Source organism: Chelonia mydas, chromosome 6, assembly GCF_015237465.2.
Source record: "Chelonia mydas isolate rCheMyd1 chromosome 6, rCheMyd1.pri.v2, whole genome shotgun sequence".
NCBI lineage: Eukaryota > Metazoa > Chordata > Testudines > Cheloniidae > Chelonia > Chelonia mydas.
In genome coordinates, this window is record NC_051246.2 from 119,547,850 (window position 1) to 119,836,207 (window position 288,358).

The window sequence follows — 288,358 nt, forward strand, 5'->3', positions numbered from 1 at the left end:
TCCAGTGAATTCGACATTGAACTATGTCTGCCTGAGCTGCTGCAGAGCCTCATGGGAGTTATAGTTTGATAATGGGGACATGATGCAGCCAATGGGTTTTGCTTCCTGGCTGGACTACATTTTCCCATGAAGCACTGCAATCTCACCTTTGGTTGAACCACCATGGAGCTTCATGGGATTGCTGTGGCAGTGGTGCACCATGGGAGAAATAGTTTGACTGCAAAGCCCAGCCCTTAGAGGAGAATGGGGACATGATGCACTCAGACTACAAGTCCTATGAGGCACTGCAGCAACTCCTGTGGAAATTGCATTTTGCATTGAAAAAATATTGACAGAAAGTTCCTGACCAGCTCTACCTCTTTGAAATCATTAGAAGATTTTAGCAAGCATGTCCAAATTAACTCCATTTTATGGCATGTTCAAAAGCCATCAGGTGGATACATTAAATCCTGATAAATTAAAACTAAGTAAAGCCCAGATGCAGTGTCCCAAACTTTCTATATGTAGGATTGCATAATAACTGGTAGCCTAAAAGACAAGGTGCCAAGTGTGAAGTAACAGTTAATTATTCATACATTTCAGTTGTCTCAACCTGCTGACTGCCTGGCCAGGAAGGAGAAAAGGGAAGTAAGGGATGAGCAACTAAAGCAGAGAAAAGAGGTTGTTAGAGATGCAAGACTCATGATGGCTCCCAATTCACAGTTTGGGCCTGTCCTCCTTCTACAGGCCAATCCTAATTAGTGCCCTCAACACCAGCTGAAGTTAATGGAGCTGCTGAGGATGCTCCACACCTTAGCAATTGGGCCTTTAATTCCTACTGGATGGCGATGGCAATTAACATTTCTGGGATTCTCAGCACACCGTCCAGCGGACTGGAAGAAGGAGACCTGTGCTCTGTTCCCAGACCGGGTATTGGCTTGCTTTATGATCTCAGGTCAGGTGCTTCAGGTTCCTCATCTGTGAAATGGGGCTATTAATCAGGGGCAGAAAAATTCAGAGAGGTCTGGAAAGTTGTGTCAGCATCCCCACTTCTGCCTTCCCGGTGAGGCCGTGGGGTTAGTGGGCTGGTCCCATGCCAGAAAGGGGGGGGGGGGGAGGTGGTGTGCTGGTCCTATACCAAGTGTAGGGGGTCCAGTGGGCTGTGGGGGTGTCTCACTGATGGCCAGCCTGGTCAGGGATTGGGGCCTGGCTCGCTCTGCACTCAGCTCAGGCTGCTGCTTCCTGTCTGGCCACTGGGGGGGTTGGGGGCCGTGCTGATACCCAGGTGATTAGGAGCCCTGGCCCGGCCCACCCCACAGCAGCCCAAGGCAGGTGCCACAGCACTGGCTGGTGAGGCGCTATGAAAAGTCAGGGGAGGGGGACAATTACCTCTCTGCCCCATAGAAAACAGCACCCCAGATGTTAACACTCACCCATCTTTGCAATCCAGAGATGAAAAACACTATGTAAAAACTAAGCATTATTAATGGCCAGCCAGAGCCTATCTGTTCTGAATCCTTTTTTCTTTTATATCTCTAAATAAAGACATTTTAAAATGTCTGTGTATTTCTCTTCTAATGGCAGTGAGTCATCGGTCTAGTGCGATCACACCCCAGCAGCTTGCCATGTTCTGACACACTTAGAAGGAGCTTTCCCTCAGGCCAAGGCCATCCATTTAACTGGAGGGGAAAAGGGGGAAATTTACCTTAATATGGGAGCCATTTGTTACTTTTAGCAAGAAATTCCGCCCTCTGCAGAGATTCAACACCCGTTGGAATCCCACGTAAGTCCTATTTTCAGAGCCTAAGCAGTGCACACGATGCTCTGTGCATGATCTGCATAGGTGTGAATTTTACCTGGACAGAGGAGTTTTTACTCCCTAGATTTTACAGGCCAGTTTCCCTGCTGGTGTAAATTGGCATTGACTTCGGTGGAACTCTACTGATTTACACCAGTTAATAATCTGGCCCTATACGTTTTGACCTCAGTACATTGTCACTCACTGTGTCCCCTAGTTGCAGGCAGATTAATTAGGACTGAATCCTGCACAGAGCTGAGTGTCCTCAACTCCCACTAAACCTCAGTGAGAGATTTCACAGGAGGTGTTCAGCAGCTCACAGAATTGGACCTAAAAACAGATGTGACATTTATGATGAATAATACTTGCACTTCTTTTGGTAAGTGACACTCCAGCTTACTGATCAATGTTTTGACCCAGTATATTACATAACTGTTACACGATTTCTTATTACCCTGGAGGGACCTTTAAAAATTCTGTTTCATACTCCATCAGCTTGACTTTTAAAAAGTTATGCTTCCATGATCTGTATGCAGTACAAACAGAAGTGCCATTTGCATTTATGTTGCAATGTTGTTATATGCAATTCTCCTTTATGCTGACATCTGTGGAACATTGAAGATTGCATTAAAAACGCACAAAACAAAAAAAGGAGTGCCGGCCAAACTTCGCTCTCAGTTACACTGGTGGAAACTTAAAGTAACTCCACTGAAGTTCATGGAGGTACTTGATGTTTACATCAATGCAAGAGCAGAATTTGGCTTGACAAGTCATAATTATAGCTATGAGGAATGTTCATAGCCAAAACCAGATAAAACCTGGAACCATGTCAGTTCTGTTTCAAATACAAAACAGACCATATTCATCAGAGAGTTTGTATGGGTTCATGAACCCTTTTGAGTGTCCTGGGGCAGATTAATGGTTTCAGACCACAATCACGCAGAACGTGTCATTTTGACTCTCAAAGCCAGAGAAATTTGGGAGTTTTCCTTTGAGAGCCCTGGCTTGTTCAAACTGAGAATTCAAAGGAAAACACTGGTGCAGGAACACAAGGGAATCATCGCAGAAGGAAGTGTTCACATGAATCCCTGCAAAGCAAAACTTCCAAGTATTGTATAAGTCTGCAGCTGCATCCGAAAGTTGAATTGGGTTCATTACAAGCTTTTTCCATGAAGTCCATGAGTTGTGCCACTTACACCAAGGATAACTTTGGTTCAGTGATTACTCTGATTTCGTTAAATGAAAGAAACCATCTCACTGCAATTTGCTGTGCACTAACGTAACAAACATAAGCTGCCTGATGCTGCCACTTTTACTCATATTGTGCAGGACCTTACTGATTCTATAGCCTCATTTATTTCAGTGGGATTACTCAAAGCCTAAATTAGTACTCTGAGTAAGGGGGAGGGGCGGGGGGCAGGATCTAGTTCCTAGGATGTAGCTTGTTTCTGCTCAGAAGGAAGGGTTAACGGCAAGACACCTCCCAACGAAAGCAACATTTGTAAAACAATTCACACCAGCAAGTTTTATTCTGATCAAAGCAAGTTTGACACGAATAGTGTCAAGTCCCAATAGGCAGTAGTCTGTATTCATGCCTGCCTCAAATACTATGTAGCTCCAAGAAACAAAGGGTTGAGCAGCAGAAAGAAAAATCTAGATGTATCCTGATACAGGGTGTGCATACTCTGTAACAACTTCCTTTTTACCAGAGATGATACAGACCTGAACCAAAATAAATTACTCAATCACCCGGAACTTGGAGAGAGGCTTTTTTTTGAAATCCTGATTCAGGTCTGGATCTGGATTTTGTGATTTATAGTCATCTCCGTATTCACCTATTTCAGCTTGATAACATTTCTTGGTAAAACAGAGGCAACGCTTTAAACCTTTATAAAGAGAGAAGATTATTGAGGCCACGATTTTCAAAGCAGCTAGTGATTTTGGGGTGTCCAACACGACGTCTTAGAGAAGCAGATTTTCACACAGTCCTGAGCACCCGCCTCCTGAAAATAAATAAAATCAGGCACCTTTAAAGTGTCTCAAGTTGGGTACCCAGAAAATTGAGGCGCTATTGGAAATCTTGGCCTAACTAGTGCCCGGTTCAAGTTAAGTAGTTTCAAAGGCACTGCTGACGGAGCACGGTAGTGCTCAGTGGAAGTAAGGTGGCAGAATTGTTGGTTATTTATTGAGATTCATCACTGCTCCATAAAAGTGAGCTCCCGTCCCCAGCTGTGGACACCCCCGAGGTCCAATTCATACATAACACACTCAGGCCACTGACTCGCTGAGGGCACTACCCCAGCAACATCACTGATATAACACACAGTGAATAATAAAAACCCCAGCAGCATCCCAATCTCATCCCTCGTCCTATTCCTTGGGGACCAGTGAGAAGAGATGAGCCCTGACAGTTTACAAATTTAGGCTGCTATGAACCAAGTGGTGAAGTGAGCTACAAAGACGTGGGGCTCCAAAGGTAAATGCCTGCCCAGCCAACTTGTCTCTTTTATACCAGTGGACTTTTAGCTCAGGCACCTGGAGTCACAGATTCTAAGGCCAGAAGGGACCACTGTCATCATCTAGTCTCACTTCCTGTATAGCAGAGGCCAGAGAACTTCCCCAAAACAATTCCTAGAACCGATCTTTTAGAAAAACAAATTTCTAGTCTGAATTTGTCTAGCTTCAACCTCCAGTCGTGTTATAACTTTCTCTGCTAGGCTGAAGAGCCCATTATTAAATATTTGTTCCCCATGTAGGTACTTACAGACTGTGTTCAAGTCACCCCTTAACTTTCTTTTAATTAAGCTACATAGACTCAAGGACCTCAATCTATCCCATAAGACATGATTTTTAATCCTTTAATTATTCTCCTGGCTCTCCTCTGAACCCTCTCCAATTTATCAACATCCTTCTTGAATTGTGGGCACCAGAACTGGACACAGTATTCCAGCAGTGGTCACATCAGTGCAAACAGAGGTAAAATAACCTCTCTACTCCTACCCAAGTCTCCTCTATTTATGCATTCCAGAATCACATTAGCTCTTTTGGCCACAGCATCACACTGGGAGCTCATGTTCAGTTGATTATCCACCATGACCCTCAATCTTTTTCAGAGTCACTGCTTCCTAAGATAGTGTTCCCCCATCCTCTAAGTACATTCTTTGTTCCCAGATGTATACATTTACATTTAGCGATATTAAAAACACAATCTTTGCTAGATTGCTCTGAATCAGTGACTTGTCCTCTTAATTATTTACTACTCCCCCAATTTTTGTATCATTTGCAGTCTTTATCGGTGATGATTTGTTTTGTTACAGGTCATTGACAAAGATGTTAAATAGCACAGAGCCAAGAACCAGCCCCTGTGGGACCCCACTGGAAACAAACCCCACTCAGTGACAATTCCATGTTTATAATTACATTTTGAGACCCATCAGTTAGCCAGTTTTTAATCTATTTTATATAATTCTTGGTTTTTAATCAAAACGTCACATAGCACCAAGTCAAACGCCCTGTAGAAGTATATTACATCAACACAATTACCTTTAACAATCAAACTTTTAAACACACAAAAAATATCAAGTTAGTCTGACAGGATCTATTTGCCTCAAACCCACGGATTGCAATTGCAGGAGGGTACCATGATTGCCTCTTACTGAATGTCAAGGTATGAATTGGTAACCTTTTAAAAAGAAAGACCATTGCATATCATGCAATCTCACGTTACTATGATGGAAAGGATTCAGAAATTAGTATAAACTGCAGCAGCACCATTAAAAAAGGACAACCACCCAGACTTAGCAGCAGTACATGTCACCGTGCAGGACGAACCAGCGGTGGGTACAATCTTAGATCTTTGGCTCCAGGGACAGGTGGAACATGGGTATGTTGCCAAGGTGACATGAGCCGCCCTAGGGTAGAAGGGTGCCTTCTGTCAGCCAGATCACTGAGAAGCATTTGGCAATGATTTCAGAGAAAGAGCTCAGCTGCCCTTCTGGCTGCCGGTGTGTTCCAACCTGTTATGGAAGGGCATGATCGAATGGGTCTCAGAATTACTGCTCAGGGCCCCATCTCAGCTGGCCTCAGTTCCACCAGATGTGGCTGCAAAGATGGCTGAAGTGTAAACCCACCAACAACCAGAAAGATGGCAAACATCTCCCATGAAGTTTTAACTGGATTTGGTTCATGTCTTAAACTCTTATGTGCTGTTCCTGTGAGCTGTTAGCCATCTGAGATGTTCCATCTTAGAGATGTTCTGTGATGGTGACTGTATTGGCTACATAGTCCAACAGTGCAGCTCAGAACAGCATTTAACATCCCAATCCTCAGATGGGATTGCTCTATTAGCTTCAACAGAGAGAGGTTAATTTGCACCAGCAGAGGTTTGGCTCCTGCCATCTTTTGAGAGGTGGTCTGGTAACTGTACAACTACAGACTTGAAAGCAAGGGCTGTAAGGTTTGTCCCAAGATCTGTGAGGCTGGAGCCATATTCTCTGCAGATCCATGGGTGCTGTATGAATGGAGTACCCGGTCTATGCGCATTTCCCTAGATTGTGCACCTGCTGAGCCACCAACATCCAGATCCTATGATGGACACGTGGAGAGAATTCCAGACATTTCCGCTCCTGGAGATTTTTTTTTCTTTTTTTACTTAATTTCTCCCTTGGCACAAATATTCTTGAAAACAAGTGCGTAGTTCTCCCAGTGGCCTGAAAGCAGATGCAACGACATACCCAGCCTTGGCAAATATCTGAAACATCTACTCCCAGACTTCATTTTCTCTGTGGGTGAAATATGCAAGTTTTCCACCCTAGAACTGTTTGTGAAAAATATACGGGATAAAGGCCTAGAATACTTTGGTAACCCAAAATAGCCAAGGATCAAGACTGCAAGCATGAGAGCCAAATGTATCTGTGTGCACCTTTTTCTTTCTTGACTTCATAACCTTGACTTAGTTGGCAGTCTAAGTAACTGAACATGTTTAAGTCTTAGAATAGGACGTGTGATTCAGAGGCAGAATTAGTCAGACCTGGCAAGAGTCAGTACAACACCTAAAGGAAGGTAGGTGCTGTACTGAAAGTAGTACAGAGAAGACAAAAGATCCAGGGAACTGCAAAATGAAGAGCTTTGAAATGCATAGTAGATCTGCAAACAATGCACGTATACTGGCCCATGACATGTATTGGGGGGGATGAATGGATGTGCAACCAAAATCTTTTATAAGAATTTTATGATTAAAGATGCCATGGGGGAGAGGGGAAAGAGGGAAATGTAAGGTGGATTCCTGACAGTGATTGGCTTGTGACCTCTGGCAAGGTCACAGCCTCAGGTGATGTGGTGACAGCCCATATTACTTTATCTAGGAAGGCCACAAATTAAAGGGAAGGGCTTCCTACTCTACCTTTGCCACCTGCCCTTTTACTCTTTGAGGGACTGGGAGAGAGCTACATTTATAGTTTAAATTGGACTGTAAGCTGTTCAGAGCAGAGACTGCATCTTCCTAGGTGTTTGCACAATGCCTGGTACAATGGGAACTGACGCTGATGGGGTCGTAGGGCACCACACCAATACAAACAACATTAGCTAGCTGCATAGTAGACCATAGTAGATTAAGGTGAGTGACTTAAACAATGTTTCTTCAAGATGTTGCAAGGGGCACAGACCCTTTCAGTTACAAATTTCAGCTAAGTCAAAATGAAAAGGAGAGAAGTGGAAGAGTAGTTTTATTGCGACTTCCTGAATTATCTTGTCAGACAGGGCAGGCCTGTCTTTAATCCTCGTTTAGTAGAGATGGGGTTTTTGTTAGTGTCTGTCACTGCAGTACCTAAGTTGCTTCTGCAGGCGTGACCAACAAAAGCCCAACGCACTTACTTGATGGCAGGAAAGGGCCAGCTGTGTGGGAAAGAGGCTGACCAAGAAGAACTCTGTCTCCTGAGTAAAGGGAAGAGGAGGAGAAGCTCTGGTTCAGAGATTGCAAGTACACTGACCTCCATGCTGAACAGCACAACTCAAACTTCTCTGGAGTTGCTTACAGCTTAAGTGCACTCCCATCCAACAGGCGCTTTGCTTTAAGTTTACCGTAACCCCACCACTCTTGTCTCTCTGTGTGGTTATGGATTAGAGAGGCTTGCACCTGTAGGCTGCCAGTTCAAAGCCTGCCATGGTCACCAGCTAAGAGAGGTGTCCTGTGGAAAGTGAACTGCTGGTCTCCTTCCAGTGGAGAAGTGTTCACAAAACAAACACTAACCCGCAGCCTTGCTGGCAATATCAGAGACCAAGGGTTGCACAGAGTGCATGGAGACTGAGTTACCTCTCCCTTCAAAGGCCTCTTACCTGAGGCAGGATAGTGGCTTGAAGCTCAAGGAGAGGCACATTGGTGGGTAGTTTGGGGGAGCCTAGGTTGCTGCCACAGCTCTTCTTCTGGGAGGTCTCCAGGGCTGTCAAGCCGACACCTTCCATAAACACAACATTTCACTGTAAACACAGCTTTCAAAATCTTTTGGCCAAGATTTTTCAAATGTTTCAAGTTTTGGGTGCCCAACGTGTCACGAAGGAGCCCGATTCTTAGCAAGTGTTACACGCCCACCCTCTGAAAACAAGGCCTCTTTAACATAGTCTCAAGGTGGGCACCCAAAAATAATTGGTCACTTTTGAAAATCTTTGCCCCTGCCTCTGTACTTTCAGATCCACATGTAAAATATGGCTAGTTACCACCAGCCCCAGCCCCCACAACCGCAGGATAGTCCTGATTTCAGAACATCTGTCTCTATACACAAGAGACAGAGGGAGGGAGAGAAGCTGGGCTTTTCTAATTCTCCCTTGCGGAGGATTTTGGGCATCCAAATCCCTTAAGTTTCTTTTTTACAGCTCAAACTGGGATTTTACAAGCATAACAGTGGAGCAGTTAGCTTCCTGGTAGGAGTAAGGGGCTTTGTCATTCTTCGTCGAACTGAACTGATTATAAACTATTTTGTAGAGGGATTATTAGCAGATTTTGCAAAAAGGCCTAGTCAGTAAATGATTTACCAGGGCAATAAGAGATCAAGGAAGTTATTCAGATTGCATCACAAAGCATTTACAAGTTTGCAGTCTATGCAGATCTTGTCTGTACCCAATACCCAGCCCTCCAGCTCTTTTGGAACTTTGTACCAGTTAATTGCCCTGCGTTAGATTTTTTTCAATAAACTCATGACTAAGCCTACATGTCTGCTAATGTGTGCTTTGCTCCAACATGCATATGTATCGGATCCTAGTAACAGCCCAGAGAGGAGACACTGTCAACAGGCTTGAATTTCACATACAATAGGGCTAGGGAAACTGCTAGGAAGAAACAACCAGGAGAAGACTAGGAACAACTAAACAACAGAGGATGTTTTGAAACCTATCTAGTTCCATGAGAAAATGTGAAAGTCTCCTAGCCACAGTGCTGCTGAATGAGAAATCTACCCCGCCCCCCCAATGAATGAGGGGGAATTCACAGACTATGTCATAATGTCTTAATCAGAGAGAGATTCCACAGCCATGGCAACTTCTGCCATTGCTCATGCAATACAATCACAGGGCCAGATCCTCAGCTGATGCAAATCAGCATAGCCCCACTGACTTCAGCTGAATTATGCCCATTTACACTAGCTGAAGCTCTACTTGAATTCAGAATTAATTTGCAAACCAGACAAATGAATAAAAATAAGTGGCTACAAGCTACTTATTAGATCAGGCTTCAGATAATCAGACCTGTCTGTTCCCCCCTCTAACAAGTTACTCTTCTCTTTCCTTGAAAGGTAACCAAACATGCACTAAAAGAAAAGGCCATAAACAGACAAGAAGGAGGGAAGAGATGAAGGATAATAAGAAGCTGTATCTACTCTGTGAGGCACATACACATTGGCAGACACGTCATGTAGGCTCCCGAAAAGGCTTCTAATGGTAACAACTTTCAGCTAGTCCTACAGTAGTTTGGTTTGAGTGTGAACTGCTGCCCAGGAGGTAGGATGGCAATGGGAGATGGAACCTAACTCCAACTCCCTGAGCTAAGCAGTCTCTCCTTTAGAAGTAAAACAAACAGGGCTAGGATGTTCAATACCACTGACAGGATTTGAACATGCAATTCCCATGAAAATGAATAAGAAATGGGCATCTGAGACTCTTGGCAAATTTCATAGCTTCTCGAGCTGCCTGGATCGTTAGTGGCCCACAATCTTCTGGAACGTTGGTTGTGTTTTCTTGCTGAGATACAATTTCAGCACAGTGCAAGGAACAACATTCACGTTCTTTCTCTTCCCCAAACATTTAAACTGCCCCATCAGTGAAAGCTGAATATCCTTTTGGTTACAGTGACCGCAGACAATTACAGTTATTTCAGTTGGTGATGCAAGAACTTGTTCTGCAGCTGAGATAAAAGCCAATGTCTTGCCGTTTCCTTACAGGATTAAATTACTTTGCCTGAGTGTTTGCAATATTGCACAGGGAAAATACAGGGAAAGACTTGACTAACCTTCTCTTTTTATCTAAGCTGAAGGCTGGAGGACCTGTATACAGTTCTCATGTGTTCCAGGAAAACTCCAAGCACATAGAACTATTTGAGAACTTTTAGAACTTGTGCAGACACCGCAAGAAGGTTTGTTCCAGGCCAGTTGTTTGCTGCTAAGTTGCGTTTATCCCTTGGGTTCAGGGGCATGCACAAGGGGGGCATGCCCCCTCCCCAATCAATGGAGGCAGAAAACTCCTCTGGAGCTGGGGTAGGGAGAGTGAGCTCCTCCGGCCCTGGGTTGGGGTGGGAGATGACAGCTCCTCCAGCCCTGGGGCAAGATCCAGCTCCTCCAGCTGCCGGGGGAGAGCAAGCTCCACCAGCCCCAGGGTCCCGGTGGGGAGAGGCAGCTCCTTCGGCCCTCCTGGGGAGGGCAGGGAAGAGCCAGCTCCTCCAGCTGCAGAGGCAGGAGAAATTCACCAACTCCACTGGGGCTGCAATGGGGAGAGCCAGCTCCTGGGGTGGGGGGTAGGGGACAGCCAGCTCCTCCGGCCACGGAGGGCACAGAAAGTGCCCCTTCAAAAGCGGCCAAATTTTTATTCCCGTGCACGCCCCTGCTTGGGTTTGTGTCCTGTCTACACTATGATTTAGTCACGCTGTTAACGTGTTAATTAACATGTTAAAGCATGTATGTTCTTTAGAACAATGCATATGGTGGACTGGATTTTAGTGTTGCTTTCACTAGGATTACCTGCACTCCTCCCCCCATGGGAGGGAAGGGAGTGAAACCCCCCGTGAGTTCTGTTAGCCAAGGCAGGGCTGCCTTCCATCCCGGGATCCAAAGAGCCCCACAGATAGAGGCTGCCCAGCTCTATGCTAAATGTACTATCCCAAGATATGCTCCTGTATCTGCTGGGCTGGGCTCCATGGCCATTCCCCTTCCCCAGCCTGCTTCTGGGCTGCACCAACTGGCTCCGGCTCCTCCTTCAAAGTAAGGATTGCGGCTGCTTGCCTTACCTCGGCTCCACCCACCCTCACAGCAGATTTTCATTAGCCCAGATTCTGCCAGCTTCCACTGGTGGAACCCAGCCAGTGACCCACGCCCACTAGAAACAGCAATTCAGCCTGTACCTCCTAGAGCAGAGAAGCAGAGACACGTCACACGCTAGCCTCCATTTGTACAAACCCTGAGGAGCCAAGCCTTCTCCTCCCCCCGGCTGCAGTATGTTTCCACAGGTGTCACTTTCCCCTGGTGCTCCGCTGCTGTGACCATCTGAAGCATCTGTGCTAAGAGCCCCCCGGTTTACGCAGGAGATGGTTGGGGGCAGCACATGCTCAGGGAGGGGCTGCCAAGTTTGGAATTCATTTCTCCCTTTGATCTGCCAGAGCCCAGGTCCTTTTTGTTCCATCTGTACAGTGCCCAGCACAATGACCCCTGGGACTGAGGCTTCCAGGTGCTACCACAATACAAATAAATCACAACTCCATGGTGTGATCTTTAGAGATGTTAAATCTCATCTGTTTGCAAAGGCTTTTTCTGGAGGGGGGAAGGATTCATAGATTTCAGAGCCAGAAAAGACCATTGTGATAATCTAGTCCAGTGGTTCTCACCCTATTAATCATTGTGGGCCGCATATGCAGCCCACAATATGTTACCTAGGCTGCAGGTTGAGAACCACAGCACCCCCCACATCCTTCCCATCCCCCTCCACACCACTAGGCCCAGCGCCCCCAGCCCAGAGACCCCTCCACAGAGTGGGTCCAGGAGCAGAGCCCTGGTGGTGGGGCCAGGCAGCAGGGACCCTGTACCCCATTGTGTGGGTCCAGGCGGCAGCCCCGACCCGACCCTGCCACCAACCCCAATCCCCGTTGTGCAGGGCCAGGCGCCAGCCCCAACCCTGGACCCTGCTATGTGGGGCCAGGCAGCAGCCCAGACCCAACCCTGCCACCAACCCCTGCTGTGTGGGGCCTGGCGGTTGCCCCAATCCTGGACTTTGTTGTGCTGGACCCTGCTGTATGGGGCCAGGCAGCAGCCCCGACCCGACCCCTGCTGTGCGGGAGCCCCGACCCAGGACCCTGTTGTGCGGGGCTGTGTGGCAGCCCTGACCCCAACTCCAGACCCCGCCGTGTAGCAGCCGAAGCCCTGGACCCTGCTGCCCTGGTCCGCAGCTGTGTGCTAATTGGGCCACATGCAGCCCACGGGTTGAGAACCACTGATCTAGTCTGACCTCCTGCCTAACAAAGGCGGTAGAATTTCACCTAGGGATTCCTGCATCGAGCTACCTAGTTTATGGTGGAACTGGAGCACATTTTGAATTAATCTCAGATTAGAGGATAGCTGGGTTTGTAAGCTCTTAAACGCAAGGACAGTCTCTTTACTACATGTGCCTGCGTGTATAGGACTTACTGAAATGGGGATCTGATGCTGACTCAGGCCTCTAGGTACTACAGTAATATAAATGATAAATACCCCATTATTATTATTACAGGAGCTTGTTGTGGGGATGGGCTGCTCTTTCAGGAGCTTTGTTTTCCTCTGAACACTGCTTGGCATTTTTGATGATAATTGTTTGTGGGTCTGGTTTCTGGGATGGCCCTGGAGAAGCTGATAGGCGCACAAAAGAAAAAGGCATCTGAATAAATGAATCCAGAGCCCCATCCAGCTCCATGTTTGAGGATGCTGCTGAAACCTTTGGGATAAATGGGTTTGCACCAGTCCTTGAAAGCAGCCATCACATTTTTAGTCTTGCCCACAGTTGGACCTCTCAGTGCTTTTGGTTTCAGACAGCAGCTCTGGCCTCTCGAGTCTATAGTCATGGCAGATTAGGCACCCACAGTTCTTGTGGCTGCAGAAGGAGGCCCTAAAAATCAAAATAAAATTGCCCGCTCCTGCCAAGTGGTGGGAGAGCGTCTTCTCCACACAAGGAGGTTCCCAACCTCTCTCTCACCATTGAGGGGAGGTTTCAGAGTAACAGCCGTGTTAGTCTGTATTCGTAAAAAGAAAAGGAGTACTTGTGGCACCTTAGAGACTAACCAGTTTATTTGAGCATGAGCTTTCGTGAGCTACAGCTCACTTCATCGGATGCATAGCATATCGTGGAAACTGCAGAAGACAGTCTTTTGCAGTTTCCACGATATGCTATGCATCCGATGAAGTGAGCTGTAGCTCACGAAAGCTCATGCTCAAATAAACTGGTTAGTCTCTAAGGTGCCACAAGTACTCCTTTTCTTTTCATTGAGGGGAGGAGACGTAATGAAGACCAGATCCACTTTTACATCATTTCCCTCCCTATCTAAGAGCCTGCACCAAAGCCCAATGAGGATCTGGGCCATAGAGGCTGATTTTCAGAGTTGCTAAGCACCTGCCATTGACTTCCACTGGAGTTTTGGGGGATTGGCTTCTCTAAAACCAGTCTGAGACAGAGTATGAAACTGAAGGACCTTTGCTGGGTTTGATAGAGGACCACTTTAGTCACTGAGATAAATGTGCCAGGTGAGCAGAATTTGACCATTAGTGAACAATTAGCATTGCCCTAATTGATATCTGCCAGCAGAAAGTTTATGGGGTCATCAGAGAAACACAGTATCTCATTAAAGGGCTAATTCATTTCTGACTCTGCAAGAGCTTTTCAGCTCGTTTGAAACAGATTAACACATTCTCAGATACATCATACATTTTAAAATCCAACAGGCACTATTTATGTCACTGTGACCTTGACATTTCATTTCATTCTCCATTTAGTTGAATGCAATGGGGCCCAAAGGTGAAACAGCCTAATTAGTAATACCACAAACTAAGTAGTGATCTGATTACAATAGCCCATCTATAGCGTGATCTGCACACAGTATCGCTTAACATGATAATCACTAAGTGCAGCATGACAGGTTTCAGAGTAGCAGCCCTGTTAGTCTGTATCCGCAAAAAGAACAGGAGGACTTGTGGCACCTTAGAAACTAACCAATTTATTTGAACATGAGCTTTCGTGAGCTACAGCTCACTTCATCGGATGCATTCAGTGGAAAATACAGTGGGAAGATTTATATACATAGAAAACATGAAACAATGGGTGTCACCATACACACTGTAACGAGAGTGATCACTTAAGGTGAGCTATTACCAGCAGGAGAGCAGGGGTGGGAGGTGGGAAACTTTTTATCGTGATAATCAAGGTGGGCCATTTCCAGCAGTTGACAAGAACGTCTGAGGAACAGTGGGGGCGGGGGGGGGGGGGAATAAACAAGGGGAAATAGTTTTACTTTGTGTAATGACTCAACCACTCCCAGTCTCTATTCAAGCCTAAGTTAATTGTATCCAGTTTGCAAATTAATTCCAATTCAGCCGTCTTTCATTGGAGTCCGTTTTTGAAGTTTTTTTTGTTGAAGAATTGCAACTTTTAGGTCTGTAATTGAGTGACCAAAGAGATTGAAGTGTTCTCCAACTGGTTTTTGAATGTTATAATTCTTGACGCAACAGAACCACTAACCCAGGAACCTATCCTTGCAACAAAGCCCGTTGCCAACTGTGCCCACATATCTATTCAGGGGACACCATCATAGGGCCTAATCACATCAGCCACACCATCAGAGGCTCGTTCACCTGCACATCTACCAATGTGATATATGCCATCATGTGCCAGCAATGCCCCTCTGCCATGTACATTGGTCAAACTGGACAGTCTCTACGTAAAAGAATAAATGGACACAAATCAGACGTCAAGAATTATAACATTCAAAAACCAGTCGGAGAACACTTCTATCTCTCTAGTCACTCGATTACAGACCTAAAAGTGGCAATTCTTCAAAAAAAAACTTCAAAAACAGACTCCAACGAGAGACTGCTGAATTGGAATTAATTTGCAAACTGGATACAATTAACTTAGGCTTGAATAGAGACTGGGAGTGGATGGGTCATTATACAAAGTAAAACTATTTCCCCTGGTTTATTTCCCCCGCACTGTTCCTCAGACATTCTTGTCAACTGCTGGAAATGGCCCACCTTGATTATCACGACAAAAAGTTCCCCCCCACCCCACCCCCCCCGCTCTCCTGCTGATAATAGCCTGACCTTAAGTGATCACTCTTGTTACAGTGTGTATGGTAACACCCATTGTTTCATGTTCTCTGTGTATATAAATCTCCCCACTGTATTTTCCACTGAATGTATCCGATGAAGTGAGCTGTAGCTCACGAAAGCTTATGCTCAAATAAATTTGTTAGTCTCTAAGGTGCCACAAGTACTCCTTTTCTTTTTCTGAATACAGACTAATAGGGCTGCTACTCTGAAACCTTTCCTTAAGTTAAGTACCTCACACCTTCTTGTCAACTGTCTAAATGGGCCATCTTGATTATCACTACAAAAGTTTTTTCTCCTGCTGATAATAGCTCATCTTAACTAATTAACCTCTCACAGTTTGTATGGTAACTTCCAATTTATCTGTACATCTATCTTACTATATGTTCCATTCTATGCATCCGATGAAGTGGGCTGTAGCCCACGAAAGCTTGTGCTCCAATAAATTTGTTAGTCTCTAAGGTGCCACAAGTCCTCCTGTTCTTTTTGCGGATACAGACTAACGCGGCTGCTACTCTGAAACCTGTTCTAAGTGCAGCATATGCTTTAAATATCTCCTTTATACTAATGCTAAATGCATTTATAGTCCTAATCTCCTAATTGATTGATTCTAAATGTGACAGATTAGCATTCTATCTCATTGTATGTATCTAATCAGCAGCCGAGGGGGCGTATTTCCTATTTAGATAAATGGAAAAACATGCCTCGCAACACCAACGCCAAATGCATCCGATGAAGTGAGCTGTAGCTCACGAAAGCTTATGCTCAAATAAATTGGTTAGTCTCTAAGGTGCCACAAGTCCTCCTTTTCTTTTTGCTAACACCAACTAAGGTAAGGTTACCCAGCACTTGGTTCATCACAGTCTTCTCCTCCTCCCCATCATAGAAAGCAGTCACCATTTACATTATGACTGTGAGATGGAGAGAAAACCACAGCAGGGTTTCACCTTAATTTGAAGGCCTGAGTGAAGAAGTATTGCAACTAAACTGTAGGGTGTGTCACCACCCCACCATACCCCCAAATCATGGTGAATTTCTTGCTCCTCTTTCATCACAGCACTTCTTAGCGTTATAATGAATCTGAATCATACATCTCTGAGGAACTCAACATATAGGGCTCTATTCTCCAGGGAGCTGGCTGATGCTCCCTGATCCTAAATTACCTAGTCCTGGCATAAGCTAGAATAGCTGAAGAGCTACTTTAATTTATATCACTTGTGCAAGGGCCTTAAGAGATCCTACACTAGCAGAGAATAGACATATTGGAGCTCTGCAACACCTCCTCTCCCCTTCCCACACAAGACCCGTAGGCCAAAGATTTGAAGGGGATGGCTGAAACAGGAGGCAGGTACTAGCTATGCCACCTTTGCTAGTTTTATGCCAGCGGAGAGTTCCCCTATGATTGAGTGGTGCAAAGTGGCCATAGCAGACTGGAGAATCTGGCCCATAATGCATTATTGTAGCAGAATACAGATTAAATGTGTCATGCCCTGAGAACAGAGATTTGGAGAAGGCATCCTGGGTATGTAAGAAAAAAAAACCTCACTCATTAAAGGCAAAAATAGTCACCAATTAATTGATAGGGAATGGTTTAGAAAACCTGCATAATAAAGATCAGTAACAGGCAAGAATAAGAGGCATGGGAGGCACCCACCAGAACAATTTCATCTCAGGAGAGCAACGTGTTCAGATCTGTTTATCGGGCAAGGATATTTAAACTTATTGCCCAAAAGTCAGCTCAAAGAGTTTTAACCAGATGACTCAGCCTTACTCATCTCTAATACGATCTTCTTCCTTTAGGCCACAGGGTTTCCAGCTGCAAGTGGTGCTGCTATGGGGCTGGTCTCACTTCACAGATGCCAGCAGAAATCGCAGCCGTTGTCAGTAAAATCGCAATTGTTCTGGCTTCCACAAAAGCAAGGGCCCAGTTCTTAGGTCTGCAATGGCTACTTTTGCACAACTCCTGGAGCACAATAATGTTCTAAAGCTAGGTTAAGTTGGCTACTGGGGAAGCCCCTGGCAGAAAAGGGAATCTGGGGGTGGCACAGAACTGGAATAGTGGCTCCAGAAACCTGTCCAGGCCCATAGTTGCTGTACAGGGGGATGTGATCAGGAGAAAGGCTGTGTAGACTTTATGGCCTGCTGTTCCTGGTTAATGGATTGGCCTCTTAGGGGATAGGCAGATGGGGGCTAACTAGTCTGTGGCTGGCTCTGGAATTAAACAGCCACACAGCTGACATAAATCACTCCCCATTTGTCAGAAATGGGTTTTCCTCAACCAGAACTGAAACACTGTGACTGCAAGTATAGACAAGGCAATGCTGTTTCAAACCCTTAGCCAGAAAAATACATTCTGGGGCTGCGCTGAAAACAGTTCTTGGGTACTTAAGTCACATAGGCACTTTTGAAAATTTACCTGTGGGTCTCTAGATAGCGAAGCAGGCATTGGGTCTGACCACCAATTCTCCCCACTTCTGTTCCCCCACAGCCACTTCCTTTGTTTTAGCATAGCACAAGCTTCTTCCATAGCCCTTACAAGATAGATCCAAAGCTTCTGGTGTTTTCCTGATCCCTCCTTGGTCTGAGAGAAGGGGTTGTTTATATCTTCTGGCACTCCCTCCCAGCATCCCTCTTGTGACAGCCTCTAATTCCCACCAGCCCTGGGAACTACAACTCCCAGAATTCTCTGGTTCTGACTCATCTCAGACCATCCTGAGTGTGGCGGATGCCTTATTTATCAACTCTTAATGCATGCAGGGGGGTGGGGAAGGAGAGAAAGTCCCTCCAGCTACCTTCATTATTTCCTAGACAAATGGGGCTACAAACTGATTTGCCCCTCCCTGCATGTGAGAGACTGTGTAAGCAACCAGAGCTGCTGTGCCAGTAGCTCAGGGGTATGCTTTCTTCCCTTCCCAAGATTGGACCCCTGAAGTGGGCTGTGGGTGGGAAGGGCATAATGTCCAGCCTAGCTGCCCAGATTCAGGGCCCCTACAGAAACAACAAATGTGATATTTGCTGTCACAACCTTCCACAGCCTTTGGGGAACACCAGTACCCCAGTTTCATGGAAGAATAGAGCTGGGCACAAAGAAATCAGGGAGAGAGAAAGTCAGAGAGGAAGCCCAGCAGTTCATAACCACCAGAGGAAAGAGGTCACAGCAGCGTTCTTCATGGTTGGAGACACAGGAGGATGGGTAGGCTGTAGCCACCAAAGAGAAGAATTATGTAGGAAGAATTCTGCACGGTTAGAAGTTTCAAATTGATACCAGGTCCTCAGCATGGAAACTATAGAAGATAACTCTTGAGATCCAGCAGGTCCAAAGGAAAGGAGACATACAGGACGCATGTTGGGATGGCAGCTCAGCCCAACCTGTAAGAAAAATCAAGCTTCCCCACAAAGAGTTCTCCAGCAGTCCAAGGAAGACAGACAATCCTTGTTGGCGATTCAGTACTCAGAAGAATCGAAAGAACATTCTGCCAGGGACACGTGGGCAACAGGACAGAGTGCTGCCTTGCTGGAGCCAAGGCATGCAGTGTCCCTCTAAGACTGGATAGGCTACTGAAGGCAATGAACAAGGATCCATTGAAAATGCTTCATATCAGCACTAATGACGCTGCATTGTGGTATATCTCACAGATAGTAGATGACTTCAAGGAACTTGGAAGCATGCTGAAGAAGAATGTCCAAGCAATCTTCTCGGAGATTCTTCCTGTCCACTAGCAAAGGAAGACAGATGGTAGAAGATTCTGGAAGTAAACCGCTGGCTAGGTAAGTGATGCAGGGATTTGGTTTTGTGGAATACTGGTCCACTTTCTGTGGAGAGAGGGGGGTGTATAGTTTGGATGGCTTTCACCTCAATAGAAGGTGGACCAATTTGGGGATAGGCTGGCTAGAGTAGTCAGGAAGGAGTTAAACCACTAGCAAAAGGGGAAAAGAGGGAGGATATGAGCACTTAGCACAAAATCAAGAGGTTGAGAACAAAATCAAGAAACCAAAGGACATGGAGAGAAGACATGGCTGAATTGCCTGTATACTAATGCTAGGTGCCTGGGTAATAAACAAGAGAAATCACTCATTTATGAACATAAATTGGATCTAGTTGGTAGTACTGAAACCTGGTGGGATGAGTCGCACAATTGGAATGTTAAAATCAATGGTTATAACTTATTGGGAAAAGGGGAGGTGGAATGGCAGTCTGTGTCAAAAATGGGATTACCTGTTTCAAAGTCACTGATCACATGGAAGAAGATTATCTTGAATGCTTATGGATCCATGTCCAAACACAAAAAGCTCAAGATAAGGTTCTAGTTGGGGTCTGCTACAGACCACTAAATCACAGTAGGGAAAAGGATGGCCGCTTCCTTACACACCTATAAGGTGTAGGAAAAAATACTGCGTGATCAAGGGGGATTTCAATTTGAGTGACATACAGTGGAGATCTCATGCTGCCCACACTAAAACATCCTTGGAATTTCTAAACATTGTAGATGACAGTTTCCTAACTCTAAAAGTGTTCTGGCCATGTCCTAGCAGATAAAGAAGAACTGATCACAGAGCCAGAAGCTTATGGTAGCTTAGGTACAAGTGATCATGACATGATCACGTTTATAATGTGCAAGCAGAATAAAGTCTAGACTAATAATATATATACTTGGTGCTTTAATAGGGCCAATTTCACAAAGCTGAAAACAATTATGAGCCAAATCAGCTGGGAGGAAGAATTTAATCAGAAAAATGTGAATGATGTAGTGGAGAGAGAAAGAGCATGGGGCCTGGTACAAGACCTGAAGACTAGTCAGCAAAACTAGGCTATGCTCTGAGCCAAAGTCAGGCCCTGTCACAAAGCAGACATTTGCTTACAAGTTCACAGTCTAGTATATGAACTTAGCAACACTTGCTGTATCTTTGCCAAAACACAGGCTCTCCCAAGTACCAGCTCTTCATATAAACACAATCCTGGGAGATAATACAGGAACACATTGACCCCGAGTAAGACAAGGATGGGAGGACAGGATAACAGAGGGGGATGTTTTGTTCCAACCAGCAGGTACAAGGTGTAGGGTTGATAACTAACCACATCAGGAGTCAGAGTGGTAGCTGTGTTAGTATGTATCAGCAAAACCAATGAGGAGTACTTGTAGCACCTTAGAGACTAACAAATTTATTTGCGCATAAGCTTCCATGGGCTAATGCCCACTTCATCAGATGCATGCAGTGGAAAATACAGTAGGAAGATATTTTTATACAGAGAACGTGAAAAAATGGGTGTTACCATACCAACTCTGATGAGACTCATTGATTAAGGTGGGCTATTATCAGCAGGAGAAAAAAAAACTTTTTTAGTGATAATCAGGAAGGCCCATTTCAAACAGTTGACAAGAAGGTGTGAGTAACAGTAGGGGGGAAAAAAAACCAAGGAGTTCTTGTGGCACCTTAGAGACTAATAAATTTATTTGTGCATAAGCTTTCATAGGCTAAAACCCACTTCATCGGATGCATGCAGTGGAAAATATGGTAGGAAGATATATATATATACACAGAGAAAATGAAAAAATGAGTGTCGCCGTACAAACTGTGAGAGGCTAATTAGTTAAGATGAGCTATTATCAGCAGGAGAAAAAAAACTTTTGTAGTGATAATCAGGATGGCCCATTTCAAACAGTTGACAAGAAGGTGTGAGTAACAGTAGGGGAAGAATTAACATGGGGAAATAGTTTTTATTTTGTGTAATGACCCATCCACTCCCAGTCTTTATTGAAGCCTAATTTAATGGTGTCCAGTTTGCAAATTAATTCCAATTCTGTAGTTTCTCATTGAAGTCTGTTTTTGAAGTTTTTTCGTTGGAGAATTGCGACTTTTAGGTCTGAAATTGAGGGTCCAGGGAGGTTGAAGTATTCTCCGACTGGTTTTTGAATGTTATAAATCTTGACGTCTGATTTGTGTGCATTTATTCTTTTGCGTAGAGACTGTCCGGTTTGGCCAACGTACATGGCAGAGGGGCATTGCTGGCACATGATGGCATATATCACATTGGTAGCTGAAGTGAAGAAATAGATTGACAGAGCCAGAAAAGTACCCAGAAGTCACCTACTACAGGACAGGCCCAAAAAAGAAAGTAACAGAACACCACTAGCCGTCACCTTCAGCCCCCAACTAAAACTTCTCCCGCACATCATCAAGGATCTACAACCTATCCTGAAGGACAATCCCTCACTCTCACAAATCCCTCACTCTCACAAATAACAAACGTGATATTTGCTGTCACAACCTTCCGCAGCCTTTGGGGAACACCAGCACCCCAGTTTCAAGGAAGAATGGAACTAGGCACAAAAATCAGGGAGAGAAAAAGTCAGAGGATCGTCACTCTCACAGATCTTGGGAGACAGGCCAGTCCTTGCTTACAGACAGCCCCCCAACCTGAAGCAAATACTCACCAGCAACCACATGCCACACAACAAAAACACTAACCCAGGAACCTATCCTTGCAACAAAGCCCGTTGCCAACTCTGTCCACGTATCTATTCAAGGGACACCATCATAGGGCCTAATCACATCAGCCACACCATCAGAGGCTCTTCACCTGCACATCTACCAATGTGATATATGCCATCATGTGCCAACAATGCCCCTCTGCCATGTACATTGGCCAAACCAGACAATCGCTACACAAAAGAATAAATGGACACAAATCAGATGTCAAGAATTATAATATTCAAAAACCAGTCGGAAAACACTTCAACCGCCCTGGTCACTCCATTTCAGACTAAAAGTCGCAATTATCCAACAAAAAAATGTCAAAAACAGACTCCAAAGAGAAACTGCAGAACTGGAATTAATTTGTAAACTGCATACCATTAAATTAGGCTTGAATAGAGACTGGGAGTGGATGGGTCATTACACAAAATAAAAACTATTTCCCCATGCTAATTTTTCCCCTACTGTTACTCACATCTTCTTGTCAACTGCTGGAAATGGCCCATCCTGATTATCACTACAAAAGTTTTTTTCCTCCTGCCGATAATAGCCCACCTTAATTGATTAGTCTCATTAGAGTTGGTATGGCAACACCCATTTTTTCATGTTCTCTGTATATATCTTCCTACTGTATTTTCCACTGCATGCATCTGATGAAAGCTTATGCTCAAATAAATTTGTTAGTCTCTAAAGGTGCCACAAGTTCTCCTCGTTGTTTTCATGTCAGGTGTGTAATAGGTAACTTGTTTGTATCAATGTATAAAAGAGAAATCATACAAGGGGCAACATTAGAAAGTCCTGTTGCTGACTGAGCTGGTCCGTTGATCACAGGCATACATGTGCTAGTGTACCCGTAGCACTTATGGGGCAGTAGGACCGTGATTTGTCGACAATAAACCTGGCTGAGCACCTTCGCCACCAAACCGAGTCTGTGGTTTTTCTGGATAGAACTATCAAGGTCTGTGCAGAGGTGGGACAGCCCACGGAGAGAAAACACACATGCCACCTGACAACAAATGATAATTGGGAATCATTTAAGAACACCTTACTAGATGCCCCAAAATTGCACAATTGAGGAAGGTGGCTTTGCTGGTTGGCAAAAAGAAAAGGAGGACTTGTGGCCCCTTAGAGACTAACACATTTATTTGAGCATAAGCTTTCGTGGGCTACAGCTCGCTTCATGGGAGGCATGACTAACACGGCTGCTACTCTGAAAACTTTGCTGGTTGGGTAATTTACCTCCAAATTAAAGGGTTAAACCGCTTGAAAATCTCCGTCCTCTCCTTTCTCTTCTCTCTTAATCAGGGTTACAGTCTTCTCTCCACTCTAGGGTATAACTGTAATGGCCCCCCGCTGGTCCCTTGGAATCAAAGGGGAGCTCACACCCTCCCACTTCCACAAACTCTAGTCCTGGGGTAGAATTTTTCCAAAGCTCCTACGTGACTCATTCCCATTGACCTTTAATGAAATGTACACACCTAAGCCACTTAGGGGCTTTGGAAATTTTTCATCCTTGGGGCCCAAAACATCAGGTCTGACCACGTTTTCCTGCTTCTCTTCTCTCTTTTGTTGGGCACAGTTCAAGCTTCTTCCAGGGCCCCAACAAGAAAGGCCCAGAGCTCTGGGTCATTTCCTGCTCTCTTCTTGGACTGAACGAACAGGTTGCTTATATCCCGCCGCACACCCTCCTAGCATCTGTTGATGTGACAGCTCTTATTCCTGTCAACCGTGGAGGTTACAACTCCCACAGTTCCCTGGTTCCGGGCTGAACTGGGAACAGGGCTTTGCTTAAAGGACCAGCACACCCTGGTTATACAATGCAAAAAATAAAACCAGGTTTGTGTGCCACCGTGATGGAAACACATTGTGTATGAACATGCCAACAGCAAGAGGTGCCTGCTGCTTCATGTAGAAAACTATATGCCAAGGCATGGACACTTAATTAAGCAGCAATGAGATGTAAGTGCAAAATGAGTGCATTAGTAACTGTAGTATCGCCAACCACAAGCATTCAAATAAAATTTTTTGGTTAAATTTTTATGGTTTTTAGGCCAATATATCTTGGTTTCTTTTTACTTGTCTTCTGCCTTTAGAGTCTTTAGGATGCACTTGAGTCCCATTTTTAACTCAATCAGAAAGGTTAGAAAATGAAGTTTTTGTTAAAAATGCAAGCAAAGATTCTTATATTTACACAACTGCAGGAACTGGGGCTCTAAGAAAAAGAAGAAATATCATGAGACTTGCAGATCCCGAGAGTTGACAACACTGTAACTGTAACATCCAGTAAGCCATGACTGTAGGGTGACCAGATGTCCCAATTTTATAGGGACAGTCCTGATTTTTGGGTCTTTTTCTCCCATAGGCACCTATTACCTCCCACCTCCTGTCCCGATTTTTGACACTTGCTATCTCGTCAGCCTACATGACTGGCAAGCAAGAACAGATACGATGTCACTGAAAAACCCTCTGCTTCATCCACTGTTAGGTACTTTAGCAACCAGCAGGCAGCCCATGCCTTATTCACAGTGCGGAGGGTGTAAGTTGCAGAAGGTACAAAACAGACCTTCTCGTTGCAGGCACATTCCACTCTTCGGCAGCTGCAGCTTTTGAGCCTTGCAAGAGAAAGGATCCTTTGCAGTTGCTTTCCTGCAAAAATTCTGAGCTCCCTTAACTGTGTCCCTGTGTCCTCCTGCACTAAACGAGACAGGGTTCACCATATTTTTACTACAGTGCCACCTGCACTATAGTTGTCAAGCCCATATAACTCAGCTAAATCAACAGAATTTTTGCCAGGGTAACAAAAGCAGTATTTCCCACCCAGATGTTCAAAAAGCATGAGCCAGCCCCCCCAAAATCATGAGGTTGGCTCAAAAATCATAGAATTAAAAAAAAAAATCATTCTGAGTTTTTTTTTATTTATCTTCTGGTTTCTGAGTCTTTTGGGAATATCTGGGTCACATTTTTTCAGCTTTCCTCTGCAACCATGAGGACCAGAAACTTTTGTAAAAAACAAAACCTGAGGTTCTCACCTAATCCCATGACTCCAAGAGCAGGGGCTTTAAATAAAACAACAAATATTGCAAGACTCACAATACAATTGCAAGAATCGCCAATACTGTGAAAGGCACTTTGACGTTATAAGGGCTTTGCAATGCAAATTGCTTAGTTTGAGATATTTTGCAATGGGAAAAGTGAACTTTACTCCTTGCCCATCCCCTTGTTCTCAAGCTTGAAAAAAGATATGGAAAATTTCATCCTGGAAGTTGAAAGGTATGGAAGGTAATGAGGAGATTAGGGCAGAAATGCTTAGACAACATCAACTGTATGCAGCCATTGCTTGTGCTACAGTTCGAAAATGAGTGAAAACACGATGTGGCATTTTATAACTTACGCAAAGCATCTTTATATAATTGCTAAATTTTATTTTAAAATTAAATTCCTAGAAATATTTCGAGGCTATTGACAATGTTTTTTCATTGCCTGCCAAGCCATTGCATTAAAAACGATTCCTTTGACAGCCTACTTGTCATATATCTTTAGCCATCTGCCTTCTTTGAATTGCATCTTCCCCTAAACTTTCAAAGGCCTTGTATGAGATTTAGCCCATTGAATTTTATGGCTAAATCTCCTGCATCTTTGACAATGAAAGGATAGTCCATAACAAGAATTCAGAGCTGAGACATCAAAGAGACTTTTCTTTTTAATGCAAGTATTAAAAAGCCTGCATTTACCTTTTTAGGGCAAAGTTGCGTAATAATAATTTGCTCCATGGCCAATTTTCATACTGGAGTGAATACAAGCGCTCTGTACTTTAATCTTTGGAAACCAGTGGCTGCTAGTTTAATGCATGGTCTAAAATTAATATACTAAAACTGTCTAATCATATCCACCCAAGCTGGTCATGCTGTCAAAATAATTGGCAGAGGAACTCACGCAGGAGCTTCTTCATATGGACGCTTTGTTTTAAAAATCAACCTTTAGCTGCATATTCAACAACAGCCTAAATGCTAGATCTGCTTTTGCAAAAACCAAAATTATTGCATGGATACTTTCTAATGAGCTGATATTCATTCTACAGCCAACATGGTCTTGAAGGAGTGAAAGCGAAATATCAATTCCTTCTAAAAGAATGATAGAATTCAAGGAACCTGGCCAATTGCGGCTGATTCAGCATCTGCTGACTGTGGCAGCTAAATCATTATGTTTGCCATTCTAGCTCCAGGAAGCCAGCGGAGATGAATGGTTATTCTGAATTGTGAAAACCAGTATGATTATTTTACACTGCACAGCAGAATTGCAAATTACCATTGAATTTCCAGCCCAGGCAAGAGATCTGCACGCACATGCTTTTACAATGATGAGGATAATGTAAAAGGACCTATGGGGTGAATTGCTGGCGCCAACAACATCAATGGCAAAATTGCCATTGACTTCCATGGGGCCAGGACTTCACCCCTGACATTTTACTCACCCATCCAAAAACGTTACCCCTGGTGAATGACCAACCAGAAATTGGCTGTACAAGGGGAGATTTTTTCCTGCTGGGCTCCCTTCAGGATGGTGTTATGTGCAATTAGAGATACCCCTACTCCCTACTTTCTAGCAGAGCTTTTTGTGAAATGTAAATCAGAAACCATGTCACAATGGCCTGTTCCTTGGATCCACTCCCAATATGGATCCTTGGGGGTACATCAATAAAAGTCTTAAAAGTTGGGTTTTCCACATTCATCTTGCAATCAATGATGTAACCATTGATGTAACTGGAGTCCGGTTAGCAGGGTGATGCAACAGTAAGATTCAATGTTTATGGGTGATTTGGCAGCTCTAACTCCTGAGGAGGGATTCAAGAATGGCATCCCATGAGGCCCATGGATGTTCAGAGGAGCAGCACTACCAATAAAAGTGAGAGGGATGATACCAGCCATCTGGTGAAGGAGGCATATCACAAATCACCCTCATGGCACAGGTATCCCCAGGAGGCTACCCTACAATTATCTCCAGTGGGACTAACTGCCAAAGGGGCTTACCCATGGAGAATTTGAAACCAGTTGCCTGCTGAAGCACTCCTTCCAGTGCTGAAAGTAAGGTTTTTCTAATGATCATTTTTATTCATTTGGTGCCCACCACGTGCTTATTGCTTGTTAAAGAGAGAATCTCCGTTTTTACCTGTGCTCAGATGCTGCTGTGGTGGGTGTGGCCTGATCCAAAGACCATGGAGGTCAAAGAAAGGATACCATTTGATTTCCATGGGCTTTGGATAGGACTGTAACATCTTGTCTACATACACAGCTTGTACCACTTTAACTAGCCCAGCATAGTTAAAGTAGTGCAGCCCCCAAGTATGGATGCAGTTATAGTGGTATACAAGTGCCTACAGCAGTATAAAATTTATTCCTGTACAGGAACAGAAATAAACTATACCAATAAACGCACGCACTTTATACTGGTAGAACTGCATCCATACTAGGGCTTGCATGCATTCAACTCTATGAGTAAGAAAAATAAATATAATAAAATAAATCACCCCCCTAACCAACAGAGTTTTGCAGGTATATTGTCAGTGTGTAGACCAGCCGTGAGAACATGGACAGTCCTTCCCAGACCACCCTTTTTTCAGATTAAACTTGTAACCTGTAATACAAAATAGCTTTGCAAACTGTTTAAAACCCACCTCCTCTTCCCACGAATTGGTATCTGCCCAGGAGGTAGTCAAATCCTCAGGAAAAAATGGTTCTAATCCTGACATGCAGGCTGAAGCTTAGCATTGGCTAAAGAAGGCAGCACTGGAAACGGACATATGATGTGTCCGCTTTCTAGAAGTGAAGGTAAAGCACATCTGAATCTCCTACTGGAGTGACTGGTGTCTAGAAGCTGCTTTCAGCATTGTACCAACTTGACTATGGCTCACATGCTTAAGGCTACAATTGATAAGGCATCCCTTCTGAATAAAACCAAACTAGGTCACCTCTCTCCTTGAATCTTAGCAAAGGTTTATCCTTCTAATGGGGAGAGTGTTGTCCTTTTATGTCGTTGCTTATTATTTGACAATTCTGCTTTCAAACAGCTTGCCAGCTTTGCAGCTCCCGTCACAACAACACTACGAATAATTTAAGAGCTACCATTTTCCATCAAAGTTTTAATGAGCCAGGGAACTCACAAAAGGGGCTCCGTATAACATAATTAAATAAAATCTAAGTAAATGGCAAGGTTTCACACACAATATTTTAGTTGAAAACAGCTGGTAGGCAGAGAAAGAAAGGCGCATCGAGAGTGCATGATGCAAAAAGGCATTTCACAGAATGCAAATGCTAAAACTTTTCATATCACACACATACTAAAACGCTGAGTTACAAGTGGCTTCACTCCGATTTGGAAGAACAGGTAGGGGTGACATGTTTTTGATAGGCTGCACAGTAAAATATTTGACATGGAAGCCCAAAACAGGTTCAAAGAGCCACTTGTCCTTAGGATAGAAATAAATACTCCAGAAACAGGTAGCGCCACGTGCAGCATCTTGCTCCAGGAGCCCAGTGGTTGCTGGTTCTTTCCCACGTTTCCAAAGAGGAGGCAGTGCTGGATCCCTCAAAGCTGAGTCTTGCAAAGGTCGGTATTGTAAAATGTCTGTTTGGCTCAGAGCTGCAAAACTCTGCTCATTTCATGCTCACACCAACTCCCCAAACTCATTGCAAATTGCAACTAGTCAGATCTGTGCTGAACCACATAGCTCAGCATTAATAGTCTGCATTGACTATTTATGATACTGTACCATGTTTATTCCAGCCCTATAAATATTTGATATCAGAGCTGCACAAATCCTAGAGGTTTTGTTGTTTTTTTTTTTAATTTCACATTAAGGTAACTTTGTTGTTGGTGCTGTTGCATAATATAAGGCCGTTTCAGTGTATTCCTTGAGAATGAAACTCCTGGTAAACCAATTTTCACTTCTTCCATCAGATTCTATCACCACCTTGCACAACCTTCCATGTGGCTATGGCTGTAATTCTGGATCAGTGTATGAAAAGTTTCTAAATTCTTCTTGGTTAATCATTGCGATAATCCCTTCTTCGATGGGGGTTAGAGCTGGTTCTTCTTTTATAAAATCAGGATCAAAATTACTAACATCTTCGCTGCATTTCTGCCAAACAAAAAAAAAGACAAAAAGAGGAGAGGTCAAAAACTTGCACCACCACTTTTCTATTCTCTTTGTTTGTAACTTTTTCTGGTCTTGAATGAGATGCGTGACTGCCTCCATGGAGTGCTCAGCTGTTCTGTAACTCACTTTGGGCTGCACCCTGTAAGATGCTGCGTGGCCCTGCTTAGCCCTTTAAAGCCTGTCCTTTGTAAGCCTCCGTAGGCCTTTTGCTGGCAAACCCCTCGCTGACTTAGTTGACATCAGCTGCAGTTTTGCCTGCACTGCTGCTGAATGGCAGACCCCATGGAGCAGTAATCCCTTACTTTGTTTAAGTGTCAGATTGCACAGACCCAGCTATTCACAGTAATTATACACACTGTTTCCAATTAGCTGAATCTACACAGTCTTTGCTTATCTGTGCAGTGTCTGAAATGGCCTAGTTGGGGGATCTTCTCCTTTGTTCAAAAGCCATTATACTTGTACAATAATGAATTAGTAATGCCACAGGAGGAACAAACACCCTGTCTCCAGGTGCCAGATTCCTACCCACCCAGTACAAAGTATGATTGTTTTCAATAGAGACCCCGAAGTTGGCTTATGGTACATTTTGACACAACACTGATTTTGCCTGCCCCCGGAACAGCAAGGAGAAGTTTTATCATCCCAAGCGTTTATTTTTCCAGATCCACTCTAGCAAGGGAATTCACTGGACCCGGCGGAATGGTCACTTTACACTGTGCAAGAACATGTGTATGTTTAGAATGGGATTTTCAAACATACTCAGCATTGGCTCAAATCTGCTCCCAACTGTGTCTCAAAAGGGCATTTTACCACTGATTTCCAGGGGGCTGAGTAGGGCAGGGCTGAGAGCCTTGGCAAATCCCACCCTTATGGTTTCCTTGACAAGTCTCACAAACCTTGCACAACCCAAAAGATTTTCAAGCTCAGCAGACACACAGATCTCTGGATGGCAATAGGAAGCTTGGTTCTGAAGTCCGAACTCCTGATTAGCCAAAGCAAAGGCCAAGTACCAGGGATGGCTGGGCCAGGGTCCCAACATTAAGACTGGGGAAGACCCTGGTCCCAGGAAGATTTTGATTCAGGTGAAGGAAAAGGCAGAACATAAAGAGCCTGATCCTGAAAAGTACTGAGCACCTGCAAGGACCACTGGGCCTGATTCTGCATGCACTGAACTCACTGGGATTTGAACAGGAGGGGGCCCACTGACTGCAATGTGAGATAAAGGAGCTCAGCAGCCCTGAGGATCAGGCCCCAAAAGGGAATTTAAAAGGCAGTGGTGCCATAGGAAGCTAACTGGAGAGAATGAGTGTGAAAGCGTCACGAGGAGCATCTGTGGGGCAGTATGGTATCATGGGACAGAGGGACCAGCACTCTGTGCTCCCCGTCATTGTAACTATTCAATGGCATTACAGTAGCACCCAGAGGCCCCAGCATGGATCACTGCACCACTGGGCTGGGCACTGTACAAATACTGAGTGAGAGAGATCCCCTGCACTGGACAGCTCACTGTCTCAATAGACAAGGCAGGGCTAAACTGGGAGAAGGGAAGGATTATTACCCGACATTTTGTACAAGGGAATTAAAGCACAGAGGGGAGTTAGGTGCCTAATCTGCTTAGGCTCTTCTGAAAATGTGTCTTTAGATGCTTAAGTATCTTTCTGTCCCAGGCAGATTAAGTGACTTGACCAGCATCACACAGGGAGTCTGTGGCAGAACTGTGAATTGAGCCCACTTCTCCTAAGTCCCAGTCCAGTGCCTTAATCACAAAGCCGCCCTTCCACTGCATCCTTCTCCCCAGTAGTTATACAGGTAGGGAGATCATTCAGCAAAAGGAGGGAGCGAGCAAGAGACTCCATCACTCACAATTCTTGGCCTGAAGGGTGGTTCCATCTGGCGCTGGTTCAGCAGGTCCCAGTCCAACCCTTTAAAGTAGGGGTGCCTCAGGATAGTGTTCTCCCCACCCTGAGCCAGGCTGCCCAGGCGTGAGTTAGGGTTCTTGGTCATAAACTGCAGAGCAAAATAAATGAACCTGGTTAGTCCTTTACTCACACCCAGCAAGGAGACAGGGGAGACACCTATTACTAGCAATCACACAAACACCGGTCCTCAGCTCTCTTGTTGAGCCGACTTTGCTGGCCAGACTTTCCACCTTTGTTACACTGGAAGAGCATGCAGGGATCCTCACTCCTCTTTTAGGGAGGAAGCATGGGTATATTTATGTCGTTGGCCGCTTCTATTCCATAAAAAAGAACAGGAGGACTTGTGGCACCTTAGAGACTAACAAATTTATCAGAGCATAAGCTTTTGTGGACTACAGCCCACTTCATCGGATGCACAGAATGGAACATACAGTAAGACATACGTCTCCACGCAAAAAAATAAATGGACACAAATCTGACATCAAGAATCATAACATTCAAAAACCAGTAGGAGAACACTTCAACCTCTGTGGCCACTCAGTAAAAGATTTAAGGGTGGCAATTTTGCAACAGAAAAGCTTCAAAAACAGACTCCAACGAGGAACTGCTGAGCTTGAATTAATATGCAAACGAGATACCATGAATAGAGACTGGGAGCGGCTGGGTCATTACACATATTGAATCTATTTCCTTAAGTTAAGTATCCTCACACCTTCTTGTCAACTGTCTAAATGGGCCAGCTCGATTATCACTATAGAAGTTTTTTTTTTCCTGCTAATAGCAGCTCATCTTAACTAATTAGCCTCTCACAGTTTGTATGGTAACTTCTAACTTATCTGTGTGTGTGTATATATATAATCTTACTATATGTTCCATTCTATGCATCCGATGAGGTGAGCTGTAGCTCACGAAAGCTTATGCTCTAATAAATTTGTTAGCCTTGAAGGTGCCACAAGTCCTCCTGTTCTTTTTGCGGATACAGACTAACACGGCTGCTACTCTGAAATCTTCTATTTCAGATACATCCTTGGTTACCATGATAATAAAAGAAAGTTAAAGTGCATCATCTGCAGCACTATAGACATTGCACATTGTTTTGGGGGTTTTCTTTTTCAAGAACAAAAGCTCTTTATAAGGTTGGTATTTGCCAGCTGCCTGGGCTTTGGATTAGAGTCAGTTTTTAACTGTGCCTTTTTCCAAAACCTCAGCCTGCTGAAGTGAAGCCAGAAACCTGCCACGTTCTTCCTGCAGTCTCTCAGAAATCGGAGACGGCTGAGGAGAATGAGGAAACGTTTGAATGTCACAGATCATTAAGAAGGAAGCGGCAATCCAAAGAAAACTGAACATATGAATTCACAGAGGTGACATCACCTTGTGTGTGTGAAACCCATAGGAAGACTCTCCCATCTCTGCTACGAGAGGAAAGAAACCTCTTTATAGCCGCATGAAACTTCAGCTAGGGGTTCTGATCTGGAGGAAAGTAATAATAAAAGCTATGGCTCATCTAACTGGTTCAGTACTGGTGTGAGAGGGATATGGCTTGTATCTTTCAGATTCTGGAAATAATGCTCAAGTGAGAATGCATTTTCAAGCAGTTGGGAAGTCTTTTCTCATACAAGGAATATTTTGTTTTGTTTTTAAACTTCAGGACCTAATTTTTTAAAAGACTGAAGAAACCAAATGAAAATTCCACCCCGCCACTAAAAACATTTGATTCACTAGAGTAAGAGAAATCCAGTTCAATTTGATTGGAAAAAACCAGCCACTTCAATTTGCCGGGCCAGCTGAAATGGCAGCAGAAAGGAAAATCTGCGTTGTCCAGATGAGTTTCTCGAGGAGGAAAGAGCATTAAATTCAGTAAATACTGCGCCAGTCACACCAGTCACTGTTGATGGAATTTTAAGTCTACTGCATCCTCGGCAATGAAAACATTAAAATGAGCAGGAGGAGCTTTGAGAAATCTTCTTGAATCTGACTGGAAGAACCTTTCAGAAGGCTGGAATTCCTCGAAGAGGAGTTACTAAAAGGCCCAGTCATTCCCTCCCCTGGACAGACCCATGAGAGGGGACAGAGAACACTGGAAATTCTGCAAGATTCACCTTGAGGAGTTTCCTCCACATTTCCCCCCTGAATGGCAGGGGCTTTCTGACCTCATGCAAGTGTGCATGGGCGATTTTGCAGTCTGGGAAGCCTATAGGACCCTCAGCTCCACAAACAAACTAACCACCACCCTGTTAGACTTCAGGCCACCAGCACAGGGAGCTGGCTCCTGTATGGAGCTCTCTGACCTACCAACCTCCTTCCTTGGCAGCATGGCTTCCATATGCTGTCACTGGCTCTCCCATCCTATGTCCGTTTTTCACCAACCCTGTCTGAAGGTGCAGAAGGGAAGCTAAAGCCGTTTACTGCAGCTGATAATCTGGATTCACAGGTGACTGCACCATGCAAAGCAACTGCTCTGTGGCTGTGCCTTAAGTGTGCCCCTTTTTTACCACAAAGCTTCAGCTATGTGGTATCTCCTGGGTGGGGACAAAATGCAGTGGAGGGGCTGTTTACTCCTATGAACCCCCCTCCTAGTCTACCTGCTTTTGTTCCTCTCTGCCAGCACAATCCAAGGGAAGTACGCATCCCCAAAACACTCTGATTTGGGATTAGTGGATTCCCCTTGATCTATTTCTCTGTAAGATCTTCCATGACAACTCAGATTCTAATCCATATACAAATCAGTGAGGGGCAAAGCAAAACCCATTCAGAGTCTTTATATGAACTTCTTAGGTTTGCAAAAGTGGCTGGAAATCACATGATAACAGATTCGCTTGTGAGATTCCCTGTGCTTTTGCTTCCGGTCATACTGGAGAGATGAGAACCTCTCTCCTACTGTTTCAGCAAACCCACTTCTGGACCCAGAGGGAAAGTAAAAATTACTCTTTCTTATTTGTATTACAGTGGTTCTTAGAGGCCCCTACCATGGTCAGATCCCATTGTGCTAGGCCCTGTACAAACACATAGTACAAGCCAGTATTTTCCCAAAAGGACTTAGATTAAATAGGTAAGACAAAGGAGGGGAAGGAGAAATGGAGGCACATCTAGATGAAGTAACTTATCCAAGGTCACACAGCAGCTGGAAATAGAGCCCAGGTCTCCTGACTCCCAGCCCAGTACCTATTCACTACACTATGCTGCCTCTGCTTAGAATGAAAAATAACAAAAATTTTCAAATCTCAGCAAAGTCTCATGGAGGACAGGTCCATCAGTGGATATTACTCAGGATGGGCAAGGATGGTGTGCCTAGCCTCTGTTTGCCAGAAGCTGGGAACAGGTGACTGGTGATGGATCACTTGATTATCTGTTCTGTTCATTCCCTCTGGTATTGATCTCTGTCGGAAGACAGGATTCTGGGCTAGATGGACCTTTGGTCTGGTCTAGTATGGCCATTCTTATGTTCTAAAGGGTTAGTACATTTAGGTTCAAGCCATGCAACAAAAAAAAATCTGAATGGTTCTGTCCATTCACAAAACCAATCCAGAGCCCTGGGAAGTAGGAGTGTGTTTACATTCTCAATGGCTTGTTTTATTCAGCATTATACCAAAACTGCATCAAGCAAAGGCATCCAGTGCAACAAATCAAGTCCACCCAATTGTTCTGGTTCGGTTAGCTGGCTCTGATTAGCACAGTAGACCTCCTGCACCTCCTCAGGAAATTATAGCTGACACAAGGTATCTCAACCCCATATGTGTCTGGTTTTTGGTATCCAAAGGAGGGAGGAAGGGAATCAGCCTTTCCCATTTGCTCACTTATGGAACGCACTTCTGACTGCCTGCCCCCTGGGGCAGTTCTGGAAAGATGCATAATTACTGCCAAGCTCATAGCTGGACTGCTGCGAAAATCCTTTTGAAGTGATCCCTGTTTCAGAAGGGAAATTATTTGAACCACTGGATCCCTGATCAAAGAGCCTCCTTCTCCCGTGCTTCATATTTTATGTATAAATTCAGTCCTGTTCTGCAGTTGGTCTGGTTTTGGAAGTGTGAGTGTTCAGTGTGCACACGCATTGGGGCTCAAGTGATAAAGCAGAAGCCTGAACAATTATCTTTATGTCTCTCTAAAAAATGAAGGGCCTCTACCTCATTTACAGTAAGGCCCCTTTACACCACTTTGACAGAGTAGTGGGGCCTTAATACTGAGTGTAAATAACTAAATGTTCCCAAGGCGCCTTTACATGACCAGAGTGATAGCAAAGGGCTTTCTTAAATGAGAATCAGGCCCAAAATATTCTGTTTTAAAACAGGCAGGATACAATTTGAAAGGACAGGCACATTTATTATCATCACACATAACTGCATCCATCTCTGACTGACTTCTTTTACACGGTACTGAGGCATTTTGCATGCAAATGCCGCTCAGTATGTGTGATCTATCATTCTGAAATTCTAGCCCTTAGATGCCATTATACAGTACCTGTAAACTGTTACTATAGTCATGACACCCCAGAACATCCTACCCTATTACATAGGCTGATGTGCTGGCCTCATGCCTCTGTGACCCAAGGGCTGTCACAAACACCCTGCTGTTTGCCATTTCTAGTCTTTCAGAACATGAAATCTTACCGTGCTTTCTGGAAATGGTGGGTCTGGATAGAGTCAACATGCTTTATGTGGGAAATGGCTGGGTTTAACATCATCGAGTAGGTATCTGACAACTGAGTCCCAGGAAAAACAGAATGCGAACAGCGCCTCTTACTACTTGTGTCAATTTTAATACTTTGTCCCATAATGTAGTTACATATCGTATCATATGATGCACTTCAAATTAAAGGCTGAAATGTTCAAAGCCGCCTAAGGGATTTGGATGCCCGATTCTCATTAAATTTAATAATCTAAAAGATATGCTCTAATTCAGCCCAAAGTAATGGGGTTCACGCAGGATTCACTGGCTGAAATTCTAAGGCAGGAGGTCAGACAGATGATTATGATGGTCTCTCCTGGCCTTAAAAATCTATGAAACTCCCTAGGCAGCTTAGAACCTCAGTAAAAATGTTGTATTATTTATTCTTTGTATTACGGTAGCATCTAGAGGCCTAATAGCAGGGACTCAGTATGCTCGGTGCTATACATATACACAGTAAAAGACAGCCCCTAAATACACAGGACAGACAAAGAGTGGGTGAAAAAAAAGGATTATCTCCATTTTACTGATGGGTAACTGAGGCATAAGTGGCTCAAGGTCACAGAGCAAGTCTGTGGCAGAGCAGGGAATTCAACCCAGCTCCAATGCCTTAACCACCAAGACCAACCTTCCTCTCTAAAGTGTTTATGTGATGTTATGGGAGACTGAAGCCTGTGCCAATGGCTCAAAAAGTTTAGCCAACACCTTCCTCACTAGTCAGTGGCAGGACGGGTATTGCAGCATGCCATTCTAGGCCACCAGAGAGCTCTGAGGGCTTCTGGATACCAGATGAAACATGAATAGGGCAAGGGAAAACACATAAGGACATTTAAAAAATCCAGGGCCTGACCTCTAGGATTGTACTGGGAAATGATAAACTCTGGAAGAGGAAAGTCTTGGCCCCACTTAGAATCCAGAGAGAACCAAGACTTATACTAATATATATTCATAATCAGGCCCAGGTCTGAAAGACCTACAGGGCCTTCCAGGTCCAACTCTACTGTGTTTTGGCAGGTAATGGGAGATGATTCACAGGGAAAAGGTTTCTCTCGGAAAATGTCATTTAGTACTTGATCAGTATCTGTATTTTGCACCAATATCTAGACAACTAATACAAGTATCTGCCTCTTTCCCCAGCTCTATCTACAAACTGCCCATCAAAGAGTTACATAGAAAGAATGAGACAGCCCTTAGCAAAAGCAAAACAGGTTAAAAATCATATAAGTCACTTGATCCTGCTTCCATTGAAATCAATGGCCTAGACTCCTCTGTCTACCTGGGTTTGTAAAGCTGTAAACTCACAGTTATTTTGAGCCTGACCTCATCTGAACTTCTCAGAGGCACGTCAGCCAAAAACAGCACACTGAGCCAGAACACCTGACCTCCATGGGATTGTTGATACATATTTACTGAAAGAACATGTAATGAATCACTCCATACAGTCAAGAGTGGAAGATTAGTCTGTCAGCGAAGCTACAACAGAGATTGTAGGCATAAGGGAGCTCACCACTGGGAAAATATTTTTTCACCCACAAGAGTTAAATCTGTAGACAGGTGGACTATTCTGTACAGAGCACTGCGACTGATTTATAAAGAACCATGGCTTTATAAACTTGTCTAGAGACTTGAGAATGTGCAGAAATGTTTGTACAAACCAAGTTTCTTATAATAATTTCCTTGCTTTTTAGAGTTATATATAATGATCACACACACACGCTCAGCATTATTTTAACATATCTATTTTGTATTTACTTATAGCAGTGTTGATTAGTTTCACACACAATATTGTGTTGAGGAGGTTACTTCTTAGTGGGGGGAAATGTTAAAAAAAATAAAATAAAATAAAAAAATCCAAACACGAGGGGTGAGAGGAAAAGCACCTCAGGAACCTGGATGGGTGAGGAATGAAAATGCCTTCTTTAGCCACAACAGTTGGATTCTACCAGCAATAATTGTTACTACTTGTACTACAGTAGTACGTAGCTGTCACAACTCAGGTCATTAAGTTAGGCTGCTTACGTACACTTAGTAAGACACAATCGAAGCTCTGAGGAGCTTAGGATTTAAACAGGCGAAGGAGACACAGAATGTAAGTATTTAATGAAGTGTTATTATCCCCATTTTACAGATGGGGAACTGAAGCAGAGAGAAGTTAAGTGACCAGCCCAGAGAGACACAGAGAGTCTGTGGCAGAGCCGATGACAGATCTCCTGAGTCCCAACCCATCTCTCTTAACCACAAGACGAACCTCCCTCAAATGGACACTAAGCCAAACCATCCCAATCCGACTCTTGCCTTCAAGATGTTAAGCAAAAGCAATATTTCCTTGTACTTTTTCTTAGCATTTCCCTCTTGTGGTTAGTGAACTATGATAAACACAAAAAGGAAAAGCAAGAGTGCACTAGACTAATGGAACCAAAATACAGCTCCCTTGGGAATGAGACAGAATGGGCTTTCCAGGATCCTCAGGCTCATTAAGAGGAGTGGCCTGAAACAACAAAACAGAAATTAACTTTAAAGGAAATGGGGTTTCTCAAAGATCTATCTGATTTTAGACAAAGGGGAATTGTTATATAAATAGAGCAATTACTCTAATTAAGGCTTCCCTTCATGAATCTTGTGACTGAACACTGGACTTGCAGCAAACGTGGTTTGACTATTATGTAAGCAAACCAAACCAACAATATATGATTTCATTAGCCTTTAGCAGCCCCTAAACAAAGGGGAAGAAAGATGGCTCTACATTTGTTAATGACGTGAAGTCAGGAGGCACTCACATAGCATAAAGAAAAGGAGGACTTGTGGCACCTTAGAGTAACAAATTTATTTGAGCATAAGCTTTCGTGAGCTACAGCTCACTTCATCAGATGCATCAGCTGTAGCTCATGAAAGCTTATGCTCAAATAAATTTGTTAGTCTCTAAGGTGCCACAAGTCCTCCTTTTCTTTTTGCGAATACAGACTAACCCGGCTGCTACTCTGAAACCTGTCACATAGCATAGGAGCGCTTCATTAGCAGCTCTTACAGGGCTCGGTCCTGAGCGTCTTTCTTGGACAAGACTCCCATTACATTCCACGAGAGCGCTATCTGAATTAGACCAGGAGTATAACTTCCAAAAGTGCCTAAATGGCTCAGAAGCCGTAATCCCATTTTCAAAAGTGACTCAGGTTCCACTGACTGTCACTGACAATTAGGCTCCTAAGTGCTGAAGTCATTTTTGAAAATAGGATTTAGACTTCCAAGTCAGTGAGGCACTTTTGAAAATGTCAACTCTCTTCTACATTGAGGATTTGGCCCGATTACAGCTATCAGCACTGCTGCTTAGCCCCTTGTGCAGTGTGGTAAATTGCTATAAGCTGTGATTCCTGCCAGGCAGTTTACCATAGGTTTAAGCAGGGGTGAGCTCCACTGATGCAAATAACAGCTTTGCCTGTCTGTGCTGGGCTTCTGGCTACTGATGGCAGGAATCAAGGTAAATTCTCCTACATAGACAAGGACTAAAGAATGCAGCATTAGGTCTAGGGAGTAGAAATATACTTGAAATGCATTTTTGAAAATGGGGGAAAATTTTTGGTGATTTCACCTTTCCAGCTATGAAGTAAAGGGGATATGGGTAAGACTACATCGCTCCTCTCTGCTCTTCCCCAAAGCCACATGGAACATAAAACTTAACAGCTATCACAATGGCACTAGCAAAAGCTTTAGTGCTGTAGCCCCCCGGTGCTAAGAATAAAACTATCAGGCTGCAGAGGTTAACTTCACTGATATTAAATTGAGATAAGTTTGGTCTCACTCCTGCTTGGTCTCTAGATGATCATGTGACCACTGGATGAGGGGCTGACAATTCCAACCGCTATAGAGAACAAAGAAGATTACTTATGCTGTAAGGATTGTTGAGGAAGATGGATACTCAAAATAAACCAGGGTAGAAAGAGGAAGCAGTGCGAGTGATCAACACATCTGGGACCACATTTTCTGCAGCTGTAAATGGGTAAAGCTTCATTGACATCAAAGGAATTTTGCCCATTCACACAGCAGAGAATCTGGTCCCAGAAGGTGGCTCTCTGCCCCCAGGTGAAGTTAGAATACTGATTGTTTAGCTTCAAACTAACTTCTTGTACTGGAATCTGCTTGCTTCCCCCCAACTTTTTCAGATGTTCCCATCAACACAAATACAAAATGAATAGACTTAGACCAAAATTAGGCCTGGGTGCCCAAAATAAAAATATTAATTGCAATTAATTACGCAATTAAAAAACTTAAGCACGATTAATCGCACTGTTAAACAATAGAATACTATTTATACAAATATTTTTGAATGTTTTCCACATTTTCAAATATATTGATTTCAATTACAACACAGAATACAATGTGTACAGTGCTTATTTTAATTAACACATTTTTTTTTAACAAGTGTCATCAGCATGGAAGCATGTCCTCTGGAATGGTGGCTGAAGTATGAAGGAGCATACAAATGTTCAGCATATTTGGCACAGAAATACCTTGCAATGCTGGCTATAAAAGCATCATACGTATGTCTGTTCTCACTTTCAGGTGACATTGTAAATAAGAAGCAGGCAGCATTAACTCCCGTAAATGTAAACAAACTTTAGCACCTGGCTGAACAAGAAGTAGGACTGAGTGGACTTGTAGGCTATAAAGTTTTACATTGTTTTGTTTTTGAGTGCAGTTATATAACCAAATAAAAAAATCTACATTTGTAAATTGCACTTTCATGTTAAAGAGATTGCACTACAGTGAATTGATGTGAATTGAAAAATACTATTTCTTTTGTTTATCATTTTTACAATGCAAATATTTGTAATAAAATAATATAAAGTGAGCACTGTACACTTTGTATTCAGGGTTGTAATTCAAATCAATGTATTTGAAAATGTAGAAAAACATCCAAAATATTTAATAAATTTCAATTGGTATTCTACTGTTTAACAGTGCAATTAAAACTGAGATTAATTGCGATTCATTTTTTAAATCGCAATTAATTTTTTTGAGTTAATCACGTGATTTAACTGCAATTAATCGACAGCCCTATTAATAATGTATTAATGTAGATGAGTTTCTCGTAGGCTTGGAAGAAGAGAGAATATTTAGTGTGATCCCTTTGGAAGTTCCCTCAGCTGGGAAGCTACAGGGATTCCAGAATGATGGTTCTGAGGTCGGACCTGGAGAACTGCTCAGGAAACGCAAGATGAAAAGTAAACAAAAGTTGTTTACAAGGATCCAGCATGGAGCTTCAGAAAGCGAGTCAAATATTTGAGTGTGGCTTTGACAGCCAAAACTCAATCTAACTGTAAGACAGAATTTATTGGGTCTGCCAACTCAGAAAAGATGCCAAAGGGAATGATGTACTGGCATATTTGAAGGCATTTTTAATATCTGCTTTTGTTAGCCAGGCTCCTTGACTCTGAGGAGAAGCAATGAGTTCATCATGGCTCCTCTTTGATTTCAGTTGTGTCCACCATAGTGTTCATTCTTTACCCTTTAATTCTTGTCTAAAATTTTACAGTACCTGGTTCATTGCACAAACAAAAGTTCACGCTGCTTGTTCTGACACTGTGTGCAAAACAGATTAGCTGCTGCCTTCTATTTGTTCTTAACACAAAGAACCTGGGCTGGATCCATGGACAATGAGTGCAAAGAAGGGAGAGCACTGTGGTAACACTCCATGTGTTCTCTGGGTTCTGCCGGTATAGCCAGCTGTAAGCCACCAGCTCCTGGTTCTCCCCTTACACACTCCAGTCCACTGTAGGATGCATTCTGGGGTGCAGCTGGAGAGCACACCAGCCAGCAGAAGTTACAGCAGTCACAAGATTGCTCTGACTTGCACAGGGGCCAAACTGGGCCTAAGATTGGCGGGGGGGGGGGGGGGGGGGGGCGCTGAGGCAGAAAGCTGAGCTCAGTCCCATGGATTTTGTTTCTCTGCTCCCCTGGCACTGGCAGCAGTTTGCTCGTATCATGTTCTTTACAAAAATCTGCTTCATAAAAAAAAAATCTTTTTACTGCAAGAACCCTGGTCTCTCCCACCATCTCTCCTAACTAATGACAGTTTCAGGTTGCTGACTGGGACGAGACTGAGGCTCATGACTGCATGCTCTCCCTCATGGACTCGGGAAGGCCTTTGTAAAAGTATGCTGATGAGCAAGCGTAAGGTGTCCTACACCAGGTGTAACCAATATAGCTGGTAAAGTTGACATCCCCTAGGATGTATCGTTTATTTCTCCTGCATTCTCATTGCTTTCTTTACTGCTGCTTGCCTGCACTGAGGGCCGTAGGGGAATTTTTTTCAGTATCTCTCAGATCTAGTTTCTGGCCAGATTGTGGTACGCTCATTTGGCACTGATTCAGTCTCTGAGCACTTCAGTTTGGAGCGATTATCCTCCATTTGCTTGGACTGAATTACATTTAGCACTTAGCACATAAGAGATTAAAATGATTTTAGCTCTGCTTTAATTGCATTTTTGTGGGGGCCTCACCATTTTTTGTGCTTCCTTACTTGGTATCATCTGCAAACTAGGAAAACCCCTGTTTTCTATACACTGTTCTCTACCTAATCTATACAAACAAACTGGTTCACTGCACTAGAGTTTGATTGAAAAGGTGCAATTATGGTGTTATTTATATGAACACACAAAGCATTGACCAGAATGCACTACCAGAGTTCCCCTATTTAGCATGCTGCTTTAGTGCTTGATTCTGCCATCCTTATGCACCCTGAGTAGTACCTAACTCTGAGTAGCCCCACTGATTTCAGTGAGACTACTTGTGGAACTACTCAGTGTAAGTAAGGACGGCTGAATCACACCTCAAAGCAACATGCAAACAGAGGCACCCTGGCAGCAGGGCATTCTGGGAAATTTGGTGTGCTCATTTCTGTCCAACAGTTACAAGGTGGATGTGGGGCTCTGAACTAGCCTCAGATCTTTTGCTCTTATGGGCTACAGTGGAATGACAACTCTTTACAGAAAATTGTACCCTGCTTTTTTGATTAATAAGATTAAAATTGGGGGAGGCAGAGGAAGGCACTGTGCCTTCCTATGAACGTACAGCACCCAGCATAATGGGGCCCTGATCATGACTGGGGCCCACTGGGCAGGACTGTAACACAAACAATAGTGATAATAATAAACAATTAAACTTTTAAGTAGCTGTTAGGAGTTCTACACACAAGACTCTCTCTCTCTACTGAAAATTAAGTGACCTTCCTTGTGCTCTGCTCTGAAAGACTTCAGAGCCTTGACTGATTGGGGATAGACGTCAGGGCTTTTATCTGCTCCAGTCACCCTAGCCTGTCACTCTGGGGTACTTTGGTATTGGAATCCTGTCTTTGGGCCCCTGAATGAGAAGTCCCTCTGGAGTAGGATCGAAAAAGCCTCAGTCAGTATCCCAAAATACACTATTCTGGGGCCACGGGGTGGGAGCAGAAACCTGGTTCCATGTTTAACCGTTGCTGTTAAAAAAGCTCCAGTCTCTTGAAAACAGGTTCAGAGGGCACATTAGGGTCAGTGCAGGGGCCTTTGACCTCCAGACATGTGTTCATATACTAGATCAGGACACACATCCCAGCTGATGGAGCTCAGCCACTAACGGACACTCTCCTGAAGTCATGGGGTTTGGAGCGATACTATATCCAGTTGTCTCTCTACATGCTCTCGAGCACTATGGGGAGATTCTCCATGACTGACTGCATCTGGAGAAGAAACTCCCAGTTCCCTCTTTCTCTATCTTGTGCACCAGTGGCCAAGAACTAGAGCACAGATAGGCCCCGTGAGAGACATAAACTCCCAACTGGAGTTGTCATGGAATATACAAAAACCTGAAGGAGAACACTTCAACCTCCCTGGACACACAAGAGCAGATTTAAAGGTAGCCATCCTGCAGCAAAAAAACTTCAGGACCAGACTTCAAAGAGAAACTGCTGAGCTTCAGTTCATTTGCTAATTTGACACCATCAGCTCAGGATTAAACAAAGACTGTGACTGGCTAGCCAACTACAAAAGCAGTTTCTCCTCCCTTGGTGTTCACACCTCCACTGCTAGAAGAGGGCCTCATCCTCCCTGATTGAACTAACCTCGTTATCCCTAGCCTGATTCTTGCTTGCATATTTATACCTGCCTCTGGAAATTTCCACTACATGCATCCCACAAAGTGGGTATGCACCCACGAAAGCTCATGCTCCAATATGTCTGTTAGTCTGTAAGGTGCCACAGGACTCTTTGCCTCCTGTTGTTTGTTCCCACTGTGCTCAGGGAAGCAGAACTTTGTACACTCTTTGTGAATAAACAGGACTGAACAAAGAGATACCCGACTCCCATCATCAATTTCTCCTCCTAATGGAAACAACCCAGCAAGGCCTCCAAATTGGCTCACCACTCAGCTGACAAGAGGCAACAATAAGATTCTGGAAGTGCGTTGATATGAGGAATAGTAAGGAAAGATATGGGACAAAATATGCTAGCTTCTGCTGAACTTGAGAGAGTGGCTTTTCCTATTCATTGATCTATTTATATTTTTCAAAACAAATTCAATAAAAGAATAAGTGATAAAGAGAAATATGGAGGACCAGCGATAACACTGACCACTCTGCTCAGGAACTGACATTAGAAATCCTTCATGACAGGTACTCAACTTTGCTGCTCTTGTTTTAATGCTGGGTTCAGACATCTGCAAGTGTTAACCAGCATCAAAGGGGTTACGTAGATAACCACAGAAGGAAGTGAACTCAGTGACCTGTGGCAACAGACAGTTTGGTAAACCAGAGAATTTGCCTTCTGAGTCAGTGTCAATTCTAGATAATTGTGATCTATAAACATAGATCAACTTCCTGTGTCGTCTTTTCCCCTCTTTTTGTCACTGTACTTCTGACAGCATCACTACATCCAAGTACTTTTCGGGCACCTCTATGCCAGCAGGATTGGATTAGCTCCTATAACCATGCCCATTAGCTCTTTAAATCATCCCCTCTACAGCCTCATCGAGGCTGGAGAATGCTCTTTTTGCTAACTCACCAACATAAGGATTACCCCTCAGTATTACACCTGCATTTCCAAAGTACGTGTTGAACACAGACTACTGAGACCCCAGGCTGTCCTTCTAGCATCTGACCCTTCCCTTGCAGTATGTTTCAGCTTATTCACTCTTCATTCAAAATCAGCATTGCAGGCTCCTACCCCAAGTCTTGATTTTGACCTCTACAGGATCAAACAACAGCAGGGTTTAAATAATACTACTTTTTCTCCATTATATGCATCTCTAGCCAGGGGTGCTGGAACAACTTTTACAGTGGAGGTGCTGAGAGCCATTGAACCAAACTGTAAACCCTGCATATGATAGAAATCATTTCAAGCCAGGGGGTGCGGCACCACTCCCAGTTCCAGCACCTGTGTCTCCAGCAGGCCTGAAGTCTAGTTTGTGATCCACACCAGTTTTTGGAGGAGTGTCTGAGTGTAAGAAAGTGTCTGAATGCTCACATTGAGCACAGAAATTAGCAGCCATCTCCCAGTGACCACCAGCTTCCTCATTTGACTATCAAATATGAGGCGGGGGGGGGGGTGGGCTGATGGTTAGAAGCTCTGGGCTGAGAAGGCAGGGATAAAGCTATCCTGGGGTGCTACCATGCCTTAACCCTTGAGGTTACCTACCTTGTAGAGTGAGGCTTTAGTACAGCTGGTACGCTCCAGAAAACCTTGGAAAGCATCTTCAAATCTCCAAGCCTTTGGCCCACTGATTACCTGTTTTATCTATTACCCACACCATCATCCCTTGTAATGACTCCATTGTCTTCGGGCTCGTTTAAACTTACAGCAGTGTAGCGCTTAGTGAAGACTATCTGTGCTGACAGAAGAACTTCTCCCGCGGTAGCTATATGGGCGGGAGAAGCCCTCCCGTTGACACAGTGCTGTCTACATCAGGGGTTAGGTTCGTATAACTATCTCGCTCAGGGGTGTGGATTTTGGTAGTGTAGACCAAGCATTCCTTTTCCCCTTGCCCTGAAGCCAGGTGCAGAAAGCCTGTGTACCTTTCATGGTTTTACCTCCCCTTTAGACCATTGCTCCTTGAGCCTTGGTTTTTAACATGTCTCCTTTCCTGTTAAACCAAACTTCCAGCAAGCTGGTGCAGGATCAGATCATACCCAAGAAAAGCACACAGATATGAACTCAACTAGAGTTATAGTGATGGTGCTGAAATCAGATATACCATGATGCTCCTGGGCAAAAAGGATGAAAGAGACAGTCATATTTCAGGTGGTAATTCATCTGGCTGGGATCCCAAGATCTCTAGCTGATTGGAATACCACTAGCTCCACTCTAAATGTTATTGTTCACTAGTGACAAATCAGACATCAGACTTCTGTGTTAAAATGAACCCCTAGCTACACACAGCCAATGTGAGTCACTGTCTAGGAACTTGCATAATGACATTTCCAGTACAAGTTTCCTTTTCACAGAGTCCTCCCCAGAAGATGGGGGTAACTAGGTCAGCTTATATCAAGGAGGATTTTGAGGGGGTATATGTTATAGACGTTTATACAGCAGGAGCAGGGGCCAGATTCATTCCTGGCATAGCTAAACAGAATTACTTTGGGGCTGATAATGAGTAGTGGGAGACGGAAGTTGGAAAATGAACCTCATACAGCTCTAGTTACAGCTAATGGGCCAGGTCCCCGGCTGGTGTAAGTCGGCATAGTTCCACTGACTCCAACACAGCTTTGCTGATTTACACCAGCTCAGAATCAGCCTGCCCTTCCCTCCAGCCCTTTACAAACATTTTTAAAATGACACAAAACATTGAAGGGGAAACAAGGAACAATTTCCTTTTTAAAGCACAAATGGTTTCTGCTCTGGCTTCTACACAGGCTCCGTGTGCATCTAGGTTGTTTTTTGTTTCCCTACAGCAGCAATGCTCAAAAACATTCCTGGAACAGCTGCTGACCAAACAAAAGCTTATGTCCTAAATCAGCACTTGAGAATGGATAGTGGCAACCTTCAGGAAATTACAAAGATGCACAGGGTGCAACCTACCTCACAGGATACAAGCACAGATGACTTCTAGGGTGGAGGGAGCTGGGCAAAGCAGAACAGTGGTGAAAAGCAACTTGAAATAGGCCCCAAACTTCATGATGCTGAACCACAGCATAAAGCGATACACAAAAATAAACTGCTCCTGTGCTTATTTATCCTCTGTATCAACTTATAAAAAAATCTCAAAAGGCCAACTGTTTAGCAGATCAAATATCTTCCCAGTTAGTTTGATGCCCTTTGCCATTCTGGCTGGAGGGAGAATTTGATTTTGGTTTCAGGGATGTGTGTCACTCGTGCTCTGCATTCATTAGTATTACTAGAACTGCTGAAGGTTTCAAGCCAGGCCTGTTAGTGAGAAGGATGGTCCAGTAGTTAGGGCGCTGGTCTGGTATTAAGACGACGCAGGTTCAATTCACGCTCTGCCAGACTTCATGTGTGATCTGTTCCATTCTATATAGGCTCTTCTACCATGCCCATCACTGTAGTGTCAGAGTACTTGGGCAAATCACTTAGTCTCTCAGTGCCTCATCTGTAAAATGGAGTTAATGGTTTCCTGCCTCACAGGAATGAGGTGAGAATAAATACAGTAGAGACTGTGAGGTGCTCAGACACTATAGTAATAGAAACCGTATAAGTAACTTAGAGAATGTTAAAAGCAGGAGTCCTCTACACCTGAGCAAGTCTCCCAACCGGCAGCTATAGTAAGCTATCATCCTTTCATACAGACCAACCATTAGAGGGGAACAAAGACCCACATTGTACTAGAGTGTGTTATATGGGAACTTCATATATAAATATTGAACTGAGCTAATATCTGTGGCAAATATATAAATTCAGTTATTAGCACTAAAATTCCTTCTTAAATTCAAAAATAGGTAAAGAGCAAACAAGCATGTCAATTATTCATTGGAATTTAGAGGCCAAAAATATCCCTTTGTATCTAGTTACAAAGAGTTGCCTTTTCTCTAAAGTTGATGTGCTTTGGCACTATTGAAAGTACAACATGAGAAAGTGAGAAGGGACCAATGAAACTACCTGATGAAACGGTCTGTAACCAAAAGCAATTAATCAGAGATTGTAGGGAGCTCATGCTCAAGATATACAAAGTGTCTTAGTGCTGCAAAAAGTGACTTCATCTCTTCAATCATAAATAAAAATGTCTGGTGCAGTCACCTGAAGCAGCAGCCACCTGGAAAGTGACAGATGTGTAAGGAATTGAACCAAATGGCATATATAAAATTCTGTGATGCAAACTCTCATCAGTTCATCACAGACTCCTGGTTATTGCTCTGAAATTGACCTGCTCATAACTTCAGTACTTTAAAGTCTTCTCCCTCCATGTCCCATTTTCTCCCATTGCAGAAATTCCTTTCAGGGCACAGCTTTTTGCAAGCAATGCTTGTAAAGTGCAGAAAGGCAGTTCTGCTCTGGTTTGTGTTTCATGAGCAATGCTAGGGTGAGAAAGTGTTGTAGAGAGAGATCTTTATGCATTATGTTGAGGGTCTACAGCAGGGGTCTCAAACATGTGGCCCGTGGAGCTATTTGCTGCGGCCCGCCAAGCTCCCTGCCCTGGAGTTACTTCCTGCGGCCACCAAGCTCCCCTTCCCCGCCGTCCTCCTCCCCCTCAGCACATCACATCCCTGCTCCTCTGCCTACCTCCAGGCACTTAGCGCTTTCCAGGAGGGAGGGAGGAGGAGCAGGGAGCTGCGCGCTCAGGGGAGGAGGCGGAGAAGAGGCGGGGATTTGGAGAAGGGGTTTGAATAGGGGCAGGGAGGGGACGGAGTTGGGGTGGGGACTTTGGGGGAGGGGTTGGAATGGGGGCGGGGAAGGGGTGGGAAGAGGCAGGACAGGGGTGGGGCCTCATGGAAGGGATGGAGTGGGGGTGGGGCCGGGCAGAGGGGCGGGGCTTTTGTATCTTTATATGAAAAAGTGTCAGTGATGCGGCCCTCAGGCCAATGTACTAGTCCTCATGTGGCCCTTGTGGTGATTTGAGCTTGAGACCCCTGGTCTACAGTTTGAGGGAGCTGCCTGGCTTCCGATTACATTCCTAAACACCCTGGTGTCTTACTGAATTAGGCCCCTCCTGAAACCTGACCCTCTTTCACCAATTCCACTCACCATGCTACTATTTGCAGTTACACGAAGATTACTTAAAGTAACATGTTTGAAAGCTTATTGCGATGACTATGATTAGAGCTCCCTGATTCTTTGCCCCTGCCCTGGCACCAGCATGGGGCAGAACAGCTTGGGGGTGAATCTAACTTGCACCAGCTGGTGTGCTGAGGTGCCTGTTGTAATTAGTGAAATAAATGTGTCATCAGTTTAGCCTCCCTTCACCTTGTTCTGACACAAAATAGGTCATATTACACTTCGTACTTTCTTGTGTGATTAGCGTCTACTGTATCACACTTTGCACTCTGTCTCAGGCTTACGTAAGATTCCTGGTAACGTATGAAAGTACAACTTTAATCTGTTTTAGAACTGTTTTTTGATTAGCTGGCACTCACACACCTAAGAAGGTATCCTTTCCAGGACATAAATTGTCCGAAGCATTTCAGAGCACTGATCTAGCACTACAAATACTGCTCTTGAATTTCCACTGCTTTGGACCACCATCTTTTTTTTCCTTTTAAATTGTTTTGAGAGATTTCCAAGCCCAAGAGAGCCTTCAATGAGAAAAGTGATCATCTCTGGCCGGAGCTTATGGATTTCATAGCACAATCCTTCCTCATGAGATGGATTTTGTTTTTAGTGTGCTTTTAGGAATATTATGGATGTGCTGACAATGTTGCAAACCGTATTATCTGCTTTATATCCCACAGAAGCCTTCCACATCAATTTCCAGAGTTTCGTTACTAGATTACTGTCCTTTATAGAGTTGTTCCTATGGTGCTGCATTTATTTAAGCCGGTATTTCTCAAATCATTAATTACTTATGTTAGGTATTTATATGGCGTTCCCCGCATTAACAGAGTATCTGACTGAGCATGTCAAAGTCTTTAATGTACCTATCTTCACAATGCTGCTGCAAGTTAAGGAAGTAACTGAGGCACTGATAGGCTTAATGCCTGGGCCCAGGTTACACAAGAAGATTGTGGTGGAGCAAGGACTTGAATTTAGGTCTTCTAAATCCTAGGTGAGTGCCTTAACCCCTGGACTACCCTTCCACTCCTTACAGCAGTGCCAAGCAGCTCCAATGTGGTAGGTGCCGTATGCACATAAAGTAAAAAACAGTCCATGCCACCAAGATTTTACAATCTCAATGAACAAAGGAAGGGTTATTATTCCCATTTTACAGGTGGAGGCCTGAGGTGCACAGAGACTGAGTTGTCCATGGTCACACAGCAGTATGTGGCAGAGGTGGGAACTGAAGCCAGATTTCCTGAGTCCCATGCCAGAGCTTTAATCACAACATCATTCCTCCTCACACTGTTTGTTGAGACCTCTCCAAAGCGGGTCTCCAGGCAGGTGAGGGATTTTCCATTGTAAACATTCAAAAATGAGAATTTTCTAGTGATCCCTTGGGAAAGTCAACATTACCTACAGTTAGCACATAGGACTATCTGAGATACTGCAGATATTTCCTGCTTCGCTCACACAGAAGTAACATGGTATCTGATGGTACATGCTGAGCACAGTATCGCTTCTGTTATGGAAGACGAGCATGTGCTACAATGATGTAGTCTAAGAGGGAGCATGCATGCTGCTTGCCAGCCTGATTGTTGAATCAGTTAGGGGATATAAGCAGCAGGTGAACACATGTTAGCGCTGCAGTTCTTACCCTTCAGCCCAAGGTAATGAAAGGATCCTTGCTACTCCACTCATCCACTTGCTTTCCAGTGTGTCTGTCCCCCTCGTTTTAACTTTTTTGAATGCTTTTTAACTCGGGTCTCCCACACTTCAGGAGAGTGCAGTATCCCCTGTCCTATAGCATAGCCTGGTATAGGCCTTTCTCACTCACTCCTATGGAGGCTGTTACACTTTGCATACATAATTATACAGTCATTGGGCCAGAGAGAGGGAGTGACCTTATAGCCAAGCGGGTAGGACACTCTCCTGCAATGTGAGAAACCCAAGCTCAAATCCCTGCTCCAATTATTATTGAATTATACGTCAGGCAGAGGGGAGTCCTGAACGCAGGTCTCCCATATACTGGGATAAAACTTATACGTAGGCTTAGCAGAATTCAATTTTTATAACTTTGATGGATAATATCGATGGTTATTTTTAAGCCTTTTAAAGATTTTTTTTATTGATTTAAATTTTTCACATTTGTGCAAAAATTATGGGTTTTAAGCTTGTTTTTAATTTTTATCAATTTAATTTTCACAGTTGTGGGAAATTATGGGGTGTGTCACACAATACTTCTTTAATGTCAGCAGACACTGAGATTCAACAAGAAAGCTTTATGACTGTTCAAACACAACTTCACATGTCACAACATACAAAAAGAAATCTCTTCAAATCAAAACTCTAATGAGTTCTCAAGCAGCATATTTCTTGCTTTGCCTATTGGAAATTTTAATTACAGATGGAAATATTTTTACATCAGTTTGTGGGCGTATGGTGAAATCAATGTTTACCGACAAAAATCTAACCCTTCCAAGCCTGCTTATAAGGAAGACACTAACTTCTTCTCCAATCCCCTCCCCACTCTGTAAATCTAGCCTCTTATAAACTCCCCAAAATAAAATGTTTTGTGTCGAATGAAATGTTTGTTCGACCTGATTCCCCTACATTTTTTCCAGAATCTTCAAATTCAGTTAAATCTGAGCCAAAATATTAATTATTTTTTTCCATTTTTGGGAACTGCCAGGGAACTGAAACATCAATTATTCACCCAACTCTATTTGCATCAATGATATCAACTATTAGTTTAAAGAACACATCAGGCTGATGTGAGCTGGCATAAAGGACACAGAGGACACAAAAGCAAAGGAACTTACAGCTTTCAGGATCCCTACTGCATCCTGCTGAAGCCAGGTTGGGTAAACAACTTCATCATTCAGAATGGCTTCAAAGAGGTCATCTTCATTCTCTGCTTCAAAAGGGGCATGGCCACATAGCATCTCGTACAGCAGCACCCCCATAGCCCACCAGTCTACATCAGGACCATAGAGCATCTCCTGCAGAATCTACAATGGGGATGAGGAAGGGGGATAAATATTACTCACTGGGCTTAACCATTGTTTTTCTAAGTGGGGGAGAAAATGGAATATTAATGTGAACAAAACATATCACCGCATATTAACTAAGAGTATTCTCTTCTGTGCTTGCCATTCCTCCTTTCTCAGAGCCCCTCTGTGATGTACATGTCCAGCTGGCAACCCGTTGATTTACATCTCCAATAAACAAGGGGTCTGCCAGCTGAACTCACTTACCAGACGTGCTTCGGAACAGACTCTTTAAAATAATGTGCTGAGCAGGAGCTGAAAAGTTTTTCAATCAAATTGTTCTAGAGAGGTGGATCAGCTGGGTCTGTGGCTTGAGCCTCTTCACTCCCCTTTGCCTCCCAGAAGGAAAGGCTTACATGGTTCCAAAAACACATTTCCAGCTCAAGGAGGGAAGGGGTGTGAGAGCAAAAGAAGGCATGAGTGTGAGGAGTGGGGCAGAGGAAGCATGACCACAGAGCATAAATCCAGCAGCGTAACGGAAGCACCTACAGGATCTGGCAGGATCTGGAGGGAAGGTGCTTCTTAAAGCTGTGTTTATTCATTTTAAAATTAGACAGATGAATGACAAGGGGGGGGGGGGGACGGGACACAGACAGAGGTAGAGAAGGGAATTGGGGAATGAGGGAGACAGCAGCCTGCTTTCAACCACACTGGGATGGTACCTGTGCCATTTGCTGTAACCAGCATTTTGGCAGCTACAGTCTGGCATCTATGTTTTTCAAGATGCATTTTCTTTTCCCCCAGGGGAGCTGATGCCCCTGTATCAGCCCATAACAATCTGAAGATTTGTTTAGCCTTCACTAGCCCATGGGGCTGTAAATCTCAGTGCGTTTCTGAGACCAAACTTTCCACCTGTCAGCCCCATAAGATGCAGCCAAATTAAGTGGAGATCTCATTGCGTTGCTTTTAAACCAGACCTACTAACAGCTCAATGGATTTTCCAATGAAGAAGGGTTTCCTGTACCTCAGGAGCAATGTAATCCGGTGTGCCACAAAACGTTGCTGTAGTGATTCCATTGCGAATCCCCTCTTTGCACATGCCAAAATCTGCCAACTTGCAGTGGCCCTCGTGATCCAACAACACATTATCCAGCTTCAGATCCCTGCAATAACAACAACAATTATTACTGTTATTATTTCAATTGCTGCATAGTGGGAGCTGTACAAATCCAAACGAAGGCACAGTCCCTACTCTCCAGAGCTTAAAATAAAACCTGGACAAACATGTATCGCTGGACCCAGCGGCCAACTGCACCATCATCTTTTGAAAAAACAAACGGTGTGCATGAATTTGGCACTTGTGGAAGGGAGGAACTAATAATGTTGAGCTGAGCCAGATTTAATGTGGTCAGGTTTTGTATGAACTTCCCCACGTGGCTTTCCTAAAGCACCACAAGTCTGGCCTGCAGAACGCCCTGCTAATTCAGTTTTGAGATGCGTTCGAGCAGAGTGATAGTTCTACATACACAAAGGCCTAAATGTTCTTAGTTGCCCTGATTTCAGTGAGGTTGCACAGTGAGGTTGTATCCAAGAGGAGGATTTGCTGCCAAGAATCCTGTTATTATTTATGATTTCTTATCCCATCCCCACGTTATTGTCAAAATGTCCAGCGGCTGCACCCAATAGAATAGGAACATAGGAAATATGCACTTTCCAGTTCACCACCTATCGGGATGGAAGCCCATAGTTTAAGCTAAGTCCAAGAAACAGAGAATCTAGAGGATCAAGCAGTGTAGGAAGCTTGTCAGCAGCTTGACCTTGAGATGGCCCCAGGGAATATTCCACAGTCATAAGTACAGTCAGGAGCATGGCCAGATAGCACTGGAGCCATCTGCAGACCCAGGCAATGCTTTCCTAAAAATATATTCCAGCTCTTGGCATCTGGCCCCTTCAGCTGTCAAGCTTATCCTGCGCACACTCGCAGATGGGGGGAAGCAACCACTGTCACAGAGCTGCCTCAGTGACATTAACATCAACAGCAGGACGCCTGTGTACATGCTAGGAATGGGCTCTGTTTCCTCTTCCTGGGTCTTGGGGAAAAGATATGTGACTTGGCCTCTCGAACATATTCTGCTTGCCAAGCATTCTGTCAGATACACCAGTGCCTTCCTGGTGTGGTACAACCCAAACGTTCTGGTCTGGTCCCAGAGCAGACACACTAGCTCTGAGCTGGACAGACATTCTGGGTATCTAACGTAGGAACTCATATGGCCCCCCATTGCCATGGCATCTAGGCACCTCACAGCACTCCAAGGAGTTAGAGCAGGGCTATTACCCCATTTTACCCAGGCACAGAGAGACTAAGGCACAGGAAGCCTATGTCAAAGAAGGGACTAGAACCCAGGTCCCCGGCTAGCATTCTAACCATTGGGCCACCATTCTTCTCTACTACGGTGCCCTGAAAATGAGAAGGCCAGTTATCCCACTCTGTCTCAGAAGTCCTATAACCAGAACCACCACAGGAAACATCTCTTAAACTACTGTTGAGTCACCACAGAGTTTATTATTATTTCTATTACAGTGGAGCAATTGGTCTCGCTGTGCTAGGCAACCGTGTTAGTAAGAGTCAGGTCCTGCCCCAAAGAGCTTACAAATAGACAAGAGAGTGGGAGAAAGGAAAAATAATTATCCCTATTTGGCTGATGGCGAACTGTGGTGCAGAAAGATTAAGTCACTTGCCCAAGGTCACCAGAGCCAGGAATGAACCCTGATCTCCTGAGTTACACTACAGCGTTTGCTCTGGATGGGATGCAAGCAAGTAGCAGAGTTTTTCTTTTTAAAATGAAAAATGGTCATAAAGCCTTATGGGCCAAAACCAACCCTGGAAGGGATTAGGAGGACACAGAGACATATTACGTGTGTTGGGTCATGACAACCTTGCAGTGTGGTTTAAAGAGTGGTTTACAGGTAGAGTTCCTGGAATTCTGCTATGCGCTACTGGTACATCAGGAAACCTCTCCAAGCATAAAGGCAAGCCCTGTTTTCCAGAAATTTGCAGGAAAGTGGTTAAAACAGCAGATTATTCTTTATATCCCGTAAAATCCTTGTTGGTTCTAGGCAAGACTGGCTTGAGGGCCACTACAAATATGCAGGTGGGCAAGGCATTTTGATGAATAGGTGAATGCCTTGGAGATACCCCAAATAAAATCCAAGTGGTTGTAGATTCACTATTTACTACGTTTCTTGGAAACAGCTTGAATGGAAACTCTCTACTTAGGTTCAGGCAAGATAGATACATGAGAGAGGGAGGGAGAAACCAGGTACAGCCACAGTCCTTGAAGGCTTTAGTCCCTATCAGAGGCTGTGAGGTTTAAGCAAGCTTCAGGCTTCATAGTGGAGCTGCAACACCGGGGTCTGTTTTGCCTGGAAGTCATGTCTAGAATCTCCACTGCCTCCCATCCAATGAGCTACAGCAGCCCTGGGCTCCCTGTTAACTGGGCAATACAATATGATCATTAGAGCACCAATATGAAAGGAGCATTTGCAGGTGCAAGCTCATTGTGCCCCCTAAAGGAATCTCTGTTTGTGTAATTCCCATTAAATTTAAACCAGCTGCTGCCCACTCACGTTCTGGAAGCAAGTACAGTTTTAACCATATCAAAGCAAAGCTCCAGCCTGGGGGCTTCTCAGGCTTCCATATTAATCCTGTTAATAACGTCTGTCCCACACTGCAACACGGTGGACATTTGCACCTACTGGCATCTTTTTAAGTGATGTGAAATCTAAAGCTCACATTTTATTATTTCATGTGGCCCAGAATGGGGTATTAATTGAGCCTTGTTTGGTCACAAGATGCTCCAAGTTTGGCTCCCAATATAGGATATGCCCAAAAGGGTTTATTTCACTCTTCACTAACCCTATCCGCAGTCAGTGGTTTTCTCAAGTGATGTCAATGGTATTAATCTGTATACTTGCTGCTTTGCATTCACTGGTCCTACTGTTCTTTATGCCAAATGAACCAATGAGGTCAAATTAAAAAAACCAGGATTCTAAAGTTTTACAAGGCGCTCTTCAGTTCAGCAGCAAGAACTCCAGGAAGCTGATGAAATTGGAAAGTAGCCCACTCACAAAGTCAGATTTACCTCAGATTCCCTTAACGCTTGCATTTTCCAGTCAACATTTTTAGTACTGTCATGCAGCAATAAAGGGAGGGATATTTTCGAAGGTCATTATGCAGTTGTTATGCTGTTATTCTGAGGTCATGCAGTACTGATGCAATCATTTTGCAGGCAAACTCCTACTGGAATAAGGACTTTATGCATACAAAGGAATGAAGCATTTGTCTCTACATGTAGTTACAGTGTGTCAGTTTAACGCATCCTTTTATTTTAGGCATGGAAGAAGTGACAAAAAGGGAGCTGTTCTAGCCTCTTGCATCAGAACACATGCATTTGCTATGTTGGCAGTTGTGACGGGGCAAGGCCAGATGTCTATAGAAAAGTAGTGGGAGATAGATATATTAGCTCCAGGCTAAACAAATCCCTGGTACCAGGATAAGTGAAATGGCAGCTGCTCCAGGTCAATTAAGACACCTGGGGCCAATTAAGAACTTTCCAGAAGGCAGGGAGAATGCTAGGTTGATTGGGACACCTGAAGCCAATCAGGGGCTGGCTGAAACTAGTTAAAAGCCTCCCAATCAGTCAGGTGGGTGTGCATGTCAGGAGCTGTGGGAGGGAGTTGTGCTGTTGGAGAGGCTGAGTAGTACACACCATATCAGGCGCAAGGAAGGAGGCCCTGAGGTAAGGGTGAAGTGGAGCTTGAGGAAGTGCGGGCTGCTGTGGGGGAAGTAGCCCAGGGAATTGTACATGTCATGTTTCTAAAAGGTCAGCTACCATAGCTGATACTATTAGGGTCCCTGGCCAGAGCCCGGAGTAGAGGGTGGGCCTGGGCCCTCCCCCCTTTGCCCCCTGATTAATCACTGAGACTGGGAGACAACAGAGACCGTGCAAGGAAGGATAACTTCTCCTCACCTCCCTTGCTGGCTTATGATGAAAATGGCTCAGTAGACTGTGACCCTTGTCTCTAGAGAGAGAAGGGTTACGTGGAGGGTCACAGTGAGCCTCTGAGGCTAGCGAAATCCGCCAGGAAATGCAGGACCCACGGAGGCAAGGACAGAGCTTTGTCACACAGATTAAAGATCAAAATTTTTCCAGAAGAAATGTACAACTTGCCTGGTTCCCTCTGCAATATTTGCACATTTTGGCTTCCTCTGCACTACTGGGAGTTTTGCCATGGTGAACATAGAGTCCAGAACAGCCTTTGGAGTTGATCCTGCTGAAAAGTATCTTGAAAGGGCTTTCAGTTTATCACCTAAATCACTCGCATCAATATCTCACATGTCATCATGTGTCAACACTGTCTCTAGTGCCCTGTATTGCTGGTGTAGGTCTTCTTCAGGTATAGTGAGGAGTTTTGGAATATCATACAACATCCCAAATATACTGCTATGTTCCTTGAGCTGCATGAAATGTTCTTCAATTGTCTGTATTGCACAATCTAGCACCTGGTTAAAAATTCAACTTTGAATTGTTGTTTGGGGTCTCTTATGGGATCATCCCATGCCTCGTAATCAAAATGTCGTCTTCTTCGGTGACTCTTGTATTCTTGAATGGGTGGGAAAATAGCTTCAGTGTGAAGTTCCTCTGCTAAATTCTGAGCACTCTTCAGAACGTTTTGAAATCCCTCAGCTGACCCATAAGACTGTAGGTATGACTTTGCTTTGTCCAGTTGTTCCATTGCTCCAGATATATCAAGGTCAACACCTTGGAGTCTCTTGCTTACAACACTTATTTCAAACAGCATGTCATGTCTCAACACTAAGCCACACAGAAATTTGAAGTTATGTAAATTTCTGGTGATTCCATTTCCCTCTGCCACTGTTCTCCCACGAACATTTCCTGTCATAGCATTATCCTCCATAATGGCAACTATGGCATCATCTATCTTCCCAATTTGGTGTTTGATGGGCTTTATCGCCTCCACTTGACTTTCCCATCGTGTGGCACTCAGTGGTTTCAGTGTCAGAGAGGATGTTCCCAGATGTTGCGGAGAAAAATACATAGATGCTTTGAATTACATTAAAAAATTCAGTAGCCTCACTAGAAGCTGATGCTGCATCACTGATCACCAAGTTCAATGAATGAGAACTGCATGGGACAAAAAAAGCTCGAGGGTTTAACTCTCAGATCCGTGTCTGTACTCCTCTGTTCTTTCCTCTCATGTTGGCACCATTATCGTAGTCCTGACCTCTCATGTCAGGTATCACAATTCCTGTATCTTCCAGCTTTTTAAGAAGCACATTTGTCATAGCAGCTCCTGTGGTATCATAAATGTCAATACATTCTAGAAGATGCTCTCTGACCGTCACCATTGCAGGGACATTTTCACTAGGTTCTGTTGTTGTTACAAAACACACCATTAAAGTCATTTGTTCCGTATGGCTGATGTCAGGTGTGCAGTCCAGAATAACAGAGTAATATCTTGCTGACTTCAGATCTGCCACAATCTTCTGTTTGACTTTTCTTGCCAGTAACTGTATGATTTCATTTTGAATTGTTTTTCCAAGGTAGTGGTGTGTGTACATTTCTTGGGTGGTGATTCTTCTTAGATGCTCCTGGAGTACAGCATCAAACTCAGCCATCAGCCCCACAATTTTAAGGAAGTTTCCATTGTTTGGCACATACAGCTGATCTGAAGTGTCAAGCAGTGCTAGGTTTTGGGTAGCAAGCATTCTCACAATGGCAGTGAGCCTTTTCAGAACATTTTGCCAGTAAAGAGACTCTGATGCAATCTTCTCTTGATGCTCATCATCTATGGTGGCCTTTAACCTTAGTCTCATCTCAAGCTCTTTCCACCTATGGAATGCTCTCTGGAGATTTGCTGCCTTCTCATGGCATGCCACATTTCTAGCCAGATTTTTCCAGTCCTTTGTTTCTGTAGAACCCAATGTGGCTGGAACATTAGACTGGAAGAGTTTGCAACAAAAACAGCATGCAGCATTCTGGGTTTTTGAGTACATAAGCCATAGCCTCTCCACTTTGTCACCATTGGGGATTTCACGCCAGTAATGTGTTGGATGGAAACTTCTATTTTCATTGTCTTTGGGGTACATGAAGTTTTTCACTTGCTGTGGCCCATGCAGTACAAGGAAGTCCCTCAGGCTACTGCTCAAGTGGGTCCACAATCCTGGATCATCTAGACTTAAGGAAGTAAACTCAGCAGGAGCTGTTTCTTGTACCTCCACCACACTCTTCTCTGATCTACCCTTTTCTTCAGGAATGTGCATGGTTACATCCATTTGAGATGGAGATATGGATGCTGCAGTAGCTGCCAGGTCACCTGCACTCTAACTGGAAGATCAGGCATCTCCTCACCACTCACATCCTCACTGGGGCAGGAAGGCTCACTGTGAACATTTGTGTCTATGTATCTCAGGAGAGTTCCTTCCTGCTTAGATAGAAAAGCTTCCTTTGCTTTCTTTCTTTTTCTGAATGCTGCTCCAGTGGGGCTGTCAAGGTTCCTTCCCCACTCTGAACTCTAGGGTACAGATGTGGGGACCTGCATGAAAGACCCCCTAAACTTATTCTTACCAGCTTAGGTTAAAAAACTTCCTCAAGGTAGAAACTTTGCCTTGTCCTTGAACCCTATGCTGCCACCACCAAGCGTGTTAAATGAAGAACAGGGAAAGAGCCCACTTGGAGACATCTTCCCCAAAAATATCCCCCCAAGCCCTACACCCCCTTTCCTGGGGAAGGCTTGATAAAAATCCTCACCAATTTGTACAGGTGAACACAGACCCAAACCCTTGGATTTTAAGAACAATGAAAAATCAATCAGGTTCTTAAAAGAAGAATTTTAATTAAAGAAAAGGTAAAAGAATCACCTCTGTAAAAATCAGGATGGTAAATACCTTACAGGGTAATCAGGTTCAAAACAGAGAATCCCTCTAGGCAAAACCTTAAGTTACAAAAAGACACAAAAACAGGAATATACATTTCATTCAGCACAGCCTATTTTACCAGCCATTAAACAAAAGGAAATCTAATGCATTTCTAGCTAGATTACTTACTAACTTTTTACAGGAGTTCTGAGCTGCATTCTTGATCTGTTCCCGGCAAAAGCATCACACAAACAGACCCTTTCTTCCCCCGCTCCAACTTTGAAAGTATCTTGTCTCCTCATTGGTCATTTTGGTCAGGTGCCAGCGAGGTTATCTTAGCTTCTTAATCCTTTACATGTGAAAGGGTTTTGCCTCTGGCCAGGAGAGATTTTATAGCTGAGGTAAATGGAAAAACTCCCCTGGGCTTTGGATCAGGCCTCAAGCGATCCTTTACCTGATGGTATTTCATTAATGGTATTTGCAAACCCATAACTTGAAATCATGGAGAAATCATTACTGAGTAATCATTTTTCTGAGAGGAAAAATCTCACCTCTTCCAGATTTTTTCCAATAATAAGGCATGCACGTGGTCATGAATATTTTTATAACCAGGAATTACCTATCACACTGCATCATGAGAATGCTTTGCAAATGTCTAGAGCACCAGTAAAGCTGAGTAAGCATCAGCAAACAGTAGCAAATGGTGTCTAAGGAAGATTTCTGCACCTGTTACGCTGGAATGCAGATAGAAAAACCAGTCTGAGCTGCTGTTCTTTTGGTCAGGTGCCAGCGAGGTTATCTTAGCTTCTTAACCCTTTACAGGTGAAAGGGTTTTGCCTCTGGCCAGGAGGGATTTTATAGCACTGTATACAGAAGGGTGGGTACCCTTCCCTTTATATTTATGACAGGGGCGTTTTCTTCTTTCACTCATGACTGTTGTTCTGTGCCAGCTATTTTTGTCAATGTTACCACATCACTAGGTTTAGAGAGAGATTGAAATCACAAATGGAAAACCAGGGTATTGATTTGTGAAAAAGGAAGCCACAAAATGGAGATGAGAAATAGATGCAACTGTTTTTAACATAAGAAAAACAGCTTGCAAGTTTCAGGTCTGCAAAATAAAAGACAGAATTATCACTATCTTTCAGCTTTGGATGCTTGCTATAAATCTACTGTTGTGGAACTTTAAAGAGAAAAATCAGCAGAGCCAGAACAATTCTGTCATGAGAAACAGTACATATGGTGTACACAGAGCTCAGAGAAGGAACACTTTCTTTTTGGCACAGAGACAAACGGAATACTGAAGGTGACACATTAGGCTGATTAGCTAAAGAAATCCAGTACCCATACTGCCATTTATGGCCACAGTATTCTTGCCTGGCCCAAGTTTAGAAGGTTGGAATTGTTATAGCTCTGTGCTTCCAGAACATGATCCCAAAACTTTGTCAAGATTTAACTTCAGCCTTCTCTGCTACTTTCCCTTATTTAAAATACGAAACAACGGATATTGTAGGTATGTGCACAGTCCTCCTGATCTTTGAAAATGAAGCATCAAAATAAAGCTTTCAGTTTGCGAAACATTAGCTCACCAACCCCCAGTTTTCTAGATAAATGTTCTGTTTGTTGAGTGAGTGAAATGCTCTATCTAGTTTCCAAGTGGCTGTTAAAAGCCCCTGTAGTGTACGAGCAAATTCGGTTTCAGATCACTAGTGCACTGAATGTGATGGCTGGTCCAACGTAACTATGGAATATGGAATGGTTTGCAACTTTAAATACGATAAAACCAGAACGAAATGAAGGATGTGCCTTCATGTGGTGTCATGGCTCCTTAAAAATAAACACAACTTAAAAAAAGGAGGAGTTAAATGTAATGATGTGTACATTAAACTTAATGTAAAGATTGTCAATGAAATGCCCTGTTTGTTGTAGTGATAGCAGACAGCCATTTTGAAATGCTTGCCAGACCTTAGGATAAAGGAATGAGGAACATTACTGTGAAGGCTCCAACCTAGACCTCCACATTTCTCCTGAATACTAGCATAGCAAATGGTAATTTAATATACAGTGAAGTCAGAGAGTCAAATCCAGACCTTGTATAAGTGAGTTTAACTCCATTAAAAATGTACACCAGCACTCATATAGAGCCAGATGCTGGCAGGTAGCTACTTGCTTTTGACAGAGTCTGGGTAGAGTTGTGGGGAGGGAGAGAAGGCCCTTTGGGAGGGACAGTCCCTGTGCAGCTCCTCCTGTGGGCACGGGGAGTGCGCACACTGCTCCATTCCATGGGATTTTACAGCCCGCTCCCCCATAGCACAGCCTGTCAGCTTCAGAGGCCAGCGCTGGGAAAGAAGCAGGTGATAGGGGGAGAAGAGAGCCATGGGATGGCCCCATCTTTTCTCCACCCCCTCTTTGATGTATCTTATGCCCTCAGGAGTGTATGGGTTTGTGTTGGGAAAGAGAGGCGTGTGTGAGTGTGAGAGAGACACAGAGAGAAAAGGCTCCTTGCCTTTCATTCCCCTACTTGTGCACCTTTGCATGGTCCAGGGACCATCAGATTTATGTTGTTTTATGTACCCAATTGGATAAATCTCATTTAGCTTTAGAATTAGTTCCTGCTGTGTCTGTTGAGCTATATGAAACAGTATCTTCACATCTAGAAATATTATTCCACGTAATCTTAAAGACAACTAGCACTTCGAGCGCACAGATAAGTTTTTGCAAGCTGTCTGTCCAGGCCATGCCAATGCTATTCACTTTTCAACAGATCCTGGACTAGAACATAGGAGCTCCTGGCTCACAGTTTTGCCCTCACATCACTTGATACTGCTGCCTTGTATCTTGTATCTGTATGCACCTGCAAATTAACTACACAACAGCACCTGTAAGACCCAGAAGGCTTGGCTTCCCAGGATGGTGTTTACAAAGACGCAATGCCCAAGAGGCTGACTGCAGGAATAATACATGAAGGGATGCAAACACTGATCAGACTTTTCCTGCTTCAGAGACCTCTCTGCATTCATTTTAAAACCCTGCTTCACCATCTCAGCCCCGTTTAGACAGTCTAATTGCTCAGAAGAGCTTCCTAGGGAAGATAACTATTTTTAATATGGCTTCATTTTTACTGAGCCGAATGAGGCCTGATTCAGCTCCCAATTAAATTTGAGCTGGTAGGATAGAAAATACAGCCACTGACAAAACCTGGCACATCACAGTATATAATCACAAAGCTTCCTTGATGCTACTGGGCCTGAGAGATGCAGAACCAATGGGGAGCAGTGGGTGTTCTACACCTTTCAGGATTAAGTCCACCAATAAAAGCTGCACTCTTATTTTACCAATGGCGGCTACTAGATGGTGTAACGACAGTTTCAAAAAGCGGCCTTAAAAGAACTGAACTACTCTGGTTTATGAAATTGGGCAGCAGAAAAACATTACTGCTGAAGCACAGATGCTGCTAGAGATTGCTACGTTTGGGCAACCCCAACGATCCATCCTTACGTCCATACATAGCACTTTAGCACACATTTACTTGCTGCACTTTTTCATGGTAATCTCCTCAGGAAGGAGAAAGAAAGGAGTTACACTTGAGGCATTTCCCAGAATTCCAATGAAAATATTCTCTCATTTACTATGCAGAGGAAAGCCACGGAAAAAAGTCATTATTTCAAGTTCATAGTATGTATGCTGTACACATCCTGTCTGGATCCTGAGCCACTGGACTGACAGCCTTGACCTGGAATTTGCTGGCCCAGGCAATGCCATTTACCTAACAGTGCTTCTATTTTATGCTTGCCAAAATAATTTAAAAAAAACCACTCCATCCTCCTGCCTGAAATCGTCATAGTAGGTGCACGGTAAGCATCAGCCATAAATATACCAACGAGAGTAAGATGAAGATTCATGACTGATGGTGCCAAGAGAGAAAGAGGGCGAGAGATTAAGAAGCATTAGCTGGTTAGGTCACTGTGACCAAAATAGACCCACACTGAATCCTGGATAATAAAAATGAAATTAAAATGAAACAGCACTTGTGCCAGCTGTACATCTGGGAGTGATGAGGTGGATGAACTACCTGACAAGATGAATGATTAAGCCCAGTTATAACCAGTTGTTCAGTATCAATCCACAGCCCACCTAGTCGTTAGTATCTGCTAAAAGGCCCAGCTGGAGCTCTGTCCTGATAGAATTAGAGCTGGTTTATTGAAAAGGATTCTGATTGCACCGAGGGGAGACAGAAATGGCCCCTTTTTGCCTGAGCCTGCCATTTTGAAACTAGAGGATGGCTCAAGTCAAAGCATCTCTTTCTGCTGCCTAGTTACTAATCTCACAACTGCCTGTGAAATCTACCTTCCCCAGGTCCAGAGTAACAGATGGAATATTTCATTTCTGGAAGAAGCAGAAAACAGTTGGCAGAGTTGATCTGGATCATGTGTGCTGATTGCTGCTGGGAACAGCCCAGACAGCAAACTAACCTGTACCAATATTTGTAATGCCTAATAGGGTTTTGTGGGGAAGGAGAAAATCCTGAACTGAACCTAAATGTCTGGCCAAACAAACAGGTCTCTCCACACTCATAGAATATACACCTGCAGTCGTCACTTCCCCAGCCCACTCAAATCAGTGCAAAGACTTCCATTGACCCTGGTGGGCTTGGATCAGGCCCTTAAACAAGAACACCCAAACATTACTGAGGCTCTGATATACTTATAAAGACTTCAGAGAGACAAAGTGGGTGTTGTAATACTTTTATTGGACCAACATCTGTTGATGAAAGAGACAAGCATTCGAGAACAGAGCTCTTCAGACCTTCCTCAGAGCTAAAGAAAAGCTCTGTGTAAGCTCAAAAGCTTGTCTCTTTCAACAGAAGTTGGTCCAATAAAAGATATTATCTCACCCAACCTATTCTCTCTAACATCCTAGGATCAACAAACACTGCAAGCTCTCAAGGCTTCAGGCTGTTTCGTAGCACTTCCTCTGCTACCCCTTTCTATATAGCAGCAGGAAACCAGATGGTAAATTATGAAATATTCTGGGTGCAGGGATTTTCAAACATACTCAGCTTTGGCCTGTTTCCACTGAAGCCAATGGGACTTTACTACTAACTTCAGTAGGTGCAGCGTCAGGCTAAACACTCAGTATTTCTGAAAATCCTCCCTCCCCTTTGTGTATAGCTTCTGTTTACATTAGGAAGAACAGGCTCCAGGATATATTCTCGCTGGCTACAGAGCAACACATTGGGGGCATAATGCACTTATGGTACGTCTACACAGCAAAACAAAACAACCAATCCCCTCCCCAGTAGCAAGTTTCAGAGCTTGGGTTAACCAATTCAGGCTTGTAGGGCTTGTGCTGTGAGGCTAAAACTAGCAGTGTAGACATTCGAGCTTGGGCTGGAGTTCAGGCTCCGAGACCTTCCCCCTTCGCTGAGTTTCCAAGCTGGGCTCCAGACCCAGCCTGACTGTCTCCACTGAGACCCTGTCGCAAAAGCCCGAGTCTGTTGAGACTCGCTGCTGCTGTGTAGACACACAAATATTTTAAAATATTTACTGGGGGAACCTGTCTTCAGATCCAGTTACAATAAAAGCCAAGACCAGCATCGGCATTATCGGTACTCTCTCTTTTAGGACTCTGTGGAAGCTGTGGCTAAACAAAAAAAACCAAACAAACTCTTCTGAGCTCTCTCTTGCCACAAAAATTGCTTAAAATCCATTAGTGAACTCAAATGGAGATATATTTGTCAGAGCCTAGAAGATGGGATGTTGTCCAACGTTTTAGCTTCTCCTTTAACATGGATTATTATTGCTATTCACTCATTAATGGTGATTCACTCCACCCCCACGCGAGTTGCAAGTATCCTGGCTTTTTATGGGTGGAACAAAGCAAGATGAAATTCACCCCACCCACCGCAGTGCCAGGACGCTGGGCTACTATGCAGCCCATCCTACATCTATAGGAATGCCTGCCCAGCTGCTCAGGCAGCCCGCACGTAGCTGGGCAACTGGCTTTGCGTCAGCCCTCCACATTGAGGCAGATTTCACTCTGCTTGCCCAAAAATGCCACACAGACAAGAGATGCCAGTCCTGAAGAGCCTTGATTCTAAATGCCACACCAATTAAGCAAAGTAGCGATGCGGAGTTGGCACCAAGGGAAAAGGTTACGTGACAAAGGTGGTTTGAACAACTGGCTGTTTTAGAAATAGATTAAATAGGTATAATAAATAGGTGAATCATTCAATAAAACAAAGCTGTCTTGGCTGACCCTCCCTCCCCTTTGTAGGAATTGTAGTGGAGGTGGGTCTTGAAGCAGGACTTGATGAGGAGAGGGTGATGTATGGGGAATGTATGTCTTTACACGGACCATGATTTGTCCCTCTAGTAATAGGAACAGCAGATAGGGCCTATAAGGCAATACTGGGACTGGTGATTAACTGTGGTATGCAGTGAAGACGGGGATTTTGAAGGTACCATCCATGAGTAACATGCGCCTGCCTGCCAGCTCATCCTGAGTCAATAATTGGAGGTTCATCTACTAGGTTCACATTTTTTCCCCCTAGAACAGAGGTGGGCAAACTACGGCCCACGGGACCCTCCTGTCCGGCCCCTGAGCTCCTGGCCCGGGAGTCTAGCCCCCAGCCCCTCCCCCGCTGTTCCCCCTCCCCCGCAGCCTCAGCTCACTGTGCCGCCAGTGCCATGCTCTGGGCAGGGGGGCGGCGAGCTGCTGGGGAGTGCAGCTGCAGAGCCCGGCACGTGGCTGGCTCCAGCCGGGCAGCATGGCTGTAGCGCCGCCAGCCACCGGTGTTCCAGGCAGCGCGATAAGGGGGCGGGGGAGAGGGTTTGGTTAGAGGGCAGGGGAGTTCGGGGTGGTGGTCAGGGGGTGGGGGTGTGGATAGGGGTGGGGGTGGTCAGAGGGCAGGGAACAGATGGGTTGAATGGGGGCAGGGGTCCCGGGGGGGCAGTCAGGAATGAGAGGGGGGGGTTGGATGGGGCGGCGGGGGGTAGTCAGGGGCAGGGGTTCCGGGGGCAGTCAGGGGATGGGGGGGTGGATGGGGTAGGAGTCCCAGGAGGCAGATAGGGGTTGGAGGCCGGGCCACACCCCTCTCCCTTAACCAGCCCTCCATACAATTTCCGAAACCCAATGAGGCCCTCAGGCCGTCAGTTTGCCCGCCCCTGCCCTAGAACTAGACCTTTTTGATTAACAGAGGGTAACTGTGAAGGTCTACTCACTCACTCCTCACCAGATTGAAACTGAGGGTCTACTGTTCTCAGACTAGACTATTTAAAACCAAGGAAGACCTAAATTTCAGATGAATCCTTCTTCCATATAGCCCTCGGTTGAGGACGTGCATTGAGGTGTTTGCACTGTGAGTCACTTTTCTTCACTCCAAAAATGTTTTATTTAAGCTTCTTTTAATCTACGGAGACAAGAAACAACAGGCAACACGGAAAGAAATCTTTGCTGGATGGTGTGACTGGAAAACGCCTGTCAAAATCTGAGATTACATATTCTACCCTCAAACCTCCCCTATTTTCACAATATAGAATTGCATAACCATAAACGTTTCCTATTATAATCTGAGGTTTGTCTCAATCTTAAAACAAGATTTTTCAAAGCACTTCTGATCTAGGATTGTTTGAGATACAGTGACCCAGGTCAGATCTAAAATGCACTGTACTTCACTCATGTACTGATTAACTGATTAAACTTTTAATGCACAACACTCAGAAGTCCTATTTTCCCCATCATTCTCCCGTTGCATGGCTGTGTTTATGTACAATGGCAACTGAGCGGCTCTTAAGTTCTGTACGCATAGCTATTGTCAGTAACAAGGACACCACATTGAACAGTACATTCAAGTGTTGGCACCAATAATACCATCCATTTGTGTTTGCTGTTTTCAGACACACTCCCTTTAATAATAAATTCAATGGCAACTAATCAAAGGCAATGGAAGCTAGTGGGAAGCTATGGGACACCTAAAAGGCACTGAATGTGAAACATTTTTGCTTTTAGCGTATATTCTGGAGGTCACTCATTCCACCACATAAGCTAATGAATAATCTGAATTATTAAGCGCAAGGAGCACTTGGCAAGAGCAAAGAATAGGGTGGTACTATGTTCCTGTCTCTGCATTTTGGAAAAACACCACACACACACTCTTATGAAGCCCATGCCTCCGCTCACAAGCAGAATCAACCATATTTCAAATCACAATTGGCTCTCAAACTTTTCCCACATTGAATCTAATCTTAAAACAGAGATCCTCTCTTTCCCTCCTGGCCCCACACCATGTCTGAGGCAACTACATCACCCAGTTACATGATAGCAATGTAATGGAGACAAGTGCATCATTTTGTCCTACTGAATGTGTCTAGGACTTCACAATCATTCGTACCAAATAGCCCTTTGTTACCTGAATCCTGCTGTGATGGGGTAGTCGGCCCCTTAAAGGCAGTAGTGCCTGATGATCAGCCCTCCCTGCCACATGGCATGGCCCTTTAAGGGTTTGAAAGGGCATATGGATAGAGAGGAAACAGTCCTGGGAATGAGTGGTGCATGGGAGGAAATCCTGTCACTTTATCTTTAGGGGCCCAGGGCCAGGAGCATTGCAGAGGGGCAAGGCTCCCCTCTCACCCAACCGATTGGGAATGAGCTGGGAGCGGGGGACTAGTTTATATCATAGCAGACACCAGCAGAAGGCTGCCAAATCTTATGAGCCCGAGGACTAAAGGGACCAGCTCAAGGAGAAGCTTCCTAATGTCCTATAGCCAGCTAAACTACAACCCAGCTCCAGCAGGAGAGCTGGGGATTCCTGGTTTAAGAAAAAGGATAATTGTCTGTATTATCCAGCTCCAAGAGCAGGGCAGGGGGCTCCTACCATAAGGAGACACACACAGACTGAGAGGTAACCCTAAGGGTTACAGAGATCAGAGAGTGAGCTTCAGAGGAACCCCAAAGGCCAGAAGAACGTTTTGTATATTTGGGACTTTTGTTATGGACTATTTTGTACAAGGTTTTATAAGAAACCAGCGCCAAAAAGGGTATTATTGAGGGTATCAAGAGGACCCAAAATGGAGTTACTGGCTTCCTGAGAGGGGAAACTGAGGCAGGGAGTGCCTGGAATGCCACACTTAGCCAGAAGGAGTACTCCAAAGCAGTCATGCCCTGTGACATGCTGTGCTGCTCTAATCAAATCATTCTGAAGTTGGTTCTATCCCCCCAAACTGAGCGTTTGCTATCCCTCACATTTTGGCTGTGTCAGCAAATAAGATCATGGTTGAATTGACTCCAAATAGAAAACTCTCAACAAAGAATTAAGCAGTAACATTTTATCTCCTGTGCAGCAACCCAAACGGGTTCCCAGGGAGATTCAGCCTGGACACTGACATGAATAGCTGACACTTTTGTAGGATGTTTGGAAGAGCGGCCTGCCTCTGTTGCTCATGTGGAAGTGCTCCCACAGACCCCATCATCCACATGCCATAGTCAGAGGCCCTTGCAATGCATGATAGGTTGCCTTGCCCAGCACTTTTAATTGCAACTTTCTCTCTCAAAGCAAAGTGCTCTGAAGGTTGAACACGGCAGAGTCCATACTGCATCTTCACAAGACAGAAAGCTAAATTTGGCACCTGGTCACCCGTGACTTGCTACTAAAACTTGCAGCCAAGGAAAGCTTCTTTCTGTCCTTAGTTGCACCCTGGTAGCTACAGCTCTTCCTAGCATTTCACTGGCAACTGTACTGACTTATATAGGTGGAAAAACTAAATAGAGAATCAAGCAGCTGCTGGTTTAATTTCTTCACCTTTAAAGAAAATGTTAAGACATAAAATTGGCTCTGGCCAGCTGCTCCAGACACCAGGAGGACTCTTTTTTAATGAGGTAGTTTTCAGCTATATGGGCATGGCTGCCATTAATCCTTCATGTTCTGGTCTCCTCTCCAATGGTGTTGCCACACACTTTCCTTACCTATACCTGTCACATGTGTTTCATACTGTCTGTGTTACCTAGCATGCTGTTTGGGGGAGTGATGGTGCCTCATGTGGTGTTTATAAAGCACCACACATCTATGCACTGCTCTGTAAATAAAATATTACACGACTCAATTTCCAAGCCCTTTATGCTCCTATTGTGAACTCCCTTCGTAGAGCTGGAAGCATTGCATATTGTGTCAATAGGGGCTTCCTGCTGGGAGGATTTTTATGACAGGCATTTAAATATCTCAAACAATAAAATTTCGTAAGTTGCTCTGAGACAGACTTTGGGTGCGCTACCGGCTCTCTCTGGAAATTTAAGTCAGCTTCTTTCCTCACCCACTCATGCCTTTCTCCTTGCCAGACTGCCACTCTTTCTCATGCTGAGTTGTACCTTACCTTACCACTAGTGAGTGGGGCTGTTTCTGGAGTGAGGTACTACTCCAGGGGAGAAAGACGGGCAAAAATCTCTCCCCACATGAATGCTATATTCTCTTGTGATTATTTTTCTACCACCCTTAACCCAGATCTGCAGCCAGTTTGAGTGGTATGGGCTGCATGTATATACACCATCTTCAGAGGAACCATGGAGGGGTTAAGCCCCTTCCCAGGGCTGAGAGGAAAAACCCAATCTGTAAACACTTTGCCTCAGAGGGAAGGCTTGCAGAAAAGGGCTGACAGCTGTGGCACCTCAAAGACTGAGCCAAGAGACATGACTCGGGAGCACCAGCACCACAGAAAGTTAGGGCGTTCGCTGGGATGAAGGTGCTCCTGTAGGAGGAGATTGGCACGTCCCTCTAGACAGGAGAGGAGCAATTTACCTCCCTTCCCCTCATGCAAGAGAGGCCTGGAATCATGCGACTTCCCTGCCAAGAGAGGAATCTTTATTGCTCAGCTATTTGTATTAGTCTGATCTTGATAAAAAGGGGAGTGTGTGAAAGACTAATTGACTCCCAGGAGGAAAACAGTCTGAGCTGCTAGACTGTTTGTGTGGATTGTTGGTTGTTTCCAGGCTGACTTAAATGGGTTAATGACTTCCATGTGCGCTGGGGGGGGGCGGGGGGGGGAAGGAGGCAGTGACCCAATGAAAACATAATCCCTACAGGCATCTGTTACTAAATTTGCCCTAGACATAAACCATCACTACAACCTCACAGTATTTACTCACCAGACCAGAGTTTGCTGTTCTTGCCTGTTTGAGGTAGCTCTACAAGGACAGGTTTCAGACTGGTCACCATGTTAGTCTGTATCAGCAAAAACAATGAGGAGTCCTTCTGGCACCTTAGAGACTAACAAATTTATTTGGGCATAAGCTTTCGTGGGCTATAACCCACTTCATCAGATGCATCTACAAGGACAGAATAAGGGAAGAGGCTGAGGCACATCTTGAGGTTTTTTTATCCAGCTGATAGGAATTCCCAAACCTCAGCAGTTTAAACAAACTTTTATGGTAGCTTGCTCAGAAAAAGCTCCATGTGACTTCGACATGGCAGGGAAATGAAGTGAAAGTCACTGAAAAAAATGTATGTGCAGAGAAAGAGCGTGCGCTTAAAGGCTTCTCTGGCTACAGGAAGAAGGGGCTATTTATAAATTATGTAATGCGTTAGGGGGTAGGTGGGTTCTTAATCGTGTGTGTTTGTTTCACTGTTAAAAGGACGTAGGTGGGTCTTGAAAAATCACACCCACAAAAAAGTGTTACAGAAGGTATGGACAGCCCCGAACCAACTGGATTGAAAAATCCCTGTAGAAAAAGCCTCCAGGACATTGCTTTAATTCTGTATTTGTTTACAGCAGTCCCACTGAAATCAGTGGGTCTATTTTCAGAGCAAGGTACTACTCAGGGGGAGTAAGAGTAAAGAATTGGGCCCTAAGCCAACGGACATTTATTAAGCACAAACAGCTATTTATTATCTTGGAGCCCTAGTTATGGATCAGGGCCCCATTATGGTGCGTGCTGTACAAACACTGAACAAAAAGACAGTTCCTGTCCCCAAGAAGCCTCGAAGCATTACTACGTGATCGATAATCACATGATATCCCTAGGTGTATATATTGTTGTGTACTGGGGGTAGGATTTTTCCAAGGAACCTAGGGGAGTTGGCCACTCAGACCCAGACCCTTAAAGTTATTATGTGGCTAATTCCAATAGGAGATAGGCACCTAAATACCTCTGAGGATTTGAGCCTCAAATCCAGACTTCCAAGGGGATCTGGGCACCTAACTACTTAAAATGCCTTTGAAAATCCCAGACTCTGGTGTCTTTTGATTCTTACCCTTCCCTGGAATTAGCTGTTTTTTCCTATCAAAATTCACATTCAGGGCCAGATCCTGCAAATGTACTGAGTTTCTGCTGGGAGATGCTCAGCACTCTCAATTCTAGGACTTCAGTAAGTAGAGAGGTTGATCAGCTTTTATCAAAAGTAGCTAACTTTCAATCATCACAGCAGGGTTACATCATCACATAGCATTCAATCGCAGTCTTTCTAATCCTTCTGGAAGCCAGATGTTCAGAAGTCAGCTTGCTGCAAGTGACCAGCTTGAGAGCACTTCTGCAAAACACTCAGTTGCAATTTCCCACGGAGGAAGAAAGGGATCACTTTCTAGTGGCAGCCTCAGTCCAAATGAAAGGTTGCACACGCAAGCACTGGGAGTTGTGAAGAAAAAAAAAAAAAAAAAAAAAATCACCCCCACATTATTAGAGGCTCCTTGTGAAAAACCGCCTGTAGAGGACACAGCCAGAGAGGTAGTGAAGAAGGGTTTAGAGAAGCTGCTTGGATAACACAGCCTATGCCACATCGTCTGCGGGGAGCTCCTCCATGCCAGCACTGCATCTTTAGTAGCACGTGGCTCTTTACTGGTGACAGCTGCTGAGACTTTTATATCGAAGAGAAAGAATGTTTGTTCTGAGGAGGAGAGCAGATAAGCTCATCCCTCTATTCAAATAAATCCCATTGAGGGATGGCCAGACTGAAGTTATGCATTTCCCACAGATGTCAGTAAGCAGCAGGAGGAGCAGGACTTGAACCATGCAACAGCAGACCAGGGTCTGAGGTGCCTTCCCATGGAAGACAAAAACAAAGCAAAGGTTTGGAACATTTGTTCTACATTAGAAATAACAGTGGGAGTAGTGGGAGGAGTTCTAACATTTTGGTACATAAGCAAGTAAAGAACTCTGAGCAAAATCCTTTCCTCGGTCAAATATGGATAATAGTAGATTGACCTAGATATGCCAAAGCCTGGAGGTGTTTGACCCCTGTACAAGGTGAGGGTCTGCCAGGTTTGCTGCTTGGTCTCAAAGAGTTCCACCTGACATCCCTATTGTCCCAAAGCATGCTCAGTTTAGGATTAGCCTCATGGTCTACTCATAGCTCAGTGCAATTTGGACTCTGTTCCTTGCTCCCTGGTCCAGCAGGGACTATGTCACTCGAAAGGCTGCCTCTGGTTGACATTCACATAGGCAAACTTTAGAAGAAATCCCATCTGGCCAAGGGAATGTCACCCTTCAGGGCCCTTGAAGGGGGTCGCAATGGGAGATGCTCTACCTCTGTAAGTAGGGAGGAGCTAAGAAAGCTTTCTGCACAATCTTTATAAAAGAAAACCACTTTTCCCTTCACTGGGCCTTCAGGCTAGCCAGCAGTTTGCATGGTCAGGGTGGAACAACTTCCATAGATCCAAAGGGAGTAGGGGACACAATACGGAGAGCTTCCACTCACAAGTCACAGTTGCTGAAATTGCAACACTTTCCCCCGGAAAGTCACCTGATTTCCATCTGAGACAACAAAGCATCATGCTCTGCTCCCATTTCTCCACAAAGCATTGCGAAGAGATGTGCCCTTGTGGGCTGCATCTTGATAAAGTTCATGATTTAATAGCAGAACTCAGAACCTCAGCAAGTTCCTGATCCATGTTCTGAGTTGCAAGGGCTTCACGGTGTTTCATACAATGATGAGTCGTGGATATATGTGGAGCAGTTTCAAACCTTTGATCTTCAAGATAGAAGGGGTCCAGCTGTGCAGATTCGGATGCAGGCTTCCCACTCCAATGTGTGAGAAATTAGGAAGTCATTTAAAACGTTAAACAGTTCAGATCCAGTTGCACACATCTTAATTGGCTTACAGACCAAAAAAACTTCCAATATTGATGTTTCATGAGAGTAACGAATGTAAGCAATTAAAAGAGCTTCTTTTGAGAGATATATACGTTGCTTCATCCAGCTGGATTGCAAATAAACTGGACTGCAATTGAGAGATCAGCTGCACTGGATATTTTCTGACATGTCAGAGATTTGGTGACTGACCATGTTGGCTGACAGCGGGATCATTTTTAAACTTCTCTGCTGTGCTGTCTCCAAGCGTGGTCCTGCAAATGTCAACTGCTGCTGGGAGAATCAGCTTTTCCCCAGTTATGTAAGGCTTTTTATTCTTGGCAATGTGGTACGCGACTTGATATGATGCATTTAAAGCAGTTGTAAGGGTGGATACCACATTTTTCATTGTGGTTTTTTGTTTGTTAATTTCTTGTAGATTTTGTTCAAAAAAATCTCTGTTCTTTCCTATCAAATCGCCATGTTTTGTTTCTAAAAATGGCGTCTTAATTATGGCCTAATTTCTCTGTTAACTGCAAAGGAAGTGAAACCAAAATCCAAAAAGGTTTCATCATATTTTTTGTTTTTACAGATTTGTCCTCTGTAAACTCTGTCAGCAGTTTCAGCTTCTACCTTTTGTTTCAGAACATTACTATCTTTTGGCAATACGTACCCATCCATTTTTGACCACATAATGATATGAAAAAATATCAAACTCACCAGCAGAATAAACATTGCACAACTGTTTCCTGTAACGACAGGATATGACATACTAAACCAGAAGGCGGGAAAGGTAGTTGTGGCTATAGAAGATCGTCGGCTTATAATTAAATACATTAAAAGAAAAGGAGGACTTGTAGCACCTTAGAGACTAACAAATTTATTTGAGCATAAGCTTTTGTGAGCTACAGCTCACTTCTGTTAGTCTCTAAGGTGCCACAAGTCCTCCTTTTCTTTTTGCGAATACAGACTAACACGGCTGCTACTCTGAAACCAATTAAATACATTGTAACACACTCCTGTGTACTGCATCAGCAGCCTTGTATCAGCCAAAAAAGTCCATCTGATTAAATAGGTTGCAAAATGTTTACTCATACTTAAGACCCTACTTACCTTGCGACATTGCGGATCCCGCAATATCAAGCTTCCACCGCAATTTGTCGGCTGGGTGGTTGGTTGCCGGGGCTCCCACTGTCAGCCCCGGGTGGCTGACAAAATTGTGGTGGGAGCCTAATATTGCAGGATCTGCAATTTCCACAATATCGCAAATTAAGTAGGGCCTTAGTAATAATAATTTTTTTAAAAGTAAAAAATGCCTTGCACATCGCACCCCCACAGCATTCCTCCAGGCCTCCCAAGGGGGGCATGCCCCACAGTTTGAAAATCTCTGGGTTAGACACTCTGTCAGGGATGGTCTAGGTTTACTTGGTCCTGCCTCAGCACAGAGGGATGGAGTAGATGACCTCTCCAGGTCCCTTCCAGCCCTACGTTCTAGGAGTCTATGATTGTGGGTTGTGTTAAAGTGCTAAAACGGATACAAATTTACACATTCTTCAAATTTCATTAACTTGGTGTGTTTTGAAATATAAAATACACCAAATTCAAACCCTTTTGCCAGAATTAAGTCAGGACACATGACAAACCTCTTATATTTTCTCACTTAGGAAACTCTCTCAAGAGACCAAACCGGATTCATATTAAGAAAAAAGCCTGTATGCTACGTGCCACACATCAGCTCAGCCACTGCTTCCAACGTGCTAGAACCTGTGAGCACTGGAGTCTGCAATGGAATACTCTGCAGCCTTCCGGCGTACATACAGGCATATTTACAGAAGAGAGTTTGGATTAGTGATTTCTGTTTTCAAAGTTCCTTTTTCCCCACAAACTTGCATGTGATGAAATTCCTGACTGTTGCATTCCAACGTCCTATCTCATACTGCATTTCTCCCTCCACCCCCGGCCCAAATTTCAGTTACTCTGCAAAAAACAAAAAAGCCATGGTCACTTTGGCAAGGCTTCATGACTCTGCAAGCCTTCTCGGAGATGGCATGTATCCAGTGAGTTTGGACACCTCACAATACCACATTCTCCCACTGCTTTAGCAGCTCATATTGAATGTTAAAGTTCTTGGATGAGTTTTGCGATGGCAGTATGCCTGAAAGTGGGATTTAGCTGCAGGAAAACACTTCCTAGGTGGAAGTCATTTTCCTGATTCACGAGTACTTCTTTGCTATTTCTAAGCTGTTGAGAGAGACACTTGTGAAACAACTCTAGATATTTATAATTTATGCCTCTGATATGGATATAAACAATTGATTCAAATGAGGCCTATTCAGAATTTGGAATAAGTGTTTCTGTGGTTTCTGGAGATGATATATCTTGGATGTACTTCATAAATCTAAAATCAGACTCTGAAAAGCTCTGTTGTTAGTTTCTGAAGTCTGCTCCTATTGCAGTCAAACAGGAGTTTTTGCCACTGGCATCAGTGGGATAAGGATCAGGTAATGCAGCTTATGGACTAGACTGTGCCTTTAGGCACAGCTCCAAGCAAGGGGTGGTGGTGTGTAAACTGCACTATCCCAGCAGGTATTGTGACACACCTATGAGGCACGCTTCTCCATTTGCTCTGTAGCTGGGGTGTGGTTTAACAATTTGAATTCTGGTCTGTACCAGCAGGAAGTCATGACACTCCCTGCAACAATTCAGCTGCACCTGGCTGGTATATTATGGGATGGAACCAAGGCTTTAGCCATTCTCTACCCACCTGCCCTGCCCACTGCAGGGATTAGGTGAGTGGTACACACCACCAATGTGGTCAACTTCATGTACACTCTCTACATGCATACACATCATACATCACTTGAAAGGTTATGATGTCTAATTTAAGATGAGGTATGATGTGGCAATGTCTACCGGTGTTGTTACGATAGAAACAGTGATAAACAATACCACCATCAATGCATCAAAATGACCACTTTGAAATATTTGCATTCGTTTCTCTGAGTTTATTGACTATTATTTCAAGACACAAAATTGGATTTCTTTGTGACCTCAAAGCACCATAACAATCTAAAGGGTAAAACAAAATCTAATAATAAATTTGGACAAGTATCACTGAAATGTAATAGCTCTGGTGACATTTCTAGTCAACATCTTGCTCAGCATTAAGATCTCTGTTGAGTGTATGTGGGTAACCACAGTCTTCAATGCCTTGGCATGTACAGAGTTCTGTGCATGGAAGATTGTATTAGTAGGGGTCACTGCACAATCAACTATGTCTGTAGTCAAAACAGACATAAATAAGGTTTTGTAGAAGCTCAGATGCCATTGGGCTCTTGATGAATACATTTTTTCCAACCCTGTTGCAATGGTGATCCAATATCTAGTTTATCTGTGAGTGAAGAAATTCAAATCTTTGTTTGCCAAGATGCTCTTTTGACATGCTCTTCAAAACTATCCTCACACTGTGGGAGTTTGGCCAGTGACTTGTCCTTTTTGATAGCTAGATTGAAGCACAAGCAACTGAGGTCTTTGTGGGTCTCTTTTTCTTTCTCACTCTGGTCAGACAACACTACTACCAACTACTTTGTTGCAGAGATTGTGGCTTGTCTGTCACTCTCCCAATTCGGCAAGATCTCTGAACCAGTAAGCACCCTTTGTTTCGACAACATTAAACACAGATTTTCCGCCCCCAATACCAAATAGGGATGACACAGAGTCACATCCCACTAATGCACATACAGCAGGAAGTATGTTGGAGAAATCAGGAGTGAGTGTGTCACAAGCTGCATGCACAGGTATGAAGTGAAGCGTGTCAGTTATGCTCGTAATGGTGCCTGTTTCAGTCCACATTATCTGTGCGTTCCATTTTTGGAAAGTAGTGAACAGCAAGGACCAAAACATCTGTATCAGGTGACCTAATTACTACGGTTCCTTTGACACCAAGAGCCCCAAAAGCCATATTGGCACATACAGCATCCTTGTGTCTGCTTCCTCCTGAGTACTGTACAAGTCTTTGGCTTCTTCGGCACCTCTACTGGCCACTGGAAAGGCTTCCAGCAAGAGGGTGTATTTGTGTTGAGTGTGCTTCTACACATTCAGGTGCATTTTGAACAATACATTCACAGAGGAGTTTTACAAGTGACTGCATGTTGGATGCCACATTTAGAAACGTCTTCCTTGGAGGCACAGGGCGTCCACCACTCACCTGGTATTTCTTACATCCAACCTTAGATCCTGTCCAGTGCTGTCCTTCTGCAGTTTTCAAGGAGTTACTGTTCTCATATCTGTTAAAGGCTTTGATTAAAGAATTAGCTTTGTCAAATCCTTATAGGTCCTGTCTCTAGTACTCAGCAGCCAATTAATTGAATGTGTGGAATTTGTCTCCAGACATCCATTGTATGACAGCCATGGCACCTCTGATGTACATTGTGGATTCTTTGTTGCCTGCTGTTAGCTCATGGATTCTTTCGGTTTAAACTTCCAGCTGTTGCCATAATTCAGCTGTGTCTCTTTTTTCCATTGTTACATCAGCATGGAAGGAGGACATAGGCACAGGTCCTTTTGGGTGACTAAGAACAGTTGCCACTGAAACACCATTTCTGTATTTTGCTAAGGACAGGGCTCTGTAGAAAACAAATTTCTGGATTGAGAGCTGCTGGGATTGTCCCTCCCTTGCCAAACTTGAAGTTGGTCTTCTTGGTCATGTCAGCAAATGGTTTGATGTCTTGACAAGGCTGAAGAATCTACATGTTCCATCAAAATCAAGCACACCTCTCACAAATCTCTCCATTTGGTCTTCATCAAAAACATCTCTTTTTTCAGCAGAGACTCTTCTACATCTGATGGTACATGCAGTCTAGTAGATATGTTGATAAGCACCTCTGGATGTGATTCCGGGTCAAATGGGTTTGTCATATTGTTGATGACATAGTTGGCAAGGGCTGTAACTTCTTCTTTGCAATGCAGAGGCATGGACTTGTTTGTGGAGTTTATCTTCATTAGGCCACTTCTTTCTCTCATTGCTTTTGCAAACTCATAATCTAAAACTGGGTATTGTCACCTCTAACACTAATACTGAGCTGTGCATAAGTGTCACTGAATTAAAAAGCTGGTTTCTAGACTATTTCAAAGGCTGGTAGCGCATGCATAGGCAGTTACAAATTAAAACCTTCTACCAGGCAGACTAAATGCTACATTGTATGTACAAAAGCTTACAAATGGGGAAGTATTACGCTAGGATTTCACGTACATTTATGTCTACCCACTATGCAGTACAAACTGTGGGCACGCAATCTACTGCAACTGGTGCACAACGTGCAGTGTGAGACTGACCTGGTCAGCAAATTTCAACTTAAAATATAGAAAACTATTATACTTGCTTGTGAAATCTTTTGACAATTAAGAATATGAGGTGTGAAAGATTTTCATGTTTGTATATTGCATTTTTGCCACATGCTAAACAGCTTAAACATTTCTGGGGGGAAATAATACTTGCCCATGCAAAATCAATAAAAATGCTCCAATATATTGTTGTCTAGTAGCTTTGACAAATAGACGCCACATTAAGCTGTTGAAATGAACTTAAGCAGTAAAAATTGCAGTCAGTCATATTGCAGTGTTTCTGGAACCATGCAAATAAATGATGCATTCTCATTTTGAGTACCATTGTTTCACCTCACCTACAGTCTTATGGCACCACTTGACAGCTCCACATCATACCTCATCAAAACAAACTTCAAATATGTTTTCAAATGATTTATGATGTAGGTGTGTATAAGGTGGGTATATTAAGCTCCAAAAACATGGCCCTTTTTGGAGAATTGCCACATGCCTAGGTAACAGTGGGGTTCCCGCTCACCTGCATAAGCATGAGTCCAAGTCACAATCGGTCCCTATAGCAGGTATTAGTTACTACTAGTGATGAAGATACCACCTAGAACCCTTGTGAGAGAAGAAAATTCTGTAGGAACAATTCTACACCTCACCCTGCAGTTCTTGTTCTGCAACTCATAATAACGTTGGCTATTCATTAGTTAATTCAAGAATGTAAAGTGCCAGACAAATACTAAATGGTATTAGAATTATTATTTATTTGTACTGAGGTAGCGCAAAGGACCCCCTGTCATGGACCAGGACCCAACTGAGCTAGGCGCTGTCCAAACACAGAAATGAAAGATGGCCCCTGCCCCAAAGAGCTTACAATCTAAGTAAATAGTAAAGCCAAGTAATATACTGCACATACAATGGTTATTCTGTTTCTATGGCTTATTGCTCACACTGAGGCTTAAAGGAATCAGTGACATCAAACTCTGGTAACTTAATTTGTGTCTTTTTTTAAATTTGTTTTCAAGGAGAACTTTAAATAATTGATGTAGGCATAAAGAGAAAAGTCACATGCTACACAGAGAGCTACCATAACTGAGAGATACGCAATACGGCAAAGACAGAGTGAGAACAGCAAATCAAGTATGTCAAGCACCATCTGAAATAACAGAGTTAGAAATAAAGGCTTATACAATTCATCTCCTTATGTGTATATATATTTTACTTGCATGCGCACGCACACACACAAAATGTTTTAAAACTAATTGGAGTACTAAACAGGAATTATAGACCAAGAAAACCTCAGTAACTGGACCTTGCTATTCTGAAAAGCTAATTCAGATTTCCCCGGTATAGCCTTTCTATCTGCTAATGACTAACAATATCAGTATTGCTGATTTTCTTACTGCCACTGTTACATACATAGTTGTTTCACCTTCAGTAACATGTCATGTTGCAACAATTCTTCTATTTCAGCAAGTAGGAAAGAGTTAATGAAATGAAATTCCGTTGGTATACTGTTTGTTTTTAAAAGTATACAAAGCAGTCATTATAATTAAGGTTGACAGAGCCCTTTCCCTCTGTTAAATATACCACCTCTCCTAACGCAAACTTAAGGGTTAGGTCTCCCAGTATCGATGTTGAAAATTTCCTTCAGAAATGGTTCAGTGTCACCAATTTATTTTAGATGACAAATGTGTACTAAACTGACAAAACAATTATGGTAATAATACGGGACAATTTTAAGGGTGCGAAATATAAGATTTTCAAAGCTGGTTGCCAAAAATCAGGCTCTTAAATCCATAATTAGGCACCTACATGCTCAGCACCTTTGAAAATCACTTATTCATGCGCCAACATACTAGAGCTGATTGAAAGATGACAATAGTTTGTTGTGAGAAATTTGTAAAAATAAATAAGTAAAAATAAAAAACTGAAGTTTCCTATGAAAACATTTTATTTTTTGACAAAAAAATTGAAACACAAAATGTTTCAATTTTCATTTTTTTGGCCCTTTTCCCTCTTCCTTTTTCAATTTTCCCACCCCTTTCCCAGCAGCAAAATGGAAAAAAAGGAAAGGGGGGGGGCGGAGTTTGTACTTACAGAAGAGGCTGTTTGACCAAAAATTGTCCATCATCTCTACTAAGTATGGATTTAGGGGTTTAACTTCAAACTTGCATACCTTAAAATGTTGGCTGAAATAGTTATATGTAGCTATCTCTTAATTGTATGCTTTAGTGAAAAACTTTAAGGATGTATTATTAAAAATAAGAAATACAGATCATTCCAAATTTGAGCCTAATCTCGTATACCCTTATGCATGTGAATAATATTGCTTATTTGTATTACACTAGCATCCAAAGTCCCCAGTCAGGACTGCCCCGCATTGTGCTAGGTGCTGTGCAAACACAGAGTAAGGAACAGTTTCTGCCCCAAAGAGCTTACATTCTAAATAGACAAGATGAAACAAACAAATTGATGAACAACAAGTAGAACAGTATCAGGACCATGTTTTTACATAGACTAGCTATGGGCACAGGTTGTATGTTTTGAGTCAATTTGTTTTAACAATATAAAAATACAACAGGCATCAATGATATCAGTAATTCCTGATGATGACCCCTCTAGCTAATATCAGTTGGTAATTTAGTAGCTCTTAATCATACGAGGAGCCATATTAAAGTCAGGGGAGCTATGCACAATGAAGTCATTGTGATGAGATATGGGTATACAATATGCAACAGAGATCTGAAAGCAGGACTTTTGCCCTAAGAGCAAAACTGAAATTCAGGGCTAAGAGATACCACAGAATGACTGATAACTAAAGATGGCATGCAAATGTGATCGGCTGTTTTCTCTGCATTTACCGTTTTGTCCATGTGCAGAAAATAAACACCTTACACAGCAAAGGTCCAAAGGGTGTAAAATAATACAGCACACAAATAAAAAAGGGAAAACATAAAAGCTTTAACCTGAACCAGGTTAAAAAAAAATCTGTTGTAATCACAGTACAAAGTATGTGAGCTGTCAGATATTATATAACCTGCCCACAGACATTACTAGACTACCCGGCCCTTGATATGTTATCATGTCTGAATGCCCTTTATTCAGTTGCAGAAAAGGGATTACAATACGAAGAGAATTTAGGTCTGCTGCATACATACTCTTGCTCAAGGGGCTATACTACTTGTAAGCTACCATGCTTTATGACATTTTACAGCTTTTAACTTAACAGCTTTATTAGTTCCTAATAAAATCTGCTTATTTCCCATTCTTTCTACTACCCTCACAAAAGAGCATAGCCCCTGCCTATTCTATCATGCATATTTCAGCATACTCTAAATACTCTTTCTGGCCCCCAATTCAGGAAAGCACTTAAGCCTGTGCTAAAATACTTTCCTGAATCAGGGCCTCTAAGATTACAGCAATAATGGACTTATTCAGTGACTGGGGATTCTTGGAGCTACAATGAACGTATGAGTGTTGATTCAAAAGTGTTTCAACATTGGCCTAGCTCTGCTCACATCCCATCCATAACTTCCCCATTGGTATACAGACAACATGTACATGTATACACATATTTATGGGATTAGAGAGGAATACAATAGAGGGGACATGTAACTCACTGGCGAGTGTGTGTTACAGGTCCCCCTTTGTACCAATCCACAGATTACATGAGTTCCTGAAAACCCCAGCTAGAGACTTTTAGCTGAAGCTATAGAAGCTCATGTGCTTAGCTCTGGACGTTCCCAGTGCATCAACCAAGTTGGCGGCCATCACCGATGAACTGTTTATGAAAAAGTATAACCTGGTTTCTAGATGGTTTATTAGTTGGGATGCATTCAGGATTCTAAATGTCTCATTAAGCAGAAGTTCTATCTTTCCATGTTAAGAATGCAGAAAAAGCAAAACAATAGTAATTGTAAAAAGAAAAGGAGTACTTGTGGCACCTTAGAGACTAACCAATTCCACAAGTACTCCTTTTCTTTTTGCGAATACAGACTAACACGGCTGCTACTCTGAAACCAATAGTAATTGTGTCTGACCTAGGCAAAGGAATGTCTTACGCTTTGAGGCTCCCTCTGCTGGGTGAATAATACAGCCTCAAGTGCAAAATAGTGCTGACTTTATCAGCAGCACCGATCTCATCCTTGTTTAAGACATTAGCAAAAGGCCCCTTGACTTTAGGGCAGCGGTTTTCAACGTTTTTTCATTTGCGGACCCTTACAAAATTTCAAATGGAGATACAGACCACTTTGGAAATCTCAGACAGTCTGCAGACCCCCAGCATCCGCAGATCACAGGTTGAAAATAACTGTTCTATGGTAACAACAACCTTTTGCAGACCTCTTAGACATAGTCTGTGAACCCCCAGGGTTTGCGGACCATAAGTTGAAAACCACTGCTTTAGGGGAATCAGAATCTGAACCCAGATGTATAGACATGGAAACCAACAACAGAGACAAAAAAGGAAAATAAAATCACCATTTGCAAAAACTGAAAAAGTCAAATGTGTGTGAAGAGGGGGAATCTCTTGGCTTGGGAAGAAGGGAAACTATGTACTAGAACATGGCATGTTGCCTCCGCCCCCCACAGCTCCCATTGGCCAGGAATCGCGGCCAATAGGAGATGCAGGGGCTGCATCTGTGGATGGCGCAGTGCGCAAAGCCACCTGGCCGCACCTCCGCATAGGAGCCAGAGGGGGAACATGCTGCTGCTTCTGGGAGCTGCTTGAGGTAAGCGCCGCCCGGAGCCTGCACCCCTGAGCCTCCCTCCTGGCGGCCCCAACCCCTGCCCCGGCCCTCCAAACCCCTTGGTCCCAGCCTGGAGCATCTTCCTGCACCCCAAACCCCTCATCCTCACCTCAGAGCCCACACCCCTAGCCGGAGCCCTCACCACCTCCCACACCCCCAATTTCATGAGCATTCATGGCCCACCATACAATTTCTATACCCGGATGTGGCCCTCAGACCAAAAAGTTTGCCCACCCCTTTACTAGAAAGAGCTGCACTATAGACAATGGTTCTGTACAAATGGGGAATGGGGCTAACTTTAACTTTTGAGCACATAATTTTACATTAACTTTATTTCAAATTGATTTGGTCTCAGTGGAAACCTTCTGTCCTTCCTGGCTATTAGAAACCTTTCTTGTAAAATTAGTCTCTTTAAAAGGCTTGTATAAACCTCTCTCTAAACGTCACGGCCGGTCAACTGAAACATCAAGTTTATGAACCTGTTACAAAAACACGTTCCTTATAAAAGTCTATAGCCTATGAGACATGTGATCTTGTCAGGCATTATAAGCTAAGAAAGGTCATGATCTCATAAACCTGCCCCAGTTCCCAGTTCTCGGACTGGGAGATCTCCAAAGCAACTGCAGCTCCTGGAAGATTCAGTAGGTGGCACTCTTCCTTGTGAGTCAGTACTGAATGCTGTTAGGGGGCATGGCACTGATGAAATTGTATAAATGGGTCCCTGATCACTTCTTCATTAACAATTCTGTGGCACTTTTAACAACAGTTACTGTTAATCCCTAAATCATGGCCACATTCTAATCCAGATAATTACATTGTGCCCTCCAAAGGCTTGAGGGACCTACCAGTACTCTGCTAAAGACTTGGACTGTCTCAAGGGATGGGACTTCCGCCACCACTTTCCTTCAATGTGCTAACTAACTGCAGGGCTCATCTTCACTACAACTTACGGTGGGCCTGGCCCAGCCTGGTACACAGCTAAGGGGCCATCAACAATGCAAGAGTAAACCATGAGAGAGCAAAATTATGCTGGAACTGGGTCTAAATGACATGGTTGTTTCTGTAGCACAAGTGTACACTCAGGAAGGCAAAATGTCATGACCCGAATTAGAATTTGGTGAAAACACGGGCATTAGCACCCTGCTCTCTTATGAAAAGTGCCTCAGGACCTTCGTTGCCCACAGGTGGTTGGGATCTTGTTTTTACATCACATTCTGAAGAGGAGCCTCCCAATCAAAAAGAGAACAACTTGTCTGGGCCTGAGAGATCCTATACACTCACTGAAATCATCGGCAGCTGCTGGTGCGTAACACCTCTCCATGCTGCGCTACCCTATAGAGAATACCTTGCGGGGGAAGAGAAGGAAGGTAGAAGTGTCATAAGAGTCAAGAATGTATAGGCTGCTTGAGCAGACGACTGTGTGCTGCTGATATAGGAAGCCTGTGATCTGTCTGAGCCCTACTAAACTCTCTGAAGGAAAGGAGCACTTCAAAGACAGGTTTGCACCTTGGTGTGCATGTATAATACCTCAGTTTCAGGACACCGCAAGTGAAACATGACAAGAGGACCTAGTAGATAGCAAATCTATATGCCAAATGCTGCACTGATTTGCCTTGGTCTGAGCTGGGGTACAAGAAAGCAGCTCACCCATTTAAATCATTAGATCAGTATAAAATTAATATGTGCCTTTTAAAAAATTTATGCATTAAGTACGCTCTCATTCCAATCCCTTTTGTTATTTGTTCAGGCTAGTATATATGGCAGCACTCATAGGCTATAGTCCAGAATACTGTAGCTCAGATATAATACTGATATCGTGTTTTGGTTTTTTTTAAGTATGCACAACATTCAAGGGTCCTTTATTTCCCTCAGAGAACTAGCAAGCTGGAAAATGCAAACTAAGAATAAGCTGCCTCAAGAAAAATATTACATACACGCTTCACACAGAGATGTGAGCAAACTCATATATCCTTGCCGAAGTTGATCATCGTGTTTTCCTTTGGATGTAGGTTTAAAAAAAAGCACACAACTGCTGCACTATGAAAGACGATTCTACACACAACCTTAACTGTGATGATGCTTTTACCTAGTAATATATAGCACAAACTGAGCCAAAATCTGCTCAAAAGCTGCAAGACTAGTGTAGTCCAGGGAGCAAAGACCTATGATTCAGCATATGAAAAAGCATGTCCTTAATTCCATGGCTGAATTTCATTCTAATTTTTTCCCCATGTATGATGTGATATGGAACTGCAATATACTTATCAACATTCTTCAGAAAGCAGCTCTAAATAGCAGGTGCTGACTTGAGAATTAAACCACAGCTGATATTTCTTTGATAACGCTAGTAAAATGTCACTTCTGCAGCAACACAAGAACATGCATGAAACTGAAAACCCTCTTTATAAAAAACAAAGCCACAAGTTTATGGGAATTATTCTTGAATCTGTGGTTAACAGCAAAAACCAGACTTTTATCTAGTGACAGCTTCAAAATGAGGTGATCTGAGCAGCCACTGAAAATTAAAGGGCTACCATTAAAGTTATTTATCTTGAAATACTTAATTTTGAAAGATGGAAAATTTCAGTATTGTTACATTTAAAGCTACCCTGGAAGAAGAGCTAATTATGCGGGGCTATTCTGGATCATCCTCTAAGTTACTACTTTATTCAAATGATGATTTATATTAGTATAGACCAAAGAGGATTGTTGGAAAGACACTGGCAAAATGCTTTCATTTCATAAAGTTTTTTCCCTGATGTTTCAATATCCTTTCTGTTAATAAACAGCATCAATCATTCTAACATCAGGTCAAATGGCTCCCTCCTGAACATCTTCCTCTGACCTGCAAACTGCTTCCTATGAGTCACTATATCACATGACCATCCAAAGAGCAATTTATGAGTTAAAAGACTGACTGATTTCCTCACTGGCTTCAACAATTGATAAAGCTGAGACTTTTTGACCAGATGGAGGGATCATATTTAATAAAACTGACACCATACATGAAAGCACACTGTTCTTTCTGGCTAGCATCCTTATCTAAACTAAGATAATCTACCATACATTTATAAGGCACCCAAACCTCTGGGATCTGTGTGCTACATACACACTTACATTTTCTAACAATGAGCTCCAAACCAGTTTAATTGCCGAATCAGCCTTTGGACATCTCCAATACCAAGGCTTAGTTTTCTATCACGAACTATAGCGACAGGTGGGAAGCTCCTAGATATAAACAGATTGACTCCTCTCGTCCAAGGGACAGGCAGCAGGAGAAAGCATTCAAACCACAGAGCGGGTGAGGTATTAGATTCTGTGCAGACATGGTTCTGTCAGTGACTGATTGACAATGACTACTGGAGGTCACTATCTTAAAACAATGTTGGTTGTGTAATTATCTGGTAGGACCTCCCTTTTGGGGCTGGTATTCTACACAAGGGAAAAATCAGAATGAAATCTATCCATGGGATGGGTGGACTTGCTTTTACATGTCGGTCACAGTGCTTTAGAAGAGCAATATGCGTTGTAACTATCACAGGTAACGCCTGGGCTATATTGGAGTTGGGGAATATTAAAACTGCATCCTTTTTCTTTTCCATTTTATATGTTATGTAGCAGACCATTTTGTACTTTAAAAAAAATACAGCGAACTCTGCTCTCTACCTGCCTCTCTACATTTTCTGGGAGCTCCATCTGCAAAGAGAAAGAGCTTTAGCACACTTTCCCTAACTTATTTTTTCGCCTTGCTCGACAAAAAACGGTTACTCACCTTCCTGTAACTGTCGTTCTTCGAGATGTGTTGTCCATTCCAATCAGGTGGGTGCGCGCCGCGTGCATGACAGTCGGAAGATTTTTCCCCTAGCAGCATCCGTAGGGTTGGCCTGGGCGCCCCTGGAGTCGCACCTTCATGGCGCCCAATATAGGGCCCTGCCGACCCCCCCAACCCTTTCAGTTTCTTCTTGCCGACTACTCTGACAGAGGGGTAGGAGGATGGGTATTGGAATGGACATGAACACCACATCTCGAAGAACAACAGTCACGAGGAGAGTAATCGTTTTTTCTTCTTTGAGTGCTCGTTCATGTCAATTCCAATCCGGTGACTCACAAGCCCAAGTTCAGGATGTGGGGTCGGAGTCGTCCACTGATTGGAGCACTGCTCGTTCGAAGGCCGCATTGTCTCTGGCCTGCTGGGTGATTGCGTATGGAGGACCACATTGCTCCTCTGCGGATTTCCTGGGTGGGAACCTGCACCAGGAATGCCGTTGAAGAGGCCTGAGCCCTGGCGGAGTGCACAGTGATCGAAGGAGCAGGCACCCTTGCCAAGTTGTAGCACTCACGAATGCAGGACATGATCCATGACGAGATATGTTGAGAGGAGACAGGAAGACTTTTCATCCTGTCCACCACTGCCATGAATAACTGGTTGGACTTTCAGAACAGTTTTGTTCTCTCAACGTAGAAGGCTAGCACCCTGTGGACATCCAATGAGTGAAGCCTTTGCTCCCCGGTGCTGGAATGTGGCTTTGGGCAGAACACAGGGAAGATGATGTTCTGGTTGATGTGAAACTGTGACGCAACCTTCAGGAGAAAAGCTGGGTGAGGCCTGAGCTGAACCTTGTCCTTATGGAATACAGTGTAAGGGGGCTCTGATGTTAGGGCCCTGAGCTCTGACACTCTCCTAGCTGAGGTTATCGCCACCTGGAACGTCACCTTGTATGAGAGATAGAGCAGGAAGCACGTCGACAAGGACTCAAATGGCAGCCCCATAAGTCTGGATAGGACCAAATTGATGTCCCAAGCCGGGACAGGCTGTCTGACATGCGGGTATAGCCTGTCGAGACCCTTAAGGAAACAGCTTACCAACAGGTTAAGACTGAGCGTCCCTCTGCACCTGAATGGAAGGCGGAGATGGAAGCCAAGTGAATCCTTATTGACAACATCGACAGTCCCTGCTGTTTGAGATGGAGAAGATAGTCCAGCATTAGTGGCACTGAGGCGAGCATCAGAGACGAATGGTGCTGAGTCGACCAGACTGAAAATCTCTTCCACTTGGCAAGGTAGATAGCTCTTGCAGAGTGTTTCCTGCTGCCAAGGAGAACTTGTCTGACTTGATCAGAGCAAGAAAGCTCCCCGCGTTCAGCCATGGAGCTTCCATGCCGTAAGGTGGAGCGACGCAAAGTTTGGATGTTGGACACAGCTGTGATCCTGAGTTATTAGGTCCAGGAAGAGTGGCAAGGTGACTGGGGCTTCCAAGGACATTTCCAGGACTGATGTGTACCAGTGCTGGCGGGGCCAGGCTGGAGTTATCAAATCACCAAAGCTCATTCACTCTGAATCTTGAGGAGCACCTTGTGAACGAGAGGGATGGGTGGAAACACGTATAGGAGAAGGACTCCCCATGGGAAAAGAAACGTGCCCGCGATAGAGCCTGGGCTGTGATTCAGGAAGGAGCAGAATTGCTGACACTTCCTGTTGCGTTGCGTGGCAAACAGGTCTATCTGGGGAAAACCCCACTGATGGAAGATTGAGTTCACTACGTCCAGGCGAAGGGACCACTCATGGCCATGGAACGACCTGCTGAGATGGTCCACCAACTCGTTCTGTACTCCAGGGAGGTACGATACTTGCAGGTGTATCGAGTGTCTACACAGAAGTCCACAGCATGAGGGCTTCCTGGCACAGGGGAGAGGAGTGTTGGTGTCGCTGTGGTGTTGTCTGTGGTGTTGTCTGTCATGACTGATACACATCTCCCTGCTAGGTGGGTTCTGAAAGTCTGGCATGCCAGGTGCACCGCTCTCTGATATTGATGGTGTAGAGCGAGATCTGCCTGAGACCAGAGGCCTTGTGTTCTGAGGTCTCTCAGCTCCCAGCCCAAGCCTGATGCGTCTGTCACTAGTGAGAGGGATGGCTGAGGGTTGGTGAAGGGGACCCCTGCACATACTACTGTGGGTCAAGCCACCACAGGAGGGAGTTGAATACCGGGTGAGGCAGGGTTACAAACCTATCCAAACTGTCCCGGACTGGCTGATACACTAACGCTAGCCATGACTGAAGAGGTTGAAATCTGAATCCCTACTACGTAGATCTCAGGAGTTTCAGGCAATTCCTTGCTGTGGTGGTGGGGAACTCCCTGAGACCTCGTATGATGTCACCCAGGGACCGAAATCTTGCTTCCAGGAGGTATGCCCTGGTTTGTATCGAGTCCAGTACTGCCCCCTATGAACTCTATCCTCTGAACCGGGGACAGTGTTGATTTCCCCTCGTTCAGGAGGCCCCAGTTCATCAAATATCATTCTTATGAAGTCGACCTGTGCCTGCACTTGGGACCTGGAGCAATCCTTGATCAGCCAGTCGTCGAGGTACGGGAACACCTGTACCTGACACCTGTGTGGGAATGTGGCCACAACAGCCATGCACTTGGTGAACACTTGAGGTGCCACTGACAGGCCAAAAGGGAGAACTGAACCGATCATGGTTGTTGTTCACCACAAACCTGAGGTATTTTCTGTGGGGCAGAGTCATTGCTATTTGAAAGTACGTGTCCTCCAAGTTAAGGGTGGCAGGAGGGGCCTCCTTGGGCTTGGAGGCAGGAGAGCGACCCCGCTCTGGCCTTTTCTTTTTCTGGGGCACCAGGGACTGAGACCGGTGTCTCTCAGAAGATTGTCTATGGGCGGACCTGTGGCAGTGCCGTGATTCCTTGGGGTCCTTCCTCAGCACCGGCTTGCACAGCTTCAGTGCTGGAGCACTGCGCACCGATGAGGAGAGGCTGGGCGTGGGTTCTGCCAACCACGGGTAGGATTGTGGACGGAGTGCCACCTCCATTAGAAGGATCTAGAGCCTTTGCTCCAAGTCTTTTAAGGTCCTAGGGTGGAACCCTTTGCAAATTCTGCACCTGTCCTTCTGGTGGCTCTCCCCGAGACACTGCAGACAGGAAGGGTGCAGGTCGCTCTCAGGCATAAATTTTCCACATCCTCACAGAGCTTGAACCCTGGGGGACGGGGCATACCCTTGTACCGGGGGAGCGTTGGTGGGGAGGGCGAACCCCCAAAAGGAAACTTATGAACTACTACTAACACTAACTAGCACTAACCAACTCATGCCAATCCCTTTTGTTATTTGTTAAGGCTAGTATATACGGCAGCACATATAGGCTGCAGTACAGCATACTGTAGCTCAGACATAATACTGATATCATGGGTTTTTTTTTGTTTTTTTTTAAAAAGTATGCACAACATTCAAGTGTGCTTTATTCCCCTCAGAGAACTAGTGAGCTGGAAAACGCAAACTCAGGGCTAGTCTACACTGGCAGCGCTTTTACATGGCTTGTGTGGTCACGGCAGAGCGGTGGAAGAGAGCTCTCCCAGCGCTCTAAAAAACCCCACCTCCACGAGTGGCGTAGCTCCCAGTGCTGGTCCACTGTCCACACTGGTGCTTTACAGCACTGAAACTTGCTGCGCTCAGGGTGGGGTTTTTTCACACCCCTGACCGAGAAAGTTGCAGCGCTGTAAATTGCCAGTGTAGACAAGCCCGAAGAATAAGCTGCCTCAAGAAGAATATTACATACACACTTCACACAGCGCTGTGAGCAAACTCATATATCCTTGCCCAAGCTGATGGTGGAGTTTTCCTTTGGATGTATGTTTAAAAAAAAAAATAAAAAAGAGCGCACAACTGCTGCACTATGAAAGAGGATTCTACATGCAACAACCTTAACCGTGACTATGCTTTTGCCTAGTAGTATATAGCACAAACTGAGCCAAAATCTGCTCAAAAGCTGCAACACTAGCAAAGTCCGCGGAGCAAAGAACTATGATTTGGCATATGAAAAACCATGTCCTTAATTCCATGGGTGAATTTCAGTCTAATTTTTTCCCCTTGTATGATGTGATATGGAACTGCAATATACTTATCAGCATGCTTCAGAAAGCAGCTCTAAATAGAAGGTGCTGACTTGAGAACTAAACCTCAGCTGATATTTCTTTAATAATGATAGTTAAAAGTCTCACTTCTGCAGCAATATACAAACACAAAGAGTGGACATTGGCCAAACGCGCTTGCAAAGCAAGAGCAACAGTTTGTTCCAGCTAGTGGTCACCACCAGTAAGAAAGATCTGAGAGGCTGGCGGGTCAGCAGGGTCCTATATTGGGCGCCATGAAGGCATGACTCCTGGGGGCACCCAGGCCGACCCTCCGGATGCTGTTGGGGGAAAAATCTTCCAGCCGTCGTGCACACACCTGATTGGAATTGACATGAACCAGCACTTGAAGAAGAACAGATGATTGCTGAGCACCAAGCTAAACCGGTTTTGAAAACAAGGTTTCAACATTAGTAGTGTGAGAAACAATCTGGGAACAGGCTCAGATGAGCGAAACCTTAGGAGCTAACGATCAAATGGTGTTTGGCCTGACCTACAGTACAAAATAATACCAATGGCCACTGTCTTCAATGGGGCTGTTCTGCATGGGCACAGGAGTCTACCCGTGTGGATCCTGCTGCAAGATCTAGCCACATATTTGTAACCAGACTGTAATGTAACGTGCTTGAATCGGCACAGAGCATGTCCACACCCCCACAAAGCTCTTAACAGTCCTGGCATACCATGTAAAGGCCTGGCTGGAGAGTGGGGCTGTGGCAGGATTGTCAGGCCATAACTGAATATGAAACATGACAGATTTGCTGTTGGGAACCCCTAAAAGAACCTGTGTAATCTAATTAGCCAGTCCTCCTACCCTCTGAATGAGAGGACATCCGAAAGTGCATTGCACCAAGTTTTATAGACAGTACTCTTAATCATGTCCTCCCAGTATCTTGGATGCTCACTGCGCTAGACATTCCATCCAGGTCTATGAAGTGTCTCACATAGTCTGCCCCCTTGCATACATGCTGGAATTCTCAAAAATTTCTGGCATCGTGATCTTTGCCAGACCAGCCTCCATGATCCAGAACCAGTGATCCACTCTGGCCTGATGATCACAGGGTAATCAGACTGGCAATTGGGAAGCGTTGGGGCATTACACAAGGGATGGTCAACAGCCAAACTGGCTGTGATAAATGAAGGGGGGCGGGGGAGGGGAAAGGACCGCTCTCTTTTACTGACACCCAGCCAGCCATGAAGTCCCTCTTGGTGGCTGTTCTTTGCTTGCTTTACCTGTGAAGGGTTAAAAAGTCTCCCTGGCTAGGTAAAAGAAAGGGAGTGGGCACCTGACCAAAAAAGCCAATGGGACGATTAGAATTTTTAAAAACTGGAAAAAACTTCCCTTGTGGTCTGTTGCTGTTCTCCGGGGAAGAGGGGAACAGGGCAGCAGTTATGATATGAGAAGCTTGAAGCCAGGTATGAAAAATCATGAGATCATACTAGAACTACTTATTTGAAACCCCCAGATGTGTAAGTAGATGAGGAATCTCTAGAAAGACGCGATTAGGTTTATCTCTTTTATTTCTTTATGGCTTGTGGACTCCGCTGTGCTAACCGCAGATGCTTTTGTTTTACTTGTAACCTTTAAGCTGGACCTCAAGAAGCTATCTTGATGCTTAATCCTTGTATTGTTTTAATAAAATTTACCGTTTTTAAAAACAGGATTGAATTTGTGTGTCCCTAAGAGGTTTCTGCATATGTTGTTTAATTAGCTGGTGGCAACAGCTAATTTTCTTTGTTTTCTTTCTCAGCTCTTTCCTGGAGGGGGGGTGGTGTAAGAGCTTGAGGGTACCCCATAGGAAGGAATTCCTAAGTGCATCTTCCTGGGTTTCAAAAAGGGGGGTTTTGCACTTGGGTGGTGGCAGCATCTCCCCACCCAAGGTCAGAGAGAAGCTGTAACCTTGGGAGTTCAATACAAGCCTCGAGTTGCCAGTATTAATTTTTAAAAATCCTTGCAGGCCCCCACTTCTGGACTCAAGTGCCAGAGGGGGGAATTAGCCTTGACACTGGCCCTCCAGACCCTGATGGATTCTGGGATCGGAATGCTATGTAGCCATGGAGAGGGAAATAGTATCTTGAAAAAACACACATAATCCTCTAGCCTGACAGGAGCATCTGAAGCAGCGTGGGGACAAAACTCAGATTTTCCTAGACTGCACTGATATAAACACAATCATGCAAAGTGGTGGGTGTGGACAAAAGATGATGTCTGATATTTAGTTGTGCTAGGAAAAAAAAAACCTTGTGTGGACGTTCTGAGTCATGTTAGACGTGTGTGTTGGACTCATTGTTCTGTCTGTTGCATAAATGGGCATTGAGGGGGAATGCAGAGGAACAACAGTCCCGGTTGGATTCAGGCCATGCGGACAGGGCTATAAATGACAAATCACTCACTGGCAGGGGAAACAGCTCATCGTATTTATGCCCCAGATAACACAGAACGCTTTTACCTAACCTACTCCCTCTTTGTTGTGACCTTGATTTGTACTCAGCAGCGGCAGGCTAGGCTGATTCCTATTGAGAGGAGGCATCTGTTTTTCAGCAGCTAACACTCAGCAGCTATCCAATTTCCCATTAATACAGGCGCCTTGATAAGTGCAAATGTCTGTGGGCCAGATGCTGAGCTGGTGTAAATCAGCTTTGCTTCACTGAAGTCAGTGGAGCAATACTAGTTGACACCAATTCAGCATTTGGCCCCGTATCTTGGGCATGTAAGGATGATATTTTCATTTCTGTTCCTAGACATATAACTGGTCTTGCAATGATGGTTCCCCTCTCCTGCCCCCCGTAGTAAATATTGTATCAGGTAGTTTCCCTGCCTCCTGCAGGCTGTGAGCACCTTTGATAATAAGCAGCAAGGAAACAGAGCGATTGTCATTACATTTGTTAACTGATTCCCAGTGGCTAGCGAGGGATTATTCGCCCAAGTGCAAAAAGGGCAGCTTAGACCAGGAGAGTAAATGAAATCCAGAACTCACCGATAAATGATGCCTTTCTCGTGGAGAAACATGAGGGCTGAAATAATTTCTGCAGCATAGAAGCGGGCTCGAGCTTCATCAAACCGACGCGACTTCTGAATATGGAACATCAAGTCCCCACCATTCACGAACTCCATGACGAAGAACAGGCGATCCTTCACAGACACACAAACATAACATGGACAAAAGAGCATTAATCAGCTTATCCTGTCCCATGCAGAAATGAATTCAAATCTAAACTATTCTCCCCAAAACAAAAGCAGAAAAAAACACCAAGCGATGCTGAAAAATGTGATCTTTCCAGGGAGGTTAAGTCAAAAACTAGATCTGTCAAAAACCCCCTCCCAAACATCTCAATAATGAAATATGTTCATTTGGTCTGTACACATGAGCAGATGCAAGCTTACAAAAAGACTCCTAGAGAATTTAATAGATAATTGTAACCTTTCTATAGGTTTTTATTAACCACCCCAATCCAATTCAATAGAGAATTATATCCCTTCTGTAGATATCTCTGGATGGCTCAAAAGATCTATAGAAAGTATATCAATCTTTATTAGATGCTGTGGCTTCTTAAAGTAGAATCATACTTGAATTTCTATATATCATCTACTAATTTTACCCTTTACTATACTCTATAGGGATTTGAGACACAGTTAGGTGCACATGATGCAGTGCAAGTAATGCACAAGTACATATTGTAATACTTTCAATTCTAGGACTTCAATTTCCCCTTTATTCAGGGAATAGGTGTTGACTGTCAAACTCAAGATGTAAATACACTAGATTTGTGGGCATCACTATGCCATGTTTGCTCAGATTCCTTATAGGGCATAGCTTTACCATTTTAAAGGAAAGGTTATAACAATAATGATGTCACACCTAGAGCATCCCTAGAATCGGCTTCAGAGAATTTTTATTGCTTTACAAGCTAGGATCATGGAAATGGTCTTTAAAATCTTGAAATGTCAGCCTTTCATAACATTGATTATTAATCTACAGACCTTTGTTGGATGTAGGAGCTGATGAAGACTGGGTATACAGTAAAGACTCTGCTGTGTGAAAGTGCAATACATAGTTCCTTGCAGTAAATGAGCAAAGAGTCACTGAACTGATGCTGTTCTTTGAGTGCCTATATTTTTGCAGAGGTCCATAAATGTGGAGAAAGCTGTTGAATATGCAGTTCATGCAGCTGGATCTCCAATTAAGCAATCTGGACACAAAAATGAAAAATGTGCATGTGCAAAATTGGTGCGTGCTCTGTGTTGGGGGGCATAGGGAGGAAAGAATGCAGTCCAGTGTATGCAAAAAAATTGCAAATGAAAATAAATCAAAGGCTTGTTTGACCCTGGCTCAAAATTTGCCTCCATGTTTAAATATCATTATGTTCTGTTCTTCTAATTGTTTTGTCACTAAAGCTTTCATTCTGAACCACAGAAAAGTCTCGTCTGAAAGGTAAATAAAGGATTAACTTGAGAAAGTTTGATTTCTTTATGATGCTTTTTGACCTGCCCTTCTCCAAATCCCCCTCCCATGATTGAGCATTACTAATCTATGACCCAAGGTTTTAATCTCATCTCTAAATTCTGGGTGTTTGGTTCTCGCCAGTCTCTTGCATCTGGCCAGCTTGAAATGACCACTGCCATTAACATCTTGAGATTCAAACAGCAGAAGAAAAGCAAACCAGGAATCCTTTCATTTTACAGCTGGCGCTGAAGACATAAGAAGGAAGCCAAATGGCTTGTGACTGGTGATAACAGCATTCCTCTCTTCACCCTCATGGGCCTTTGTTAATCTGCTACTTGAGTTGATGGAATCTTTCAGCTCTCTTCAGAAGCAGCAAAGTTAAAGATAGATGAGACCCCAGACCCGGGAATCTAAAAATACTCAGCCAACATTTGAAACTACTGTGGGGAAAACGATCACACCACACGAGCCTTAAATGCTGTTTGAAATCCATACAAACAGCAATGATCCTTTACTGTTTCACTTTGGTCTAATATTAGGGCTCGTCTACATGGAGAAATAGCCTGGAATAGCTATTGCATACTACTTCCCCATGAGGACACCCTTATTCCTTACTATGAATGTCTTTGTGTGGTTTACCTTAATCCATATGTACTTAGTTCTGGGTGAAGTAAAACTGCCGATCAAATAAGAATAACCAACTCTCCCAATTTGAGAAATACTGTCAAGGTAAAAGTTGACCTGAAAAGAACCTAGCCTTAACATTAGTAAGCTAATGCTTCCTTGACTCACTGGACTAAGCTACACTGCATAAAAGGTACTCTTACTAGGGAATAAGCGTGCGCACACAAGAAGTTAGTGAAGAATAGCTGTTGTGCTTTAAAATTTTTCTGCAATAGCATCTCAGTGTAGACAAGCCCTTAGAAGGACGTAGATCAAGAATAAGGAACATACACTGTGGTAAAAACAACGAGGAGTCCTTGTGGCACCTTAGAGACGAACAAATTTATTTGGACATAAGCTTTCGTGGGCTAGAACCCATTTCCTCAGATGCATGGAGTGGAAAATACAGTCGCAGGTATAAATACACAGCACATGAAAAGGTGGGAGCAGGTATGAAATCTGGTAGAATTTAGATCAGTTCACTAGGCCATGGCCCACCTCTTCATTCAAATTCCTCCTTAAAATTCCTTCCTGACCCACTGCCTACATGAAGTTATTTAATTCACCAGCACCATATTGTTTGGGTATGTGTATTTAGGAATATAGCGATTGCAATAGTGCAGTGTTTGTCACTGTTGTTTCTTTTTTTATAGCTGAACTTCAGGAAAATGAAACCACTGCAATCCCCTCCTATCTTAATTCATATATGCTCTGCTTCCCCACCCCAGCTAGTCCTTCATGACCTCCTTGGGGGGCATACCTCACACTTTGGGCTATGTTGCTGTAGATTTTCATAGTCTAATACTTCCCTCCTTTCTCACATGCTTACAGGTGCACTGAAACAGCAATGTTTAAAATATCATTGGCATCTGAATTAACAGATATTGAAATGAATGGGGCAGTCCACAGCTATTGTTTCGGGCTCTCCGCAAACTCAGGCAAACATCACTATATGCATTACATTCAGGTCACAGTCTGAAGGTTTTCTTCGCAACGATAGCAGCTAGAGACTTACCTCTGCATATGCTCACATGCAGAGACTATAAATCAGGATTGTTTCGCTATTGAGACTCTCCCATTTAGCCTTCAGCATAACTTCTGCCTATCCAAATTAATTCTTTCCCTCAGGGTTGCTAATTGCCCAGTTTACTAACACTTTTCAGTACTGTGGGTCTGACTAAGTAGAAGAGATGGGGTGGGTATTGTAATTTGTTCACAATTCAGCATTTGTGCATTGGCTTCTTACATGCACGATAGCATATATTATAAAGATCAGCACTAATGAATATGCTTGGGGGAGGAGGAACTAAGTAAGATTTTCTATTGGTATTCACAAGTGGGGCCATCAACCTGCTAAACTGCAAAGACCAACTAAATAATCACTCCAAAGGTATCCTAAGGAGAAAAATAAGCATTCTGAAACAATGACATTTTATTAACAAAGGAGATTACAGCATTTAAAAATAGGGACAAATATTATGAAATGTCGATGAACCAGGAAGGGGGGTTTACACAGCAAATGGCTTTAATAATAAAGTTAGGGGTAGATTATCTGGCACTCCACAGCAATGCTTGGCATGCCCAGAGGATGGGCAGGGATAGAGAGCTTTACATCACTATTCTGCCTCTCCTGACCTTGGGCTCTCAGCACAAGTTAGAGCAGTCTCAGTGCAGCTCTAACTCGTACTGGTGGATAAAGGCTCCCAAGGAGCTACTCCGCAGGCCACGACTGCCCACTCTTCACTTGGGAATGTCCCCTGTACTGAGGTGGGGCAGAGGGGGCGAGAAAAGTCTTCATCTGCTAGTTTAAGACAGCTTTCAGTCCACTTTGAGTTGCTGGATAGGTACAAATGGGAGTTAGGATGGGCTGAGGATTGGACTGTGTTTTTGACAGAGACGCACTGCTGAAATCCTCCTCAGTGTTTTACATGCTGTGTCTCAGAAGACGCTTTCCCTGATCTGTTATCTTTGTCTGACACTAGCAATAAGAAGAAATTAAGAATTTGAGTCAACAGGAAACAGCGACGTTAGAGGCTTCACAGCAACGACAACCACAACAGGAAATCCTGTTGCACCATTTTGGATTGGAATCAACAATCAACAAAGCCACAGTGCCAACTGTTACTGTAAATTAAAGAAACAATTCAGTGAAATAAAGTGATCTGACTCAGATGGGTTTGTTTTCCGGCTGGCCAGTGTCCAAACATGAGTGCTGTAGATTCCTCTGCAGGACAATTCGGTTTATTTCTCATCTTGCTTACTAAGCTGGCAGGAGTTAGGAACAGGGCTCGGCAGATAATGGTGGTGGTCGAAGTAAAAAAACCAAAAATAATTTGGGATCAGACAAACAATTTTTTAAAAAGTTTTTCTTGACAAAACCAAAAAACTGCAAAAAACAAACAAACAAAAACAAACCTGGGGGAAAAAAAATAAAGGTGTCAGATCAAACCAAATGTTTTGGATAGCACCACAAATGAAATGTTTCTGGATCTTTTCCCCCCCTGATTTGTTTTCCAACCGAAACGATTCACTGCATTCAACCCAAGTTTGTGAATAGTTTTGGTTGAGCTGAATCTGTATTTTTTGGTGAAAAAAATATTCTCACACACACACACACACACGCACAAAATTCCCCAGCTCTAGTCAAGAGTACTGTGGGAGCTACATGCTCTGTCCCTAATGAGGGGCCTCATGTAACTCAAATGCACCTCCTCCTTTTTGCTTGGAAAGGCACCCTGGGGCTTTGAAGGGAACTCCTTCCAGTTAGGCCCGGATTCTGCAAGCTGCTCCAGGTAGATTTCCAGGGGGCTTTGTGTGGGCACTGAGCCGCTTGCAGGATTACGATTAGGGTTAAGGGTATGTCTAGACAGCCCATCAGAGCAAGCCACCCAGTCCAGGCTGACAGGCTTGGGATAGCAGGGCTCGTGCCAGCATTTTCAAAATAGGTGGGTAGACCGTGCTTTGAAGATGCAGCTCTGGCTTGAAATTGGGCTCTGAAACCTACCCCCTCCCATCCCCTTGGGCTTCAGAAGTCGAGCTCCAGCCCAGCCAAAATTTCCAAAGTGCTGCCTACACAACTATTTTTAGAGCACTAGCATAAGCCCATCTACCCCAAGTCTGTCAAACCAGGCTGTGTAGAAATACCCTTTGAGATTAGTGGCTGGGACACTGGCGCTTTTGTGAGTGAGCTGATTCAGGCAGGAATAGGGGCACTGATTTCTAGGACTGTCTGGGTCACTGAAGTGAATGGCATCTGCCTGTGAAAATAAGTTATAGTTGCATACCATGGAACAGCAAATGAGATACACTTGTTCTCCACAGCCTGGCACATACTTATAACCATGTCTGAAACGCTCTTCAAAAACTGTTACAGCTAGAGTTGGCTGGAAAACAGAGATCCCTTCTTGTGAAAAATTTCACGTTCTTGGGGGGAAAAAAATCATCCCCAAACAGGACAAAACTTTCAGGCAGAAAATGAAATGGATAAGATTCCTTCCAGCTGAGGAGATCTGGTTTCAATTTTCCCCAATTTTTTCATTAGAATTGTAATTTTTCCCCACAGACATTTTCCGTCAAAAAATTGTTCTGTTGGAGAATTCCTGACCAACTCTAGCTATAACATAACACAGCTGTAACACAGTTAGTGTCCACACACAAAATGGTTACAGGCAGTGCAAGATCAGCATCAGTCCAGAGACTTGCCTTAGGCAGTCTATCTGGTCTGCAGCTCAATGATAAAGACTTCTGGCATGAAATCCTCACCTCTGCTCAGACCCCTTTATGCTTAATCAAAGGGCTGAAGTAGCATAAATGGGCCCTAAAAATCCCAGTTCGGGACAGGAGACAATTCCCCTGATGCAGGAATGGACTAAGAGAGCAGTAAGGCAGCTTCAGGGAAAGCGTCCTCACAATTCCTTGTGTAGGGGGCATACCAGGAGCGTGTCAGGGCAGGGATGCATCAGAGAGTGGTGCAGAGATTCTGAGACATGACAGGGCCCATAGAGAAGCCCTAAGGAGGCTGCCCTACTTAGATAGGCCTCCAGATCTGTATAAATTACACTGGGGGCCTCTCCTGCCCTCAGAGCAGCCCAAGATTGAAAGGGTGCAAAGGTGGCTTAAAGCCACATTAGACCCTTCTTCCTTCAGGCTGCACAGCATAGAATCTCATCCTGAAGTTGTCATAGGCCTCAGTCCTGCAAACAGATCCATGCAGGCAGACCCCTTATACCTACTGACTCATGTGAATGCCTTTGTAGGATCAGATCCTTAATTACTCGTTTAACAAAATTTAACTACGAGCAATTTTATTTTTTTCGTCCAAAGACTTTAAAGTTTGTAGTGTCCATATAAGGGAGCATTTGGAGGACACTGAAATCTGGTATATGGTTATCCAGCATGTTCAGAAATTCCACTTGAATGTGGAATTTCATACTGTGTAAGCATTTAATCTCCACATATATGGCTGGTGCATGCGATTCATTGGCAGGCAAATTTAGGGCCCAATCTGAAACCCATCAAAGTCAAAAGACTCCACTAGAGAGCAAGGGACATTTTCACTCTCTTTTCCCTCGTTGAAAGTGCTTTACAACAGTACTCAGCAATTTACTCTTTGCACAGTGGAAGCCAACAGGACAGGTCTGTCTTTGTTCAATAATGGAATTTTATTAGTTCATAATAAATAAGTAGTAAATTAGTGTAGGGGTTGGACAGCTGGTAAAAGTATTATCATCATGCCATCTCAAGGGCAGTCGGTTTGCCTCAGGGCTACTCAAAACTCCTGCTTTATTTATTTTTTTTGCATAGCTCTGCAACCTCACACAACCCTACTCACTTTAAGTCTTGGCTGGAAGCTTGGAAATCAACGACTGTTTTCTAAATACCATGCTGATAAAAAACACAGGTCAAACTTCACCAGCATTGCAGTGCTCTAACTACAATGGAGTCCAGATGCACTAGAGCATGGAACAGGCCAAATGATTTATTTGACAAATTTCACAATTTCCCCCCCAAACATTTATGAGTCAATAATATGACTGATCATCTTTGAAACTCTCACCCACTAAACCAGTCCTGAATCCTAATGAGCTCTGGCATTCTAAACTAAGAGGTTTACACAATTACAGAGGATAGACTGATAGACTGGATAGTACTCAGCAGTGTCCAGAGTAAGAAGGGATTAGAAGCAGCAGCAGCGGAGGAGAGAAATGGAGAGAAGTCACTAATACAATCTTTCTTTGAAAAGTGTTCTGAAGTAGATTTAATTTTTGAGCCAGATTCCTAGCTGTCTGCAATGGAGCTATACTGATTATACTGACCTTCAAGGCCTTTGCTTTCAAGTCAGAATAATTAACGGAGATAAGCCATTACGTCCAGTCCAACCTTTGTCATAGGAATTGTTCATACACATTAGCTATGGCTCTTAAATACAGTCAAATTGATGATAGCCAGTGATGATAGCTGGCCATTTGGAAATCTTGTGGGCTCTGACAAGGACTACGAAAATTCAGCAATTAACAGTTAATTGCAAACTCATTTTATTGCAATTTCACTGGACATTTTATTTGCATGCTGAAGTCTTCAATCAGTTCACAAGTTCATGCTGCTATGAGCAACAATTTATGCCTAGGAGAAATCAAATTGCAGCATGCCACAAATAGTATTATGAGCCCTGTAAACCTAAAGGCTGTGAACTGCTGGGATTTATTTATTTTTTTATGTTTTTGTTATCTTTATTTAGCTAATGAAGGCATAATGAAAAACTAACACATTTCAGAAATGACAGAGTAATGCTGCATTTATTTCTCCAAAGCAAGCAAAATCATGCACAGTGGCTGTCCTTTGAGAGGGCAGAGGACTTCCTGTCATTAGAGGAATTTAATCTAGGGTTTTGCCTGGCTTATATTTCTGAGTGAGTACATTTCTGAGAAACACACATCAGTTTCTCGCTCTGGGCCTGCTCTTACAACAATGAATTCCTGACGTCACAGTTCCAGCTCCAGGAACTGCTGAGTCATCATTTGACAGTGCTTTGTTATTTTACATGGCTGATAGCAGGCACAAGACCAACTTCCATTCACCGCATTCCTAAAACAACTGAACATTACTTAAGGAAACTCCCTGGAGGCACAGACAATTAAACTGGTTCTTTCCAGCTTCCTGTAACATTTCTCCAGTCTCTCTCTGAGTAAAGGCCTGTGTGTGAGTGAGAGTGTGTGTGTGTGAGAGAGAGAGAGAGGGAGGAAGAGGGAGAGCGCGCGCGCGCGGTGGGTGCCCAGCACCACTGAGAATCAGTTAACACTTCATCAGTGCATGAGAATGCATTGAACTAAATCACAATGTCTGTGTATTTTCTTTACCCCTTCTGTATAGTGGAAACCTTGTCTGCTGCAGCAATTTTAAGAGGTTTCAAGTCAATCTCATTCATCTCTCTGGAACACTGCACCCTTTGAGGTACCAGAGGCTCCTGGCCGGTCGCCCCAGCCCAGGAAGGACTAATGCCAAGCCCAAAAGTCTGCTCAGGCCCTTCCTTTGGGGCCCTGTTTTATTCTTCAACACAAAAGTTAAACAAAGCTATTCTCTTGACCAAAGCAGGCTGAAAAGCCTTTTCCCCTGCTTCTCCCTCCCCCTGCTCCTGGGGCCAGCAACAGGAACCCACCCCCCTCCTGCAGCAATCCTTTTCATCAGAACCACTTGCTGGCTTTTACAATCACTTGATCAATCTCAGCTAGGAGGCAGCGGATCCATCACAGGTGATGTTGGGCCCCAACTCCTCTTAAAGGGCTGCCCCTCCCCACCCCCTGTGACACATACCTCCTGCAAACTCTATGTTGCTCCTCCCACTACCTTAAGTCCAAGTACATCTTAAATGACACGAAGGTTCCATGGTGAACTCATCACATGATCACAAAATTCTACCCAGAATGCACACAAAGGGATGATGTTTATTGCTGCTTATTTATTTATTTCTATTTCATTAGAAAAAAAGAATCCCAAAATCGAGGGGTCTACACATGGAGTTAAACAATAAAAGCACATCCCCCCAAAAAAACCCTCTGAGTCCTTATCCATAAAGTAAATACTTCCACCCACTGTAAACAAAATATTCTTCTCCTGCTTCACTTGTCCCCTTGTGAGGAGTGTGGGAAGCTATGTAGCCCTGGCAGCATGTCTGGCAAGTCAAAGAGTCAGGTCCTGTTAGCTCTAGAAGGGGAATAAATTTAAGAATCAAGGGCACTTGATCATGTCCAGCCACCAACTGCTCCCATTCAAGACAGGGACCTGTGAGTGTATGCATCTCAGCTACTGCAGCTGCCATAGGATCGCACAAGGAGAGAGGGCTCTCCAAGGATAACCGGGACCACACCGCTTGCAGCCACGTTTTCAAAGGCAGCCACTGGATTTGGGTGCCTCAGTTTGTGGGCACGTGACTTGAGACAACTCTGGACCGATTTTCAGAGATGCAGAGTGCCTGCAGCTCCCCCTGGCTTCAGATAGACTTGTGGGTGCTCAGCACCTCTGGAAACTAGGTTCAAGATCTTTCCAGTGGGGGATCCAAAAATTAAGACACCCAACAGTCACTTTGAAAGTGTTGGCCTTAGGGCCTGATTTGTCAGGACTGTGCCGACCTCTTAAACATCATCTAGACAGCAAAGCAGGTTGCTCCCTCAGCCAAAAAAGCATTACCCCTGCCTCAGCGAGGCCGAGTCTCAGCTGGCTGGTTCTCAGCCAAGTTATGACAGCACTAATTTCACCATGAGTTGGCCCCCAGCCACACAGGCTGTTCGTGAATTGGTTCAGTTTCAATCCCTTCTACGCCACAGATTCATAGATTTCAAGGCCAGAAGGGACCATTTGATCACGTAGTCCAGTGGTTTTCGAACTGCGGGTTGGGATCCCAAAGTGGGTCGCGACCCCGTTTTAATGGGGATGCCAGGGCAGGTTTAGACTTGTTGGGGCCTGGGGCCAAAGCCCGAGCCTAACTACCGAGGGCCGAAGCACAAGAGCTCAGGTGACAGGACTTCAGCTTTGGTCTCCCCCCCAAGAGGCACTGGGGGTTTGGGGTTTGGTTTTTGCCCCCCTACCTGGAGCAGAGGTGGGGAGGGAAGCTCAGGTGGGCTCAAACTTCACCCCACACTCCTGGGGTTGTGTAGTAATTTTTGTTGTCAGAAGGGGGTTGCGGTGCAATGAAGTTTGAGAACCCCTGATCTAGTCTGACCTCCTGCGTCATACAGACAAAGTATCATCCAGTTACCCCTGGATGAAACATAATAGCTTGTGTTTGACTAAATTCTAAAACGTGTAATAAACCGTTGTAGATGGAGGGGCCTATATAATGGCTTTCACATTGTTCTCCTATCAAAAATACCCGGTCCACACAGGTCAGGAAAGTCACCCTAGCTAATAGCAGTGGTATTTAAAGCATGGATGCAGCTAGCACCATATTAATTCCTGTATGAGAGGGTCATATTTTACACGTCACCAATTTAAATCAGGACATGCAGGATCAGATTGATTTTTCCTGTAATAGTCCATAGATTGGAGGCAATTCACTCTGCCGATAGGAACTGCACTGCTTTCGACACTCATGGAGTATCCTGTAAACTAATCTACACTCTAGAGTTGGTGATGAACATAAGAACTGCCATATTGGGTCAGACCAAAGGTCCATCTAGCCCAGTATCCTGTCTTCCGACAGTGGCCAAAGCCAGGTGCCCCAGAGGGAATGAACAGAACAGGTAATCATCAAGTGATCCATCCCCTGTAGGCCATTCCCAGCTTCTGGCAAACCGAGGCTAGGGACACCATCCCTGCCTGTCCTGGCTAATAGCCATTGATGGACCTATCCTCCATGAACGTATCTAGTTCTTTTCTGATGGCCTCAAAAGATACTATTCCACACCAGAAAGGAAGGCAGTAACCTACCCATCCTACACTTGAGTACCTCAGCTACAGTCTGACCAAAAAAGGGCTTTGTAGCAGGTCATAGAATCATAGAATATCAGGGTTGGAAGGGACCTCAGGAGGTCATCTAGTCCAACCCCCTGCTCAAAGCAGGACCAATCCCCAATCAAATCATCCCAGCCAAGGCTTTGTCAAGCCTGACCTTAAAAACTTCCAAGGAAGGAGATTCTACCACCTCCCTAGGTAACGCATTCCAGTGTTTCTCCACCCTCCTAGTGAAAAAGTTTTTCCTAATATCCAACCTAAACCTCCCCCACTGCAACTTGAGACCATTACTCCTTGTCCTGTCCTCTTCTACTACTGAGAATAGTCTAGAACCATCCTCTCTGGAACCACCTCTCAGGTAGTTGAAAGCAGCTATCAAATCCCCCCTCATTCTTCTCTTCTGCAGACTAAACAATCCCAGTTCCCTCAGCCTCTCCTCATAAGTCATGTGTTCCAGACCCCTAATCATTTCTGTTGCCCTTCGCTGGACTCTCTCCAATTTATCCACGTCCTTCTTGTAGTGTGGGGCCCAAAACTGGACACAGTACTCCAGATGAGGCCTCACCAATGTCGAATAGAGGGGAACGATCACGTCCCTCGATCTGCTCGCTATGCGCCTACTTATACATCCCAAAATGCCATTGGCCTTCTTGGCAACAAGGGCACACTGCTGACTCATATCCAGCTTCTCATCCACTGTAACCCCTAGGTCCTTTTCCGCAGAACTGCTGCCTAGCCATTCGGTCCCTAGTCTGTAGCTGTGCATTGGGTTCTTCCGTCCTAAGTGCAGGACCCTGCACTTATCCTTATTGAACCGCATCAGATTTCTTTTGGCCCAATCCTCCAATTTGTCTAGGTCCCTCTGTATCCTATCCCTGCCCTCCAGCGTATCTACCACTCCTCCCAGTTTAGTATCATCCGCAAATTTGCTGAGAGTGCAATCCACACCATCCTCCAGATCATTTATAAAGATATTGAACAAAACCGGCCCCAGGACCGACCCCTGGGGCACTCCACTTGACACCGGCTGCCAACTAGACATGGAGCCATTGATCACCACCCGTTGAGCCCGACAATCTAGCCAACTTTCTACCCACCTTATAGTGCATTCATCCAGCCCATACTTCTTTAACTTGCTGACAAGAATACTGTGGGAGACCATGTCAAAAGCTTTGCTAAAGTCAAGAAACAACACATCCACTGCTTTCCCTTCATCCACAGAATCAGTAATCTCATCATAGAAGGCTATTAGATTAGTCAGGCATGACCTACCCTTGGTGAATCCATGCTGACTGTTCCTGATCACTTTCCTCTCGTGTAAGTGCTTCAGGATTGATTCCTTGAGGACCTGCTCCATGATTTTTCCGGGGACTGAGGTGAGGCTGACTGGCCTGTAGTTCCCAGGATCCTCCTTCTTCCCTTTTTTAAAGATTGGCACTACATTAGCCTTTTTCCAGTCATCTGGGACTTCCCCCGTTCGCCACGAGTTTTCAAAGATAATGGCCAATGGCTCTGCAATCACATCCACCAATTCCTTTAGCACTCTCGGATGCAACTCCTCCGGCCCCATGGACTTGTGCACGTCCAGCTTTTCTAAATAGTCCCTAACCACCTCTTTCTCCACAGAGGGCTGGCCATCTACTCCCCATGTTGTGATGCCCAGCGCAGCAGTCTGGGAGCTGTCCTTGTTAGTGAAGACAGAGGCAAAAAAAGCATTGAGCACATTAGCTTTTTCCACATCCTCTGTCACTAGGTTGCCTCCCTCATTCAGTAAGGGGCCCACACTTTCCTTGGCTTTCTTCTTGTTGCCAACATACCTGAAGAAACCCTTCTTGTTACTCTTGACATCTCTTGCTAGCTGCAGCTCCAGGTGCGATTTGGCCCTCCTGATTTCATTCCTACATGCCCGAGCAATATTTTTATACTCTTCCCTGGTCATATGTCCAACCTTCCACTTCTTGTAAGCTTCTTTTTTATGTTTAAGATCCGCTAGGATTTCACCGTTAAGCCAAGCTGGTCGCCTGCCATATTTACTATTCTTTCGACTCATCGGGATGGTTTGTCCCTGTAACCTCAACAGGGATTCCTTGAAATACAGCCAGCTCTCCTGGACTCCTTTCCCCTTCATGTTAGTCCCCCAGGGGATCCTACCCATCCGCTCCCTGAGGGAGTCGAAGTCTGCTTTCCTGAAGTCCAGGGTCCATATCCTGCTGCTTACCTTTCTTCCCTGCGTCAGGATCCTGAACTCAACCAACTCATGGTCACTGCCTCCCAGATTCCCGTCCACTTTTGCTTCCCCCACTAATTCTTCCCTGTTTGTGAGCAGCAGGTCAAGAAAAGCTCCCCCCCCAGTTGGCTCGTCTAGCACTTGCACCAGGAAATTGTCCCCTACGCTTTCCAAAAACTTCCTGGATTGTCTATGCACCGCTGTATTGCTCTCCCAGCAAATATCAGGAAAATTAAAGTCACCCATGAGAACCAGGGCGTGCGATCTAGTAGCTTCTGCGAGTTGCCGGAAGAAAGCCTCATCCACCTCATCCCCCTGGTCCGGTGGTCTAAATCAGACTCCCACCACTACATCACTCTTGTTGCTCACACTTCTAAACTTAATCCATAGACACTCGGGTTTTTCTGCAGTTTCGCACCGGAGCTCTGAGCAGTCATACTGCTCCCTTACATACAGTGCTACTCCACCACCTTTTCTGCCCTGCCTGTCCTTCCTGAACAGTTTATAACCATCCATGACAGTGATCCAGTCATGTGAGTTATCCCACCAAGTCTCTGTTATTCCAATCACGTCATAATTCCTTGACATCACCAGGACCTCCAGTTCTCCCTGCTTGTTTCCAAGGCTTTGTGCATTTGTATATAAGCACTTGAGATAACCTGCTGATCGCCCCTCCTTCTCAGTATGAGGCAGGAGCCTGCCCCTCACAGACGTTCCTGCCTGTGTTTCCTCCCGTCATCCCGCTTTCCCACTTACCTCAGGGCTTTGGTCTCCTTCCCCCGGTGAACCTAGTTTAAAGCCCTCCTCACTAGGTTAGCCAGCCTGCTCGCATCCCTAACGATGCTTCCCTTTCTGGCCTCTACTTATGACCTAAAAGAATGCCAAGCATTACTGAGCCTCTTGGAACATGCCATACTAGAAACATTACTCTCAGCCAAATCCAAATGTCGTGGCAGAGGGCTTAATGTCTACACAAGGGGTTTAAACCAGATTAAGTCAAATTAATCCAGTTCAAAAATGCTTGCATACACACAACGCAATCCATCACAGCACACAATCTCTGCATTTATCACAAACTCCGGAATCCTCTTCCAAAGTGGACTACATTTGCTGCAAATTGAGTTAGATGCAATGTTGCTGTTGAGCAGAGCCAGATAAAGCACAAGCAGCTCAGCAGGACCTATATTAAAACCCAGGATGACCAGAAATAATCTGGCAAGGGACTTGTAACCTACCCATTTTCTGAGGAACTGGACAGGATTTTGCATAAATACATAACCACCCAACCCAGAAAGGTTGTGGAACCTTCTGACCACTCTTCTCCATCCCTCCCAAGGATAACCAGCAACACTCACTGGAGGATGAGAATGAAGAGGGCAGTGAGGAGTTGTCCCCTGAGAGCCAGGCTCTGATGCCAGCCAGGTAGAAAGCCAACCCAATTCCTGTCCTGCAACAACGGAGCCCAAGTCCCAGCCAGAAACCCAGGCTGGGGTCCAAGAGGAAGATCCTCTGGAGGGAATTTCAGCACGTATCTATATTTACAATGTATTATTATTTGTGGATAGCCATGATAGCTTCTGTTTCAGGTGCCCCATTGCCCCAGCCATTTTAGGCAGAGGTGAGCTAGGAGACTTTCCAAGCCTCCAGCCCCTGCCTCCCTCCCTCCACCCATGCTGTCTGCTCACCCTCCACCCCCATATACATTTCCAACTACCCTGTTCCACCCAGGTAATCAGCCTCTGTCACATGCTAAAGCCTTGATCATTGACCATTTTCGGGTCATGCCATGGAGGGCAAATGCCCTTCTACCTATTTTCCTTTCCACTCCCCTCATCTGTCCTGCCCAGTGAACACCCACACCTGGCGGTCTTCAAACATAGCTGCCTCATTGCCTGCTGCTGCCACAGAGGAGGAGAAAAAGAAAAAAGATCCAGTCAGCAAGAAGTAAGGATCCAACAAGTACATCTGCACTTTAGGTATCTGTAAATTACTCAAATCTACCAATTATTTCAAGACACTAGAGAGAAAAGGATGGATGTTTACAACACCAGGAGTGGATCAACATCATCACTATAGCTGTAGCTTTAGCCCGAATACCCTAAACGGGCTCCTACGAACCCCTTCTCAGGCAGAACCTCCAATATTTCCCCCCTCTTTCTGATTTACTTTCCCATTAGCACCCTCCACCGCCTGTGTCGTGATGTTTTTTCCTCTGGCTGAGGGAGAGCTAACTGTGGCATTCTGGAGTTCCTCATCTCTGCTCCTCAGGGCTCTGCCCCAGTGATTGTCATTGCTGTAGTGTGCCCAACCTCAGATTTCTGGGTAGCTGCTAGATTACAAAGCCAGCTTCAACGTTCACGCCATATGTTATGTAATCCTGGAGAAAACAAAACCGAAGGGGTCCCCTTAAAAAGTAATCACAGCTCGATTCCTTACGTAACATATGCAGTGGCTCAAGTTTAGCCCGATCTCTTCCTATATTAAATTTTAAAAAGTCACAGCAACTGAGGACAGGCCCATCTGTTAAATGTGTGGGAGATTTGTGACATAATGGTCATGTTCATTCTAGACAAAACAATCTGAATACCATGGGAGACATTAGAGGCAAATGAGTAACTTTCCCAGGCTGTTCAGTCATTTAAGTGGCATGACATCAGCGAGCATCTTTTAAAGGGACAGAAATGTATGTGCCCTACAAAGCCTCCTGGCTTTGCAAAATGGTACTATTCAGTGATTTGCTCTCCTGGAATCTCTTGACTTCAAGAGTATCCCGATTTGTAGGCTATCATTTGAGAATGTGTTCATTACAGAAAAGCATGTCCCAATGCCAAGAACTCAGGTCTCGCTATTTTTTCAATGACACACTCAAGGCTCCTTGCTTCAGCAATTGGGAGCACAAGGACATGGAAAATAAAGCCACAGGATGACCAGATCTGCAGTCCTGCTAACAAGGACAGTGCCTGAAATTGCATCCCAGGACCAGACAGTCCTCTGAAAGTATCCTGGGCTCACTAGGAGAAAGGGATGAGGGCAGTCGGAGCAAAACCTAGAGGTGTTAACTTGGGTGACATTTGACACCACTTGCCTGGGAAACCGATCATTCCAGTCACTTTCACGGATGTTGGGACAAAGAATTTAAAATCAACTATCCTCACAGAAATAACGGTTCCTCAGCCCCCAAGAAAACGGATTGTGTATAGTACAAACATATATGTGATTAATACATTCCAGGAAAAACAAACCCCTTTGTTCTAAATTCCTGTCTAAATCCTTATAATCTCACTCAGGCTAGGAAGGTATTTATACTGCGCTCGTCACCGTGGTATTTAATGACGTGGACATCATGTAAATAAACATAGAAATAAGAGTATTCTTTAGTGATCATGGACACTAAGGAACTAATACATATGGTTCCGTATGAGAAGCCCCAGATCAGCTATAGGACTAGTTACCATACTATATAGGATATCATTGCAGGGGTATCATCCTGTATGCCATCTGATAGGATGGCTCAAAACTGTATAGAAGGAGATGGTAACTGCATTAGGCTAAGCAGAAATCACCCCTCATGTAAAGATGTGTGATTATAAAAACTGTGAACAGCATTAAAAATACCATTTGGAAGGGTGGACTTCAAAGAGCAGATGTCCATCCACTCAGGCCCAGTTTCAACATGGTTAAAAATCATCCAATGAAAGGAAGAGCATGGCATTTTATTTTCCTGGATGACAGGAATTCAGGGATTAAAGTTTTTTTAAAAAAAAGTCCTTCATCCTCCCCATCAGTTAGTGGGAGTTACAAGATACAGGGTAACCAAGGAGCAGCATGGGTGGGTGTCCTCAGCCAGCCTGTTGTGTTGTTAACATGTCTTCATTAGACTTCAAAAACATGTGACCCATTGTGGCTAAAAGTACACTGGTAACTCCTGCCGCCTAGTGGTAAAAACATTTCCTTTCTAAAACAGCAAGTAGATTGCCTTGGGGTCAGTCGACTCTAAGATTGATAACAGAGCTGGGCCTTTTCAGGGTTATTACTGTTATTTATTATTTGTATCGCGGTCGTGCCTGCGCTCCCTAGTCACGGCCCAGGACCCCATTGTGCTAGGCACTGTACTGAAACAGACCAGAAAGACAGAAAATTATCTGCAGTAGATGCAGGAGTTCTTATCAAGAAATGAACTGCCTCTCTAATCAGCAGCAAAGCAGTTGTCTATGCTTTGCTCCTAACTTGGGGGCAGTACAGTTTGTTTCACTGCACCCAAATAGTATATAGGGGTCTAAATAATCAAATGCGGCCTGCGTCCACCAACATCCCCAATGCGACTCTTACCCATCCACCCTCAAAGCTTCAGGGTACTTCAGACAGACACTTTTCTACAGTAAAGTCTCCATCACCCCACAAAGCACTGCTGCTGGCACAGCCTCACGTACATTTATGCCACAATATCCTTTTGATGCTTATCACTGTAACGTTCAAACGATGCAGCTCTGTGATGAGGAATGCATTTTAAAAAAACTTGCTTTGGATCTTTTAAAGGGAGCTGTTGAGCATCCCCATCTCTCACTGGGGTCGGACCCTATGTTTATTCCAGATGTTAAATAGCCCTGCAGGGAAATGTAAAATGGGCACCCCAGAGGAGATGTGGGAGCTCAGCACTTCTCAGGATCAGGCTCTTCATTTCCTTTAAAATAAGACAAGCCCTCAAAATGGGTAGTTATTGTAAGATTTCTAATGAGAGGCCTGGCACTTTATCAATTGTAATGTATGGCCCAAGTTTTGAAAATTTATATGAATAATGAATGACAATGTCATTTTAAAAACAAAGCAATTAAGCTTTATTAATGTAACTTCATGGAAAGAACAGAAACGAATACAGGAGGAAATTCACCCCTGTGCAGAGAGTGAGCATAAAGACTATACATCACTTTAGCCCCACTCAGCCCTGTTTTGATAACTTAAATGTCGTCTGCACAGGAGTGAATTTCACCCCCAGTCAATACATGTCTCTCTGCAAAAGGACCCAATCATGCTCCCAGAAACTAACATAAATCCAGTTATTGTGGGTTGCAGCTGGCGTGGCTGAGGACAGAATTTGGCCCAAGCACTATAAATCACAATTAACCATGTTAATTTGAAATCTATTTATTTTTTAGTGTCTCTATTATTTTGTTTTAATTTATTATTATAGGCGCACGGATGTTTACCGCTGCTCTCGGACAATCCTGATAACAAACCAATCTCTCTCAACTGGGGGGATTCTCCCAGGAAACGTTTTAATTAAATAAAGTCACAGCAAAGTAGGGTAGCTGTTACTGGCAGAAAGTCCTGTCACAGTAGATCTGAGCTCTAGTAATATCTAACATTACCAGACCTTTCCAAACATATTTCTATGCAATTCATTAGTGAGGTTATTAACCTGGGTCCTTGTACCTTTGTGCTATGAAAACCAAAGTGAGATTCAATTAAGGCCCTCTGTACTTGTGAGAGGGCTGATATATAAACCCTGTTTCTGTTCAGGATAGGTTGCTTTGTGAAATACATAAACTCTAACAAAAATCCTCCTCCATTACGTGGGAGTAGCTTCCCAGGGCTCCACCCCAAGCTGACATGGTGCTTGAGCTCTCCGGCTGGCTGTTGCACCACTCAAATGAAACACGAACACCATCAGTCAGGTTGCTGCCAGAGCGCACTCCTTCCCTGTTAGGGATTCACCAAGCAGCAGTGAAGTATGTGTGATTAAAGAATAATTTCTTCTATGGCCCTCTGAGGGAAAAGGCAGACTCTATGAGACGTCAGTAGAAGACAGACTAGTAATAGCTAGAAATGAGTTGTAGCAGTTTGAAAGAGCTTCAGTACCTAAGATACTTGGATCTCCATGGGAAGGATGGTTTAGCTCATCGAATGTATGTCCACATGCTGAGAGACAGCTATTCTACATTGGGCTGGCCCAATGTTCACTAAAGTCAATGGGACTCTTTCCATTGACTTGAGTGGGTTTTTGATCAGACTCCGCATTAGCTAGTAAGATGGACTAGAGCGGACAGGTTTTTCCCCAAAATCTAATTCTTTGAGGTTGCAGAGTTGTGCTGTAGTGGGGGCAGCGCAGTCTCATTCAATTCTCTAACCAGGATCTCTAGGTCCGAGATCCCTCACTGACCAGTTCAGAGGATTGTGTGGAGAAGGGAGGCTCAGAGTATGTCGGGTGGTTGGCACTGACACAGGCTCTGTTGCCAGGAAGGACGGCACAGCAGGTCTTCCCCATCATTGCAGTTTTGTTAAGCAGCTCGGAACGAGGCAGGATTTTGCCAGGCAAACGGAGATGTTGATGCTAGAGGCAGAACTTGCTGGAACCTTTGCCCTGCCCTCAACCCCATCAGTGGCATGGAGAAACCGCGACTACAGCAGGTTTCAAGGGAACTGTCCGCGGATGCTTTGCTATCCACTCAGCTCTGCTTATAAGAGGTGAGGAAAAATATTCAGGAAGCCTCCATGCTACCCAGTGCGTGGGGAGCAATGTGGAAGCTGAGCCATACTCACAGAAGTCTGAAAACAGTAGAAAAGCTGGGTGAGGAATGGGTGGCTCCTGGCCAGGGACAGGATGCGCTTCTCTGTCATGGTGCATTCCACATCGTCATCCTGGAGAATAACATCCTTCTTCAGCACCTTCACGGCATACAGCTGGTCCGTCTCTTTTATTTTGGCAAGCATCACCTAAACCAAAGCAAGAGAATGAACCATATAGGCTAAATCCTGCTCTCTCCCACACAAGTATGGCAGGAGGACACAGGGGCCTCTCACACAACCTGGCAGGAGATGGAAGACAGCATATCTTCACGGCACACAGTCGTGAAGTCCAGCCAACTAGCGAGGTCAGTGTCAGCGGACATGGGCGTGGCCACCAGTGTGACCATCTAGTGACAAAGCTAGCTAGCATGTGTGCTGCCATGAGCGCAGGCCCTATCCAGCAGAAGTGAGCATGCAGGTTGCTCAGTGCTGTAAGGAGCAGCAAATCTCTCCTAGACCTGGTCAGTGGCATCCTTCCCAGTGCCCGCAGGAATCCTCTACCATAACACACACCACGCCATGCCGTCTGTCCCACCTTGCTGCACAATCAGAGTTTGGCCCATTCACCAATTTTGACTGCACCATTTGCACAATGGCTTTGAGGCAAAAACCAGGTGCATGGTTTGCTGGTAGATGGAGAGTGAGCTCTGAACTGCATTGAGCTCTGACACTATTACCTTGAATCCTTTAAAGGAGAAGTTCATCTTCCCAAGGAAGTGCTGCACAAGTGAGCACTAATGCTGCAGCATACTTGACATTTCTGTTATGCTCCCTTGCATACAGAAATTATTCTTTTGGTTGTGGCTGTTTTCCCCTTTTGTTGTAGTCAGTGTTTCAATTTGTGGTTGGTTTTATATTCCCCTCCTCTCCCCTCTATAGCGGGTCTTTCTGCATATATGTATAATCACCCTGATATTCACATGTGCTGAGCTCCCGTGCAGCGCCCATTGATTTCCAGTCATGTTTCTCCTGACAGGGATCTTACCTTTTATCTGGTTTGGGAAGCACCTCATGTACTTGGGAGCCACTAAAATAACAAACAACAACGACGACACTACTATTTCGTGAAGAGCCAGGAATAAAACTCACCTTCCCAAAACTGCCCTTTCCCAACACTCGGATGAAGGTGAAGTCTTTGATCCCGAACCTGCTTGCTGAACTTCCACTCACACCACTGCCGTCGTTTGGACTTTCTTTTCCCTGGCACCTCAGCGTGGATCTTGAAACTAATTTCTGGGGAGGAAAATAACCGAGTTTGTCTAAAAATTGTATTTCCACTATGATATGCTGCAGTGTTTACTAATGATGTATCTGTCTGGGTATGTCTGCTGTGCTCAGCTGCACTGTACTGCAGCTGAAATACGTTGGGCATAACATCACTCCAGGTGTCATGTGCAACAAGCCCACCCACCATCATCCGTGGCCACAAAGAAACATAAGAACTGGTTCTTGCTCTGTGTTTGACCTTGTAAAGTCACTTTGCTAAACCTAACAGGCAAGCCTGACCTCCCTACTTTGGAAATGGGAGAGCTGAGTGAAAAAACCTGGGAATCTTCCATCTGAATTATTGGGATATGAATAAATATGGCTACTTAATACCTCACAGCATGAATAATATCAGCAACATTTGGAATCCAAAAGATTTGTGTCTAGTCACTTCCCCTTCTCAGCCTCCCTTCCTGCTTACTAGCTACCTCCCTACCACTGCTTCCTCCTTCAATACAAATTCCTTTGAAGCTTTCTCCTCCCTAACTATGGGGCAGATCCAATTTAATGGTGTCCCTTTACATTTTCAAGAGTACTGCCAGTATCAATATCTTTCTACAGCTATTATTTTTGCAGTAGTTAGATCAAGTCAATATCCAGTACTCTCTGTTCATGGCTCTACAGATGTGGGTGCATAGACAAGCCCCAAATACTTACAAAATAAAGGAGACTCTTGCTCCTTTCCCTTCCCCCCAAACTTAGTCACACACAGATTTCTTGAGCTCCACCTTGTGACTGTTTCATAGTAATGCAAAATTCACAGCTGCACAATGAGACCTTTGACAAGGCCAATGTTACAGTAATTGAAATTCAGCTGTGCAGAATGAAACAAAACCATTTGGAACAGCTCCCCAAATCCCTAAAAAATATAAGCTCCCAACACATCCTGATAACTTAATCACATCCTTTACCTCACAAACAATTAGGAAAGCCCACTATGTACCAGGGCACTGATATGTTGTATCTATATGTTCTGCAGATTATACGGAGGACATACTATTAGTGTCTGCTTGTTCAGAGCACAGGCTGCCCCCACTGAAATCAATGGCTGCTTTGGGAGCTCTGTAAATCAGAGAATAAATGGTTAACTCTATTACAGTTTGTGTTACAGACAGACGGATGATGATGAGAGATTTGAAAATCCCTGTAGGCCTATTTTGCTATGAGCTTGATCCAAAGCTCACTGAAGTCAATAGGGGCAAGAACCTCAACTTGTCCCATTGATAGGCTATGCAGATTTACATCATCTGAGGCTCTGACCTGGGAATCTTTCCATTGAGTTCAGCAGGCTTTGGATCAGGCCCTTTGTAGCTGGAGAATCAGCATATTATTTGTCTTTCTTTTCCTCTACATCTCTTTCTTTTGCCTGTTCTATTTCTTTCTTACCTTGGTTCTACATGAAGACTAAGATGGTTTTATGACTTACGCCAATATACAAGTGTTAACTTCCTCTAGTTATATGTTGAAATTTGTCATGTCTGATTATTTATTTTGTCACTTTTTCGGTTTTATTTATTTTACCTTTTTATGTATTTTTTGAGAAATATTAGTCATCATAAAATTGAACAAACCATTGTAAGTGGATAGGTTACCAAGGCCTACTCTTATTTTCTGGGCTGCACAGAGGTTTTGGGGGGTCTGGGACAAAATCTGAAACTGAGGCCCTACCAGCCTTCCAAAAAATTTACCATGGAGATGAAATAGTTTAAGTAGAATATTACTGAAAAACTTTAAAGCTGATTTATTATCACAAAAGACAAGTCACACTATGTTTATCTTTCTTGCTCTTCTTGACAAACACATTTCTGACGCTATCATAATTTGGGCTCTTTGCAAGATCACACACTGTTAGCATCACTAAGGCCAATATACGCATTTTTGGCTCATGGTAAATCAGAAGTAGTTTTTAAATCAGGGCTGACTTGTTTGAGTGCTCCCCTTCGGAAAGTGAAATCAGTATGGAGATGAAAATCCTTAGAGCAACACAGGTCTGTGGGAAAACACACTGCAGTTCTTTTTCATAAATCTTGTTTAATTTAACTGTAGTCACTTTTCCAAATAGCGTCTCTCTCTTAGATTGTTTAAAAGGGTGAATTTCCTCTTCTATTAAATCTCTCAAGTAGCCTTTTGATAGTTCTCGAGCTTTTGTGATATTGGAATTGGCATAATTTATAGTTGGCTTCCAAATAAATGAAAACATGCTGTTGATTTTTGAAGCGGGTTCAGATCTTCTTGTATTTGTGTGGATGAGCGAGTCTAAAGCAACATAAAAAATGTCAACCCTGAACTCAGTTTCTTGGTTTTCATGGTCGTACGTGGTGGTCCTGTCTTCACCATAGTGTGTTTTCCTCTTTCTGCTTCTTTTCTTCTTGAAATCTTGTTGAAGGCCCAGGTCCACTTCTACAAGTTTTGACTAGTCAAGAATCAGAGGCAAAGATTCTCAAAGGCGCTCCAGTTCACTTAGGAGTGATTTCGTCAGCCTTGATTCTTCATCAAGTGTAAGCTCAGAGTCTTGAAGTAAACTCCTTAAGATGCCAATGGCTTGTAGAGCTTTAAACCAGAAAGTAGCCAGTAAAACAAATTTGAAAGACTTTAACCATTTAGACAAACATTCCACTTCGCTGCATAAGTCCACGGGCAAGTCAAATTCTTCCTTCAGTTTCACCAAAGCTTGTAGAATTTCCCTTCTCTAGTGGTTTCACTGCTTCAATTCCTGCACCGGGTTTGCTACATACTATGCAACAAAATGTTTGCAGCTTCCATCAGGCAGGACTGGAACAGAATATATCTACTGACAGACTGATCAGGCAGAGAAATGGTTTTGTACCCTTTGCTTATTTCTATTGATATTGATATATATTCTTTAATTTTATTCCCGATACGTGAATGACTGACATGTAGAATTGTAGCCCACCCTCTTCATAAAATTCCATATGAGTTTTATTTAAGCTAGAGTGCCTTCATCACTTGCCCTTATACAGCTCAGTAATAAATAAAGACTCACGCTATTCAAAGACTGACTGTCTCACATACAGGCTGTGCAGAGAGTACTGCAGCAGGACCTCCTACTTTTATATGGAGTCCGTCACAGCATTGTAAGCCTTTTTTCCATTTTCTGCATTTTATTGTCTTTGGAATTCATGTAGTATAATTGGGTTGTGCATAGTAGTTGTGCATATTGTTCCTTGGGCTTGGAGGCCCCCTCAAATGGGGGGAGGGCTCAGGGCAAACTGCCTCGTTTTCCCCTCCCCTCACCACCTTGGCCAGCCCTGCTTATTTTCATAAATATTTACAGACATTTTAACACTTTGTTACATTAAATTTTATAACGGTCTAAATAGATTGCAGAATACTTTAAAATACATGAATATACAGCGCACACTTAGGCCTCAATTCTGCAAACTCTTACGCACAATGGGACTAATCAAGTACTTAAAGTTAGGCATCTGTGTACTGTTTGCAGGACTGGGGCATTATACCCCTGGAAAGTTCCCACTGTTATATGACCTCTCAGCTGAAGGGATAGGGGCTGCTTTCAATATAACTCCAATAAATAATAATATCTAGTTCTTACATAGCACTTCCTATCCATAGATGTCAAAGCACTGTACAAAAAAGGTGACCACCATGACTGCCGTTTTACAGATGGCTAAATCGAGACAGAGGGAGGTGCAGCGACTTGTCCAAGATCAGCCAGAAAAGCAGTAGCAGAGCTGGGAATAGAACCTAGGTCTCCTGAGTCCCTGTGTAGTGCTCAATTCACTAGGCAACACTGTCTCTCTATTTGCCAGTGGACATGTCCCTGAATAACACTGACCTTTAAACTAGATTTGGGGCTGGATTCTCCTCTCACTTGTACCAATCAGGCACAGTTCAATGGAGTTTCACTGCTGTAAGTGTGAGAGGGGAATCAGGCCCTGGATTTTGCCATATTTTACATTGACCTAACAGGAAGAAACACACATTGAAGCCTCTGCAATATAAGCTTGGAAACTGAACATTCATTTTCCAGATGAGGTGTTTGCTGAATGTCACAGAACAAAAGGCAATTGGTCCAGTGCACCCCGCAATGCCATTCATTCTAACCAAAGCCCTAACCAACTTCTCTTGTGCTTGTACAAATGACACGGCTGTAAACTCTGATAAAGAAAAGAGAAAAGTCTCACCGAATTTGGAGAAATATTTCCTGGCTGCAGGCCCATACATGCCAAGGTTTTGGCCAGTTCTGCTGCATTCACCCCACAGTTGGGTGCCACGTTGGCTTGGCACCTAATATGTACATTCATTTTACACACTGAGGGGGTGAAAAATAAAATCAAATGAACAATTGGAACAATGCTGAGAGAAAGGCTCGGAATGTTACCGCTGAAAAATAACATGGACTAAAGGATTTCACTCCAGAAAATCTACATCATTGCCCTGATCCTGAGCTACAGAAGCCAAAGAGAACAAGGCTATCGACATCAGGTGACAGTACACCAAACATGATGCAACATGGTCAGATGTTCATTTGTGTACATGTATGAGTGTGCTGGGTACAAGGGGTACATACACTACTTTGAAGCTATGCTCACAGGTACAAATTAGCTCCAGAATGCCATGGAATTTAGTGATACACTTCAACAGTGGTTGACAAAAAAGCTGGATGAATAACTGATGTTTCAGTTTGCTGGGAAAACTGAAAATTTTAGAATTATCATCAGCGGACCAAAAAGTTGAAAAAAAAAAAACATTTAGGGTTCCACAAAATATTTCATTTAGTTTTTGAGCTTTTTAAAAAATGGTTTTTAATTTTTTTTAAGGTTTTTTCCAACCAAAACTATTCAGCTAATTTGAGACAAAATTGCAAAATGTGTTGGTCAATTTGAATCTGCATTTTTTTAGCAAAAAAAATTTGTTGAAATTTTTTTGCCCAATTCTAGTTTACAACTCTCTAGTTTCACATCCATATCATTCAACAGAAAACTCACACAGACAGAGAACACTGGGGGGAGGTGAAGGCAGATGGAGATAGAGCATTTGTTACTTAAATGGCTTGATAATAATAGTCATCAAACAAAAACTAAATGCTGGAAAAGCCTTTTCAGTCAATTAACCGTGTGACAAAGAGCCATGTTAATCAACAAACACTGATGACTTTTCCCCTGTTAATGTTTTTTTCTGCTACCTTGTTAGTATTCACTGCTTAAGCAAAGGCTCTCAGGTACATAGAAAGAGCAATGCTAGAAGTAGCAATATCCATGAGTATTTTCAGCTATGTGAGTGAAAGAAAATTGGACAAACAGTGCAAATTAGAATCCACTCTGCAGCCTGGAAAAACAAGAGCTATAAATCTCTTTTGTATCCACAGACTAGAGAGGAGTGTAATATTCTTTCAAGAGTTTAAGCTAAAATATACAGGAAATTGTTCCTCAGCTCTTTGATTTTCCACACATCCATAGAAGTTTTCCTAAGAAAGCCTGAAGAAAGAATAAGGCTGGCTTACTTTTACACTGCAGTCCTTGCCGCATTATCCCCCACAGCAAAGAACCACAATGATCGCAGAAGGTTGGTACTTTGTAATTGTGGATCCTAAACTTGTGAGGAATGTTGATTCCAAATCTTTGTTCCAAAACCTGAGAAAGAATCAAAAAGACACACAGGGTAGAAAACTCCGTGTATGTGTATATATATATATATATATATATATATTTATACATACACACATATACAAGATAATTTTATTAATAAAAAGTACATTAATGTAAGAGCAGGGGGTTGGACTAGATGAGCTCCTGAGGTCTCTTCCAACCCTAATCTTCTATGATTAGGAACAACTGCAGAATTATTTTAAAAAATCCCAGTTCTGAAAGTGTCATCTTTGTTCTCCACTGCATTGTAATTTACCGAATGGGAATGCTGTAATGTATTGACTGAGCTCTAATCAGCAATCAGCCTGCTCTGGCAGATTTTTTGACATGCCTTGTAAGTAGAACAAAGTAGATTTTACAAAGGATTCATTAGCTAATTTCAAATTCTGACAATGAACTTGGAATTATTAAAACTAGATGGGACTTCTATTTGCCTCATCACAAACCTATCTCAAGCCATTTAAGTACTGAATACAAATTATTGCTAACTACAGGAGTTTGTTACTAACTAATCAGCATTAAAATGTTTAACTTATGCGTCACATGCAAAAATAAAATTCTTTAAAATGCTGACTCTATCATTTTTAGTACATGGCATCAGTTTTCCCAGGCCTTCCAAAATTCCTCATCTCTTTTTTACCACTTCTTATCAATGTTTATTTCCATTTTGGACACTGGTTCATCTCCACTTCTCCCCCACCCCTCTCCCACACACACATCTGGGGTTATCCCTCTTTTCCAGTGTGAACTATTTAGATCACAAATGCAGAATCAGAAAACTTTAGAAAACGTTACACACGTTGAACAAATAGATCCTGTTTTATTTTGTGCCTCAACATTTCGGCCCTGGCAGATTGAAAGGTGAATCCATTATCTTAAGTAATTAAAAATATAGGTGCTAATGGAACAACAAGTTTCAAGTCAATTATACCTCTTGAACTTTCTCTCTCTCTCTTTTTGAAAAAAAAGATATTAGGTCTTTTTTTCATTGAAGTGACTAATTGCCATCTTGAGAGATTCCGTATTTGACTGACATTTTAGGATTGGTAAGAAGACATATTAAAGTTTAGCTCAACAGTTCTGGTAAGAAATAGTGAGCAACGGCATCTGTTCGCATGTTCTGGAAAGAACATTATTGGTTACAATACACCTTTTGTGGTGTAGCTTTACTCCATGACTAGTAATATTCCTCATGGATCTTGGTCCTGGATGGATACTATAGAAACACAGGACATAGGATGGTAAGTGATGATCTGGGTCAGAGTCCAGTCGCCTGCTCTCGCAGGCAACCCTGTCATATAATCCCATTCATAAATTTATCAAGCTCTGCCTTAAAATTAGTTAGGTTGTTTGTCTTCACTACTCCTATTCAGAGGATTGTTCCAGAGCCTCCCTCCTCTGATGGTTTGGAACCTTTTCCTAGTTTCCAGCCTAACTTTATTCATGGACAGTTTATACCCATTTGTTCTTGTCCCAACATTGTCCTTTAGGTGAAACAGCTCTTCTCCCTCCCTGGTGTTTACTCCCTGATGTATTTATAAAGCGCAATCATATCCCTTCTCAGGCTTCATGTTGTTAGGTTAAACATATCAAGCTATTTTATTCTTCTCTTGTAAGAAAGGGTCTATAATTCCCCTGATTACCCTAGCAGCCCTTCTCTGAATTTCTGGTTCTATCATGGACTGGGACATGGGTAGTCTGAACCAGTGGTTAGGGCCCAGGCATGGCCTAGTGGGTAGAGCTGAAGCTCTTCCTAGTGGTTGGAGACAGGAACAGGAACCAGGAGTCAGAGCCAGGAGATGAACAAGGGCACAGGGCTGGCAGACTGGAACTGGACAGGAACAAGGCATGAACAGGTCTGGAATGAGGCTGGAAACAAGCAGGTGATCACAGCTGTGGGGGTAAATGTTCAGCAGCATGCAACCTGCTGCTGGTTTAAATGCACACCTGTAGGCTCCTCACAGCCAATCAGGTGATGCTGCCACAACCCAACTAAGCTCATGAACCAACCTGAGAGCTGAGCCAGCCAACACCAGGCTCAGCTGAGGGAAATCGGGCCCAGAGTTCTTGACAGTTTTGAATTAATCCTTCTTGAACATGGGTAACCAGAATTGTACCTAGTATTCCAGATGAAGTCTTACCAGCACTTTGTACAATGGCAGAAATACTTCCCAATTTCTAGAGGAAATACCTCACCTGATACCTCCTAAATATTATCAAGCTCTACGAATGAGCCATACAATTCACCAAACAGTCACATCCTTACCTAAAAGTGTGCCAAACAGAGCAAAAGCTATGGAAGAAGGAAGAATTAATAATAATAATAAAAGATCAAGAGGTGATTTGATTATGGTGTACAAGTACTTTCTTCAGGGGGAAAACAGCTACTAAGGGGCTCTTTAAGGTGTAACAAGGAGTCCAAGCCAGAGAAATTCAAACTAGAAATAAGACAATTATTTAAAAGTGAGGGTGATTAATCATTGGAACAAACTGCCAAGGGGAGTGGTAGATTCTCCAGCTCTGGAAGTCTTCAGATCAAGACTGGATGCAAACATAACAGGCTTTAGTCAAACACAAATGATTGGACTCGATAGAGGATGAAATTATATGGTCTCTGTTATGCAACAGGTTATACCATATTATCTAAACGGTCACTTCTGGCCTTAAAATCTATGAATCTGTGAATGGAGATAAGAAGCCAAAGAAGGATAAATTCCACTATTTTGCAACCACTACCACCCACACAAACCTGAAGATTCAGGAAGTCTTACGATCCAAGTAACCAACTGTGACTTTACCTTGGTGTCTGTCTTGTCAATATTGTTTTGGCACGTGCAGGCTGTAACAATTAGATGATGGCAACGCTTGTGTACAACACAGGTGCATACTAGGAAACAAAAGAAGCATATTGAACTTTATCAAAAAAGACTTAAAATGTATCAAACAATAAACTGGGCTCTGCTAAATTCCATGTAAATCATCAGCAGATAATGGAACAATAGGAGAAACGTACATCCTGGCTGAGATTTTCAAAGCCGCCTAAAGGATTTGGATATCCAGTTTCCATTAATTTTAACAGAAATTGGATGTCCAAATCCTCTAAGAAGCTTAGAAAATCTCAGCCCATATAAATATCGGGAGATACATGCAGAAATGTCAGTGCAATCCAAACATGACTAACAATGAACTAAATCAATATGACCACCGAAATCTTCCAATGAAGAATATTTCAGGTGATGCAAACAAAGGCCATAGAGGACATTGCTTTGATAAATTTCAGACCACAGACACAGTCCAAGGCAGTGCCTCCAAGAAGGGATATTTGCGAGGCCAAATGTAACTCACTGGTGAGTGTGTGTCTAGAGATCCCCCCATAGCCTTACGCTTGCTTGCACTCGCAAGGGCCTATCAGTAAATGAACCCTTTCTTTTTGTTGAGCTTAGGCAGGAGACATTTGGTTTATCTGCAGTTCAGGTCCATGTGAACACACTGGTGTCCCAACACACCTCGTAAGAGCCAAGCTTCATTATTAGACTTACTGAAAGACCATTCCTGCAGGAAGCCAACTTAGAGGGCACAGGCACAGGGAAAGGGAGAGGCCAAGACAAACTGATGAGAATTCATTAAACAGAAAAAAATACTGTAAAAATCAATACAGCATATTACTTTGCATTAGGCAAAAATAGTAGGTCAAACCACAAAGTTTCCTTTTGAAGTAATTTCTCTAATGTCAATTGGTTTTAATTGCATTGTTAAAGGAATTATTGCAGGGAAAAGCCATCCACCCAGGGGCCTGGAGACTGCATGCCTAATGACGGCTGGGCACTATGTTGACGTGACACAGGTCCCAAACTGACAATAAGCTACGAGGAGCTCCACTGACTTCAGTGGGGCTCAATGAAGTGGCAGGAGTCCACCCCCATGGAGCACAGGATTGGGGCCATAGCATGAGGATGTTCCTGCGTGCATATGTATGAGCATACTCTCATGCAGCCAGCCTGATAGCTGCTAATTCACACCTTCTTGGTTGGCTCAAAGAGCAGAATGAATAGTGACTTCAGAGAAAAGAGCAGACAGCATGGCCCTGCTGGAAGAAGATGCATCTCAGTGTTGGAATATTCAGTAATATACGGTATATGGATATAACACTTTACCTTGGCACTGGTATCCCTGCTTCCCAAATACTCCCCTGTTCAAAACAAAACAAAACAAAACATGGAACATGATTCACAATCACAAACCAAAACAGTTTGGCAGTAGTTTCATGAGGGCAGAACTGAAAGGCAATGAAGCCCAAGCATTCTGCTTTCCAAAGCAAACAGCCAGTGGTGACAAGAAGACAGTGAGCGGGCCGAGATTCAGTGCATGTAACAAAGGGACAAGGAAGGCTTTGGCTCACAGGGTAGGCTGTCAAAATGCATCTCTCTTTCCACATTAAACCTCTCACTGTATTTCCTTAAGTACTTCACCTACATTACTCTAAACAAAACAATTATTAGATGGACCAGATTACACGAGCTCCATAATTACCTCTGAAGGTCTTATGTTCCATATGGAACAGAGAGACATAACAGAGTGGGAGATAATTACCTCTCCCTCTACCCATGCTCTTCTCAACCATTTCAGTTTAATGGATTGTTACCCCCTACTCTTTCTACCCATATTAGTTCCACAACTATTAACCTGCTCTTTATGCCTTGAATGGTTTTTGTCTCCTCATCCACCCAGCGCTCTCTCTCTCCTCCCTCAAACCCACTTCTTCCAACAGCCATTCCTGCTTTCTTCTCACCATCAGTAATTCACACAGCATCAACTGAACTGCTGTCCAGGGTCTCATATAACCATTAGTCTTGTCTAACTCAGGCTGTAAGATCTGTTTCTTAATCAATATTTGTAAAGCACCATGTAACTAATCCAGTATTGATCGCTGCATGGGGGTATACCTGCTAGAAAGAGTGTAAAGGTACGGTTATGGGCATGTCTACATGGTCACTTAGCACATGATAAGCTGGGGTGTAAATCTACAAAGCACTAGCTTGCTGTGTACTAACTCACAGCATGGACCCTGCTACTATGCACTAAAAGTTCTGTGGTGCACTTTGACCTACTGCTGCAGTAGTGGGGTTCACATGGCAACTTAAGTGTGCAGCAGACTAGTGAGATGTACAATCACGACCTAGGATGACATGTGCTCACCATGTGCACAAACCCACAGTGGAAGGAAAGGCCCAGGTTGTTGTTTTTTAAGTCATTCTTACCAGATAAACTCCTTGCAGTGGGAGCAGTACGTTGGTTGTCGCAAATATGTAGCCATAAATTTGTGCCCGTTGACCTGATGTACTCTTCTTCGCATAGCCCTCTGGCGTTTCCGAGTAAAATTTTTAAAAATTCTCTCTCTCTGGAGGGTTCCTATACAGAAAAAAAAATACAACATAAAAATTAATTTCTGATTATCTATAGAACAGGGAGAATAATTATTATTTTATATAATGCTTCTGACCATATATCTCGGAGCGCTTTACAAGGTTATCAATCATAATAACCCCAATTTAAAGACACGGAAATTACAGAGAGAAATTATTTGGGCCAGATCACAGAACAAGACAATGGCAAAGAGAGGAACTGAACCCACATCTCCAGAGTGTCAGTCCAGTGTCCTATCCACTAGATCATAATTTTCACTTGCTCGATGAATGCTGTTTACCTCACCTTTGTTGCTCTCATGCTATATCTAAGCATCACCCTTTGGGGGATTTTTTCCTTTAAGTATTAAACAAAACGTAAAGGCCTGTATGTTTAAGAACTGATCAGTGGTTTTAGGGGACTCAATTCTTTGGTGCCCACCTGGCGGCCTCTTAAAGGAGCCTGCTTTATCAGAGGTGTGGCATTTAGCACTTTCTGAAAATAAGGCCCCTTTAAGTTCTCTCACTTTGTGCACACAAACTGAATTACTCCAAATCACTACTCAATTAAAAAATTTAGGACTAATTTAGCCATATAAAAACATCTTCCTGCAAAGCTAAAGTTATGCAAAACATGCACTGACTCATTTCTAAAGCACAGAAATGCTGTCTATATCAATAAAGCCATTCACAGATATTAACGGATATCTAACATAAAATCATAGTGGTCTTGCATTTTCCTATATACAGAGCACTTTTCATCTAGAACGAGCCCAGCACTGACCAGGTTTGACCTTGCGTAGCTTCTCAGATCAAAGGCAGCAGACATTTGCATCAGATAAGACACGAATATTGCAATGAACAGGCCAGTCTAGGTGTACTGCTGCCCTCTACTGGATGGAATCAGAGCTGATCAACCGTGTATTGTGCTACACTTACTGTAGAATGCTAATGGAGAGTCTCCTCTAGTGAAAGTGCTCAGGGCCCAGGAGATTAAAGGTTCTATTCAAGTTGGTGTCAGGAAGTTCTGCATGCCATGGTGTTCAGCATAGTGACAACTCAGGAGACTGTCGAGTTGCAGACTCATTCGCCTATTAGCTTATGATCGACACCACTTCCCCTAATCATACCTGAAAGTGTAGCTACTAGTACCAGAGGCGATGTGTCGGGGTGGGGCACATGGGGTCACATGCCCTACTCCTCTCCCTCACCCCCCAATTTGCTGCTTGACTTATATTGAGCATGCTCAGTAATGCCTGCTGAAGCCGCTACCCTCACTGTGCCCCCCACACTATCGGCAGGTATGGGTCATCTCTGGCTACTAGTGTAATAACCACCACATTTACCTCCTAAGAATGGCCTGACAGAATGTACCCATGTCCACACCCTACATGCTACTGTTATAATCTTTGTACAAGGTATATCTTGTAAGGTATCATTCGAAAATTCATAATTCGCTGGTCAATACTGTCCTGATAAAATATGTGTGGCAACATTGTATGTGCGGTTATAAGATTTCCCCGTATGATGTTAACGACAAGTTTCAAACATGTGGCAAATAGGTCTGTCCACACGTAAGTAGTAAACACTGTTATCAAGCAGGAAGGGAGACAAAGGAAGTGAAAACAGGTGGCAAAACCAGCAGGAAACATCCTTACATATAGATACTCTATCTCCTGAATCTCAGCTAGAAATGTTTTCCAAGTGGGGGACTGACACTATAAAAAGGAAGAACAAACAACCCCAGGCATCCTATCCTCTCTCTCTCCCCCTCCCTCCATCAATTCACTGCTTGAGAAGGGACAAAGGGAGCAGCCATTGAACAGAAAAGGGTTCCTGGCCTAAGAAGTCGGGCCAGTCAGACTGTTGAGAGCATGTGGTGAGAAAACTTTGCTTTGAATTTAACATTGTTTGTCAAGTTAGGCCTTACTTGTGTTTTATCTTTATTTTTCTTGTAACCGTTTCTGACTTTTATGCCTCATTACTTGGATTCACTTAAAATCTCTCTCTTTGTAGTTAATAAACTTGTTTTACTGTTTTATCCATTGTGTCTGAACTGAAGTGTGTGAAGAACTAGTTGAAATAATAAGCTGGCATATTATTATCTTAAAGAAATAAAGGACTTAACACACTTGTATCATCCAGGAGAGGGTGGGCAGTACAGGACATATACTTCTGGGGGAAATCTAAGACTGGGAGTGAGTTGGGGTCACTCTGTACTATAAGCAAGGCTGGTAAGAGCCAAAGCATGGCTGGCTGGCTGCAGCGCACACAGACACAGAGCTGGGAGTGACTTGCATGCTGGAGGCCTTTTGTGAGCCAGGAGGGAGGCTACAACAGCAAAGCAGTGTGAAGGGCACTCCAGGTTAGAGGGCAGGGGTCACACAGCTCCCCATTAGTCGGGACTGTATCCTCAGTATGTCACAAATGGGTTGAAAAATTTTCCCATTTTTCAATCAGCTCTGCCCATTAGACATTTTTTTAAACAACAAAAAATGCTGCCAACTTGATCAAGGCTTGAGGGGGAAAAGAGTTAAACATCGTAAGCATATTTCATGGTCCTTTCTGCAGGAACAGAGATAGAGGAAGTCATGCTATCAGTGCGGCAGCCAACCATTTCAAAGGGATGCCAACCATACGATACACTCCAGTCTCTTTGAATTCTTGCTGTATAGCTTAAGAAGGAAAACTATCAGTAAAGCTCAGATTTTTTTCTGCTGGATACTTTAGTCTTTTCTGCACATGCTTCCTTTCACTTGCACAAACTGGAAATTTCATACCTGATGACATACCTAGGACACTGAAGACTGCTTGCCTTTCAAGACAGCGTGAATTTATTTTTAAAATGAAAACACACCATAAATTGGGATCTGCTCATTAAACAAAGCAGGGATGTGGTATGTATGATCGAAGAACTTAAAAAGAAACTTGCGTTCTTTATAGCCAGTCTTCTAGCTAACGTAAAGGATATTGCTCAGAAAGACAACAGGAAATCATCCCAACACATGCTTAACTCCCATTGAAGTCAATGGGCTTAACACAGGAATTGTTTCACTGAATGGGACCCATAGTCCATCTAATCCAGTATCCTTTCTCCAACAGTGACCAATATCCGATGTTTCAGAGGAAGCTGTAAGTACCCTGCAGCAGGCAGAGACGGGATAATCTGCCTCTGACATTAAGTCTCACTCTGATTTCTAACAACTAGTTTAAGACCTGAAGCACAAGGTTTAACATCCCTTCCAAATGTTTTGTTATCATTAATCATGGTGACTCTGGATATTCTTGATCTCCATACAAGTCTCCAATCCCCTTTTGAATTCTCCTAAATTCTTGGCCTCAGTGACTTCTTGTGGTAATGAATTCCACAGTTTAATTATACATTGTGTGAAAAAACATTTTTTATAATTTTTTAAGTTTGCCATTTTCTAATTTAGTTGATTATGCCCTTGTTCTTGTATTAAGCACATGCTTAAGCACTTTCCTCAACCACGGCCAAAAAAAAAAAAAAAAACAAAAAAACAAAACAGCAAGGAAAGTATCCTGCATCAGAGTTTCAGCACTGATTATGCACCTCCTCGGCATTGAAGGTGAAATGAAGAGAAAAGACTATAATGTTTGTAAGTGTCCCTGTTTATTCAATGCATAGTAAATGGACTAAAGAATAATTTCAACGTACAGCTTGCTTTCCATCAGTTGTTCCACTGGGAAGCCCAGAAGATCCTGCCCTTCACATTTTGTCACTCATGTTTGCCAGAACTTAAGAGAATGTGTTTTTAATTTATCATGTAAATTTCCTATTTTCCTTTTGGCTCTCCTCAGGGATCTGCACAGAGAAAATGCTCCCCTGTGCCATCGCAATTTCTAAGCATCCGATGTGTAACGACAAGCAATCAAGTTCTTTGCAAAAAGAAACAACTATTTAGAAGCCAGACTCATTAATCTCACTTAGGGGGATTCAGCTGTGCATTCATGAGCTTTGCCTCATTATTTTAGAGAGGCTGAGCTTTGGAATCATCTATCTAAGTCAAGCAAGTTAAGCTCTTATTTGTTTTCCTAAAAAACATCATCCCACTTGCTGGTGCTAAAGTTTCAACACCTACTCACTGCATCGACTATATTTTCAAAGCATTTCATGGGTGTGATTAAATCCTGCATAGCGTTTTGATGCTTTGAACAGTTCTTCAGACCCCACTAAGGGGCTTTTCTGTGGTTACCAGTTCATAACTGCTTTGGCTCAGAACCAGTACACTCGTGAATCTATGTGTTATTCCTTTATGCCATTTGGGGCCTTTGATCCTGGGAACAGGTAATTTGTAGACAAGGTCCCCCTGCCAGGGCGACCCTACTCAGGTCTGGAGGTGGTCATTTTATTCCCCTCCTCCCAAGTATTTCCTAGGAAACCCACTCAACAAACAGTTCGTTCTTGTCTTAGCCCACTGTTTAAGAGAGTCCTCTGAAGCTCATACTGGTTCCCTAGGTTTACATGAGTCATGTCTTCTTGATAAGTTACATACAATCCCACCATAACACAAACATTTGCATTTTTAATACAAGCTCCTCAGATACTTACTTCAATAAGTTTTGTCCAAGATATTGAGGAAATTGCCATACTTGTTACACTCAGCAACTTTTAAATCTGGCCCAAATTTATTAAAAAAATGTTTGAATACACTAATTTTTCCTTCCAGTTCAAAGTACCTCCTTCCCCACAACCAACTTCCATCAAGATGGTAAAATCCCAGCAAATAACCACTGTTTCCACCGATGTAGTCATAACACCATCCTTCCAGAGACTGTACATGGAACAAATAAGAGAGCATAAGAGCCATTCTTGTTTGACACAGGGGGCTGATGTAGTAGCCCCACTTGTCTATAATTTTTAATATCACAAAGTTATTTATAGTACTATCTATAAAAACTCACATTGTATTCTGGCCAGTTTCCCATAGAATCTCTCCTCCCATACCCACCCACTTCCCCATTTTACAACAACATTTTACAAAACAAAGCAAAAAAGTCACGATTTGAAAAACTCCAGATTACTTTAGTACTTATAAACTTTTAAAACCCTCCAAACTCTGATAATGTAACTAGCAGTATGGTCCAAATTCCGCTATCATATACATGCAAGCAGCTCCCCAGTGAAGTCAAAGGGAGTGGCCCATACTGTGCTGATGGCTAAATTTAGCCCTCTATAACAGGGTGCTTACTGTGCTTGGTTATTTGTAACATTAACTACAGAGATGAATACTGAGGAGTCTCTTCCCCTTTCCCTCTCTCCAGACATACCCAGCACACATTCACATCAGTGGAAATTATGCATGCTGAGGAGCAGAGAATAAATAAACCACTAAGTCATTTGAGGACATTTGTATGTAATGGCATGCTATTCACCCTATCAGCAGTGTAATTATACTGCAGTACCCGCCATATTAGATTAAGTGATTCCAAAATTATTTGCAATGGAGATTCTTTTTTTCTTTCCACTGCATACATTTTTAGGTGAATAAACTCTGAGTCAAGAAAGTTCCATAGCTATAAAATAGAGATCATTCCCCCACCCTCAATAAAGCTCATATTCACATTTATATTTTTATTCCAACAAAATCATTTATTCATACTGTTCAGAATGTTACTACATATTGCTCCCTCCACCCAATGTTCTTTGCTAGGGTTCAACTCCCCCTCTTAATAAAACAAGAAAACTTAATTAATTCTGTCTCTGGTGAAAAGGCAAATGAGTGAGTTCACTGATCAGCATTTGCAGAATTTACTTGCTTACTCAGTGTTTGCTTCAGTTCAGTCCTTATCTGGATTTTAAAACTGCACCAATAAAAAAAAAAAAACCTACAGAGCCAGTTGTTCTAAGTGTTATGCTGCATAATCATTTGCTTCAAAGGAGATGTGGGATGAAATAGACAGACTGCCAGATCTCATTGACCAGAAATCAATCTCACTGTTGCTGTACCTACTGGTATTACTATGCTGGTTTTACAAATATAGGGACAACTGGATGCACAAAAATTCCATCAGCGTTATATTGTTCTTCCCCTCACACTCACTCAGCTGAATTCTAAACTAAACAAAAAATAAGAGGATTTGATCAAATAGTCTTAAATAATAATGCCAGTGGAATCAAATTTAGTCCCAGGATAAGATTCTCCTCCTGCTAGATAAACACGGAGGCAATTATTGAAAATAAACAGAGGCAAAACCAAGATGTTTAGTAGGAAAACACTGATCCTGTGACAAAACTTTCCTACGAAGACTTAATATCTTTTAAACCAAAAGAGTGCTGCAGATATAATCCTTCAGTTTGATGAACACAAAGGGCTGAAGACCCATTAGTTAAGACATTACAAACCCAACATAGCAATGGAGAAGGCACAATTCTACACCGACAGGAGGATGTGAAAGATATGATCTAAAATAAAAGGAGGACTTATGGCACCTTAGAGACATAAGCAAAAGCTTATGCTCAAATAAATTTGTTAGTCCCTAAGGTGCCACAAGTCCTCCTTTTCTTTTTGCGGATACAGACTAACACGGCTTCTACTCTGAAACATGATCTAAAATGTCACTACCATTGCTGACTGATCTGATTCTATGATTATTACTCCTGGGGAGTGAAAGTTTCTCATTTCATGACTAGTGTAACGTTGCACTCTGGATTAGCTGACTCGAGAATGCTTCTATCTTTATGATTCAGGGTCTTTTTAAATACTCAACGTTATACATTTTATGAATAAACTGGTTTCAGACTGACGGAAGCTAAAAGTTTATTTTTTTAACAAACAATAATAAGGTTACACTTATGACACTAAGATGACACGAAGCTGGGGGACAGGTAGATACACTGGAGGGTAGAGATAGGGTCCAGAGTGACCTAGACAAATTGGAGAACTGGGCCAAAAGAAATCTGATGAGGTTCAACAAGGAAAAGTGCAGGGTCCTGCACTTATGAAGGAAAAATCCCATGCACCGCTACAGGCTGGGGACCGACTGACTAAGCAGCAGTTCTGCAGAAAAGGACCTGGGGATTACGAGAAGTGGACGAGAAGCTGGATATGAGTCAGCAGTGTGCCCTTGTTGCCAAGGCCAACGGCGTATTGGGCTGTATTAGTAGGAGCATTGCCAGCAGATCAAGGGAAGCGATTATTCCCCTCTATTTGGCACTGGTGAGGCCTCACCTGGAGTATTGCATCCAGTTTTGGTCCCCCCATTACAGAAGAGTTGTGGACAAATTGGAGAGAGTCAAGCGGAGGGTAACGAAAATGATTAGGGGGCTGGGGCACATGACTTACGAGGAGAGGCTGAGGGAACTGGGCTTGTTTAGTCTGCAGAAGAGAAGAGTGAGGGGGGATTTGATAGCAGCCTTCAACTACCTGAAGGGGGGTTCGAAAGAGGATGGAGCTCAGTTGTTCTCAGTGGTGGCAGATGACAGAACAAGAAGCAATAGTCTCAAGTTGCAGAGGGGGAGGTCTATGTTGGATATTCGGAAACACTATTTCACTAGGAGGGTGGTGAAGCACTGGAATGGGTTACCTATGGAGGTGATGGAATCTTCATCCTTAGAGGTTTTTAAGGCCCAGCTTGACAAAGCCCTGGCTGGGATGATTTCATTGATGTTGGTCCTGCTTTGAGCAGGGGGTTGGACTAGATGACCTCCTGAGGTCTCTTCCAACCCTAATATTCTATGATTCTAAGGTTTGGAGAGTCAAAAATTGAATTTGCTGACAGTTTCCACTTGGCACACTATCACACTTTAGATCACATTTTTGCTACGTCAGAACCAAAGGATTTTTATCTGATGCTTAACAAATTCAAAAAAGAAGATCACCTTTTTCTTTTCATTTGAAGCTTTTTTATACCCAGAGCTTAAACCCTGCTGAGTTCACCCCATTGCTATTTTCCAATGTATATATTTAGTGCTGCCAAAATAAATTCATTCCAGTAATTACATTTGCTTGTAACCTTCAATTACTGCTTATGTTTAATCTTCTCTACTACCTACTTTTGGCACCTCGTAACAGGGAAGGACAGGAAATGGGTGATTTCCATGGGTGATCCTACCTGCAACAAAATTTAATAGCAACAGAGCAGATATTTTAAAGCATCTTATGTTTATGCCATAATTGTTCACTAAAGAAAGACTCTCAGATTCACCTGACAAGTGCAAGCAAGTCTCTCATAAGGGAAGAGCTAAAGGTTTCCATCCAATTAGGCTTCCATTTCTGCTTCAAAAATTGCCTCTTGAACACTAACCTGTCTGCATCCTAAATTCGGCAGTGCTCATGTTTTGTCAATCATGAAAATTATGGTATGTTTACCCCGTTTTCTATCTGACCTGTCCATTTCTTTCAACCTTCCACTTCCTAGAGATGTTCAATGTTGAGTGTTAAAAGATAGAAAGAAATAGTTAGTTAGTTCTCTTGAGTAGACGGGAATGTGGTGACACAGATATTGCAGCCCCGGGGAGTATCTTTGGGGATCACTATAGTAAATTTATGAATGGTTTATATATGATTGTGCTCTGCTCCATGTGTTCTGTTCTACCACAGCTCCTCCAGGAACTAAAAAACAGTGCGGGGGGGTGGGAGAAGGGGTGATTAAGGCGAGTCACCAAGACTAAACAACTCTAGAGAGATACCACCCCATGGAGAGGTTTGCATAAACTGGTTCAAACTGAGTTCCCAAAAACCCACATGAACAAACGGCTTGGTTTAAGAAGGCTGAGTTTGAACGGACACAGGGCCTTCTTTGTGAGCCAGCAAATGAACATGAACTTTATGGCCTCCTTGGACCAATCTACGGAAGGGCTGGTAAGACTTCGGCCTACTAGGGCCTCATAGAACTAACGGGTGTTTCATGGTATGTTTAATGTGAATTTAAAATCGGGGGAGGAGGAGAGTGTTAAATATTTTTTCTCTGTAACGCTTTTACCTTAAGAATAAATGTGCTTGCTTAGAACTGCGTGGTAACTTGTAACTCTTGGTAATACACTGTTCATAGCCCTGTAAGAGAAAGACTGGCTTGCTGGGGATACTGCAGTGTACAGCAGGGAGCAGTGCAGCCTTAAAACCTTGTCTGGAGGAATGAGCACGAGGGATGAAATTCTGACTCCAGTGAAGTGAATGGGGGCTTTGCCATTACTTCAGTGGAGCCAGTATTTCACCCAAGGTTAGGAGTCACATCTATAGCTCTAATCCATGCTCTGTCACTAACTCATTGTGCAGTTTAGGGCAAGTCATTGTTCCTTTCCATCTCAGTTTACCCATCTACAAAATGAGGACTAAACACATTCTCACCTACCTCACAAAGGAGTTTTGAGGATTAATTTGTTAATATTTGTACAGTGCTTTGAACACAGAAAGCATGATAGAACCACTATGTCATACAGAATACTAATACTTAGGAAAAGAAAAATCACAGAAGCATCAGCCTCTTAGTAAACCATTTGCAGCTCATTTGTCCGTTGTAAAGAATTATTACCAGCCGTAGAAATTCACTAAAGAAGGCAATCCATCCATGATCAGCGTATGAGCACAAGAACAAGCAGAACTCTACACACAAGGCAAGGCATTCAGCCTCCTTGAATTTCCTCTTTCCGCTGTTAAAGAAAGCAGACTAGCTGCACTTCATTTCTATTTATATATTTTTGCCACATGAGGGAAAGAAGTTAATTTATGAGTAATGCCATCTAAGCCTCACCCTCAGACAAGTGGTAGGATGCAGGCTGAACTACTGGTAGTACTTGAATATGACAACAGTCACACATGATAACAGGAACTACCTGATTAATTTAGCTGACTGTGCTGTCAGCACCAGGCTGTAACACCTACCTTCCCACTGGAAACTTCTTTTCAAAGTCCAATAATTACTTTACCTTTTGGATTATTATTACTCTTCTCTCAACTGTATTCCTGACACTGTAGGGCCTTGATCCTGTAAGATGCGTAGTACCTTCTAGAAAATGCTGAGTGCCTTCTATTCTACCTAGGTACTGAAAATGGCCTCCATCACCAGAATATCTGAGTGCCTCCTATCATTAATGTATTTATCTCACAATGCCCTGTTGAGGAACGGAAGGATTATAATTCTCCATTTTAGAGATAGGAAATTAAGGCACAAAGGGAAAGTATTTGCCCAAGGTCACAAAAGTCTGTGATGAAGCTAAGAACTGAACTCTGCTCATCTGTGTCTCACACAGTAGCCTTAACCTTAAGACCCTCCGATTCAACACCCTGCAGGAGGCACATGCACGGTGCAGGATCAGAGAGGCTGGATGATTTAGACAGCATAGAGAGGACTGGGAATTTGGAGACCTGGGGTCTACTTCCCTGCTGTGTGACCTTTGGCAAATTGCTAAACTTTCTGTGCCTCAGTTTGGGGATAATGATAGCCACCTTTCCTGGGTAAAGAACTTGGAGTTGTACAGATAAAAAGCATTAGGTACTGTTATTAGTTCCTGAATCAGGAGAGAGTAAACAGCTGATTTCTCTCCTTTCCCCCCGAATTAAAATCCTTACCATCTCCTTGTGCTTAGGCAAGAGGACCCCCTACTGTAAAACATCATGTTAGTTCTTCTTGTCTATTCAACTGAAGAGAATTTTTGAGACATAGTTTATTAGGGGCCGAAACCATTTAAATAGATTATTTATTAAAAATAGGTAAATAAAATTAACAAAGCCACTTTGATGTGTCTGGTGATTTATTCATGTGCCAGAAGCCTCCCTGCTCCATAGATTTCAAAGCTTTCATATATTACATGGCTGGAGATTATAAAGTGTTGGTGGAACAACAACTTTTATAGATGAAGGCTGGCAGTAGCAGGGTGAAATTTTGGGGAATTTACATCCTGTGGAAATGGCAGGGAGATCCTGAACTTCCCCTGATCCCGATGCCTCAGGGTCAGTGTCTTATTGTAGCAACCAGCAAATCACATTTGGTTAGTAGTTCTGTAATAGGGATTGCAATGTGCAGTGCTTATTTAGACCTTGCCTACACAGAAAAGTTTTACTTAAGTCAGTTTTTAAACCAATATAACGAAACTGGTGCAAACCCCTGAGTGGACACACTTCTTTCAGTCTGAAAGTGGCTTATTTTGGTTTATTTTATCAGCTTAAGCTGAATCAAAAAAAGACAGCTTTATGCCAAAATAAAAGAGCGTCCACACAAGGTTTCACACTGCTTGAACTAATTCTATCCAAATTCATACTTCATGCTAAACTGGTGCAGTTTCTTGTGTACACAAGGACTTAACATCCATCTCAAAGATACAGTACGTGGAAAATACTCTTCAAGTTGACAGAGAGTCAATGCAGAAGAGAAAATACATTAGGAATGGTCAGAAAGCCTAAAGAGAGAATCCTGCTTTTTTCAAAAAGGGCAAAATTTATTAATAAACCTAACGATCCTCTGAATTTCAATCAACTTTCATCCAAAAGGAGCCAATGTACTTTAGCAATTCTGTGACTAGTGATCATTTTACTTACCACGACAATGCAGCCACCTCTAGTGTGCACCACAGCAGACCTTCTTCACTAGCAGCACTACAGCTTTTAGGAAGGAAAGTAAATTATAACTGAAAGTATCATTGGAATTTAGAAGGGGAGAAATTAAATTAGGAGAGTTGGACTTTGGCCAAGGTAGTTAACAACTTTCCACTTCCCCAGTGACGAGTGCCTCAAATATATCTTTCATCTGACAGACAGAAGGAACTGTGCAGCAGTGACGCTAACACTTTGCTGGCACATTAGTTTAGTCTTAACTCAGGCCTGGTCTATACCTAAAACTTAGGTGAAACTAGCTACATCACTCGGGGCGTGAAAAATTCACAGCCCTGAAAGACGTAGTTAAGCCGACCTACACCCTGGTATAGACACTCCTAGTCTGATGGAAGAATTCTTTTGTCAACTTAGCTACCGCCGCTCGAAGGATTAACTACAGCAACAGAAAAAACCCTTCCATCATTGTAATAAGTGTCTGTACTACAGTGGTACAGTTGCAGTACCATAGCTGTGCCACTGTAGTGTCTGTACTGTAGACATATCCTCAGAGGGATGTCTAACACCCGAGTCATCAACACATTTACTACAAGCCTCAATTATCCTGGTTGGCCAGTCACCCAATCCTTGAATGGGCCCAACCCTACTAGCTGACAACATCATAGCCCCAAGTGGTATGGCTACATATATAATCAATGTTAGGTATGTTTGTTCCTTCCTCTTCTGAGATTTCCACATGAGAGCTTGCTAAACATTTCTGTAACTGCAACTGCCCTAAAAGCAGATCATTAACAAGTTTATTCCCTTACACAGACTCCTACATATAAAAGGAGAGAACAACACCACAGATATGTGAATAAGTTAAATATTTCTCCAGAAACTCGTATACCAAACAACTGCTATGGTGAAGACTTTTGGCAAACAGCTGTCGGTTCTCACACTGGGAGACTACCTTCACTTTGGAAATATAGTAATGAGAACTTATCTTCAAGTCTTTAGGCTAGCAGTAGCATTGGCTTGGCTTCATAGGTAGCCCTAAACTGACTAGTAGAGTGAAAGAGCTTACACAATAGCATATACTTTGTCACTGTTCTGCTAATGTAGCTGGAGGCAGCTTTTCAATTCTAAAAGGGCTGATTCCCAAGATGGCTGTATTCCAGAAAGATTGATCAACGTTTGGAAAACGTAACTGCCACAGACAACCCCTGATGCAGCTAACAAATGACTATATCTGGTCAAAATTTTTCAACAGGAAAATTGTCCCACTAAAAAATTACCACTGTCGAATTGAAAATTTCAAAACAAAACAAGATTGTTTTTTGAAAAGAGAAATAAAGTTTTTGATTTGAATCAAAAAGTGAGCTGTAGCTCACGAAAGCTTATGCTCAAATAAATTGGTTAGTCTCTAAGGTGCCACAAGTACTCCTTTTCTTTTTAAAAATAAAAGTGTTTTGCTTCAGATTTTTTTAAAAGAAATGCTAACATAAATGCTTCCTGTTTCAGGAACAGGGCTTCCCTCATCATCCCAGACCTGCATAATGATGCGATCCCACCACTCAGTGCTAATTTCCTGAGCCTACCATGTGCAGCTGTTCCGTGAATGCAAAAAATAATCTAATGTTGCTCCTATCCATATCAGACAGCACGTCAGGCAACTGTGAATCCTGTTGAGTTAAGAATTTCACAATTAACTTCACTACCGTTTGTGATGTGTTAATGGCAGTTAGCGGAGCACTGAAGAGCAGTGCGGGATCCATCCTTTCACACAGGGATGGTGGGGCAAACAGCAAACAAGAGCTGTTGAAAAATGCTGCAAATCGAAGTTGGAAGTACATGGAATGCTGGGACGGAAAACAACGTACCATGGGACACTGAGACTGGACCCATGTTGCACTGCGATCCATTCCGCCTTCCCACAAGACCTAGCGGCAGATGGTGGTGAGCTGAACGGTGGATAACTTATACAGTGCACTGCTCTCACTGTCAATGATAGTGTCCCAAGTGTGGACGCACTCTGCCAACAGAGGGAGTGTAGTGTGAACATGCAATATCAATTTTCTTATAGCACTTTTTGATTGTTGACGAAACTTTTGCCGACAAAACTCTGTAGTGTAGACAACGCATCACTCTCTGTAATCCTTTTACTCCTCTGAATCACACCTAAGCACAGTTTAAACATGGTTGTGATCTAACTACGTTACAGAAATCATAACCTAATGCACAAAGGGACTTATTCTCAGTTCTTGTTAGTGACAACCTAGGGACAAAAGAAGTGAATAGCTTTTTTGTGGTGAACTACTACAAAGAGGGTGGATATGAATATCCCTAATAACAGGACAATGCTCAGTGGAGAATCGGTACAGAATAGGTTTAGAAATATAAATATAATATTGTGCAGAAAAAAAATCAATCACATCTTTAAATCTGTATTGCAACTGTAGAATTATTTATGATTTGCTCAGCACCATAGCCAATAATTTATAATATGCTATTTCCTGCAGTTTTATACCTAAAAGAAGAATTTCTGGATTCCCACTATAGCCAGTCTACCCAGCAAGCAATTACATAAGAACATAAGAACAGCAACACTGGGTCAGACCAGCAGCTCGTCTAGCCCAGTATCCTAGATGAACTGCTGGTCTGTCTTCCAACAGTAGCCAGTGCCAGATGCTTCAGAGAGAATGAACAGGACAGGGCAATTTATTGAGTGTTCCATCCTGTGTCATCTAGTTCTAGTTTCTGGCAGTCAGAGGTTTAGGGACATCCAAAGCATGGGGTTGTGTCCCTGACCATCTTAGCAAATCGTCACTGATGAACCTATTCTTCATGATTTTATCTAATTTGGTTTAGAACCTAGTTATACTTTTGGCTTTCACAACATCCCCTGGCAATGAGTTCCACAGGTTGCCTGTGTGTTGTATGAAGAAGTACTTCCTGATGTTTGTTTTAAACCTGCTGCCTATTACTTTCATTCGGTGACCCCTAGTTCTTCTGTAATGTGAAAGAATAAATAACATTTCCTTATTCACTTTCTCCACACCAGCCATGATTTTATAGACCTCCATCATATCCCCGCTTAGTCATCTCTTTTCTAAACTGAACAGTCCCAGTCTATTTGATCACTCCTTGTATGGGCGCTGTTCTATATCCCTCATCATTTTTGTTCCCCTTCTCTGTATTTTTTCCAATTCTAATCATGGTCATAGTTTGGGGAGACAGGGAGGTGCTGCACCCCCAAACTACAAGCCTCGTGCAGGTGTGGAATTCGCCACCCTCATGTGTGGCCCCACTGGCCTGAGTGGAACTGCCCCCCCATCCCAAATATAGAACTCAAATTACGCCTATAATTCTAATATATCTTTTTTGAGATGAGGCAACCAGAACTGCATGCAGCATTCAAGATGTGGTCATACCATGGATTTATATACTGTAGTGGCATTATGATGTTTTCTGTCTTCTTATCTAACACTTTTCTAATGGGTCCTAACATTCTATAGCTTTTTTGACTGCCGCTGAACACTGAGTGGATGTTTTCGGAGAACTGTGCATGAAGACTCTTTCTTAAGTAGCACCAGCTATTTGAGAGCCCAACATTTTGTACATATGTTTTCCAATGTGCATTACTTAGCATTTATCAACAATGAATTTCATCCGCCATTTTGTTGCCCAGTCACCGAGTTTTGAGAGATCCCTTTGTAACTCTTCACAGACAGCTTTGGACTTAACTATCTTGAGTAAGTATGTGTAGTCTGCAAATTTTGCCACCTCACTCTTTACCCCTTTTTCCAGATCATTTATGACTATGTTAAAAAGCAGTGGTCCACGCTGAGCTCCTTGGGGCACCCCTCTATCTACCCCTCTCCACTGTGAAAACTGACCATTTATTCCTACCCTTTGTTTCCTGTCTTTGAACCAGTTACTGATCCATGAGAGGATCTTCCCTCTTATCCCATGATTACCTATTTTGTTTAAGAGACATTGGTGATGAACCCTGTCAAAGGCTTTCTGAAAATCTAAATACACTACATCCCCTGGATCACCCTTGTCTGTATGTTTGTTGACCCCTCAAAGAATTCTAACAGATTGATGAGGCAAAATTTCCCTTTATAAAAACCACGTTGACTCCTCTCCAGCATATTGTGTTCATCTATCTGATAATTCTGTTCTTTACTACAGTTTCAAACAATTTGCCTTGTACTGAAGTTATACTTACTGGCCCATAATTGCCAGGATTGCTTCTGGACCCTTATTTAAAAATCGGCATTACATTAGCTATCCTCGTCATCTGATACAAAGGCTGATTTAAATGACAACTGTGGTATGATAATGTAACCTATCAGTTTTGCAATTTCATATTTGTGTTCCTTCAGAACACTTGGATGAATACCAGCTGGTCCTCAAGACTTATTACTTTTTAATTTATCAATTTGTTCTAAAACCTCCTCCACTGGTATCTCAGTCTGGGACATTTCCTAAGATTTGTCACCTAAATACAATGGCTCAAAGAAGCAGTCATTAATGATATCTAGAAATTTTATCTCTACATCCCATCCTGAGGTGACATGTTCCCAATCAATATGGGGATAGCTGGAATCTCCCATTATTATTGGTTTTCTATTTTTGTAACCTCTCTATTTTCCCTGAGCCTTTTACAGTCACCAGCGGCATCCTGGTCAGGTGGTCAGTAATATATTCTTACTGCTATACTCTTGTTGTTCAAGCACAGAACTTCTATCCACAGAGATTCTGTGGTACTAGTTGATTCATTTAAAATTTATACTAAATTTGACTCTATACTTTCTTTCACATATAGCGCCACTTCCACACCAGTGCAACCTACTCTGTCATTCCTATATATTTTGTACTCTGGTATTGATAAATTATCATCGTTCCACCAAGTTTCTGTGGTGCCTATTATTTCAAGATCTTCTTTTAATACCAGACATTCAATTTTACCCATCTTAGTACTTAGACTTTTTGCATTTGTATACAAGTACTTATAAAATTTGTCAATACTCAGTTGTCTGCCTTCATGTGATGTAACTGAATGGGAGTCTTTTGTATGACTGTTTTGTTTGACCACCAGCTCCTCCCCAGAACTGCACTAGTCTGTCTAGATGTCTCGAGAGCTCCACAATCTTCGCACCCAGCAGGCAATTCACCATGCAATTCTTCCAGTCATCACAGACCCAACTATCTATATTTCAAATAATTGAAACCCCCCTTACTATTACTTGTTTCTTACTAATAACAGGGGTCCCCTTCCTAACCCTAACCTTCTCAGGCATTATGAAATATGTGAGGCAAGAAATTGGCATGCTATCATATCCCATTCAAAAGAATTGCATGTTTAGTTAACAAAAGAAAGTCAATAGGAAAAAATATTTTAGTCATATGACTAAGACAGCACTGATTTTATTACTTATTTGTAAATGAATAGCAGAGGTAGCATGGGATATAGAAAAGAGAACAAGCCTGGAAGACAAAATCCTGAGTTCTAATCCCAGTCCTAACACTAATTCACTGTGGACCTTTAGGGAAACTGATTTGGACACAGCAAAATCTGAAGTGAAACTTCACCATAAATTTGAACCAAGCTCCTAATTTATTTATTTATTTAGAAGATCAGAAAAGTCCAGTGTAGGTGGCATACCCCCACACATTATATTTTCACAACACTTTTGCACTTCTTGGTTTCAACTAAAGCAAAGGTACTGAAATAGCATGAGAAAGTCTGCTCTGAAATTATTTCTAGCCCAGTTAAAAACAGTGAATATGAGGAATATCACAAGACAATCTGATTTTGTAAAATTTAGAGCCCCATTTCTACTCCATAGAGGTTTGGAAAAGGCTTCATAGATCACTGAATACCTGCCAGAGCCTCCTAACATTTTACGGTTCACCTGTCACTAACACAAAGAGAAGAATGACATTCCTCTTCTATTTTCAATTTTAAAAATAGCTACAAATATATATAAATTGTCTTTTCCTTTGAAAGGAAATCATTGAGAGAGCAGTCACTACTTGTACTACAGAGATTGCTTTGGTGCATGTTTCTTTCAATTTCTGCTTAAGACTTGCACCAATATAGTCAGAAACCATTTAAAGAGAAGAGGGTTCACTGAAAAGGTATAGGATGGATTCATGATCTGAAAAACACCTTACAGTGAGAGACTAAAGGAGATCAATCAATTTAGTTTATCAAAGAGAGGTTAAGACTCTAAACTTAAGAGGCAAACTTATTCACAGGGATGTACACACATCTGATACTAGACATCTCTTGAATCTAGCAGATAAACCCATAACAAGGTCCAGTGGCTAGAAATTGGTCAGAAAACATGAAAAAAAAAAGAAATAAGATGCAAATTTTTAACAGTGAGGGTAACAAACCATTGGAACAGGTCTCCAAGGAATATCACAAATTTTGTATCGCTTGGAGTCTATAATTCAAGATTTAATGTCTTTCTAAACTAAATGCTCTATTTCAATCACCAGTTCTTGGATTCAGTTCAGGAATCTCTATGTGAAATTCTACAGCCTGTATTATTCATAGTTTTTAAGGCCAGATGGGACCATTAGATCATCAAGTCTGACCTCCTGTACATCACAGACCATTAAAAATTTCAACTAGCTCTCCCTATACTGACCCTAATAACTTGTGTTTGACTAAAACACCTCTTCCTGGAAGGCATCTGGTCTTGAAGACCTCAAGAGATAGGAAATCCACCACTTCCCCTGGTAGTTTGTTCCACTGGTTTATCACACTCACTATTAAAAATGTGTGCCTCGTTTCTAATATGAATTTGTCTGGCTTTAATTTGCAGCCATTGGTTCTTTTTGCCTTTCTCCACTATATTACACAGCTCTTTAGTACCCGATATTTTCTCCTCATGGAGGTACTTACTGTAATCCAGCCACATCTCAGTCTTTTCTTTGATAAACTAAATAGATTGAGCTCTTTAAGTCTCCCAATTTAAGTCACTGGTTCTCAACCTATTCACTATTGAGGGCCACATATGCAGCTCTCTGTGTGTTATGTAGGTTGTATCCACACACTATATCTATACTACCTTTATGGCCCTGAGGATGTCACATGGGCTGCAATTGTGTGCTGACTGGACGACAAACAGCCCGCGGGTTGAGAACCATTGCTCCAAACTTTTCTCCAAACTTCAAATCACAGCTGTAGCTTTTCTCTGCACTCTCTCCAAATTTTCAACAATGTTTTAAAACGTGGACACCAGAAATGTCCACAGTATTGATCTCATCAATGCCATATACACAGATACAATTACCTTTCTACTTAGTACACCACAAACACAGCAAGAACTCTGTTTTTTTCAGCCAGGCACTCAGATATCACAAAATATGTTCTGAGGACAAAGACCAGGATACACAACTTAACAGTCTTAAAACTGTCTTCACAAAGCAAGGACACTCCACCAGACAACTAGACTGCATCATGGAAAGGGACACCCAAATACCCCAAGAGAACCTGATTCAATACAAAAATAAAGCCCGCCCCGCACATCCCTTGTTGTCACCTACCACTCCACACCAGAACTTATACGGGGGTATCATCGAACAACTACAACTCATATGCGATGGGGAACCCATCCTGAAAGAAATCCCCCTTCTGGCCTTCAAACAATCCTCCAAGCTCATCAGAAGAAGAAACAAGCACCCCACAGACCAGGACACACCAACTCAAAGCGGAACCAGACCCTACCAGAACAACAGATGCAAAACCTGCAGACACATCTCCACTGCTACAAATGATTAACACCCCCCACAGCACGCCTTTCAATTCCCGCGGATCCTACACATGCCTATTACAACATCCAGTGCACTAAATGCCCCAACAACAACTACGTCCGTGAAAACAGACAGACAATCACTATGCTCTCAAGTGAATTCACACAGGAAAATGATAAAAGACAAAAACACCCTCTCACCTGCAGGTGAACACTTTTCACAAATTTCAGAGTAACAGCCGTGTTAGTCTGTATTCGCAAAAAGAAAAGGAGTACTTGATGCATCCGATGAAGTGAGCTGTAGCTCACGAAAGCTTATGCTCAAATAAATTGGTTAGTCTCTAAGGTGCCACAAGTACTCCTTCACTTTTCACAAAGTGCTCACTCTATATCTGACCCCTGAGTCCTCATCGTCAAAGGAAACCCACACAACACTTTCAAAAGATGAGCCTGGGAGCTTAACTAACACTATAACATTAACAATTTGTAACAATTGCTAGATACTAAAAATAATGGACTGAACAAAGAAACTGGATTTATGGCTTATTGCAACAATCTGTAACCCACTAATCCCCTCTTTTTGTCCTATGACTACAGAGGTGTTAAAGGCCCACTGTACCTTGAATGATCCCTTACAATATGTGCTAACTACTTATGCTAAACAACCTGTTCCACCTTGCATTTTGCTGTGACACTGGGTGTACCTTTCCCCTCAGCTGAAGAAGAGCCCCGTGTGGCTCAAAAGCTTGTCTCTCTCATCAACAGAAGATGGTCCAATAAAAGATCCATCCACCTGGTGTCTCTAATATCCTGGGACTGACACAGCTACAACTACACTGCATTTGTTACATCTATGCAGTTGCCTTTATAAACCACATTTGTAATCTTATCCAAAAATGAAATCCGTTTTGACAAAACAGATTTTCCATAAAACCTTTTGAACTGTCATTAATTATATTCCCATCCTTTAATTCTTTATTTGAATCCTGTATCAATTTTTCAATTATTTTGCCTGGGACTGATGTCAGGCTAATTGGTCTATAATTACCCAGGTCATGTCATTTGCCCTTTTTGAACACAGGCACTAGCCCTCTTCTGGTCTCCTGGAATTTCCCTGGTATTCCAACATTTATTAAAAATTAACATCTGTGGGCCAGAGCTCTCCTTGGCTAACTCTGAAGACTTTTAAGTTATCTGAGCCTGCTGATTTTAAAATGTTTGTCACTAGTAGATGATGTTTAAAATCCATTCTCGTTAGTTACAACAGCCTGCTTCTTTCTAAATACAAACTAGAAACATTTACTGAACACATCTGCCTTTTCTGCATCATTAACTAGGTTACCATCTCTATCTAATAAGGGGTTTGTCTTATGCAGGGGTGGCCAAACTGTGGCTCCAGAGCCACATGTGCTCTTCAGAAGTTAATATGCGGCTCCTTGTAAAGACATCAACTCCGGGGCTGGAGCTATAGGCACCAACTTTCCAATGTGCTGGGGGGTGCTCATTGCTCAACCCCTGGCTCTGCCACAGGCCCTGCCCCCACTCCACCCTTTCCCGCCCCCTCCCCTAAGCCTGCAGTGCCCTCGCTCCTCTCCCTTCCGCTCCGAGCCTCCTGCATGCCACGAAACAGCTGCTCGGGAGGTGCGGGGAGGAAGGGGGAGGCGCTGATTGGTGGGGCTGCTGGTGGACGGGAGGCGCTGGGAGCGGGGGCAGAGCTGATGGGGGGCTGCTGGCGTATTACTGTGACTCTGGCAATGTACACTGGTACTTAAAACACCTTCTTATATTGTCCTTAGCCCTGCCAGCCATGGATTTTTCCCTGATGTATATATTGATTGCTATTTACTTCCCTTCTCCTCCAAGCCACACACCTTTTTTTTTAAATTGAGGTCTTCAGTTCCCTGCTGAATCAGGATGGGGTTTTGTTACAAGTTTTGGACCCAGCAGACTAGGAGATAGATACAGACACAAGAGGGAGCTGATAGAAACACAGCTGTCTCCTGTGCTTAATTTATTGTTCTTTCAGCAAAACTAAAACCAATACAAACCAGCGCAAAAGTGCACTGGAGAAGGGGAGTGCTCAAACATTTAAAGGGTCAAGACATCACATTTTTACCTAAAATTGTCCTCTTTCCTGATTGTGGAATCATGGCTTTTTTGACCATCTAATCATTCAAATTTTTCTATTCCCTCCTCAATCAATTTCACTCATAATTTAACTCCGCTTTGGGACACTAGTCCTTCTATAGTGATATTTATTTATTTATATAGGGCTGTTGATTAATCATAGTTAACTCACGTGATTAATTCAAAAAAATTAATCTCAATCGCAGTTTTAATCGCACTGTTAAACAATAGAATACCAAATGAAATTTATTAACTATTTTTGGATGTTTTTCTATATTTTCAAATATATTGATTTAAATTACCACACAAAATACAAAGTATACAGTTCTCACTTTATATTATTATTTTTATTCCAAATATTTGCACTGTAAAAATGATAAACAAAAGAAATAGTATTTTTCAATTCACCTCATACAAGCACCATAATGCAATCTCTTTATCATGAAAGTGCAACTTAGAAATGTAGATTTTTCCTTTTTGTTACGTAACTGCAGTGAAAAACAAAACAATGTAAAACTTTAGAGCCTACAAGTCCACTCAGTCCTACTTCTTATTCAGCCAATTGCTAAAACAAACAAGTTTGTTTACATTTATGGGAGATAATGCTGCCGGCTTCTTATTTACAATGTCACCTGTAAGTGAGAACAGGGGTTCACATGCACTTGCGTAGCCGGCATTGCAAGGTATTTACGTGTCAGATATACTAAACATTCGTATGCCCCTTCATGCTTCGGCCACCATTGCACAGGACATGGTTCCATGCTGATGACGCTTTTAAAAAAAAAAAAAAAAAAAAAAAAAAAGTGCTAATTAAATTTTGACTGACCTCCTTGGGGGAAACTAGTATGTCTCCTGCTCTGTTTTACCTGCATTCTGCCATGTATTTCATATTATAGCAGTTCATTTTTTTAATCGTGTGATTAATTTTTTAAATCATGATTAATTTTTTTTAATTGCTTGACCACCCTAATTAAAAAACTAGTCGGGACTGCCCTTTGTTTGTCCGTATTGAGTGTGATCTGGACATAACAACTAGGCCCTAGGCTACCACCAACTTCCAGTCCACTGATTAATTCATCTCCACCCATCATAATGAGATCTGAAATAGTTACCCTTGTGTTAGGTAAAGTACTTTTTGTGTTAGAAAATCACTGGCTAAGATTTTTGGAAATATGAGGTTTTGCTACTGGCTGCATGAGACCTTCAGCATATGTCTCCTAAAGTTAAGTCCCCTATAACAACACATTTTTTCTTCTTTCCACGCCGTACAGACAGGTGTTCACGTGGTATTTATCCTGTTCTCTAGTTTAAGTCAGTGGACTATAACGGACTCTCACCAGTACTCCCTCCTCGGCTTTGTTAATTAGCCCATTGATCTCTATGCATTCAAGATCCTGAGGTTCTGAGTCACCAAAAAATTAAACAGGAAACAGTGTCTTTAATGTAGAACACCAGCCCTTCACCTCTTCTACTCATTCTATCCTTCCTGAACAGGTGATAACCAGTGATTTTAACAATCCAATCATGCAAATCATCTCACCAGATTTCAGTTATATCAAATTTCTTCCCATCAGTGAGAACTGTCAATTCTTCTTGCTTATTACCCAGACTGCTAACATTGCTTATAAACCAATTTAAAATTTTCTTCTCTTATTATACAGGAAGTCAGGCTACAAGTTCACAATCGCCCATTTTGGCTCCAGGACCTTCTCCCACTTGCTCCTCTTGGCTCTGTTGCACAGGAGCCCTCAAAACTGGAACCCTTGCTCCCTCATCCAGCATGCTTCCCTTTCACAAACAAAATGCCTATGAATGCCATGTTCTTCCTTGAATAAGTGCTAACTATACAGGCAATGATTCTAAAGAGCTGCAGAACAGACAAGATGCATGAGAACCACGATGCTTTAATCAGGTATCCTTTCCCCCCAGAGCATCTGTGCATTCTTTTGGATTGGAGCCTCATCGGGATACAGACCTTGGGTGAAATCCTGGGCGAAATCCTGGCCCCACTGAAGTCAATGGCCAACACCCCACTGATATTACTGGAGCCAGGATTTATCGCCTTGTAGGTAAAGCATCTAACCTACTGTTGGCATTATATACATAAATAAGTTTCTGTATATTCAAGACTATGTCTCCACCTCACTCCCATTTCTCAGCCTATAAGGGGATAAAACCATCAATTTGAACTTTTCCAAGCAAGCCAGGGAACTCAGTATTTCCATACATATTATCAAACGACAAGCAGCCTGAAAGCAGATTATCTGTTGCTATGTTCTTTTCCCAGCAGAATACTGAGGGAAGGCACTCTATTTTTGCATGCTTCTCTAAAAATCACTCTCCATACTCGATGAGCCTATTAGGTCTTACGTGCAAGCTGTACAGCAAATACTCATCCTCTGTATCTTTGCTTTCCACTGCCAACCACAGAGTTTGCAAGCTATCAAGATTGCAGAGTTTGACAGATTCAGGCCCTTGTCCCTTTGGATATAGTTTGTCAATCCACTTTGTTGTGGCATAACACTAACATTAAAGTAATGTTGTCTTCAAGGGGAATGACGCTGAGTAAGCCACCAGTACCCGTCCAAGAAAATATGTTAAAATGAAGTGAAAAACTCTGTTCCTCATTATGGTCAGAAATTCCGAGATCGTGGAACAGATGGTGATCTTGTATATTATATATAAGCTTCAAAAATCACACAACACAGCTAGCTGAGGATATAATTTAACCCTGATGTTATTTGCTAAATTTATATAAGATCCTCAAGGTTTGGGTATGCACACTTGTCTGGCAGATATTTTCTGGTTTATTTTTTAAAATATAACATGACTAGTGTTGAATTACAACAGAAGATCTTTCTGTGTGCTAGGATTATTCCAATAATTACTAAACTCAAGTGGATTATTTCCAGGAAGGAAGGATGCCCTGTGGTTAAGGCCAAGGACTGGATCTCAGGAGATCTGTATTTATTTTGTGTCAGACTCCCTGTGTAATATTGGGCCAATCACATTATCTCTTTTCAGGATCAGGCTCTTTATGGTCTGCCTTTTCCTTAACCTGAATCCAAATCTTCCTGAAATCTGTGGGACCAGGGTCTTCCCCAGTCTTAATTTTGGGACCTAGCCCATCCCTGTTACTTGGCCTGTGCTTTGGCTAATGAACAGTTTGGCCTTCAGAACCAAGCTTCTTATTGCTATCCAGAGAGCTGTGGTATCTGCTGAGCTTGAAAGTCTTTCGGGTTGTGCAAGCTTCTTGTGCCCTGTCAAGGGAACAATAGAGATGGAATTTCCAAAGCTCTCAGCACTGCCCTTCTCTGCTTCCATGAAAGTCAATGGACCTTTGAGACATCAGTGGGAGCAGAGCTGAGTGCATCTGAAAATCCAGCCCTACAACGGCACATGTTCTTGTACAGTGTAAAGTGACCATTCAGCAGGGCCTAATGAATTCCCTTGGTAACTACTGAGATCATTTATTTTTCCAGATCCATCCTCTCATGGTAATAAAACTTCTCCTTGCTGCTCTGCATCATGTGTGGCCTCAGGCTAGTCACTTTTGGAACAGAATCATGGAGGGATTGTCTGTGAAATGAAGACAACAATACTTCTTTTCTCCCACTCTATGTCTATTTGGATTGTAAACTCTTTGGGACAGAGACTGTCTTTTAGTAAGTGCATGTACACTGCCTAACACATGCCTCTGTATGCTTTTGTCTGGGCCAGTAACCTGTAAGTTAAACTGGCCCATTTAATCACCCATCAATTCATCAGCTTGTTATAAGCTATATCTGGTTGTTGGGAACTAGAAGTTTGCCGTTCCTATTTCCATTTGGTTTTTACCTACTTCTCAAAACAAACGACTCACCTGACTTCTTAAACCGCTTGAAAACCATATATTAAATGTATGGGTGGGGAAGGGGGAACCAAAGATCAGGACTAGTCTCTCTCACTCATCATTCTTTTTTCTTATGGAAGAATCTAACAAGGCATCTGCGTTAGAAATTTTATTGCTGATGGAGGAGGGTACCGTGTTATAGGAAGGATAGTGTCCTGACAGTGTTAAAACTCAGTTTGATTTTGACTGTATCGCATAGGACTAAATCATGCTTTAACCAGAATACAGAACCATGCTGCAGTCTTAGTCTTTGGTTTTCTATGCTATGGAAGCCTGTCATGGTGCCTGACCCAACTACAGTATGACAGTGCTTGACAAACTCGCAGCGAACTGGACCTTTGTTTAATTGCGTTCTCAAATCATGTTACACCCTTGGGCTCTACTAAGATGGGCATAAAAACACTGTTTGGTCAACTCAAACCAAATTCTGCATGGTGCTGAGCATCTCAGCTCCCATTGACTTTAATGGGAAATACAGGCATTCAGTACTTCTGGGGCACTTCTCCTTGTAGGATCAAATTCCTGTACTGCAAAACCAAATCTTTTTTTAACAGCGCCAGTGCTGCTGTCTTGTGTGGCCTTCCTAACAGAAGGTGGCTTTTCATAGTGTAAACAGGACCCCTGTAAAGTTACACTATTACTTACTATATGTAATGCAATAGCACATTCCACTAAGCACTCTACACATATAACAAAAAGACAGTTCCTGCCCCAAACAGTTTACAGTCTAAATATAGGATGAGACACCTTGAAGTTTAGCAGACAGAAGTTGTAACTAATGAGGGGTTACATTTTAAATGTTCAGAAGTTGGTTGAGATACACATCCAAAAGCTCAGAGCTATCAGTCTATTGGAGCCAGGAGAAAGGGCTGGAAATAATTACAAGCCTAAAGAAAAATTCCATGTGATTTCTGTGTGAAAGTTTAGGGAGCCAGGAGCTGTTGCCAGGGAGGAGGAATCTTACCAATCCTTGTGCATGTCCATATTACTATTATTTGTAATATCATAGAGCCAGGAGCCCCAGTCATGGGCCAAAATGCCATTGAGCTAGGCCCTGTACAAACAAAGAACAAAAAAGACTGTCCCTGCCCTAAGGGGCTTACAATAAAAGGGTATGTCTACATTATGGAGACTACTTTGGCATAGCTATAGTGTAGCCAGTAACTATAGCCGGCATTACCCAATAGTGCAGACACAGCTTACTCCAACAGAAGGGGTTTTTCTGTCAGTGTAGGAACACCACCTCCCCAATGATGCTAGCTAGGCCTCTTCCATCCACACAGCTGCATCTACATTGCCAATTAGGTTAGCACTGTGGTTTTTTCACACCTCTCACCAACACAGCAATGCTGATATAACTTTTCAGTTTGGACCAGACCAGAGTAAGGACAATAGACAACAAATAGATGGATACAGGAAATCGGGGGAGTACAAGGAAACAATGAGACAAAAGTGGTCAACATGATAGGCAGTGGTCTCAACACTGTCTCTAGCTGTCAGGTGAATGTTTTGATGACTCAATAAAGCAGTGTAACTAAATATTTCCTGTCTTGAAACCTCTACAGCTGCCTACGGAGAGGAGGGGAAGGACGGGGCAGGGGAAAAGATGACAATTTTTAAATTATTATTATAAAAGAAAAACACTTGAGAATAAAAACAAGTATTAAAAGAAACTAAAGATACAAAAAAGGATATATTACTATCCAAAAATACACCATCTGCCTGAGATTGAGAGTTACAAATTACAGAGGTTTTTCTGGTTTACAGGCAGGTTCTGGTCTCCTACTGTCAGCAGCACCACCTACTGTCATTAAATATTCAGGAACAGGTGCCAAATCTGCACTATCGAATGTTTGTCTGCTGAACATTCTCTTTGTTCTATTTCTAGCCGATAGCTTCAATTTGCCTTCTCTTTCCTGGCTCTTCAAAACAAAGGACTGGAACAAGAAAGGAGGGGGGAACCCAGAATGGAATTTTATGATGGTATTATGATTCTGAGTGGCAATTTAGAAAAACTAGGCAAGTTCAAAAGAGTCCGAAGCACTAAAATGGAAAGGATTATTATATTCTGTACTGTTAATTTTATTAAAATCAACTCAATAGAATGAATTCATAGTATTGGTTTCAAGTAACCTTGGTAAAAATGGAAAGGAATAAGAAGCAAGATAGGTGCTGTGTTGTCTCACTGTCTCCTGGTAAACCCCCATCTGTTTGGATCCATCTGTTGTCTTTTGTTTTATATTTAGATTGAAAGCTCTTCGGTGAGAGATTTTTTGTTCATTGTGCTACATGCTGTACAAACACAGGAGTCATGGTCCGTGACTAGGGCTTCTAGGCATTATGGTAACACAAATAATTAATAATAATAATGTGTGTATATTTTGTAAGCATAATGCTACACCTTATGTGCAAAGTAGCCTGCCAGCAGACTAAGTTAGCCTTATGCTACTGCAGTTCCAATGGAGAGGAGTTTCATGCCATCTCTCAGCTACATACTTGGGGTTTCTCTGTACTCATTCTGGCCCTACCTCAGCAAAGCACTTAAGCACATGCATAACTATAAGTCCATGACAAGGTACCTCCTCCATCTAAGTCCTGTGTACAAAGTGTCCCTACGTCATCCTACTAAAGACAAGGGCTCCACAAGGTATGCTTCATGTTCATGTATTGGAGATAGAATGGGCATTAATTGGCTTCCAGCAGAAGCCATCCACTATGAAGTAGTAGGGAGAAAACAACCAAAAAACTAAGTATTAAAAGCCCATTCAAAAAAAACTAATAATAAAAAATATAATGTTAAATGAAAGAGCACTGATGATCACTATTTTCAAAAGTAAGTAGTGATTTTGGGTGTTCGCCTTTAAAAGGACTTGATTTTCAGAAAGTGCTGAGCAGTCCCACTGATTTCTCGATTTCTGGGCGTGTGATTGGATAACTTGGTATTGAGAGTAATTAATACATACTGCATGTGGGTCTTTCTACCGTATAAAAATTACTGATTTCCCCTTTTACAACCAAGTCAGTATTCAGTAGAATAAGGGATGGGAACAGGAAATAGATGGCAGGTCTTAATTTATAGTTCATCTCTATTCATTCTGAATCATGGCTGATTCACAGAATACCTGCAGAGGGCACTGACAGAGCTGCAAAACCACTAATGTAAATTGCGTAAATTGCACAAACTCTGTGTATCACTCATCTTATCTGAAGAAGAGTGCCACATTTCACACAGACTAAGAAAGGAATCTGAGTGAAGCTCCATAAAAGGCACAATATCAAACAACTGCTGGGGACTATAAAGAGTGATTAGAGTATGGAACTATATCAGTAATGTCTCATGGCTATACAGCATATTTGTCTGTGGCAGCAGCAGGATGTGCTAGGTGCTTTACAGACACTGAGGAAGGGACAGTCCATTCCCTGGAGAGCTCACAGTATAAGGACAAAGAGTCCTGTGGCACATTATAGACTAAGACATATTGGAGCATAAGCTTTCATGAGTGAATACCCACTTCTTCAGATGTATGTAGTGGAAATTTCCAGAGGCAGGTATAAATATGCAAGCAAGAATCAGGCTAGGGATAACGAGGTTAGTTCAATCAGGGAGGATGAGGCCCTCTTCTAACAAAGACTGTGAATGGCTAGCCAACTACAAAAACAGTTTCTCCTTCCTTGGTGTTCACACCTCAACTGCTAGAAGAGGGCCTCATCCTCCCTGATTGAGCTAACCTTGTATTCACCCACGAAAGTTTATGCTCCAATACGTCTGTTAGTCTATAAGGTGCCACACGACTCTTTGCAGCTTTTACAGATCCAGACTAACACGGCTACCCCTCTGATACTTGATAGTATAAGGACAGACAGACCACAAGCAGACAGAGGTTAGGAGAAGGGGAAAATAATTAGGGAATTTTATACTGTTAATTAGATTCATTGTAGACAGCACAGAGTGTTTCAGAGGGACTTAAAGCAGAAGTGGATTTTTAAAAGGGATTTAAAACATAGTCAGGGTTGGAAATTTATGGATGATCTAAGAGTGATCACACAATGCCTAGGGAGCTGTAACAAAAAAGGCACAAAAGTGATTGCCTTTAAACCAATATTCAGATGGGTCTTCCCCAGTCATAAGACACTGCTGAGAGAGAGCCATTTTCTCATGACAAGGTACCTCCTCCATCTAAGTCCTGTGTACAAAGTGTCCCTACGTCATGCTACTAAAGACAAGGGCTCCACAAGGTATGCTTCATGTTCATGTATTGGAGATAGAATGGGCATTAATTGGCTTCCAGCAGAAGCCATCCACTATGAAGTAGTAGGGAGAAAACAACCAAAAAACTAAGTATTAAAAGCCCATTCAAAAAAAACTAATAATAAAAAATATAATGTTAAATGAAAGAGCACTGATGATCACTATTTTCAAAAGTAAGTAGTGATTTTGGGTGTTCGCCTTTAAAAGGACTTGATTTTCAGAAAGTGCTGAGCACAACCCTTTGGAAAAACCAAGACTCTTTGAAGTGTCTCAAGTTGGACACCCAAAAACGGAGGCACACGAAATCACTAGCCTCGTCTGAAAATCTTGACCTACAACTACATGAAAAGATGAAAAAGGACTGTGAAATAGATATTTTTTTAAAAAAAGAAAAAGCTGGTGTTTCTTTCCACCACAATAGAGTATTAATTGCAGCAACAAACTGCAGTTGGTTGCTTTGTGCAATGTTCGCAGCACTAGCAGGAACTCGGTCAGTAACATGTGTGTGTCAAGCATGTGGTGATCACAGTCTGAGGTAGAGAGGTTAATTATTTCTGTTTTGGTGGGTTCACACAGGAAATACAAGCTGAATAGGAGGGGAGTCTGTACAGAATAATAAGCAGAGAGAGCAAAACAATTTTTGTCAAATCCTGTTTTGCACAGAGATACGAGCACATTTACTCAACGCAGCTAGAAAACAGAGAGAGACCATGGCTAAAGTATCCTCAAAGTCACTTTTTCTCTCTTCCTATGGCACCATTTTCCCCCCCTAACAAAAATGATGTGTACTTTTAACCCAAGTAACTGGCATATTTCCATGTCTCAGAACAGCAAGCCAGTGCTGGAAGAAAGATGAGCCATCCTCACAGGAGCTTCCCTTTGAGGAAGTAAGGAAGTCTTCAGAGAAAAACAAGGATGCCGTTCAGTTAAATTAATATTCAGTAGCATCCACTTGGAGTTGACTGAAGAATATCCTTCCACCAAATCCCTACTAAATAATATCAATGGGTTGTCCAGTGAAGGAAATAGGGTCTGAGAATAAAGTAGTAACACTAGGGCTAAAAGAGGGTCATTAATACAGGGAGGGATTTATCCGCACAACACCATTGTGAGGTATGTGTCACAGATTCAGGATAACTGAACATGTATTCTCCCTCCGTTGTCACTCGAGGGCACCCACTTAAGGTTTCTACCTCCCAGCCATCACCTCTCTTGGGCAGAGATCCATGTCTCTCTTCCTGCTGACTGGGGTTTTAAGGCTGTGAAGCTGCCTGCCCTACACTGCGATATCCCCAGCAAGCTAGTCTGACTAAAGGCCAGACCCTGTGCCTTGCTTTCTCTCCAAGGGCTCTGAACAGCATATTGCCAGCAGTTACAAGTTATCACCCGGCTCTTTCTAAGCAAGCACCTTTATTCTTAAGGGGAAAGCATTACATGGAATACTTGTAAAAAACAATAAAGGTTCCTATACAGGCTAAAATCTTACTAGAGATCATCTATCAGTCTTATGGTGCCCTTTCCAACCCTTCTCAAAGGATTGGGGCCTTTGGAGAGAAAGTCCTGCCTGTCTGCTGGCTTAGAAAGAAGGCCCTTAGTCAGTTTAAATGCAGCCCTTTTAGCCAAAAGTCCTTTGTTTGTTGAGGGTCTCTGGGAAATCCAGTTTGAACCAGTATATCAAGCCTCCCCAGGCGTAGTACCACTCTGGAGGTGTTTAGAACCTGAACAATTCACCCTAACCGCCTCCCCCCCCCCCGTTTTGTTTTTTTACTGATTTTTGAAGATTAAACATTTTTAAATGCACTTTTAGAAACGCTGGCTCCCTGCAACTAAAGAACCACAGTCCCCACAGACTCCAGACTGTGTGTGAGAGAGAGAGAAAACACACGCACCTGAGACCTAATCAACCCCATATTAAACCAGCCTTGGGTGAAACTCAGGGAGTTCACCACTAAAATCGAAAAAAGGAATGTTCTGCTGCTGATAAAGCACCCCCACCCCAGGAATGTCCCTAACGAGAGTTATACCCACCAAGGTTGTAAAGATGCTGGGAAATTAGGGAGAATACACAAAGAGACTCAACAAATGGTAAAATAAGCTCAGACCTGAGCTTTATGCTGACCATGTGTACAAATAAAGGTCACAATTAAGTTACAATTTGGGCATGAAAAATAAAATGTAAAGAACTTGGGCAGGAAGGACACATAGATGCCAGTGTGTAATTGGTTAACATTTTTGTTATTTAGGAGCGTGAAAGAGTGTGACAGGTTTAGTAAATTGAAGGAGGGAGCTAGTTTTACCTATACGATGTAAATAAAAAACAATGCTCTTTGGGAACCATTTCCAGACTGCAGCTCAACATCAAGCTACTGGAACTCTGACCCCTCTGCACGACCGTGACGTCCAGAGGCATCACCGGGAACCCACAGATGAATTAATCCTGACTGGCCATTGGGTGAAATTTGTACAGTGGAAGTGGTGAGCATAAAAGATTTGCTTAGTAGATGTATTCTGTGTGTGTTGCTAATAAATAGATGTTTAGAGCACAACTGTGTAAGGCTCTTTCACTGGGAAAAGGTTCCGCAGACCCATAGAGCCCCGAGGAAAAGGGCGGGTACTTAAATTGACCAGGTTTCTTCCTGAGCCCCGTGGGTAAGGATAGGTGCCTTACACACTGAGCCCTCTGAAAGGAAAGGGTGGGGGTGCCTAAATTGATTGGGTCATGCCTTAAACCCTCGGTAGCGTGCAGGCGGGGTGCCCGAAATTGACCAGGTCACACCTTGGTGCCTGGGTAGGCGGGGTGCCCGAAACTGACCAGGTCACACCTTAGGCCCTGGGTAGGCGGGGAGCCTGAAATTGACCAGGTCACACCTTGAGCTCTGGGTAGGCAGGGTGCCTGAAATTGCCCAGGTCACACCTTGAGCTCTGGGTAGGCAGGGTGCCCGAAATTGACCAGGTCACGCCTTGAGCTCTGGGTAGGCAGGGTGCCCGAAATTGACCAGGTAACAACAACAACTCAGGCCTAGGGCACATTCAAATTTTACACCTAAACAAAAAGGGCACGTCTTGACTAGGATTTAAAGATGTGATGTGATGTTGTTATCACATCTTTAAATACTAATCTAGACAAGGCCAAAGAGTTGCTTACCTTATGTTTCATTACTTAACTAAGCTTCACAAACAAAAGACCATGAAACTGCACAGATCCACAAGGTACTTCCATTCTCCCATGCTACAACCCCCGCTACTGGCCTTCCTGCCCACTCACCCTATCTGGCTCCTGGCTACAGCTCTTCGCAGTACCTCATCATGGCTTCTCTGTCCCCTTCATTCACATCCCATGCCATCTGACTCCTCCTGCCAAGTCCCAAGTCTCTAGAGAGATCAAGCCTTGACAGTGAAAGTCCCAATCTGACATACCTGGCCTGGGCTCACTTCTAGTAAGCTATAAAGCCAGAGACACAAACTATCTCCGTAGTGGAGCTGTTAGCTCCATTTCACATGGCAACTTTGGACACAACTCTTTCCCTCTCCCTCATCCCTGTTACCTACAGAGTTGCATCCAAAGATGGCTAAACAGGCAGCCTCTCTATCTGGTGAGCCTCAGTGATTCATGGCCTCTGGGTCATGGACCTTAGCAGGCCTGAAACAGCCACAGGATTGCACTCCCTTTTTCTTCAGGGCTTTTGTTTTAGTTCTTCAAAATAAAGTGATTTGACACAAGTTCAACATCGCAGTAATGTCCTTTCCCCTGACCCGGGGTCTTCCACAGAGGCCCCATCCATTCCCTACAAAGTTAGTCTCTGTAGGCCATCTGGCTGGGTGTTAAGGCAAGCCTCCTTCTCCTTCCTAGCCTGCTCCCTGCAGGATTACACTCTGTAGGCCCTCCTGCAGCTGGGAGGCAGCTGATAAGTCAGGGATGGGGCTAGGGCTGGGGCCAACTCCTTTTAAGGGCCAGTCAGTCTCTGACAGGGATATGGAAATTTTCATTTTTAAATCACCGACTGAAAATTTTTTCTGTCACCTGTGACTTGACAGACTCCTAGCAGACAGGCATCTGCATCGCAGCACTCAGACGTGGCACTCTTGTTAGCAGACTCACAGAGGTGAAATAACTGATAGAGGGGTAACATATTCAAAGTGATCAAGTAATTTAGAACCCTAAGTCCCATATTTAAAAGTGACTCAGGCTCCTAAGTCTCAATGAGTCTAGGGTTCGAAATGCCTATGTCGCTTTTGAAAATGAGACTTAAATGCTTTTGAAAATTTTGCCCCGGACACTTGGCGCAATGCTGGAGCTCTATAAACAATGAATAACTGGACAGGAGGACAAAGCTGTCTCTTCAGGTGAAGGCTGGGACACACTGAAGGGATGGAACTGAGATACAAAGGGAAGCTTACTCTGCTACTTGTGCTGTAGCTCTTTGATATATGATCTTCCAGGGACACCCGGCCCCTGTGACAAGTGATGAATTCACTTATAAATAATTTGTTGCAGATGAGATACCTCATTAAAGTCAAATCCACTAAGAGAAGATTATCAATAGTGGGTCAGGTTCACGGCCTGGATCCTTGACTTCCACAGGGAGAAGACAGGCTGTGAGGCCCACAAGGCCCACCCACAGGTGCAAGCTGTGAACAACTCCCACTCCTATCAAGGGCTGGAGCCACCTGGCACAGCCCACAAAGTGGGAGGGGGCGGCTAGGGATGAGGTGGGACCAGAGCACCCTGGTGATGTGCAGAATCAGCACATCTTCTGAGCAGCTTCTGTGTTTAAATTTCCCTTCTCTGGCAAAGAATGGCAGAGCTACCACCCCATTCCTAATCCTGGAAGTGAATTCCCACTCTGGCACTGCTGGGGGCAGGGGGGAAACTGAATCAAGTACAATAAACATAATGAGATAATTTCACAGGTGGCATAGACCAAGGTCTGGAATAACACATGGCTTAGTGAACAGGGACACCAGAAAAAAGCCAAATGCAAATGACACCACTGAGAAGTAGTATGTGGATTTTCAAACCAAAACCAGGACCAAAACCAGCAGATCTTTGTGGGACTCTGCAAATGTACGGACAGTAGGAGAAAAGCAGAGTCTCAATAAAGAAACAGAATAGAACACCTGTGCCAGATACTGAAAGACTATTTAGCAAAATTATGAGTCCCACTCCAGCTCCCATTGAAGTAAATGGGAATCCTTCCATTGACTTTATCGGGAACTGGACGGGACCCAGGGTCAGCAGCCATGCATCCTTTGGAGTCCTACAGAGTGCAGAGTCACAGAGCACCTAGAACAGTAGGACCATCTAAATACCAACATTAAGCTCAGCGTTCCTCTCAAAACAGCTCCTAATCCTTTTCACTGGGAAGAGTCTTCCAGATACAAAACACATAAGGATCTTCCAGCATCTCCTCACTGCCTACACCCATGTCTGTCTTCCCCAAAGCTAACCATTCCCTCTGTTAGTTTAGGAAGGCCTAAGGGCTTCACACCCCCACCCAGGTGTCTGTGTCTGCTCCCCTGGGAATAGCTGCCTGACAGCTGCCCCTGCCTCTGGACTAGGATTGACCTGGAGTCTCTAGGAATTAAAGATTGTAATAAAAGGTTAGATTATGTTAATCGAAGAAACCTCCAGGAATACGTCCAATTAAAATTGGCAACCCTACTCTGGACAGGTGACTGTTTACAATCCTTCTGAGCACTGAGGAAACAAGTCTTGGAACTTGGTTGGCACCTGGAAGTAGAATCTTCCCAGCTAATAGCTCAGACACTGTCTGTCAAGGACCCAAAACATGTTTAGTGGGAGGTTATTTATTTGGAGCTATTATGTTGCCTTCCAAACAGCCCTGCTACTGAACTAAACTAAACCAAACCAGTGTATGCATATAGTAAACATCCCAATAAACCAATCCGCCCACACATTTACTATCCCATAACCACCTCACATAAAATATTAATAAATTATTACAGATCAGCTCCATACCCTTCACATTTCCACTTTATTGAAGTCAATGCGACTTAAGCACACGTGTGTGCTGGAAAAAAGCTGTTTTGTCTTTTCCAAGCAGGCATTCCAGCTTTCATGGCTTCCTGTAGCAAAGCAGTCATCTGTGCTCAAACACATACCCGAGCATGCTTTAATTGTTATCAGAACAAACAACTGGAAAGTTGAAAACATTTCACAAAAGGGGTAGTCATAGAAGTAAATTTAAATCAGAAGGGAAAGAACAAATGAAGAATATTTTTTAAAGGCAACTTTTGCACTGAGAAGCGTATAGATGTCTGCTATTATGTGTCTTTCTTGAAATAGAACACTTGTGAAGTAGATGGATGAAATTATGGAATGAAGATTATCAGGAAGAAATTTATATATTTGGCACACCCCGTCAAAGGTACTCACCTGGAAATTTCAAGTGAATGAAACTATCAGTTTGAAGGATAACCTGGGAGAAATGAACCACATCAGGCACGAATCAGCTCACTTGGTCCGAGATCACAATGATAAAGGCCCATGTTGTATACAGAATAAGCAGTCCATAAGAGTCTCTTCAAGAGTACCTTTGTTACTCATAAAGTGTTCAGCGGTATGTGAGTTTTACATGAAAAATACTATGATCCATAATATTTACAGTACATTAGCGAGTGACAGCTTAAACTTAAGCAATGATGGATTTAAAAACGTCTTTGAAAACATGCCAAAATATTTCTCTTACCTTCAGTGAAGCTACCTGTAAGAGTGATTACCACAAACACTTTTCCTTCTGGCTCCAGATCCACCTGAAAAAGATTGGGGGACAGGAGGAGAAAGTATGCTTCAGAATAAAGTCTTCTCTTTGCATGTTAAATTAATCCAATACTTGAGAAACATGTAAAGTTGTGTAAGTTATGCTCCTTTAGACCTGATTTTCAGAAATATAGAGTACCCTCTGCTCCAATTGCTCACCACCTCGGTGCGGGAGGGAGAATCTGGTTCTTAATTCTTTAACAATCCAGTGTGTTGAACAGTCTCATTCTTGCATTAAAATATGTGAGTGAAATAATCAATAGAATCTAATATTATTATAATTTGTCAGGCAGATTCAGTGGTAATAAGCCCCTAGGTTATCAGGACAGAATGGAACCTACAAGGTGTATCGCTGTTAGTCTGGTGAATTAAAAAAGTTTGTTCATTTAGTCCCCTATTATCTCATATTGTGCTTGTTTTAGAGTCACTGGAAAAACATCAGTGCTGCGTATAACATAAGCCCCCATCTGTGCCTGATCCACAGACTTTAGGAGTCTCTTACCCTGGGCCAGCCAGGGTATGCTGTCCTTTAACTCAATCTACAGATGGCCACATGAAACAGTTCTGGAGGTCCCAGGTTCAATCTCCAATGATGATCAAGCTGAAGGCCATTACCTTCCAGCTGAAGGAGCCAAGGAATTTTTTATTTTGAAACATTTCTTGAAAGTTCACCTCATTTATTACAGCCTTGCTAAAAATTACTGATGTTCAAGTCAGCCTGCCACATGGTACCTATAAAAAGTCTCTGCTAATTTTATCCTTGCTAATTTAAAGACAAGCTTCACACCAGGTGTGTATGGATAATCTTTGCAGAAGAAAAATTCTGAAAACAGAGCTCCCAGGAGGAATGACTAAACACGATAAATTTCCAGCTGTCTTTGTGCTTGTCTTAACTTGTTTTAGATGGGAAAAAAAATTATTTAACAAGCCACTAACGCCACCGTTAGATAACAAAGTTTAACACCTAGGACCGACATGTTTTAAATACACCTTGCTGTGCAAATGTAGGTGGGACTGATATACTGTCTAGTAGAACAATGTGTTTTCAGGGGTTGGGTCAAGACTGTGAGACCAAATCCCATAGGATTTTAAAAGTACCCCCAAATTCACCACTTCTGCTCCAAGTGCCAAATGCATATTTTCAACTTCGTCAATATAAACACAATGCACACCAGCCAATAAAGAAAATCTGCACAAAACCTTCCCCCTGGAGAGAGGGAGAGAGAAAGAAGGATGAACCGGCATGACACACGTCATTTGAGGCACGCTTGGAAAGCGCTCAGATACCATAGTGATGGTCATGCAGTAACAGCCTGAATAGAAGACAGAATAGTATGGTTGTTCCCAAACTGCGGTCTGAGGACCATTGGCGGGTGGTCTGGAGGACAGCCGCAAGCGGTTCACAGAACTCTAGCTCATCATGTGCTGCTAGCTACTACTCGTTATCTCCAGCTGCTGAACTGCAATAAAATGCAGTTTAAAAATAGGTTCACCTTGCATTTAAACAGTTGCTGTAGGAACTATATAAGTGCTGCATGACCATGAACGGTAGGAGAGGTGGTCCCCACAGCTATAAATGGGAGAAGTGTTGGATAAGTCAGCCCCTCTATTGAGTTGTGTTGTTAATATTAATTAGCACTTTCTGTTAGCACTATCCAAGAAATGGTGCAGCACCACTACCAGGGAGGCTAATTACAGCTGGACTAAGAAAAGCAAGAAGCAAATGATATTCTGGAAGGGACAGTAAAGTGCACCATTCTCACACCTCTCTCATGCCCCAGATCTTGGCACCAGTATAGAGAAATAATCAATACTTTTAAAATTCTCACTCAGAAGTGCAAGCGAGTGAATATGAGACACCACAAAGGAGGAAAAGAGCAAAGTGAGGGTGAAAGAAAGGATGAGAGCTAGCATACAATGGTTATTTATACAGCCCAACAGCAGTTCATTGTGCTCTACAGACAAAAAGAATGACAGGTACATGCATACAAGGAATAAAAGACAAGGAAACTCATTGTTTCCTGACAATAGCTTAACCAGAGTTGCTTGGGAATTTTCTACTGAAGGGTTTTTTGGATGGAAAATGTGTCAATTATGCTGAATCCCACCCTTCCCCACACCCTCAGCTGGGAAAATCTAAGCTGAATGTGTCAGTTTGAGTCGACATTAACCGATGCATCTGCCTTAGCTACCACTGTCTCACATGTGCCTCCATTCTCTCCTATGAGATCAGCTCCCTGGCTAGACTACGCTTCCCACGATGTCACGTCCCCGTGGACCTAAATTCCCATCTTACTGGGTTTCTATGCACTCTTTCAACTGTCCTAAATAGTTTGTTTAAAATAAATAAAACTGAGTTATGGGCCTTTGGGAACAGACAGGTCAAGCTTCTGTGGATAAATTCTTCATTTTATCTTGAAAATGAGCTAAGTGGGTCTTCAAACATAAAATCTAAAATGCAAAATCTGTCACTATGTATTGTTTTTCTGCTAATTTCATTAGGTGAAGATGCCTCAGTCTTTCACTTCCACATCCAAGAAGAGGAACATTCCCTGTTTCTCTTCTTGAAATTTAATAGTAGGCCTTAGTCCTTCCGCTAGAGTTCTGCCCAAGTAAAGACTGCAGGATTTAGCCCTATATATATTTTCAATGGACCTTACATAGTATTTCATACAGAACAAAAGCACCAAACATGAAGTTTGGAACACCTTCTGCATGAGCTCTTTGTGTCTTTGCACTCCACTTTAAATATGGTTTGTGCGGCCAAGGTACTATGCAGCTTTAGGAGATTGGCGCGATCACTCATTTTAAAGATACAGCAGGAGACATTCTACCACATCAAAGAGCCCCAAACTTCTCCCCATTCTAAAGTTGAAGGATAGTCAAATCCAGTAAAAGGATTTAGCAGCCATGGTCATAGAACGTCCCTGTTTTTTCTCCCAGCAAGAGCCTGAAATGGGGAGGGGCCTAGCTGTAATTGAGACTCTCTCATGGCACATCCTGGTGAGTTCTGGAAATATATAATGTTCATCCCCCATCATATAGTTCTTAAATTATTTTTGCAGTAGCACCACAAGGCCCCAATCCAGAGTGCCAGGCACTGTATACCAGAGATATGCTCTAGTTCAACACCAAGCCATGGGGCTATATGCAGGAATTGCTGGGTGTAATCTGTGGCCTGTGTTATTCAGGAGATCCAACTAGATGATCCTAATAGTCTCTTCTGACCTTAAAATACATTGTACTTCAGGTTTCACTAAAGAAATTGTTACAGTGAAAGGAAACGATTAAAAACATCAGATTGTCAATAACAATTTGGATTTTTGACTTGCAATGCTGTTTTTTAAAGGTGACCTTTCACAAGATTGTGAAGAATCCCATATAACATTCATCATTTGAACGAAATCAGAGGTACATGGAAAGAGGTGAAAACAAACTATAAACTTTAAGTAGGGGAAATAACAGAGGAAATTGGAATATTAACATCCATCTCCAGCCCGACATTCCAAGGAGTCTGCCTGAGACCTGACATGGACAGACAAGCTGTCCGGTCACAGCGGTTCAAATCTCATGGGATGCTCCTGCTCTTGACTCCTAGAACTGAACTCTCTATGATGAGGCATACTCGGGAGAAAACTAATGCCTGTGGAATCTGCTCGCTGAGGCTCCAATCCAGAAAGGCATAGAATTAATTTTAAGTACATCAACAGCCACACTGAAGTCATCCCATTTAAGTCAATCAGCCTATTCACATGCATAACTCTGTGCACAAGTAAGGCTTTCGCTACTGTCTCACATGACCTCATAAACAAACTACATAAATATAGCCTAGATGAACCTACTATAAGGTGGGTGCACAACTGGTTGGAAAACTGTATTTAGAACGTAGTTATCTATGGTTCACAGTCAAGCTGGAAGGGCATATCGAGTGGGACACCATAGAAATCTGTCCTCCGTCTAGTTCTATTCAGTATCTTCATAAATTATTTGGATAATGGCAAAGAGAGTACACTTATACATTTTGTGGACAGTACCAAGCTAGGAGGTGTAGCAAGTGCTTTGGAGGACAGGATTAGAATTCAAAATGATCTTGACAAACTAGAGAAATAGTCTGAAATAAATATAATGGAATTCAATAAGGACAAACGACAAGTACTACACTAAGGAAAGAATAATCAATTGCACAAATACAAAATGGGAAAGGAGGAGTACTGCAAAAGAAGATCTGGGGATTATAGTGGATCACAAACTAAATATGAGTCAACAATGTAATACTGCTGCAAAAAAAGCAAACATTATTCTGGGATATATTAGCAGGAGTGTTATAAGCAAGACACGAGAACTAATTCTTCCACTCTACTCAGCACTTATAAGGCCTCAAAAGGAGTACTGTGTCCAGTTCTGGGCACCACATTTCGGAAAAGATGTGAACAAACAGAAGAAAGTCCAGAATACAACAACAAAAATGATTAAAGGTCTAGAAAACATGACCTACTGAAAAAACTGGGTTTGTTTATTCTGGAGAAGAGAAGACTGAGGGGAGGCATGAAAACAGTTTTCAAAGTACACATTATTATTAAGAGGAGCACAGGATAGGAAGCATTGAGCTTAAATTTCAGCAAGGGAGATTTAGGTTAGACATTAGGAAAAACTTCCTGTCAGAGTGGTTAAGCCTAGGGAGGTTGTGGAATCTCCATCATTGGAGGTCTTTAAGAACAGGTTAAACAAACAACTGTCAGGGATGGTCTAGATAATACTGAGTCCTGCCTCAGTGCAGGGGACTGGACTAGATGATATGTTGAGGTCCCTTCCAGTCCTACATGTCTATGATTCCATATGTAAATGCCTTCCTCGATATAGGCCCTAGAGCTTAAATCTGGTAATTTTCAGTGCATGGTAAAAGGCGTTCCCTAAGAACTGTACTAGAAAGTTTTACTACTTTAACTATATTCAGCATGGATGCAGTTATACCAGTATGGAAGTGTTTATAATGTTATAGCTTATTTCAGTTCAGGAAGTAAACTATATCAGTATAAGGCACCTTTACACTGGTATAACTGCACCCACCATAGGGCTTATAGTGGTATAACTATACCAGTTTAAAAAAAAAAAAAATCATACCCCTTACCAATGTAATTTTACCTCCATAACTATTCTAATGTAGACCAGGCTCTCATTTAATTCATCATCATCACAGCTTGATGCAAGGCATGTACACACTATGGACAAAGGGCAATACAGAAACTGTACTTTGCCTCTCCTCCTGGACCCCATAAAGGGTTTCAATAAAAAAAGGGGAAGAGCTTAGGGAATATAAATTATCACACCTTGAGAATGTAGTTAGAGAAACTTCCCTTTCTAGTGTTTCCAGTTCCTTGTCTTGAGTAAAAATGCTCACATACAAAACACTCAAATTTTAATACATCTAAAAAGAAACCCCACAACATAAGGAATGTGCATGGTAGCAATATTTTTGAAGATGATTTTGAATCACATGCCCCCTGGCCTAGAAGAGGATAAGGAAGCATTGCTCAAGAAGGATTTTCAAGGGTGCTTTACACTTATGACACCATGCTGTGATGAAGGCAGGAAATCACTGCATTCAGATTACTGTGAGCTCCCATACAAACAAGAGTGTTGGAGGCTACACCTAGAATATTTTACATCCTGATATTACAGATATTATGAAAGCAAGGGTAAACTGAGAGGCACAAGCAGCTTAGGTAACATATTCTGAGCAGTCTACAACATTCTACTGGACTTAGCCCCACCATTTTATTTACCAGACCCAGGAATGTGCCTTTTTCATCCAACAGAAGTTCTGGTAGAATTTTGTCAATCACTAAAGAACTATACACATATACTGTTTATGTGCATTTTTTATTATAAGACTTTTTTCCCCCACAGTGTTCTTTTAAATAATTGGACTTGAGCACTTCAAAAGGGAGCAGCTGATATGGGACAGTCCCTCGATCCATGGAAGGTGCCACCACATCCAGCAAATGTTTGGTTACAGAGCATACCAGGCCAGGACTATGTGCAGGCAAGACTCCCATGACTTAGGATCCAGTCCTTACAACTGGTATTGAAGTCTGTAACTACAACAACCGCACTAATATAAAGGTAAATACCATCCATACACCAAGTTTGCTTCTCATGTTCTCTTTCTTTTCATCCCAAAGTTAATTGTAGTTGCTTAAATTGTATTTTTATGGAAGGGGAGGAAACAGAAGTTACAGTTTTATCACTTTAGAAATTATTAAAAGCAAGAGCAGATGAGATTAATCAGATTCTTTTGGGAAGGTGGAGTTGATACAGATCTCTCTCCACAAATTATTTCCAGGAAGCACAAAGAAGCACAACAATATAATCTGGGGGCTGGACGAAACGCATATGGAGAACCCCGTATAATTTGTCCAAGAGATGAACAAGAGATCTTTGGAGTGCGGAGCATTATTTAGGGTGAAGCAAGAGGGTATAGGTAGGAGAAGTGAAGGGACACTCAGAGAGAGCATTCAGGTTGAATAGCAGAGAAATTTCACTGACAGCAAGATCATTGGGCTACAGAATAGTTTCCATAGGGAAGTGGTGGGACAACGCTTGGAACATTTAAAATTAGAGTGGGAAATGGACAACATGGAATAATCCTGCATTGGCTCAACTACAAAAATAAAGAGTCTTAATTTTCTCGGTCCATTTATACTGATTTCCTATGCTCACCTGTACGTGCCTCACAACATTAACTATACAATACAAACCAAACTCAAGACATGCAATATGACTGCCTGCATGATAACATCATATTACTTATTCATGTGCATAACATAATACTTGCTCACATAATACTAAACAGTAAACCCACCTGGCCACACTGTAATCTTCAATCCAGTCCTTCCTCAAATTGTTGTGGGCAGAGGGGGAGGGAGGGGGAAATTTTTTTTTGGAAGAGTTCCCAGAAAGTTAACAAACCTGGGCACTGGTAGGGTGGTGAATGTCTGTCAGCCTATTATTAGCCGACTTATCGGACTTTTCCATCTCTAGTATCTATGATAGAGATTAAAAATCCTATGCCACTTTACAAAATGGGGACTGGATAATGCCAGGTGACCTGGCCAAATTACCCCTGTATGAAAAGAGGTGCAGTACAGCACTTCGGCCCGGATTCAAAATGCACTTAAGTACCTATTCTAACTTGGCGTAACTTAAAGTTGAGCATGTGCTTGAGTGCTTTGCTGAGTCACAGCCTTGAAGGTACTGCGTGTGCTGCTGTTGAGAAACCTAAGGCCTGTCTTGTTTAGCTATGGTGTCACCTCACTCCCATAATATAACATACTGCTTTGACAGTAAGGCACTATATAAAACTAAATAGGGCTTTATACTCCTATTCTGTAAGCAGAGCTACTCACACAAGGCCCAATCTTGGAAGGTGCTTAGAGCCCTTAGTTCCAAATGACTTCAGTGGGAGAGAAAGGTGTTCAGCACCCCACAGGATCAGTCCCCAAATTAGTATTTTACCTACTACCTCCAGGTAAAGTTGGAGACTGGCATCACTCAGATTCATATTAAAATCTTTATACTGAAAATCAGACAGAAGTTACTAACGCCTCTTCTCCAAAGTCTGAGTTTAGAAGTCAATTAATACAAGGAAGCGGAGAGACCGAAACGAAGGATTCTTCAGTCACAGATATTCATGTACATAATAGAAACTAGTCAGGTATGAATCATCAGAGGTAGAGGCTAGGAAAACAATCTCCAAGGAGGAAAATCTCTCAGGCAACACATCAACACCCATCCAAAGCATCCACTAAACCTGAAGAGCAGGTACTGCCAGTCAGCTTTTGAGACAGAGCTTGGCATTCTTCCATGAATATTTCACCATGGCTGAGAAAAGAAGGACGAGGAGAAAACCTAGATGGAGGCCTTAATTTCCATTATCTGTCTGCCAGTTTCTGTCTAAATCTGAGAGCAATGTGAGCAAACCGAACCTCTGGAATACAAAGGAGGAATGTTCAATAGTCTTTATGCCACGAATACAAATTCCCGCAGAAATGAGATTCAATGAATAGGGACAACTCTCTGACTTTCACCCTAACACAGTGTTTCCCAAATGGCAGGTCTTTCCCGGGAAGGTTTTAGGTGGGTTGCAGGCCTGGGGCAAAGAGGAGACCAGGGGAAGGGACAGGAGGAGGATTGGAGAACAAGCTCACCCAGTTCTCACTCCGCAGCAGTTGCTCCTGTCTCCCGGGGCTGGGCCCAGCTCCTCACTCAGGGCGCTGTGACCTGGCGCACAGGGTCACACCACCATTCCGGTTTGGCCTGGCTGTCCCTCCATCATGACACATCTAGATTACTCATTCTTTTTTCACCATTAATTTCAAGGACTGACACAGCTGCACACCCCATGAAGCGTCTGAGACTGAATTCTCTGGACTGTCATATGGCAGGCATGGCATTTCTAATGTTAAAGTACTTCAGTAGGCTGAAACTGTTTGTTTGCCAGAAAAAGGGTATGTAATTAGCAGTTATGCGAACAAGCCTACAAAAATGGATTAACCTGCTGCCTTCCCCATCCACAAATGGTAGTGTAACCCATTAGTAAGGCCCTTTTCCGGTTTTTATTTGTTTTGAGCTGGGTTGGTGGTTTTTTATTAATTTCTGGGGGTTTATTTAAAAGTTTTTAAAATGGGGGGGGGGGGAAGAGAATCAATAAAAAACAAAACCGAAAAGCACCAGGCAAGGGGGTGTGGCACCCGCTAATCATGGGGATGGGTACTCACCATTTAGCAGGTGAAGAAGCCTTCTGCCCCCTGCAGCAGTTGGGCAGCCTTGGCTGCCAGGACGCAGCTCCCTGCCCTTCTCACTCTCCTACTGCAGAGAGGAAGCAAATGGGGCCACACTGAAGGGCCAAGGTCACAAGAGGAGGGAAGGCTGCAACCTGTGAGTACTGACTCACACCCCCTCTTGGACAGAGACCCCTTTGGACTCTGCTGGCCCTTCAGCACAGCCTTATCTGCTTCCCCTGCAAAAAATTCTTGGGTCCCAAAAGCGCCAAAATGTGGGTGGAAAAAAATTGGTAAAACCCAAATATTGGCTTTAAAAAAAGGTAGGGAGGGGATTTTTCATGATAAAAAAAAAAATCATTAGATGCTGATAACAAAGGGCCTTAGCCATTGGTCAGTACATGTCATGTTCTCCCTTTGTGCCCAGTCCACAGAGAATGTGTCTGTTACAGCCCCAGCCAAAAAGCCAGGACGCTTCAGCTCAGACTGTAGCTACTCATGCTTTCAGCTCTGGAGGTCCCTGGTTCAATCCCCAATGTGATGACAAAACTGTGGCCCTCATAAAAGGACATCATGAAATCAGCATTCAAAAAATATTTACCTCCTTCCGAGTTTAGTTACGGTCAAAGCTTGCCATGGATATAAAATATCTTAAAGTAACCACTTCATTGCCACCTGCATAGCATTGTAAAGTTAATGGAATTTCACCCCCATTCATATTAGCAGGAATTTAGTCTGTTTAGTAACTCCTATAACCAGTTATTCCAGCCACTGCTCTAATATCTTATCTTCATTCTGATGTATGTTCCAGGATGGGTGCTTAAAGCATGATTTCTTTTTCAGTAAAGTTACAAAATTACAGGCTATAGGCCAACCATGAACAGGGTCATTAAAACAATCAAACATAGCTAACCCCGACCACTAACCTAACGTTTTTAGTCCATTTTACTCAAGGAAAAATCCTAGTGACTTCAATGGGACCTTTGCCCAAGTAAGAAACAAGTAAGGTTTTATGATTTCTGGTAAAATCATTCTATTCTCATGAAACACTTGTTGATAAACCTACTTGATGGGACATATAAACCAAAACATTGAAGATAGTATTTTGAAAAGTATTGCCTTAATTCTCCTCCCATTTAAATAAATGGGAGTTTCACCACTAACTTCAGTCAAAGTGGGTTAAGCCAATGCTGACTGCTTTTGCAAAACCACACCTCTAATGCACTGCACACCCCAGAATAAAGAACCTCGTTTAGAATTCCTTGTGACTGGTCTTTTGTTTCTGTAGTAGAATGCCCTATTGTGGTTTAATAGAAGAATCTGGTTTAGGTACTCTGAAAATATAAACTACACAGGGAGTGTACATGAAAAAAAATCAATATCTATTGTCCCTTTCTTTGGGGACTATTGTCCACTTATTCCTGAATTGATTAAATAAAAATAGAAAAACTAATCAAAACCCAAACTACAGTCTTACTGTAGATCATGCACATATATTCTTATTACCATAGTATCTAAGTACCTCACAGTCTTTAACGTATTTATCCTCATAACACCCATGTTAGGTAGGGAAATGTCATTTTACAAATGTAGAACTGAGCTAGAAAGACAGACTAAGTGACGCACCCAAGAGCACACAGGAGTTTGTTGCAGAACAGGGATTTGCACCCAGGTCTCATGAGCCCTAGGCTAGTGCCCTAACGCCTGAACCATCTTTTGTCACCAAGGATGAGACTGTTTTGGGGAGATCACCTTTCTATATCTGGAGCATGCTAAATGTGAATCACTGAGTGGAAAAAAAAAAAAAAAAAAAAAAAAGGCCAAGAAGTAAGGCAACAAGGGTCCAGACTTTCACAAGAGCTCAGCACCCACAAACAGGGTCAAATTTTCAAAGGAGTGCAGCATGTTGGGTACAAAGCAATTTTGAAAATCTGCCCAAAAGCATCATACTGGGAGCTGCAGGAAGAGGAGTTTTGAAAATCTGGTAGTCAGTTAGGTGCATAAAGGGAAGAAGAGCTCTTTTGAAAATCTGGTCCTGGATCTCTTAACTCTCTCAAGTTAATGGCGTTTTTCTGATTTCATGGTAAAGGGCATGTCGGGGAGAAGTGTTAGATGGCCACATACGCTTCCTGCTGTCTCGTCATCAAACTTTTTAAGCACTACACAGGGTGGGCGTTTTACCACAGAATTCGGTGTTATTGCCTGGGCTCAGTCACGCTAGTGAGTGCGACTTCCTGCCCTATGTGGCTACTGAATTCAAGCAGCGCAGAGTTACACCGCTGTGGGAAACATTTCTTACACCATTCAACTGGGGAAAGAGCAATGATCAATGTTCAGCTAATGGAACATGTAGCTCTCCCTCACACTTTATATTTGACAGAAGACTGCAGATGAGCCTAACATACTATTGACTCAAACGATCCCCTGCTATGGAAAATCCCACAGGATGGGGCTCTGAGAGAAGAGGGCTGCACATAATGGAGGCTTTAACCATCTTTGCACCTGTAATTTTGAAGGCATTGTCTGGCTGAAAGTTATTATAACATTCTGTTCCCCTTTTTTGACCCAGGTCATTAGTCAAAGTACAGGGTTTTAGGGATATTCCAGCTGGAAGTAAAAATTGATGGAGTCTGGCATTTTCTTTGATGCAGTCTTGTATATTTACAAGAATGTACGAAGTCCTGTGTCTCAGTGCAGAAGGAACCAAGCACTTGCTCTTTAGCTTCTTCCAGGGTCACACTGTGCTTAAAAGCTTCTCCTTCCCTCTTCCTCTCACTGTGTTCTTGTCCGTTCTCAGTTTTTGTATGAACACTCTTCCCACAAGCACGTGCACATATATATACATATGTACGCCCCACCTAAAACAATACTCAACCCGAAGTTCCTGGGCGGGTTCACACATCCCTTTTATCTTAACTAGAAGCATAAGCCCCTATGTTAATTGAAGGGTGAGTTCACACCCGTCAATCTCAATGAGGTTTTAACTCAACCTATAACAAGGTCTCACCAAGCTCATAACAATACATTAGCCATCAATGGCTCCCAGGGGCCATTATAGCAGCCAGGTGCAGAGAGAGCCGAATCATACTCCCAAACTACACTACAGCTGGAGGCTGGCATATCATGGGCTATTGTGGCTCTAAATCATTGCAGGGGAAATCTTCAGTGGACAGAATGATTGGGATAAGGCTGCTCTGCGCTACTGGTGAATCAGATCATGGGAATTTGGTGATTGTGCAGGGAAATGGAGCTAAATCTGCATACAACTTTTCATATCAGAACTCATTGTGTTATGAGAGAAAGCGCATCAAATACCACTGTGCATAATCCACCACTGGATATGCAGTTTCTCCTCCTCTTTTCAAATAGGGATCATGGGATTGTTAAAACTTCCAAATGAGTGAAAACTGAAAAAGCCACAGGACCACAGAATTGAAGTTTTGCAAATACAGGGCTCCATTTTCAGACATTCACACACACTGTTACCACAAAGAAACCCCAAAACATCCCATCACTATTACCATGTGTATATGATTACCCCATTTGCATGTGCAATCACTGTAAATGTGCTTGCAAAACAACTGCACACGCCATTGCATGCACACATGTCTGAAAGTAGGCCCAGAGTATTTGTTCTTGTGACAGAACTTCCAGGGGCTTTGACAAAGGCAGACTCAATTTGATTTCTCTTGCAGACAGTGATGGTTAGTCAAGAAACTCTGCTCGCTAATTGTTTAGTAAGGGAAGGGAGACTCAACACTTAACAAGAGAAAGACATGAATATCCAATGGCTTGTGCAGCTGTTGAAACCTCACCCCTCTTCATTAAAAAGACACACACCCGCTCACTTCCCTGTTTCCCCCCCAAAGAGTTTCAGAAATGACTATCTGGTTTTGGAATGTATCTTGATTAGCTCAGTATACATTGGCAGAAAAACCAGGAAATTGCTACACTCGCTATTTCCAATCAAAAACTAAATAAAGTAAATAAATAATTAAAAGAAAATACAGACAACTGGCATGTGGGCAGACTTTCCAGAACAGAAACAATTGAAATACCACAAGAAAAAAGTACGTTTGTGGTGTTTCTCAGTACTAAAACAGCACTGCAAAGCCTGTGCCAGACCATTTCGTGGAAGGAAGTGTATGGGTTTGTGGATGAAGTTTGGGTTTAGGGCTACCCAAAGTTCTCAGATACAGCTCATCCCAAATAAAGGCCTATTTTCCTCCATGCCCCATTGAAGGGTTGACCCTTTGACTTTCTGTCTGGGAAGAAACAGAAAGCGTGTTCATTTGGCTCCAGAGGAAACTGCAGAAATAAATGGAGAAAGAGGGACACAAGTACTAGGAGGAGCAGCAATAAAAAAGGGTTCTTGGCCTTGAGGCACTCTCCTTTGGCTTGAATTGAGCTTTAATAGCACATCTGAGCAAACCTAGAAGTCACTCACAACTTTAAAGCTTACATTGAGCAACGAGGACTGTATCAAGGCCTTTGGTACAAGACGTTGCTTCTATGGCGTTGGACATCTTGTGCCTGTTAGCCGCCATTGCTACCCATGGATTTATAGCAAGGAAAGACTGGAGAAATAAGACCTTGATCTATACACCTTTACCTCTGGTGAATGTAACTCAGGTGATTATGGAGTCCTAGGCTATTTGCAGATGTTTACATCTTATATAAAACTAACATTTCTCTTGTGATCCTACTTAATTTCCTTGGGGTGCTTAGTACTTTTTGTGGCTTTGTTCTTTGATACAAAATTCTGGAAGACCATTATGGTAACAATTACAGGGTTATGGTATAATCTTGAATTTGTTGGGATTTCTTTTTATACAAATCTCTGTTAGTGCTCAGAAATAGCCTATACAGCTGTTTCTAATCAGCCATCGCATTTAATTCACTGTGGTCTATTGCTGCCACTCCATTTTTGACCAGTAGGTTTTCTTCAGTTGGGAAAATAAACATTCACTAACTACAGTAACCAACATGTAAGCCGGCAAATTCCCCAGATTTGGTCTCCCAAATTGTTAATGCCACAGGGAGAAAGATGAAAGGTCTTCCTTTAAGCTAATGAGGTGCTATTCCAGTAACGTTTAAGAGACCTGGCTGGCTTTTGCCAAGCCCAGCACCTTCTTATTAATTACAGCAAAATTAAGGTTATCATGGTATATCTCAGTTTACTGAAGAAGTCAAATTATTTATAGTGTTTCATTCCTACAGCGATAAGCATGAGAAAAAAAAAACCCCCCAAGACAGACATATCTCTACAAGCTTTTATCTTGCAGGAAGGAAACTGGGGGCTACATGATGTGGAAACTAAAATGAAACATTTTAAAACAGTGCAAAAAGTACTGCTGCTCTGTTCAAAAAAGTGTCTGGTGGATTTAATTTCCCCAAATATTAGCAGAATATTTAAGGAAAGGTACAGGCAGTTACTACATGAGCTACCAGTATTGTATTCCAAATTGTATTTCTTGGATGGCAACTATTCAGTTTGTATATGTGCAGAGACCATGAATGTCAGCTATGATTATCACTTGCCTAGGCTATGCTTCCAGACCCAGTGTGTTATAACAACAAGATCTACCTCTGATATTGTGCTTTTCAGCCATAGAACTCAAAGTGCAGTACAAAGGACGCAAATCTCACAATCCCAATTTTACAGATAGGGAAACTGAGGCAAAGAGACTTGCTTAAGGTCACCCAGCAGGCAGGCTGGTAGCAGACAGAGGAACAGAACCTAGGTCTCTTGAGACCCAAGCCAGTATCCTATCTGCCAAGCCATAATGCCTTACAACTGCAAGGGGCCTGCAATATCAAAGAATACAATATACTTTTTGATTCCATAGAATCCCCCAAAGCCTGAGGGGTACAATTACTCTTTCCTCCTCGAAAATAAATGCAAACCTCTCTCTTCCTAAACATTACAAAATGCTGCTCTAGTTGTATTATCTGAAAATCTGTCACTGTTGCAATCCTCTGGGGATAGGGTATTTTGTGTACAAATTAATAGTTTTGGCAAAAGTGGGGGTTTCACATGACAGAGGAGAGGCATAGAGGCCTATGTATTCAGAAACTGTCAATGACATTGCATATGCAATTCAGATCTGCACCCATTTAAAAGCCTAAGTACATTATTAAAACCTCCCCTTAGCTAGCTAGGTATCTAAAAGGGAGCAACCAATTGCTATCTCTATCGGATGCTGGATTAACGTCTAGCTGATAATATGGGCTATGACGACATGGAGAGGTCTAATCATTTGTGCTCATGTGATTTTTGGCAGGTCATGGCTTAATTACATTCTTTCTCTACTGCCAGTTTTCTGGCATTTAACTATATTACGGGATAGTCTGTATTTTGACTCCTCGTCCTTTTACTATATCTTGAAGCTGCACTATGGTATCTCCTTGACAGTCCTCAAGAACATATTGTTAAAGCTGTAGCAACTTTTGTCCATCTAGCCTCTTAGACAAGGTGTTTCCAAAGATGGAGTACCAAGGAGTGTACTCCCCCAGCATTCCTGGGGGGTATTATATTTGCTCCTAGTCTATAGATATAATGCCTACAGATGTTGCCACTCATTTGGGTGTCCTAATCACATTAGGTCTGGCTCTAGGAGACACAGCTGAGTCTTTATTCAGTAACCAGAATGTAGGATAGGATTCAATATTCAATTGACAACATCCATGAGCTCCATTGTGCCATGTACGGAAACCTGCTATTTCTATTCTACTTAATTTCTGTCCTACTTTCTTTATTTTTTAAAAAGTTAAATCAGAGAAGTAGTTGTAAGAGATTGACACCTAAAAAAGATCTTCTACATGGAAAACTTTAAATAATGACATTATGCTCCATATTTCTACAGCAAAGATTAGTTTTAAAACATTCCTGGAACCTCAAAAGTTAAGATGTACAATAAGAAAATAGTGGCAAGGCCCTCAGGCAACTTTTAGTACCATCAACTCTGGGATCACGGTTACATAGTCAAGGAAAAACAACAAAAGAGATGATCTCATTGTGCCTTTGCAAACTTATAATCACAGCTACCACTCTAGTGGCTGTGTTCAGATGGGAAGGGGCTAAAGAGAGCCTCCAGACTTCTGCAGGTCTGCTAGTGTATGTGAGCCTGATTGTTCACCCTCCATTTGCAAAATGAGATATGTCTGGTGTTAGTAATGAAAGCCCCAAGGTAGTGCATTGGCATTTAGTAACATTTACCACGTTTTTCCTTCCAAAACACAGTTTCATGGTAAAGGAACATTTCAAACGATAGGTTTCAGAGTAACAGCCGTGTTAGTCTGTATTCGTAAAAAGAAAAGGAGTACTTGTGGCACCTTAGAGACTAACCAGTTTATTTGAGCATGAGCTTTCGTGAGCTACAGCTCACTTCAGCTGTAGCTCACGAAAGCTCATGCTCAAATAAACTGGTTAGTCTCTAAGGTGCCACAAGTACTCCTTTTCTTATTTCAAACGATATAACTGAGCTGTGTCTTGGATGCAAAAGGTCTGTCTACACTGCAATTAAAAATCCGCGGCTGGCCTATGCCAACTGACTAGGGCTTGTGGGGCTTGGGCTAAGAGGCTGTTTAACTGCAGTGTAAACGTTCAGACTCGGGCTGGAGCCCAGGCTCTGGGACCCTGACAGGTGGGAGGGATCCCATCATTTTGCATATATAGTTTTCCAATATGCATTACTTTGCATTTATCAACACTGAATTTTACCTGCCATTTTGTTGCCCAGTCACCTAGTTTTGTGAGATTCCTTCGTAAGTCCAAAGCAGACTGCAAAGAGTTAACATACACTGATGCTACTGAAGGATATAAGGTTATTATTGTTAATCCACATCCTATGTGAACCCAGGCATTGCCAAACTGTGGAGTGGCCTGCAAAGTTCCAAGTGCAGCAGCCAATGCTCTCCTCTTTAATATGGAGCTTTTGTCTGGAACAAGACATGCAAAGCTCCACCTTGACCCCAGTGGAAGATGGGTAGTGTTCATTGCCATACCTCCATACTGCAGAGGAGAATTGTCATATGCTCTGCTTAACACAGCTGATGCCTACTGTATTGTCACAGCAGCCCACAGTCTGTCTTGGTGTCAGTACTTTATTTGATAAAAACACACACTTTTAACCAAGAGCCTCCTAAACATTAGCTAGTAGAATAAGTGTAAATTCCGCCCTGGAAGGAACGCTTCCCCATCTGGATGGCACTACCATCATGTCCTTTTAACCGTAATTCTGTCTCTTTCCAGTTGACTGGACACAGCTCTTTCAGAGGTACAATCTCCTACTGTGGGGTTCTCATGCCATGATTTTTTTAAAACCTATAAATGACAATTTAGAGTTATAGCCAAAGAGACTTCATTGCCAGAGGGGAGTAGTCTCTAGAGGACATTTTCATAAATCTTCTTTTAAAGGAAGATGTTTGAATAACTTAATTGCTTTAAGATTCACTGAGTTCTGTAATAAACAGCCTATAAGCAAGCATAGATCTAGCCCTGTAAGTGGCATGTCAGATCATCCGGTTAATGACACTAAAAAATAAATGCAGATGGTATGGCTCCTTTGGCATCTGACATATGATATATCCATATGCAAGTCCTTAAGAACAGAAACTAAAACACAAAGTACCACACAACTCCTACTATGTATGACATTTACTGAGCTATAGATAAGATTATAGAATCAAGGGCCAAATCCTCAGCTGGTGTAACAGGGAATAACTCCACTGACTTTGATTGAGCTATGCTGAATGACCGCAGCTCAGAATCAGGTCCTCACTCTGACTTAACTGACACTTCACGATGTAAATATTCATCTTACAGTAGAATAGTGCTTGAAAGGTTTTGGGGATGAATGTCTACAATGAATATTTTCAGCCACCTAATTAACAATCTTTTTGCAATAAAAAGGTCTGAACAACTAATAACTAACTGGAAAAAATTCACAGCAAGAGATGGAAAGATTTGGTCCACTTGCAAGTGTCAGAACACCTACACTCCATGACTGCGGCGCAGCAGCAAGCCACAACAGGGTCTATTGTAAAGAGTGCAGTTCCTGTGGAAACTGTTGCTACATATTGTTAAGAGACGACCTGCCTGAAATACAGAGTGATATAGTCGTTGGTTAAAACTCTGCAACTGCTCGCTAATTTACTGGCTTTAAAAACAAACAAAAAAAACCCCGTGCTTTTTGTCCTGTCTGTGATAGTCCATAGTGAAGCATCAGCTTTGGTTATTCTTTTCAAGCACTCCTGAAGCTAAACTATTTTTGCAGACATTTTTTCTGAACAAAGTGCAATTTTGTTTTTTACATGCTCTGGTTTGATGTTGACAGCTGCCTAGATCATGTATTAACGAGCCACGTGGTTTATAGTGGGAGGTATCTATTTTACTGGGGGGAGATTTCAGGTGGTCAAAAGAATCTTTTGAATCGTTCTCCCCAGAGCCTGTATACAGAACCCTGCATCAAAGGTGCTGTATAAAAACCAAAATTTAGTATCATAGTCTTTCCTCCCCTACCATTGCTGCTCAAGGCAGTAGCAGGTGCTTCAGAGCCTGTTATTTAAATGAGATGTGACACTGCTTGAAAAACAGGGTACACAACAAATCTATTATTGATGCAATTCAATTTGTAGTAAGAGAACAAAGATTACTTTTTTTAAAGTACCAAAGTATATACTCATCTCCTCTATTGCTTACACATATACACTGCTAAGTGACAAAGGGAAATGCCCGAGTTACAGCAAATGCCAGAAACGCATTATGATCACTCACAAAAAAGCAGCTATAACACAGCCTCCTGTAAAATAGCGTAATTGAATGGGGGGGGGGGGGGGAGGGAGGCTCCAGAAAGACACAAATTGATTTTTTTTCTTGATGAATAGAACAAAAGTAAAAAAACGTAATGGGTGGCCTGATCTTAAGGTCAGAATTATGACAAACTTAGAACTAAGACCTCGATCCAGCAAAGCACTTAAGTACATGGATGGTCCAAGTGACTTCAGTGAGACTACTCATGTTTAAAGTTACACACATGCTTAAGCGCCTTGCTAGATCAGGGCCTAAATGGTCAAAATTGTAGTAGCTTCTCCCCCCCCACCCCAGTTCTGATGTTTAAAACACTTGTGCACTGTTGATATTTTGTGTGTCAGCAGAGATACTTTCAACACTGTATATTTCTCCACTGGTCTTGTCTAACCCAGGAAAATGCATGGTGTTGGAAAACAGGCTAAGGTTTTGAACACCTACACTTACCTCTCTAGCACTTACCTTAGAGACTGTGAGATTTTAAAATGTATTAATAGAGGTTATAGTTAACCCTGGGGGAACTTCGGATTGACCATGATCAGCTAACACATTAAACCTTGTACTATGCTACATATAGGTTCATATTTGAGAACATGTTAATATTAGTTATGTTAGCCAACATGCCTTAAAGCACATTTTCCTAGTCTAGACGTAGGCCATTTTGTAAACTTTCAACCAAATGACAAGTGTAAACAACTTCTGAGGGTCCAATTCTGAGTTACACATTCAATGCATTTTGTTTGCAGTGTGCAAGGGACTGAAAAATGTTTTGGAAGCGTGACAATGTAGTCTGAACTTCCACACTATGCCTGAAGTTGCTAGAAACACCACTAGAAGAGTGTTTGAACAGCTTCTGTTCAAATAAGACAGAAAGTGAGTATGTTCTGGAGAAGCAACATTCTATCTTTAGCACAGAGAGCATGTAAGGCATGAACTCGTTAGATTTCACACATCAGAACACTGTAAAAAGTTTTTTCTGCTAATCCAACAAAACAAAATGCTCTAAAGATAAAGACATAAATGAAATGGGCCCAGTCCTGCAAAAAGACACCAGTGCTGCAGTATCTGCACTGGCTTCCAATAGTTCTCCAGGTAGAGTTTAAGGTGTTGGCCATGACCTCCAGGGCCCTAAATCTCTCCTCCACAAGCCTTGCTGACACCCTCCTTTCTTGATCACCATAGACAGCAACACTATCCTGCCTGTCACTCCGGCCTCTAAGTATCTTTGACTCGGAACTCTTGCTAGGTCCTCACACACAGGCTACGTCTAAAACTTGCCAATTCTTTCTGCCTAAAATCTTTAAGATACTCCCTTTCTTATCCGTCCACACAACTAAAACGCTCATCCAGGCTCTCATTGTCTTGCATCTCAATTTCTGCAACATCCTTCTCTGCCCTTGACATATGCAATCTTGCCCAGCTCACATCCATTCAGAAAGCTACTGTTAAGATCATTTTCCTAGCCCGTCACTGTAGCCCCATCACGCCTCATTTTACATTCCTTCACTAGCTCCCCCATCGCTACTCCAAATATAAGCTACTTGTCTCATCCCCCCCTTCCTATCCTCTCTCATTCTATATCAAAAGGTCTACTCCCACCTCCAACTGGCCAATGATGTCAGCCTCCATCACTCATTTACTTCTCTTATGCTGCCCTTCCTGGTTGGGAAGAGCTTCGGGTAACCATCTGTAAAGCAACCTCATTATCTTTCTTCACAACCCCTCCTTAAAACTCTCCTTTGGTGTCACACCTACAAAAAAAATTAACAGCAGTTAGGCTGCTGCGGTGCAATGAGACCACTTCTGATCACCAATATTGTCTCATTGTTTCCTGGTACTCCCCCATCCATCTGTGTCCATCTGCTGTCTCTTGTCCTATACTTAGATTGTAAGCTCCTGGGGTCAGGTACAGCTTTTTGTTCTGTGTTTGTGCAGTGCCATGCACCATGGGATCCTGGTCCCTGACTAGGTCTGCTAGGTGCTACGATAATACAAATATCATCATCATCATCATCATCCTGGGATCCGCCTAGCAGAGAGATCTCACTATGAAATACTGGCCAAAGATACAGACTGCTAATAAAGGAGAAAAATCAATGGGCTGGGTGTTCTCTGGGATGGTCCTAGGACACTAGAACTTGCTTCATCCTTGGGATGAAACAGCCTGACTTGATGATCTTCCAGGCATGCTCCAAGGGTTTGGAGGAAAGATGAAAGCATGTTCATGAGGGGAGAGAGGGTGCTTTTGTTTTATTTTGTTTTTACATTTATTGGCTGGCTGAAATAATTTTTTTATCTCCCACCAATTATTTGATGCTGTGGGCTGAACTGATTTTATTTGTTATTATTTATTGCTGCTGGGGGGAATTATAAATGTAATTATCTCTAGGGTGCTCAGTGCTTCTGCACTGGGCTCTTCACTGTTGTTAAATCTACATTATTAATAAAGTGATGAGCACCTATCTGTGGTTCCAGTCCTGTAAACTAATCTGCACACACAGATCTTTTTTCCAGCAGAGCCTGGACAACATCATTGGGGCTCCATAGGGATATGGGGTTCTGCCCACCAGATCAGCTTGCAGGATCAGGACCTTGGTAGGGTCTACATTCATGTTTTACATACAATTGCTAATCTCTGTTCTGATACAACAGCTTTCACATCCACAAGAAATTGCACCGTCTATCTGGACAACACAGCAAAGCAGAAGTAGCTCCATTGAGGTCAATGGGTTCACACTGATGTAAAGCTGGTGTGAGTCAAATTAGAAGCAAGTGTCAGGATTTCTGTTCCAAAATCGCATCCCACAAAAGACAGGCACCTAGCAAAAAACAAAACTTTTGCAGACTGACATTTCACAATGAACTGCAAAAGGAGGAGGAAGACATTTGTTAGGATGGCCTTAAAAATAGATGCCAGAAAGAACAAAATTCGATGCCAGAAAGAATGCTGAGAGCCTGACTTCTCTCACAGCAGTTTTACACCATTAACTGTGCTAGTGTTACTCCTTATTAACATGGTGGATTGGATCAGAATTAGCCTGGAAATTAGAAGGTTTCCAATCATCAGAAGAGGGAGGTTCTGGAATAGCCTGAATAGTGGGGGCAAACAACCTAACCAGTGTTCAGATGCAGTTTGATAAATTCATGAATGGGATTATATGACAGGGTTACCTGTGATAGCAGGGGACTGGACTTGATGACCCAAAAGGTCCTTTCCAGTCCTGCGTATGAGAGAGAAATTTCAAATTCTTTCCTGAAGAATGAAAAATAAGAAATTGCTTACTGAGTCACAGTCCATTTAAGGCCACCTGTTCTCATTGCTCATGGCAACAAATGCCCCTTACGCTTGGGAAGAATGTCCCATCAAAATTCATAGAGTCACTGCCTTCTCCTCTCCTCAGGGCCTCCTTAAATATCTACCTCTGCCATGATGCCTACAACTCACCACTGACTGACACTGGCAGCCACTTGCAACTACTTTGTCCACTGAGGCAACTAATTTGTCCAGACATACCCAGACCCTCTCTACTGTTCCACCATCCACCACTCCCATATGTCTGCTTATCCACCTACTGCAAACTGTCATAGCCCTAAACTGCAAACTCTTTGGGTCACAGAATGTCTTTATTTTATTCACAGGTACATGAGCAAGCACAATGGGGGGCTGACTGAAGCCTTTATAGGTTCTATCACTACATAAAAGAGCAGCAGCTACCCTTTTCTTTTTCAAAACATTTCTATACTGGCAAAAGCCCTAGTGTGGCTGCAGTTATGCCAGCAAAAGCACTTTAATGTCAATATAAGCTACATCTATACTAGGAGAGTTTGCTGGGATACCTGTATCACAAACCTTTTCTAGTGTAAACCTTGTCTTAAAAATAAACCAGGATGTTCTACTTGATCTTTGAATTTTTGACTAGTCTAAAAACTGTGCAGCCTGGAGCATGGAAATTATTGTCGGTAACCCACCACTTCAGATGTTGTCTCCTTGATATTAAAAACTAAGATTTCACATTAGCCAGAGGCAGACTCATTTAAAGGCTTATGATTGCTGAGCATGTCCCTGAATTTCCAAATGGTCTGAGATTTTGTGGACAGAGAAGTGTGGTGTTTGGTATGGAACCATTTACAGGAATACTTAGAGACTGATTTTATTTGATATCTCTTCTGCTTGTCCTTTTCCATGGTTACATAAAAGCTCTGGGGATTTCTTGAATGTATTAGCGAAGCACAACAACTCACTCAAGCATGAAAAATGGAAGGAACTTGTACACTGTGCAAGGAGGATAACAACTGAATTTCCTTCATTCGGCTTAGTAAGGAGATATGCTTTCATACCGAATTACACTATAAACTGGTAGGTTTTCCAACTGTTCAATAGTCCAAGCCGCCTCCTTGGTGGCCTGTTATCACCTGTAGTGCAAAATAAGTCAAAACCAAATTATTTGCAGAAATTACTCAAAATCAAAAACCCGGATCATGCTGGCTAAAACGCAGCCTTACAAAAAAGCCTATATGGTAAAGACTTAATATAAATGCAAATGCACAGAGGCCCCACCAGATTAGACTACAAGAGTCCTACAGAACTCAGTTTTGTACACAAACCTCCCCAAGGTGCTTGGTTAGCTTTTTTCTACTGTTAACCTAACCTCAGCTCCCTTTCTTAACAAGCAGCCTCTTCTAAAACAGCGACCAGGGGCTCAGGCCTGCAAACATTCATCCCAGGAGTGACTTTACTGACATGACTGGTCCCATTTACTGACTGACTTGAATGGGTAGGCAAATACCCGATCAACTTTTTAAAACTTCTTTCTGAACCCAATAGTCAGATTTTGCATTTTGTCCATCATTCAACCTCTTGTTCAAATCTCTCTTTACAGATTTAGAAATTTTATTAAGCTAATGTTAAAATTATATAATACAGTAACTCCTCAGTTAACGTTGTACTTATGTTCCTGAAAAATGCAACTTTAAGTGAAACGATGTTAAACTAATCCAATTTTCCATAAGATTTAATGAAAATGCAGGGTTTTTTTTTTTAAAAAGCAATATATGGCAAATGTAAAATACTATTGCTATTGAGGTGGTATCAGGGGGTTAGGTTCCAAGGAAATTTTTGGGGGGCAGACAAAAGGCATTATATACTGTACAGTACCGTACTGTAGTTGGGAAGTGCCCCTGGCTTATCCCACACAGGCATAGCCCGCTGCAGGCAAGGACACTAGGAAGCACCTTTGCAGCAGCAGCGGCAGCTTACCCGGAGAAGAACAGGTGCCGACTTTGCTGAGGGATGCTCCAGGCCCGCCTCTTCCTATCCCTGCTCCGCTCCAGGCCCACCTCTTCCCACCCCCACTCCACCTCCTCTCCGGAGCACACTGCATGCCCACTCCTTCCCCACCCCCAGAAAGTCCTTAGCACCGCCAAACAGTTGTTTGGCAGGCTTAGGACTTTCTGGGAGGGAGGGGGAAGAGTGGAGACATGACGCTTCCTCGCTCCTTCCCCTCCCTCCCAGAAAGTCCTAAGCACCACCAAACAGCTGTTTGGCGGTGGGGGAAGCGCTGGGAGGGAGGGGGAGGAGGCAGAGAAGAGGAATTTGTGAAATGCTCCCTTGTAAAGTCATTGCTCTTCCACAAAATCTTACATGCAGCGTACAGAGCAGGCAGCCAAACAACATTATAAGGGAGCATTGCACAACTTTAAACGAGCATGTTCCCTAATTGAGCAGTGACATAACTTTGAAACAATGCTAAGTGGGAGGACGTTAAGTGAGGAGTTACTGTACATAGGTTAAAAAAAGAGTGTCTGTACATCTGGGTATAATAATTAAATTATCCAAAAGTACAAAGGTTGGTTTAAAACTAATACAATCTATATAGTACATAATCAGCAATAACCCAACTTTTATGATACAATTTAGATATTAGTATCCACTTCTGCAAAGTCCACAGTGACAATCCATGTCAGGAAATATGCTGTCACAGGCTACAAAAATCAAACACACACACACACACACACCCCCCACAACAACCACCTATGCTCAGTAGCCTGAATCAGAAAGGTGCTGAGCACCCTCAACTTCCTACTGGCTCACAGCTTTGCGTCTTAAAACAAGCATCCTCTAGAGCACCCCTGTTCACTATGTCATCTGTCTGCCCGCCCACGTAGATTGTGGAAGACTTGGGGAAGGGACAGTGTCCTCCTTTGGGTCTTATACACCACTTAGCAGTTGATGCTTAATAATAAATAATAATTATTCTACTGATCACATTCAAAACAAGGGAAAAACTTCTGCATCTGCTTCAAGAAAATTATAACCCTACCAAAGAAATTTTTGCAACCCTGCAAGAGAAATTTAAAAGGGTTTTTGCAAGGCAACACAAGAAGGGCGAGGCTAGTTTTCACCCCCATTGCAACCAAGTGAACTGCTAACAAGCCACTGTGCAAGCATCCATCATGGGAGCAGATGGAAATAAGACTGTCAAGACATGCCAGCAGATCCAAGCCGATCAATCTAATGGTCCATCTGTGTATTTTCCCCTAGTGGTTTTAGAGATGTTTAACTAGGTGAATCCCTTGACTTCATACTCTTCAAGATCAAAGCTAACAAAAAGTTTGAGGTAGTTTAACAAGGCTGGTGAGTAAAAGTGCTGAAAATTCTAGGAGCTATATCTATAGACTGACAACCTTTGTAACAACAATTAAATCACTCCCTAGTAACTATGACAATTCAATGCTGTTCCAACATGCTCTTACAATTACTATTTGTCCATGCTTAAAAGTTACATCAGCTACTATATAAGTCCCATAGGAATGAATACTAAGATATTTGGTAGTGATCTATTGTAAAAATTTCTCCATTCAGTTAAAACTTCAGTACTTTGCATTATTTATGGCAGTGTTTCTCAAACTTTTTGAGCCAACCCCCGCACCTCCTTTGAGTTACAATTTTTGGTTGCGCTTCCCCAAACCAGACAAAAAGGGGTGAGTCAGAGGGTAGAGATGGTACTCCCGCCCTAAGTCCCACCGCACTGGGCTGAAGCCAGAGCCGCCTGGCATCGCCGCTGGGCCCCCCAAACATTCTTACACTCCCCCCCAAGGGACACACCCGACAGTTTGAAAACCTCTGATTTATTGTGTCTCAGGCCATATCTACACTACCACCTATGTCTGCAAAAATTACGTTGCTCTGCAGTGTGAAAAAACACATCCCTGAGCGACATACGTTTTGCCGGCATAAGTGGTAATGTGCACAGTGTTATGTCGGCAGGAGAGCTTCTCCTCTGCTTGCTGGTGGTGGTTTAATTATGTCAACGGGAGTGCTCTCGCTGTTGCCATACAGCAGCTACACGAGAGATCTCAGAGCAGCGCAGCTGCATCGGTACAGCTATGCCGGAGTAAGATCTCTTGTGTAGACACAGCCTCAGTGTCATCTGATTGTCAGCAGAGGCACAAGTAAACGAGGCACCGTACTTGAGCTATTAGCAAAATCCTTAAACAAATGTCTGCAAAGCTCAATAAATGCTTTAAAATAATTCTTGTAGCACCAGGGTTGTAATCACAATGCAAATCACAACATAACAGCATCCAGAGTATAATGATGAGCTTGATTATCCACTGCCTTGCACCTGCTGTAGCTGTATGCACCTGTGTAACGCAAGTGTAAAGTGCTGCCATTCAAGTTTGGCAGAGTTTTACACCCACTCAGCACGCAAAGGTACAAGATAGTGGAGATGGCTATGCCCACTTTATTCATACACAAGGCATGTTGGCACTTAACAGGAGACATTAAACATACCTAAAAAGGTAAACAAAAAAGAGAAAGAGCAGAGCCTCACTACAAATCTTCCCTATTAACATGCTCTTACAAATTTGCAAGATGAATGTCACACCTGCTTAATAATGAATATGCAATTACAGAAATATTCAGGTTGTAATAATATTTGTTTAGCAGAGAGGCTTTGGCAAATCAACTCATCTGAAGAGTTATGAGACATAGGTAATCCTAAGAAGATCCTCCGAATATGAATTCCAACATACACCCCAAGCACAGTATTCCATTCTGATACCCAGACAACTCACATGCATAAAGTTACTCATATATGTAAGAGTTTGGGGCCTAAATTGCTATGGATTAAGCAAATCATCGCATATATGACATTAACTGACAAGGACCAGTAGTAGTGACAAACTACTTGCTAAAGATGCCTCTCTTTCCACATCTGGATGCTCAAGCATACTAAATTGTCTAATTACAGACGGCAAGAGTTGCACTGTGCACTATGCTTTCCTATGGCTTTCAGGAAATACTAGCCATCGATTAGTTAGATGCATAAAGGGCTACGATATTACTTTAGAACACCAGACCAAAAAGAGTGCATTAGTTCTTAGGCCTTGTCTACCCACAAAAGTTGTACAGCTTTTATTATACTGTTGTAGTTAAAAGCGGTACAACCCCCTTTTTGGTGAGGACCGGTTCTACTGGTATAGAAGTGTTTATACCAGTATACCTTATTTCCGCACAGGAAGGGGAATAAGCTACACTGGTATAAAGAACCTTTCATACACAGAATCATACAAATCATAGGTAGTGTGGAAGGGATCCCAAGAGTTCATCTAGTCCATTCCCCCCATTTTGAGACAGGACAAAGTAAACTTGGACCATCCCTGACAGCTGTTTGTCTAACCTGCTCTGAAAAACCTCCAATGATGGGGATTCCACAACTTCCCTTGGTAACCTATTCCAGTACACACCTATCCTTATAGCAAGAAAGATTTTCCTAGTATCTAAGCTAAATCTCTCTTGCTGCAGATAGCCTATTATTTCTTGTCCTACCGCCAATGAATATGGAGAACTAATCGCCATCCTCTTTAAAACATATCTGAAGATACGTTATGTAAGAATTCTTCCACTGACCTAGCCACATCTGCAGTGGAGGTTAGGCTGACCTAACAATGTTGCACAGGGCACGAAATTTTTCACAGCCTTCAGCAATGTAGAAAGGTCAGACTAAGTTTTAGTAGTGTCAATCTAGCTATGAGCTTGTCTTCACTATGGGGAGATCGACACTGCCACAATCAATGCAGAAGGGTTGATTTCGTGGGTCTAGTGACGGGCCGCTAAATCAGGGGTGGGCAAACTATGGCCCACGAGCCATGTCCGGCCTATCGGACCTCTTAATCCAGCCCTCAAGCTCCCTCCAGGAGCGGGGTTAGGGTTTGCCCTGCTCCACGCTCCAGCTGGGGAGCGGAGTCGGGGGCTTTCTGCGCGACTCCTGGAAGTAGCGGCAGTTCCCCCTCCAGCTCCTATGTATAGGGGAGGCCAGGGGGCTCTGCAAACTGCCGCTGCCCCAAGCGCCTCCCCCCACAGATCCCATTGGCCAGGAACCATGGCCAATGGGAGCTGCAGGGGCAGCGCCTATGGATGGGGTAGCACGCAGAGCAGCCTGACCATGCCTCCACGTAGGAGCCAGAGAGGGAACACACTGCTGCTTCCGGGAGCTGGTTGAGGAAAGCACCACCTGGAGCCTGCACCCCTGAGCCTTTCCCTCCACGCCCCAACCCCTGCCCCAGCCCTCCAAACCCCTCGGTACCAGCCCAGAGCACCCTCCTGCACCCCAAACCCCTCATCCCTATCCCCACCCCAGAGCCTGCACCCCCAGCCAGAGCCCTCAACCCTCCGTGCCCCAGTCCTGAACCCCCTCCTGCCCTCCGAACCCCTCAGTCCCAGCCCGGAGCACCCTTCTGCACCCCAAGCCCCTCATCCCCAGTCCCACCCCAGAGTCCACACCCCCAGCCAGAGCCCTCACCCCTCCTGCACCCCAACTCCCTGCCCCAGCCTGGAGCCCCCTCCCACATTCTGAACTCCTCATTTCTGGCCTCATCCCAGAGCCCACACCCCCAGCCAGAGCCTTCACCACCTCCCGCACTCCAACTCCCAATTTCATGAGCGTTCATGGCCCGCCATACAATTTCTATACCCAGATGTGGCCTTCAGACCAAAAAGTTTGCCCATCCCGGTGCTAAATCGACGGCAGAGCGCTCTCCAGTCGACCCCGGTACTCCATCTCTCCAAGAAGAGTAAGGTAAATCGACCGGAGAGGATCTCCCACCAACACAGTGCAGTGATGATACCCGGGTAAGTTGACCTAAGCTATGGTGACTCCAGCTACACTATTCATGTAGCTGGAGTAGCATAATTTAGGTCGACTTACCTGGGTAGTGAAGACAAGCCCTATCAAAATCAGGAGTGTGGCAAATTCACATGCATGAGAGATTTAGTTAAAATGACCTATGCCCTGGTGTAGACACCATTAGGTCGATGGAAGAATTCTTCTGTCAACCCAGCTAAAATCCCTTCCATCACTGTGGCCAGTATCTACACTACAATGGTGTAGCTGCAGTACCAGGTACAGATTTTGCACGGATATCTATGGGTGTGTAGCCCATACATTGTATAAGGAGATCTTGAGCCCTTCCACCTAAAACAAGTATTATTGAAATAGGCGACAAAACTAATAACCAATATTAACAAAAAGATTGACAAGATGGGTGTGAACCACAATGCTGTCACACTGCATGAGGTTTCTCCCTTGCCTTATCTTTTCATCAGTCCATTATGTATTTCAACTGCTCATTCTACAGGGCAGGAACCTCATGCTTGCCTGGAGAGCGCTTAGCACACTGTTGGGGGGTGACAATAAATAAGCAGGATGTGTAGCACCAATGTTGTGTTTTTCTATAGACACAATCGTCTCTCTGGTACTTCGATACATAATGCTATTTCTCAGTCACTGTGCTGAACTGAGAAAGGAAAGCACTGGCAGCTAAGATTTCGATATCTATCTGTTCTCTCCAGTGGCACTTCTCTCCCCCGCATGCATCATCAGTGTGATTTGACTGGTGGTTTTTTGACTACACTGACTAAACTGTCTGGTCTCAACAAGTTATTAACTGTAATTCCTTCTGGGAATATCCAAACTCCTCTGCAATCTGTCTACCTCGAACAGTGTGTATTTTCATTCAGCATTTCTTGTCAAACTGTAAACTATTGTTAGATGGATACACTTCCCTTTCCCATATTCTAGCTCTGGAAATGAAAGCAGGAGAGCCTTTAACTGACACAGAGATAATTATTATGCACCACATTTTAAGAAAGATGTGAAAAAATTGGAAAGATTCCAGAGAAGAGCAGCAAAAGTGATAAAAGTTTTAGAAATCCTGACCTCTGAGGAAAAGCTGAAAGCATTGGGCATGTTCAGTTTAGAGATGAAAAGACTGTGTGAGGGATGGGGGACCTGATAAGAGTCTTTCAATATGTTAGTGGCTCTTATAAAGAAGACGGTAATTAATTGTTCTCCAAGTCCACCAAGGGTAGGGCAAGAAGCGATCGGCTTCACCTGCAGTAAGGGAAATTTAGGTTGGACAATAGGAAAAACTTGCTAACTCTAAGCATAGTTAAGCTCTAGATCAGGTTTGAGATAGGTTTTTGAATCCCTGTCACTGAATCCCCTTCACTGAAGAACAAGAACAAGGTACACAAACACCTGTCAGGGACGATCTAGGTATACTTAATCCAGCCTCAGCACAGAGGGATGCACTCGATAACCAGCTCAGGTCCTTTGAAGCCCCACATTTCTATGATTCTGTATATCATCTACTCCATCATTAGGGTTGAAACATGAACTATAGCTCTGAGGGGAAAGATGCAAATTGCACCTACTTGGAAAGTTGGGGAACAACCTGCAAATACTGATGTTTGGCTTATGCTGTTACGTATGTGATCTATACCTGATCATGCATTGCCAAGTTCATCCCTGTAACTGGTTTAAATTCAGGGGTGAATTTCGCCCAAAGTGTGTGTGCATATCCACAGGTGTATGGGTATGTGCATATGTAGATTTGTAAGGAAATGTATCCTTCCTCGTGTGCATATGTTTGCAATTAACTGCAAGCATACACATATGTACGAGAGTTTGTAGGTGTGCCTGTGTAACCCACTAGTGAGTGTGCATTACTCACATATTCAAAGACAATATGAGTTTTTACAGCCCCTTGTTGGGGCTCTTGAGCTCATATTTTTAGCCCTGGAGGTCCCCAGTTCAATCTTCAGCAGGTTGTCCAACATGGTGGCCGTCACAGATGCATCTTGTCGCCCTTGCATGCAGAATGCACGTACCAGTGTGACTGCAAGTAGGTGTATGAGCGCAGAGACATGTGTGCATACATAGAGGTGTACAAGTGCGTGCATGCCCACAGGTGTGTGAATGTACATGCCAGTATATATGAGCACACACTCCGTGGGCAGCCCACGTCCCCACGGAAGGACGGCTACTCACCCAGCCTTCGAAGCTGTCAGCGCTGCCCAGGGTGTGTAAGAGGTCATGGAAGCGCAGGGTGCAGTTGGCCACAAAGTCATCGTAGCCGATGGGGGTGTCATGGAAGACGGCCAGCTCCAGCTGACGGCCATCGGTGACGGGGGCAGAGAACTCCTCGTTGTAGGTGGGCTTGTTGGTCTTCTGCTTGGTGCTGGTCTGCCCCACCCGCACCTGGTCCACGCTCACCGCCACGTAGGGGTCCAGCAGCTGGTAGCCCTTCTTGAAGAGCGAGTGTCTCAGCGACCAGCGGGTGGGCTGCAGACCCACCGCCTCGCCGATCCGCACCTTCATGTACCCGTTGAACTTCATGGCCCCAGCCATGGCAAGCCGGCTGGGCAGCGAAAGGGGGAGGAGGCACTAATGGGGAGCCGGCGGGGATGCTGAGCGCAGCAGCTCCGGGGGGGTCCAGCAGCGGCAGCCCCTCCTCAGTGGGGCAGGCAGCCCTCGCTCCCCCACCTCTGAGCCATGCTGCCGGAGACCAGTCCCAAGCCCCGCTCCGCCGCCCAATCCAGGCGCGCCCCTCCCTTGCCCGCCGGGACACCAATCACTGGGGTCGGGGGGGGGCTCTGTCCGCAGCAAGCCCGCCGGAGTTCGCCTGCCGCGGGGAGGCAACCACCCGCTGCCCCAGCAGCAGCAGCAGCAGCGTCCCCGCCCCAGCCGAGGCGGGCCCGGCCGGGCTGCCGAGTCCCCGCAGCGGGAGCTCCCGGCCCTCGCCGCTCCGCAGCAGGAAGCCGCCGCCGCCCCCACCGCCAGTTCCGCACCCGCCCGCCCGCCCGCCGCAGCCTCCCCTCAGCCGGCGCAGAAGCTCGGGCGCCGCCGCCGCTCGCGCCGGGCCCCGGCAGAGCGCATCGCCGGCCCTGCCCGTGCGAGCCAGGCGGGCGAGCGGGCAGGAAGCACCTGAGGCATGTGTGACAGCGCGGGGAGGAGCCTGCAACCGGCCCGGCCGGGGCGAGGCGAGGCGAGGAGGCTGCCTGGGGCCGCTCCCGCCCCCGGAGCTGCTGGAAAAGCTGCTTCCCTGCGCCCAGCCAGCCCGGGGCAGGAGGGCGACGGGCCCCGGGGCGATGGGTTGGCTGGGGGACAGAGGGGGACCCTCGCCGCTGCCCGCTTTGTCACCCCGGGCTGGGAGCCCGGCCCGGCTCTCTCGGGAAGGGGCGGAGGTGGGAGCTCGGCCAAGTGCTGGGCGCTGAGCCGGCACCGCGCGCGGGCGGGCCAGGCAGCGGAGCAGCGCTGTGGCGGTGGGCAGGGACTTGCTCCCGCCCCCGGCGTTTCCCGATCCACAGACCAGAGCGTGCTCAAGCTGGAAAGGCGGGTCAGCTCTGCCCGCCCGGGGTAGGCCCGCCCCGCAGCTGCACAGCCGCTGCTGGCCCGTGTCCGCTGACTCAGACTCCGGCGGGTAAAATTGCAGGGTAGAGGTTCAAGCTCATGCCGGCGCCTGGGCTCTGAGCCCTAGTGAGGAGGGAGGGTCACAGAGCCCGGGCTCCAGCCCGAGCCCAAATGTCTAAGCTGCAGTTGTAGAGCCCCGCAGTCCGAGTTTGAGTCAGCTGACGTGTGCCAGCCACTGGGGTTTTATTGCAGGGTAGCCAGACCCCCAACAGCCCATGCCGGGACGCAGACGGGAAAGGGGAGCCATGTGCCAGTGGTGAATCACTTTCTTCGAATGGAGATTAGGTTATGCATATTAGAATAAGAGAACAGTTTTCATTCCTGACCCACTGCTAAATCTCTCCTGCGATCTCTAACAAAAAGTGCCCTAGCCTGAGCTTTGGTTTTGTGGTGTGTCGTGGAAAGCAAGATGGTTTAATTCCCTCATTAGCGATAAAAGGCTGGGAGAGTTTCTTAATTTCCATATGGAAGTATGTGCACCTGCCGTGCTTTGTATCCTGAAGACTCCTGTGAACCTTACAAATTACAAAACCCTGCTATTTCTCATGTTGTTATTCTGCAAAGTAGTTTCACACTGTCTCATGTTATCTCACGAAACATTAAATAGCAGATCGCAGCGGGAAGGATTGCTATTATATAATTATATGCAACAATTGACATTAATGCAAAAAGTCAGGAATTGCAAGAGTTAAATCTTCCAGCAGCAACATTGCATTGGCCCGTGCAAAGCTTTGCACATCTTGTGTTTTATCACACACATTTTATAACAGAAATAGTTATATTAAAGCTACACATTGAACCAGAAAAACAGGAATAGAAAATATACAAATGTTTTTGCTATTCAAGCCTTAAAAGTTGCATTGCCTGCATTTTGTGATTAACTATGCCATGTACCATTAACATGGGTTTGGCATTTAAGCCACGTCTATACTCTAAATTTAGTTTTATGGTGAAACACTTGCCCACATAACAATATCAGTATGTCGCGAGAATGAGTTCACATTTAGCTGTCTTTGCCCATGCACCAGGTCCTGTTAGGATGTGTCTACACAGCAACTAGACACCTGCGGCTGGCCTGTGCCAGCCGATTCAGTCTCGGGAGCATTTGGGCTGTGGGGCTGTTTCATTGCAGTGTCAACTTCCAGGCTTAGGCTGGAGCCCGAGCTCTGGGGCCCTTCCACCTCGCAGGGTCCTAGAGACCTGGCTCCAGCCTGAACCTGGAAGTCTACACTGTAGTGAAACAGCCCCTTAGCCTGAGAGCCCCACGAGCCTGAGTCAGCTGGCACTGGCCAGCTGCAGGTGTCTAGTTGCTGTGTAGTCATACGCTTAGAGACAGCATGGGTAGGCATCCCAGTCCCCCCATTGCCACCTTGCAGCACACTGCCTTCTAGGTAATGTTTGCAGTGTATTGTGGGATACCAGCACTTCTCTTAGGGAATTGTGGGAGTTGGTGGCCAAGTTTCCACAATTCCCTCTGTTCCATAATCGGCTCTTCCTCATGACCGTTTTCAGTCTCTCCACCATCTTGCTGTCAGACGCACGGATGCTGAACAGATCAGTGGAGGTCTCATCTGTTTTAGAGACAACAGCTACAGTTGCGGAGCTACAACCACCACCACAGCAGCCAGGGTTACAGCACTGAAAATGGGGAAACTGAGGAATGGATGATATGGACAGTGAATAAAAATCACCAGATGCTGCAGGCATTCACTAACCAGCTGCACACAGTGGAGCAGTGTTTTTGGGCCTGCGAAATGAGCAGCGAGTGGTGGAACCTGATCATGATGTCAGTCTGGGATGAACAGCAATGGCCGGAGAACTTTCACGTTCAGAAAGCTACGTTCTTGGAGTAGTGAGCTGAGCTCACCCCAGCTCTCCAGTAGAGAGACACCAAAACAAGAGCTGCTTTGGTCTGTGCACCCCTACTATAGAAGTCTTAGACTGAAAACTGTCTGAACAGAATTCAATGATAAATGTTACACCTGCTTGGCATGGCATTTTGCGCAGCATTAGAAAGGCTGCTAAACTGTGGGCTTCTGTGGTAATGACAACACTTCTTTGATTTTGACCTGTAGGTGGGGGGATATTCAAATACTTTTCATTGATCAGAAAAATGGATGCCTTTTCTGGGATCTGAAACTTTATTTTCATAGTCACCTTTTGTGGACCCTTTAGACATAGTGTGCTGACCCCCAGCAGTCTGCAGACCATAGATTGAAACCCACTGAGTTAGACCCTGAGCATATGGGCAAAATCCACCAGCCTGGGAAAGAATTCTCTGTAGTAGCTCAGAGCCTTCCCCATCTAGTGTCCCATCACCAGCTATTGGAGATATTTGCTGCTAGCAGTCACAGATTGGCTACCTGCCATTGAAGGCAGTTTCATCATACCATCCCCTCCATAAACTTATCAAGCTTGGTCTTAAAGCCAGTTAGTTTTTTTGCCCCCACCGCTCCCTTTTGAGGGCTATTCCAGAACTTCACTCCTCTGGTGGTTAGAAACCTGAGTACATAAGCAGAAAGGGGTACTCTCAGGGGTGAAAATAACGCCGAAGACTTACTGGTCTGGGGCCTTGGGCAGAAGGGGCGAGGAAGGGTCAGCATCCCCCAGCCAGCCCATGTGCGCACTGCCTGGCCTGCACCGCCCAGGGCTCCAGCGGCAATTTAAAGGGTTCGGGGCTCCAGCCACTGGTAGTGGCAGCAGCAGCCGGAGCCCCAGGCCCTTTTAAATTGCTGGCCCCAGGGCAGCTGATCCTTTTGCCCCCATCCCCCACCCACCGTTGGCAGCTGGGGGAGGGGGAGGCAAAAGGCACAACAATTTTAAAGCACTGCCATGTCAGCGCTTTAAACTGGCAGCCACTTTGTACCAGTATGCCGTACTGACCCGTACTGGCTTACTTTCACCCCTGGGTACTCTTTCATGATTATGCAATGATTAGTGGATCTCTGGGGACATTTCACTGACGTTAACATTGATGGTCAGGTAAGTCGTATGATGCTTGCATCTTTAGGAATACAGGACTTTTTGAAAAGCTGCAAGCAGGGACATTTTTCCCAGACTGGCATATTGCTGTTTGTTTTAAAAAATAAAAATCATCTGTCGTTAGTAAAGTCAGTATTTAAATACTCCTCATTAAGTTCTGAAGTTCACAGCTCATTGTGGGGAATTGGATGGGTTCCTACCTTCTCTGCTGCTATTGTTTGACTGGAGTTTTCTAGTGAGTTACTTTGTAATCTTTGCAATACAAGAAAATTTGGTCCCTTGAAGGTCCCAATTTAAGCACAGAGCAGGCCTGACCCTGCTTAGCTGTGCTTGATCTGATGAGAGTATCCAGTAGAATGGCTATGGCAGATTAAGGTAAATAGGCCCTTGTTGATTCTGTCTTGGTCTCACTGAAGCCTCTGATGGATTCAGGAACCTTGGAGTTTATTTAATCTTGAGATCAGATCCACAGTTCACAGAATTTGGATTTGGTTGGTGGTAATCCTGGTCTGGCCCCCAGTCAGCCTCCAAACTCTCCCCCTGCAGCCCTCTGGCTATATTTAATCTAAAAATTATTCCCATCCCACTGAACTCCCCTCCTTTCAGCCACTGTACATTATTGTGCAAATGGAATACCATACATAAATAAAGCAAATCTTTCTAATCGTAAGAGGGTTTGTGTTTTTTTCCCTGTCCTTCCATTTCCTCATTCTACTCTTTCCTTTCCATCTCTCTAACCTTCGTACCATTTACTCTTTTTAACTTTTGTTTTCTTTTTCTCACCTTTCCCCCCCCCCTCCTCCCATGGGCAGCGGGTATCATAGGCTGGGGGAGGCTGTGCCTCCCCAAACAGCCAGGTGTGGCCCCCACCCACTCTCTGTCCCCAGGCCCCCTCCTGCGAGCTCCCCTGTCCCTGTGTTGTGGCCCCAGCTAGGTTCTCTGGGGCTAGGGAGGCTGCGGCCATGCCACCTGCCCTCCTGGTGCTCTGGAGGCTGCGGCCACACCACCTGCACTCCTGGCACTCTGGGGCTGGGGAGGCTGTGGCCACGCCGCCTGCCCTCCTGGTGCTCTGGAGGCTGTGGCCATGCCGCCTACCCTACCAACGCTCTGGGGCCGCGCCGCCTGCCTGGCACTCCGGGGCTGGGGTCATGCCATCCACCTTCCTGGCACTCTGGTTGCACCACCCGCCTTCTCAGTGCTCTGGGGATGGAGCCACGCCTCCTGCCCTCCTGGTGCTGGGGGCTCTAGCCCGGGGCGGGGGACAGCAGCCACGGTGGGGGGCTCTGAGCTCCGGTGGGGCTGGGGCGAGCCTCCCCCAACAAACGTTTTTCACGCACCACCCATGCCTCCTCCTCCTCTTCATTTTCTCTGCCCATCTCTCTTCCCTGTCACTATTGCCTTTCTGTCCCTGTATGCCCAATCTGTTCCTTCCGTAGCTTCCCTCTGTCTTCCTCTCCCTCACCTACTCTCCCCATCAGATGATCCTTACTTTGCCCCCAACACTCTTCTCTTACTCCCTCCAGTTGCTTCATCACTCCACTTCTCACAACACCTGGCATGATGGAGTGGCAGGTTCAAGATCTTTTCAGACACGGGATCCTCTTCACTCCCCCAGAGAGAGCAGATGTAACAGGTTCAGTAGTTTAATAGTTGCCCCATTGTTTCTCTCATGGAATCAACAGATCTGCCAGAAGAGCTTCTATCAGACCTGGTCATTGTTTTTTATTAGGGCTGTCGATTAGTCACTGTTAACTCATGCAATTAACTCAAAAAAATGAATCACGATTAAAAAAATTCATTGCAATTAATCGCAGTTTTAATCGCACTGTTAAACAAGAATAGAATACCAACTGAAATTTATTAAATATGTTTGGATGCTTTTCTACATTTTCAAATATATTGATTTCAATTACAACACAAAATACAAAGTGTACACTGGTCACTTTATATTATTTTTTATTACAAATATTTGCACTGTAAAAATGATAAACAAAAGAAATAGTATTTTTCAATTCATCTTATATAAGTACTGTAGTGTAATCTCTTTATCGTGAAAGTGCAAATTACAAATGTAGAATTTTTTTCATTACATAACTGCAGTCAAAAACAAAACAATGTAAAACTTTAGAGCCTACAAGTCCACTCAGTCCTACTTCTTGTTCAGCCAATCGCTCAGGCAAACAAGTTTGTTTACATTTACGGGAGATAATGCTGCTTGCTTCTTATTTACAATGTCACCTGAAAGTGAGAAGAGACATTCGCATGGCACTTTTGTAGCCGGCGTTGCAAGGTATTTAGGTGCCAGATATGCTAAACATTCATATGCCCCTTCATGCTTCAGCCACCGTTCCAAAGGACATGCTTCCATGCTGATGATGCTCGTTAAAAAAATAAATTGTAAATTAAATTTGTGACTGAACTCCTTGGGGGAAAATTATATATATCCTGTTCTGTTTTACATGCATTCTGCCATATATTTCATGTTAGAGCAGTCTTGGATGATGACCCAGCACATGCTGGTGTTAAGAACACTTTCACAGCAGATTTGACAAAATGCAAAGAAGGTACCGATGTGAGATTTCTAAAGATCGGTATATCACTTAACCCAAAGTTTAAGAATCTGATGTGCCTTCCAATATCTGAGAGGGACGAGGTGTGGAACATGCTTTCAGAAGTCTTAAAAGCGCAACACTCCAATGTGGAAACTACAGAACCCGAACCACCAAAAAAGAAAATCAGCCTTCTGCTGGTGGCATTTGACTCAGATAATGAAAATTAACATGCATCGGCAGGGCCGTCCCTAGAGGGGTGCGGGGCCTGAGGCGAAAGTGATATCACTTCCAGGACCAACAGTGCTGGGGGTGGGTAGGGGAAGCTGGGGGAGGCGGTGCCTCCCCAAACAGCCAGATGTGTCCCCGCCCACACTCCACTTCCCCCTGGGCCCCGTTTCGGCAGCACTGCTCGCCTTCCTAGGGCTGGGGAGGCTGCGGTGCGTGCTTGCCCTGCTGGCGCTCCGGGGCTGGGGAGGCTGCAGCGGCACTGCTGTGCACTCTCCCTCCTGGCGCTCCGGTGTGCGTGCTCTCCCTCGAGTGGAAGGGGCAGGGCTGGGGGTAGCTTCCCCCAGCCAGCAGTTCACCAGTGGCCTGTGCGGTGCTGGCCAATCGCGCTGGCCCGTGGGGCCCCCCAAAGTGCGGGGCCCGGAGTGGTCGCCCCAATTCACCATTCCCTAGGGATGGTTCTGTGCATTGGTCTGCTGTATTAGTAGGAGCATTGCCAGCAGATCAAGGGAAGTGATTATTCCCCTCTATTTGGCACTGGTGAGGCCCTCCTGTACCTGGAGTATTATGTCCAGATTTGGTCCCCCCAGTACAGAAGGGATGTGGACAAACTGAAGAGAGTCCAGCCGAGGGAAATGAAAATAATTAGGGGGCTGGGGCACATGACTTATGAGTAGATGCTGAGGGAACTGGGGTTATTTAGTCTGTAGAAGAGAAGAGTGAGGGGGGATTTGATAGCAGCCTTCAACTACCTGAAGGGGGGTTCCAAAGAGGATGGAGCTAGGCTGTTCTCAGTGGTGGCAGATGACAGAACAAGAAGGAATGGTCTCAAGTTGCAGTGGGGGAGGTCTAGGTTGGATATTAGGAAACACTATTTCACTAGTAGGGTGGTGAAGCACTGGAATGGGTTACCTAGGGAGGTGGCGGAATCTCCATCCTTAGAGGTTTTTAAGGCCCAGCTTGACAAAGCCCAGACTGGGATGATTTAGTTGGTGTTGGTCCTGCTTTGAGCAGGGGATTGGATTAGATGACCTCCTGAGGTCTCTTCCAACCCTAATATTCTATGATTCTGTGATCTGCCCCCATGAAGGTCTCATCCTGCTCACTAATAGTTAGAGATTGATTTGTACCAAAGGTTTTTAATTCCTTCCAAAATTTGTGTTAGCATTAACTATTATCACTCTGAATATTCTTCTTATCCATATAAATGTCCAATCCTTTTTTTAATCTTGCTAAGTCCTTGGCCTCAGTGACCTCCTGTGGTAGAGAGTTTCACAGGCTATTTACATATTGTGTAAAAAAAAAATCCCTTGATCTGTTTTGAATTTGCCACCATTTAATTTTATTGACTGTCCCCTTATTCTTGTGTTATGAGACAGTGAGAAAAGAAGCTCCAGATCTACCTTCTGTAGACCACTCATTATTTTAAATACTTTTATCACCTCCCTTCTTGTTAGTCATGAGCTGTCCATAATAGTCAGCATGGACCTTACACTCCATGGACTTTGTAAGTTCCATGCTAATGATGAAGGGCAACTTGCAACCATTACAAGGCTGCAGTCGGAGACATTGTAAATACTGTAGGCAAGACCTGAAAATTTAAAAGTGCCAAACCATGGAGCTGAAAAGTCCACAGAATGAGCCAGCAGACCTTATGTGGGCTGAGCAGCAAGCACAGATCTTGTAAGCTCCACAATGGTAAGCATGAAGCTTCCAATGTCCATAGGCCTTCAAGGGGTCAGGTTTCAGGTGCTATAGTAGTAAACAATGGGCATTTAAGTTTCTTGAAAAGGAGTTAGTTTTGGCTTTTGAAATTTACAAGGTCCACCTGAAATGTCTGATTTGCACCCAGGTTTCTTTAAAAAGTTTTTTTTTCTTATGGGGCTTAAAAATCTCTTCAGGCTACTCTAGCTGAGCAGCTAACCTCGGGAAGACTTATTTAGAAGTTTATAATATCTGCCAAAACCTGTGGGAGCACACAAAGGTTTATGTTTATGCAGAAAATCCATATTTTGCATACTTTCCAACTTTACAAGATAATAACTGGTGCAGAAGACCGCCAAGGACTAAGGAATAAAATGAGTTTAGAGTGTCTAGACCAAACCACTTTTGCAATGATTAGATAAAATTTGAATTAAAATAAAAAATGTCTGACAACATTAATTACAAAGCTGCTCTATAACACACTAGAGATCTGTCTTTCTACCTCTTCCTTGGTTTTCTAGTCAGAAGCAGAGGAGATCCTTCCTGTGAACCTCATTAGAAGTAATGGTCATGTTAAATCAGATCTGGAAAGACCATTGGTAGAAATGGGGAGAGGTTATAATGAGCACTAAGGACCTAAGGTAGTCAGATTCTGGCCCGCAAGGTACTTATGCATGTGCCTAACTTAAGCACGTGAGTAATCCCTTTAAGTAACTTACCTTACATGGGTGAACTGTGGGGAAGGAAGGTGCAAAGAGCCCTCTTCCTCTTCACCTTCCACTCTTACACACACAGTACTGCCAAAGCCAAACATTTAAAAATCAGGGGTCAAGCTTCCCCCAAAACCATGACATTAGCTTATGAGACTTTAAAAAATGAATAAATAACACATGTTGGGTTCTTTTTAGTTACCTTTGGTTTTTTAGCCTTTAGAGTTCATATTTTCAAGCTCTTTTCCACGACCATGGGGGCCAGAAACTTTAGGTTAAAAAAAAAAACAACTAAACTGAGATTCTCAGGTAATCACATAACTCTAGGATCTGTGGCTTTAAGAAAAAAACACCAAATATGGTAATGATAAAATTGTAAGCTAGCAACACCAGTACCCCCCACTGTCCCTTTGCTGAGCAACAGAGATGTCCAGGTCCTGCTAGTCAGCTTCCCATCTGAGAAGAAATCAGTGATGTGCAGTTTGGGTACATTCTTAGCGTAACTTGTTTTATTTATACCAGTGGTTCCCAAACTTGTTCCGTGCCGCTTCCGGCAGCTCCCATTGGCCTGGAGCAGCGAACCGCGGCCACTGGGAGCCACGATCGGCCGAACCTGCGGACATGGCAGGTAAACAAACCTGCCCGGCCCGCCAGGGGCTTTCCGTGCACAAGTGGCAGAACAAGTTTGGGAACCACTGATTTATACATATACACCAGTCCTGGAACAGTGATGGTCACACATGGCATGCAGGCAAGGCCCTCACTCAAAACTCTCAGCCAAACACCAGTCCCCAGCCAATTCTTCCTCCAAATTGACTCTATTTAGAGAGATTAAGGCAGCGAGCAAATCCTCTTGCTGCTTGCCAAGCTTTCCGAAAGAAATTTCAGAAAACCAACAACAATGCAGCATTTCTTCCAAGACTAAAAATTTGCTCAGATCCTGCTAAGAACTTGTAAGACTGTGTGTAACAGCACCATCTGGTGACCACTGCCATAACACTTTGCTATGCACAGCTCAGAGCGAGAGCAGAACTGCAGTTCCTGCACTCAGGGCAACACCACTCCTCTCTACTTTTCTCCAACAGATGCTGAGATCCTCTGTCAAGAAACTGGACAAGGAGCCCTGAAGCAGAGTAGAGAGGGGCATGTTCCTATTGTGCATAGGAGTGTCCCGGAAGTCAGAACACTTCCTGGTGCTTCCATTTGACTTGTGCAGCTTTGCCCCATCCCCTTATGCTGGGCTGTGCCTAATGGGAATGATCTAGCCCTAAGTGAGCTCACTCAGGAATGCTCTCTCTTAAAACTGACTTGGCTTTTGTTTCCTCAATGCAAATGACCATAGAAGGAAACGAAGTAGTGAGAATACTCTTGCACTTTCTCTTAGAGTCACTGTAATCTTAAATATAATTTTATGTATTTTCCCCTTATGTGTATTGTTAGCACTATTTGGAAAACCTGTTTTTTTGCCTCTGAGAACAAAGCCAGACCACTTGGCTTTGCCTTGTTCTAACTTTATGGTTTAGTCTGCCCTCAGTTCACACTGAAGCTATACAAAAACTAGAGCACGGTCATTCAGCGTCTAGAAAATAAAACAAACAAAACCTCTTTATCCTCCCAAAGTGTAAACTGTTCCTTTTACCAATAACCCATAATTCTCAAGTAATTTGGTATCATCCCCATTTGGCATGGTAAGAGCAATAAGCAACTAGCCCTATTTTTAAATTTATACAAAACACTGGTTACATTCACAAGTGAGACAGTAAGTGACTGGAATACCTTGGCTCTCACAGCTACTATTTCAGAAATGCTACTGACCTTTCTTGTAAATGGAACTGAAGTTGAATACATTAAAACCAAATAGAAACAGCTGCACAGTTTAATGTACCAGGAACTAACTCTATTTAGTTCCTCTATTAATTTTAATCTATTTATACCACTTCCTTCTCACAGCTCTTTCTATAATGGTGCTTCTTAAACCTCTGAATAATGACAGCTGCTAAACCAACTATCCCTTGTGTGGAATAATTTGTTGCTGGAAAAAAAGACCAAATTCTTCTCTAATAATAATAATTACGGAACCTATCCAAAGTTCATTGACGCCAGTGACAAAGCTTCCATTGACTCTAGTGTTTCAGGTTCAGATCCTGGGTTGCATGTGAACCTGGAGACATTCTGCTGAAATTGAGGTATTGCTTGTGATTTACACCCCTACAAACTGAAAGCAAAATCTGGTCCAATATCAATTTTCACTCATTTTAGATCTATAAGTATTTCCTGAGACTAAACTGGAAGCTCACCCAATCTATATTATTTTTTATTTTTAGCAAAACACCATGTAATTTTATAAAACGGTCACATTATAACTGCAGACTACTGTTTATCAGAGCATTAACTCCTACAAGCCAATCATTAATACAGCTAACAGCCTGTTTGATATATTAAACTGCTCTTGCTAGTCTTGTCCATTAACAAACAGTAGTCACTAACTGCTAATAGCAAGTGAGTTATTAAATATAATTGCTTGTGCAGGAAACACTGGAGAACAAGCTGATTGCTCCTACTAAAGCAAAACAATGTTGCTCCTTTATTTGTAATTTAGCCCAAACATGACTGATACTGGAGAGCAGATTTTAGTTAGCAATTTAAGAAACACTTGCAAGTCAGTCCCTACTCACAACACCAATCCTGTCAAACGAACCTCCACACTAAACCAGAGAAATTCCAGATGCTGGTCACTGGAGCTCTTTCTGTATTTTTTCTGATGAGCAGTTGTTTAATCTAAATACAGACAGAACCACGGGATGATATATATAACCTACTGTAAGCCAAGAGGATGTGGGACCCATTGCTTCATTCGTAGTCTTACTTTTAATTTTTTTTTTTTTTACCAAAGTCGAACATAAAAACGTCTTTCACTTTTCCCACAGTTGGGCTTGATGCATGAATTACTGGGTGAAATTCAGTGGCTCATGTTATTCAGCATGGCAGACGAGATAATCATAATGGTCTTGTCTGGCCTTAGAATCTCTGACTAAATCTAAAGCCCCAGTCCTGAAAATACACCTGTGTGTAAATAGTCCCATGGGTACTTCACATGCATTTTATGTTCGTGTTTGCTGCACTGGGGCCTATATAAGTATTTCCAGCTCAAGCATTCACAAATCATAAGTCAATCCCCAGAAATCATGGCATTGGTTTATAAATCATGAGATTTTCTAAAAAAATATTTCATTTTGGGCTCTTTATTTGCCCTCTGGCATCTGAACCTTTGAGGTGCACTTGGTTCATGTTTTCCAGCTTTTCTCCTCAGCTATGAGAGCTAGAGACTTATTTTTTAAATTAACACAGAGTCTCACAAAATAGCATGACTCCATCAGCTGAGGCTTTAAGAAAGACATCAACTGTAATAAGACCCCTGATAAAAACAGGACAATTAGCAACACTGCTCAACGCAGAATTAAACCTCAATGGGCAGCCCTAGAGACAAGAACTCAAATTTAGCCCTACCTTTTGATTTTTTTTTAAAGCAAACTTTAAAGTACTGTAAAGCCAACAGAAATATTTTATGATTATTTTCATTCCACTGGAAAAATTGTTTATAAAATAAAAACAGCCTCTATTTGCCAGCTAAGCAGTGAGAACCTGAAAGTGAAACTGACTATGAACAAACACTAAGCATAATTCGTTGATTTTTAATATTTTGTGTTCATTTGTTTATATGTTCCTTTTTTTCTTTTTAAGTTGGGGGAAAATGTAAAAAGTAATCAGCCTGAGCAGTGAAAAGTGAATTGGGTTTTTTAATTTCTGTGTTAACAATCTAAGTTTTTATTAGTAACATAGTAAATATATGAGTTTATCATTTTTAAATTGGCAGTGGCCCTTTAGTATTATAGCCTGCATATTATTTTCATATACTTTGTGAGTTCAGTAGAAGATATGTGAAAATCAGTTGACAGACCACTTGAAAAACAAATCAGCAAACACTGAAATTAACATTCTGGACCTGATTTTGATCACACTGCTTTCACACTGATTTAAATTGAGTTACTTGAGTAAACGTTGCTGCTGAGAGCGCAGAATCTGGCCCCTTCCATCCCTCATTGAGGTCAATGGAATGGATTGTTATTGACTTCAGTGGGAGTTGGATCAGGACCTTAGTTACTCACTCTTCCTCTTTTCTAACTTTCCCCTCAGCTGATTGTGTACACTAACGATGCCTTCATATTTTGGCGATGGTGTATATTATACACTGTCAGTTACCAACAAACTGTTAGTCACATCCATGCCTTCCACTGTTATGCCGTTAACTTAAGCAATCCCTTCTCCATATTACAGCGATAGCGTGTTTACTCTGGATGCTGACACTTGCAATTCATTAACAATAAATTAGGAAAAACAAAAATCCCAACCAATTCAGTTATTCCTAAATGGTTACAGGGTTTTTCGGAAATGCTTACTAGCGAGGTCCTCTTAAATAGGTGACCATTAACCACTTAGGTTCCAATTCTGCAAATCACTCAAGCAGAGGCTTATGTCCCATTGATTTTGAGGGGACTTCAGGAAAGTACTTAAGCATGTCTTATTAGAGAATAGCTGAATAGTGTCCTCAATAAGCAAAGAGATGCAAAACTCTATACCCTTGTTACACATAGTTTATTTGAGCAGTTGTCAAAATAAGGATATATTCAAATAAAGTAAAAGGTAGTATATTAAAATATTGTAGCGTTACTATGGGGAAAGTAATGGTTAATTTAGATTATTTTATCTGTAATGTAAGAAAACAAAGTAGACTTGTTTTCATGTCACAAATCCACATGTTGTGGGGCTTAGCGCTTGTCTAAATGAATACAAAGAAAAACTCACACGCCACCAAGAGAGAAAAAAACATTAATTATTCTGTAACTAATTAATTAGGGATAATTATAATCCCTCCGCTTCCTTCTGCAAATGCTGTACATTCACAGCTCAGACCTGCCAGGTGCTGAGCCCTTTGGCTCCATCCAGCCGCTCAGTAGCGCCGTAGCCCCGTCCACTGAAGGATGTGTGCTTAAGTGCTCTGCTGGATCAAATCCAAAGTGTTCAGGATCAAGCCTGTAAGCTCTCAAAATGAACCGTGACATCGAATGTGCATAAACGACATCAGGATGATATAGCTGTAAGCATAACTTCGGTCTTTTGCCCTTTACACAACAGTCAACAGCGTGAAGAAACCATCCCAGCGCAGCTGGGTTACAAATAACTGTGTTTACTAACTATTCACAAACATGAAAGGCCTGCTATATTTATACTGCTCCTCGAACTGGTGGCTTCCAAAACACAGAACATGGTGAGCACTACTAGAGGAGTCACGAACAATGTAAAGGGATCCTGCCCTATTCCTATAAACTCCGATAACGCAACAAATTAAGGAGTAAAATAAAAGGATGCCAGGCACAATAACACACATCTGAATGATCAGGGTCCATCATCCAGGCATGCTATTAATATGTTCTTTATGAGATAGAGTCTAGAGCCAGAGAAAATAATCATATTACCATTCTTTAAAAAATCCAAACCCAACATGTTTCACACACTTGTTCTGTTGAAAGCTAATAGTAGTAGAAGTGTTTTGTAAATATAACTTGGAAAAGTGATAAAAAAATATTTCCAAGTGTGGGAATACAGCCTCCTGTGCATCTCATTATCAAAAAAAATTGTATAATTGAATTATAATTGATATAACTCTTATTATGTTTTCAGACTCTTCTCTCACTGGTTGAATGACTGCCACTTCGCTGGAATTTTCGGCATATGCTGGAACCCATCAGAAGCAAAGTACAGCACCCTTTGGTAACAGTAAAAAGAAATAAATGTTAGCTAGTTGTCTCCTTTGACCCATTCTGAAATATATATCGAGAAATGTTTTTTTTAAATAAAGAAAGTTGCAGAAACTAATACAGACATAAGTGAAAATCCAAATTAAATTTTGTACCATTAAATGTGTTAAAGGTTTGCTACAGACAGACAGTAGCTCATCTCTACTTCTATTGATTTCTGTGGAAGCAAGATCTAGTCTATTGTTACCAAATGTCTTTTGTCTACTCTTAAGATCTATTTTTGGTGTTATTTGGTGAAATTCAAGCCATGTTACATGAGTTTGGATACCAAGATTAAGAACAACATAATTAAAATCTAGAGCTATTCATAAAATGGAAAAAACAGTTTTGTGGGAAATTTTGTTTTAGAAGGTTCAAAATAAATCTATTTTCTATTTGTTTTTTAAAGTTTCTGCTATGTTTTTGTCCATTTTTAAAACTGGTTTCCCAAAATCATGTTCGAAATCATTACTGAACATTTTTTATATACCAAAATCACAGTTTATGGTAAATGAATATTGTCTTCTAATTAATTACTTGAACATTTTTGGTTACCAAAACCTGTGATTCTGGTAAACAAAAATGTTCTATAATGATTTAAACACAATTTCAATAAATATATTCTATTTCAAATTATTATAATGTTGCAGAAATTTTCAAAGCTGTGAGCAATTTTTGTGAAAAGTTCCATTTTTCAAAAAAAGACCTTTTATCAGTCAGAAAAATATTTAGTGTGAAAATTTTTGACCAGGTGGAATAAAAACCCAGATATATAGAGAGTATTCCCAAATGTATTCTTTTTCTTTCAGTTGTCTTTGGGGAGTAAACTAGGCTCCCAATATCTATGCAACTGTTTGCTTTCCATGATCCAGATAGTCTCCTGGAAGTTCTACTGCTTAGACAGATAAGCACCTGATTTGTGCCCTACCTAGGGCTGACTTCCGTAGGGCTCTGTGTTGTCTCAAGGATCTATCCACATGGATCCAGTTGCAGGATCAGGACCTTTAAATTTGCAAGCACAAAGTTGCCCCCAGAAAAAGGAAGTGGGGCCTATCTAGTCCCTCAAATACACCACAAGAGATACAAGGTAGGTGAGGTAATATCTTTTATTGGAGCAACTTCTGCTGATGGAAGGGACAAGCTTTTGAGCTACACAGGGCTCTTCTTCGGGTCTGGAGAGGCAATCAGAGTGCCCAAGATAAATACAAAGTGGGACAGATTGTTAAGCATAAGGGGTTCAACATGCTTTAGGAGACCACTTAAAGACAAGTGGGCAGTTGAGGGTAGCAGGCAGGAGGGGGTGTTGTAATGAATCATAAAACCAGTGTCTCTGTTAAGTCCATGTTTCTTAGTGTCCAGCAGGGTTATAAATTTAAGTTCCCAGGCTTGCTGGGAACTTGATTGTTGGGACAATAAAAGATATGGTCTCACCTACCTTGTCTCTCATATTCAGGGACCAACAGGGGCACAATACTGCAAATGCCAAAGGGGATGTGGGTTATCATGGCTTGGCCCTCCCACTTCTCCCACACTGTCCAGCTGACTGAAGTCAGTACAGACAGAGAGAGAGAGCATAAACTACACTACCAACAACAACAAAAAGAGGTGTAGTAACAATCAGGGAACATGCTCCGTCCCTCCCCCGCCAACTCCTTACATTCTGCCCGGCTGTATGCTCCACAGGCAGTTCCTGGGGAAAGGCAATAGCATTGTATCCCCAACCTCCGTCCTCCCAGCAGGCTTGTGGACTGCAAAGCCCCCACAGAACCTGATTTTTGAAAAATGACTGCAGCACAGAGTTCCCTTAAACTGTACCCCAAATTAACTGCACTAAACTCTGTTACCCTTCACTGGGTGGAGTGCACGGCTGGGAAGAGGTCTCACACCTACCATTCATCTCCCTAATTTCTCATTAGCTTTAAAAACCCTACCAGCATGTGGAACTTTTGAACTTCCCTTGGAGATGCTGTGATTAAGCTGTCACAGTTAATCGGGACAAGGTGGGTGAGGTAATGTCTTTTATTGGACCAACTTCTGTTGGTGAGAGAGACCAGCTTTCAACCTACACAGAGCTCGAAAGCTTGTCTCTCGCACAACTTTTAAAAGTTGGCCCAATAAAAGATATTACCTCACCCACCTTGTCTCTCTAATATCCTGGGACCAACCTGGCTACAATAACACTGCAAACAGTAAATTGTTGCAGGATTTTTCTTAATCTTCCACTAGGGGGTACCCTCACCCCATAATTTTTGAAAACAGGAAGTCTGCTGAATGCTGCTTTTAATGAAACATGAAAGCCAGGCCCAGTAAAGCCCCCTGAAAAAAAAGGTTAAAAAATCCTGGTTTACAAGAAAAAAATGCTGTAATTTTATGAAGTATTTTAATTTGATTCTGTTTAGTTAGACCAGCCCCATGGACATGTACCATACAGTATAAACCTGTGACTTCGTGGATATAAACATTCTAACTTCAAATTTAATAAAGGCAGAACTAAAGGCTGGAGGGTTATGGAAGAAGTGGTAGCCCTCAGACGCTTGCATTTAAAAACATTAATTTTATTAAAGTGATGACACACACACAACTTTCAGAACTATATTATTATTTGTATTATAGTAGCACCTAGGGGCGCAAACAAGAGCTGGGCTCCATTGTGCTAGGTGCTGTACAAATACATAGTGAGAGACAGCCTCTGCCCCAAAGAGCTCACAATCTAAACAGACAAGCCGAAGGATAGGGGACTCAGAGGAAACAGAGGTACGGAGAAGAGAGGTGAGTCACCCAAGGTCACACAACACATCAGTGGCAGAGCCAGGAATAGGACCCAGTTTTCCTAAGGCTCATTCCAGGGCCTGGTCCACTAGATCCAGATGCCTCAAAGGCTACATGTATTCAGCCTGCTTTTCAGACATGTTCATCATCCAAAGTACCAATGAAAGTCAACAGGAGCTGAAGCAGCACAGATGGGGGAAAGCATGAGTGGGTGCTCAGCTCCTCTTAAAATCAGGTCCCTACAGTCCAACTAAGTTAGAATGCAACAGCGGGTCACAAGAAAGAAGTGGCACAAATACACATAAGCCTACACTTTCAATGGAGTTAACAATATGCCCACAGAAGTGGCAGGCACTTCAAGTTGCACGTGCAAAGCACACTCCACATACAGCTCTGTATTTGCACATCACTATTTAATGGATACCTATAAATTAGTGCTTGTGTGTGCACCTGCAGTATTCTGAGGGCATCTTGTAGAGGCTTGCTGAGCATTTAGGTTAGTAGATAAAGCTACCGCAGCCATCTGCTTTTCATACAGATTAGAGACATTGTCCTGAAAACTGCCGAGTACACCCAATGCCTATTTACTTCTGTGGGAATTGAGGGTGCTCAGCAACTCCTAGGATCGGGACAAAACCAAAATGATACCAAGTCCTTGTATTTCCCTTTCCCAAAAACTGAACTCTCTTTCAGAGTGGTGCAGAATCTAATTCCCTTTGTATCATACAGAAATATTTAATTTGCCTTCTAGCTCTGGTAACTAAGGACAAAATTTTCCTCTCCGACCTGCGTGGCAGTCCTCACTTTAAATTTGTTAGTCTCTAAGGTGCCACAAGTCCTCCTTTTCTTTTTCCGAATACAGACTAACACGGCTGCTACTCTGAAACCAGTCCTCACTTTGACACTCTGCTGTCTCCATGCGATTCCTTGGACACTAGTGGGAGCTCTGCATATGCTGGGTATGAAGATGAGCACTATGGTGTGGATCTGACAGGACAATTTTTCTCTGAGTCAGGATATTGCTTGGGGAAAAAACATCACCCCACAACCTTTTGTTTCTTAACAACAAACAGCCTTGCAGCAAAAAGAGTGGCAGCCGAGAGGAACTTGTTAGAGCAGTTCAAGGGCTGTAGCTGGGTAATGGGATGAAACTAAAGGAAAAAATAAGTTATACACTAGTCAGTGAGCTCTGCTAGATGGTGCGCATCGACTCCCTACAGCACCACGGCAATTACTCAGGAAAGATCATCAGCTGGTCAGCCTAGGCCATGATTCAGCAAAACACTTAAGTACATGCCCAGTAAGCCTATCACTACGGAGCAAAACACTTAAGTACATCAGGTTTCAGAGTAGCAGCCGTGTTAGTCTGTATTCGCAAAAAGAAAAGGAGTACTTGTGGCACCTTAGAGACTAACCAATTTATTTGAGCATAAGCTTTCGTGAGCTACAGCTCACTTCATTGGATGCATTCAGTGGAAAATACAGTGAGGAGATTTATATACACACAACATGAAAAAATGAGTGTTTATCATGCACACTGTAAGGAGAGTGATCACTTAAGATAAGCTATAAGAGATCCACTTCCTGGACACTACGGTGCTAATAAGCGATGGTCACATAAACACCACCCTATACCGGAAACCTACTGACTGCTATTCCTACCTACATGCCTCCAGCTTTCATCCAGACCACACCACACGATCCATTGTCTACAGCCAAGCTCTACAATACAACCACATTTGCTCCAACCCCTCAGACAGAGACAAACGCCTGCAAGATCTCTATCAAGCATTCTTACAACTACAATACCCACCTGCTGAAGTGAAGAAACAGACTGACAGAGCCAGAAGAGTACCCAGAAGTCACCTACTACAGGACAGGCCCAACAAAGAAAATAACAGAACACCACTAGCCGTCACCTTCAGCCCCCAACTAAAACCTCTCCAACGCATCATCAAGGATCTACAACCTATCCTGAAGGACGACCCATCGCTCTCACAAATCTTGGGAGACAGGCCAGTCCTTGCCTACAGAGAGCCCCCCAACCTGAAGCAAATACTCACCAGCAACCACACAGCACACAACAAAATCACTAACCCAGGAACCTATCCTTGCAACAAAGCCCGTTGCCAACTGGGTCCACATATCTATTCAGGGGACACCATCATAGGGCCTAATCACATCAGCCACACGATCAGAGGCTCGTTCACCTGCACATCTACCAATGTGATATATGCCATCATGTGCCAGCAATGCCCTCTGCCATGTACATTGGTCAAACTGGACAGTCTCCACGTAAAAGAATAAATGGACACAAATCAGATGTCAAGACTTATAACATTCATAAACCAGTCGGAGAACACTTCAATCTCTCGGGTCACTCTATTTCTGACCTAAAAGTGGCAATTCTTCAACAAAAAGACTTCAAAAACAGACTCCAACAAGAGACTGCTGAATTGGAATTAATTTGCAAATTGGATACAATTAACTTAGGCTTGAATAGAGACTGGGAGTGGTTGAGTCACTACACAAAGTAAAACTATTTCCCCTTGTTTATTCCCCCTCACACACACACACACACTGTTCCTCAGACATTCTTGTTAACTGCTGGAAATGGCCCACCTTGATTATCACTACAAAAGTTCCTCCCCTCCCTGCTGGTAATAGCTCATCTTAAGTGATCACTCTCCTTACAGTGTGCATGATAAACACCCATTTTTTCATGTTCTGTGTGTATATAAATCTCCCCACTGTATTTTCCACTGAATGCATCCGATGAAGTGAGCTGTAGCTCACGAAAGCTTATGCGTAAATAAATTGGTTAGTCTCTAAGGTGCCACAAGTACTCCTTTTCTTTTTAAGCACATCAGTAAGCCGATCGCAACTGAGCAAAATACTTAAGTCCCATTTAAATTCCCCATTGTTCTCAGCGGGAGACTTGCTTGTGAAAAAATGGCTACAGTATCAGTCCTACAGTATAAAACATGAGAGCTGTCAACATTTTTGACCGAAACAGAATTTTCTTTAATTTTTTAAACAATTAAAAACTGAGAAACTGGGGGCAGGGTCCTTGTTTGTTTGATTCTTGCCTGTTCCAACCTTTCCCTCTGAAAAAGGGAAGGGACAAAGGGGGGTGGAAAACATAATTTTTCCCCCCAAAAAAACAGTTTTAAAAATTTTGTCTCTTTGAAAATCTTGCAAAGTTCCATGCAACAAATTTGAATAAAACGAACATATTTTGCTTCTTTTGAATTTTTTGTGTGGAAAATACAATTTTTCAGCACACACACACACACACACACACACACAGTTGTATTTTAATTAGAAAACAAAAACACAGAACCCAGAATACCCTTTGGACACCTTGCATATGTATTTGGCGTTTTTACCCTGCATTCTGTTAACTAATTTACAAAAATGAATAGCAGATGAATTACAGTCATCTATTGATGGTCTTGGCAGTGGCTGTGCACTTGAGGCAATCAATGTCTTTCACTGACAGAACACCACGTATTGCATGCAGCTAGAATCCTTAGCTATATTGTGGCATTCCTTTTATTAGAGTGGTTTGCAATAGAATCTGTAGAGGTCCACAATAGGAACTGCCTACCAATTAACAAGGAACCCAAGTTTTTTTTTATTTTCAGATATTTGTAGGATTATAACCAGAAACAAAACCATGAGCAACGAGGCCAGTAAACAATGAACCTTGCTGACTAGTGTTTGTTTTATAACATTTGGCACATCTTGATATGTACATAACAATAGTTCTTCAACCATAAATAATATTTTACAGAGGTCACACCATAGTTATTTAAGTTCAGGGGTTTATTTCCCAGAGCACTAAGTAGCTGTGAATGAATTATGTTTAGTCTGATCTGCCACAGAAGGGTCATAAACATATATGTTGTAGCAAACCACGGAATATTACTCCTGTACATCAGGCAAATTGTAAATGTAAAAGAATAATGCTTGATAAGGGGGGAGTATTTTTATTTTGTTAAAGTAATATATATTTCTAGGGAAGCACTATAAAAGTTTACGTTAACTTGTTTCCCAGAACAGAAGAAAAGATTCAGAAGCAGCCTTAACAGTCGCTCCTCAAGCCAACCCAGAAGTGGGGATACGGACGCAAGCAAAAGTAGCACCAATAAAGAGTGGATTGTGCTGCTTCTCTAAAGCTTTCTGACCTGACCCAGGGGCTCCTGTTGTCTTCTTGGGAGTGAGTGCAGGCTCCTGATTTAGTTGGGGATTGGTCCTGCTTTGAGCAGGGGTTGGACTGGATGACCTTCTGAGGTCCCTTCCAACCCTAATATTCTATGATTTTATGATCTTCGGCAGGAAGACCTGTGAAACAATCAGCAGGCAAGAGAGCATTGAAAACAGAGGAGAGATGCTAACAGAACAGAAACGATAGGCCACATATTTCAAACTTGGCTTCCCAATATTAGATGCCTGAATACATATCTAGACACCTAGGAAGAGATTTTCAAAGACACAAATGGCTCACAACTCCCTTTGAAAGGAGTTGGATGTTTAACTTGCATTCATGCCTTTGAGAACTTCCACCAGAAATAATAATCTGATTTTCAAAGGTGCTGATTACCAGCCACTTCTACTGAAATCAGCTTTAAGCTTCCATCTTTTGATATTTTGGCTGTAATATTTTAGCCTCAGATGAAAATTATTTAAAGTTGCAAACTATTCTTTTTTTAAAAGCAAATAAAATTTGAGAAATATTTTCAGCCTCTTTTCAAAGATTCAAGAAAAAAAACTTGTCTTTACAAATTCTTCCTCTTTATGAATCCTTTAAACATACACTGGGGCAACCAGAAATGGGTTGGGTTTTTTTGAAATTTTAAAGCTGCTTTAAGCATTTACTCCAGAATTCAGACATTCCACTTCAGCGCTGTTAAATTATGGCAGTAAATTAACATTAAATAGTAATTTGTAGCTTTTTTAAAAAAAGGACAAAAATATATAAATGTTTTAGGTAATACCATTTAAGTTTTTCATTAAACAATATAATAATCTGTATTTTACCAATGTGTTAATTTATGTACTGTGAAATAAGGATTAATTACAATTCTGTATAATGGGAAAGGCAAATATAGCAATGAACTACAACATATCGCATGTCTAGAGATGTAATGGAAGACTAAACGTTATCAATTTCACGGCCACACATTATACATGTGTGCCACACTGCCCTCTACTAGATGGGATAATTAGATCTTTTCCTGTACTGGTAGCTCTTTAAAATTTACATAATGGACTTGTTTTTAGTGATGAAGGTCATGTATTCTATTTCTGAGTGCAGTAAAGTTTATTTTGTTCTGTTAAAATAAATTTTAGAAATCCTACCTTCCAATTGCTTGATAAGAAGAAGAAGATTATTTATTATTTATTTGTTTTGCAGTAGCACCAAGGAGACCCTGCCATGCACTAGAACCCCACTGTGCTAGTTTTTCTACAAACACAGAACAGAAAGACTGTCCTTTCCCCAAAGATTTTATAATCTAGGGCTAATTGTATGAAATACACTGTGAAGTTCTTAGGATCTAGACACAATGGTGATGGGGCAGTTAATTAGTATCTACATAAATATGCATTGTTGTAAAATAACATAGTGTAATTTCAATAAGCAGTCATATAAAACATCATTTTAATTTGCAGTTTTAGAATGTGGGTGTACTCTGGTACCAGTCTTGCATTTCTCTGGCACACAAAACTTCCATTTAAATCCCTAGGGATAGAATTTTTAAAGGGGCTTTTCAAATGAAAGTCAACAGGAGTTGGGTGCCTAACCCCCTAACAACCTTTGAAAATCCCACCCCAGGAAATCAGGATGTACTAGGAATACAAGGTCAGCCCCCCTTTGCTACAACTACTAAAATAACAGATTAGATATCATATTAAACTCAGAGTTTATAAACTTGGTTTTCACTTTTTCTTTCATTATTCACTGGTCGCTGTAATCTACGGTGAAGTCAACCTAGAATAAATGTGCGGATTATTCTTGATATTTAGGACTGAAGCAACCTGCTGTGATTAACCCAAAAATGAAACATTAGGAGATTAGCAATACCTTGAATAGTATTGTGTGAATATTTATGCCTTCCCCAAATTTACAAAAAAGATCAATAATATCAGATAACACTTTTAAATTACATAGAGCTGATTATTATCATCATGTATGTTATAGGAGTGCCTAGACTAGAGGTTTCAACCAAGATCAGAACATTATTTTACTAGACACTGCACAAGCATTCTGAGATAATTCCTGCCCTGAAGATTTTATAACCTAAGGGCATGCCTACATGGAGAGTTATTCACGATTAACTATTCCTGATTAACTCCACATGTAGGCACTCTTATTCCGGAATAAGAGTGCTTTATTCCAAATTAGCTCCAAGAAATTAAGGTAGGGTGTGGAATAAAGAAGGGTAAATCCACTGGATTAAACTAATTTGGAATAAGGCACTCTCACTCCAGAATAAGGGTGTTCACACATGGAGTTAATCAGGAATTCTTAATCCTCTTTACATTAACATCTGACCTTAATCTGGATTAATTTACATGTGCATACAAATCCTAAATACACAAGACAGATGAAGAAAGTATTTATCATCATCTCTGTTTTCCAGATGGAGAACTGAGGTACAGAGAGATTTAGTGATTTGCCCAAGGTCACGCAGGGACGTGTGTGGTCATACCTGGGAAGTGTGGATATTTGGTATATATTTGGAAACACAAGGTCAAAGTGCAAATGCCTTTCACCCCCACCTGCGAAAGGCAGATCAGTATCTAATTAACTTGTATTGACTTGTCTTGTTGTGCTTATAAAATGTGTTTTGCATTATATTTTTGTAACAGTTGGCTAGTAAATCCTGACCTGTGAAGGTTAATGCTGAATACCTGCGCAGCTGGAGCCATTGGTGGCCAATCACATTCCTGCTCTGATCATTTCCCGTTTTATAAAATGTAAATATTGGATGTCTTGTCTGAATCTTCAGAACTGAAACATGTGATCATTATTAATAACATATGTAATAAGATACCACACGCTGGCATATTAACTTGCAGTAAATGACACCAAAAATATTGAAAAACTTAGCATAGAATTGAAATTCTTTAATGGTTCAGTGTGCAGTTTGGCATACAACTAGCAGGCAAGAATTCCACACAATGGAACTGTGTAAGTGCTAACAGCAGGCTCCTGCAAGACAAAATAAACTTGTTTTATGGACATGAGGAATTGATTTTTAATGAGATTCTTCTTGGCCACAACACCCATCCTGGGAGGGTGATTTGGTTTTCCCCTTGTCTCAGTTGCAGAATTTTAGGTTGCAGAATAAAGACACATTTAAATTAGGCCTATGGACATGCACTTTTATCATAGTAAGTGAAAAGTAGGTGTTATCCTAGGAACAAATATAAAATGGCTGTTAAAATGCCTGCGGAGAGAATCTCTTCTTCCATGCCATTACCTGCCAGCACATTGTGTGTGTCAGGAGGTCAGGCCACAAGGCAGAACATACACTCTTCAAGCTCTTTAGGAGATAAATGATCATGCAAACTTATGTCCTCAGGACAGAAGATTAGTAAAAAGGATAAATCTCCCTCCTAGGAGGAGTTGAGTAAAGGCATTTCAATTTATTTCTTCAGCTTTGAGTCTTGGTTTTCTGTTAAGAAAATATAGTAGACCCTCAGAGTTACAAACACCAGAGTTATGAACTAACCAGTCAACCACACACCTCATCTGGAATCAGAAGTAAGCAATCAGGCAACAGCAGAGACCAAAAAAAAAAAAAAAAACGGGGGGGGGGGGGGTGGAATACAGTACAGTACTGTGTTAAACATAAACTACTAAAAAAAATAAAGGGAAAGCAGCATTTTTCTTCTGCATAATAAAATTTCAAAGCTGTATTACATCAATGTTCAGTTGTAAACTTTTAAAAGAACAGTCATAATGTTTTGTTCAGCGTTACGAGCATTTCAGAGTTACGAACAACCTCCATTCCCGAGGTGTTCATAACTCTGAGGTTCTAGTGTAGCAAAAACAGGAAAGGTTAATGAACCCAGATTTTGACATCAAACCCCAGCTAAGGTTGAATTTGGCAATGAATGACAGTTCTTTTACTGATTACCCCATTTACCCACGCTCTCTCTTTTACTCTCATTCCCCTCAACATTTTAGTTAAAAAATAAATCCCCTATGTTTGAATCTAGTTTTCCCATCCAGATGCAAACAAATGAAACCACCCAGCCAGCATTTAAAAAGCAATGGTGGACAGAAATAAGAACGAATATTGGAGGCATTTATATTCATACCCAAAACATTAAAAAAAACCAAAAAAACTATCACAGCAAATTATAAATATCAACCGTGCTTTCACCTACAAAATCAAAGTCACTTCCTCTCTCTCTCTTCCCCCACCCTTGCCCAATACACAATGTTTCTTCCTCTTTTCTATTATGGTTTGTGTCTTTAGAGAGCAATCATTGGTTTTTAATTGCCTTCCATTGCCTACTTCATTTGTCAATAAATAGAAAGTGCAGGACTATCACCAAAGAGCTTACATCTGTTTCTCATACATCTTAGCCACCCATGGTGCCTTAAGCTATCCCCTACTGCTAACCAGGCTACCAGTTTATTGGAGGGGAGGGGGGTTTCCTGCCCTTTTAAAAAGATGAAAGTTCCTGAAAGCTTTTTTTGGGGGGGTGCATGTGATGGTTTAAGTTAACCAACTAAGCAGCTGTTAGGTGAGAGAAGGTCACTTCAAAATGAATTACTTTCGTCTTGGGCACCTCCCAGTGGTGGAGCTGGCATTAGCCCGGTGATTAGTATGTGATGACAACACCTTAAAGATAATTAGTTGACAATGAGTTGAGAGCCTATTAACCCCTTTAACACCTCATGGTTTATGATTATAAGGAAACACTTTGGGACAATACAAAATAGATCTCGTTTTCCTGCCATGATTTTACATGATCATTCTCATTGTTTCACTACTCAATTTGTGACCTTCTTCCAGAGAGAAACACTAGGCTGTGTCCCAGGGGATCGTTTCTTTTTCTAAGGGAAGTGAATATGATGGATCAGTGGAAACACTGAGCACCAATGACCTGCCCATTTTCTCTGTTAATTCAACCATCTTTAAAAGTTCTTGGGTCCAGTACAGCACCACTTTCTCAAACACTCATCAAACCAGAAGTCAAAGGGACTACTCACATGAATAACAGCTGTCAGACAATACCTCGTATTTTCTGTAAGTGGCTGCTCAAACCCAAATGTGCAGAGTTGACTTGGCAATCCTTATTTGCACCAGTAGATTTTGATTTTAATGGGGTTACTACTAGAAATAAGGGCTACTTGTAAGAATAAGAGTCAGATGCTGTGCCAGTATTTAAACGGGATGACCTGGGTAATTATAGGCCTGTCAGCCTGTCAATCCCTGGCAAGATAATGAAGCAGCTGATACGGGACTCAGTTAATTAAGAATTAAAAGAGGGTAATATAATAAATGCCAATCCACATAGGTTTGTGGAAAATAGATCCTGTCAAATTAATAGGATATATTTTTGATGAGATTAGAAATTTGGTTGATATCATATTGTCTCTATATAAATCCACGGTACACCCACATCTTGAATACTGCGCGCAGATGTGGTCACCCCATCTCAAAAAACATATACTGCAATTGGAAAAAGGCAACAAAAATGATGAGGCGTATGGAACAGCTGCCATATGAGGAGAGATTAATAATACTGGGACTTTTCATCTTGGAAAAGAGACGACTAAGGGGGGATATGATAGAGGTCTACAAAATCATGACTGGTGTGGAAAAAGTAAATAAGGAAGTGTTATTTACTCCTTCTCATAATACAAGAACTAGGGGCCACCAAATGAAATTAATAGGCAGCAGGTTTAAAACAAAAAAAAAAGGAAGTATTTTTTCACACAACGCACAGTCAACCTGTGGAATTCCTTGCCAGAGGATGTTGTAAAGGCCAAGACTATAACAGGGTTCAAAAAATAACTAGATAAATTCATGGAGGATAGGTCCACCAATGGCTATTAGCCACAATGGGCAGGTATGGTGTCCCTAGCCTCTGTTTGCCAGAAGCTGGGAATGGGCTGTGGGCGACAGGGGATGGATGGATCACTTGATGATTACCTGTTCTGTTCATTCTGTCTGGGGCACCTGGCATTGGCCACTGTCGGAAGAGGGGCTAGATGGACCTTTGGTCTGATCCAATATGACTGTTCTTATGTTCTAAAGGAAATAGTGTTGATATAATATACTTAGTGTTCTGCAAGGCATTTGACTTGGTACCATCCAACATTTTGATTACAAAACTAGCATGATATAAAATTAACATGGCATATGTTACATGGATTAAAAAGCTGGCTAACTGATAGGTCTCAAAATGTAACTGTAAATGGGAATCATCATTGAGCAAGTCTGCTTCTGGTGGGATCCTGCAGGGATTGGTTCTTGGCCCTGTGCTATTTAACATTTTTATTAATGACCTGGAAGAAAACATAAAATCATCACTGATAAAGATTGCAGAGGACACAAAAACTGCGGGAGTGGTAAATAATGAAGAGGACAGGTCACGGATTCAGAGCAATCTAAATCGCTTGGTAAACTGGGTGCAAGCAATCAGCATGTGTTTTAATACAGCTAACTGTAAGAGTATATATTTGGGAATAAAGACTGTTGGCCATACTTACAGGATGGGGGGATTCTATCCTGGGAAGCAGTGACTGAAAAAGATTTGGGGGTCGTGGTGGATAATCAGCTGAACATGAGCTCCCAGTGTGACTAAGGGTACGTCTACACAGGGATAAAAGACATGGCTGCAGCTTGTCTGGGTCAGCTGGCTCAGGCTGAGGGCTGGAGAGACCCAGAGCTTGGGCTCCAGCCTGAGCCTGAACGTCTACATAGCGATTTTTCAGACCTGGAGCCTGAACCCATGACTCTGAGTCAGCTGACCCAGAACAGCTGTGGGTTTTTTATCCCTGTGTAAACTTATCCACTGTGGCAAAAAGAGCTAACGTGATACTGAGAAGCATAAGCAGGGGAATCTCGAGTAGGAGTAGAGAGGTTATTTTACCTCTGTATTTAGTACTGGTGCAACTGCTGCTAGACCACTGTGTCCAGTTTCAGCATCCACAATTCAAGAAGGATCTTGATAAATTGGAGAATGTTCAGAGAAGAGCCACGAGAATGACTAAAAGATTAAAAAACATGCTGTATAGTGACAGCATCAAGGAGCTCAGTCTATTTAGCTTAAGAAACAGAAGGTTAAGGGGTGACTTGATTAATGTCTGTAAGTACCTACATGGAGAACAAATAATGGTCTCTTCAATCTAGCAGAGAAAGATATAACAAAACCCAGTGGCTGGAAGTTAAGGCTAGACAAATTCAGACTGGAAATAAGGCGCAACAATTTTAACAGTGAGAGTACTTAACCATTGGAACAATTTACCAAGGGTCATGGTAGATTCTCCTTCACTGACTATTTTAAAATCAATTTAAGAACAGTTAAGTAATAGAACTTGCTGCCTTACGTAGGTAGGTTATTGAAATAGATAACTGATAACTTGATTATCAAAGACAGTTCAGGATTAATTAAAATCAGTCCTGCCAAGATACATGAAAGGTACCTTGCAGCCAAGTGAGTCTCTAGTTTCAGGGTGTTGTTCTCTGTTCAGCATTTACCAATCCCTCTCCCACCAACCCTTCCTCACATTAGTAGCTCTTATATGAATAGTCCCACTAATGTCAACAGGATGACTTTCTGTAAGGATCTGAGGGATCTGGCCCATAATTATTAAACAGTAGAATAAAAAGGATAACTTTATGGGCCAAGTGTTCAAACGGTGTAATCTGGCATAGTTGCATTGGCTTCAGTGGAGCGACATGAATTTACACCAATGGAACATCTGACTCTTTGTCTACCAAATCTTTTTTCTAGACAGTTCTTTCCTCCATCAAATTTTTAACTACCTCAGTATTCAGTGTTTGTTAACATCTGTGTGGTCCAATTTTCTATTACTGTCAGCAAATTATTTGTCGGGGTGCCAGGTTATTTTGTCCATAAACATTGTCCCCATCACACATTTCTAATTTTAACCCTATTTGTCTCCGGTTGATTTACATTTGGCCAAAAGCAAATTACCTATTGGAAGCATTTATTGAAAATTAATTAGGTGGCGAAAGTGCCTCCGGCAGAATTCTCTTAACAGTGCCTGTTTCTTGTTGCTCTCCAGCATTCACCATTTTCCAGTTAAACACCTAGCAATTAAAAAAAAAAAAAAGATTTCCACAAAGTAAATGATATAATTAGTTCCAGAATGCAACCCAACCTCTCTGAAATCGGATGCTTTCTTCTAGTCCTACAATGCCATGCAACAGCAAGCGGTTTATAGTGCCAAGGGATTTTCTATGGAGGGAAGCATAGGCAGTTTGTCGTAGCTGAGTCACGGTATGGGGCTAAAAGAAGGTGCCATTGCTATATTAGCATTAGCCAGGATGTTAACATGATTTACGGCAAATAGTTCCACAACATTAAAATGACTTTTTATTTTCTGTGTGTGCTGCTTCAAAGAAGAACTCTGTGGGCTCATAAAAATACAGAGAACAAATAGGGGCTTCTAAGACCAATTTATATGCCATGCCCACTGTGCACTGAGACACGTATAATCTGTAAAATGTCAGCTTCAAAGTTCCATAGAGATTGGTGTTAACCCTGACCTCTGACCTCACCAACTCTAGCTGGGCCCTCGTGCTCTCTTAACCAGCTGTTTTAGATAAACGTGTTCCATTTTTAAAGAGACTGTCTCAGAGTTTTACGTGAATAGTAGTAATATTATTAACTCTAGCTGGAAAAACCACCTTAACCGAGAGTCTTTACAGATGGGCCAATCAAAGTCTGACCCCATGTGGAGAGCAGTGGGTTAATAAATATGTCATTGTACTGAAAATATTTAAACAACACTGGGAGAAAAGAGCAAGGCATACGACAAAAGGAAAACATATTATTAGTGTTTCCTGTCAAAGTACACAGAGGAAGCTCTTGATTTTGACCATTTTCCTCATAAAGAGACACAGTACGCCAAGAGAAACAATGCGAAGGAATCTGGTTTATCCGACTGTTGGATATTGGAAATGATCGGCTTAAATGAAGTAAGGTTGAGGCACCAAAACCAGGATCTCCCTGGCAAGCCTGCTAATTGAACATATCAGCAATGGTTGATCAATATTTCAGTGTCCTATGACTGAGCACATGCTCTTCAGTTTTTATTTTACGTATCTCTACACAGTCAGGTGGGGCATTAGCCACTCATGATTGATCAATGGGAAGCCCAGAAATAGATTGTCCACAATCTGCCAACGCAGAAAGCTACAAAGTCTCCATCATCCTCTTAGAAGGAAAATTTTGACGTTCAAACGCAGACAGTATATTTTAGGCAACAAAGAAGCAGAAGGTGTGTCCATTCATGATACATAAAAATAAGTTGGGGTTTTAAGTACAAGTCCACTGGTTCGTCATTCTTTGGGCCTATGCCAAAGGCAATGGAAGTCCATGGGAAAGCTTCTATTGATTTCACTGATCTTTAAAACAAATTATGGGTCAAGACGAACCCTCAATGAAGAAGATGGAAACACTTCCCTCTTTAGGACCATGTTCAAAATCGCCCTCCTTGGTTTTTAATTATTATCTTTTCATTTTAAAGCTTTTAGAGTAGCGTAAAATAAAAATGGACTCCTTACAAGCTTCAACAAAAACAAAAACACCGCATGTAGGTTTTAAAAAAAGAAACTTTGAGAATTCAAAAATATTCTCACTTTTTAGAGAATGAAGGAAATCTTAAATTAGCTCCATTTAAAATATTACCACCAAATTCTGTTCATAATATTTACTTTCAGGAACAGCAAAAACCAATCAGCTAATTCCATACAACCTACCCTCCCCTCTCTCCATAGCCCAAACATTGAGAAATCAAGTACACAGAAGGCAGAAAATGCAGAGGTAAGATTGCAAGCTCAACTTCAACTCTTTCCCCTTGTGCTCATGCCTGAATATATATCCTCTCATATCTTTATGTATTATTTTTCAATTAGTATAATGCAAACTAGAATCCTTTACCCAACCTTACATACAGTACACAGAGTCTTCAGACTTGGCTTGACTTTTAAGTGTCAAAATGAAATCTACAAAAAAGGCAAGTTTGCAGAAAATCAGTTCAGCGGTGCCCCAGTTTGAGGCAATCCCAATTTTAGCACAGTTATCATCAGTTTATTTACCTGCCTTTATCTTAAAGCTAAGAATGGGAAAACTTGTTTTACCTAATTTTGCAACCATTCCAAAGGAGTAGGCTGGAAAGTTAGAATCAGACATTATTGGATTCACGTTTTCTAAAGGGAGACTGTGACAAAAGCAACAGAGGTTGTCGGAGGAGCAAATACAATTTAAAAATAAACAATAACTGGACCAGAGAGAGAAAAAGAGAGGCTGTGAAAAACAGAGAGCACATGAGAAAAGAGTCTCATGAAAAATAAACATTGTTATATATACACACACACCATGCAGAGGGCACTGACCTGAGCCAATCTTGCTTATATAGCATCTTTAATACCTAAATTGTATTGCAGGCTCCCGAGAAAAATTGTTTGTCATTTTGTTTTGAAATTTAATTTCCTTACGTAGGGAGGGAAGGGAAACGAGTAGGCAGGCAACACAAGGTTTGCAAAGGTGAATTAGCTCTTTAGTCCTATCTCAAAAATAGGTTGATGGGTTTGTAGTTCTGTGAACTTAATGAGGTCCACCCATCCCCACTTGAGATATTTGTGTCCTGCTCCCATTCATGTCAACAGAAATGTAGTCAGTAACTAATGTGGGAGCAGAAAATACATGCACACACTTATCTAAATAAGAAACATGTTTCTTAATCTTTATTTACTCTAAAATCCAGTGGTGGTTCCCAAAATATGGATAACTGTGTAACAAAGTCTTTCAGAGCTATTATACTTTCTTGATTTAAACTAGTGTCCTTGCTAGGAACAAGAAGTTGTCTATCTTCAAGGGTGATCAAAATTTATAACAAATATTGTTTAAACTAGAACCATTAACAGATCACTTTCTGCTCCTAATTCAGGGTTTTAATAGCTTTTCTTTGTGGAAATCCAACAGGGGCACAAGGTGGAGCAGCAGTGGTCATTGTTTATTTTTTCAAAACCCATGGATTTAAAAGTCTAAGCTTGCATTTCTTTTCTCCCCATCCCAGGCCCTCTGCTCACCCAGCTATGACCATCTCTCTTCCCCATTGCACAGCCCAGTTCATGGTAGCACAAGAGGTTCTCTCCAGTTCCTATCTTCTGAAAGCACCTCTCTATATATCTCCACCTTACTGATTTTCAAATTGCATGTGGAAAGGACTCATTTCTCCATTACACTTTAAACAATAGAGAGACAGGAAAAAAATGTGTGTTTATAGAGAAGAAGGATGGTCTAATGGTTAAGGCACTAACCCGGGACTTAGGCAACCTATGTTCAAGTCCCTGCTCCACCAGAGACTTCTTGTGTGACCTTGGCCCAGTCACATAGTCTCTGGGTGCCTTATTTCCCAATCTGTACAATGGGGATAATAGCACTGTTGTGAGAATAAGTACATTAGAAAGATTGAGGTTTTCGGATTCTATGATAAAGGGGTCCATATAATTACTTACAATGGACAGATCTCTGAAATTTCATTTTAGTATGTTAGAAAAACCACTAGACGTAATGATGATGCAGCAAAAAACTAGCTCAGATTTAACAATATTGGCTCATTCGTCTGATGCCCTAAAGGCTGCTGCCTTCACAATGCCTGTTCTAAAATTCTTGGCTGTGAGGTGATAGAACATGAGGCAGACTCTGCATGTTCCTCTGCCAAGACGAGGAAAATCATTATCCCTCCCCAAAGAGATGGAGCTATTGGCGCAGAAGGTCACTAGAACCAAGTGTTTGCTGTTGTGGTGATGGGGGTTCTAAAAAGACAGATGTGTGTGTGAAACAAGATCCTCTGCTCTATAAGATCCTAGTGTACTATAAGGAAGTCATAGGGGAACTCAGACACAAGTAGAGACTGTCGGGGTTTGAATTGCAGTAGATATGGGGGGTTTTAATAGGAAAGGGGGGAGACACTTCTGCCTGACGCTGACAAAAAGCATGCTTTGTCCAATCCACTGTAGGAATTGCTGACAGTATCACTCCTCATACTGACAGTATCACAGCTACAATACTGGAAGGTTGGTGGGTGTCACCACAAGTTATTCAGCATTCAAAACGTCATCAATCTAGACATAGCAAGAGAACATATTAGCTGGCACAAGAGATTTTCAGAAATTCTTAGGTGTTATTTCATGAAGCAGCTAGTGTTTTAACCAGAGCTGTTCAGGAATTTTCTGCTGAAATATTCTTCTATAAGAAAATGTTAATTTTGCAAAAAAAATTGATTTTCCATTAGGAAAATCAAAATGTTGAATTTCAGATCTCTGTATCTGAGCCACCACAGTGCCCCATGGGAGCTGTAGTTTGGGCACCTAACACCCTTATTCTCCCCTATGGGCCCGGCCTCCTGGAAATGCTATAGTTCCTATGATGCCACGGTTTCTGTGCTGGAGGAGAGACACCCAAACGAGAACTCCCATGAGGCACTGCAGTGACGCAGACAGATGCAGATTAAAGTTGACTTGACCTGAAATGAAACATATTGACATTTCTGAATATACATTTTTCAGACTTTTTTTTTCCATATTTTTGATTTTTCTACTTTTCATCCCTCCTCATTTGAAAGACTAAATAAAATATTGAAATATCAGAATTTCCTGCATGAAAGAAATTCCATTTTTCAATCAGCTCTAATTTTAACTCGTCTAATTTATCATGTTCTCTTAAAAACAGCAAACTCTTGCTGCTTCTCAATTCAACCCTAATAGGAATATGGGTCTGGTTATTAGAATTTTCAGCTCATGTCCAGAAAATAAAACTGGACTGTGTCTATTTGAAGGCTGCCACCTTGGTCAATACATCAGGGTTTGAACTGGGTACCTCCAACCTGAAAGTAAACAGTGGGCTCTACAGTTAATATCTGTAGCAGACCTATATCCTTGGTGGACTGGGAATAGAGGGGGGACACCCACCATATGCTGACCAGTTGGTTACAGTCTTCTCTGGACAGGGGAAGCTTATTCTGAGCATCTGATGCCCAAAGCAGGTCAAATTGAAGACAAGCTCCTACTTATTAATGGCCACCACCTTGGCCAACACACTGGAAGTTGAACTGGGGACTTCCAGAGCTGAAAGCATGAGTCTCTACAGCTGGAGCTAGAGTCATGGCTCCCACTCTAGGGCAGTAACAGACTCATATCTTTGGTGGATTGGATGCAGTATTGGATATAGACTAACAGTTTATATATCAAAAAGAAAAGGAGTACTTGTGGCGCCTTCAAGACTAACCAATTTATTTGAGCATAAGCTTTTGTGAGCTACAGCTCACTTCATTGGATATAGCTCAAGAGGAAAGTATTATGGAAGTGGTCACAGAGCAGAGGTACATGGATGCTTTAGTGCTACATGAATACAATCCTTCAAAGGTATTGCAAAACATTAAATTTCTGCCTCTCTTTTCTTTGTAGCAGTTATGAATGAATGGCTGACTCCCAGTTTCTCTCACCAAACATCTGAGTCACAATAATGACTGATGATGACATTGTGGGTCCAATCCTCCTCTCTTTTACATTAGTATAAATCAGGAGTCATTGAGTCACTGAGGTCAATGTAGTTACACTAGTGTGAATAAGAGGAGAACCAGGTCTTGTCTCATAGCTCATTAGAATTTTCGGCCTAAAGTAAAATTCCCACAGAAGCTGTAATTTGGCTAGGAGAGTTTAATGCTTTCTTACCTTTAGCCATGTGCCTGTAGCAACTTGCATGGTCATGGAAAGGAAGGCAATTGACTGGAAGTCACAAACTTAGATTGTAAACTCTTTGGGCAGTTTCTATGCAGCCTAGCACAATGGGGTCCTAGTCCATGACTGGGCTCCTAGCTGCTACTGCAATATGAATCAATCAATAAAATAATAAAAAAAAAAAATAATAGCAGCCTAGACTCTTCCTACTCAGTTACAATGCAAGTCCTGCATGTCTCCTAAATACTACAGAATCATGTCTCCAAACCAAAATCAGACAGTACAGGACCAGGGTCCTGGAAAATTAATTAGTGGGAGTGGAATTGGAAATTAATAGTCTATCACAACTAAGTTAGGATCAAGGCTATGTCTGTGAATGCCAAGGAAAAAGAGTTACACACAAAATGAGTCTAAATGGAGAATGATTTAACTTTCCAGCCCTTAAAAACTACATATAATAATTCAGTTATTACAAAAAATGCAGGGCTGTTTCAGCTGGCTTTTCAATACCCAAAATACAGTATTTGATTCATTCTCATATTTTAAGGCCAGAAGGAACTCCTATGATCATCTTATCTCATCTGCTGCACAACAGAAGCCATAGAATTTCACTCAATGTTTCCTACATCCAACCCAACAACTTGTGGCTCAGTGAGATCATGGGTAAAATTCCAGAAGCACCTAAATCTCATTTTCAAAAGTAACAAGCATTTAACAGCTTAAGTCTCATTGCAAGTCAATGGAACTTTGGCTTATGGACTTTTGAAAATTTTACCCATGTCTTTTAGAAAGACTTCTAATCTTGATGTAAGGAGACCCAGGGATGGAGAGTTTACCACATCGTTAGGCCGTACATGTTGCATTACTATATTTTACAACTATTACATTCATTGTCCTAAGCTCCCAATTATACTTTTATTTATGAAAAATTCAGTTTGTAAAAGTCAGCATGTGATACTTGCGTCTATCTTTCAAAGCTTCATACAATGGCAAACCTCTCTTGTTGTCCTCCCTACACACACACACTCCATTGCATAAATAAATTGGGATTGACTAAAAAAATTAGGACTTGAGATCAGCTATTAACTTTATCCTAATTCCCACCTCCCTTTGCTGGGTTCTGAACTGGCTGCTTTAATGGATATTTTTATATTTACTAGCTTTAATTCAGATCATTTGGGATCCCCCAAAGCATCCACAGTGCCAGCTGTGCACAAACAACTCATGCTAGTGCTGGCAAACAATTTTAGAGAGAAAATAAAAGGTAAGCAATTAAACTGTGTAAGCTGGTTTCAGATCCAGTGCACAGATCATATGGAACCTTCAAAACAAAGCACTTAAACTAAGAATCAACACTTGTAAACTGCAGATAACTCAGCACATTTGGTCCGAAGGTGCTTGCAATGGGTTCACAACCCTTGAGTTTGGGGTTGAGTTTCAAGGTTGCGTGAACCCAAAAATTCATGCTCACCAAAACGGAAGTGTGTGTCCTGTTTTGGGCCAAAACCACCATTTCAAATATCCTTAACCCAGAAGTGCAACTCAGCACAGGTTCTTGAACCTCAGCAACTTGTCCATGCTTCAGGCTGCTAATGACTGGGGACAGTTGTGGGCTAGAGTTGTTACAGAAGTTTCATCCAGCTCTCCTGCAAATGTTCAGTGGTGTTTGGCTCTACAAAGCAGAGAAAGAGGCAAAACGGTAGCATAGGTGCTGAAACTAGGGGTGCAGGGGGTGCTGTTGCACCTCCTGGCTTGAAGTGGTTTCCATTATATACAGGGTTTACAGTTTGGTTCAGCACCCCGACTATAAAAATTGTTCCAGCAACACTGGACTGTAGTTGACACTTTCTCCCCCCCAGAATAAGAGAAATACTCATTTTGTGGCTTTGGTGCTGAAAGCATCTGTTTTCATTTGCCATCTATCTTTTTTCCCCTGAGATTGGCTAGTTTCTTTTTCTCCTGCAGAGGTCAGTCTTGCCCACCACACTTTGCAAAGCAGCGAGCCTTACTGATGTGCTGAGGGCATATTCAGTGCTCCTTATCCTCTTCATGTAACAGGGAAGCCGGTACTTGGGCTGTGTCCTTTCCCATGCGGAACTGTTCATCAATTTCTCTGAACAGGAGAGGTGTATAGTCCTCACCGTGAACAATGCTGCAAACAAGTCATAATAACCCTGCTAAATTTTACCCTCAGAAATGCAAACAATGGAGAATGTCTGACCTTGCAGTCTGAGAATAAAAGATTCCACTTTGTTGTCAGCCATAGTTAAGGTGTCTCAGTCTTGACTATGGTAAGTCATGGATTTTGGTGATTCTTTATGGCCAGTGTTTGCAAAACCCCAGATTTCTGTATGTAAAATAGGCACTAGCAAACAGGTACTGTACTTCTAATCCAATATGCTCTTTTGCTAACAGCTGGACATGAACAACAATGGACATGCACACAAATTTTGCTGGTGCAATTTAGAATATAGCCTTCTTTCTGAACTACTAATTTAACATGAGTATGGCACATATGCCACCAAACTATATAATTTTGAAACTTTGGCCTTTTTTATACTACAAAGAGAGGCTGACATAAAGTCGCCTTCCATCAACTTAGTTGTGCATGTGTCTACATACAAATTTGTCTCCCACCGACATATGTGCTTCCTTACAGCAACGCAGTAACCACCTCCACAAACAATGTTGGGCCATAGTCAACATATTGTTGTTGACACAGTGTGAGCATAGACACTGCGTGACTTATGTCGACCCTCACAGTCCCCCAGCAGCTGTCCCACAATGCCTGAGAGCGACCGCTCTGGTCACAATTGTGACCTTCACTGCCCAGGGGTCTGAGAGACCAGAAGCTACCACTCCCTTCTTTAAAACTACAGCATATTTTTGAAATGTCTTTTCCTGGCTGCCCAGCTTGGCAAGCACACCCAGCAGCTCTCCATTGTTGTATGCAACTGCCCAGCTGACCATGCCAGTTACATGCTCTAGACCAGTGAAACTCAGACTGAGGCTCGCGAGCCGCAAGTGGCTCTTTAATGTGTCTCCTGCGACTCTTTGTAGCACATGGTATTAAAACACAGTGTGATTAAATTATTAACCAATCTGTGTTAGTAACCACTCAAGATGCTTTTACTAGGTTATTAACCAACTGTAGTTGATAAAATAAATAATACTTGGTTAGTCATTTTGACAGATATTGGATCTCCTGGACCTGGGGAGAAAAGACTGTCCAAGCACCACTATAGACCAGTCGTAGAAACATGGACACCTATAAGCAGATTGCACAGGGGATGCAGGAGAAAGGGTAAAACAGAGACCAGCAGCAGTGCTGTGTGAAAGCAAAGGAACTGTGGCAGGCATAACACAAGGCCAAGGAAACCAACAGTCAATCTGGTGCCAGTCCGCAGACCTGCCACTTTTGCAATGAGCTGCTTGCTATACCCCACCAGCACCCTGCAGACCACCAGGGACAGCTCAATGGAGCTTGAGACAGAGACTCTTCCATGAACAGCGAGGAGTAGGAGGGACACACTTGGAGGTAACCAGCTGTGCTGCAAGTCAGGATCTTTTTGAGATTCCATTGCAGCCTAGCCAGTCCCTTCAGCTGAGCACGAATGAGCCCAATCCAGGGGAAGGCACCTGGGGTAAGGGAGTGCATGCATTTTTCCCTTAAAATGTTTAAATGTGAAGATGGCACCTGGCTGCACCCCAAGTTAGCAGGACACAAATATCTACTTTTCATTGTTTGACGCCTGTGAAAAGAGGTAGAGTTGTTGTCTGTTTTTCATTCCCCTGTGAGCTTAGGCAAGGAAGCCATGCCGAGCAGTTTGTGTACACAGGGATGTCCCTTGTATCCTCCTCAGAGATCTCGGATTTCATGGAGGTACTCTGTAACCCTCTCCTGGAGGTTTCTAGCAATGGCTGCCTTATTTCTTCCTCCATGATAGAACGCTTTCCCACAGGCTGGTGGCATATGGGCCTGGGTGGCTTTGGAACGGCAGCAATAATTGTGCTCTCAGGAGTGAGAGATCAGCTAAAATCACCACTGCCTGTGGAAAATACAGCCAATACGCAGTGCCATTGCCCTGTGCTCGTATACATGGAAACGGGGGCCAATCTTTTAATGTGTCATGCAACTGAACAGTTCCCTCATCATTCCCTGCCCCATCCCCGGTAGGCCATACTCACCATGGCTGTGGCTGGAGAGCCATGCTGTGCAGAGGTGCTCCAAAGCTGAAGTGGCAATAAGCATGTCTTATTTAAAACTCTTGTGGGAATAAAGGAAGGGAGTTCTGAATCTTATCTTTTGCTTTCCATTGTGACTGTAAGTACAATGATACATCTGCCTGTTTGATCTGTAGCTGCTGCCATTGTGACCTTGAGAGGTGCCCCATCCGCACCCATGGAATGCCTGATCCTGATATGGAAGAGAAAGAAGCGTACTAGGGAAGACATATCCACCTAGATCCTGCAAACCATTGCTGCCCTGGACTGTGAACAGAGGGCCTGGTGGTGAATATCACAGACAGCCTGGAGAAGGAAACAGTGGAGAGGAGAAAGGCTCAGGGATCGCAGCAGGAGAGGGAGATGCACCAGGACATAACGGGACTTCTCAGACAGCAAACATAGATACTGCAGACTGTTATTGCCCTACAAGTCCAACAGCCACAGGTTCGCCTCTCTCTCTAATCAGTGGAAAACTCCATTTCAGCAGCTTCCTGTACCTCCCAATATTCCACATGGCATTATGGGCTGCATTTTTGCCTCTACCACTCTGCATCAGGGCAAAGTAAGGAAAACCACAGCTTCACATTCAGTGACCTGTGAGAGCCCTGGCTGGAGTATGTTTGGCAGAAATGGACAGAAATCAATAGAATCATAGAGCTGGAAGGGACCTCAAGAGGTCGTCTAGTCCAGTCCCCTGCACTCATGGCAGGACTAAATACTATCTAGAACATTCCTGACAGGTGTTTGTCTAACCTGCTCTTAAAAATCTCTGATGATCAAGATTCCACAGCCTCCCTAGGCAATTTATTCCAGTGCTTAACCACCCTGACAGACAGGAAGTTTTTCCTAATGTCCAACCTAAACCTCCCTTGCTGCAATTTAAGCCCATGGCTTCTTGTCCTATCCTCAGAAGTCAAGAAAAACAATTTTTCTTCCTCTTCCATGTAACAACTTTTTACATACTTGAAATGTCATGTCCCCTCTCAGTCTTCTCTTTTCCAGACTAAACAAACCCAATTTTTCACTCTTCCCTCATATGTCATGTTTTCTAGACCTTTAATCATTTTTGTCGCTCTTCTCTGGACTCTCTCCAGTTTGTCCACATCCTTCCTGAAATGTGGTGCTCAGAAATGGACACAATACTCCAGTTGAGGCCTAATCAGCTCGGAGTAGAGCGGAAGAATTACTTACAACACTCCTGCTAATACATCCCAGAAGGATGTTTGCTTTTTTTGCAACAGCATTACACTTTTGACTCATTTAGCTTGTGGTCCACTATGGCCCCTAGATCCCTTTCCGCAGTACTCCTTCCTAGGCAATCATTTCCCATTTTGTATGTGTGCAACTGATTGTTCCTTCCTAACTGGAGTACTTTGCATTTGTCCTTCTTGAATTTCATCCTGTTTACTTCAGACCATTTCTCCAGTTTGTCAACATCATTTTGAATTCTAATGCTATCCTCCAAAGCACTTGCAACCCCTCCCAGCTTGGAATCATCCGCAAACTTTATAAGTGAACTCTGTATGCCAATAACTAAATCACTGATGAAGATATTAAACAGAACTGGACCCAGAACTGATCCCTGCGGAACCCCACTGGTTATGCCCTTCCAGCATGAGTGTGAACCACTGATAACTACTCTTTGGGAATGGTTTTCCAACCAGTTTTGCACCCACCTTATAGTAGCTCCATCTAGGTTGCATTTCCCTAGTTTGTTTATGAGAAGATCATGCGAGACAGTATCAAAAGCTTTATTGAAGTCAAGATACACCACGTCTACCACTTCCCCCCTATGCACAAGGCTTGTTACCCTGTCAAAGAAAGCTATGAGATTGGTCTGACACAATTTGTTTTTGACAAATCCATGATGACTGTTATTTATCACCTTATTATCTTCTAGATGTTTGGAAATTGATTGCTTAATTATTTGCTCCATTATTTTTCCAGGTACAGAAGTTAAGATGACTGGTCTGTAATTCCTTGGGTTGTCCTTATTTCCCTTTTTATCGTCTGGCACTATATTTGCCCTTTTCCAGTCTTCTGGAATCTCTCCCGTCTTCCATGATTTTTCAAATATGATCACTAATGGCTCAGATATCTCCACAGTCAGCTCCTGGAGTATTCTAAGATGCATTTCATCAGGCCCTGGTAACTTGAAGACATCTAATTTGTCTAAGTGTTTTTTACCATTCTAATTTTAAAGTTCTGTTTCATTAAGTTATTTTATGTCTGTACTGTATTGGTTTTTAATCGCACATTAATGTTTTGCAGTGGTATTGTATGCAATACATTTTTATTTTTTGGAAAAAAATCATTTTTATTACTTCATCACTTGCACTGCAGAATGCCTAGCACTAGTCAAAGCACACATTAGTTGTAATACAGCAGAAGCACAGAACTCATAGGTCCAGTGCAAAACACAGTGTAATAATTATAAATGTACAATAAGCACCGCATAATTAATAGGTTCATTAAAAGATTGTCTGATATTCAAAAATGTACACCACATACCACACAATTCCTAACAACCCCCAAAACTTTGGGACCAGGTAGAGCACAGCCCACCGCATCCATTTACCATGGCTGACCATTAAAGTACTCTTCCAAGGCCTCCCTCAGGCACATAGCTCTTCTAATGGCCTGTGCGTCTGGCTGTTCAAAGTCAGCAGGCAGATGCTCCACCTTTGTCCTCCATCCGACTGGCAACTTTACGCCCTTTGCCTCAGAACTACTGTGCAGCACACAACAGGCAACTATAACTATTGGGATTTTTTTCTCACTGATATCTAATCTAGTGAGTAAACACCACCAGCGTCCCTTCAATCTACCAAAAGCACATTCGACTGTCATTCTGCACCTGCTGAGCCAGTAGTTGAATCTTTCCTTCCAAGGTGGCCAGTGTATGGCTTCATGAGCCAGTAGAGCAAGGGGTAGTCTGCATCCCTCAAGATCACTATTGGCATTTTAAAACTGCTATTTGGTAAGCTGCTATTTAGGGGAAATGTCCCTGCTTGCAGCTTCCTGAACAGTCTTGCGTTCTTAAAGATGTGAGTGTCATGTGCCTTCCCTGACCAGCCCCCATACATACCAGTGAAGCACGCCCGCTGATTCACCGCTTCCATAACCATACAAAGGTAGCCTTTTCTGTTGATGTACTCTGTGGCAAGATGGGTTGGGGCCAAAATAGGAATGTGTGTGTTGTCTATCACCCCACTGCAGTTCAGGAACCCCATAGCTTCAAATCCATCCAGGATGTCCTGCACGTTGCCTAGAGTCACAGTCCTTTGTAACAGGATACGATTAATGGTCCTACTCACTTGCATGACATCATTCCCCACAGTGGATTTTCCAACTCCAAAATTATTTCCCACTGAGTAGTAGCAATCTGGCGAAATGACCATTCGCTTGTCAACTGTCAATGCAACGCTCATTCTGATATCCAGGCACTGGAGGGCTGGGGCGAGCTCAGCACACAGATCCAGGAATGTGGCCTTTCACATCCAAAAGTTCCGCAGCTACTCATTGTCATCCGAAATCTGTATTCTGATGCAATCCCTCTAGTCAGTGCTCATTTCTCAGGCCCAGAAGTAGCGCTCCAAAGTCTGCAGCTGCTCCATGAACGCTCCAAGAAACCTTGAACTGTTGTCATGTTCCCCATTCCCCCTACTTCCTGCAGCTCTCCAAATACTGGAGGATCATTCATCCTATATTTGCCACGTTCATGACAATAGTGCAGAACTGTGCAGGCTCCTGTCAGAGATGGCAGACAGCAACAAGTGCCGCATGTGTTTGTGGGATTTTAAAAAAGGCACAAAAATGATGGGATAAGGATGACATTATGGGATAGAGAAAGTTGCATGATGGGAACTTGACTCCTTACTCCCAGCCCTCTCTGCATGACTCGTGTGTGCCCCACAACGCATTACAAAAATTCCCCAAAAGACACTGTGCCGGACGGTGGAGCATGGACACTGGAATACCTACCCCTGGTGCACCACATTTTGCATTGACACAAACATTTCTGGTGAGTACGTGCAGTGCCAACACAAGCTGCCAAGTATGCACATGCACGAGCAATATACTAACTTCGGCACCTTTATGCTGATGTAATTTGCACCAACCAAAGATTTATTCTGACATGGTCCCCCAAGAGGATAGTACATAACGTGGATTGCCAACCTTCATTACAAAAAAATAAAAGAGAAACAGACAATACAAAACACTGAGAGTTTGCTTACTTATTCTAAACAAGATTTGACATAGCCTGTGCTAAAAGCGCCTTATCTTTGCAGTGTGAAGGAGTTTTCCTTCCTCCTTTTAGTCTGAGTTGTTGAAGCACCAGTTGAATGGTAGACCTATGATAAACTGATTTTTACAGCAATTTCACTAAAGTTTTCAAAATCAGTTTAGCTTTTCCACTGCCAGAGGCTGGATTCCCACCTAGAAGTACTTAATGTGGCAGCTGCTTCCTGAGAAGTTTGGCCTCTTGAGTGCATTCTTTTGGGGCGGTAAGAAGGATTCTGAGGAATCCAGTGGTAGTTTGCTTTTATGCATTTTCTGGTAAGCCTGTTTTCCTCACATCTCACACCTTCGACCTTTTCAACTGGGTAAGTTTGGTAGATTGGAGAAAATATTGTTTAAGTATAAAATGAAACTGAATGAAGGGAAGGCTCCAGAACAGAGTCCAGTCTTTAGCTTACACTTGCACCCGGGAAGATTAAAGAAGGTTCATTGGTTTCTTGAAAGCTGGACCTCACTGTTGGAGGGAGACCAGCAGCCAGTGAGGAAACTGCTAATTGTGGCCAGCCAGTTGCCAGCAGGGATGAAATGGGCTGCCTTCCTTGGGAGAAAGATTAAGACCGCAGGCATGGGAAGGAAGGCAAGAGATCACCTGGGGAGATAATGAATTTGTCTGGAGGTAGATCTGCGCCTTAGTTAGACTACATCTGCCCTTGTACATTCATGTCCTTTGCTTCAAATTGTCTTGTACTTCTTTGTGTTAGTACAAGTGTGTATTAGTGGTTGGTCCACAAATAGAATGCAAGACCTACTCCTATATCACCAGCTCAAGGCAATCCCCTTTAGTTCAAGTAGTAGAGACCTATGATTTTGTAGATGAAATACCCAGGTCCCCCCCTCAAGCGGCATGCATATAAGCTATCTAATGATTGTGCCTTTTGCTAACAGGCATGAATTCCTTACACCCTCTCAATACTATCCAGGTAACACCCTTGGATCCCCATAGGGATTATGTGGAGGGTGAATCTGAGCCCTGGTCTACACTACGAGTTTAGGTCAAATTTAGCAGCGTTATGTCGATTTAACCCTGCACCCATCCACACGACCACGCCTGTTTTGTCGACTTAAAGGGCTCTTAAAATCAATTTCTGTACTCCGCCCCGGCGAAGGGAGTAGCGCTAAAATTGACCTTGCTGGGTCAAATTTGGTGTAGTGTGGACGCAATTCAATGGTATTGGCCTTCCAGAGTTCTCCACTGTGACCGCTCTGGACAGCACTCTCAATTCAGATGCACTGGCCAGGTAGACAGGAAAAGCCCCGGGAACTTTTGAATTTCATTTCCTGTTTGGCCAGTGTGGCGAGCTGATCAGCACAGGTGACCATGGAGTCCTAGAATTACAAAAGAGCTCCAGCATGGACCGAATGGGAAGTACTGGATCTGATCGCTGTATGGAGAGAAGAATCTGTGCAGGCAGAACTCCGTTCCAAAAGATGAAATGCCAATATATTTGCCAAAATCTCCAAGGGCATGATGGACAGAGGCTACAACAGGGACCTCCCCACCACTGTCTGTGGAGACCTGCAAGGGGGAAGTCTCACGCAAAAGGGATGAGGATTTTGTGGATGAGGAAGATAATGATGATGAGGAGGTTGAGGATAGCACACAGCAGGCAAGCAGAGAATCCTTTCTCCCCGGCAGCCAGGAACTGTTCATCACCCTGGAGTCAATACCCTCCCAACCCTCCCAAGGCGGGCTCCCGGACCATGAAGCTGAAAAAGGCACCTCTGGTGAGTGTATCTTTGTAAATGTAATACAGGATTTAAAAGCAAGCGTGTTTAATGATTAATTTGCCCTGAAGACTTGGGCTGCATTCGCGGCCAGGATAGCTACTGGAAAAGTCTGTTAACATGTCTGGGGATGGAGCAGAAATCCTCCAGAAACATCTCCATGAAGCTCTCCTGGAGGTTCTCTCTGTGTTAGCCTCAGGAGAGTGATATCATTCACGGTCACCTGGTTGAAATACGGGAAATTTGTTTAAGGGGACATTCAGAGGTGCCCGTTCCTGTTGGGCTGTTTGCCTTTGGCTGAAAAGAAATCACCCCGCTGTTAGCCATGAGGTGGGGAGAGGCCCGTTCATGCTGAGCTGTTTGCGTTTGGCTGACAGGGATCTTCCTGGTGGTGGTGGTGGTGGGGGTGAAGTGATCATCCGAGAGAATTGGGGTGGGGGGGTTGGGTTGTGCTGCACATTCATCCTAAAACCACAGCCCCTCCTTTTAAATGGCCAACCCAATGGGCTTTGCTTGGTATGGGAAAGGAGGGCACTGCTGTTTGAAACTGTTCCCACATGTTATGAAAGTTGAAGAAGCCGAAACCCTTTGCCTTACGATGGCTGCCTGCAAGCCAAATTCTATTGCCCAACGAGCATGTGTGATGTCTCACACCAAACCAGCAGGCACTCAATATAAGAGGCAAAATGCAACCTTGTACCAAAAGCACACGTGCTATGTAATGTGAATCGCTTGATTCAGTGTGAAATAGTCTTTCCTTTGTTCTCTAAAATGTATCTTTTTAAATACTACTCTCCCTTTTTTCCCTCCTGCAGCTGAAAATGTTTATACGCTCCCTCTATCATCTCTGTCCCAGAGGCTAGCGCAGATTAGAAGGCGAAAAAAACGCACTTGCGATGAAATGTTCTCAGAGCTCATGCAGTCCTCCCACACTGAAAGAGCTCAGCAGAATGTATAGAGGCTAACAATGGCAGAGTCCAGGAAAGTGTTAAATGAACGCGATGAGAGGAGGGAGGAGTGTGATGAGAGGAGGCAGGATGCAATGCTGAGGCTAATGGGGGAGCAAAGTGACATGCTCAGGCGTCTGGTGGAGCTGCAGGAAAGGCAACAGGAGCACAGACCACCACTGCAGCCCCTGTATAACCGCCTGCCCTGCTCCCCAAGTTCCATATTCTCCTCACCCAGACGTCCAAGAACGCGAGGGAGAGACTACGGGCACCCAGCCACTCCACCCCAGAGGATTGCCCAAGCAACAGAAGACTGGCATTCACTAAGTTTTGAACTGTAGTGTGGCCTTGTCCTTCCCGCCTCCCCTCATCCACCACCCCACCCGGTGCTTCCCTCCTCACCCACCCATCCCAGGCTGCCTTGCGAGTTTTCCCCCTATTTGTGTGATGAATTAATAAAGAATGCATGATTTTGAAACAATAATGATTTTATTGCCTCTGAAAGCGGTGATCAAAGTGGGGAGGTCGGTTGGCTTACAGGGAAGTAGAGTCAACCCAGGGGGCAGGTTTTCATCAAGGAGAAAAACAGAACTGTCACACTGTAGCCTGGTTTTCAAAGCTTCTCTGATGCGCAGGGCGCCCAACTGTGCTCTTCTAATCGCCCTGGTGTCTGGCTCTGTGCAATCGGCCGCCAGGCGATTTGCCTCAACCTCCCACCCCACCATAAACGTCTCCCCCTTACTCTCACAGATATTATGGAGCACAAAACAAGCAGCAATAACAGTGAGAATATTGGTTTCGCTGAGGTCTAACCTAGTCAGTAAACTGCGCCAGCGCGCTTTTAAATGTCCAAATGCACATTCTACCACCATTCTGCACTTACTCAGTTGAACTGCTCCTTACTACTGTCCAGGGAGCCTGTGTATGTCTTCATGAGCCATGGCATTACGGGGTAGGCTGGGTCCCCAAGGATAACTATAGGCATTTCAACATCCACAATGATAATTTTCTGGTCTGGGAAGTAAGTTCCTTCCTGCAGCTGTTTAAACAGACCGCAGTTCCTGAAGATGCGAGTATCATGCACCTTTCCCACCCATCCCACATTGATGTTGGTGAAACATCCCTTGTGATCCACCAGTGCTTGCAGCACCATAGAAAAGTATCCCTTGTGGTTTACATACTGGCTGCCAAGGTGATCTAGTCCCAAGATAGGGACATGTTTTCCATCTATCGCCCCACCACAGTTAGGGAACCCCACTGCAGCAAAGCCGTCCACTATGACCTGCACATTTCCCAGAGTCACTACCCTTGATAGCAGCAGCTCAGTGATTACATTGGCTACTTGGATCACAGCAGCCCCCAAAGTAGATTTACCCACTCCAAATTGATTCCCGACTGACTGGTAGCTGTCTGGCGTTGCAAGCTTCCACAGGGCTATTACCACTCGCCTCTCAACTGTGAGGGCTGCTCTCATCTTGGTTTTCTTGCGCTTCAGGGCAGGGGAAAGCAAGTCACAAAGTTCCATGAAAGTGCCCTTATGCATGCGAAAGTTTCGCAGCCACTGGGAATCATCCCAGACCTGCAACACTATGCGGTCCCACCAGTCTGTGCTTGTTTCCCGGGCCCAGAATCAGCGTTCTATGGCATGAACCTGCCCCATTACCACCATGATATCCAAATTGCCAGGGCCCGTGCTTTGAGAGAAGTTTGTGTCCATGTCTTCAACACTACCGTGATCGCACTGTCATCGCCTCCTCACCTGCTTTTGCAGGTTCTGCACATAGTGCAGGATAATGTGCAAGGTGTTTGAAATGCTCACAACAGCAGCGGTGAGCTGAGTGGGCTCCATGCTTGCCGTGGTATGGCATCTGAAGGAGAGCAGAGTTGCAGTGGAAGCAGTGGATGACGACGGACGTCACGAGAATAGATATTGATACAGAACGATGAGAGGACCTGCGAGGTGGATTCATGGCACCAGGAGAACAGGGTTGCAGCAGAAGCGGTGGATGATGACGGTTAGCAGTCCTACTGCACCGTCTGCTGACCGCAGTATGAAGTCTGCACGGAAAAAAGGCACGAAACAGTTGTCTGCCATTGCTTTCACGGAGGCAGGGGCGACTGACGACATGTACCCAAAACCACCTGCGACAATGTTTTTGCCCCATCAGGCGTTGGGAGCTTAACCCAGTATTCCAATGGGCAGCGGAGACTGCGGGATAGCTACCCACAGTGCAATGCTCCGAAAGTTGACGTTAACCACAGTAGTGAGGACGCACTCTGCCAACTTAATGCGCTTAGTGTGGACATACACAATCGACTGTATAAAATCGATTTCTAAAAATCGACTTCTATAAGATGGACCTAATTTCATAGTGTAGACATACCCTAAGAGATTTGTTGCCCTTAATGTCATTATCCTTGTCTGGCAAACACACTGTCTTGCCTTGCTTTTTCACCTTTCATGCTCTTACACTTGGTAAATGCTCACTGCAAGTGACTAGTAAAAATATAAAACAGATGCACAGTTGCATCTTGGGATGAATAAATTCTGTCTGTGTGCGAGAGAACAAATGTATGGATAGGTCATTGAATATGCTGGCTACACACTACAGCTGATTTTTAAACCTCTAAATCTTGGCCACAGTTTTTTCCTCTAAATATTGAAACTAGCAAGAATATCTCTGGAACTCATTCTTTGCCAAATATCATGTTTTAGTTTAAATCGAGCCACTTTTTAAGCTAAGGAGGCCAAAATGTCTCCAAAACCATTTAAAGTCTATTTTTCCCCACTCAATTGTATAACTTAAAATGGCCAAACTGATGTTTTCTTTTCTACATCAACAAAAGGGAGGGGAAAAAGCAGCTCCATAGGCAGGCCCTTTGGACAAGTTTCCAAAACCCCATGAAATGGACAGGCAGTGCCTTATGTAGACAGCCCAGCATTTGTATGTGCAAGTTTGTTTATTGGAAAGTAATTACAAATGGAAATTCAGGATTTTGCCCATGCCTTTTGAACAACAATGGGTTGTCTGAGGCCTTGAAAACTTGGCCCTGCATGCAGCAGGTTTTCACAGATAGACTCAGATTTTCTGACTTATGTACGCAATCATGTATTGCAAGAGGTAGCTGCAGCATGGTCTTGTGAGAAAATGATGCTCACAGATCTGAATTCACACTTCTGAAAATCTGGGCTTAAGTGTTCAACCCCTCAAAAGACAGTTTTTCATAATGGAAATGTGAATGTAATGAATGATGAACCTATAATTAACAGCAAAATGGCACAAATAGTGGAATAAGGATAGGGATAACAATAGCAATGCTAATGGCCATTTGGCCAGCTCACTCTACTTTGGTGATGGGGCACACTAAATTGTTTCTGTTCCAATCATGGCCTCTGCTACTCCTTAGCAAGACTAATGAGAAAATTAATTGATGGTCTTATGAGCAGGGCACTGGATTGGCATTCAGGAAGTGTGGGTTCAGTTCCTGGCTCCACCATGGACTTCCTTTGAACCTTCAGCAAGTTGCTTGGGCCCAGATCCTCAAAGGCATTTAGAAATCAATGGGAGTTAGGCCTCTAAATACCTTTTAAGTTCTGGGCCTGGATGACTTGGTTCCCCATCTGTAAGACAGGGTTAACTGTGCCTAGCTTCACAGGTATGTTGTGAGGATAAATTTATTAATGTTTTGAGGTGCTCTGATTCTACATTGTTGGGGGTGAGAAGCATATAAATAGCCAGAAATATAAACCACTACAGCAACAAATAGACAAGGTTTGGTCAGATGTGATTATTCATGCCCTACCTATTGTATATTAGATGGCATAGGTGCTGGAACTAGGGGTGCTGCCGCGCTGCCATACCCCCTGGCTTCCATTATATGCTGGGTTTACAGTTAGGTTCAATGGCTCTCAGCACCCCCACTTTAAAAATATTTCCAGCATCCCTAGATGGCACATTCAGTGATGAGCTTACTTTCTTAACAGTGAAATAAGTTAAATAGTTAAGCATTGAACCTGGATAATCTAGAAGAATGAATTAGCGCCCGTTCAAAATAAAGATCTTTAACTGACCTTTATAGTTCTGTATAGAAACCCAAAGAATCTGCTAAGTGAAACAGCTACAAACTGAGACTCAGGTACGGTAGGTTTACCAGTATTTTTCTTCTATGCTTGAACAATAAAGTAGCTGGTGGTCTCTAATTCTACTGCCTTTTAACATTCCTGGATTTTTTTAGGATAACCCCATAAACCTGAAAGACCCAACCTAACAGGAGCAGCGGCTTTTGTTCAACAATCACAAGTTTCTTCTTGTACAGTGTAGGACTCAAGAGTGTGTGAAGTATGTATGGGGGGCTCAGGGCACAATAGGCCAAAGGTTTAAATACTTTTTGAGGGGAGGGAGCAAGGCAGGCCTGCGTCATAGTGCTAATGTATAAAACTACCTGATACATGAAAGGGTTTCATCCAGTCCCTGTTGCATATGAGCAAATCCTCAGCTGGTGTAAATTGGTGAAGCTGCATTGACTTCAATGGAGCTTTACCGATTTACACCAGCCAAGGCTGTGGCTCTGTATCACAAACCTTGAGTCACTAAAACACCTTTCAAACTACTGGGATGTTAAGATATTCCTAACACATTCATGCAGAGTGGAAAGATGCATTTCCTGGCTATACTTAGTCTGTTCAGCAATTAATTGTTCCTTCTGTTTCTTAAATGCACAGAATATAATGGAAGGGTGCTCTTAATATCAAATGAAACTTCAACTTGGCTTATAATAACAGCCTGACCTCATGGGATAAATGTTTAGTGGAGCCCATGTGAATTTACCCATGTACATGCCAACTTTATTAATAGACGATGCAGCGAGTTATCATTATACAATGTGCTGAAAAAACTTCTCTCATCTCATCTTCACATACTACAGACACCAGCAGAGTTTCTATGGATTTGACTCTCTGCAGCTCACCTTGTGCTGTCAGGGTTTTGACTTCTGATATACTCTTGGAAACACAGGAAGAAAAAAATCTCGGCTCTAAAACTGCCATCGTAGTAAGCACTTCGTTACATGCAGAATCTTCACAGATGGTTGCAAGGGCAACTATCAATTTTCAGTCCTCAGTGTTGTATCAGGTGTCTAGCACGGGTTACCCCTCCCCACAGACGCTGCTGTTCCTCAGCCCCTGCTCCATGATACCCTAAAACCAGTTCGCTATAGGCGATACATGAATAAGGTCAATAAGAACAAATGACTTACACATAACAAAACACTTGGACAGTATTGTGACATTCATAGGAGGAATGGGCAAACCTCACAGTGGCTAGAGTTGATTGGACTATTTTATATACTAAATGTAGAAGTCTCCAAGAAGCTGGGCTGTTCATAAACAAGTGCTACCATACTCTCTCTAATTCTACACATGCACACACGAGTATTTACATTTTGAATATAATTTTTCTTCTTTTTCCTCTCTTCTTCTTTCACAAAGTCCCTCTGTATTTGTTTTTTCACCCACCCACCCACGTTCCACCTTCACATGGCTCCTTTTTTCACCCCATTGAATCTTTCTTTCTTCTTCTTCTTGTTTGCCACAGGCTGACCTAAATTGAATTTGAATCCAATCACATCCAACTTAAACTTCTAGACTGGATACAAAATTAAGCAAAAAGCTCATCAACAATACATAAAATGCCTGCAGATAAAAATGTATTTAGCTAGCAACAGGACTCAAACCACCCCCAGTAGGATTTTCAAAAGTTTTCTGCATTGGCCCAACTCCAATCCCAATGGATTTTTTTTTTTGAAACCCCCATACCTGTAGGATGTTAAAAACTCATTAATTAAGGTTCAAAAATAATTCCTGGAAGACATTATGTTCCCCTGAAAGGCATACTTTGTGGTAGTTTATCGATAACAGTTTGGCTAAGGGGTCTGATTTATGAGAATTACTAATAAATTCACAATTCTTATAATCTATCGGTCTTTACTCAAGTGAAAAGTAGCACTGGACTAGCAAGGGTGTTTCATATAGGACCGGGGTTCTCAAACTGGAGGTCGGGACCCCTCAGGGGGCCACGAGGTTATTATATGGGGGAGTCGCGAGCTGTCAGCCTGCACCCCAAACCCTGCTTTGCATCCAGCATTTGTAATGGTGTTAAATATATAAAAAAGTGTTTTTAATTTATAAGGGGGGGGTCACACTCAGAGGCTTGCTATGTGAAAGGGGTCACCAGTACAGAAGTTTGAGAACCATTGATATAGGACTATCATATTTTAGATACACAGGTAATTCTGTGTCCTCATTTTAATTATCTAACTTTAGGTAACTTTAAGGGGAAAAAGCAGCATTTCCCTACTGAGTTTTGGAAAAGATTATTCTATTTGAACGTAAATGTGTCATACTTTAATAGTTAGACTTGTCAATAATATACTGCTATTCAGAGGATATAATAGTAATTAGTTTATTATTATTATTCCTTATTTGTATGAAGGTAGTGCCTAGAGCCCCAACTGAGATCAGAGACCCACTGTGTTAGGCGCTGTACATATACGGAGTTAAAACAGACCCTGCCCCAAACTGCTTACAATCTAAACAGACAGGAGAGCAAATATTAGCATTATCTCCATTTCACATACAGGGAATGGAGACACCACAAAAGCCGTTCTTCACTACTTTATTCCACTTTTATGTTGGTGTAACTGTTGAAATCAGTGGCATTGCTAGACTAATTAGGTGTAGACAGAGAGAAATGGCCAACACACAAGTTCTATCTGCTCCTAGATGGATACATAAATTACATCCTTCTTTTTGGAGGGTGCGGGGGAAAACCTCCCTAACTAGGGTTTTCTCCTCTTTTCCCCCAGAAGCCTCCAGGCCCTTTTGCTGTTAGGTAATTCTGTATGGATGCCATGGAGAGATGGGCTTTGAATCCATGGTGAAATAAACGGCTCAACGGGAAAGAACTCTGGTTTTGCTGCATTCCTAATATTTTTTGCAGTTTATGGAAAACTCCTATAAACACAGGACAACACAGCAAGCCCCAGCTGCTAATATGCTGTCTAGACTGCTCAAAATATTAGTTTACTCTTTGACTTCCATGGATCATACCTTAAACTTTTGACCTTGCTGCTTTCCTGGGCCCACTCATAAGCCTTGTCACTTTCCAAGTGTTTAATAGCCAAATTACTTGTCACCCAAGCAGCTGGAGATACAGGCAGACTTAAAACCTCTTCTTTATGCAGCTGAGAGCGTGCTGTATAACATCTACATAAAAGGTTAGAAAATGCTGTCAGCCTTCAAAACAGCATGAAATATTCTGCACCCTCCCAAGTTCGACGAAATTGATCCAGGTTACAGAACTGACAGCAGACAGTTCCATGTGGGTGTGTGTAACCCCATAAGATATTTGCTGGGAGGTGGCTCGGGTTTTTCATGAAACCATACTAGCGCTGGGGCACTGCTAATGCATGCCTTTGATTTCTGTTTATGGCCCCCAAGTTGAGTGATCTATCTTATTGGCACCAACTTGACTATTTCTAAATGATGTAGCAGCTGGCTCAACACATAGCTCAAAGATTTATGCTTATGTCACAAAGGCTTCTGACTGGAAGAGAAATTGTCTATAGCTCATACTATACACAGATACAATCTTCATAATTTGTCTTAGTCCATCTCTAGCACAGATTTTAAGAGCTAAAAGGAGGCACTGACATAACTGAAGCAAGGCAAACCTCGAACAGCAGCAGCAACAGTGATTTAGAACAGGTTAGGATCTACCACCAGTGTCTGCAGCGGAAGGTATGATCCTGGAGTTCATTTATTTTGAGAGTGATAGGTACTCTTCCTGGGCATACAGCTCAAGAATGACACTGCTCCTAGAGCCTGGGACAAGCCCGTATTATAAAATGAAATAAATAAATGGAAAAAGAGTTAACCACACAGTTGCAGAAGCACTATAGGCAGATGGACAGGTGTGTATGTGGACACACAGAAATATGCTAATTTTTAGGTAATAAAGCAAAATAGCAACAATCCCGGCCAACATGCTGGTTGTGCACATTCCAAGACCCCATGAAATTGGGACCAGTTTATAAAAGATGTCATGCTGCTTTCATGTCTCAGGCAGAACCACAAAGAACTGTATCCATGCACTTCACCTGCCTGCACTTAAAAATTAACAAAGACTCTTGACATGAAGAAACTCAGAATCATATTTGGCCTGGTTGGCATCCCCATTTCAGCTAGTTTGAGCTAAACTTTGCACTTAATTCTCATTTCAAGAGGCAGGGCACAGAACTAAAGCTGCTTTAGTGGCCCTGATGGATGATCTCCTCCTGTCAATGGATAGAGGACAGACATCCATTCTCAACCTCCTGGACCTCTCTGTGGCATTTGACACTGTTGATCATGATACTGTTGTCTCACCTGAGAGAGGGGACACGAAGTCCAGGTTAATGCACTGAAATGTTTTCAGTCCTTCCTGGAAGGATGCACCCAAAGAGTAGTGAGGGAAACTGCACCTCCACCTCTAGACCCTCACTTGTGGGGTTCCACAAAGATCAGTTGTCTCTGATCCTTTCCAAAATCTACATGCAACCACTAGGTGAACTGGTCACATGACACAGACTCAAGTGCCAGCAATATTCAGATGACACACCGCTCCGCCTGTCCTTTACCACATACAACCACACCACTACCAATAAGATGGACCAGTGCTTGAATGAGATCAGCTCATGAATGAGAACAGCTGGCTGAAGCTGAACCCAAGCAAAACAGAGGTGATGCTGGTGGGCAGAGGATGGTATTTTGAGGAGTTTGCAGCCCCAATGCAGTCTCCGTTGACTGAAAGTTCACATCCGCAGTTGGTCAGTTCAGTCCATAGTCTAGGAGTACTCTTGGATTTCTCACCGACGCTGAGCTCTCACATCACAACGATTGTGAGTAATGCTTTCTAGCATCTCCAGTTGGCTAGGAGACATCCTGGCAGAGTAACACCTGGCCTCCATTATTCCTGCCTTCATCATATCTTGGCTGGACTACAGCCATGTGATATACCTGGGCAGGAAACAGCAGCACTTAGGAAATTCCCACTAGTACAAAGTGCTGCAGTGCATCTCCTCAGCAACACAGGCTACCATGAGCACATCATACTTGTCCTCCTCTCTCTACACTGGCTTCCCATAGCATTTTGAATCAAATTCAAGGTCTCAGTCCTTATTTTCAAAGCACTCCATGGCCTGGGCCCATGATACCTAAAAGATCATCTGAAGGTCTAGGACAAAGATTGTGGTTAATAACCACGCTTCTCTGGCACAATGGAACTCTCAACAATAAAGGTAAAGCTCACCTGAGTAGGAGACAGAACCTGGTCCCAGACTGTGGAATGAAGTTCCCCAGGAACTAAGCACCATCACAAACTTTTCCACTTCAAGTGCAAGGGGCATTTCTTTCACCTTGCCTTTTCTAACATCAACACGTAGGAACAGTTACATTTATTTAATAAATAAATAAAAATCCCACCAAAACAAGACGCTCCACTGTACATACCTTTTCCTTTGAGGGGTAGATCAGAAACCAAACAACATGTGACAGATGTATACTCATGTTACTCACTGTACTATTGGAAGACACTCAGATACTACGGTAATGAGAGCAGCATAAGATATATATAATAGACTAGAAAGGTATTTAGACCTCTAACTCGGGAGTTATGTACCTAAATACTTTTGAGGATCCTGACTAGAGAAATTAAATGATCTGACTAAGGTCACACAGGGAGTCAGTGGCAGAGATGGGAATTAATCGCAGGGGTCTTGGAATGTCCACAACTAGCATGATGGCCGGGATTGTTACTATTTTGCTTTTCTTTTAGGGCTAATTTTTAGGTATAAAGCAAAATAGAGTCCCAAGTCCTTGTTTTAGCCCTAAAAGAAAAAGTATTTCTAATGGAATCTGCACCTCAAAGGTTTGGTCATACCACTGAACAACTTCAAACTCTTGGGCCCAGTTTTCACCTTAGATATGTGCACAGAATGACATGGAGTTTAGGATGCACCTGTATCTGAGGGCTGAATTTGACCTGTGACTTGTAAGCCGCTTAAAATGTTCTGAAATGTTTTCAACCTACCCCTAGATCCTACATCTTATCTTTTAAGGTGTGCACAGTGGATCTTGACTCTAATATGCCCCTAACAGTGCAGAACTGCTAAAGGGAGTTCCTTCCATTTCAGTTGAGCTGTGTGGTGCTGAGCTGCGGGGAGAACTGTACCTAAACATTTTGTAGGCATGTAGCAGCTTAAATGCGCGTAAAGCATGAACATTCTCTGTGCATGGTTTGTTTCTTTGAGAACATTAGTACTTAAGACAGCCCTAGAGCTAAGACAGCCTCTGAAATAACATGTAGTGATGTGACATAGATTTAGGCATGAGTTGAAAACACACACACACACTCACCCAACAGCTCTCTCTTTGATTTTCATGTGGAAATTTCTCACAAGTTCAAATGATTCCCTAATTTTTTTTTTTTTTTTTTGGGGGGGGGGGGGGGGGGGCTATTCATGTCTGAACCAGACACTCTCAGGAGGCTCATTTGCTTGCTTGATAAACCGGAAAAGAACAGTGTGTTCATACAAGTATTTTAATACAGGAAATATGAGTCTAGTCAGTATCTTTCCAACTACATATGGGGGGGGGGGGGTTGAAATGCTACTTAATGTCTTTTAAAGTACTATTTAAATAGCTGCACAGAAACACCATCCAATCACGTCTCCCCTCTTTATAACATGCCAAGTATTTTGTTTGAATCACATTTTATGAAGAAAACAAACAAAATTAGAAGAGAGAACAACAACAACAAAATGTCATTTAGAAGATATAGTACACAAACATTTTAATAGTCACTTCTCATCTGGCTTCATGATGTAACAGATATTATATAAAATTAAGCTATTATGGAGCACACATTAGGGTATGGCTCAGAGCTGGGCTTCTAAATTCCCTGAGGGCAGGCATGAATTCCATAGGGAGTGATACTTTGTTGGTTAAGCATTCCAGAAGCAACCAAGGGGTGCAATCAGAAAACAAAACCCACCCCGCAATAAACAAATTTGCAATGAGCTTTGAGGAAATGACAGACTGATGGTAAAGTGCAGGCCCCAGGAAATGTTTGAATGCTCTCAGATGCTGTGTTAAACTCTCATTTGATGGGAATCTGGAACAATTTTTTTAAAATGGTAAAATTCAGGGCATTCTAGAATTAAATCCTGCACTTCTCAACAAAGCGAACGGAAAGCATGACACTACTGGCCAAACAGGCATTAAATACCTTCCCTGCCCTTTTGTTTCTGAAAAGAAAAATAAAATATCTAAGCAGCATATTGATAGTATGATGCATCAAGAGGATTTCTGAACAAAGGCCCAGTACTGTTATATATGGATTGGAAAGTGTGGTCTATTACACAACACTAGGCTAAGACACATGAACAAAAGTGGGCACTTAACTTTTTGTGCGTCCAAGTTTTTGTTCACAAAACACTAACTTTGAGGGCTAGAGAAAATGACTTACAATGAGAGATTTAAGGATTTCAATCTGTTTAGCTTCTCTAAAAGATTGAGAATAAAATAAATGGAATGACTGTACCTTCATGGGGAGAAAACAACAGGTACTAAAAGGCTCTTTAATCTAGCAGAGAAAAGCATAATAAAAACAATGGGCTAGAAGGCAAAGCCGGACAAATTCAAATTAGAAATAAGGTACAATTTTTTTTTATTTTTTTTTTTTAACAGTGAGGGTGATTAACCATTGGAAGAAACTGCCAGCAGGGAGTGGTGGATTCTCCATGTCTTGATGTCTTCAAAATGAGGCTGAATGCCTTTCTGGAAAATATGCTCTGGCCAAACACAAGTTATTGGGATCAATACAGGGTAACTGGGTGAAATGTTTATGTCCTATGATAGGAGGTCAGACTAGATGATTTAGTGGTCCCTTCTGGCCTTAAACTGTGTAAATCTATGAGTCAATTATTTTGCCACCGTATCTCGAATGTGTAACAGCAACAATATTAATTTAACTTACATATACAGATTTGCTAGAATCCAAAAAAGACACAAATATAGTGAAAGAAAGGCCCTAATTCACACTTAAGTCCCACTGAAGTCAATAGAAGTTAATTGCATGTGTTTAAGTGCTTTCCTGAATCAGTTGTATGCCATGGATCAGTATCAGATAGCTTTATCCAAAGTCCCATGAAGTCAATGGAAGTCTTTCACCGAAATCAAGTCATGCCACTTTGCCAGGAGACAGCAGTCTCTTCCACCTTTGTTTCACTTTTTTCATTTCCTTATTTATTTTGTAATTATTTTAAAACCTTCCCTCTGCCTCCTCCAAAACTCAAGCTTGACGTTCAGAAATGGGGGAAATTACTTAGCACACTGGCATGTACTTTATTATAAGAGGAGCTGGTAGCATGGCCTATTATTAAAGTTGCCCAGCACATGACATTATAAAACTCTGTTTTCAGTTGCTAACCACTTTGCAAACTGGTTGGGGTGAAATTTTCCACTCTGGGTGTCTGCCTCAGGCTGAATTTTTAAAATATTTTTAAATTTCAGCCACAATGGGTCAGCCATTTCCGAGAACAATGGAAAAAATACAATGTTTTGCCCCATGTTAAAAAAATTCCGGCACCCTTTTAAACCGTTCTAGCATACCCTCATTCTTTGGAAATGAAATTTGACTGGCGGGGGGGAAAGTGGCCTTTTTGCCAGGGGGGTGCATTTTGCTGTCCCTGTGGAAATCCATCCGAATTTGGTCAAGTTATAAGCCTTTGAAAAAATCAGTTTGAACATGGTCAGTTGAGACTTTCCCTGTAATGGCTGATCTGGGCCAGGTGGAATCAGGCACTGGAACTGAGAGCAGGGAGTCTCTCACTCCTGTGCTCTCAGGGACCCCTCTGCTGGCACCCAGGCCGCCTGGAGAAGGAAGCTGCCTGAATTGAATGCAGAGGGGACAAAAGCCAGACTGGGGAGAGAAATAGGAAAAAAAATAATATGCAATTATGTAATTAGACTGTCTTAGTTACAACACATATGCACAAGTGGGCCGAATTAAGGTTGCACAGGAAGCCTTAATTCTGGCATTTCCTAACATTGGAGTGCTCAACTTTGCAACCTCAATAATGTTCTTTCAACATAGTTATTTTGTGTTCCATATGTATAAATACCTGCCCAACCCAAACAGTGTGAAGTACTAAGACTGAAATCTCCAAAGTAATATCATTCTGCCATCCCTTTCCCCCAGACTTACAGCTGTCTCCCTGGCAGACATCGTACAGCACAAAGAAAGAACAGGAATAAACACAACACTAACCTAGAAGTTGTCTTTCACCTTGGGTGTTTTCTCTCTCTCTTTCTCTTTCTTTACTTCTTTCTTCCACCCCCTCTGTTTCTAGTTCCTCGCAGATGGAGGTTCGTTCTTTCCTTTGTATTTACTCTCTGGTCTCTCTCCTCTTTTTCTGCATCTTTCCTCTTCTCAGAGTTAGAAAAATGAAACACTTTTCCTCATTTCCTTTATTTTTCACATGTATCTCCATTCCCGCTTGTCTCACTCTTTGCAGTCCCTTTCCAATTGCCCCTCAGCTCTGTGACCTATTTCCTGTCTTCTGTTACTCTTCCACCATGACCTTTCACCTCTGTCCTCCCATTCTATTGTTCATTTATTCCCTGCTGGTTTGGGGCCTGCTCTCTCATTTCCATTTCCTCTACCCACTTTTCTCCTGTGCTTCAGTCCCCTGTTCCACCGCCCTCCTCCCCACACTTTTCTTTCTCCCCCTTGCTGGTCTGTTATCAAGTCCCCACCCTTGTGCCCATCTCCTCCCCCCAACTGCCCTCCATGTTTCCCATCACTCTTCTCTTCCCCACTACTTCACATGGATCCCATTCATCTTTTCTCCTCCCCTCACACCCTCTGCATATACCTACCTCTTGTTATGTTCCCCTCTCTCTCGGGAAAGAGTGAGTACAGACGAAGACTCATCTTTGTGCACTGCCCTCTGCCTCCTCTGCTTCTGTGCTCTGTGCAGCATGAGACGAGTCCTGACATGGGCAGGAGAAGAGAAGCCAGTTGAGGAAACGCCATGAAACTAGAAGAGTAATCCCACCACTACCTGGCAGTAGCAATAAAGCAGGAGTGGAATCCATGCCTCCATCAAGGCCTGTCACCTCCAGCCCCATGCCAACCCTCCTCTGAACAGGACCTGACAACATGGGTGCACGAGGGTGGTTCCCTTGTTCAACTGCACGTGTTGCCTGGGAGTAAGACTGGCTATGGTACAGCCACACATCTGCTAATGGCAGCTCATAAAGAAAAAAGAAACCTCCTTCAGTTTAAAGTTCGCTTTTTTCCCCCCCCCCCCTTCTGCTTCAAAAGAAAGGCAGGTTTCAGGCGGACTCTGGAGCACCCTCCGCTTTAGTATGTGCCATTTACTTCAGTAAGGCTGATTAAGTCGTGCATTTACAAGTAGGCTTTCCATCAGAGCTAATTCAAAGCAGATGTGCTGGGTTCCACAGCCAGGGAGGCATCCATCTGAGAGTTGTGAGGGTCTCTGTAAGAGCACTGTTTTTACTGCACTTTATAGCACACTGGGAGGAGGTTAATTGGTGTAAACGTTTAATTTCAAATAAGGATCCCCTTTTAAAGTTGTATATATGCAGATACTTTTTATGGAGCCTTATATTACAAAGTCAAAGCGAGGGCTGAAGGGGAAAAATAATCACCCCAAAAGATTTCAGGATCAAAGAAATCCAACTTGTCAAATGCTAAGATATTTTTATGAGGAAACAGAACTCACATTTTCTCCAGAAGACACAAAGAGAAGCAAAGAGTGGAAAAATATTTAACTAGATTCCATGTTATATTAGGTGGGGAGGTGGAAGGGGGAATGCCAATGCTAATATGTTGGTTTCAGAACCTTCTAGCTTGGCTTCTTCTGCCAGAAATATTGGCAAGAGAAGACTCTGTGCAGGGACTATTTATGATAAAAGTAATAGATTTGCACATCTTAACAATAGCAGGAGGATTAAAAACTACCCTTTTGCTCCTTCCCATAGCTTTCAAACATATTTTATTTTTTGCTTGTGAGCCAGCATAACCACTCTTATTCCCTGAAATTATTATCAGCCCTGTCTTAATGTAGTTTATTATCTGTGTTATGTTATATGGATGGATTATGGCCAACTTCATACAGTAAAAACCCCACACATGAGGTCTGCAACTTCCTCAAAAAAATCTTTATTTATTTAGATTTAAATTTTATATTTATTAGTGGTGTTTGCATTTTGTTTTGTTAACACTATTCATCTTATTTTTCTGGCCAGTTTTTGGTGGGAATCCAGCTTATTGTTGTATTTGTTTCCAGGCATGTTCTCTCTCACTCATGTGGGACAATCTCAATCATTACTTGGATTACAGTAGCACCTAGAGCCTCAACCGAGATCAAGGCCCCATTGTGCTTACCACTATCCAAACAACATATTGTTGAAAGATCTTAAAATTTACAGAATCAAGACAGACAATGGAAGGCCTATTACTCCTGTTTTATAAATGGTGAACTGAGGCATTAAGTGATTTGCCCAAGGTCACACAGGAAGTCTGTTGCAGAGCCAGGAATTAAACCCAGGTCTCCTATGTCCCAGTTCAGTGCCTTAACCACAGCACCATAGCTCCTGACAAGCTAGCTTGAAAACAACAAGTGAGATAGATATTAGGAAGACGTCAATTGCACGAGGATTGATCAGTTGAATCTCTCTTCCTAGTGAAGGTTGATCATTTGCTAGTGGAGAAACATTACACAAAAGAAGTCTTCCTTCTTTACTTCCCGCTTTCCCCACCATTTTAGACCCTAGGTGTTGCAGGCCCTTGTCAGACTTTGAAGGCCTCAGGGAGTTTTCTGTATCCCACACATCCCAGAGGTGGAGGGAAGTAGGATATTTACATTGGAGGGTATTCTGAATGCTAGCACAACTGGAGATGTAGGCATGGCACAGAGTTTCCACGTCTATAGGGGAGGCGTATCAAGATGTTGTGGCCACTAGGGGGAGCTCTTGTCCTGGGCGGTAGGGGAAACAGATTGGGAGGGTTTTATACTTTTCTATGGCCCTGTTGCTGAGTTGTTTTTTTCCCTATGACCAAGGGCAGGCATGTAGGATGACTCAAGTTTTAATCCTCAAGCGCTGGACCCAAGACAGTGCACATTCAGTCACCACTAGGAGTAGCTCTACACTGCCATTAAAAACCTGAAGTTGGCCCATGCCAGCTAATGCAACTTGTGGGGTTCAAGCTAAGGGGCCGTTTAATTGCAATGTAAATGTTCGGGCTCAGGTTAGGACCTTGCAAAGTGGGAGGATCCCAGAGCTCAGGCTGCAGCCGAAACCCAAATGTCTACACTGCAATTAAATTGCCCCTTAGCCCAAGTCAGCTGGCACGGGCCACCCCTGGGTGTCTAATTGCAGTGTAGACATACCCTAAAAAGGTACAAGAAAAGTAATTATCTACAGGATAAAATTCACCCTATTACAGAGGATCTGCACAAGATCCACATCAACCCTTTATACAACGCTTTAATAGTACACAGGGACTCAGGTGCACAAGGGGTGAATATTATCTTTAGGCAATAAAAAGCTAACAATCTCATAACATATTTGAATCAGAAGAGGCATAGAACACTGAGCCAAATCAATCCCTGGTGTAACTCCAATGATTTTAAGAAGAGTTACACCAAGGATAAATTTGATTCAATGTGTTTTTAATTCAGAATTGATGCCAAGCTATAACCATTCCCATGTGAAACAGGCAAACGTGTTTCTACCATACACCACTGCAGTCTAGTGAAATGCAGATTTGAGGCTTTTTCTTTTTTATTAAGTCTTGCAAACACATTGATTCCCAGGTGAATAATATAAGAATAAATTATAAGCAGGAAGCGTTGATAAAAATCTACAGGAGACATCCATTTTCAAATAAATCAGCACAGTTCACCCCTTGCCGCCCCAGCTTTTCTCTTTCAATTCCTTCCCCTTTTTAGTAATATCTGTTCCAGTTTCCTCACAAGCTGTTGGCCTCTCTGGCAGTTCTAGCCACAGGCCAGTTTGCTGACCCACAGCTATCTGGGATGCACATTTGTAGAGTCCAGACAACCCCAGGGGAGAACAGAGGGTTGAACCCCAAACAATAAGCAGTTGAATCAACCAATTACATACACAATGTTATTGTACTGCAAAAGTATATCGAGTAAGGTCTTTTATGAATGCTTGTAATGTTCTGAACTTGATATGTATACAGACTGTGATTATGAATTTATGCATTTGTATATATATAAATTGTGCTCATAATGTGTGCAGCAACATTTAGCTCCACCTCACAGTGGAAGGGGCTGGCTCCAAGCACTTAGTATTGTACAAACCAAGAAAAGACAAATGGCCATTAAAGTTAATGGGAAAACATTGAAACAACTTGAAACTGAAAAGAAAGACCCGGTCTTGGAAACAAAGAAAGGACAGAGTTTTCCCCATTTGTGTTATGTATACTGTGTGAAGGCAAAAAATAAACTGCAAACCTTTAAAAAATGGCAGAGGATTGAACTGAAGAGGATCCAGAACTTGAGGGACAGCCTCAAAGGCTGTCTGTGAATGCTGTATCTCCCCTAGAGCTATGGGGCATGCTGGGAAACTGTTCAAAGGTAATAGGTAACTTGTATTAGAAAAGTGAATTTACCTACTATGAAAGTGAAAAGCCTGGAGTTGCATCTTTACATTTATTTTCTGTGTAACTTGTATGTGTTTGCTATTCCTTACTATTTTCTCTTTGAATCTGTGCTTTTTCTATTTAAAAAACCTTTTATTTATTTTTACCCCACTCATGTCTCTGGTGTGTAAACTGTGTAGAATGGGTGTGCCAAAGTGAGCTGGCGCCTGGGGGAAGGTTTCACGCCTTCAAGGGTGGTGAACCAGAGGGGAACAGTCTGAGTAGCTGGTAGTTAAGAACTCAGGGTAGATGAATTTGGGGAGACTTGGGACCAGAAGGGCTGTTGGGGTCACCCTGCAAGGAGTAACTAGGCTGGTGGAAGTTGGGGGTGAGAACTCTATGTTTGTGGGCTAATGACTCTATGTTTGTGGGCTGAGCCACAGCAGTAGAGCCCTAACACAGCCAGCATTACAAGCCAGGCAGTGACAGAACCCCTTACTGGTCTGGGAGATCCCCCAAAACCTCACATTGTTAAAATGGGGAGCAATTTTCAAAGGCACAAAGGGCAGTCAAGCACCCCATCCCCCCGGAAAGACAATGGGATTTGGACATTTTACTCCCATTTATGCCTTTTAAAAACCACCCCTGATACTGGAAAAATTCCATAAACTCCATTTTATGTCCCTCGCTTCCATTTTAGAATAAGGAGTCATTTCACCATTGAAAAATTGCAGGCTGTATATTAATTGGACATTGTGGAGCACGATTACTACAAGTAGAATGAGCACAAGTACGGCCATGAAGTATCTCTGGGCTGAGCATGCCCAGTAGAAATTTAGAATGGTGAACAACTAAAGATTACTATAGGCCTAAAGGTTACTCAGAGTCACATAGCAGAAGCTATAGGTCACTAGAAGTTGTGGAGTAGAAGCTAAAAGTTATTGGAGGTTGTGACGGGATCCCCGGGGTGGAGCCTGGGATTGTGGGACTGCTGTACCCTCTGAACTCTCTCCAGCATGGGCTGTGTCTCACCATGCTTTTGCTAGTGACCAGCAGCAAACTTCTCCAGGAGCTGTGATCACTCAGCACAACAGCATGTGGAGCCCCCACACCCAGCTAGATTGCATGAATGCTCCCAGAGCCACTCATGAATCACACAGAGAAAGGCACCAGAGCCAAATCCCCCCAGCTCCCAGCACTGTACCTCAGGAATATACCGTCTTGAGCAGTGCAATTTTATTAATTGATTCACCACTTCATCAAAGGAAAGTGGATGCATACGAGTGGATGAATTAGTCTTTGCAAAACCTGAGCACATTTACCACACACTTCATACAAATTCACTGGTAAAGATAAAAAGTTAAACAAATTTATTGACTACAAAGACTAGATTTTAAGTGATATTAAGTGATAGGCAAAAAGTGAGTTAGTTACCAAAAGAAATAAAATATAAGCACAAATATAAGTCTAAACTCTCAACTGTATTAGACTGGGCAACAACTAGACTAAGCAGTTTTTCTCACCCCACTGGACATTGCAGTTCATAGTACACAGATTTCACCCTTGAAATCTGGGTCAGTCCCCTCAGTTGGAGTCTTCAGAGCGTCCTTGTTGCTTGCAGCAAAGATAGGTGAAGGAGAAAGACCCAACATGGGCCCTGTGTTCAGTTTTATATCCTCAGTCCATGTGTTTGGAAAATACAAGTCCAGGCATGTCTGGTGGACATTGTTGAGTCTCCAGGCAAGGTTGAGCAATTCCTCTAGTGTGGCCTCATGCAGGTGAGTCATTGCATCATAGCTCCCTTGCTGGACAATGGCTGCTGATGGGTTGATTGACACCCCACCGGGGTGTTGGTTACTTTCCTTGCTGTTGCCTCTGGGGAGCTAATATCTGGCTGATTCCCCAACTTACAGCATGTTTTAGTGACAACCATACAACACAATTCTCATATGTATTAATGATATACATATATTGATAGAGAAATGACTTTCAGCAGATCATAATCTTTTCCCTGATACATATAAAGTATGCCTTGTAAGGTCAGATCACAATCATATATAAATGAGGAATATGGGGGTTACAGGGTGCTCCCCCAAGGTACAGAATGTCACAGAGGTTACAAACTGCTGGGCATGCACAGAGTAAAAATAGGCTAAAGGTAACTTGAGGCTAAAGGGTCAGATCTGGAGCATGCTCAGTAAAGATGTGACGAAGTGGGGATTTTCCCTTGTTATGTTGTATGTGAGCCTATGTGAGTCTTACCGTTTTGCATGAATGCTGTGTGTGCCTCAGTTTCCCTGTGTATTGCACCAGTGTCTAGGTGATGGGAATAAGGGTTTGTGACTTTTGCAGGGGCTGCTCCAGCTGAATGCTCTGAAGTCAGACCCAGGAAGGTCGAAGCTGTGTAAGCTTCTTTCCCTGGAGACAGTCTGCTCAGAGAGAGGAGGCTCCCCCAGAGTCCTGGCTGGCTTCATATGGAATAGTTCCAGAGCATCACCCCGGTGACTCTGTGACAAAAGTTCTCGCTGCCGATAGAATAGTATATAAGGCAGGCAAATGAGCTAGTAGAGAGACAGATAGGAAGGCTGACCGAGCAGAGAGAAGAGCAGCTAGAAGGAGTGAGTGACGACCGTGAGGGGTTCTGAGGAGAGAGTGACGGTTTAGTGTCCTGAGGAGAGCACTGATGAAGAGAACAGCCGTTTCAGCGGCAGCTAGAGACGTGGTCACCAACCAACTCCCTTCCCCAGCCTCGAGCCCCCTCCTGCACCCAAACTCCCTCCCAGAGCTTGCACCCCTCACTCCTGCACCCCAACCCCAGGCTCAGCCCGGAGGCCCCCTCCCACACGCCAAACCCCTTGGCCCCAGCCCAGAGCCTGCACCCCAACCCCCTGCCCCAGCCAGATGAAAGTGAGTAGGAGTGGGAGAGAGCGAGCAATGGCGGAAGGGGGAATGGAGTGAGCAAGGTGGGGCCTCAGGGAAGGGGTGGGAACTCGGTGAAGGGGTGGGGCAGACCTTGGGTTAATTTTATATTCAAAGTGATCTTGTGCGTAAAAAGATTGGAGACCACTGAACTAGAGCAGCTGTAGCACTTTCACACCAGCAGCACTCATAACCTCTACAGCAGCGATATAAACAACCAATAGCGAGTGTGTGTGTGTGAGAGTGTGTGAGAGAGAGAGAGAATGTTTATTAATTGTAATTTGCCCATGTGAACCTTGAAGTACAAAGTAAGAACTCCTGTCAGACTGGCCACCTGTAATGGATTAGCATCATTTGAATTGTACATTATTGCAGTTCAGATGCTCTTTAATTTGCAATAAGAGATTTATGTCTGATTTTTGCTTTTAGATTATACTGTAGTAAGGATTATTAGTTACATTAATTAAAAAAAAAACCTTTGCTTTGGAAAAGAATACTTCCTGTGTCAATCATTTTTTCGGACGGTTATATCAGTGTCCTTTAGTATGTTTCCTTCACTGCCCTGGAAACCCATACCTCAGGAGGGATAGATTAAGGGGGCAATAGGCAGGTTTTTCTATGGGTACCTCAATCCATTTTTCAGGGTAACACCCCCACAGAGAATGCTTCTAAAATACTTATAGTGAGGACCACAACTTCCTTCAGCCACCGGAGCACACAAGCTGTGAGACATTCCCCAAAATAACACAGAAATTTGAGGTAAAACTTTCTAAAAGACCTAATTGACAAACTCGTACAGATAGACAGACAGACATCATCTTCCTTTTCAAATGCAAACAGATGGACATCACACCAAAAGGACTGAAGGTAAAAAATCCACTACAATCTACATACCACACAGACTATGCTGACAGACTGTGGCACACACTCTCAAAGAAACTGCGGAACCACCTGATCAACATCCTCTACAGCAAACAGGGAAAGATTAAGAATGAGCTCTCAAAACTGGATACTCTCATAAAAAACCAACCTTCCACACAAACTTCCTCATGGCTGGACTTTACAAAAACTAGACAAGCCATTTACAACACACACTTTGCTTCTCTACAAAGGAAAAAGGACACTAAACTATAAGCTACTACATGCCACAAGGGGCCACAACAGTGGTTCCCTTAACCCACCCAGCAACATTGTTAATCTATCCAACTATACTCTTAGCCCAGCAGAAGAATGTCCTACCTCAGGGCCTCTCCTTCTGCCCCTCCACCCCCACGAACATGATACAGTTTTGTGGTGACCTAGAATCCTATTTTCGACGTCTCCGACTCAAGGAATATTTCCAACACACCTCTGAACAGCATACTAACTCACAGAGACCTTCCTACCAACACTACAACACCACCCTATACCGGAAACCTACTGACCACTATACTTACCTACATGCCTCCAGCTTTCATCCAGACCACACCACACGATCCATTGTCTTGAGCCAAGCTCTACAATACAACCACATTTGCTCCAACCCCTCAGACAGAGACAAACACCTACAAGATCTCTATCAAGCATTCTTACAACTACAGTGCCCACCTGCTGAAGTGAAGAAACAGATTGACAGAGCCAGAAGTCACCTACTACAGGACAGGCCCAACAAAGAAAATAACAGAATGCCACTAGCCGTCACCTTCAGCCCCCAACTAAAACCTCTCCAGTGCATCATCAAGGATCTACAACCTATCCTGAAGGACGATCCCTCACTCTCACAGATCTTGGGAGACAGGCAAGTCTTTGCGTACAGACAGCCCCCCAACCTGAAGCAAATACTCACCAGCAACCACACACCAAAAACACTAACCCAGGAACCTATCCTTGCAACAAAGCCCATTGCCAACTCTGTCCACATATCTATTCAAGGGACACCATCATAGGACCTAATCACATCAGCCACATTATCAGAGGCTCGTTCACCTGTACATCTACCAATGTGATATATACCATGTGCCAGCAATGCCCCTCTGCCATGTACATTGGCCAAACTGGACAGTCTCCACGTAAAAGAATAAATGGACGCAAATCAGATGTCAAGAATTATAACATTCAAAAACCAGTTGGAGAACACTTCAATCTCCTGGTCACTCGATTACAAACCTAAAAGTCGCAATATTACAACAAAAAAACCTTCAAAAACAGACTCCAATGAGAGACTACTGAATTGGAATTAATTTGCAAACTGGACACCATTAAATTAGGCGTGAATAAAGACTGGGAGTGGATGGGTCATTGCACAAAGTAAAACTATTTCCCCATGCTTATTCCCCCTGCCGCCTCCCCCGCCACTGTTACTCTCACCTTCTTGTCAACTGTTGGAAATGGGTCATCCTGATTATCACTACAAAAGGTTTTTTTATCCTGCTGATAATAGCTCACCTTAATTGATCACTCTCATTATAGTGTGTATGGCAATACCCATTTTTTCATGTTCTCTGTGTATATATATATCTTCCTACTGTATTTTCCACTGCATTCATCAGATGAAGTGCGTTTTAACCCACGAAAGCTTATACTCAAATAAATGTGTTACTCTCTAAGGTGCCACAAGTACTCCTCGTTCTTTTAATTGACATAAGCTCCCAAGTTCCATTGACTTTTAATGGGACTTAGGCTCCTTAAAACTTAAGGCTCAGAGCCTGAAAGGTATAGAAGCGCCTAGCTGCTATTAAAATCAATACGAAGTAGGTGCCTAAATACCTTTGCAGATCTGAGCCTAAGTCACTTTAGAAAATGGGATTTGGGTCCTTTTGAAAACTTGACCCTTGTTCTTCATCTTTTCTGATGTCCCCCAGGTACATGTAGTGTAAATCTTCTCCTAAAGAACCCTAATAGTGGCTATTTACTGAGACCATCTGAAAGGTCTAAACAAATTATAGTGGACAAAGTGACAAACCATGGAAAATTCTCCTTCTCTTTTAATACTATGCTGGCATGGGAATTTATGTTAGCTTAGCACTGACATTTTTTTAAACATCTTCAAGATTGGATTGTCACACAGAGGGCATAGGAGGAGCCTGAGTTAATACAAATGGAGGCTGTGACAGGTCTGAAAGTGTGAAAAGTGTGAAGAGGTGACTATGGGCCAGATGCTCCTCCCAGAACTTCTCCTGTTCCACTGCTCAGGTGGCACAGAGAAGCTGGCCAAAGCTGGCCCTCTAAGAATTCCTCTGGCAGAGGTGGGAGACCACACACTGAGCTGGCTTCTAATTGCTCGACTCCCCACTAACAAGGCATAGTGTTGAGTGGGAGGGCCAACACTGCCAATTCTCACATGGCATATGGCCCTGTGGGGACCAAAGCCAGCTGGCATAAATTAGAGCAGCCCCAAGGCTGTTTTACTTAAACCAGGGCCAGGGCTGGCACAGATCCACCCACAGAATGAAGGAGCCACAACCAGCTCTTTGAGAGCCTCACTCTCTCTGGAGCAGGTCTTGAGAGAATCTGGCCCTGAAAGTTTAACTTGCTTTTTTCAGGCAGCGACATCCTTTTTATTTGCTTCCCTTTCCTTAACCCTGACCCACAGTACTTACTCCTGAATTCAAAGGGAGTTCTGCCTGCCCAGAGATAGCAAGATTATTGGGCATTGTGTCATGGTCTCATGAGGGTAAGTCTCCGGATTGGAGAATAGGATTTAGTACATGGCAGGATATTGATTTTAAATAACTTGAGTCTTATAATGCATCTTACTTAAATTATGCAAATAATCAGATTCCTCCTTGCCACAACCAAATACAGCCATATGTTTTATTCCTATTTTCCCCCCTTTCAAAATGCGTGGTTGAATTTGCTGCTCATAAAAGCAGGAGACTAAATGCAAATCCTTCCCTTGGACAGTCATGTAGCTCCTAGCATTTGGTTTTAAGATTTAGACTAGTGCCAAGCAAACACTGTGCAAATTACCCCATTCCGCTCTGCCAATGCATCATTCTCATTCCTGACTTACAGCAGTAGCAGGTCTCAAAAGTAATACTTTAATTTTATAACACATAATGTAAATGCACCAGAACTACTAATAAAGAAAGTGTGTGCTAGATTCTCAGATGGTGTATATCATGGAGCTATGCCAATTTACACCAGCTGAGGATCAGACTCAGTATATTTTTCTGCAATCTTGTTTCCAGCAGTGTCAGAGATATTCACAAAAAGTTAACATCAGCCAGTTGTGAGAGCAAAACTGAAAATCTAATATAGCCACAGTCACAGTGAACATTTTGGTTTTTCCATTAGCCAATATTCTCAGGTTACCAGAAAGGAATTCATTGTGGTTCTTTGTATTCTGTGCTAGCAAAACAAGAGATTAAATGACCTTAGTGTAAGTCATCAGGATGGAAGCTACAATGCTTGACTGCAGTGTGTTAGTGCCTACCAAATTCAGAGCTGATTAGGTTTATATTTTGCAGTTCCTGGCAACAGTGCTGAAGCCCAGGAAAGTCATTCTCTTCAGTGCAATAGCCACACACACACAACTATCAAACTCAAAACAACTTTGTCAATCTGCAGATGCCCTTACTTACATACAGACTTATGAGACACCCACCACATTCCCAGTGGAGGTCCAGAAATCATTCTGTGCTTTGAGTTGACGTACATTTTTCCATATCAGATCAAGAAGTCTGATCCCTGTTAGACTGCAATGTAGCTGTGGAGCAGAAGGGGTAAAGCTCTGTCTGAAATGGAGGAAATGATGATGTAATCTTGAACAGTTAAAGACTGAAAGGATTAAAAGATTTGGAGTAGGATTTGGAAAGTCTCTGGTGTCGCATTCAGAGGAGGTATATTGGCTTCATCACCATCTGGACAGAAATTTTCCTATTGACTGGATCAAGGCTGCTGATATAGCTGTGCTTCCCACTAGCACCACCATACTTAACACTCTGTCATCATTTCCAGCAGAAAGCCTTTTCTTCAAGGGGTTAGAACACCACAGTGAATATTTGTGGCAGGGTGAAACTTGCCTTTAAGGTCTGGGCCCCAGTCCTGAGGGCAGTGGGGGAAGGGTTGGGAGAATGAGCCTTGGATGTCAGTAGGAGAGCACTTCAATCTCCCTGGACACTCAACAACAGACTTAAAAGTGGCAATTCTTCAACAAAAAAACTTCAGAAACAGACTTCAACAAGAAACTGCAGAGCTGGAATTAATTTGCAAACTGGATACCATCAAATAAGGCCTGAATAAAGATTGGGAGTGGATGGGTCACTACACAAAGTAATTTTCCCTTTGCTGATACTCACCCCTTCTTGTCAACTGTTGAGAATAGGCCACTTCCACCTTAACTGAATTGGCCTCGTTAGCACTGACCCCCCACTTGGTAAGGCAACTCCCATCTTTTCATGTGCTGTAATATTTATACTGATTAATGTATTTTTCATTCCACGCATCTGATGAAGTGGGTTTTAGCCCACAAAAACTTATGCCCAAATAAATTTGTTAGTCTCTAAGGTGCCACAAGGACCCCTCATTGTTTTTGCTGATACAGACTAACACAGCTACCACTCTGAAACCTTTCATTTCATAGTAACTTTACCATTACCTCATTTTATAAAATGAAAACATTCTAGATGTTATGAACAACCCTGGACCATGGTTTTCGATCGATCCACTCTGCCACTAGGAACTGGGACAGACTCATGCAAAGTAGATCTAAGAGGGGAGTTGCTGCCAAAGTTGCTGAAGTTCAGGTTCATATTGGACAGTCCCATGCCACAGATGATGTTGCATGGGTCATACTCTGCTTCTGCCCGTATAGTAGTGTCTTACAGAATTTAACGGGGGTGAACCCAATGGCATTCCAGTGAAATTACTCTGAATACCTATACCACCCTCAAACCAGTGTCACCCTTTTTTTACATGAGCAGTTAGCCAACATTCAGGGTCTTGTGGGTTGTTTCTGTTAGGAGGATAAATTTATGATGGAGTCAGGTACATAAAGTCCTGTTTCCTTAAACACAAGGAATCAAACAGCATGGGATAATTCCTTTAATCACAGTCCTAAGCCTCTTTCCAGCAAGCACTTTACCCAAAAGTGTGCTCTCTCTCTCTCAACTTTTCTCAGGGTCATGCTACAAGTGCAACTCTGGCTGGGTCTGGGCTTCCTTGTCCCCTTCTCTGTTGGCTTTGGTGATTCTGCTGCTTCTCTTACTTTTACATACACACACACCCCCAGACCACAGGAAAACGCCTTTGAGCACCTGGTTCAGCCACTCCCCAGGTTTGCGCATGGTCTAGTCCTTGGGCAGTGGTTTTCCATTGTTTCAGCTATCACTAAACAAAGAGCCATTTAATTGTTCCCTCATTTAGCCTGAATGGAAGGCAGCTGTCATTCCCAATAGCTCCAATAAGGTGCTGTGATTGCCCACCTCCCACCATCAATGTCTCAGCTCTGCCCAGTCTCGATGGAGAAAAAATGGTGAGGCGCTGTATGGAGAACGCATCTTTGTCACAACCCTGCCAACCTGAACTTCCACAGCTATAGTCTCAGTTTCTAGGGGCAGCCATGCTGAACTCCTGTCCCCCTGATACCACCTCAGATGGCTCTTATGGATTGTAAATTTTCTGGGGGCAGGGACTATCTTTTTATTCTGTGTTTGCAGAGCACCTAGCACAATGAGATATTAGTCCATGGTTGTGGCTTCTAGGTTCTACAGTAATACAAATAAATAACAATAGAATTTAATAGAGAATGAGATCTTAGAGAGTCTCTAAAATAATTGGTTTTAATCTACCGTATTGAATTCTATAGCAGGGAATAAATTCTCAATCAAATTCTAGAGAATGGTTTAATATAGATTATAAATTAAAAGTAATCATTTTCTGTAACAGTCTATGAGATTCTTCCATAAGGTTGTCCCCAGCTAGCTTTTACACTGGCAGCACTGTATCCTGTCACATCTTGGGTCTAACCTACAGACTGCCAGCTCACGATAGAGCAATAGGGCAATTCATTTGTGTATGAATATCAAAGAAATGCTAAAAGGTCACAGTGACATCAAAAGAATTCATGTGTTAGAATCAATCAAAAGGAGATGTGGATTGTATTTTTTTCCACCTATCAGTATTCTGTTTTCTGCTATCACATTACATGTAGTTACATTATGTATACCCCATACTTAATTAACCCTAGATCAAAGGTGTATTTAATAGATGCTTAAACTTCATGAAAACTAGGGAAGGATTGTTTGGATTGCTGTGACGAAAGGCATTATGTATATATCTGTAATTGGATAGCCTATTGAATGGTTTTGAAGCCTTGGAACTGTAAATGAAGAAACATGCTAACTTCAAAGCACAGATCATTGTGTTTGACGATAGGAAATCCACAGATTCGATGTGCATTTAGTCAACAGAGGAAAAGCCCATGCTGTGATGGAGACACTTGTCAGATTGCTTTCTGTGGAAGACAGCTATACAAATGGATCCAGGGAGTGATCCTGGATCTCTGGACTGACAGGGTGGAATACTGAGCGATTGGACAGAGATCCCTAGAGCTATTCTAGCTAACCTGAGAGATTTATGAAAAACTGGCTGATTACTATCTCTCTGCTATCATACTGGACTTACAAACTTTGACTCACCTGTTCATGTGTTTTACCTGCTTTAACTTCTCAATAACTCAGTTAGTTAGTTTGCTAGAGAACTTGGCTGTCAGCGTAGTCTTTGGTGCGAGATCCAGAGTATCCATTGATCTGGGGTAAGGGACTGAGTAACCTTATGTGAGGTGATTTTGGGGTTTAATAATCTTTCATTACAAAGTCTCGTTTGTCTGGGTGGTAAAGAGGGGCTTGAGAGCATAAGGGGCCTGTCTGCAGCTCCATGGTAAGACTAATATAGAAATCCAGGAGCGCACACTTGTTACTGGCTTAGTGAAATCTAATGATAGAATATACCACCAGTTTGGAGTGTCTGCCCTGTTTTCTAGCAGTCTGACCTGAGACTGGCACACTCAGTTGTAAACCATACCAGACAGCATGACACCTACATCTCCAGCTGCCCTGTGTCATGTAGATACGCCATGGAAGGGGAGTTAAGGCTTCTCTAACCTATGATGCTTTAAGCCTCAGTTCCCAGCTGTCTTTAAGGGCAATGTGTCATAGTCAGGCTGTTTGCATAGTTCTGAAACCAAAAGGGATCATTGTGATCATCTAGTCTCACCTCCTTGTACAGCACAGGGCATAGAACTTCCCCCAAAATAATGCCTAGAGCAGATCTTTTAGGAAACCGTTCAATCTTGATTTGAAAATTGTCTGGGATAGGGAATCCACCACAACCCTTGGTAAACTGGGCCAGTGCTTAATTACCCTCACTGTTAAATATTCATACCTTATTTCCCATCTGAATTTGTCTAGCTTCAACTTCCAGCTGTTGGATCATGTTTTACCTTTCTCAGTTAGGACGAAGAGACCATAAAATATTTGATCTTCATACAGCTATAGAGTTTTGACTGTAATCAAGCCACCCGTTAACCTTCTCAATTTATTTAGCTTAACAAAGCTCTTTGAGTATCACTATATGGCATGTCTGCTAATCCTTGAATCATTCTTGTGGCTCTTCTCTGAACCTTTGCCAAGATGTCAACATTCTTCTTGAATTGTTGGCACCAGAACTGGACACAGTATTCCACCATTGGTCACACCAGGGCCAAATACAGAGGTAAAATAACCTCTCCATTCCTACTCATGATTCCCCTGTTTATGCATCCCAGGATCACATTAGCTCTTTTGGGCACAGCATTACATTGAGAGCTCACGTTCAGCTAATTATTCACTATGTCCCCAAATCTTTTTCAGAGTCACTGCTTCCCAGGACAGACCACCCCATCCTGTAGGCATAGACTTCATTCTTTGTTCCTAGAAGTGGTTAAGCCATTCACCTGAGACAGTTCAGCTCCCTGCTCTGCCTGATGAGAAGGGATTTAAATATGGGTCTCCCACCTCTCAAGTGAGTGCCTGGATCACTGGACTATAGAGTTATTCTCACTTGCTTTCTAGCACAATGCATATTTATACACAGGGGAATAGCTTCAAAAGGAGAGACCAAGACACACCACATCAGAATATCCCAGAGTCCCATGGCCCATATTATTTCAGCATGCAAAGTTCTAGTGCTAGTGAAAACTATGATGGAGGTGAAAGTGGAACTAACTGAATATACAAGAATATTCCAAAAGGTTTGGTTTGGTTCGAGAAATGGGAGGAGGTTTACAGGGATACTAATTAGTTTCTGAATTTGTTCATCCAGCCCTAAATCAGCATTAATCTGAAACTCCATCCTTAAAAATGAAAATGGCAGTGACTTTTACAACAGCCTTAAATGACTTCAGAAACATTTATGAACTCAGAAGCAATTAAATCCCCTGTGAGATATTATTTTAAACAGGACATGCAGCATGTCCTCAGAAAAGACAAAACAGAGCTGTAGCCAGACACACATGGGACACGAAATTATCAAAATTGCTCTTTGGTAAGAAAGTAAATGGTCACATTAGGAGAACATACAAGCTTTAACAAAAAAAACGTAAAATAAAATCAAATCTAAAAGGATCTGCAGAAATCTCATCCTGTCCCTTGTGTTTGTGATTGATCTTCCCACTTGATACATGGCATCCCATTGAAAAAATAGTATCTAATCATGTTTTAAAACTATTTTCTGCCCCACTACACTTTTATCTGCTCCCCCCTTTGTATCCAGACATGGCAGTGGGTGATTGGGTATGGCTGTAAATAGCATATACACATAGGTGCAAGCACCCATGGAAAAAAAGGATCAGGATCCAATTAATCAATTATAAGTCTTTACAGATCCAACAGGTAGTTTACAGCATGATTTTGTAACATAAAATTCTAAACCAAAAAAGTCCCCATTAACAGTAGGAAGGGAAACTATATTATACCCTTGCTAGCAACAGCTACATTTGATTATCATCATGGATGGTGCAGTTTTGATTCTAGTGCAGGGTGGGCTACTTTGAGAGGAAGAAAACCATGCCCAGAGAAGGAAGATTCAGTTTTAAATTCACCCACTTCCTTCACATTTGTAATTTCTCTTCTATCCCTTTGGAACCTTTTCAATTATTATTTTTTTCCAAAATGTTGAACTATTTGTACCTACTTTAAGCTTTCCATTTAGCACCCACCATTATTTATGGTTAATATTTAATCATTATGATATTGATCATCAAAAAAAAGAAAAAACTGGATGGGATTGAAGCAAAGCTCTGACTCACTGGCATGGCGCCTCCTGCTGGTCATCCGGGAATTAGCTCGATTTCAGCCTCAGAGCGCCTCCTGCCGGCCAGTGTCTTCCTACCAGTACCTGCTTCCCATGAATCTCCACCACCTGTAGCACTTCAGGCCCCGCGTCCCTCCCAGACCCCAGTGCCACCCACACTCTGGGTCTCCCCCCTTGGGGAACCCCAACCCCCTATACCCACCTCACCACAGTGGCTACTGCCAGTCGTCATCTAGCCCCTTCTCTCAGGGCTGGGCAGGGGCGGGAAGAGGCGGAGCAGGGGCTGGGGCCCTGGGGAAGAGCTGGAGCAGGGGCTGGAGCTGCGTACTTTGCGTATGGGTAAGCACAGCCCTGCTAGTACCTCCCCTGGCCTTTAGCAGGGCCTCAGCCTGGGGACTCCCCAAGCCAGAGCTCCTCAGCTCTGCCTGCCCTTCCCCAGCTTTGCTCTGCCTCAGGTACGCTGCTTGCTCTCCCAGGGAGCCTGGTCCTCTGCTCTCCTGCTGGAGCAAGAGTCTTTCCCACTCTATCAGTCTTCCCTTTTATCAGGGCCAGCTGTGCCCTAATTGGGTCAGCCACACCTTGGTTGACTACCCAAGCAGCCCCCCTTACCTGCTTTTAACCCCTTTCTGACTGGAGCGGGGTGACCGCCCCACTACAGGGATGAATATATACTGAATGCTGACTAGCCTGGGAACTGGTATGAAATTTCTGAACATGGGCATTTCCTATTCCTGTGGGTAAGTTGGAAGACAATTGTCAACTCAAAACCACTCCTCTCATAGGGTTTGAATAGTAAATGAGGCTTAATATTGAACCCCTAGATACCGAATCCGGCCCTTGTTGCTGCCAACTCTGACGGGCAGAAGGGTTACAATATTAATTTTTTAAATCTTTTCATTTTTATAGATCCATAGATTTTAAGGCTGGAAGGGACCATTATGCTCATTTAGTCTGACCTCTTGCATAACAGGCTAAAGAACCTCATCCAATAATTTGGGTGTCAAAACCTCTCTCTCAAACTTTTTTTAAAGCAGCATTGTCTAGTGGATAGTGCACTGGACTGAGACTCTGGATTCTACTCCTGGCTCTGCCACTGATGCTGGTGTGTCTTGGGAAAGTCACTTCCTCTCTCACCCTTTGCCTGACTGGTCTATTTAAACTGAAAACTTTAGGGCAGGGAGTGTCCCTTTTTGTGTGTTTCTACAGAGCCTACATCAACTGGGCTCTGATCTTGGTTAAAGTGCCTAGACATTAATTTAATTCAACTAATAATAATAAAATTGGTTTCAGAGTAACAGCCGTGTTAGTCTGTATTCACAAAAAGAAAAGGAGTACTTGTGGCACCTCAAAGACTAACCAATTTATTTGAGCATCCGATGAAGTGAGCTGTAGCTCACGAAAGCTTATGCTCAAATAAATTGGTTAGTCTCTAAGGTGCCACAAGTACTCCTTTTCTTTTTGCGAATAATAAAATTAAAATTCTCCCGAAGAATACATCCAATGTACTGCTTGGCATAAACCATCGGGTAGTTTTAGAATATCCTTGGTAGGCTTCACACTTCAATATGAGATACACTGTTCATAGCTTCTACTTGAGAGATCACACCGCTCTGCGGGAGCCCTACGCTCTTGTCCTCTGCGCACAGCTATAGGTGAGGCATAGATAAATGCCCAATACTTCTCTAGACAGAACAATGGTCTTTCATTATTTTAAGGAAAAGTTTATCACAGTCAGTCTGCTGCCAGAACACAGTCATTGCGGTGAGTGAAGACTGGGAAGCGGAAAGTAAGAGGAGATCTTTAGGGTAATTACACTGAATTTGCCCAAAGGTGCAATGCAGGTGGTCCAAGGCCTTAGGCAATGACCTAAGAAAAATTTTTGGAAGCATTCAGCTGCAACCACTGTAGCTGAGCCACCTGCCTTGGAAGCTGAAATCATCCAGATTCCATGTACTCATCTGTTTTTAACAATTTAGGGTAGTTTCACTAAAGGGTTTGAAGCAGGAAAAAGACGGTTGATCCAATAGAAGAGCTTAACCCTGTTCGCCTTAGTGGCTTTTACACATCACCTTAAGACTAACCGCAGGCTGAAGAACCTGCTCACAGATCAGAAGTGCATTCAGCCACTAAACCCAACAGGCATTAAAGAAACAAAAACACATTTTCTTTCCAGAAGGCTGGTGGGGCAGCTAGCTGCTGTCACACCCTCTGAAACAGCTGCCCTGCATGGGTTTAAGCTACTTTTGTTTTTTATTGATTTAGTGAAAAACACCCTGCTTCATTTTTTTATCTCATGGCAGCCAAGCCAGGGAAACAAAGATGTGACCACATGGGGTTTTACAAACAATTACTTTTCAAATTCTATATATATATATATATTTTTGGACCAAATCCTCAGCAAATGTGAATGGACATAGCTGCATTGACTTTCAGAGAGCTACGAGGATTTGCACTAGTGGGAATCAGATGCTTTGCTTATCAGGAAATTCTTCTGCAACAAGAAACAAACATATAACTAGCCTGTACTTAAACGTACAGAAAGGTGCTAAGAAATAATGTTGCTAATTTACAGTACATGCTCCACTGGGTACAAAATCCAGCTACACATCAGATAAAACTAGCGTCTTAACATACGTATTTAAAAATGTAATATTTGGCTTTAACCCCAACAAGCAATTGGGACAATTTTTAATATACAGGTGCTGGGTCAGGTCAATCAAGGCCCTCTATGGGGTGGGACCAAGATACCCCAGAAATTGCCTCTTGATTTGTGCTCAGATGCGTATACCCGTTCCTCTCCTCATAGAACTTGAAGCTACTGTGGCTCAGGGTCAAACTCGTGGGAGCTGGCAGAAGAATATGTGATGGAGGGTCCTCATCTCTGGAACTATCTGCCAGAAGAGAGTCATGTAAGCTCAAGCTTAACAAAAGACCTGACTCAGCTCCTATTAAAATTATTAGATTCTAAAACCTGTATAACTTCTTCCCTCTGCTATAACTAAATGGTGAGGGGGTTGTTTAACAGGCTGCTTTTCCATAGTATCAATCTTGGTCTGGTCCAGTCCAATCTACATTGTGGTTGGACCAGGAGAACACCTCATCATACCCAACCGGAAAGTCTCTTAGATTGTTCTGCTGCCCCTCCTCTAAATGTACAGCACCGGAACAAGGCTAGTAGAAGCTTTGGGACCTCACTTCCATCCTTATACTTGCTTTTATACCAGCATTTACTAGGTCCCCTGGTTCACATTTTGCAGCTGTGGTTCCCTTGTTTACTGTTTGCCAGAAACATTCAACAAACAAACAGGAATCCATCCCCGTTTCAGATCCACAACCACGTTAGCCACTACAATTCCTGCCAAGACCCTACATCTCAAGCACTCCTCATCTTTCCTATACTGGAAAATAGTAATAATATGTAGCTGTTTTCATGTATTCAGGGGCAGAATCCAGAGTAACTTGTTAATGGCAAACCAATTGTCTACAACTTATTTTTTTAAAACCTGAGCCAATTTTTTCAAGGGAATTTTCACAGACTGAATTTATAAGACACTTTTCCTGGCATTCATTACACAGTTATTAGCCATAATTAAATCCAAACCAATTATTACCTCATCCACCATCTCAGCTATCCAGACTTCCTGCTAAGATTCCAGAGGACCAATTTTCCTCATTTTTGGATGGGTACAAATTCCCCAGTCACTGTCTCCATTTGAGACTAATTAGCTGGTTCAGTTTTGGCTCCCCTATTCCTTAGCATTTTTAGCCTGTCTGGTCTAAGAATAGTTAGGTTTGAGCCAATGCCCACTGTTCCTGTGCATTTCACAGATCCTATAATACACTCAATAGCCAAACTCCCATTATCCTGTTTATATTCCCAGACCTAAATAAAAACGGTGGGACTGATCCTTGTACCTCTAAGCTTTGCTCCTTCAGTTTCGTGTCCCCCTATTTCCCAAACTGGATTGTACGGGAGGGATTTCACTAGATACTTGTGATACTCTGTCCTGGCCCATCTTATAACAAACCTTTTTATAGCCAATTTTTTCACAACACCAGCATGTAACTGAGCTGCTTCTCTTAATTTTTCATTATTGCCAATTTGCCTTATTTTACAAGCCAAATTTAACTCTTTCTCTAATTATGCAAAAATACAATAAACCGGATTAGACTCCCCTTTTCCATCATGCATATTAGACCCACATGTACTCACAGGGTTCACAACAATCAGCTTCCATCTTCCTCAGTTGAGTGGCTTCCTCTTCAGATGCACGGCTACAAAGGAAGAGTCGCTATCTGTGGCAAATTACACAGCCTCTTGGAGTGTCTTTGGCCTCCTTTACCTGATCTTGATCTGCAACTCCACAGGCAACTGAGCACCTAATAAACTGATTTGAAATCAATTTATCCTGGTATTTGGATATGCCAGGAACACAGGCCTTCACAGGCTCTCTTCTAGTTCAGGTGGGGTCTCTTTTCCCTCTCCTCTAGCTTAACTGTTCCCTGGCCAACTCAAATTGATGTCTAGCTCCTAACTGCACATCAAGAGCTTGTACCAGATCTGGATAACTCTGTCTCTGTTTAGGGGGTAAGTTCTCCAGCACCATCAGAGCCGGGCTACTTCAGTTGGCTGCTAGAAATCCCCCCCCCCCCCCCCCCCCCCCCCCCCCCAGTGCATCTTCGCAGGTATTCATGTGGGCTATGATGTTGAACTGAGAAAAATAAAAGGAGTACTTGTGGCACTTTCGAGACTAAAAATTTCTCCATGAGGCTAAATTCAGTGCCTTGCATAATGACAGGTTTCAGAGCAGCAGCCGTGTTAGTCTGTATTCGCAAAAAGAAAAGGAGGACTTGTGGCACCTTAAGTCTTAAGCCACATGCAAACTAACCTCAGCATAAAGACACCAGATTAACACATTTAAAAGCATTACCATTGTATACACTCTGCTGTTCTCCCCCTTGAAGGGACAGTGTCACAGCCCGAGAGCAAACAGCAGCATAGCCACAACCCAGTGTGACAGGGTCGGGCCAGATGGCTGCCGGAGAGTAATAGAAGGCAGATATATTAGCCCCAGGCTAAATAGGTCCCTTTTCCCTGGGTAAGGTAACAGGGAAGGTTCCAGAACAAATCAGGAACCTTCTGGAGACAATTAAGACAGGTTGATTAGAACACCTGCAGCCAATCAAGAAGCTACTAGAATCAATTAAGGCAGGCTAATCAGGGCACCTGGGTTTTTAAAAGGAGCTCACTTTAGTTTGTGGTGTGCATGTGAGGAGCTGGGAGCAAGAGGCACTAGGAGCTGAGAGTGAGAACGTGGACTGAGGTGTACAAGCACTGTCAGACACCAGGAAGAAGGTCTTATGGTGAGGATAAAGAAGGTGTTGGGAGGAGGCCATGGGGAAGTAGCCGAGGGAGTTGTAGCTGTCGCACAGCTGTTCCAGGAGGCACTCTAGACAGCTGCATTCCACAGGGCCCTGGGCTGGAACCCAGAGTAGAGGGCGGGCCCAGGTTCCCCCCAAATCCTCCCAACTCCTGGTCAGACACAGGAGTCATCGACCTGGACTGTGGGTTCAGAAAAACAGCCAAGCTGAGGGCTGCCATGAAGCTCCAAGGCGAGCAAATCCGCCAATAAGCACAAGACCCACCAAGGTAGGGCCACCAGTACAAAAGTTTGAGAACCACTGGTGTAGAGGCATTAGATGACAAAGTCTGCAAATATATTGGTTGAACAATATGCCAAGATTAACAGGCTCATATATAAGGATAGAACTGTGGCAAAACATAAAAGATGAAGTATTCAGGAGGGAAGACAGAATTTAAAAATGTGCACACAGATCTGAGTTCCTTGGCTTTAGAAAGATCTCTCTCGTACATGAGTTAGAAGATACAATACAGAAACTAAAACCAAGCAACTCCCTATGGCTCAACCTCATCTATGGCCATATAACAACGCCAGGCTGCTGGACATCATAAATGAATCGTAGAAAAAAGGAATGGTATCTAATCAGTGGACGTTAGGCGTTATTGTTTCTCTTCTTAAGACTATCAAGCATCCCTCTTTTCTGGGCAGCTATTAGCCTGTATCTTTAACCTGTCACCTTTGCAAAATAATGGAAAGAATGGTACAATTCTATGTGGGGTGTGGGGGAGAGGCATTTAAAAGAAGGAAAAACAGAACCTATCCAAATAGCTTAGAGGCCCTTGCACTCAATTATAGACCTACTGGTGTCCTTGTGTCAGTCTGTTGTTGATGGAGTCCAACAAAAGCCACTACAGTCATTAATAGGAGTCATTTGGGATCTCAGTGTGGCATTTGAAAGAGTTCGGCATGATAAGGTCTTAGTGAAACTCGCTAAGATAGGAATCTGTGGTAGAACATACCTTTGGATAAGAGATTTTTCCAACGGTATAAAAAGATAACAGTAAGACTAAATGGCACTTTTTTTTGAAGTCAAGGCCACTCAGGGCTGGAGTTTCTCGGGGCTCAGTTGTAAGTCGTCTGCTTTTCATGCTTTCTCCTCTAGACTATCAGGCCACCTGAAATCTTCTATACACATGTATGCAGAGGATATTGCACTTTGTATCAAGGGTTGTGAAACAGATGTACTAGAGAGTGACCTGAATGAAGACTTGGCAATTCTAAGTAGATGGGTAAATGAACATAAATTCCAGCTGAACACAGGAAAAATGAAGTCCACCTACTTTACCACAGATCATAGGAGGTTCAACGACAGTCCAAAATTCATATTGCAGAAGATGTTCCCATTGAGAGGAACCTGGTGTATACCTTGCAGTGACCTTGGACACTGAACTAAGGTTTGGATCACAAATCAGAAAGATAGCAGCTAAAGCAGAGATTGAATCTTCTACAGTATATTGTCTGGTCCAATGGGGGTTCATGTGTTAGGACATTGAATACTGCTCAATAGTTTGTCCAATACTTAACATGCCTGACTTTTCTGGTCACATAGTACTCCCAGTAATCGTGCTACGATCAACATTGTGCAACCGTCTGTATTTCACCCCATAACTGGAGCTGTGAGATCCATTCCAACAATTTGTGAACAAGAGTCTGATGTTCAAACTGAGAATTGTATAAACGAACAGCTATTTTAGTATGGACATCATCTTTGTTCCGTATCTGAATGTCATCACTGATCAGGTCTGTTCAGATACTGAAAAAAAAAACAACAACAAATCAAAGCTGAAATCATTATTCTGTTTTGAAAGATGTGTGAAGGCTACTGAAGAAATTGAAGCCCTTGATGATGTTTGGGGGATAGAATGTGTGAAGAAGTTTGAATGCCCAGTAATTCTTCCACCTGAACCCATTTGCTTTTAGTAACTCTCTCTTACTCTTCTTTTTGTAACTTTGCTTGAAGGAACATGAACATGGCCACACTAAGCAAAATTGTAGAAAAGACCATCCTACAGAATCATGCACAAGCCAAACAGATTTACAGTTCGTCAGACAAGTCCTTCAAGAATAGTTGTTGTGGTGTCTTCATCCAGTGATCTGTTGGAGAGAGTACAAGAAACAGTGATAGTTCAGAAAAATATCAGGTCAAACTATCTGGCTGAACTGAAAGCTATTCTCACTTCACTGAAAGAAATAGAGCAGAAATAGATGTGGATGTTGTGGTGTTTCTTGACTTGTAGGCAGTGATCCTCGGTTCCTTTTCAAGAAACCAGAATGCTATCAGCAATGCAATTCAGGAGGTGGCTTGGAGGATCTCCAAATGAGGCAATAAATTGACTTTTCAGTGGATTCCATAACACATCGGAGTATGTGGGAGTGAGGTAGCTGATGTCTTGGCCAAAACTGGAAGATTGGCAATTCAGGTTGGAATTTCAGTTGAGGATACTGATGCCCTAGCAAAGAAAATATTAGCTGAAATAAATGGTCAGAAGAGATCCTCTAATTGATATCAAAGCATCTTGGAAAAGAATATCCATTATCATGAGATTGCAGATGGGACACACTGCAGGAATGAATATCAATAGAGTTGGGACCAAGGTATATCCTCTTTGCAAGTAGTGTCAGGAGCAGACTTTAATACCTGTCAATGCTTTTGAACACAATACCAAAAGGAAAGTGAAGCTTTTCAGTTTGGACCTGTTGGATCAAGCTCTTACAAAGGACCCTGTTCTTTTGTCAGATTTGTTCTCTAACTTCATGGTCTGATATGATTATTGCAGGAGAAGACAATGACAAACTACCAAGAAAAGTGGTGGATTTTCCATCCCGTGGAGCCTTCAAATCAAGAGTTGTTGCCTTTCTGGAAGAAATGCTTTAGCCAAACACAAGTTATTGGGTTCGGTACAGCGGTAACTGAGTGAAATTTAATGGCCTGTGTTATACAGGAGGTCAGACTAGATGATCTAATGGTCCCTTCTGGCCTAAAACTCTACGAAAATATGAATTTCCTCTGCATTTTGGGTGGGGCCTGGGTTTCCCATGGAGTCCTCATCTTGAAAGCCTTTTCCGTCTCTTATCCCTGGAGGCCACAGTCAAACTTCAGTACATCACAACCTGTGCACTTTGCTATTTTAATTTCTGTACCTGGCAAGGAACGTGGGACCCCATAAAAACACTGCAGGTGGTGGGAGCCAGTACTCTACTGACTTCTGTAATGGCTTGCCATATATCACTTCATTATAGCCCCTTCAAAACCAGCCTGAACAGAAAGAGAAATATTTTTCCTGACTGTTGCTCCTGAGAGTCAGCCTGGCTCAAGGTTGAAAGGATTTCATGTAAGAAGCCTGCAGAGCTTTTATGGTCATTTGAAATAAGTTGAAAAAGAGAAAAAAGTAGAATGTAAAGTAATAACAGTGTGAAATAGTGTATCAAAGGACCCTGGATATTTCCTGTAATCCTGAATTTGAGCTAATGAGCCTCTCTTAGGCTGGCTTCCAATGCACACCACCATGTATCAGCTGCCTAGTCCTGCCTCTCCCTGGCTTCATGTTATAGGCTCTCTGAGATGGAGGCTAACACAGTGAGCTCTCTAACAGCCATTGATCAGGACATGCAGGAAAAAGAGCACAGACACAGGGATGGATTTAAGAGGCAGGCTGCACTTTATTAACTCAATACTGTGGAAAGGCACTCTGCTCTGTCTCCCTTCTACCAGCCATATAAATGGGTCCAGGGCAGGCTTTCACTATATAATCCAAAATGCCCCCCCCCCCAAGGGGTGCCAAAAAAAGGGACCTCAGTCTGCAAAGGCTTCAGTTCACCCCTTTTCTTAGAGGCCCAAGCTCCATCAGTAAAATCCCAGATCTCTCACTTCTGGGAACTGGCCCTTTTGGCCTTTGAGCTGCACTGGATGTCAGTGGCAAAAAAATCCTGGCAAGGGCTTAAATTAGTAAATGGGGAGGAGCAAGGAGCCAATTAGTTCTCCTCTCCCTCTGGCTAGCTAATGGGAAGCAGACAGCACACAGAGTAGTATGTCCCCCTCCTATCAAATTTTCCACCCATTGAGTTGTGTGGAGGGCATTTTGAAATGACTCACAGACAGGCAGGGAGATTCTTTATATTTAAACCTGTAACGCACAGAAGACAGAACAAAATATCCTTTCCATTTACATAGCTACAGTTGCCACAAGGACTGGCAGCTCAGAGGGAATGAATGGAGGCCTGGAAATTGAGGCAGGAATCCCAGATCTGAGGAATATCTGAATGAAATTCCACACTCATTCATTGTGTCATTAGACTTCCCTCACTTTCACACTTTAACCACAAAAAATTTTCCAACATCAGAGGTGTGTGAAACTGGTGAAAAACTTTCCAAGGATTTTCACACAATTTTTTTGTTTTGGCCATTTCATTGTGGAGGACTCTGTGCCCCTTAAATTTTGGGTTTCCCTGTTGTACAAAATGCAGTTATTTTTGCATCAGAGACATGTGAAATGTTGACAATGCAACACTGCATATTTAAAAGCCCCCTTTTGATCTGTAGGCAACCCCTCTAACTTGAAAATTGGCTAATTTTCACTGGAGAGTGGTATACTTTTGTGCAATAAATCTGAGAAATCAAATATTGCAATAAAATGGATTCTATTTTTGCATTAGTTTAAAAAAAAAAAAAAGCCACCCAACCCTGGCTTAACTTTTAATTGCAAATATTTCTACCACCCCAAGTCCTTGCCATTTCTATTAACAATGCAAGTAACCACCCCACCACAACATAACACTTCCCTTACGCAGAACATTTTCCCTTGGAAACATGAATCAGGGAATGTGCCTTTAATAGCATAAATGTCATTTTAATCTGCTTGCAATGATCCATGGTGAACTTCTATGACGTGCACCATACATCAGTGACAGCCTCTCGGTTTGGTTAGAGCAAAATTCTTCAAAATGACAGCAGCTCACTGAAGAAATCCCTACTCCCCGTTTCCCCCTATTCCCTCACGATAATGTCTCATTGGTGGCTTTTCCTCCCTTCTGCCTGATTTCACTTCATAAACCTGGTCCAGCCCAGTTCCAATGGTTAGAAGTGACCCAGCAGGAAATGTCTAGCTCTTCTCCAATCCAAAAAACAGCAGGCCTGTAGATGCTGTTTGGGAAAGGGGAAAATGAATCCATGCCAAGGTTCCAGGAAGGCGGCTCATGGCCAGGCCATCTCAGACTTTCCATTCCATCTGCAAATGAGACATGACAGGTACAGGTTAGTATTGAGCAGCCGTCTCCAAAATTAAAAGCTTTGTTCCAGATAGTTTTTCCTCACAGATTCTTATGTGTGACTCAAGATATGTTTTTCATAATAAACTCAATCCAAGTACAGTATACATGAGCACACAGAAACATTCTGAAACTGGTTCAACGTTTAGATGGCAGCTAGTTTCTTACACGTGACCTAATAATCAATTGTGAGCCTATATTTGCTAACCTAATGATTGGCAGATATTTAAATGGTACCACTGTACTCCATTTCTGATCTACAGTCTCTACTGAGAAGTGGAATAACTTACACTGATTCACTGTGATCACTGCAATATAATGATGTTACCTGCACTTGCCCTCAACATCTTGAACAACTCACCAAACTTCACTGTCTCAGTTTTCACACCTGCAAAGTGGGGATAATATTTATCCACTTCCCAGGGATGTGGAGAACATAAGTTACTGTCCATGAAAGCACTTTGGAGAAGTGCCTGGTATTATTACTCTGATAAAAGGATCTGTGAGGGCAGCCGTTGGACAGGAGAAGCTGGAAAGTAAGCCAGGAAAATGTGGAAGAAAGGAATCATGGCTTCCTAATGTCATGGTTTCCATTAGGGACGGGATGAATATAAAACTGTAGCATCTTGTGCCATGGGATTTTTATCAGCATGATTCTGTTACACCAAGTTGTACTGGTATATTGGCCTAGAGGATAGAGCACAGGCCTCAAACTCAGGACACCTGTGTTCTATTCCCAGCTTTGCCACTGACTTGCTGGGTGACCTTGGGAAAATCACTTCCCTTCTCCGTGCCTCAGCTTCCCCGTTTAAAATAGGGATAATGTCAATGATACTGACCTCCCTTTGTAAAATGCTTTGAGATCTACTGAAGAAAGGGGCTATACAAGAGTTAGGTATTATTAGTACTCCTTGCCAACTCCGGTGCAACTGAGGGGAGAATCAGGCCCCTATATTTTCACCTAATACCAGTTTCCTCCAAATTCCAGAAGAAAAACTTTGCTCCTTGCCAATAACCCTATCCCATCACACAGTAATGTACTATGCACCATTATACCCTCTGGTTACAAAATAAATTAAAACACCATTAGCAAGACAGCTGAGAAAGCAACGGGAAATCCAACTGGTGAGGAAGCTTTTTTATTCTTGATGTCTATGAAGCTCTCCAAGTTTGGCAGGCTCGTGAGCCCAGTAAAGTTAATGGGAGAAGGAAAATCCATCATGTACAATTGCTAGTTTGGGGCTCACAAAACCCAAATAAATCAAAAGAGGAAGCAGCGAAGCCTCTATCACTAGAAGGTTTGCTTTGTGAATGTTTTATTATTTAATTACAGTTCCTCTTGCTTCCAGTTTTGGTTACTAGGTCTTTAGTATGTTATATATAGAAGGAAGCATAATCACTTAAACCACATGAGCTATTTTGGAGGCATTCCATATTCCCCTTCTACTCCTGTGTTAGGGTTCTTTCCCCTTCACAATCCTTTTACACATTTCCCTTACATTATCTATCGATGGGTTTTATATTGATACAGAGATGTATTATCTGTGCGCTTTCCAAGTGAACTTGCTAGATACCGTTAATGATTGCTTCTTGGAGCAGTTAGTCCTGAAACCCACAAAGAGAAAGGCAATTCTTGATTTAGTCCTAAGTGGTGCACAGGATCTGATCCAAGAGGTAAATATAGTTGAACCGCTAGGTAATAGTGACCATAATGGAATAAATTTAACATTCTTGTAGGGAAGAAAATAGCAAAGAAACCCATCACAGTAGCATTTAACTTCAAAGAGAGGAACTACACAAGAATGAAGAAACTAGTTAAATGGAAATTAAAAGGAAAAAAAATCACAAGAGTGAAATGCTTGCAAGCTGTGAGATGTAGCTCACAAAAGCTTATGCTCAAATAAATTGGATAGTCTCTAAGGTGCCACAAGTCCTCCTTTTCTTTTTGTGAATACAGACTAACACGGCTGCTACTCTGAAACCGGAAACTTTTTAGTGGCTCAAACGCAATGTACACTCCAAATTTAAAAAAAAAACAAAAAAACATACAGCAAGAGGACCCCCCCAAAAATGACACCATGGCTAAACAACACAGTAAAAGAAGTAGTTAGAAACAAAAAAGACATCTTTTAAAAATTGGAAGTCAAATCCTACTGAGAAAAACAGAAAGGTGCATAAACTCTGACAAGTCAAGTGTAAAAGTATAATTAAGCAGGCCAAAAAAGAATGTGAAGAGCAGCTAGCAAAGGACACAAAAACTAACATCAAAAAAACATAAGCACATCTGAAGCAGGAAGCCTGCCAAACAATCAATGGGGCCACTGAATGATTGAGGTGCTAAAGGAGCACTCAAGGAAGGCAAGGCCATTGCAGAGAAGCGAAATGAATTCTTTGCATCTGTCTTCACTGCAGAGGATGTGAGGGAGATTCCCACACCTGAGCCATTCTTTTTAGGTGACAAATCTGAGGAAATGCCCCAGACAGAGTGAGGTGTCAACAGAGGTGGCATTGGAACAAACTGATAAACAAACAGTAATAAATCACCAGGATCAGATGGTATTCACCCAAGAGTACTGAAGGAACACTCATGAAATTGCAGAACTACAAACTGTGATATTTAACTTATCGTTTAAATCAGCTTTTGCACCAGATGACTGGCAGACAGTTAATATAATGCTGATTTTTTAAAAATAGGTTCCAGAGATGATCCTGGCAATTAAAGGCTGGTAAGCCTAACTTCAGTACCAGGCAAGTTGATTGAAATTGTAATAAAGAACAGAATGATCAGACACATAGATGAACATAATATGTTGGGGGAAGAGTCAACACAGCTTTTGTAAAGGGAAATCATGTCTCACCAATCTATCAGAATCCTTTGTGGGGGTCAACAAGCATGTGGACAAGGGTGATCCAGTGAATATAGTGTACCTGGACTCTCAGAAAGCCTTTGACAAGGTCCCTCACCAAAGTCTCTTAGTTAAAATAAGCTTATCATGGGATCAGAGGGAAGGTCCGCTTATGGATCAATAACTGGTTAAAAGATAGGAAATGAAGGGTAGGAATAAACAGTCAGTTTTCACAGTGAAGAGAGGTAAATAGTGGAGTTCACCAAGGATCTGTACTGGGACCAGTGCTGTTCAACATATCCTTGAATGATCTTGAAAAAGGAGTGAATAGTGTGGTGGCAAAATTTGCAGACAATACAAAATTACTCAAGATAGTTAAGTCCAAAGCTGAAGGCTAAGAGTTAGAAAAGAATCTCGCAAAGCCAGGTGACTGGGCGACAAAATGCCATATGAAATTCAATGTTGATAAATGCAAAGTAATACACATTGGAAAATATAATTTCAATTATACATACAAAATGATAGGGTCTAAATTAGCTGCTACCACTCTTGGAATCATTGTGGACAGTTCTCTGAAAACAACTGCTCAATATGCAGCAGTGGTCAAAAAAGCTACCAATGTTAGTAATCTTTAGGAAAGGGATAGATAATAAGACAGAAAATATGCCAGTATACAAATCCATGGTACACCACACCTTGAACACTGTGTGCAGTGCTGGTCACCTCATCTCAAAAAAACTATATTAGAAATGGAAAAAGTACAGAGGGGCAACAAAAATGACTAGGGATATGGAACAGCTTCCCTATGAGGAGAGATTAAAAAGACCGGGACTGTTCAACTTGGAAAAGAGAGGACTAAAGAGGTGTAACCCCTTTGGGGTTTAGAAAGCATGGCCCCTTTAAATCTTTTTCCAGGGGGCGGGGGGGGGGGAGAGTTCTGATTGTTCCAGAAGGAGGAAGTTCTGTTGTGGGGACGAGGAGCAGAGAGAAAGGGGAGAGCAACAGGGTGTGTCTGGCGCTACAGACAGAAGGGCTGCAGCAAGCAGGCCCTCACACAGTGAAGCAGCCAAGAACCTGCCTGAAGCCTGGGAAGGACAGAGCAGCCGATTGGGGACACCCCAGTATGGGAGCCAGGAGGAGCACTGTGCCAGTGGAAGGAGAAGTGGACAAGAAGGAGGACAAAGTGGAAGGACAAAGTGGAGCTGAACCCAGTATCACTGCTGCCCAGAGCTGCATGGGGCCGTGAGAACTGGGGCTTGTGACTTTGCACTGGGGATGAGGAGGGAGGCTGCTACCTAGTTAAGTGAGGAGGCTTGAGCAGGATCTCTCCCAGGCCTCTTTACCAGTGGAGATTTGCAGCTTTCCAGTCCTCCTTCCCCCTTCTGGTCCCAGCCAGCAACGGATCAGCTCAGGCCCTGCATATCTCCTTTTAACTGAGCCTCCTTCACTCTGATTGGCTGCTTCTCTGCAGCCCTTCTAGGCAGGCCTGGAGGACCCCACCTTCATTGCACCTTTTCTGGGAATGGGTGTGGCAGGACAAGGCCTTCAGCAGGGGGCCTCAAAAGGCCTAGTACACCTCACCATAATTTCATACAACACAAAGTCAACCTGTGGATCTCCGTTGCCATAGGATGTTGTGAAGGCCAAAAGTATAACTGGGTTAAAAAAAAAAAAGAAAAAAAAAAGACAAGTTTATGGAGCTATTAGCCAAAATGATCAAGGATGTAATCCCGTGCTCTGGGGGTTCCTAAATCTGACTGCCAGAAGTTGGGACTGGACAACAGGGGATGGATCGCTCAATAATTGTTCTGTTCTGTTCATTCCCTGTGAAGCATCTGGCACCAGCCACCATTGGAAGAGAGGAAACTGAGGTAGATGGACCCAATGGTCTGACCCACTATGGCCATTCTTACGTTATGTTTTTATGGTTTTTGTAAAATCAATAGCAATAATTAAAACCCTAGTGTCACTAGTCTAGTCTTGAGATAATCTAGCCCTCATCAATATCACCACTCCACCTTTACACACTCAGCAGAAGATAATCAGATCAAGTTGAAAATAAACATGTGCCACGCAGCTACATATAGATCTGGATCCAAACTTGAAGGGGGTTGCGGGTTCAAATCTAAGTTCTTGGTTCAACATATTATAGATAAGGGCAGCCATGGATTTCACATAAAGATACAAAGTTAGAGATGGATTTCTGATCTGAAGGCAAAGTTCAGGGATGCTCAGAACCATGTGGTTGATTGTGAGCCTTCAGGAAAAATCTTCACTGATGTGTTCCAAAGCACAATGCTCCTCCAGCAAGTTTAGCTTTACTGCACTAATGTCAGTGATGGTCTAGTTCAAGACTAACCTTTCACCTCTGTGCATTAGGATGAAACTTTGCTGTGGCCGAAAGTGATGGATAGTCTCATTCCTTGCCCACCGAGACACTTGTCCACATCCCATATTAATCA

The 288,358-nt window shown here is 43.0% G+C and overlaps 1 protein-coding gene across 1 annotated transcript; it reads right to left on the reverse strand.

The window, feature by feature from the left end:
• Positions 1-25,190: 25,190 nt before the first annotated feature.
• PRKCH (protein kinase C eta) lies at positions 25,191-194,826 on the reverse strand. The gene is made up of 14 exons (XM_037901135.2): positions 194,048-194,826; positions 163,051-163,114; positions 126,665-126,815; positions 125,561-125,595; positions 124,205-124,293; positions 121,262-121,391; positions 119,943-120,070; positions 115,600-115,743; positions 114,484-114,657; positions 94,644-94,798; positions 52,701-52,839; positions 51,509-51,697; positions 30,806-30,949; positions 25,191-28,924 (listed from the first exon to the last, which is right to left on the reverse strand). Exons 1-14 carry the CDS (start codon positions 194,405-194,407, stop codon positions 28,778-28,780), a joined length of 2,049 nt encoding a protein of 682 aa, XP_037757063.1. The 5' UTR covers positions 194,408-194,826; the 3' UTR covers positions 25,191-28,777.
• Positions 194,827-288,358: the final 93,532 nt, after the last annotated feature.

Excerpts from the sequence above, each read along its gene's own strand:
- PRKCH (XM_037901135.2), bottom strand. The coding sequence starts at position 194,407 with ATGGCTGGGGCCATGAAGTTCAACGGGTACATGAAGGTGCGGATCGGC. Across the intron at positions 124,294-125,560 it reads GCAGGGATACCAGTGCCAAG|TATGCACCTGTGTTGTACAC; the intron begins GTAAAGTGTTAT and ends TTTGTTTCCTAG. Across the intron at positions 51,698-52,700 it reads CGGATTACATTGCTCCTGAG|ATTCTGCAGGAGATGCTCTA; the intron begins GTACAGGAAACC and ends TCCCCATTGTAG.